Below are 288358 nucleotides of genomic sequence, written 5' to 3' on the forward strand. Positions count from 1 at the left end.
CCCAGCAGACTTGTACGCTCCAGTTTGCCAAATCAAACTCGGAAATTAAGGTGGAGACAATAACTCTTTCGTGAGGGTTTCAAGAAAGAACACAGCTATGCCTCATCACTATTAAACAATGAGGACTTTTAAAATACCACGTGTAAGTGACCCGATGAACTCACTAGGAGATAAAGACGTACTGTTTTGGAAATGGGCATCCCCTAAGTGCCAAATGCAAGGACGATGATGCACACTGACTTCAAAAGACTTTTGATAAAGTACTCCAGCAGAGATATCAGAATTTGCCACGACACTAGAGTGGAACCATGGCAAATAAAAGAAAACTTTTAGGAGGAACCAGTGGCAGTCAGTGTGAGCCCAAAAGTGTGCTGGGGACTAGCCTATGCCTTCTGATCTCACAGGGAGGTTTTGAAAGTAATACAAAGCTGGTTCAACCCTTGTGTCATGTCATGCTTCTCTGGCCATTTCTAAGAGACCATTCTTCTCCCTACTCATAGAATATTCACTTACATGAACTCTGTGAGTCCCTAAGGCTCGGAATGGAGGTGTTATGGTCTGTGGACATAAATATATGATGGTCAAGAAGGATAGCTAGGAAGGTATATTACAGTCTCATCTCCCCTGGAAGTAAGGCAATAGAGAAGCTGTTCTTCAATCTTGAGATCAACCTTAGCATGATTTGGGTGAAAGCAACCAAGCATCTTATATCTTGGAGAATCTGGTTCAGAGGAAGAGGAGCATGCTGTCACTCTCCACTCTCTGGTTGAGATGTTTTTCCTAAGAGGGTGCTGCTGTGATGAAGGGCTCTTCATGGCCTTGCAAATCCTCAACTGATCTACAGAGACAAGGCATAGGTACTCAGCGAAAGGGACTTTCAGGGAATGGATGGGAGAAGAGGACGAGGCATACTTGGTTCATTTCCTAATCAATGTCCTTAGTTCCTAAGTCTAGCAGGTACCATCACCCATGGGGATGCTCATGAGTCCTTTAGAAAGACGGGGAGCAGAGACCTCCTGAAACGCCATGTCACCTTGTCTGTTTTTGAGCTCAGTTGTGTTAGATGTCTTCCTGTCTTTTGAGCCCCTATACTCAGTCCTTTTGAACTAGATTTCCCCCCCAAAAGACTGTGAATGACCCGGGGATGGGTCTAGTCAAGCATTTGGGGTGTCTACCTGGTGTTAGTGATTGGTGAGACTGAGCTGGAAGCAGAATGAACTGACTGTTAGGGACTGGGTGATCTGATGGAGCCCTTATCCTCAGGAGAAGAAATCTCTTCCTTTTGCATCAAAAGCTTTTGGTTCTGACAGGAAGCTTGAGACAAATCCAGCTGTGCCTGAGACAAAGCAAGACTCCAGCCCTTTAGACAGGCAGATGCTGTTTAGTTTCTGTTTGGCATCTTAGGTTCCCAAAACAATGGGGCCACCCAATGCTCTGACCCCTTCTCTGCTAGATGGAGTCATCCTTCCAAATGGCCTCCCGGGAGAGGTCTGAAAAGAAACTGATCAGTGAATCAGGTTCTCATTGAATCTGTTTTAGGCACTCTATCAGGAGAAAAATCTTTGGAATTGAGGGGGATAATTTTGTTGCCATCCGTCAGGTTCAAAAGAATGTTTTATGATCTCTTCTCTTGACCATCCCAACAGTTCATCAGTCAAGCCACTATGGCTGTTACAGGCATATTTTCTTGAAGATCCAGATAAATGATAGCACTGTAGGGGTGAACCTTCAAAGTTCATTTAGATAACAGAAGGAAGCAGAGGTGAAGGGCTCCATCAATCAAGAAGTGGGTGTGATCAGAGGTGAGGTGGGAGGGGCAAGGGGGTTTTGCCCTAGACACCTAACCCCCCGTGTCAGGGTTTTCACTTGTTAATTGAGGGAAGCAGGGAAGATTATTCAAGCACCCAAGTCTCATTTCCCTCTGTAAAATAAAGCTGTGGCCCATGCTGTTATGTACTAAGGTTAATCCTAAGGGGGGGAATGTATGAAATTGAAGTCCATCCTTTCTGAATGTCCGCTAGGCGGACAGGGCTGGACTTCAACTGGATTATGGATTGGTAAAAGTTGTTAGTTTTAGAAGACTAAAGAGGGAATGACCCTAAGAAACAAGACTAAGAGAAACTGAGGAAATCTAGTTATTTGTTCAAGTGCTAGCAGTGGCAACCTCTGCATCTCACCAGCTATGTTCGGGCCATGGTCTATTCTCAAGGCGAGGCTACACCTGGAATCGGCAGGACCAGTTCCAAGAAGAAAGGCACACCTTGTGCATGCTGGAGATACCTTGCTTTCCCATCAGAGAGAAAACAATATCTTATACATGACTGAGGTCATAGCTAACCCTAATGGCTCATCTCTGTGCATCCCATAGATCCTTCAAAATTTGATCCATATGCTAGCCTTTTCAAAGTCTTTCCTTGTCCTTCTGTTTGGAAATACTGTGTCTTTCTGCAGATGCCTACTGCATGGTACACTTGTCTTGTGCTCTGCTTCCTGTGGTGTGATAGTGTTTTGTGTGCAATTATTACCCCTTGCTGTTAATTGCCTTGAAATATGTTTCACATTTAGATCCCCTGTAGTTCTAGCTTTGTGCTTGGCATAGAAAACACTCTCGATGGACGGTTGGCTGCATTTTCAATGGGAATATTATTTTGGCAGAAACTCCTATGAGGTAAAATGGATTCATTATCTGACATTCTGTCCTTGTAAGGAAGGTCAGAGCATGGCCCACACAGTGGTCTGAGTAGCCCAAAGTCTAGAGTTTCTACTGTTGCTAATAAAGCACCTTGAATTCAGGGTAAAGAAATACTGGCATCATTTGTCACTCTCATTGAAATGTACCTGATGCTCATGGTTCAATCATCTACAAGGCCCCCAGGCCTAGACATTATTCTTATCTGAAAGTGGGCACACAGAAATCAGCAATGGATGCGGGGGCTCAGGAGTGAATCAGGAGTGAGCTACCAAGAGCAACTAGGAAACTAGAAAGAAAAGCGTCTCTTTCTGGAATGGTTTCTTCTTGGGACAGCGTCTTCTCCCTTTCCAGGGATCTAAATTATAGATAATGAGAAAGCATCACTGGAAACCCCCCCAACAAAACTAACAGTGGACAAACCAGAGGAGGACCAGTCTACCCTGCAGAAATGAGTTGTCTGGACAAAAGTGAGTTAAAGTTGATCATTTGTCCTCACTCCTTGCCTAGAATTTCTTTCTCCAAGAAGCATGCCCACCAGGAAGCAGAGAGGTCACTGCATGGGCAAAGCTGGCTGGCCTGTTCCGAAGTCCCATCCACATCCTCTCCTTGGTTGACCAATAGAGTCACCTAAGACCATTGGTTCTTCCTCAAAAAAAAAAAAAAAAAATTCTGAACCTTGTACTCTTTGGCGCTAAGACACATGATGTCTCTACCAGATAGAAGAGAGCCCTTTTGGTGGCTCTGACTTCCTGCTGTCTGTGCCCTGGTGCAATGTGTGTAGGCCTCTAGAGAGGACAGCTCCAAAGGTGGGGGTGGCCCAGAACCTGCATGGAAAGAGAAGGGATCCTGGTATTCAAATCCAGGAATGGAGACCTACCCATGGGGGAAAAATGAGAAACAGAGGCACATGGAAAGATGAGATAGGTGTGGGTAGATCTCTCTGCTTGCTCTTGGTGTTGGGCGAAAGGAGGGGTATAGGGCAAAGGCAAGGAACGAATTCTAGTTTCCTCCTTGGATTAAACCATAGCAATGGAACCAGAAGGGTAAGTAAGGCTAGGAATTGTGCTTTCTATTGCTGAAGGAAGGAAATAAGGGAGAGAGGGAAGAAGGGGAGAATTTTCTAGCAAACATTTCTCAATCATTCCATTATTTCCAATGGAATCTTGGAATCATAGAAAGCTCAGTGAAGTGGCAAATTCCCCAGAATCAGAAACCAACTTTGGAAGTGCATGGCTATTGTACTTGTGTGTGTGTGCATGTGTGTGATGTATTCCCACTCTTCTAGCTACACACACACATACACACATATATGTAAATATATATTTATCATTATGTGTTCCTTCCAAATCAACGCCAGTATATCCCAACTTTCACTATACACTTTATACGCATTTCAACTCATGAACAGACCATTATACATTATACCATAAAAAGAGAAACAGCTGGGGATAAGCAGAGTGTAACCTAGCCATGGTTGTTTTCAATGCCAGCCTAGCATTGGTAAAAAGCAAACCAAACTTCCCTCAAATACAAGTTGAAATGTCAACCTTTGATACACACCAAGCAATTCTTTATGATCATTAGAAGAACAAAGAGAAAGAAACCCAACCTGTTATAAAATTGAGTCATAGATGTTCTCATTTCCTTGTAGCATTGTATGTATTTATAAGGGGGTCAACCCCCATAACTATTCCTTTTCCCTAGCTCCTCGGAGCTGGGGGATACCAAGTCTAGAATTTTGCAGAAGTGTTACTCATAAGGATATTTTACCCTAATTCTGAAACCTTTCTTCATCCCATTTAAAGCACATTGAATTACTTTGAGAAAAAAATACATATTTTGGCCCAAGACACAGGAAAAAAACAAGGATCATTGAGTGTACAAATTATACAGGGCTTGCTACATAGACGTGCTTAGTGAAATGAAGGTAATTTTGTCCAAACACGTGGATAAACAGGATATATTGAAGACAGTTCACCTTCTATCAGGATCCCATGAACCTGTCCTGTTATCCATCTGGACTCTCTTGGGAAACGTGAGTTTTTAGGTACCGCTGGCTTGTACACTGTGAACGCTTCCAAAGCACCATTCCTCATAACACATTGGTATGGAAGAGAGTTCCAGAAGGTTTAGAGAAGAGGTGGAGGCTGGGTACAACATGACATCAACCTAGAGAAAGCGGCCGCACCAGCAAGGAAGGCAGTCCGGGCGGACAGCAAAGCCAAAGAGTCAGCGCGCACCGTGCTCCATGCCACAGAGTGGAGCCTACAAAAGGAAACTCTGCTGGACGTAAGTAAACAGAAAAGGTTTCAAAACCAAAGACAAAAAAAAAAAAAAAAAAAAAAAAAAAAAAAAACAGAAACAAAGCCAAACCAACGTTTCCTTTTCCCCACCTCTATGCACAAACCTTTAGTTCTAAACCCAAAGAACAATGGCATCAAGATGAATCCTATTATCTAGAAGATCCAGTCTGTAGAGATATTTCCATTTGGTCACTGGCATCCACAGAAATAAAGCACCTTTGAAACCAAGAATTGTTCAAGAATCCTAGTGTCTTATTCGATGTGTCAAAAAAAAAAAAAGTACAGTGAAAATAAGTAGAGTAACTTATCAAATGGCCAACGTAACAATATTGACTCTAGTGAATAGGCAAAAGGGCTCCCGAGGACAGTTCACAACTAAGAGCATAGAGTACAAGAAAAGGCTATGACATTTCATGAATATTCTGTTATAGCTTTGAACTTTATTGCAAAGCAAAAAATATATATTTTATATATATATATATTTTTATCTACATTTCACCTCTGACATTGCACACAACACGAAAGCACAGAAAACCAAAAGAATCATAATGAGGTAGATACAGAACACTTACAGATGGAGGCGACGAAAGATTTTAAATTTGGCTTAATACTGTGGCCACCAATGTCTGCCTTTTCACCAGGCCAGCAGAAGCCCAGTGATCTCTGACCCTAAAATAAGTCCCAGTAAAAAACACCTGCTTCAAAATGAAAAGTCATTTTTTTTTAAAGTCAGGGTATCAGATGTGTTCAATTGCAAACCCTGATAAGATTAAGAAAAATGTGGGCTATTTTTGTTTGTTTGTTATTTTGTTTTTGTGCTCTCTGCCTCCACCCTGGAAAGAGTTTTAACTTATCTAATGAGGAGTAACCTGTCCTGTCGGGGTTTTCTGGGTAGTCCTGCCATGTGGGACCTGAGGGTCCCAGGAGCCCACCAGTTAGGAGTTTCTGGTGAGCATGTCAGGGGGCTTTAATTCCCTGGAGCATCTGCACAATGGTAGCTCTTGAGAAGAGGACTTCTGGCCTTCGGGACCCTTAGTACATCAGCTGTACTGAGACCAGCTTCTTTCTGGGATCAACTGGTCTCAGAAGCAAGAGGTACCTTCCTGTTAGCATCTCAAAACGTCCCTTTTCCCTTATTATGTCAATTAACAATCCTTCTGATGGGGAAGCTGATGGGTTACCCAGATAGCCATCTCCAGCCTTGACTATATGCTTGCTTTGACAACTGCAGACGAACAGCTCCTCTGTCTGTGTCCTAATTAATAGAACATGGGCAGGAGGAAAGAGCAGGATAGGAGGACCTCAGACTGGGTGAACCATAAAACAGCTCACTCTAGAAGGTCAGTTCAGACCTATGCAGACGGCAGACAAACTGTTAGCCATGTTGTATGTGACCAGAAAGCTCTACAGACTTAGAGCAAATGGTGCAGAGGAAGTGGGGCTCCAGTCTATCTCTGGGGCTCCCATTGAGCCAGACTTCCATGGACGTTTTAATTCATGTCTCTACTTGTGGCTAGGTCCTGCTTTGGATGAAATTTGCTTTATTAATAAACACTGGAGAAAGCTACAGGCCAGGGCAGCGGCTGAGAGGCCCTGGTGGAACGCCTAGTTATTTGGGGGACAATGGAAGAGGGATGGGAGGCTACCTGATATGTTCAGGGGGGACCTTGGGGACATGTGAGAGTGAGAGGCCAGAGTGGGACTGGGTTGGCTCTTTTGTTTGTGCTTCGTTGCCCTGGGGATTTTAAGCACCCCAGGAGACAGTGGGTCTCCTGAGTACAGCACCTGGTCTGTGGACAACATAAACCAGGCTGAGCTGTGTCTTTAGAAAGTGTATCAAGAGGATTGGTTTGAGGTATAAGGGAAGATCTCAATGTCCTCAAAGCTTTGGAGATGCTATGGCCAACTATCTCTGTCTAGGTGGGACCCAGGGCCTCCTCCTGCTCTTCTGGGCCCATACCAGGGAAGACTTGCCTTGAACTTTGAGCATCAAACATTAAGATAGGTAATGAAACCAATTCATGTGTAAACGGAAGCCACCATGAAGCCAGACAATTTCTCCAGTCTGGCTTGGGGTATGGAACTACTTATCAGAGCGCTTGATTCTCAGAGAATATAGCCAGGTGAGTTTGTGATTACCAATCTTATCTTCAGGAGTTCCTAGATCAGGCAGGAGCAAGGGCACTTGGAAGGGTCCCAAATACTACGTCTTTGTCCCCTGGGAGACTCAAATCAAGGGAAAGCAGCTGGACTATAGTAGGCAACGTTGGGACAGTCCTGAAGGAGGACTTTCTGATTTCATGGTACTCGGGGGAACAAAGGAGAGATGAGATGATGATGTCTTCTTCACACCCTGAGATCCTATTGCGCCCTGTCCAATGATACCCAGCTCTGTGCATGGGATGGGAGGGCTTTCATGATGGACAGCTTTTGTGATCCCTGCAAAGTTAGTACTGTGTGTTCATGCAGGTGCACTGAGTCCGAGTGCTAGTAAGCAGTACCCTGGGAGAGCTGCTGTTGCAAACACACGAAGGAAGGGACCGATAGGGTCAGCAGCGTACATCGGTCTTCTCTTCCACACCCTTTAAGCCCCTCATCTACCCTACATGCTCATCTCTCTCGCTCCCTCTCTGCTCCCTGTGCTTTCCTTCACTGTGCTTTCCTTCCCATCCCTTGTTTATGTTTGAATCATGGCCTTCCCAGGTCTGAACACATCTGACCATTATTTGCCTCTCCACCGCTGCACTTGCTCATCTTGCTGTCTGGTGTTTTCTGGTGGCATGGCTCAGAGGTTGCTGCCTCACCCCTGCATTTTAGAGAGGGGGGAAAAGAGAGGCACACAGGGGCCAATACCCTGCCTAGGAATGTAGGGACAGGAGCAGACAAGGTTCCCAGTCATGTGCTCATCCCCACTTCGGGCTGCCCACCTTCTCAGATTCTTGGCTAGGACCCTCCTGCTGAACTTATTGGATGGAAACAAAATGCCAGGTTTCTTGGCGTCTATCTCAAACAGTCTCTGCCGAGCACTGTGAGACACCTGATCATTGTAAGCTTTGGAAAGAAGAAATGAGATGGAGAGACCCTGAAAAGGAGTGAACCCTGGAGGCAGACCAGAACGACTGATCTAGGCCTCCCACTGTACCCCCAGCTGACCACAGCACCCTGTTCAAGGCATTATGAGCCTTTGTTTCTTGGCCTATAAAATAGAGTGAGATTTTGATAGGGCAAGCTGGGTGAGAGGCTAGCTCGAGTCTCCTGTTTTGTTTGTTCTTAGTCAAGTCAACATTCCATAGATAGGAGTTCCCTGTCCTTCTAAAAGGGCCCTGCTACAGCTGGCTAACTCTATCAGAAGGTCTTTGTGGGGCTTACTCTAACAGTGTGATTCCTGGGCCCACAGAGATCTTGAGAACTTGGCTGTCTCCTGATCATCTTCCATCCTCTGAGTAGCCATCCAGGGAACACTGGGCCTCTCAGGCTCCTCCAGATTGGGTACTCTTGGCATGTACACGTGCTGCACGGTCTCAAGCGGCAGCTAATAGGAGGGACTTCTATCAAGGGTCAGCTCCATGCTACAGCAGGGCATGCCCACTCCGACAGACATTCCCTCAGCACAGGGCTAGTCATGAACAGTTGGCATCCACAGGCACAGTCCCTGAGAATCACTGCCATCACAGACCTCAGAGGTGTGTGTGTTCCTTTCCAGAGTCACAGGCTGACACAGTCCCAAAGAAGTCTGATTTGCCATAAAGAGCAAGAGGAGCCCCCTGGGCTCCTCTGTTTGTCCCAAACCTGTGTCTGTTGGAAGCCCTGGAAACACTGGATCTGGGTTCATCTCTGGGCCTGAACCTGGATAGCACTGGTCTAGAGAGGAGGGGGTCACAGACAGAGCGTCAGCTCCTTAACCACTTAGCAAGAGCCAGGTGTTGGGGAATTTTGTGTGTTTTAAAACTGCTGCTGCTGGGATTTTCTGAACCTTGCAGATGGCTTAGTTTCTGGGGAGGATTTCTGGGAGGGGATGCTTGTATAATTGGGCCTCAAAGTCTCCAGAAAACAACCTCCGAAGGGGGGCCCTCTTTTAGGAAAAACAAAGAGGAGGAAGTTCCTGGGATAGGTCTCAACTATCCCCTGATAGCTAAGAGAACAGGGAGATGGGGAGGCGGGGTTGGTGCTAAAGACTATGCTGCTCTCACTGAGCAATGCTCTCCTTCTTCAGCTCAAAGGAACTCCCCCTATGCTCCCACCAACCAGGGAGAAGGAGCAGCTTGTGCTAGAGCAGTTAGGCAGTGTCTGAATTTGTCTGTTAAAAACTGTCTTGGATGGCTCAGCCACCTTGTGCTAGATTTGTAAACCATGAGCAGAACTCAGACTTGTGCATTCTCAGCCTAAAAAGGGGAGGAGCTGCTTTTTGCCTGCAGGGATTTCCCTGCCTAGGTTGTGCTTTATAGACCCCAGGGACTTCTCTTCTTCCCCAGGACTACTTTTCAAGACCTTGGGAGGCTGTGCCAGTTCCCCTGAATTAGCCTCACAGGCCACTGTCAATGAGTTGGAAGCTGCCACCATGGTCATAATGTCACTCCACCTTGAATCACACGCCGCACACAGCGTGTGGGTAAAGGGCTGGCTTCCTGAGCAATTACACTTTTCTGACCCTTGAAGAGTCCCGCTTGGACTTACAGTAGCTTCAAAAGGAAAACAGAGGCATTGACCCTAGTCAGACCAAGTTGATGCCCATGCTGGCAGAGGGAGGGGTATTAGAAAGGATAGAAAGAGTGAGGTTTGTCACTGGGTAGTAAGTGTAGACTGGGGACTATTTGGGAAAGGTGAAACTAGCCAAAAACTAAGGTGGAAGGTTTGACTTGACCCTCTGGGGACAGGTTACTCCATAGAGATGACCACAGATAAGGAAAGAAACAAGCTCCCAAGAGCACACAAAGTCACGGCTACAGTCTGTCAGGAGCAGGTTGGAAGCGCTACAGTAATAGCTACAGGTGCATGCTCTCCCCCAGCCCACCCCTAGCCTCAGAGATCACAGGTTCCTGGCTCCACTTAAGCCAAATTTTGTTCTTGCATTAAGTCAACACATCCCCAAAACATATACCATGAAAAGTCGAATCTCTAAAGGAAATAGATATTCTGAACCATAAAGAGGATGAAAACAAATTGGAAACACAAAAACACACAATGCACGTCAGATTACTTTACAGAACCAAACGGGATTAGTACACCATTGAATCATTTCGCATGAAAGCAAAGGAAACTTTTGTCGTGGTCGTTAGCTCTTAAATTTAGGCAAAGAATCACTGTAGCATGCTCACCTTGAACCAGAGATTGGTCGTTGCGGTTCTTGGATAAAGGAAACAAAAAAAAAAAAAACAATCTGTGAGGGATATGGAGAACAGCTCGGAATCTGAGGTGAAGGGGGGTGGAGGGAACTGGAAGATTGCATAGCTGTGAGACAGTGGCTTCTCACCAAGGTGAACGAGTACATCATCTGAGAAATAGCATCTGATAGATTGGTTTGTTTTTCTGTTCATTTCTGTTTGCAGTATTTTGTTCTCTGTCCATCAGACATGTCATACACAGAAACATATATACAGTGTGCAAACATGCACACACGCACATACACACACACACACACACCAACATTAACACCAAAACCATGCAAGCCAACCCCAACTTTTGAAAGACCCCTTGCCACCTGTTCCGGTAAAGTCTGGATTCACCAGTACACTGCGCCTGCATCCCCACACCAAACACCTCAGATTCTTGCTTAGAGTAGCAGTTACAAGGGGAGATGGGGGATGAGGCATGACAAAAAGCACCAGACATGGTTTGATTCTCTTATTGATCTCTCTGTGGCAATGCCCCAAATTTGGTTAGGGGAGAGTCACTACTTTTTAAGAGATGAGAGAGAGAGAAAAAAAAAACTGTCTTTTTTTTTTTTTTAAGCTTTCTTGAGGTAAACCGTATGTGTGAACACTTTAGGCAGCCAGCCATCAGTAAGTCTTCACATGGGGAAGAAAGGACACTCAGGTGTCATATCCATGTGAAGAGCATGAGAAAGCGTATTTACAGCTTGGGTTACATCTCTCTCACTCAGCCTGACTTCTGTAAGGTATGGAACAGAACAAAAGATGAAGGAGTTCCTGTTTCACACTCAGCACCTGGCATTCAACCTTCACCGAACTTTCTTGCACACATATGTACCAAAAGTCACAAACCAAGGGGAAAACTGAAAGTTGAGTTTAGAATACCGTACACATTTCTATTCTTGCTGTGTGCCTTCAGCATATAGAGATATATGTGCACACACATGTGTATACATATATGAACTTTACATTGATATGGAGATAACAAAGATTTCTTAGTTATGGTTTATGCAGAATCTCTGCAGCTTATTTGTGTTCTCTATTCTCTCTCGCTTTTTGGATGAACAACCGGCTAAAACAATCTATTATAAGGCCTCACAGAAAGAATTCTGCATATTTTTCTCTAAGAACCAAAGTGTATAAAATGAGGTTTGATTCTAGCACCTTAAACAGCACTGGCGATGTTTCCTTGGGAGAAACTAGCACTCCCTAACGCCTTAGAGAATCCCCGTTGGTCACACAACATCCAAAGGTGTTGCTGGAGGGAGGAGATGGAGCGGTGATGGCGGAGGCAGAGAGGGAGCAAAGCAAACCTAGGGGTAAAGTCGCAGTGACACACACACAGAATCTCAAAATTAGGTCAAGCTGCTGTCTCCAAATCATTTATTTATTGACTGTGCCCCAACCTCCAATCCTATGAGTAACCCTTCCCCATGAGGTACTGAAATAATATGGGAACCATTTTAGATGGGGAATTGAATCTGAGAGATCTAAGCAGGTTACAGAGGAAACCCTTTTGCATTTGTACACAAATCAAGAATGCCTGACCTTTCACTCTCAAACTATCTTTGTCCACTGCGATTGTTGAGTTGAGATTTTTCTTTTTTTTTTTTCTTTTTTCTTTTTTGGAAAAGCAGCTTCTGGCCATGAGCAAGGAAGCAAAATGAACAAAGTTTTTTTTTTTTTTCTTTTTAAATATCAGCACCAAAGGAAGTTTAAAAGAAGCTGCTTGTGTTCCTTTATCAAACATTCTGTGTTGTGGAGACAGCAACTTTCACAAAAAAAAAAAAAAAAAAAAAAAAGAAGAAGAAGAAGAAGAAGAGAGCTCATCCCAAGGATAGGAGGACAGCTCAGATCATCTGTCAGTGTCCTTCCCCAAGGTCATTACTCTCCAGAGCTCCAGTGGGTCTAGCTGAGCAGGTTGAGCAGGTTATCTTTGTAGAGGAATGATCAATTCCCACCAAAGATCTATCAGAACCTCAATTACATGATTACAGAACCACAGTGGTACATCTCTATCCATGGTGACCGACACTCATGTCTCTGATCTCACTGGAACAGAAGACCCGGGAGAAGCCCTGGCACTGCTGTTTGCTGCGAGCGGCCACCTTGAGTGGACTCACACGACGGAAGAGCACCACGAGAAAAGGCACCACGGGTTTCAGAAGTTACATCGTGTGTGGTTATGGCCCTGACCTTGCCACTGTGGGGACGCAGACAGGTTGTCCAGTTTTAGCAAGGACCTTAAAGCCTTTGAGCGCAAACATCTCATCCCATGTGCATCTGTCAGTCCCAACTCAACGAGACAGAGGAGCTAAGAGCCTGGCATTGTCCTTTTCGATGATTAATAGAAAAAGAAAAACCTAATTCTGAAGTAAAAATGGGAGGGTCTCAGATACTGGAAGACAAGCCCCATTTAAAATGGGGTATGGAAACCTTTGTGTTATGATTACTTGGTTTTGGTGAATTAAAAAAGAAAATGGTAGGAGGGGGAAAAGGAAGGAAGGAAGAGAGAAGGAGTCCGGTTAGCCACAAATAGCACCAAATGGAGATTACTGAAGCCAGTTAGATGTCCACGTGTATCCACACAACTAAGGACCACGCGTACTGACTTAGAATCCACATCACTCCATTCTGAGAGTCTGGCTTAAAAAAAAATGGAAGTTACTGGTCATCTGAAACACTAAGAATTCCATAGGTCACTGGAAAACCAGGAAGGTGTTGCTGACCAGACACAGTGACCTTTTAATTGACCTCAGCTTACTTGCTGGCCCTGAAAATCCTTTCTGATTCTGACTCCAGCTGGAAGCTACACTCCTGGTCAGCATGGGTACTTACAATGTGGCAGGGAAGTGGATGTGGGGACAGAGTGCAGAGCCCTCAGTGACGACTGTCTTTGCCTGGCTCTGAGGTGATGCTGAAAAAGAAGAGCACACTGGCCATGCTGGCGGGTCCTGCTGGCTCCAGGTCTTTTTATCCACTGTCTGAGCCCATCATGATAAGCTAGAGAGACCAGGGACCAAAATTATGATGGCTGTCCGCACAGGGATCTCTCAGCTGACTGGTGGCAGTGGGAGTGTGGCATGGTGACCCACATCTGTAATTTACTGATGTAAATGGGGGTTCTTGATTTTCCTTCTGCTTCCTCAAACCTTGGGTTGAGCCTTCGTGGTTTCCAAATTCCATTGCTTATCTGTACCTCAAGTGGTACTTCATTTCTTTAGGTGGTAAGAAATGGTTGCTACCACTGTGCATGTGTGTGTGTGTGTGTGTGTGTGTGTGTGTGTGTGTGTGTGTTCGAGACAGGGTTTCTCTGTAGCTTAGGAGCCTATCCTGGAACTACCTCTGAGACCAAGCTTGCTACCACTTTCTATATTACCAGCTATGTATCCATTTCTAGTTTGGGCATGAGTAAGTAGTAAGGGACAAAGCAACAGGCTCCTGCAGAAAGGGCCTCCGTTTACATGGGGAACCTCCAGTAACCTCCTGGGACAGAAAAAAACAACCTGCCCACTCTGCGCCTGGGCCTCCTCTCATATCTTTTGCCCCCTCCACTGTAGCCTTGGCTGTCTGGAAGTCTGTCTGTCTGTCTGCCCTCGGTGGAGGGACATGATCTCTGCTCCCTTTTTTCCTTCCTAGGGTTTCTAGGACTTCTTTCTGGTTGGAAACTGACTTTAAGCACACTCACTCCCCTTGCCGTTCCTCTGCCTTATGGCTCCAGCTGCTCCTGATTACAGGCGTCTGATAACTCATCCCTGCACCACCCCTGCTGCTGCTGCTACTGCTGCTGCTGCTGGCCACTGGAGATGCCAGCGAGAAAGAGGAATCCAACTTCGTCATCATTACTGTCTCCCAAACGACACTGGGTGAAAGGTGGAATCCATGGCACGGGGGGGGGGGGGGGGACTGTAGGCTGTGGTACTGTGATGGAAACCAGTGGAAGGCTCCGCTGGGAAGCTGCCCTCTCCAAGTCTACCCTCATCTCCAAGGTGATGTGCTCCTCCTTGTGCAATTGGCCAGAGTCTACCCATGCATCTGTGTAATTGCCCAATTCTACCTTGCTCTACTGGATCAGGCATCTTGAGTATTTTAAAACTGAAACAAGCCTTTTTGGAAGTAAGGAAAATTGACAAGTAGGAAGGCTAAAGAACTGACCCAAGGTCATAGAGCTCACATTGAATGATTTCCCATTGGGACTCTGTATGTTAGCCTGTGCTAACAGGTTGAAATTCCTTCCCAGCCTCTAGGCCTGGGTTATCATTTGATATCTCCCCTCTCCCCTGCTTTAACCACATGCCAGGGCTTTGTTTGGCATATACTAGCATGTATAAAATAAAGGCTTCTTTAGTGTCCCTCCAAAGGGGATGCATTAATTCCCTAATGCATGTCCCCTGGATGTGCTTCTCCCCACCCCTCTTGGGGTGCACATGAGAAGCATCTGTGGAGGGCCTGTGTGACCAAACGCAAGGCTACTGCTAAGCCCTTTGTGATGCCTAGGCTAAACTGCTAATTCACAGATGCGTTTCAAAGAAATGGGGGCTAGACACTGGTGCGTTGACACTGTCTCAGGTGCAGGATTTGGTTAGTGGTAGGTGCATATCTGGAAAGCTCAGCTCACATGCTCTGCTCACTGGAGATTGTGGTTCATGTTGGCACAGTCAAGGGTAAGGGGGGATTGTGTGCTGAGCTTGGGGTGCTATAGTCCACTCACTCTGCTCTTCTCCTGAGGGAAGAACCGACCATGACCATCAGGGATAGGGAAGAACGGGGGGTGGGGGGAGCCAAGAGTCCCTGTAGGCATATGGGGTGTCTGTGCCTGGGGGAAGCCTCTGGCCTTGTGTAATCAGGAAGGGATGGGCCAAGGCACCAGCAGCAGGTGGGACCATCAAGTTGAAGGTCCTCATCTTCATGGACAGAAGATACCTGCTTATTGGTCCATGGGGTAAACCCCTGGAATCTCAAGATGAACTATAACTTTGCTTCATTGAAACTCGAGACCATGACTATAACCCTTTTCTCAAACCAATAGCGTCCAGAGGGGACATGAGGTCGGTGTGGCAGGACACATTGAGGTGAGCCCTTCATGAAAATTACAGATGGTGTACACTCAAGGCTCCAAGCTATTCAAGAAGCTCGACTTCTTTCGCTCTGTGAAGAGCTAGGCAGCACTGCCCAGAGCATTACTGGGGTGAAATGAGGACAGCTAGTAGAAGAGCCTCCAAAGGGAAAGCTTGCCCAGGTCTGAACAATGACCCCAGTTTTCCACCATTCTGAGGAAGCCAGATTCTCATCTCCTGATGGAGGGTTGAGTTCAGAAGGCTCAAGCAAAGCTAGAACATAGCAGGGTGGGTTAATGAGGCAGGAAGCCTGCACCAGAGCTCGCTATCAGGAAGACACCGAGATTTTACAGAAAATCCTGTAACTTGGGGGTAGGGGTGGGATATGCATTTGCTTTGAACAACAACAACAAACAAACAAACCAGCAACACTGTGACAACATGATGACCCCAAAAGATGACAGGGAGACCTCAGCAGCGTAATTTCCTGTTCCTCCCTCTCTGTCCCTCGGTCTTTCTCTGCCTCCCCTCCCCTCTCTCTCTCCCTGTTTCTCCTTCCCTCTTTCCTTCCTTTTCTTAGCATATATATTTTTTTCTTTTTTTTGCAACGAGGCTATCCTTTTCTTAACAGCAGAAAGCCTGGGCTGAGTGGGAAGAGTGGTTCTGGCTGCCTCTCCAGTGCTGAGCTCTCATCTGTCACAACTCAACTCTAAACTGCTTTCCTCATGCCCGAAGGCACAGTTATTATTATTATTATTTAATACTAACAGGAAAGTGGTTTTCTTGGAAGTTTGTTTTTCCAGAAAACACTCTGTGGATGGGGAGAGATAATGGAAATATTACTCATAGTTGGGTTTGGCCATAGAAGTTCTACCAATTTTTCCAGGTCCTGAAGATAGACTACACTTGGATGTAATAAGTCCTGTGTGATTCTGGGGTTATGAAGGACAGCAGGGGTGAGGGGAAGGAGGAGAGATTGGCTAGAAGGAGGCATAAGGACTGGCAGCACAGGAAGAAGGTCTTTTGCTTGTCCACACTGAGAAAGGACAGCAAAGCAGCTGGGAGTTCAGAAGGCTTGAAAAAGAAGCCACACCTGCCAAGGGCCCTGGATTATAAGCACAAGGACATGTCATCTAGCACTCCTCAGATGCCTAGGGGAACTCACTTCAGACCTCTCCACTACTCATCCAAGACAAGTAACCTTCCCTTTCTCTGTCACTTCTCCCTTCTCCAAGGAAAACAGCCATCCTTTCCTTTCTTCAAAGACTGGCATCATAGGACAATTTAAAAAAATAATGGCTGGTTTCATTCTGGGTCTAAGACAAAGAGGATGCTCCCACCAGGTTCTAAGGAGGCTCTCTGGTGGCAGGAGAGTTTCTGGGGACTCTGGGACACAGCTCTGCAGACACTGGGAGTCCCCTAACTAATAGGCCAGGGAGTATTTCCAGGGATCCTGGATTTGCGGCTGGAACCTTTACTTGTTCAGCTCAAGAAGAGTTGGTTCTCTGCAGAAACAAGTGAACCTGTGGCATGGTACTCCCTGCATAGCTTAGATGTGCTATTTGTTAGAAGATACACTTGGCTCTTAGCATGTGTTGGGACGGGAAGAGCTCAATGCACATGGAAAAACAAATGAGAAGTTTAAACAGGCTTTGTCCTATGCAAGGTCTTTTATATGAGATTTGAAAATCTCCTCCCCCACCACCACTAAAATGCAAACGCGCACAAGACAGTTGCACATTTTGTTTTCTGGCAAAGACCCTTGTCTTTGGAAGCCAAGATTTTCCAGCAAACAGAGTACCAGACTTTCCGGGGAAATGAACAAATCAAAAAGTACCAAGCTGTTCCAGGATGGCCAAGGGGACTCACTCTCTGTGTCTAAAGAGAGAGGAGGGCCTGCTGCCACACTGAGCCCAGGAGGAATCATTGAAGTAACAGAACCCAAAACAGTAAGTGCTGATCCCAGGATGCACGAGCTCATCCCTGCCTTCCTCTCCCTACAAGCGGAGGAAGCATCTCAGGAACACCTTCTCTGACCGAAGCCAGAGGGCAGAAAGCACCACTTTTCAAATCCTCTGCAGGGAGAGTGGCCTTTCTTGGAGCAGAACGATAATATAGCCCCACACTGAGACAACTCTATCATTCTATTCTGCTATTGATTTAAAATATACTTAAATGGGCGTGGATAAAAAATTAGCCCGTGATTCTTTTTTTTTTTCCTACATAGAGCATGGCACCTTGTACCCAGTCAGTGCTCCATTAGTGCTGAGCAAAGGCATTAAACAGAGAGCAAACCTGGTAACCATAACACTGTTATCCTCAAAGTGCGCTATCAAACCTTACACTGCTTTATCCTCACAACACCCCTGTGAGGTAGGTAAGCAATATTCTCATGGCACAGAAAGAGAAATTGGCCCCAGAGTGACTTGACTTGGGTACACTTGCAAAAGGGCAGAGTCCTGCAGGTCTCATCACCAAAGACACAATCTGTCCATGAGAAAGCACCATGCTTTTATTTAAATGCTTTCTCTGACCCTTTTGTTAAAACAAGGAAAATGCTTAAAGACGTCACTCTGTAACATCAATTTCCTGTGTTTGGAAAGAATACACTTAATGCTGTTTCTGCCCTAGGGAATTGGAAGCACTGACCAGCTGGACACAATTTCCTTCAGTTTACTTCCGGAATCCTGCCTCTTCCTTATCTCTCGCCTACCATCCACTGAGGCTCTCTGAGGCTCCAAGCATCCATCTTTGAGTTGCTGTTCACAAACGCCGCAGGATCCTTTCATGAGTCAGAATGAACATGGTGAGCACACAGGCACAGCAGGGGGTCCTCTGTGTTCCTTCCTTTTGGTCGCCATCTGAAATACCTTGTGGGAATAAGGCCAGCAGGGTTGGCCTTGCTACACACACTCAGACACACTTGAAGGAGCTATTACTGACTTTCAGAGTGGGGCTGGTTTATCCTCTGCATCGAATATAGCATTAACCTTGCAGACCAGGCTCAGAGCAGGTGGGAATGGAGTCAGACCAGGGCTCCATGGTCAGGGGCAGAAGAATTTGGCAGCAGTACCCAAGACCTGCCCTTGAGAACACTCTGTTCCTCTGGGGCCGTCTCAGAAAGTGACTTTTCTTGCTTTTTGTAATTTTTGGTGAGCATTTCTATAGCAGAATAGACCCGGCCAGGACCAGGTGGACTGATCCATGGGAACTGGAACTTCTATAGCTTTGTTTTACAAGACAGTTTTGGGAACCAATTTAGAATTAGTATCACGGCAGCACCCCTGAGTGCTAACATCCTCCATGGCTCCCACCTGCTCTCACTCTGGGTTAGGTCCTAAGAACAGTTAGGTTCTTAGGATGGGTCTGTTTGCTTGTTCCAAGCATATCTTGGTATTTGAAACAATAACAGTCAAACCATAGTAACACACACACACACACACACACACAAAAAAAAAAAAAGAAACTATGGGGGGGGGCGGGAAAAGAAATTGAACTTAACTTTTTCAATTCCAATTGTGATGGGGAAAAAAATCCCAATTTAGAAAAAGATAAAGAAAGGCAAAACCAACTGCATGCTCCTCTCCAGCCCCACATATCTCTTTGAAGCTCGGCCTGCAGGCTCCAAGCACAGCACACCAGGGAGTGGTGAAGACCCACCATGTACACAAGCATTTGTAGCTGGCAAGACAGGTGTTGGAAAAGCACAGCTGAGCTTTCATCCTCTGCAGGGGAGCTGGAGGGGAATGAGTCCATTTGAGAAGGGAAACCCCAAGGCTTTGAGATACTTCCCAAAGAGCTTCCGGCCACCCCCCACACCATCTCCAGACCTGCTCTGCTCATCCCACCTCATGTCTGTCAGGTCCTCAGTGAACATCCATTCCCAGAAGCAGACTCCCCTGTATCTTCCTCGGTCTTTCAGGAAAAGCTAACATCGTGGGATGTAAGGATTGACAGATGCCTAGCAGAAGTCAGGTGACTGGATGTCCCTGGCCAGATGTTACTGTACCGAGTTAGCAATGCTGCGATGTAGCTGACTACTCCAGGGCTCTCTTCCTGCTCACATGTCCTTCTTACTCACTTCCTGGACTTCTGGGTGCCAAGTGTACCTGAAACCTCTTTTTACATACTTCTAGTTCCCAAGATGCGGGGTCACCCTTCTTCCTATGAGATGCCTTCATTACAGGCAGCACTGACTGAATCATCAGAGCATCCCTGAGAGGCGGGAAAGCAGAGGTGGCCTGATCTGCTCTTCATCCACTTTATGATGGAGAAACCAAGGCACCAAGAGGCGAAGTGAGTCACCCATGACCGCAGCGGAGCCCTGAATCGGCCTGTGGCCCTCCATGGTCTTTCTGGCTTTAGGCAGAGCACCTAGGAAGTGTGAAGCTAAAGCGAGTGTCTAAGCCTGAGGGCCCCAGGGCTACATCGAGGATGGACTGCTAGTCTGTATCCGCAGTGACAGATGGCCAAAGGTTACTTAGAGACAGGTGCTCTCCCAGTTACCAGCCAGCACTGTACTAAAAGAAAAGTCATAAATATCCTTTCTCCTTTGGTGTGGAGGGTGATGTTCCAGAAGCTAGCCTCCCTGAAAGCTGGAACACTGATGACTGATTGACTTCAGTGTGAGGAGGGGGTGAGGGATTCCTGCTGGGGACCAGCACAGGACAGCATCTCCTACTTGGGAAGTCACATTTTATTCACGCAATGGGCAGCCCAGGGCAGGTGTCCCTAGGTCCCACCTGCTCCCGTCCCTGTGGTCTATTCTTAGCCCCTGGCACAGGTGCTGGCCTGGAGAAGGAGCATCTCCTGCAGAGGCAGTCTGTCTGCTGCACTGGAGATATCATTAATAGTACTCATGACCTTTGGCTCCAGAACACTCCTGCTGTGTCCTGCCAGTCACTGCAAAGAAACGTACCGAGAGAAAGATGATGCCTGGGAGCTGAACAAGGCAGAAAGAGCCGGGTAAGCAGAGGAGAAAGCCAGGACTAGGTCAAGTCAGTATCTTCTGGCAATCAGCCAGTAGCAACAGCTACAGCATTTGGAGTATGAACCAGAAACCTTTAGATCATTCAGAGATGGGAAAGGCGAGGCAGACTTTGTCACTACATCTTCCTTTCCCTCAAGGAAAGGCTTAGAGAAAACCCATAAGAAAACAGGCTTGCCTTTTACATTGTCATACATTTCAAAGTCGAGACAGGCACATGTTGACTTAGGATGCTCTGAAGAGCTAATAAGGCTGTAGCCTGCAGCTGGATAATCATCACCAATGCCACATTCCAGAGGCTGGGCTGTAGATGAGAAAGGAAAGCTGCCCAAACTGGGACAGAGCTGTTTGAGGAGAGGAGATAGTGGAAGGACATACTTGAACCCGGAGGAGGTTCCCATAATGCCCCCTCATGTCCTTGATGAAAGAACCAAAGGATAAGCCTAGCTTCCTTCCTGCAGGAAGGGATTTTGTGTCTTGAGAAGAGTGGAGCCCAGGAATCGGTGGGTGTCTGATATGCAGTGCTTATAACTGCTTCCTGGGAGACTGGTTGGGCACTGGAAGAGCTTGACTCCTCAGAGTCCTCTTCTTCTCCTCTGTATTGTCTTTCCCAGGATTCCCTGGAGCATGCTCAGATTTCCCTGTCAGTTTTTCAATTGCCTTGGATTTACACTGACCTCTCTTCCCTTTTCATGTCAAATTTGTATCCCACGCCTCAAGCCAGACCTGGTGTGGTTATTTTAGTATTTGCCAATTGCTGTGCAAGTAGATGCAAGATGACCATACACAACCACCCGGGATCAAGACTTCTTAGCACCACAGGGTATTGGACACATCCTAACCTTATTCTCACCTAGATTCCTTCTCTACACAGGGGCCCAAACCTGCACACAGCAGCCATCTTGCTCTGCTTCAAGGTAGAGAATTTTTCACAGGTCCAGAAGCATCAAGACTTAGGGCTCATGAGAGACCCAGTCAGTGAGGCATGGAATAGACAAGGAAATAACGAGTTCTTTTGGGGGACATGACACATTGCAAAGGGAGCTCAGATGCAAGTGAAGAAGGGGCACCTGACCTTCCCAGAGCTGCTCAGAGGGAGACAAACATCTGGCGGTGACAACAGGTCAGGCTGCAGGAGGAATGGAGAAAGTAATATGACTTGGTGCTTTAAAAAAATACCGTATGTTTTTCTGAGAATTGGGTTTGTACTGGGTCGGAAGCCAGTAGCATGAAAGGTCACATGACCAGGACAGTTGTCCTTGGGACCAGAGAGGATCCGCCCTCACTTAGCCACCATGGGACCCTGCTGCTGAGAGGCCACAGGGGCGACAAAGAATTGGGTGATTCGGACAGTTAGGAAGATGGAGCCTGCTGTCTCCCAGCTCCCAATCTACTTGGGCTTTGGGGATTTGTCCTGACATCCCTGGTTCCAGTTATGGGACAAGTCTGACCTTAAAGAGCAGAGAAACACTTTATAGAGACAGACTGTGTTTGGGAAATCAGAAATTCTGGGGCAAACGGAGTCAATGGGAGTAGGTTTGATGGGCTTAGATCCCCTTAACTTCCCTCATTATGTCCTTAAGGGACCTGAAGAGTCCCCAAGGCAGAGCCATTCAAGCTTGAGGGGTGGAGGGGAGGCTTGCGTAAACAATGCCAGCAAAACCAGTCCTTGTTCCACTGATCGGACCATATTTCTTAGAAATATGAAAAAGACAACTGTTCTGTATGTGCTTAGAGAAATTAAACACGGAGGTCTATTGGCATAATCTATGTTGGGGGGGCAAAATGAAAAGAAATAACGAGGTACCAACAGGCTTACCTACCAAAGCTAAATACTCGGAGTTGGTTGTTTGCCATCAAGAGGTCCAGGGAAAGAAACAGGTGCAGAGATTTCGCTTGCAAGCACTATAGGTTGCAGCTGGGGAAAACTTAGATGGATTTGGAAACTTGTGAAAGGGAAAGTTGTTGGGGGCCCCAGACACTCTGCCTTGGTGCAGTGGTCCTGCTGTGGGGTGCCAAGGTCATCTGGGAGGAAGACACTGAGGATGTGTGAACTCCACTGGTTCTGGGAAGAGCAAGAGTCGGGATCAGAGCTGGCCAGAGAAATGACCAGCCACCCCACAAATAAACTCTTCAGTTCCCCAGTCTGAGCAGAGCATGGGCTGGAGCTTGGGGACAGAGCCCCAGCAGGTGCTGAAGACAGACTGAACAAGTCTTGTGGGGCGCTCCCTCTGTTCACCGCTTTCACACACAGATCCAAGCTGTCCCTCTCTCCCTGGCTTGCTCCTGCCCAGCAGAGGCAGCCCAGCTGGTCTTCACCTTGCCCAAGTGTGCTCACTTGTATCCTGCTTTCCAGAGCAGGGACCAGGTAGGACCCTCTGAGACTCCATATTAGGGGTCCTGCAAAGTTGCGGTAACGCATGAGATACGGGGGTGAGTGGGACAAAGGAGGGAACAGTTAGTTTCACAGCTAATACATGTTTTAAGGTTTAAGGGAGAAAAAAAAAGATTTGGATAAACCATGAAGGAGTGACAAGGAGGGGCTTTTTTGAATAGTTATTTAAAATAAAATATAAAAAAAATTCATAAAACATAAAAAAATTCCTCAGTTTTTGAACTTCTCTTAAGTATAGCTCAGTGTGAGGTCTTGCACCCTGAACAGTTACATCCAGAATTAAAAAAAACAATCACAATCACAGACAATAAAGACTAACAGTATGTACTTAAAAATACTGTGCATGTATATATAGATATATATATATTTACACATATATATCTTTTGCGGAGATATTTTTCTTTTTATGATTAATTTTCTTTTTTCTTTTCTTTCATTTTTTTTAATGTGTGCCCAAGTGAGATAGAATGGTATCAAAATAATACCCTAAAACAGAAATACTCTTTAAAGGAACAGTACCTTCCAAAAACAAATTAAAAATTTTACAAATGGTCAAACATACTTGTGACACCTCCAGAAATTCACTTGGTATAGTGAGAAAAATAAACAGTTGTCTCAAATCCTCACCAAAGCCACAGGGCCTGGAGGAACAGTTTCTGCTGCTGGGTGGGGACTTGCTCTCCAGGTGGATGGCCACACTCAGATGCCACTTTGCCCACCTTTCCATCCAGCCCCTTACATTTCCCTTTCCCAGCTACCACAGTATCTGCCTCATTTCAATTTTGTGTATTTCTGGCAAGACCTTACAGCAGGTGTACACACACACACACATACCCACACTCACACAAACACACACAGTCCACTCACCCCAAATGCACCAGGCTGAATGAGTCTCAGCCAACCACATTGACAGAAGCACCAGTCTGTGAAATGGGTTGGTTAATACGATTTGACTTTTTGATATAGAGATAGATAGTCTAGTGTTCCTCTTTATGTTATTTTTCAAAAGCACAAATGAAAAATGAAAAAAAAAAAAAAACTCTTTCCGGATCAGTTTAAGGCTCCCTACCAAAAATGGAAAGAGAAGAGGCCTTCCACACTGTCACACGTGACACACACGCGCCCTTCTCAGCCTTAAAATGACGGAAGAGATCATTGTCACCAGTCAGGGACTAAGTATTGTGCCTTTAAATTGATGTCATCCTTTTTGCTACCATGCTGAGTTGTATCATTACTGATTCTCTTTGATGGTGTTTATGGACATTTCCTTTGATCTGCTTTTAGAATTTACCAAATTGGGTGTTTGGGGGTTTCATTCTTATTTTTGTTTTGCCTTTTTTGTTTGTTTGTTTTTCTTGTTTTGCACAGGAAAAACAATGCAATTCTTGCTAGGCAAATGTTTAAATGGCACATAGTCAGCCTTCCAGTAGCTTTTCCGGCCAGTGGAGATCCAAGTAGCCCTTTAGCTTCTAGAAGGCTTTGCAAAATGGGGAAGGGACAGGAGAAACTGAATAGAGAGGGGTTTCTATGCCTTTGCTTTTGGTCAGTTTGTTTGTTTGTTTGTTGTTTGTTTGTTTTTCAATACAAATCATCAGATGGGAAGGATCGTTTTGGTATGGTATCTGTTTGTTGTTTTAATTTGTTTGTTTTGTTGGTAGATTTTGTTTCATTTGATTATTTAATTTTTTTTTCTCTCCTGGTGTGAAAGTCACCAGAAAGTTTAGTGTGAGAAGACATGACAGTACCTAAAGAAACTCAGCACCTAAGGGCATAAGGCAGTTGAAGGTTTCTGTTTGTTTGTTTGTTTGTTTAGTTTAGTTTAGTTTAGTTCTCTCAATCAGCACCAATCCCATCAATGATCTACACTTGGTGTAAAGTAGAAAACTTTTTTGTTTCTTTTGGAGAGGAGAGAGCTCCTCCTTCTCCACCCTAGGAACTGTAGTGTGGGATTAATTTTTTTCTATACTGTTTCTTATGTGTAAAAAACAAAAGAAAGCTTTTCTTTTTGTTTTTACTTACAAAACATAGAGAATATCTTTGTATACATATAGTGACTGGAAAGAAAGCTTATCTGAAGGGGATGTGACTCATTGATCTTTTTGTAGTGTTGGTGGTGGCGGTGTGGTGGTGGTGGCGGTGTGGTGGTGGTGGTGGTGGTTCTGTGTATTGGGGGAAGGGAGGGTTATATTTCTTGCAGGCGGCATTGACCGCAACCAAACTTAAGGTCCCCTTCTCAATCTGGGTCAAGGTGTTCTAGAGCGAAGACTCATACTGCAGCAGCTCATAGAGCAGAGGCCCATCTCGGTAGCGAATGCCCACTGCGGTGGGGGTGACGTACTGCAGGATGTTAATAGTCCTCCGCAGCCTCCTGTCTACAAAGTGCGCATCCCAGGCCGGGTACCTCTTTCTTGGCATGTCAATCTTAATCAGGGGCCCTTCTGGGTGGTAAGGACGCCCTGACGGGGTGGAGGGCCCCATGGGTCTCACTTGGAATACAGGCAGGCAAGTATCAGCCGTGAGGTCCTCCTGCTGTTCCGTCACGGCTCTGGTGGGAGTGACCTGGGTCCCCCGGTACCCAGGGGTCTGAGGTGCCATGGGCTCAACATCGGGGGGCAAAGGGATGCCCCAGAGCAGCTCGGCACAACAGGAGCTGGCAAAGACCTTAGCCCGCGGCCCCATGGGATGCAACACGCCATAGTATAAGAGCATGAGCGCGATCCCAGCCACAAAGCTAACGAAGACACAACACAGTGCTGGCACGGCATAGGAGTCAGTGTTCTCCGGGTTTCTGTAAAAATACCAAAGGAACGTCAAGGCAGCATTCTCGGTCAAGACTATCGTATAGTATGCGAACATTCGGTATCGAGTCCGCCCTTCCTTGACGTTAAACCAGCAGAAAATGTACACGATCCCTACCACCATGTTGAAGAGGATCTCCTCCCACTTGGACATGCAGAAGTCTGTCCCTCCATGGATGATCCAGAAGGCCATGGCGCACCAATGCACCACCACGAAGATCCCGAAATACAGCTGGAAGATGGAAGCAAATAGGGCGAAAGAGATAACTCGGGATGAGATGGTGAAGAGGCGCCAGAAGAGGTGGATGAGGGCCCCTCTGTAACTCATGCTCTTCTTGTCGTCCCTGGAGTCCCGCAGCAGCTTGTGATAGGAGGCTAGCACCCAAGCCAGGGACATCAGGGAAGTCACAGAGGAGACACCTGCCAAAAAGACACAAACCCACACAGTTAACACCTCGGATATCTAGGATATCTACCGTGGACGCCGTGGATGGAACTCCTGGCTGAGGAGACGTCCACACACAATCTAGAGGAGGAAGGAGAGAGAAACAAAATCAGGCACTGGACCAGAGTCCCGGCTGTTTCCCACACCGAGAACTATAGGTGTGTGAAGTCGGTTTCAGAAACCTCGTTGCAATTTGAGAGGCTCGAGGCTCAGGAGCAGAGTGGAGAGGCCCTGCTTGGCCTGGAGCTGGGAAATAGGGAGCATCTGCGACGAGTGGGGACCACTCTGCTGTCTACCTTTAAGGGTCCTTGTTGCAGAAGTCTCGGGTTTGTGGAGGCCCACCCTAGCTCAAGCTCCTCCCTCAAACATTCTTTTCTGTGAGAGTGCTGGGCAGCTCGCTCAAGGTCCCAAATGCCCTTCTCCGGACCTTTTCCCACTCTGCCTTCTCCTTAACCAGACATCTAAAGCTGTCCCCTCCGCTGGCACTTGTGGCACTGTCCTGGCCTCTGCACACACTCTTCTTGCTCTCCCAGCAGCCCCCTTGAGGTCTTCCCTCTCCATTGTCCTCTCTCCTCTGGTCTCCCAGGTTAGAATCACTACCTCCTGATTCAGAAGCGCTCCTTCCCCTCGTGGGTTTGGTGATGTTTTCTGGGGGCCTCTGTGGTTCATTCCCCCAGGAAATCCTCCAACACTCAAAGACTCTAGGAGCTTGGATGTCTCTGAGCCCTGGAACCACGCCAGGATTCCCCCATCATCCCAGAATCCTCACGCATAGCCCAAGTGAGCGTCTAGCGCCCCCTTGTGTAATCCTTCCTAAAATTCAGAACTAAATACAACTGGAGGCCGGGCTACCATCTCATTGATGGTCTCCTTAAAAAACTGTCTATTCTCACAAGCATGGCTCTCCTGTTACGTCCTCCAAGCCGAAATCAGCTCTGCACTACCCACTAGTGTTAAAGTCAGATTCAGGTACCGAAGGGACCAAGAAAGATGCCTCAGAGCCTCGCTTGGGTCCCTGCACAAGGATTCAGATTTCAAGGGGGAAACAAAGTCCTTCTGCTTGCCGGTTCCAGAATTATGATCCTGTCCGGCTCGCGAATCTCCCTGCTCCCCTCCTCAGACGGTAAAATAGTATGTCAGGAGCCACAGCAAACCCAGCACGTGGGCAGCACACAGGGCATTGAACGTCTAGATGTTTGACTGCCACCAGGAGTATGCACGCTGCTCATATCAACGAAGACACAAAACGAACAGGAGGGATGAGGCACAAAAACCAATCGAAAAAGTACAGAGCAGTGATGGTGGATTTTAATCCAGCCTCTCTGGAAAGTTCTATAACGGATACTTGAATACCCTGCCTGCTTGCCCTACACGCAGGCCATCTATCTGGTCTGCTTCTCAGAGACCATACATGGTTTGTGGTACAAATATTCAGAGACAGGTTGTGTTCTGGCTGTTAGGTTGAAGTAGGGATGGCCGGTCCTCATAGGATTCACTTGACTTGGGTGTGGGTTTCCAGAGGGAAGAGAACAGGAAGTCACACCATGGAATCTTGCGTCAGACTTAGTCCCTGGGACACTCTCAGGAAATTCCTTTCAAACATTCTTGTGACTCCACTACCACCTGACTACCCAGCCTGCCTTCCTTCCTTCCTTCCTTCCTTCCTTCCTTCCTTCCTTCCTTCCTTCCTTCCTTCCTTCCTTTTTTCCCTTGAATTGGGGTGTTTCTAAGTAGCTTAGGTTAGTCTCAAACTCACTACTGTAGCACAGGTTAGCCTGGAACTCCGAATCATCCTGCCTCAAGCTCCAGAGTTCTAACAACTGAATTCATTTATTTTTGTTTGTGTGCATGCACAGGTGTGTGTGTGTGTGTGTGTGTGTGCGCGCACGCGCGCATACATGTATTCATGTTTCTCTGTGTATAGGCATGCATAGACATATGCACAAGCATGTAAAGACCAGAAGTCAATGTCGGGTGACATTTCTTAAGAGCTGTACACTTTATGTTTTGAGACAGGGCCTCTCATTGGGACCTGGGGTTACTGAGAAGGCTAGGCTGGCTAGCTAGTGACCTTCAGGGATGCCCTTGTCTCTACACCCCAATACCGGGATAACAAGGCTTTTTATGTGATACTGAGGATCAAATTGATGTCCTCATGCTTGCACGGTAAACACTTGATTGGCTTAACCATCTTCCCAGTTCCAACTCTCTCTCTCTCTCTCTCTCTCTCTCTCTCTCTCTCTCTCTCTCTCTCTCCCCCTTCCTTTCTTTTTGTTTATTTGTTTGGCTTTTCAAGACAAAGTTTCTTTGTGTAACAGTCCTGGCTGTCCTTGAACTTGTTCTCCTTTTGTAGACCAGCTTGGCCTCAAACTCACAGAGATCCACCTGCCTCTGTCTCCTAAGTGCTGAGATTAAAGAAATGTGTCACCATACCCAGCTTTGAACTCATTCTCTCTCTCTCTCTCTCTCTCTCTCTCTCTCTCTCTCTCTCTCTCTCTCTCTCTCTCTCCAGGGTTTCTCTGTGTTTCCTAGCTGTCTTGGAACTTGCTCTGTAGATCAGGCTGGCCTCGAACTCGCAGAGATCCTCCTGACTCTGCCTCCTGAGTGCTGGGATTAAAGGGGTGCGCCACCACCACCAAGCCGGAATTCATTTCTTGGTGCTAATCTTTAAGCACCTACTGGGAGCTATCACGACTTGGCTGTCAGAAAGGAGTTTTATGAAAGTGAAGTAGGAGGGAGGCTTGATCTGGGGTTCCTCCTAACACAATGGGAGCGATCACTGGATCACTGCCCTATTATTTTCCACTCGGGAGAGCAAGAGTGCTGAGCTTGTAGAGCAGGAAACTCCAGCTCAGCTTTTGCCAGAGCATGGCCCTCAATTCATTTCCATTCTAAGACTGATTTGAACAGAGCTGGGGTACCAGAGCAGGACAGCCTTTGGCCTTCACAGTTCCAGTTTTACCATTCTGTGTGTGGTGACACTGCCTTCTGAGTACAGGGCTTTCCGAGTGCTTTGCTCAGCAGCCACAGCCCAACACCGTGCTCTGCCTCCTTGCCTCTTCCTGATCCACCACTGTGGTTCTGAGGCTTTCTTCTCCTCTCTTTTCAAGACAGGTGTTTCTCTGTTTAGCACTGGCTGTCCTGGAACTCAGAGATCCTGCCTCTGTCTCTGCCTCCCAAGGGCTGGGATCAAAGGCATATGCCACCACGGCCCGGCCCTGAGGCTTTGTTCTTGTCTCACCCTTTGTGGCACTAAAGTTGCTGGTTCTGCAATGGGGCTTCTGGGTTTTCCCGGTAGAGCATGGTGAAGACGTTCTTAAGACATCCCACTGCATTATCACTGGCTTATAAGGAAGGCGCAGGAAATGGTTATGGGGGCCAGAGGAGCAAAACCACGGCAGGCAGTCATGGTCTCCTCTCACAACCTCAGCTAGTTCTCACTTGGTGAAGTCTGGAATTGCCACATGGCTTATGGAAGAGAGGTCCCCATACACGCTTCTCAACCTGCTCATCCCCCAGCAAGACTTGCCCAAGCTTACCCCGAGGACCAGTGACCATGCAACCTAGGATAGCGTTCCTCCTGCTATCTGCGGCTGCTAGCTGATGCCGTCTCTTCTCCACCTTGTCCTTCTGACAGCTGGGGTCTTTTCGTTCCCAAGGTCATTTGTAATGAAGGTCATTGGCCTGTTTCAATGGCAGAACCTGTTCTACTTCCTAGCCATGGACTCCTTGGGGGCTTGGAATGACAGGTTTGTCTCTGAAAGTACAAATGGACCCCTAAGTCAACAGGCATGCCAGAGCCCGGGAGTGGGAGTGGCAAGCAAGTGTAGGGTGTGGAGATGGCCTCATACCCACACAGAGCAGGGACTGTAGAGGGGGGAGGGTGGCCTGGAGGTGTCCAAACCCTCACTCCCACCACTTTCTAGTTCACCACATTACCATAACCCCCCTTCCCTACTCAAGGCTCCAGCACATCTTTCATCCAAAGTTGGTGGTGGCCAAAGGCCTTAGTCCATCTCACTGAAGAGCTGAGAAAAGCCAGGCTCATGAGACTCCATGCAGGAAATGAGTTTCTCTCTCTGGATGTTCACCAGATGTGACCTTTATCCTCTACGGGCTTAAGAGCCAATGGCACAGGTATCAGATAGACCTATTTTCAACCTATCCCCAAAGATATATCGTTGTCAATTGATGGAGTAAATGTTCCTGGCTTGGCCAGGCCACGCCTGCATCTTTTCTTTGGATAAAGCTGGTGGCTTCTCCAATTCACGGAATCATGAGTTCAACTGTTGGATGGTGAGCCATTAGCTGAAGGCAGTTAGATGATGTAGGGGACACAGATGGGGATAACAAGCCAGGACAGAAGAGGGGCTTCCCCTGTGCTATAATACTCCTGGCCAATGCCCAGCTGTCCGGGAGAACACAGGCAGGACCCTCTGAACACCAACATTCAGGTCACAGTCTTATTAAGAGGACCATGTGGAGGCTGTGCTGGTCATGGGCTGAACTGGGTCTTCCCTAGATCTTGGTGTTGAAGTCCTCACCCCTGGCATCTAGGAATGTGGAGATGGGTTTTTGTTGTTCTTTCTCAGACAGGCCCTCATTCTGCCACTCAGGTTGGCCTCAAACTCACAGCCGTCCTATTTCAGGCCCTCGAGTGCTCGGATTGCAGACATTTGCCACCCCGTCCAGACCAACTGAGAGGGGTTTTACAGAGCAGTTTAAGGCCAAGCGAGATGACAGAGGTGTCCCTAATTCAGCCTGACTAGCATCCTCATAGAAGAGGAAGACAGAGAGATACTAGGGACGCACAGACACTGAGAAGGACCACATGAGGACCTGGCAGAGGCACTGCCTGTAATCTAAAGAGAGAGGCCTCAAGCGAAGGCATCCAGTGACATCTTGATCCACATTTCTCATCTCCTGAACCATGAGAAGACCATTTTTGCTATGCTGTTCAGCCTGTGGGACTCCATGATGGTGACTCTGGTAAACTAGTGTGGTTTTTTATTCAATTCACTTTTTTTTCGAAATTCATCTTTAATTTATTTGTGTGTGTGTGTGTGTGCCTGCTTGTCTGTGTGTACCATGTGTGTGCAGATACCTGGGGAGGCCAGAAGCGGGCACCAGAACCCTTATAATGCAGTTATGGGTAGTATGGGTGCCAGGGACCCAACCCAGGTCCTCTCCAAGAGTAACCAGTGCTGTAATCATTGAACAATATCTCCAGCCTCTTAATTCATTTTTTTAATAAAGAAATTTAAGAAAAATCTTCCAAATCATGCACCTCGCAGGAGCCTAGACACAGAATTAGACCTTGAAAGTGACCCATGCCTTAAAGCTCCTGGACACTGCTGGTCTTCATGAGGGCTGAATGAGTGGTGGAAATGTAGGCATGGAGATTTGACTCTTGCTGGAGTAGGAGAAAATGCAGGCCCTGTAGGAACCAAATGGGAGGTTCTTAAAGCCCCATCAGCCTTCCTTAGGAGACCAATACCCACACCACAAAGAGAGCAGTGACCCTTGTGGAATCCTTGTGGTCACTGTCCTACCAGGTGATTAGTCCGAGGCTACAGTGTGCTCATTGCCCTGCAACAGCTCCCTGGGAAGATTTCCATCCCTGAGGTGAACCCAAAGATCAATGTTTCCCTGGGCAACACAAGCTCACAGGAGGGTCTCGAGGCCCCAGGAAACTGCCTAGCTAGACCTGGGAATAGCCAAGGTTTCTTCTCACTCAGAGCTTGGCCACTTGGTGCATGCGAAAGATCAGGCCAGAGACTGTCAAATGCTTCATGCTTAGCTAAGACAAGTTCCCAGCAATGAGCTTCATGGCTCACTCACTACCCTGGTGTAGAGCAGGAAGTAAACTTGTGGCCCACATGGAATTTGTCCCCATAGACACTCCAGAATAGCCAGTGGCCACTCCCCAGAGACCCACAGCCCACAGGCAGCAAGGGGAGATGAATCATAGGTCCTTGAAGCCATGGAATTGCTTAGGCTTCCAAACCACTACACGGTTAGCCTTCTGTGTCTGATGGGCCACACCCCTCCAGTACAGCTGTGGCCCTTAGATGCTTCTGTGACTGATGGGCCACATCCCTCCAGTACAGCTGTGGTCCTTAGATGCTGCTATGACTGATGGGCCACATCCCTCCAGTACAGCTGTGGTCCTTAAATGCTGCTGTGACTGATGGGCCACATCCCTCCAGCACAGCTGTGGTCCTTAGATGCTGTTGTGACTGATGGTCCACATCCCTCCAGTACAGCTGTGGTCCTTAGATGCTGCTGTGACTTATGGGCCACATCCCTCCAGCACAGCTGTGGTCCTTAGATGGACCTTCAGGGCTCCACTCAATCTAGGCTGCCTCAAGAGTTACATATGCACCTGCCAGCCCCCTGCCTGCACCTCTCAGTGGTCCATCTCCAGAAGGCTCAGATAGAGATTCCCATGGTAGGGAAGCCTCCGTAAGCCCCTCTGTCCTCTCAGGAGTCCACCCATGCCAACCCCTCCAGGATCATTTCACAATCTCCTCCTTGTCTTAACTGTGGGAAGTGGTGCTCCCAGGAAGCCCCAACCTGTGTCTTCGTATTTCAGGAAGAACGGCTTGGAAACAGAAGAAAGAGTAAGGGTACCACCGATACTGAAGGCTTCCAGAGCGTCGGGTGCTATGCCAAACCCTGCGTTATTTCACCCATTCTGAACAATAAACCCTAACTGCCTGTTAGTGTCTCCATTTCACAGACTATTGTATGCTCGGAGAGGTAAAGGACCTGCTCATGGTTTCTGGGTTCGGCAGACCTTTGATCTGATGCTTTGACATTTGTGGCCTTGCTGCCCCTGGAGAAGTCGGGGTAATTCCTAGAGAGTGCAGACTTTGCCTATGAGCAATGCTTTCACATCTCAGCATAAAAGCCCGCCTCTTCCGGGAGCTGCCACCCTCTGGTCCATCTGCCACCTGCTCTTATCACCCCAGGCCAGGGATAAACATCGCCCTCTGGCTAGGGGAGCACACATGATTCCCAAAGGTCACAGCTGCCTGAACTGTTCTGCCTGCCTACCTGCCTGCTGTTCCTGTGGAAGCCACATAACAACCTTGACAACCTTCTCCCTTCCTGCCTCCCTTAGTCTCTGCCTCCTGTTTGGCACAAGGTTCCCTGTACTACAAGCCCGAGGGTACAATGAGTTTCTTTCTGGATCTTGGAATTACAAACCCTTTTGTTGTGAGTATGTGTGTTCATAAGTGTACATATGTGTGGGTCCATGTGTGGGGGACCATGTGTGTGGGAGTCCTTATGCATGGGTGTCCATGTGTATGGGGGTCCATATATATGGGGGTCCATGTGTGTATGGGTCCATGTGGGGGGGAACCATGTGTGTGGGAGTCCATATGCATGGGGGTCCATATGTGTGTGGCCACCAGAGGCTCCTTTCAGGTGTCTTCCTCAATCGCTTATTTATTGTTGTCATTGTTTTTCTTTTTCTTTCTTTTTTCTTTTTTATCTCTCACTCAACCCGGAGCATACCAATTGGTGAGGCTGGCTGACAAGCAAGCCGTGGGGGTCTTCCCATCTGTTTCCCCAGTGCTGGGAGCACAGGCATGAGCCACCATGTGAGATTTTGACCATGAGTGCCAGGTAAACTCAAGTCCTCAAGCTTGCAGGACAGGCATTTTACCAGCCGAGCCAGCTCCCCAGCCCCAGTAACAGTTTTCCGTTGCTGTAGTCTCCTGATGCCATATTCGGATCATAATAAAATAGTTCACCTATCAGTCGGTCAGACAGCTAGACTAGTAAGCTATTGGGTAGGAGGATGCAAGTCTGGAACACTTAATTCCCAAGTCCCAGTTGCCTTTGGACTACAATCCAAAGAACATTCAGTAGTTTTCTTCCCCAATGGGCTGGGCTCAAGACTTGGTGAGCCAAGCTGCTCTCTGAGGCAGGAAGGTAGCATGCTTCTGACATGAACCTCAGAGTCAGCCAAGAGCTGCCCCTACTTTCCAAAGAGATGCTGGGCTCAAGCCCACCCCCTCAACTGTGAGAAGTCCATGGTGACTGACAGCTCTCCTTGAGGGCACTACTTTAAGAGTGGAAGGAAAACAGCAGTAACAGGGCTGGGCTTAGCAGCCAGCACAGAGAAAAGCTGGATGCCCACGAGTGCATTCAAACAGATACATAAGCTGCATGTATGTGCCATTCTGTCTTGAGGTCTCGCTGCTGCCTCGGCCTAGATAGATTTTTCCCTGCTTTCTCTGCTTGCCCACCCCCTGCTTATTCTCAGAGCTCAGCCTGGGCATTGCTTCCTCCTTGAACACCCTACACATACCCTGGGATGCACAGTGTTCCACACTTCTGGCCTGCCACAGCACTCCAAACATTGCTCCTCCATTGCTTCTACTTCAAAAGCACTTTCTGCAGACTGTGGGCCCCAGTCCATCCCTGAACTGTGATTTCCCTTCTGAAAGAACTGACTTATGATTTCCATGTGCTTGTGTGTGTGTGCACATGGTCATGTGTGCATGCATACATATACGAATACACATGCATGGGTGTATATATACATATGGCGGTTTGTAGTTGAAACTTAAGCATCATTTTCAGTCACTTTCCACCTTAGTGAGCTCCAGAGATCTTCCCATTTCTGCTCCAGAGATCTTCCCATTTCTGCTTCCCCAGTGCTGCGATTACAGGCAGGTACTTCTGTGCCTGGAATTTTTTTCTTAAATATAGGTTCTAGAGCTCAAGTATGACTTGCTGGGCCATCCCACCAACTTCTGACTTTACGTCATCATCATTATGTGCACTGGTGTTTTGCCATGGGTGTCAGGTCCCTGGAACTGGGGTTACAGACAGTTGTGAGCTGCCATGTGGATGCTGGGAATTGAACCTGGGTCCTCTGGAAGAATAATCAGTGTTTTTAACTGCTGAGCTGTCTCCCCAACCCCTAAATTTTTACTTTGGAGTGGAGAAAAGCTGTCTTCCCTACTCCTACAGACTCTGTGTCAGCAGAGTAGTTGCCCAACTCGATTCTTGAGCAAATGCCTCACACATGCTGCTCCGTAAGCAATGCCAGAAATGCAATTTCTGATAACAAAGCCACTGATTCCCTGGCTAAAGCGAGGCTGTGAACAGGCACCTGGAACTCTCCCATGCCAGTGGGCACAGTTGTCTCGATTGCTCATCTAAATCTACCTTCCCCTTGATTTCAGTTTCCTGTGACTGACCAAACAAAGGACCACATGTGTACTGGCAGAAAACAGGCACATTTCTCTCGGCACAGTTCTGGAGGTCAGGCTCTGATTTCTGAAGCATTGGCAGGGCTGAGTGCCAGCTGGAGGCTCCAGGGAAAATCTGCTTCCTTTCCTCTCAACTTCCGGAGCTGCCCATATCCCTTGGTTGGTGGCTTCTTTCTCTGTCTTCAGCGTCATCTTCGAGACTCTCGCATTTCACAGACACATTACCCTCTGTCCTATTGGTGTGCCTCCCTCCTATCAGGTACAACCGGGCAATCAGCTTCATCTTTTCAGTTCAGAGCTCTTCATGGAATCAGCAAAGCCCATATTCTGCATGAAATGTGACAACTCTAGGTTCAAGATTAGGTGGCAGACCCCCTGGTACATAATATGTAGCCAGCATTTAGCGTCACCCTGTAATAGCCAGTGGGGTGGTTTTGTCCCATACTGTGTGTCAGGTAGTGTCTGGAAGGATACTTTTGGTTCTTATAACTCAGGATACAGGTATATGGAGGCTGGGGAGGCTGCCAAACACCTTGCAGTGAAGAAAGCAACCGCAATGAAGAATCGTGTGCTCCTAGATCTGATCACACTGAGGTCCCACCTCCTTTCATGGCCCCTGACACCAGAGATGGTGTCACCCTGTAAAAGGCCCATGAGTATGGACACAGGAAACCAGGACACTAGAAATCGTCTCTTGGTGCTGATAAAGAACGCAGACTCCTCTGATGGTAATTTGGTTTTGTTTTGGTTTTTGAGACAGGGTTTCTCTATGTAGCTCTGGCTGTCCTGGAACTCATTATGTAGACCAGATTGGCTTTGAACTGAGAGATCCACCTGCCTCTGCCTCCCCAGTGCTGGGATTAAAGGCATGGACCACCATGCCTAGTGATGTTTCTTTCTTTCCTTCTTTTTCCTTTGATAGTAATATTGGTTACCAACTTTATGGGACTTAAAATCAGCACTGAAGCAGGTCACTGTGCATGTCTGTGAGAGAGTTTCTAGATGCAGCTAATTGAAATGGGAAGGCCTATCCTCAGTAAGCAGCAGCATGTTATAGGCTAGAGTCCCAGACTGAATGAGAAAGAGAAAATGGACTGAGCATCAGTATTCCTCTCTCTGAACCTGGCAGCAGATGTAATGACTCAACACCTCTGCCACCCTGCCTTCCCCACCATGATGGACTCTACTCTCACACTGAGAGACAGAGTCATCCCTTCCTTCCTCAAGCTGCCTTTATCAGGTGTTTTGTCACAGCAAACAGGCCGACAACTAGGAAAGAGCCATCGCCCTGTCTCAGGCACAGACCCTCCATTGTGTTTCTCCTATGGGTAAACCAGAGGAGGTGGAAACCCCTATGAAGCTCTTCTGGCCATTGGGGCTCATTGAGTTGCCCCAAAGGCCACCCTGGGAGCATGGTGCAGCCCAGGGAGGGAGCAGCTCTCCTCTCAGGAGCTTGAAGGTCAAATAGCAGCATTTGAAGCATCCAGCGGAAGAGCTAGCTGCACCTTATGTTTCCCTGGGCTCTCCCTCCTAAGACATTGTCAGAAATATCAAAATACCATCTCCACAGCCAGCGGTTGAGGGCGAGCCTCGGGGACTCTAGAACAAATATCAGCTACTCAGCTGCACAGTCAGGGCTTGTGGGAGCCTGGATCTGCTTGGCTGGAACTCAGGAAGTAGGCCCTCTTCTTCTGCCCTCCCTGAGGAGTCTAGCAAACCCCTTCTCACTGGGTAAAGAACAACTAGACCACACCCAGTCCCCTGCAGCTACCAAATATGATGGCATTTGAATGGAGTCTGAGAGATGTCCTGGAAGGAACATGGGCTCTGCCACAAGATATCTAGCTTGGGTATAGCCCATACCTTGGGCAAAGAAGCAACTAAGACTTAATTTATCTTCTGCGAGCCAGGGGTAAAAATACAGACTTTGAATATGCAATGAGTAATGACTCTTTCCTTTTATATAACTGTGTATATATACACATACTATTTCTATATACATACACATGCACATGTATATATAGCATGCATAAATATATGAACCAAATATATGTAGAATGCTTATGAAGAGTACAAGCATATGTTGTCTTCATATGTGTATATATATATATATATATATCTTCCATATGTTCTTGAAGTTATATTCATGTACCTATTTATTTTTGCCTGTCTCCACCCTTAGAGAGTAGAGACCTCTGTTTTGCCCCTCGCAGTACCCTGAGCCCAGTACTGAGAAGTCTTAATTCCCTGGGTGTCCTCTGCAAGTGCCTGCAGAGAACATTACTCCTGATACAGAAAGGCAGGAGCATGGCTTAGAAGGAGGCTGCTTGCTGAGAACCGTTTTTTTGCTCTGGGCCCTAAGTCCTTGACACCAGGGGCCCTGGAAGAAACAGTGTGCCTTTGATGGCATAGTACCGACATCAGCCATTGCATTGGGTGCTTCTATGGTATCAAGAGTAGAAGTGGGGATAGAAGGGGTTAGCTGGTTTGCAAGGGACCACTGAGAGGGAGAGATAGAAGGACCCCCTGAGGGACACAGCTCCACAAGGACAGGCAAACCAAGGTCAATGCTTGGAGCTCATAGGGACAGCACCTTTCCTCTAGGTGACAGTCTCCAGACCACCCAGGGAGCAAACAGGGAAGCCCTTGCCCCAGGGCATGGTAGTGCTTCTGTGAAATCTTCAGGGTGGGATGACACTGCAGGGGCTCATTGTGTTGCAGTCTCAGAATTCCTGCTTCTGGTGTGTGCATCTATCTGGCCTCACAGGTGAGGAGCACCATATCCCCCATCTTGAAGACCTTCCCCCCCTTCCTCCTCCTCAGCATAAGAGATGGTCAGAGTACAGGGACACTCTGGGAATCCCCAATACCCTCAATTTCATTTCACATACTGGAAGCCCCCTTGACCTTGAGCCTTGACCCTGGATCCTCCTAAATTCTTCAACACATTTTCCCCATGTTTCCTGAAGCTCTGTCTCTTGCACTTCTTGGCTGCAAGGTGACCTGGTGACCTCATGGAGCTTCCCTTACCACCCTACTAAGAGTCTCATGAAGTTCTGCTGCCTTTCCCAGCTTTCTTCCTGGCTTCGTTGCTCTCTTTCCGGCTCCTATCACGCCCTAAGAAAAAATAAAATATCTATCACTCGTTTACATGACCTTCTGGCTTCATGAAGGAATGGAGGGGGGATGAATCTGTTCTGATTCTTAATGCATCTGTCCTCAGTGCCCACACTATGCCAGGCATACAGTAGGTGGTTAATAATTGCCCCCCAGAGAAAGTCATGAAATTCCAGTTGCAGTTGCCGCTCAAGTTTCCAAACTTGCTGCCCTCTGCACTTTCTCCCAGAATCCACCTTGACTCCTGACCTAGATTGGGAAGGCCAGACCAGTGAGACTCCATCCCAGTGTCTGTCAGACACAAAAACCACACTGAAATGGCCAAAGACCATTTTATCTGCACGGACCAACAAGATAAATTTAGTTTGCTTTTCTTGTGATTTTTCTTTAAGTCTCTCCCCTCTCCTCAGCTGTCAAGAGTAACCAGAGGTGAAACAACGACCCTGAGGCGGGGGGGGGGGGGGGGGGGGGAACGACAGGGACACACACACAGGAGGTCTCTGTCAAATGGCTACACATTCTGTCTAATAGTACAGAGACCTACTTCATTGTGACTGAGTGTTTGGAGCTAGAAGGGTGGGGAGCTGGAGCTTCAGGGCCAGCAGATCCTGTGTGTAGACACCAAGCAGAATCCTCATATCACAGCCTGAAAAAGAGACTGGGAAGGGAGTTGGAGAGAGGCCATCCTGGGGACACAACAGTGGCCATGTCTGGCTAGAGGCATCTCTTTGCTGTGCTTCTCCATCCCAGTGATGCATAAAAAGGTGGCCAGAGGGGTCAAGAGAACCTTACATCTCTTTCTTTAGCAGAAGCCAAGACAGGACGCAATGGGCAGTCAGGGCATTAAGATTCTCCACAGAAGACCTGTGTGACACTGTCTATGATCCCACTGTTTCCTGGGAATGGCGGACCAGGACTGACAAGCTGAGAGAAGGGTTTCCTTCCAGTGGAGGCCTGCCCGTCAGCACTAGCACAGGAGCAACCATGACTCAGCATGGAGAGTGATGGTTCGCTTGTTGGGTGCAATGAGATGGTTGTTGCAGTAACAGATTTTACTTACTGTTCCCGAGGAGCCAAAGCAGGAAGCTCATAGAGCTGGTCTATAGCATAGACCTGTGACCTTCAGCTCCCATGGCCAAGTCACGGTCACTTTCCAGCTTTACTCTGTGTTAACCAAGAGGGATGGGCAAATAATTGATACAGAAAATTCATATTGAAAAGTTAATCTTCAAATGTATATATTAATAGCATTGGGAAGCAGAGCCTTTGGGGTTGGATGAGGTCATGCTGCTGGAACCCCCATGATAGTATGAGTGGATTTATAAGGAGGAGAGAGCAAAGCTATCCTGTGTTGTAATATAATATCATAAGAAGACCTCCACTAAGTAACGAAAGAGATGTCTTGATGGAGGGGGCATTTGGGGGTTACGGAGAAACCTGGTGTTAGGGAAATTCCCAGGAACCCACAAGTGTGACCCCAACTAAGACTCCTAGCATTAGTAGATAGGGTGCCTGAACTGGCTGTCTCCTATAACCAGATTGGCGACTACCGTAATTGTCTTCAGAGAGACTTCCTCCAATGGAACAGAGGTCCACAGACCAGCACTGGGCCAAGCTCCAGTAATCCAGTTGAAGAAGAGGAGGAATGATTGCAAGAGCCAGTGGGGTCAAAGCAACCCACAGAAACAACTAACCTGGGTTCATAGGGGCTCACCGACTCTGGATCAACAGTCAGGGAGCCTGCAAGAGATCAGCCTAGGCCTTTGACATATTTGTGACAATTGTGTAGCGTGGCCTATCTGTGGGACTCCTAGCAGTGGGATCAGAACCTACCCCTAAGGCTTGAGATGGCTTTTGGGAACTTATTCCTCATCCTGGGTGGCCTTGCCCAGCCTTAATACAAAGGGAGGAGCTTATTCCTACCCCAACTTGCTATGTCATGCTTTGTTGACACTCATGGGAGGCCTGTCACTTTCTGAACAGAAACAGAGGAGTGGATGGGGGTAGGGGAAGTGGGTGGAGGGAATGGGGGAGAGGAGAGAGAAGAAACTTCAGCTGAGATATAAAATAAATGAAAAATTTAATAGATAGATGATAGATAGATGATACATTCATAAATAGATGATAGATAGATAGATAGATAGATGATAGATAGATAGATGGATGATACATAGATAGATAGATGATAGAAAGACAGATAGACAGACAGATAGATGATAGATAGACAGATATAGATAGATGATAGATAGGTAGATAGATAGATGATAGATAGACAGATATAGATAGATAGATGATAGATAGTTAGATAGATGATAGATAGACAGACAGATGATAGATAGACAGATATAGATAGATGATAGATAGATAGATGATAGATGATAGATAGACAGATATAGATAGATGATAGATAGATAGATAGATAGATAGATAGATAGATAGATAGATAAGCCCTCCATCATGGATTAGCACCGTGTTCTGGACACCAAGCCTCCAGAAATAAATCTCTATTGTAAATTTCCAGCCTTGGGTGTTTTGTTATAGCAACACATGTTTTTTGTCCTGAATATAAAAAGGATTTGAGCTAGCACATATATGAACCAGACGAGAAAGAGTCTAGAAGCATTTTCTTCCCTAGGAAGAAAGAACTCCAGGAGGAAGGAACTGAATGGGTGTAGCAGCTAAGAGCCAGGCCCCAGCCTTTCTCCCCCAGTAGACCAGTACGGGAGCTTCAACTTCTATGAGAAGTTTGCCTGGGAAGACAGAGAAGGGGAAACTGAGTTCTCTTGCGTGGCACTCCTTGTCTCCACCAGAGGAAGAAAGGCTCATCTCAGCGGGATGGTGGGAAGGAGTGGGCTCTTGCCTTTCCGGGTGGTTCAGATGCTCGCTATATGTCAAGCCAAGGTGAAGCTAAGGTTCAAGTATCTGCAGTGTGCATTCCTGTGTGATGTGTGCACACAGAGAGCGGAGGAGGACGCTCTGCTGTGTGAACAACCAGAGGATGCTCGGCTTCATCACTGTGCCTCTCATTCACTTGAGACAGAGTCTCTCGTTCACCCGGAGCTAGGCTGGAGGCCACTAAGCTCAGTGATCCTCTTGTCCCCACCCTGCAGGGCACCAATGTCACCAGTGCGTGTGGCATGCCCAGCTTTTTACTTGCGTGCTAGAGATGGAGTTCAGGTCCTTGTGCCTGCACAGCAAGCCCTGTGACCCACTGTGCCATCTCCCCAGGGCTGGATGTGAGCAGAGCCCACAACTGAGGGAGACTGGAGGAAGAAGCTAGCAGGGAGTTGTGACAGTTGAGATAGAAAGGCATCGAACTGTATCTGAGACTAAATGTTTGTTTAAAGGGAAATCAATGCTTCAGCACGTCTCCTACTTCTTAGATTCTTTTATCTTTCTTAACTCATTCTGTCATATGTTGGTCTGGAGTTATCCGTGTTTATTTATTTGTGTGGGTGGCAGGGGGCACATGCTTTCCATGGCACACTTATGTAGAACAAAGGACAATGTGTGGGTCTGGAGGATTGAACTCAGGTCACCAGGCTTGCACATGGAGCACCTTCACCTGCTGAACCACCTTCCCTGGCACAAAATGTGGAATTGGGAGGTAAGGGTGGAAACTCCACTGGCAAGGCATGGTGTGTGGAGGTCTCTGCGTGCCACAACAGTTATGTCAGGACAGCAAGAAGCATAAAAGTCCTTTGTGTGCATGCTGGTTGCTGTGACCTTGGGCAACTTCCTTTCCTGTGCTTCATCTTCCTGTGTGAAAAACAAGGGGACTGGACCCCATGGCTTCTGTGGCTGGCATCTCCCATCCATCTACAGAGTGTAGAGCCCCAGCACTCCCGCTAAGTATTATAGAATGGCACTTAAGATAGCAAAGTAATGGTGTGGGAGGTCCTTCTGTATATGTGTTGCTTTAATTGGTTAATGAATAAAGTTGTTTCGGCCAGTGGCTCAGCAGAATAGAGCTGGGTGGGAAAACTGAACTGAATGCTGGAAGAAAGAAGGCAGAGTCAATGAGATGCCATGTAGACACCAGAGGAGACAGGCGCGGGACAGAACTTTAACCAGTAAGCCACAGCCACATGGCGATACACAGATTAATAGAAATGGGTTAATTTAAGATGTAAGAGCTAGCTAAAAATATGCTTAAGCTATTGGCCAAGCAGTATTGCAATTAATACAGATTTCTGTGTGATTATTTCGGGAGTCTGGGTGGACGGGAAATGAATAAGCAGCCTCCTACCACAGTCTACTGGGCATGCTGTCACACTCCTGTTGTCCCAGAACTGAGGCAGAGTAGAAACAGGAGAATGGCAACAAGTTCAAGGTCAGACTGAATTAGCTAGTGAGTTTCAGGTCAGCCAGTGCTACAGAGAGAGGCCCTGTCTCAACAAAACGCAAATAAACAAAAGCTGTCTGCCCGAGTTACCTTGGAAGATTCCTGGGAAGACACATGCCTCTGAGGTGCTCCCTGAGCACAGCTGGTTCTTATTTCCATCTTACAGATAAAGAAACACAGCTGGAAAGGAACCGTCCCACATCCTAAGTCTCCATGGCTGAGCTCAAGTTGTATGTGGCTCTCTGCCTTCCCCAGTAGCCCAGGCTGCTTTCCAAGCCTGCCCTAAGCCAGCACGCCTGCCAAGACAGCAGGAACCTGAACCAGCTAGGAGATGGTAGCAGCCTTAGCATATGCCTAAGTACCCTCGGCATGAATGGCACAGAGAGGGGCGGAGCTATCCCACAGCCAACCAGTCAGGGCTCAGGAGCTCCATTAGCAAGGGGATCTACAGTGGAAACAGTCAAATGCCAAGGCACAGCTTACGGACTGCAGGGTCTGGAGGTATCACGACAGCCCAGGAGACCAGAGGCCCCCTGGCCAGAGAGAGAAAGAGAGAAGGCAAGTAGGGTGGGCCCTCTCTCCCAGCTGTCCTGCTATCCCAGACCACGGATACTCTTGCAAGCCTCAGCAGTCAGGGCCTCTGGGTCTGGTTCCTTCAGTGGTGTCTCTGCTTGAATACAACTAACAACACGGCACTCACTACTCTAGAGGGAGTCTTCCCATGGCGGGGTGGAAGGTTTCTCATTTCCTACCCACTGAAGGTAGAACAGTTCCCCCAGAGTGTACATTGGCATCTACGGTATTTCTTCTTCCCCATTTCTCCAAACGTTAGGATTCACACATCACAAGTCCTCCTCTGCTAAACATCCCATTTCTCCCTCCGTGTGCCACCTCGGGTCCCTTCTCAGCCTAGAGCCTGTTCTGGTGCATCCCCGACTCCTTGGTATGTGCTCTGCAACACTGTAGGCTAGGCTAGCCATCAGCTATAAATAAGGCCAGTGCGGTCTAATCTTGTCATCCCTAACAGCCAAGAGCCTTCCTACCCCAGAGCTTGCTTGTCTGGACAATGCTCTGTGGCTTCTGAGGGCCCCATGGAGACGACGTGATACCAGAGTGGGGAGCACAGGGTCCCTTTGTGTGCTCACTGGAGCACCCATCACTTCGGTCTGTTGCTACAAATGAGCTGCGACATCGACATGCACCGGAAGCAAGATCCTGACGTTTGCAATGTCTAGACCTGCCATGCTTCAGTGTGATTGGTACATGCTGTTATTAGGCCTGGTTACCCCCATTCCACAGATGTGGAAATACCAGGGCCCAGGGTGATGCAAAACCAAAGGGGCCCCACACCTGATTATATCACCAGTCCCCTGAACTGCTGGGGTGGGGGGCAGGCTGGCTCTGCAGGTCAGAAGCACATGGAAACTCTGCTCTTCTGAACAAAGTACCTTGGGAACAGGGGCACTGAGGAAAAGGCCAAGGAGACAAATGAGGCTGTTGCAGCGGGGGTGGAGGGTGGGGGGAGAAGGTAGGGGAGGTGATGGTGATGCAGGGGAGAGGCCTGCGGGCACTCACAGGGCAGCGTCTCTGCGCTATTCTTCTGGATCATAATGCAGAGCTGTAGCACCAGTTGGGGCGCGCTCTCCAGAAAGGTCTCCAGGAGGCGCAGCATGTTGACATCTGCATATTCGTACATCATAGCCCAGTAGAAGCGTCGCTGGTGTTCCTTCTGCCGCTGGCTCTGAATCCCCAGGTACATGGTGCGGATATACCTGTGGGGAGACATGGGACAGAGCACACGTGTGGGTGGGGCTTGCAGAAGGACAGCGACCCGCCTGCGGTGGCATTCCCCGACTTCCTGCAGAGGTCCCCAGGAGCTCGAGTGAGATTCAGATTCAAAAGGATAAAGATGTGAGGCATGAGGCCCAGTCATGGGGGGAGCTGGCCCAACGAGAAACCCCAGGCCAGTCCTCTCCATCCTGGTCTCCACTTACACATACAGGAAATGGAAGCATTGACCAAATGATGTCCCAGGCCCATCGCTGAGCATTTCAGATGAGCTCAGAGGTAGGTGGGTTTCTTAGGGTACAGGATCAGGGTGTGGGTGGGAAACATTCCATTACAGTTGGCATTTTTGTTACCCCAGAGAGGAAAAGAACTAACTTGTGATGCTCCTAAGGGCCACTCTCTGGCTGGCCATACCCACATGGGGAGGAGGTGGGTATACCCCATAGAGACCGGTTGGACCTCTGAAATGTCACACTCCCCCTCCCCGCATGGGCTCAGATGGCTGAATGGAGGCTCAAGCAGGTTTTTGGCCACCGAGGCCTGTAGGGAGCCTCCGGGTCTGGGCAGTCACAAATCCATTGACCCCTCTTAGACTGTGTGAGGACCCGCAAAAGCGCTAGGAAGTGGGTCTAGCTGGAGAGCCTGGGCCTCAGGTCAGCACTGAGAACTGTGCCACATTGAAACAGTGTGCCTCCAGTTCAAGTGCCAGGCCCTCCCTCCTCTTCAGTGAGGAGGCTTCACAGGGTGGGTAGCGAGCACATATATGGAGGTCCCCCTTCCTGTGTTAGCCTCACCATCACCAGAATTTTCTGGAGCTTTGTCTCTAAGGCTTGGTGGCTCTACTCAGCCCAGTCCTCAGCCTGGGAGGCCAGTCATCCTATGGGTGAGGGCCAGGACAGAGGAAGAGCCCAGGATATAGTAGACCTGTCTGGGTGGGGGTCCTGTCCAAACACAAGGGTCAAAAGTAGAGCTTTTGAATGGTTCAAGAATGGAACCATACACACAGAGACACATTCCTCAGCTGGAACCATACAGACGGTGCACAGGGTTGACAGCCCCCTTCAGGCTCGCTGGCCCTCAGGCACGACCCACTTGAGCCTGCTGGATAGCCCTCTCTGTCCTCTCCATGCAGCGACACCGGCATCTCTTCACGGGCACGTGCTGTCCACTCCTGCTCCATAAGAATCCCTCTTCACGAGGCACCCAGAGTGCTCTCAGAAGGTTCTGGAGTGCAGGCAGAGAGACCCCTCTACCATCTGGCTTCCCTCCTGGGGGCTTAAGGCCTCACCTCCAGCATCTCACCAGCTCTCCTCTCCTGCTCCCTCAGACCTCTCTCTCTTATCTGTCTTTTTTGCTTCCCCCTAGAGCGCAGAAGCCCTGCGTGAGTAGGGACTTGCTGGTGGCAACCTGGTACATCTCACTGCCTAGCACGGCACCCACGGAAGAAGCAAGTGCATGCTGGGAATGCCTCTTCTATGGGGCTGGGGGACTCCGAGCAGGACCAGAATCTCAACATCCTCATGGTAGACCCTAAGCCTGCTGGAGACAGAGGCACGAGAGGCAGGGGTTGACAAGAGAAAGGCTGTCCTCATGGCCGCGTAGGGGTGTCACCCCAAGACTGCACAGGTGGGAACCCATGCCCAAAGTCCAGACTGGAAAGCACACATTCACAAGACACGTTTAAAACGGAAAGTGCTGCGACCTCTGGTTGCAAAATGGGGGGCTTCACTCCAGAACAGCAGTTGTGTGCTCAACCCGGAAGGATGGAAGCCCAATCACCTATAAGATATGCCACACCGGGCTAAGGCTCTAGGAGCCACAGTGAGCTCCAGCTGAGAGGCCCACGTGTCTACCTTGATCAGATCCTCCACTGGGGAAGTAGGGGTAATTACCTGTTTCTTCATCTCTGCCATGAATCGACAGTTTTGTATGCCAGGATCAACCACGGAACCGTATACACAATGGCTTAAGAGTGAAGGCCACACTGCAAAGGACTCCATCAGGGAGGGATGTGGGAATATTCAGGTGTGCCAGGCCTCCTCAGCCAGGTGTCTCCGCTGCCTTGTGAGCAGGCCTGATGATTGCCATTTCAAAAGTGGGCAAACTGAGGCTGAGCACTAAACTCTGACTCTATCGTGAGCTTGGCTTCCTGCATATTGCTGCTCTGGGTACAGAAGTTCTAGCTCCTTCTGTATGCCATCAAGGAACCAGGGAAGGGCTTGAGAAGGGAAGCGCACTGAAATAAGGGAATGAGCTGCGGGTGGTGGGACACCACATCTCTTTCCTGAGCCCTTAAAGCAGGTCCAGGCCCTGTGAGGTCACCCTGCAGCTCATTGGACTTCTATGTGGGCTGCTTCCTCCTGTGGCCACACGGTGGCGCCAGATCCTAAGTTTCGCAAAAAGGAGGCGCCACACCGGTGATCTCATACCTTAGGGCTGGCGCCCTCCTATGCGACAGTGCTTGATGCAGGGGCCACCTGCGAGCGGCGGCACGTGTTGGTCAGTATGCACCAGGGTCCCAACTGAAGGTATGGTAGGTGCCAAGGTCTCCCCTTCCTCTGAAGGTTCTAGAAAGCTGCCTCGAACAGGAAGGCAGTCTAGGGGAGAACTCACCCACCCTGCTGCTCCTGAATTGACTACCTCACCATCTCCTGTTACATCCTGTCACACTGTCTCTCCTTTAGGAGCACCAGATCTTGCAGTGATCAGTATAAGAGTCAGGAGGTCGCCTGTCGGCTGCACACTGCAGGGCCGTGTGACACCCCCCGCCCCAGGTTGCAGCCTTACCCTAACCCCTCCCCTCATCCATCCCCCGACCCCAGGTTTACCCGCCAGAGAAGGGCAGTCTGAGGCACTCTGGACTCCTGCCAGCATTTTTCATCATCCCCTTTCAAGTGTGTGGCTTCACAGTGTACAAAAGCGCTCCACGCACTTTACACACAGTAATCTGCATTTGAGTGCAAGGCATGGTTCTGAGCAATTGTGTTGAGTTAATGACCTGAGAGCATTAACTGGCGTAATCCTCACGACCGTTTACAAGGAACCCGCAGCATCACCTCACTTCACAGATGGCCGACTGAAGCTCTGAGGCAAAGACCTGGTCCTCAGTTTACCCAGCTGCGTACAGAGCTAGGCAGAGCCTCACCCCTGGGCAGTCTGGTTTTGGTTTATCACAGCAGCACAGATGAGACTAGTGCGCACGTCAAATCCAATCATACGTAGAAAAAAAAATGGTGCAACAAAGCCAGATGGGGTTTATCTTGAGCACGGAAGACTGGTTCAAGTTTCCAAATTCAGTGACGGCAGACTCCTTCATTAGCAAAACCCACACAGCACATCAACCCAGGCAGGAAATGTCTCTGACAGAATTCAACAACTATTCTTAATGAAAACACTCAACAAGCAAAGCCTAGGACAAAACTCCCCAGAAGCTTATGAAGACGCAGGACACCAGTGAACCCGCACAGTTAACTTCACACATCACACACGCAGGCTGAACGCTTTTGTCTGAAGACCGGGCACAAAGCAACGAGTTTTCCTCTCGCCCTTATTCAACCTCGTGCCGGAAGGAGCAGCCAGTTCATCGGCTCACGATAAAGAATTGTGTACAGGCGATACAAGCAGGCTGCAGAGGCAGGGAGCCCAGCTCTGTCTGTTAGAGGCTTAGACGGACGCGCTACCATGCTTGCGCAAACGCATTCCTGGGACCTACGAGGAACTATCCCACAGAACAAAGGGAGACACAAGCCAACTGGTTCTGTAGACTACTTATAGACCGCTGAAATTGAAATTTTAAAACATTCCATTTAAATATTCCAAAAACGAAATTCTTAGACATAAATCAAGAAGGCACGAAAGGTGTGTATAATGGAGGTAAATCACGTTAGACGTCAAAGACAGACCATTTTCATGGATATAATTTAGATGGCAACTGCTCACTCCCCTGGACCTGAAAGCTTAAAGTAATTTTTTAAAGGTTTATTTTTTTAAAGATGTGTGTGTGGTGTGTATGTGTGTTTGGATGTCGTGGATATGTGCACATGGAGGGTAACTATGGAGACTAGAAGAGGGTATCAGACCCCCTTGGTACAGGCTGTTGTGAATGACCCAACTTGGGATTTAAACAGTGGTCCTCCACAAGCGTGGCCAGTGCTCTCACCCCTTGCCACCTCTGCAAACTAGAATGTAATTCTAAGAAAGATCCTGGCAGCCCTCGTCTGTGCAGGCGAGCCTAGATCAGATCATTCCAAAGCATATGTGGAAGACAAAGGAACCAAAATTGCAGAACCAACTTTGGAACCAACCTGAAGCACTCACAATATCTGATTTCTAGGACTTAAGATACAATAATTGGGACAGTGTTGGCAAAGAGAAAGACATTGGCCAGAGTCTCAAATCAGACCCACATGAATGAAGCCAGCTAGTTGCCTAGGAAGGAGTACAAAGAATTTAATAGCAAAATGGAACTCTTCCCCAATGATGTGGGGATGACGAGTTGATCACATGGGACAACTGACTTAAAAATGTATCACAGGCTGCAATATAAAACTAGAAAACCTTTAGAGAAAAGACAGTCTGCATTAATTGAGGAGTTCAACATGCCCGCAGGAGTCAACTCAGTAAGCTTCAACACTTCAAACCTGTTCTGTGCGTGGCATTAGGGAATGAAAGGCAAGCTATGGATGGGATAAAACATCCCTGCATCCCATAGCTGACAGAGAACTTGAGTCCATGTTTGCTTCAGTGCTGTAACCACTAGCAAGTTACCCTTGTTCTAGGAAGGGACCGCAGACCCACACTCACACAAGCAACGCTATTTCATGCGCGCGCACACACACACACACACACACACACACACACACACACCAGCACCAAAGCCATGAAAGTGAGAGGAGACTCACCAGGAAGAGGTTTAGCCAGTGGTGGTGAGAGAGGGTAACAGAGAGGGTGTCAAATGTCATTTTCTTAAAATGTAACAAAATTCACTTAAAAGTTAAAGAAAATTTTTTGTTTTGTTTTGTTTTGTTTGTTTTTTTAAAAAAAAGGACGCACAAATATCTCTTTTAGTAAGATATGGAGTTCTCTGAGTATGTTCCCAGGAGAGGAATATCTGGGCCATAGGGTAGCACTGTTTTGAACTTTTTGAGGAATATCCTAATGGATTTCCATATTGAGTGTGTTAATTTGCACACCCACAGTGTGAAGGGGTTATTTTTTTCCCCCGTAGCCTCTCCATTTGTGTCAGAGTTGATGATAGCCCTTCTGATGGGGGTCTCAGAGTAATTTCCCAATGACCAGTGATGTAGAACACTTTAAAAATAGTTATTGGCCATTTGTTTTTTTTGTTTTTTTTTTTTTTCTTTTTCTTTTTTTCTCGAGACAGGGTTTCTCTGTGGTTTTGGAGCCTGTCCTGGAACTAGCTCTGTAGACCAGGCTGGTCTCGAACTCACAGAGATCCGCCTGCCTCTGCCTCCCGAGTGCTGGGATTAAAGGCGTGTGCCACCATCGCCCGGCGTTATTGGCCATTTGTGTTTCTTCTCTTGAAAACTGATTATCTTATTAGCCCATTCATAGCTTAGCAGTTTTCCCCTCAGGGCTTAATTTCTGGGATTCTTTGTGAAATTCAGACATTAGCCCCGTCTGAGGGGTAGCAGTGATATCTTCTCGCACTCTGTGGACTCTGCTAATGGCTTCTTTTGCACGAACATCCTTGTTTGTTGCTGCTCCGTATAAGGGGGCAGTGAAACGGAACCAACCGAGATGTGCATCAGGAAGTGAATGGATTGTGAAAATGTGGTCCACACATGAACTGGAACAGGGTTCAGCTGTAGGAAAGGAAGCAGCAAACTGCAGGAAAACGAATGTGCTTGGGAAGCGTAAGACTATGTGAGGTGACCTAAACTCAGGGGAAACCCTACAAGTGCTCACTCTCCTTCCCACACAGACCCTAGACTACAATACAAACACACGTAGGTGTAAGCGGGTCTAAGCGTGGGCATGGCAAAACGTCTAGAGAGGAGACCGAGAGAGGGCAATAATAGGTCATGGGGAAGGGCAGGATGTAGGCAGAGGGACACACGAGTCCTGAAAAAGGGTAGAAAACTCTTGTTTAGTTTCAGTTCTGCCATACTTTGCCTTTCTTCATGGCGGGCAAGTAAACAAAAGATAGAATTGACGGAGAAAGTCTAAACCCTGAGCGAAGCCCCATGGCCTCGGGGTGGCCATTCTAGCTTCATAGAGGTCAACTGGGATCCATAAGGCTGAAACTGGAGAGGTGTTTGAGCGACTTCCGTAAACACATGGCCTTACGTTTTTATCTGTTGGTTAATCCTGGAGACAGAATGTTGGCATGGGCTCCCAAGAAGACCTAGCTACTTGGGAAGCTGAAGCAGGATTTCTTAAGCCCAGGAGTCCAGGGTGAACCCAGGCAACACAGAGAGACCATTTCTCAATAAAAATTCAAATTATGAATATAAAATGAACAAGGGATCTCTGGGAGTAAGGATGTTCATGTTTTAGCGACAACACATGGTCTGTCCCCAAGTGCCAGTTAGTTGGAATAATCCCACTTTCCCCAGGAGCAAGTCCACAGCCCTCTGTCTACAGCACAGACCTACAGCCTGAGACCTCAGAAGGCCATGCCTACGGACATCAAAGGGCCAGACAGGCAAGGGGACATTAGGAGGAGTCATGCAAGTGAGATTTACCGCCTCTAATCCGTCCTTGCTCCACTCATTCTCGAACAAAATCTTTGGTCCTGATCCTGGACACTGGCTTAGAAGATGACTTCACACGGTTTAGAACAAGATTACTATGGGTATACTGACACCTCTGGGCCTCTGGGTAGGGACTATTGGGGCATCATGAATTAGCCCAATGACCTCGTTCTAAAGGACATGTCCCTTTGGACCAAACCAGCCCTGGAGAGCTATCTGTGTGGACAGTGATGCAAACTGAGTGGCCTTAGCAACCATTCACCCTCCCATTCACCTAGCAATGGCTTTTCTCAGGAGCCCACCCACCTCTTGGGTCCCATCTGGCTCAGAGGGAGCCTGAGACCCCAGCCTGGCCTTAGTCCTTCAGTCTCCTCTAAGTCCTTAGGGTCCCAATCCAGGTTCCTACTCCAATCCAGGGCTTGGCCAGTTTTCTCTTCCTGGCTCTGGGGACCAGGAAGACCTTTGGATAACATCTCCCCTTTGCCTGGGATTGGGGCTCCGCCCTGCCTGGAAGTCAGACAGTCGGCCCTCACTGCTTGACGCTTCCTCTTTTTCTGGCCTTCAGGGGCCAAGCAGGGGGTCCCTGGCTAGGTGCAACCCTACATCCAGCTACACTAAGGAAGATCAGGAACATGTATGTAATTCCTAGTGAGTGTAACTTACAGCTGGAAGCTCAGGGAAATGTGCGCTTCCATGTGCATCTTGTTCAGGAGGGCCTGGCCCTGTGGGGACCAGAGTCCTGGTGCCTGGCAGACCCTGGTGCCGTAGCAGATACACATTACGAAGTAACAATGCTAGTCCATCTGTCTCTGAACACGTAAGTCAAAAAGACGTCGGATACACTTGACCTTGAACACAGTGCATTGTGGGGTGTGGGTTGTTTCCTCTGGTGTCTATGGTTGACTGAATGCTGCGGTTCAATGCCCGCTGCCCAGCATGAAGAGAGTGGGTGGAACTACACTCGGCCAGCCCAGGGAAAAGACCAAACTCAAAGTTCCACAGTTGCGTGTGTGGAATGATTTTCCACAGCTCCGCTGCAGCGCTAAAGTATTGCGATCTGAGCTGTCGCGACGTCACACTGTAGCAGAGAGGAAATGGAGGGGAGGAGGGAAGAAAGGAGAGGGTGAAAAGATAGAGCAGGGGTGGGGAGGCTGAGACAGAGATAGGGAGGGAAGAGGGGAAGAGAGCACAGGAGAGGGGAAGAGAGAAGAGGGGAAGAGAGAGCTGGAGTCCCCCCAGGTTTGCCTCTCTCCTCTGCCAACAAGGGCATGCGTGCCGGTCTCCCAACTTCAACCCCACATGGTTACCAGGACTTTTCTTTTTTTAAAAAAAATTTATTATGTATACAGTGTCCTGCCTGCACATTAGAAGAGGGCACTAGATCTCATTTCAGATGGTTGTGAGCCACCATGTGGTTGCTGGGAATTGAACTCAGGACCTTTGGAAGAGCAGTCAGTGCTCTTAACCACTGAGCCATCTCTCCAGCCCCTGGGACTTTTCTCCTAGGGACAGCAGGTCAATCAGGGGGCCATGGAGCCCCCTGAAAGTCACTGGAAATCTGCTGAAAGACTGAGCGAAGACTACAGAACTCCCTGAATTTCACCTGTGACCCAAAGTGACAGAGTAGGCCACCTGGGTGCAGACTGAGGCCCCTTTTCTCCTCAGAGCATCTGCAGACAGCTATTCTGGAAGCAGAGCGAGCACAAAGCCAAATGCTCGTCAAGGAGCTCTAAGGTTTTACCAGACCCTGGACACCTCTTGCTAACTTGCAGAACCACCTGCCCAGGACACAGGTGTCTTGCACATAGTGACTATGACCTTAGATGCCAACCACTTTCCTTTTGCAATAGGAAAAGCCGCATCATCCCTTGGTGGCTGGTGTCACAGAAACAAGTCGTTGCCCCAACTTCAAGGCAAAAGGAGGGAATCAGAGAATCCACTCCGTGCCACAAGTTCTGGCTGTCCTCTTGGGGTCTGGATCACCATGCAATCGACTCCTGAAGGGTGGTCTATCAGAACTGGAATCAGGTGAGGTGACAATCATGATCCCTGATGCTATATTATTGGCTGGGCCACATAAGACCAGGTCTCTCACACACCAAGAAAGGAGGTGGAGCGTGGACCTCCCCTCTTGCCTCAGGCTATTCTAAATAACCTTCCTACGCATCCCTGCTAGAGATGCAGAACTAGCTGTAGGTTGGGCTTGGTGACAATAACAGGGACCTGGTATACAGAATCATGAAGGTTGGCCCCACCAGTTAGGAGGGTGTAGCACATGGCAGCCCCCTTTTTGTATTCATTACTTCCCTGAGTCCAGCATCATGACCTTTCGGAGATGAAGAGGCTGAGTTAAGGACCAGAAGAGGTCACTCAGATAATGTCGGTGACTCATGAACGTGGACATTGCTGAAGATCCAAGTTATCTAAGATTAAGATCTGATTCCCCTGTGGGGTCCCAGTCCAGAGATGCACCCCATGGCTCCCCAGGCCCCAGTATTCAACACACAGGAATATCCAACAACAAGAAGACCCTGTTGGATGTCACCAATTGATAGAAGTGGCAGGGCCAGGCCGACTGTCTGTAGAGCCTTCAGTCTGCATGGCCCTGCTGTCTGTGTGCTCCTTGGGCTACTGAGAACTTAAGTGGCTGTGAAGAGCTTCGAGGCACTGGGATCCAAGATTCTGGGGCTTTCTATGAGAGCCTCTGCTTTGACTGAAAGTATGAGATCATCAGGTCAGTAGGCATAGCATGACCTATGACCTACTACCCCTTGAATCCCGGGAGGAGGTCTTCAAGGCTACAGTAATGTGCAGGACCCTGGTGGTCTGTCCAAGGTCTCCACCAGCAACAGCACATATATGAACAACCTGTGGGACAGCGGGCTGACCTTTTCATGGCAAAGAGCTGTTTAGTCTCTTTCTGGAAAGACCTAACAAGACAACCTCAATGGCAGAACAGGACTTTTTCTCTGAAGTTAATAATAAGCAGCCACCTGCAGGACTCCTTGCTGCTTTGAAAATACCTTTGTGCTGTGTTCCACCTGGACACATGCCGTCGCACCTGTGGGGCTACCCGAGGTGGCTCTGCCCTTGTCCCATGTGGGTGCTATGAACATATCATATTCCCTCGCACACATATGCACAGCTAAACCTGCCCACTCCTCACAAGACACACGGCACATGGTGTTCACAATACCCATACATTCCACATATATGCTGCTCTGTTCTAAATGCACATGTCCCCACCTTACACGCTACATGGACTGTCTACAGAGCATGCACATGTGTACACACACCCCAACACACGCCATGCAACACACATTCAAGTTCGATTTGCACAGACACTGTAGGCACTGTCGTGCCGACATAGTTTTATATCCACAGCCCATCTGGATTGCTGAGGGGGAGATCTGCCTGGCTCCGCTGCCCTGCAAAGTACCCTCTCCTGGTTATTCATTGCCATCATGGCCTCCAGAAGGAAAGGAACAGATTCAGAGAAAAGCCAACCCATGCTGAGCTATGTATGGGGCCCCTCCAAGAAACTGGACCATCTCACAGAGATAAGCAGCCCCCCCTCCCTTATTTTGGAGTCAAGTGAGAAAGGAGGAGAAAAGGTCCCCAGATTACATGATACCCTGTCCTTGTTCTTTTTTAGATCAGGCTGGCCTTGAATTCACAGAGCCACCTGCTTCTGCCTCTCAAATGCTAGGATTAAAGACTTGCGCTACCATGCCTGGCCAACAACTACATTCTTAAAGACAGCTGAGCTAATGGTCACCAAACCACTGAGTTCACTGGGGGCTCAGATTGCCAGGTCTTGCCTCCAGCTGGCCTGGTCCATGGCACTGTATTCCCCCCTCCACAGGCTGATTTGGGAAGCCTGACCTATCACAGTGACTTGGAAGTGTGATGTTCTCAGATCTGCCTCTTCAAAGTGGAAGGGGTGCGGAATCTCCTTCCTGTGCATCCTGTCTGTTTCCGGACACATCTCAAGATCAAAGGACCAGAGTCAGTGGCTTAGGAGGGGATAGCAGTGCAGAGATAGTGGCTGCCTGGCTTGTGTAGGCCTTTTGTTTATCTAGGGCTCTTCATCACTTCCATTTTACAGAGAAAACAGAGGCCAGTGTAGATGTCATCACCCAAGTGCCTGTCCCTATGTCTTTAGGAGCTACATCCCATGACTGACACATACCTGCATGTGCCTCTCACCTGATGGCTCTCCACCCATAGGCTCATCACGGTGGTCAGGTTCAGTCATTACCTGGTGTGGGAGTTCTTTTTGTATATGTGTTGCTTTTATTGGTTAATGAATAAAGAAGCTGTTTTAGGCCAATGGCTTAACAGAATATAGCCAGGCTGGAAGAGAGCTATATAGAGAGAGGAGGTGGAGGCAAAGAGATGCCATGTAGCCGCCAGAGGGGAAAGATGTGAGCTATCAGTTAGAACCTTGCCAGTAGGCCACAAGCCTTGTGGTAAAATATAAAATAATGGAAATGGGTTAATTCTAGATGTAAGAGCTAGCTAACAATACACTTAAGCTATTGGCCAAACAGTGTTGCAAATAATATAGTTTCTGTGTGATTATTTCAGGAGTCTGGGTGACCGGGAAACAAACAAGAGGCCTCACACAATTACCCTCTGCCCACGATCCTCCCAGGGCAGACTGGGCTCCCTCTAGATGACTTAATCCCATGCCAGAGTTATTTCTTGTCCCTTGTCCTCATGTCTTAATAGGATAGGGGCCTCAAGCGTGGGAGCCTCAATGTGATAACAGCTTCCTTTCACTGGAGGAAATGAGTGTCCTCCATCTTGGGTGCCTGTCCTAATACGCATGCTCTTCTGGATGCTTTAGGATGAAGAAGTCAAGGTAAGAGGACACAGCAGGATGTACACTGCGGACTAACGTGGATGTCTCTGCCTCTCTGTCCTTCCCCACCTCATTTACTCCTTTGAACAATGCTATGACTTAGATGACCTATTAGCTCCAAAGTGAAGAGATGTAAGTTCAGAGAGTAGAATGATCTGGCCGTACCATACAATCAGATCCAAGCATCTCTCTGTATGGTTATGTGTCATGTCCATGCCCACCACGCAAGCCTCTCCCCACATGGTCACAGCTCTCCTTCCCTTCATTGCACACTCACCCCGTGCTAGAGTCACTTGTACACACAGATGCTTCTCCTGACACATTTTAACCCTTGAGATTGCATCTAGAAGCTCAGGGCACACATGCAGTCGATGTGCTAGGGCGAGCCTTGCGTCTGTTCTGGTGGAAAGCTGCTTTGGCCATCAGATGCCAGCAATCTTGGATTTGAGTGTGGGCGGCCCGTGTTTCCAGAGATGGACAGCAGGAGTGGGCCCGGAGCTGAGTCAGAGCCAGCAGAGATGGGGTGAGCACCAGGAAGCACTTAGCAACTGGAGCCAGGAGGGCAGTGTAAGGGAGCGGGAGCGGGAGTGGGTCCAGATCCTTCAGCTCCAAGGGCAGGGCTGCAGCTGCTGACCTCCAGAGCTCTCCCAGCTCTAGTGCTTATCATGCGCTCAGAAGAACCATGCACAAGTCTCACCTCTCAACCCTCTCAAAACCACGCCAAAGACTGGATGGGTCCAGGGTGCTGCCAGGAGGAGTCACCAACACAGACCCATAAAGGCCACAGGACTCAGGGGCCATGGGCTCTCTCCTGAGTATGAGGGTGGATTCTAGAACCTTTAATAGGCAGGCTAGAGTACACCTCTCTCTTCTCTCTCTGTCTCTCTCTCTGTCTCTCTCTCTCTCACACACATACACACACACACACACACACACACAAACACACACCAGCTGAGAAGCTGTTGACATGGAGAAAGGTGGAGGGGCCAGCTGCCAGCTCAGCCCCTGTGTGCAATGCATCAAATCAGAGCTATTTTTAGCCCTTTTCTCCCAGTGTCGATATCAGCTGAGCTCTAGTAGGGGGGCTTAAAGAGAACAAACCAGAGAGCAGGCATGAGATGGCGCTCCTCCCAGTGGCTCAGGGAAGGGTGAAGAAGAGCCTCCTGCAACCTCTGGAAAGAGGCAACTGCAGTAAACATGCCCATGGTCTCCTGGACTCCAGGAAAGACCGCATTCCCTCTGAGTCCTCCGTTTCTCTGCCCCTCATCCGCCAAGAGCACCCACAGCTCAGCAGCCGAGGCCCCTCCCCTTGGCCACCTCTGGGCAACCTCATCAACACTGTGGAGCCACGAGGGCTGGAGTGGGACCAGCCAACATAAGAGGCTGAGCAAGGGGATCTAGCTCAACTCAAATGCTCACCTTCCTATGGTGAGAGTCCACTCCATCTGAGTTTGGGAAGTCAATTTTGGCATGAAAAATCATAAGTTCAAGGTTATCCTCAACTATAAGAGACCCCGTCTCAAAATAAAGTGAGAAACGAAATGAGAAAATGTGCCCGCTCAGCGATTTCCATTTTTTTCCGGTGTGCTTCTCTCCTCTGTGTTTCCTGGAACACCTCCCCACCATCCAGAGTATTTGACTGACTCCTCCAAAAGGGAAGGAGAGCCCCAGCAGCTGACAGTGGGCTGTAATCTAGGCTCCTCTCCATGGATCCAGCCACCTGTCTCTACATCCACGGGGACATAATTGCTCATGGACACACCCTAAATGGAAGGCAGTTAGGGCCCCCATATGCCATGTGTGGAGCCAGGGCTTGCCCAGTCATTAAGGAGTTAAAGTCAGTAGGAGCTGCTGGTGATCTTCCAACAGGATGACTGTCCTCCACGGAGCACATCCACAGCGGTCCCCGTTTTACAGATCTAAGTGCACAGGCCGGAACGCATAGACTGTGCTGTCCCGCAGGTGGCAGCTTCCGGGAGTAAGGAAGATGCCGGGAGGAGGTAGAGCCCAGCAGGGGCTCAGACCTCAGCCTTGTCCCTGCCTGAGACTCCACTGCATCCTCTTCCTGCCTCTTTCCTCAGTACAATGCAGGACTGGACAGATGGGCGGGGACCAGAGGTGGAATCTCCCCACTGCCCGCCCGCAGACCTCACTTCTAGACTATCTTAGCCTGGCCAATGGGCCACACAGGGGTTCCCCAGAGCTCTGAATCCACAGGCTGCTCAAAAGCCCTCCTGAAGATATTGTGGTGGGGCTCCTTTCTTCCAGACCAGGTGCAGGGATCCCCCCTCTCTCCAGGGACCCCATGCAGATGGCAGCACTCATCCCTTCTGGGAACCAGCAGGAGCTGAGAGCCCCTCCTGAGCCTGCACCCCCAGGTAGAGGAGTTGGCTATGTGAGGACCATGCACCTGCCTTCTCTGTCAACCCCACCTTGGGCCTCAGTCACCTCTGATATGAATGATGCTGTGCGCCTCCAGGATTCCCTAGTGGCACTGACTGACACAGTCCTGCCATGGTCCGAGTCTAAACTTTGTGTCAGGCTCAGGACAGAAGGGCCAGGCTCTTCCTCAGACAGAGATATGAATTATTCACCAATTTGCCCTTCAGCACATCGGGAAATAACCCAAGCCAGCAACCATATATGACAATGCTGGCAAGCGCCAAGGACCCCTCTGCTCTCTGGCAAAGCTCCTCCCTCCCAAGGTCACCCAGGAGCAACTGTGGAGTACTTCCTGAGGCAGCTGGCTGGTTTGCTAGACATTTTACACACTCCATCCTGTCCGACCCTCACATCGCCCACCAGGCGTTTCTCTTGTCTACCCATTCCATTCCGCACAGGAGAAAGCAGATGCACAGAGATGGTGTGTCACTTATCCAAAGTCACACAGCTGGGTGGGTGTCGGGGGTGTGTGTGTGCTGGGGTTCACTGTCTTCTTCCCCTCTGTGAATTACAGAGTCACATCCACCTTCCTGAGCTAGTCCTGACCCAGCTACCTGAAGTCTGGAGCACACGGCTTCCCAGGTCCCTGCCCGTGGAAGTCAGCTTCCACCTGGAGCACACAGCAAGCAAAGGAGTAAATAGTGATATGACGTCATGCCAGGATGGGAAAGGGAGGGGAATTGGGGACAGAAATGACATGGGACACAGAGCCCCTGGAGCAAGTTGTTGAGCTCGGCCCAGAGAACAGCCAGCTCACAGTTCAGAGAAGCAGACGGTTGGAGAGACAGCTAAAGCAACTCTGGGCAGACGGCAGCATGGAAGATTTCATCTCCAGTAACAGTCATGGCCCCTGGCACACAGCACCCAGATGCCTTAGCTTTTACTCCCAAGAGTCCCCGCTCTCTTGTAGGAGTCCCCAATTTCTGAGCCTCAGTGTTCTCCCAGTCAAATGGAAAGACTGCTTTACACGGCCTTGTGGCCTCGCCCCACACCCCACCTCAATGCGGATGATGGACACGTGGGACCAGAACTAATCTTCCCCTTAAGCAGGAGGGGTTATGTTTCCCAGGGTCCCCTGCTCCTCTGTTCACTAGGCCCCACCTCTACGACCCCTCCTTGACAGTTGCAAACCAGCAAAGGGACCACACAGGGTCCATCCTGAGAACCCCTCACATGGTGTCCCTGGTGGTTTGGAGGAGTAATGTTTTCTTCTTGCCTGGTCTAAGCTGGGCACAGGGAATCTGAGCCTGGTCAGGCTCTTGACATAAGGAAGGAAGTGTATGGCGGGGGTGGGGCAGGAGATTTATTTCTCTACCCTTCAAGGAACTAGGGGAAGCTGGCATCTAAAGGTAATTCTGGGCCAGGTGAGGTGGGCAAGAAGGAGAAGGACCCTCAGCACAGGTGTCTAGTCCCCTAGGTGCAGTCCAAGTTCTGCCACATGGCCTCCCCTAAACCTCTCTCTTCCCAAAGTCCTCCTCATGTTTCAGCCCACCCCCACACAGAAGGGGCCTGAACTCATCTGGAGGGCCACCGAGGACATTCCTCCTTGTAGGGTGGCCAGGGCCTGTATATTTTATAGTCTAGCACACATGGTCATGCACACTATACCCAGCAACAAGTCCCCAGGAAACGGGAAAGAAATGCTAGAATCTCTTGTTTGGGGCATGTGCCTGCCAGTCTAAGCCATCACTCCATCATGATGGCTGCGAGACTTCCACAACCTTGTGCACTTTTGTGTATCTTGTAAAGGGGTGGGGGAAACACTGATGGCCTGACTCACTCCTCCATCTCTCACACAGCTTCATTCACGGGAGTTCCGGGTGTGCCATGCAGCAGCTTCGGCATGTTCTGAGTCCTGCACCGTTACCATAGCCTCCTTCCAAAACCTCAGCACACACCCAAGATCCTGCACCCGTTAGGTCCCCATTCACCAATGTGTTTTGGTCAGCATATCCGGGATGCATCATACAAAGGACTCATGGGAAGCACGGCACAGTCCGGTGTCTGCACGGTCCACTGCTGGGCAGTGGGTATCAGCCACACTCCTTTCCATCACTGAGTCACACTCCTTTCCTTCACAGTAAGCTCACCAATTAGATAGATGCTATGAGGAAACAGAAACCTACGCATGCCATGTGCCATGTACAGACTTCTTTACGGTTGTATGTTTTTGCCTCTCTCGGGTATTTCTCTAACTGGGATTTCTGGGTCATAGGTTAACTCTATGTTTAACTGTCTGAGGAGCTTCTAGGCATCTCTAGAGTCGTCCCATCATTCTACACACCATCAACAATGTGTGCAGATTCCAATTCTCCACATCTTCACCCAAGTTGCTAAGATCGTGTTTTGAGCTAATTTCGGCTCTACTGGTGCTGTTAGGTGATACCTAACCATGGCCTCCACGCATCCTTTTCTAATTCCCAGTGATGCTCAGCCTCTTTTCTCTTGCTCACTGACTGTTAGTATGTCTCAGAGAAATATGTATCTGAAGAAAGGTCGTTTGTTCACTTGTAAAGTAGATATTTTCTCTGTTATTAAGAGTTTTTGAGGGCTGGAGAAATGGCTCAGCAGTTAAGAGCACTGACTGCTCTGCAGAGGACCTGGGTTCAGTTTCCAGTTGTGGCACATACAAATTCCAGGGGAATCCGATGCCCTCTTGTGGCACACACACACACACACACACACACACACACATAGGCAAAACATTCATACATAAAATAAAATAATAAATAGATCCTGAAGAGAAGTATTGAGTCCATCCATTAAAAACATTCTCTATTCTGTACAGTCATCGAAAGTCTCCCAACCAAAAATAAAAATAAGAAAAATTTAAAAAAGCCTAAGGCCAGATGGTTTCAGCACAGAATTCTATAAGATTCTTACAGAAGAATGAATACCAATACTCCTCAAATTGTTCCACACATTAGAAACAGAAGGAACATTGCCAAACTCTTTTTATGAGGCTACAATTACCCTGATACCCAAGCCACACAAAGACATTACTAAGAAAGGGAATTACAGACCAATCTCACTCATGAACATTGATGCAAAAATACTCAATAAAATACTGGCAAACCAAATCCAAGAACGCATCAGAAAAATCATCCACCATGATCAAGTCAGCTTCATCCCAGAGATGAATAGATGGTTCAACATATGAAAATCTGTCAATGTAATCCACCATATAAACAAACTGAAAAAAAAAACCCCACATGATCATCTCATTAGATGCTGAAAAAGCCTTCAACAAAATACAACATCCCTGTATGATAAAGGTCTTGGAGAGAGCAGGGATACAAGGAACATACCTAAACATAATAAAGGCAATATACAGCATGCCAACAGCCAACATCAAACTAAATGGAGAGAAACTCTCAGCGATACCATTGAAATCTGTGTTTTGTTATCATGCCTAAGATTTTGCCTGACTTAAGGTCATGAAGATTTTCTCCTACAAGTCTTATAATTTTCACTTTTGCATCTGTGTCTATATCCACATGAGATTGTGTGTGTGTGTGTGTGTTGTTGCATTTGGATATCCAGTGGTCTTAGCAACATTCGTTCAAAAAGTGGTTTTCCCCAGTTTAATGGCCTTGGCACCTTTGTCAAACATCTATTGCCCAGGCATGCTGCAGAATTTAGCTATGGGGTGGGGAGAGGGCTCAGTAGATGGGAGAGCATGCTGTGCAAGGACAAGAGCCTGAGTTTGGGTGGGCTCTAGGGTGGGCCCTGGCACCCATGTAATTAGCTAGGCCTGTAGCCCCAAGGCAGTAAAAGGTGGAGACAGAAGGATCACTGGGGCTGGCTGGTTCAGTGAGCGACTCTGTGTCTTAGTCACTGTTCTGTTGTGCAGGGACACCAAGACCAAAGCAACTCTTATAAAAGAAGACATTTAATTGGGGTCTTGCTTACAGTTTCACAGGTTTAGTCCATTATTATCAAGGAGGGGAAACGTGCTGGCACACATGGTTCTGAAGAAGTAGTTGAGAGCTATAGCCTGATGCACAGATAGATGTATGGACAGAGAGACAGATGGTAGATAGATAGATAGATAGATAGATAGATAGATAGATAGATAGATAGATAGATAGATAGATAGATAGATAGACTGGGCCTGCATGAGCTTTTGAAACCTCAAAGCCCACCCCCAATAAGCACCTCCTCCAACAAGGCCACCCCATAATCCTCAAATGGTACTACTCCCTTGGGGACCACGATTATTCAACCCAATACTCTGTCTCAGAGTAGTAAGGCAGACAGTACTATACCAAGGAACCTAGTCCTCCTCTAGTTCATGTGCACGCACACAGCACATGAATCACACATAGAACACACTCATACACACAATACACACATAAAACATACACTACCACACACAATGCAACACACCATTCCATACACAGATGCAATACATACCATAACGCACATACATTTGCACACAACATACCTAGACAACACACAAACATACACAACATACACATATAAGACACACAGACAAAGTTTACCTCTGACTTCTGCTCTGTTGGCGTATGCAAAAGGGACACACAATTCCTTTAGCTTTGGTATTCTTTCCCAAGATTGTCTCCTGCTTTTATAATATTGGGAGACAGTCCACAAATGACCCCAAGGCTGAGTAGGATCAAGCGCATGCTGAGATCCTATGCAGCAACCAGATGGCTTTCCTGGAATGTCCAAGGCCACCCTCTGCCAGATGGCCTTGTCCCCTGATCCTACCTGCTCCCTGCTCTGCTTCACTCATTGTTATTGGGGTCATCCAGCTCACAGGGAAGTCACCCCTTAAAATATCTGTCCCGGACTCCATCAGCCTGTCTAATCCTTCATCCTCCATATCAGTACAACAAAGCCATAAGCAAGAGTCTCAAAAAGTGGCTACATCTTGATACAGAAGGATCTGAATCCTCCCTACCCTTGGGCTTTCAGAGTTTGAGGGAGCCTTGTGGAGTCACTCAGTACATGGTGTCCCTTCTCCACTATGGAAGGCTCTAGGTGGCTGGGAAGGTCCACCTACCAACCTCTCGCAGCCTTTGTGGACAGACATGCAACTCTAGAATGCGGATGGCTTTGCTCCCAACAGGAAGGAATGTATATGGTTGGGAGGACAGATGGAGAGGACACCTGCCGTGATGTATGCCACCCTACCTGTCTCCCAGCAGCACAGTTGGCTCCAATGCTCTTGGCCATCCATTATCACAGTGGGGGAAGCATTTAATAGGGCTCTGGTGTCCCTCTATCCATAGGTCACACCAGACTAGTGGCCAGAAATGTTCACACGGATTAGAAACACTTATTTATGTCCCAAGAACTTGAGCCAACAAATATGTCAAAGCTAAAATGGCCACTTGTGTTATTAAAGTTTTAAAAACCTGAACCAAAGCATTATGAAAAAGAGAAGAGTGATTAAACTCTGATATTTACTAAATTAAAGAAAGGAGAAGAAGCGTGTGGAGATTTGGAATGTATGTGGGCCTCGCTGTGTGCTGTGTGCTCTGGAGAAGTCGCTTGCTCTCCCTGAGCCTTAACCTGAGTCAGGCCGAAGCATCCAAAGAGCCTGTAGTGCTGTTTACCTCACCTTCTAGTCTCAAAATAGCCCGAGTCAGACTCTGCAGGCCATTTCATGAGATGGCAGTCCCATTTGGATGATGCCCAAGCCAAGTCATCTGGAAAAGGAATGTTCTGTCTGAGCCATCTGTGAGCAGCCTTGGGGGGACAGAGGTCTGAAGCCTGGGATTCAGATTTGAATCTGGCCCTCTGGCATAGGTATTAAACTAATACAATTAGGAGATTAGAAGTGTCCTACTGGTTGCTTGGTGCTGAGTTATCTTTGGTTAAATCAAACAGGAAGATGAACCTCCTGGGGCAGCATTTCCCCCAGGAAACTAGGGCTAGGTTTCTCTGGGCAGGGTCATCTTGAAGCCTGGACATCCACAGCTGAGTACAAATAAATGGCTGGAGGAAGCAGTAAGCTGGCAACCATCAAGGCTGTGGTTCAGGCAGTGGGGACTGAATGCTAGTGATGTCCCTTGAACCAGCATCTCCTTTGCTTGGGACAGACTCAGGCTGTTGGCTGGGCCTCAGGGTGGCCACCAGAGTCACAAGTAGTGTTCCAGTGTGCCTAGATTTCTCATCTTGGTTCTTCCTGCTTTCCAGCCCAAAGTGGAGATAATCCAGTTCCTTGACAAGAAATGGTATGCAGCCGAGGGCTCTGGAGAATGCAGTTAGGGGGTGCTCTCCCTGGGACGGGGACAAAGATGTAGTTAGGCCAGCAGACAAAGGTCTTCACTTTTGTGCAAAGTCACCCCTACATTTCTGCCTTAAGCTGAGTGCAGAGCCTTGTTCCTCTTATAGATGGAGACCACACTTCAGCCTGCCAGTAACAAGACAGGGTTCTCTATGCCCTGCATAGTGTCTCTGCTCATGGATCGCCATGAGCCCCAGCTGCTCTGTGGTCCCCAGATGGGAGATTTCACAGAGACAATGACAGTTCATGCAGTTCCCCTGACTGCGAGGTCCCTCACTGCCTCTCCTGGTCCCACTCAGCAAAGGGAGGAGTCCAGGATTAACAGGCTGGTGCACAGAGGACCTTTGTCCTCTGCGGCCCAGGTGGAGGAGGTAAGAACATTCTAGGGGACCCCTAGATCAGTATGGGTTGCCACCACTAAGTACCACTGTGGCAACAGCTTCAACAAGACATTTGGTTCTCACAACTAGGGTAAGAGGGTCCAAGATTAAAGGTGCTGGCAGACTTAGCTCCTGGTGAACACCACTTTCTGCCTGCTGGTGGTCCTATAGGTGGCCATTTCCTGCCTGTAGATGAACACTTTCTTGTTGTGCCCTCATACGCAGGGTCAGAAAAAAGAATCTCTCCATCTTCCACTCTTTTGTAAGGATGCTGATGCCATCATGGGCTCCATCCTCATGACCTCATCTGAGCCTCACCAACTCCAGCGCGGAGTATCCCATGACTGGGCATCAGCAGGAAGGCAGAAAGACCCATGTGCATGACGGCCATGCCTTTGGGCCTTTTCCTCTGCGTTCCTGTGCAAAAAAAAAAAGAATGGTTCCCATAGGCTAAAATATTTGAATGCTTAGTCATCAGGGAGTGGTACTCCTGAGACAGATTAGGGGATGTGGCCTTGTTGAAGGAAGTGTGTCACTGAGGTTTCAAAAGCCCAACCCAGGCCTGTTTCTCTTTCTTCCTGCTGCCTATGGACCTGGATATGGAACTTGCAGCTCTTTCTCCAGCACCCTGTCCGCCTGCATGTCACTATGCTCCCTACCCTGATGACAACAGACTAAACCTCTGAAGCTGTAAGCCAGCCTCAGTTAAACACTTTCCTCTGTAAGAGTCACTGTGGCCATGGTGTCTCTTCACAGCAACAGAACAGTGAATAAGACAGTTCCCATGGCAGAAATATTCTGAAAGGAATCCAAAAATAAGCAGAGGAGGCCATCAACGACTTTCCAAACACAAGTTTCTATGGTCAGGACTGATAAAGGGATCCAGGGTACAATATTTAAGGTGGCACTCACTGTCGTAGATGGCTGTGTATATACATGTCTGAAAATGAGCATCTTAAAATAGACACATGGAACCCTTCTTACCTCATCCTACGCCTGACTTGTCCTGACTCTCTTTAGATTGCCCCCAACCCTCTACAGGGCCCCCATGGGTCACTCCAGGGGCCACAGGCAGAAGCAGATTTATCTTCAAGGAAACCCTCAAGTCTGCCAACCAACATTTAGTGGGCATCCTGTTGGCTTTCCCCTTGGCAGAGGACTTGCTTAGTGTCTGAGGGCAACAGGCAGAGGTTGCCACAGATAGGGGAGGGCAGAGAGCAGGGAATTGAGGTAGTGAGCACCAGGCCTTCCCTCTAGTCAAGGAGCCAGCTCGTCTCCACAGAGGATAAAAAGGGAAACCTTTGGAATTCCCACTAGGTGTCGGGCTGGCTATCACTTTTGCACACCCAACTCGTTTGATCATGAGCACACTCCAGTGAAGGGGGGGTGTGATTCTCAAGTTACAGATAAGGACCAAAGATCCCAGAGTGTTAAATGATATGCCCAAGGTCACAGAGAACCTGTTCCTTGTCTAACACCCAAGACCAGTCGTCTCAAATCCAGACATTCTCTCCTTCCCTTGTCTCCTCAAACATTCCTTCCTTCAAGGTGAGGGATGCTGAGTCTGGGATAGAATGAGAACTCCAGGCAGACGCCGTGGGTGAGCAGGGACAGCATATGTCACTGTCTAAAGTCTCAGGGAATGCAGAGTGAGTAGACAGAACCCAGCCTAAGAGGTCAGGCTTCTTCTAAGCACAAAGGGAAAGCCACTGATAAGATTTCAACAGTGAAGCAGCAAGAGCCAATTGACCAATTAAGAAGATCACTGTGGCATTGGTGTGCCGACCAGCTGGGAATCTGGTGGCCATGTGGTAGGCAATTGGCCACTGGCAACATTCCAAGCATGGGGTACTGGGAACTTGAATGAGGCATTATGAGAACCTCAAGCTGGTTTAAAGACTTTAGAACACAAGCTGCCTTCTTCACAGAGCTGAGGTGTGACTAGCAGACCCACTAGCTGTGACTAGTGGAGGATACAGGAGTAGCCATGGGTTTGGAAGCCAGAGCTGGATGCAGCCTTAGGATGGGGAGGCAATGCCCAGCAAATACTCAGTGATGATAAAGACCCCCAAACACAAGGTAATGGTGACCAGGGAGGTGGCTCAGTTAAAGTGGACACCACACAAGAATGAAGACTTGAGTTCAGAACCCCAGAGCCTGTACAAAGCCAGGGTCTGTGCCTTACATCTATCTATAAGCACTAGGAGGAGGCAGAGACAAGAGGATCCCTCAAGCCCATTGGCCAGCCAGCCTAGCAGAATGGCTGAATTCCAGGATGAGTCAGAGACCCTGTTTCTAAGGGGAAGGTGATGGGTGATTGAGAAACAGACAACTGACACCAACCTCTGGTGTACATGCACACACATGCACGAATGTCCGCCACCACGCACGCTTGTAAAAATCTACATGAACACATTTATGTACCATACGCACAAATACAAAACAATACTAAATGTTTTCAAGACTCCCTCTCAGACCCTTATACACGGAACCTACCCAACAGGCTCAGCAAACCACCAGCCTCCTCTTCGTCAAATTCTGTCTGGGTCTAAAGGGAGTCAGCCACATCCCAGGGCGTGGAGAAGACAGCACAGGCCCTCTGTTGTGGTCCTTTATAGTTTTCCTCATAGAGTGCAGGCCTGCATTTACCTACAACCTCTTTGCTTTTCTCCCAGGCAGCAGCAACCCTGGCTTCCTTGGTTGCTGTCGCCAGCTCAAAGAGAGGCCAGGCAGTGAGGCCGGGGCCTTTAATCACACTGAAGACCCCTAAGGAACATCACTCCCTGACAGCAAAATGGGGCATTCTGTATGCGTTGGGCACAAATGAGTGCCTAATTGTACCCTGTATTTTTCAGCATCAGTGCCGTCCCTGGTTTGGGGGAGGGTGTTTGCACCTGGAGCACTCGGAACGCCCATCCTATGCCGTGCGGTTCTCTGGAGCACAATGCAAGACCCTTGACCTAATCATGGCTTTGGGAGGTGCGGGAGTTGGGAGGAGGCGGCTCCCCTGGAGCACACGGAGGGGCCTGATTTTCCGCCTTTTTAGGGAAGCAAATGTAGGCACTAAGCAGGCTTAAAGGCTTTTTTTTTTCGGAAGCATAATATTATACAATAGAGAGGTTATTAAAGTCACATACTACAAGTTGTTCCATAATCAGCTTTGCGCTGCCTTCTCTCCTCCCCCCAGCTGGGAGGCAGAGTCACTATGGAGGAATAGTAGCTACCATGAGCCCTCAAGGAGAGCCCCCCACTGGAGATGCCAGTACACTTCCAAACAGTTTGTGGTGCTGGCGATGGGGTTTCTCTCACAGGGAAGGAGGCCTCAGGTTCCCTTTGATTTCTCATTCCTTCTTGGCTCTGTATTCACAGGGAGCTTCCAATTCTTCTATTTTGGGAGCTACACAGAATTGCAACTTTGGATCTTGTCTGCATTCCCAGGATATGACTGCCCTTTGAACCTGGGCCTTGTACTGGGTCCCCTAAGTCACCCTAGCCCCTTTAATAGGCTGAACACGCTCCTTCCTCCTTTTTCCTCGTGACACCCGCACCTTCACCTGACTCCCTCCATTTGAGCAGCCCTGGGACCGCTGTGCTAGCTTTCCCCTCGGCAGATAGTTCTGTCCCCAGAGATGCATATGTGGCTTTCCCCTTCAGGATTCTGTTGAAATGCCACCTTGCCTGGGCACCCTGCTGAGGGCTCCTTGTCCCTGGTCCACCTTCTTTGTGTCTATAGATAGGTTTCCAGCTGTACCTGCAGATTCAGTTGACTGGGGATTTCAAGGTGTGGTTTGTCAGCCCTCGCTGGTATGGCCACACCATGTGGGATGGGATTTCTTATCTCAATCCAGTGGCTACAATGGAGTGCGGCATTGAGTCCCCCAAGGAATTACTTCCCAAGTGAGTGAAGCACACACGGCATGAATGTTGGGATCCTGGATCTGAAATGAAACTCATGGTCATGCCCCTTGATCTCCATTTCTGTAACATGGGTGTCAAGTCTCCATCAGAGAGTAGAGGCTGAATGTAGGTTGTCAGCAGAGTCAACAGCCAGCAGACACCAGCATCCTATGTCCTCCCGCTTCAGTCCCACCCTCTTGTTGCAGCCACACCCTCCAACATTTCTGTAGCTGTGAGGGCTAAGACACCAGAAGGTACCGGAAGTTGATGGGAGTGCTGTCAGTCATGCAGACACAGGAAACTGTGTCTAACCCAGAATCCACAACAAGTGCACCGACTTAGCCTCTTTTTCCCTTTCCTGTTTCTTGGAGGGATTACCAAGAGCTACTGACAGGCTGGGGAGCCCAGTGAGGATACCCACAGAGCTCTTGGCTGTCCACTCAGGAAGACACATGGTCAAGGCTCTGAGGACCCATTCATTAGCCAGGAAGCTCTACGCCAAGCAGGTGGCAGATCTCTGGATCCTGTGGACAGATGTCCATTGTGATGGCTCTCCGTCAACTTGATACAAGCTAGAATTACTCGAGAAGACAATCATGGATTGTCTACATTGAGTCGATCCATGGGTGTGTCTCTCTGTACAGGTGGGGGCTGTCTTAGATGAATTGATGCAGGAAGACTTAGTGGGTGGCACCATTCCCTGGGCAGTTCTGAACCGTGTGACAATGGAGAGATCAAGCTGAGGAAAGGAAGTGAACACGCACACATCCATTTCTCTCTGTTCGACTTGGATTGGTGTGACTAGCTGTCTCAAGCCCTGCTGCCATGATTCCCCCCAACAGTGATGGAGTTGATACCCGGGATTCTGAGCTAAAATGGGTCCTTTCTTCTGTAAGTTGGTTTTCATCAGAGCATTTTATCACAGCAACAGAGATGAAACCAGAACATCCATTTTAAGCCTCCTTTCTCAGTTCTGGGAAGCCCAGGGGGTTCCCTGTGTTCTGACAAGGGTGCCAGCCTATTGAGTGTGGTTCTAGGTTTTGCATACTGTCAAGCCTGCACCTGTGGAGAGGCTGGAGCTGTAGAGGTCACAGACTACCCAGCCTGGGGTACAGCCTGGGGGTGGCCATTTTGCTGTGGCCACCAATGCCTATCACAGTGTTGGGCACACACATAGCCATGTTGAACCTCAGACAGGGACCAGGCTGGTTTTGGCCATCCTACACTGTAAGTTCAGGCAAGCGAGGCCTATGGAATCAGCTCTCCATCCCTCTTTCCAGGAGGAAAAGGTAGATGACAAACACCTCACTTGAGACTTAGGGAATGGGGCCTGGTGCCTGGAAGCTCAGGTTTCCTTCTTCTGGCAGCTGCGGGTGTTACCGGGGCAACAGACGGCTGTCTGACAGCTTTACTCTTAACTCTTCCTCTGCACTGAATGCAAAGGTGAGAACTCCTGAGCAAATGTTCCTACTTCCGTCACCACCAAAAGATGCCGGGGACGCAACTGATCTGTGCTCAGGCAAAGTACTTCCAGCTTCCTCACCGTTTCTGCCTCACACAAGCTTGGGACACCAGGTTCCCCAGGAAACAGACAAAGGTCTCAGCATCCCCAGGTACCAAGCTCCTGTTGGTTCCCAACTCACTCCCAGCCCTCGTTGCGGGGAGTTCTGGGATCTTGTCAAACTTCGGGTACATCTAAGTCACTAAGGTGCAAGAAGGGCTGCAAAAGAGATGGCTAGGCTCCACTCCCAGAGTGTCTGATTCAGTGTGCCTGTGGTGAAGCCCATGACTTTTGCATTTGAAATGAGCTCCCAAATGATACTCATGGAACCCCTGCTATAGCCTCACCACTCTGTGCCTTGTATTGGTACCAGCTGCATCAGTACCATCTAGAAGATGAATTAGATAGCGGTTCTGAGGTTCTGCTCTCAGCCCTCCAGGACCAACTCTGTGGGGTGGGATCAACGGATGCTGGTTTCTGTGAGCACTCTAAGATATTCTGGTACACACTTCACTAGAGAAAGCCTTAACACCTCTTGGAGTCCCCTGGGGAAGCACTCAGGATGCTGAGATAGTCTTCAACCATGGAGACTGAGAACATAGCTTGGCTCCCCAGGTGCTAAGCATGTGTAGTTACACCAGTGGACTCCTGTCAGACATCTGGCAGAGCTGCAATGCTTGAGGAAGGCAGGTTCAAGTGAACCAAGCTGAGAAATGCATTCCTACCTTGATCCTCCAGTGGCCAGGTGAGGCTCCCCCTACCCTGGCCTATGCTGTGGGTTGTGAGGAGGGAAATGCCAGCTTCACTCAGCCCACACATGGACTCGAACTGCTTGTGGGGTGGAACAAGAGGGAAACATCCATCCCAGCAAAACCCGAGATGAAGGAGGAAGTGAAGCCACTAGCTCTCCTGTGGAAGAATAGGCCACACGGTGCCGGAACGCCAGAGCTCAACTTCACCGAAGTGGCTTGGTGGCTTCCTTATTTCGAAGCCAGCTCTTTGCCCATTTTCCTACTCTTTGTCTCTCTGTGTGTTCAGACTAAGAAGAGGTTTGATTTTGTGTCTCTAAACTGAAGCAGGACTGGGGGGAACAGCTCTGTTGGCAAAGTTCTCACTGCACAAGCATGAAGACCTAAGCTGGGTCCTCTGCACCCACATCAAAGCCGGGCATTGAGGCGTTTTCTTGTACTCCCAATGCTGGAACGGTGGAGACAGGAAAATTCAGGGCATGCTGGCCAGCCAGCCTAGCCAAATGGGTGAGTCCCAAGCAGTGAAGAGACACAGTCTCAAAAAATAAGGCAGACAACAACTGAAGATACTGAGGTTGTTCCACATATATCCTCACTCAGATGAACATACAATACCTGCACACGCCACATACACATATAACAATGATAGCGTTAACTTAAATATTTATTATTATTAAACAACAAGCACTTATTTAATAACAATTAATATTTAATAATTAATTTATTGTTATTAAATAGTAAGTACTCATTATTTAATAATGCTTTTTTTAATGCAACACTCAGACCAAACACCTGAGGAGAACAACTCACAGGCCCAGATGCTTCAGGTCTGGTATGAGGACTGCCACTGTTAAGGGTTTGTTGACTTAAATATAATTATAATAAACATACATTATATGTATGATATATATTACTTTTTACACTTTTTATTATTTAATAATATATTTACTATTATTTAATAATAAATGCTTTAAAATTATTATTATTTCTCCAGAACTGATGTGGTCTGCTTGAGAACGGAAAGCATGGGTCCCCCCATACAGCAGAGGGTTGAGGTGGCCCAAGCGATATGGGTGCAACAGGGGCTCACTCCACAGAGGTGGCCATTCTGTCCCCACTGATTTTATTCAATCACTCTAATGCCCCATAAAAAGTGGCATGGCCACTAATCTTTGTTTCCCAAACGATCAGTCATACTCCAGATCACAGAACTAATGAGGTGTTTCCGACGTCAAAGATGGGCCTTTTCATCCTCAGGAGCTTCCACACGGCTCTGACTCTCTACGGAGCAGGCACCACACCTGTTTCGCTGCCTAGCAGGTCACAGTTGCTCAGGGATGATGACCGGAAAGGGTCTAGCTCTAGCACCTGTGTATCCCTTGAGGTCCTAGTGACACCCAACAGCAAGCTAGCTCGCCCCCATGACTATTACCTAAATCCCCAATTGCCACCATTCAGAAGAGACTTACGGGAGAGAATGGATTTATTGCCTGATATGCATATTTAATGACTTTCAAAGATAGTTCATAAATATACCATGCAATTTATTGGTATTTAATGTTATGCCTTAATGAATAATTTTTAAGCCATCCAACACTGGCCAATTTGGAAAACTTAATAGAACATTCAATAACTCTTGTCAAGACTTAATAAATTCCCGTGGATTTCTACATCTTGAAACAAGCACTCCATTTAAAACAAATTGAATAATACACGTGCTATGTATGGGGGAGGGGAATAATTTGTTGAAGCCTGAGTTAATGGGAATAGGTGTATTCTAGGTATAATCTCTTTTTAAAAAGTGCATGGTGTAGCCACATGTGGTATGTAGGCAAGTACATCCACGTTCTAGCATGTGGAGCACAGAGAAGAACGTTAGGTCTCCTCCTCCTGCATCCTTCTCCTTATTCTCTCGAGACAGCGTCTCTCACTGAACCTGAAGCTGCCATGTCAGTTGGGTTTCTCCCAAGATCCACTTGTCTCTGCCTACTCCACTATGTTGGGATTGTGGGCACATGTGGCTGGGCTCATCTTTTATGTGGCTGCTGGGATTCAAACTTGGGTCATCATGCTTGCAAAAAAAGCACTATTACACAGAGTCACCTCTCCAGCCCTTCACTTGGGCTTCTCAGAGTCTCTGAAGTACTCTCCTCCAAAGGGGAGGGATGAGGGAGAGAGAGATGAAGGTTAGGAGGGAGGGAGGGAGGGAGGGAGGGAGGGAGGGAGGGAGAGAGAGAGAGAGAGAGAGAGAGAGAGAGAGAGAGAGAGAGAGAGAGAGAGCACTCACTCCCATGCTGGCTAAAGACAGCCTTGCTAGGTGTCTTTCTCAATCACCCATCACCTTCTCCCTTCTCAGCCCAGCCAGGCACAATCACACAGGCTTCACAAGTGGCTCATTCCAATGTCACATCCCTAGCTGGCCTCCCATCCCCACACTTCCACGACAGTCCAACTTTTCCTATAAATGTCCTGCTTGACTTAGGGCCCAGCCCCACCTCATCGCCAACTCTTCTGTGCCTTCCTCTGCTCTCCCACTGGAAAAAAAAAAAACCTCACCTTGCCTATGGGGCTCCTGGGGTCTCCTGCTCCACCCCACTCTCTGCTCCTTGGGCTTGCATTCTTGCAGTGTCTCCTGAAGCTCTATGCATATGTGCTAAAAGAATTTGGGCTTCTTTGTCTTGGCTGGCCATCACTGGTGTCTTGCAACACAGATGCAAGCCCCCGCCCCCCACCCCCACCAGCCCTGGCCAATCCCAAGAGGCTAAAAGGCAGCCCTCCCCCAGCTCAGAGCAATCCCTTTAGCCAGGGACCCTTTGAAACACCACTTCTGGTCACACTGGCAACCAAGAGAGGCAGGGAAGGCATCACCTGTCTGAGACACTTAATTCTGGGAGAGGGAACTGAGCACCCTGTCTCCTTCTTCATCTGGGGCCTATATGAAATGCTGCTTGCAGAACTCAGTGGGCTGCCCAGGACCAAGGACTGGGACTTTTAGCCTTTCAGCTAGCTGCTTCAGTCTCTTGCAGGTTGACTTTGAACGTGTACCCTGTACCCCTTGAAGGGAGGTATAGATCTGGTAATTCCAGCTGTGGCTCAGACCAAGGAGTTTCAAAGGCCTGGAGATGTTATTCCTCTCAGTGTTTCCTTGGAGTTAAGGATGACCATTGCAGTGATATTGGGGGAGCTCTGCTAGGCTCATCCACCCACCTAAACCTGCTGCTGAGGTCTGCTACCACCCATCCTGGATCTTCCCGGGTACCAGACAGATGTCTCTGACCCAGGAGACTCCGCACCTGAGACCACATGCAAGGGGCTCGCAAGGAGAGAAATGCAGAGGGAACAGCCTCTACAGAACTTCTAGAAATGTTTGATGCAGGTGATGAGTGTGAGGCCACAGCCCCATTCAGAAGGCTTCTCGGTACAGGAGTGGCCACAGCAATGAGAGTGCATAGGAGCCTGGGGAGGGGGAAGAGACAGAGATGAGGCAGCAAAGCATCTGATGGCAGAGGGGACCAGATTCAAGATAAAGATGTCTTCACAGGTGTCAGGGATGACTGAGGCAGCTATGAGCGGATGTTAACCAGACGGCTTAGCTCTGTTTGACATGTGGGAAAGGCTCCTCAGGCTTGTCAGTTCATGAGGACAGGGAGTCCCACCCTCTGTGTCTATTTTTGTCAACTCAGCACCAGGACTGTGCCTAGCATGTAACAAGTGCTCGGTATGGTGTTAAACAGATGACTGGTGGATTGCGTCATCCACTGGTGTATGGCTTAGGATAATGGATTACATGCATCACCTGTCTATCTGTGTCCCAGGGATCAGGCATGACAGATTAAGATACCTACCCATGTCATCCGAATTGTGACTTTGGGTGAGGATACACATCTACTATCCTACGTAGGTTGTACAGGTCATGAGTAATGACCCAGAGGTTGGAGTGACGAGGGACAATGACTCTATGGCACGTCCGTTGGCTATACGAGAGGCTGCGGTGCAATAGGAGGGAGGGGAAGGTGCCCACTGTTGTTCCTTTCTAAATGAATAGGGTAGACTGTTAGGCAAATACAGATGGCCTTCATTTTCAAATTCCTATGCTATTCCGAGTCTTTGTTATCTGCTTTCTCTCACCCACTGTCAGCTGGGTCCAGATGATTTGACAAGGGAAGAAAAGCAAGGGTCAGCCACCTACTTGGAAACTCAGAGGTTGAGAAGTGTGCCGACTCCCAGTGGCATGTGCTCACACGGTTGTGGCTGTGAGCATGGCCAGGGAATTGCTAGGTTTTCTGAGAATGAAGCCAGCAAGCAGCAGCACCTACAGTACGGCGAGTATACCTATAGGTCAGGTGGGTTAGGCCTTCCATGTTCCGGGTAAGCCCCACGGCGACCTGAACCAGAGGAACAGAACACAGCAGAAGAAACATTTCCAACATGAGGTTGACAGGTGTGGCAGTGGCAGACTCAGAGGGCAAAGACGATGAGATGTGGGAAAGGATTGGGGGATTTCCAGAAGTTTTGGGGGGGGGGCCTCATTGACAGTGGGATTGGAGGGAAGCAGTTTAAAAAAGCTATTCCCTATCTGTAAATCTCCAAACCACCCAAATCCAAATAATAATAGGAAGAGAAAAGGTCCACAGGACTAGAGTGAACCCTGGAATTTAGCCACTGCGCTTGCCATGCCATAAAACTAAACAGAATTCCCTCCACGGGTAAGCAAGCAGTGGCATTCATCTTCCCTGCGTAGCTTGTTCTAGTGGCTGATCACACCGTCGCTGCAACTTCTCCCTTGTAACTAAGGTAACTGCACACTCTGACTTGCATCTTTCCTTGATTCTTATTCTTTCTCCAGTGGAAGTGTCACTTTGTGTCACTAATGTGTCAACATTAGAGATGTGGTACCACAAATCCGCACCATAGATAGAAACACAGCAAACATTTTGAGGCTGCCAGGCATTCCATAGACTACCGATTCCTAGAGCGAGGCACGTGACATCCCAACAGAGGGCTAAAGACACTGCTAAACCCCAAGTGGCTATTCCAAAGGGAGGCTACCCTCAGGGCAAGGGCTTCAACCAGAGCACCTCCCCAAGCCACCTCAACCCCAGGATGGGGCTCCTCCCATGGGTTCTGCTGCGAAGCCCAGTGGCTGGACAGCAAAGTAACACTAAATGGAAGCTCCAGCCAGACTGCGCTCTGATCCCCCAAGCCAAAAACCATTTCCAAGAAAGCAAAGGAACTGCTTAGTTTCCTAAGAAAGAAGGAAATCTGGGGCAATTTCCCATGCCCTAATTTTCTCATCTAAGATATAATAATATAAAGCAGCCCACAGTGACAGGCACATTAATTTTTTGGGACTTTAGGTGTCACCTTTGCAAAAAGGAGAAAGAGCAGCCCTCTTGAAAGCCACTGCCTCCACTCTGTCACACCCCTGCGCTTCTCCCCAAATCCACACGTGGTCCTTCCCAAGACTGAACAGGCACCTTAGTGGCCCTGTTGTGGCTGAGGAAAAATGAACAGATGTCCTGATTATGAAAACTGGTGCAAAAGCCATGGTGTAGGGGACATTTTGCTGGAGCCAGTTTGTTTCATGAGAAAATTATTTGAACTCAAGTCCGGAAAAGGATCAGAAGCTGACTATACCTAGAATTTGGCCCTGACACATCTCAGACTTTGCATGTGGTGGTCAAACCTGTTGCATCCTTGCTGACACAGCAGCCAAAGGTAGACAGAGACTAGCTGATGGAGCAGACTCGGGGGAGGCCTGTCTGCCAGTCTAGCAGGTTGCACTGGAGTGGGGGTGCTGTTGGTCCCAGGGGAACCCTGTTTCTGCTCTTTCCTGGCTGTGTGGAGTTTATCTATTTCACAGAGGTCTGTCTTAGTTACTTTTCTATTGCTGTGATAAGACACTATGACCAAAGCAACTTATTGGCGTCCATGGCGCAGGGTGAAGTCATGGTGACAGGCAGCTGGAGCAGCTATTGAGAGCTCACATCTCACAACCAGGAGGCAGAGAGAATGACAAAAATCCTTAGAAACCTTAAGCCTGTCCCCAGTGACATACCTTCCTCAGCAAGGACATGCCTCTTAATCCTTCCCAAACAGTTCTACCAACTGGGGAGCAAGTATTCAAGCATACGGTGGACATTCTTATTCAAAACCTCACAAGGTCCCTACCACCCAGCCTACACGGTTGTATTTCATGAAAAGATATATGGGAAAATGGCCCCCGGCTTGATGGTGGTCCACATGAGCGGGCAGTGTTGGTCAGGGGTAGAAAATCTGCCTAACACACTGGGTTTTGATCCTACTACACGTACTGGCTTTGTAGGAGCCTAGGCAGTTTGGATGCTCACCTTACTAGACCTGGAAGGAGGTGGGAGGTCCTTGGACTTCCCAAAGGGCAGGGAACCCTGACTGCTCTTCGGGCTGATGAGGGAGGGGGACTTGATTAGGGGAGGGGGAGGGAAATGGGAGGCGGTGGCGGGGAGGAGGCAGAAATCTTAAATAAATAAATAAATAAATAAATAAATAAATAAATAAATAAAAAGAAAGAAAGAAAACCTGCCTAGCATGCATGGGATCAAATTTGTGATTCCCCAGAAAAGTGTTCTACCACTGTAAATCCTAGGATGGTTCTGGGAATAAAAATAAAATAGTAAAATAAATGTAGAGAAATCAAAACAGCAGAAATGATATTGATAAAAATTAATGAGTCAAAAACCTCAAAACAAAGATATGATCAATAAATTCAAGATTTCTGTTCTTGGGGGAAAATAAAATGAATTGTTAGATAAATCCACGAAAAGAAGAAAAAGGCAAAATGTGCGTGTGCACACGTGCGTGCGCTCTCTCTCTCTCTCTCTCTCTCTCTCTCTCTCTCTCTCTCACACACACACACACATACACACACACACACAAAAGAAATAGCAGGCCAAGTACAGGGTCACATGCCTGTCTATTATCTCAATATCAGAAAGCAGAGGCAAGGAGCTCAAGGCCAGCTGGATTGTGTAACAAGACCCTGTGAAAGAGAGGAGGGAAGAAGTAGAGGGAGAGAAACAGAGGAAGAGAGGGAGAGGGAGTGGGAAGGGAGGGGAAGAAAGGCAATGATAGACACAGAAGGCATCACTAAAAGAATCCTGTGAGAGTTATTTGCTTCCTTCTATGTGGCTAATTCAGTGGCCCTAATTGAACTGAAACATAGAAAATTATGGATTCCCAGAGCCAATCTCTGGAAAGACAGAAGTAAAGAGAACAGTTACAGAGGAAATCATCTCAGAGCTAACCTTGCTGCAAAAACTGGATCAGGTTTTAAAAATGATTATTTCTCTGTGTATACATGGTTGCATGCGTGCACACATGTATGTGTGAATCTAGAGAATCGCTGCAGGGGCCACTTCCCAGGAATCAGCCACCTAGCTTGTTGAGAGAGGGTGTCTTATGGGCCTTAAGGGCTATGGGACAATGGTCTTCTACCCTGACACTTATATTGTATTATTTTAATAAAACGCTGATTGGCCAGTAGCCGAGAAGGAAGTATAGGTGGGGCGACCAGGCAGGAAGTAGAGGTGGGGCGATGAGAAGAGGAGAATTCTGGGAAGAAGAAAGATTCAGTCTGCAGTCGTGACCCAGCTACAGAGGAAGCAAGATGAGAAGGTATCAAACCACGTGGCTAATATAGACCAGAATAATGGGCTATTTTAAGATGTAAGAATGAGTTAATAAGAAGTCTGAGCTAATAGACCAACCGGTTTATGATTAATCTAGACCCCTGTGTGTTTCTTTGGGACCGAACAGCTGCAGGCCTAGGCAGGACAGAAACCTTGATCAAAACTGAAGTGTATTGATTTGCTAGCCTGACTGGTTCTTGTCTCTGCCTCTCCAGGCCTGCGTTTTAAGCCTGAGCCGTCACACCAGACCTTTCCCCCGTGGTTCTAGAGACCAAACTCAGATCCTCACACTCGTGTGGCAAACACTTGACTGAGTCCTCGCCTCAGCCTGGGCAACTGGTTTTACAGAAAACTTGTAGCTCATTATTAAGCAACAGATGACTAAAAAATCCACTTAGAATGCTCCAGAGCATGGGGAAGCAAGGAACACTTGCAGAGCCCTTCTGTAAAATTAGCATAACCTTGACAGCAAAACCCACAGTCGTGAAACATAAATAAAAGCCAAGGCCAATCTCAGGAATATTATCGCGAGATGCTTAAATGAAACATTAGCCAACAGAACCCAGCAGCACAGTGAGAGAACAACACAGCTCAGACAATGAGTCGTGCGTCCCACAAACACACGGATGCACGAGGAATCATCACCATAACTTTTCATACTAATGGACCCTCGGAGAGAGAGATCACAGCATCACTGCCACAGACACCGGAAAGGCAGCGTGTAAGATGTGACACCCGTTCCCCATCAAGAGAAAACTATTGTTTTCATTTGAAAACACAGTAAGATTCTCTTTTTCTTCCCCCAACACGTTTCTCTATGTAACAGTTTTGGCTGTCCTCGAACTCACTCTGTAGACCAAGGCTGGCCTGGAGCTCACAGAGATCGCCTGCCTCTGCCTCCAGAGTGCTAGGATTACAGGCGTGTGCACCACCACCACCTGGGTCACAGTAAGATTCTTAGATGCAGAATCTCATATGCCCACACAAACACCTGCTAACTTGTAAGGCCACAACAACATGTCTATTTGGGAAACACTAGGTATATCCCAATATATGTTTTACCAAGACAGACTTTCAGTACAGATCTGACGGTACTAATGGATTCACCAAGGGAAGGTATACAAATTGGAGAGGCGGAGAAACCAGGCAAATTTTCCGTTGGAAACTCCAGAGAATTGACTAATAGATGATTATGGCAGAAAAGCCGTGGCTCTCAAGCTTCCTAATGCTGTGACCCTTTAATACAGTTCCTCACGCTGTGCTGACCCCCAACCATAAAACCACGCCATTGCTACTTCATAGCTGTAATTTGCTACTGTTGTGAATTGTAAATTCCTGATGCGCAGGATATCTGACATTTCAAATGAAAGCAGCCGCTAAAATGCAACACAAAGTGAGAGAGAGCTCCGTCAGTCAAAAGAGATTTCTCACAAGCCTCAGAGCCTGAATTCAGTCCCCCGTGTTTAAAAAGTGGATGCAATGACACACGCCTATCATCCCAGCACACAGGAAGTCAGAGACGAGAGCATCCCTGGGGCCTGCTGGCCAGATAGTCTAGATGAATCAGGGTGCTCCAGGTTAGTGAGAGATCATTCCTCGGAAAATAAGGTGGAGAATGACTGAGGGAAGTACTCAGTGTCCATCTCTGACCCCCACGTAAACATACACAAACATATGTGTGCACGCACATACATATGTGCCCTCACAAACACACACACACAGACATATAAAGTAACATAAAAAAATCAAATACACAGAAATATACTCAGTCAGCAATGTGCAAGAGAGAAGCATTATAGCTGTAGTCTGAGACTAACAGATTTAAACAACAGAAACATACCTCATGTTCTTAGCTAAGAAATCCCAGGACTGTAAAGAGATAAACTCTTTCTGATTTAATTCACAAATTTATTATGAAGCCCACCAAATAAAAGCTAATGGTGTTTTGTTTAAATACATAGGATGATCCTCAAATCCATGGAGAAAATAAAAATATTTGGGAAATTTCTAGAATAAATAGGAGTAATAAAGGGAGATTGCTATCAGGTGGTAAACAGTTACAAGCCTACAGGATGATGAAACAGTAGATTTAATGCATAAGGTTTAGGTAGATGTCCTGGCTAGACTGGAAAGGGCAGAATTAGACTGCAAAGCACACTGGAACCCGATACATGACAAAGGTGGACAGAGCGATGGACGATTTGATTGTGATAATAGCAGAGATCACCTGGCATTAGGAGAAACGAAGAGTGGATGCCTCCTTTGTAATGCATGCAAAGTAAATCTCAGATGCATAAAATATTTAAACATGAAATTAGCCCACCACGAGAAAACCCATGGGGGAATTTTCTCACACTCGTATTATGCCTTTCCTAATACAATGCTCTATCTAGAAAGAATGGACCTACAAAAGTGATTTTTATTATGTTCGTGTGTGTGTGTGTGTGTGTGTGTGTAAATGCATGTATGCCAATGGAGACCAGAAAGGAGCATCAGATCCTTTGGATCTTTAATTGCAGGCATTTGTGACTCATCCCATGTGGGTTCCAGGATTCACACCCCCGTCCCCTGCTAAATACCTTTAACCACATAGCTATCTCTACAGACCCTCATGTTTTCTGAGACAGGGTCACTTGATGGCCTGGAACTTGCCAAGGAGGTTAGGCTAGCCAGCAGGGAAGCATCAAGGTCCAATGTCTCTGCCTCCTCATTGCTGAAACCCGGTGCTTTTGACTTGAATTCTGGAGCTGAATTCAAGTCCTAGCACTTTATTGACTGAGCTGTCTCTTGAGTCCATGCTGGGACTGGAGTGGGTTTTGTTTGTTTGTTTGGTTGGTTGGTTACTTTGCTTGTTTTTTGCTTTTAAGACAGGGTATCACTATGTGGTCCTGGCTGGTATGAAACTCATGCTTAGCTTGAGTCCAGTAACCTCTAAAGCAATGATATTGTTAACAGATCAATCTACTCGGTCTCTCTGCTGCCTGTTCAGTCAGGATGACATTATTAGCAGTAGTAAGAATGATAAAACCATGTTTCTCTCATGCCCAGACACTAGCTCTCCTTGGCCATCTCAAGCAGAACTTTACACTCAGCCCCCACCAACAATAGCCTCTCACATCTCCAACCTTTCTTCCTGATACAACGCTTTCTTGATTATTCCCCTATCACGATCCTCCTGTACACAGCACTGGGATCTGTTTTCCTTACAACTGTCTTCTTTCCCTGTCCAACACTGGGCACAAAGCAGGCACTCAATGAATCTTTGTTATACAAACAAGTAAGTGAACAAACTCAGCAGCCCTTCCCAAGATGCTCCATCATTTTGTTTGGTGAATTCTAGTCTTCTCTATAGCCTTTTTCTTCTTGTTCTCTGGAAATTCTCAGCAGACATTGTAGTCCTTAGGCACAGACATTGCTGAGAGACCTGGGACATCAGTATAACTGAGGATGTAAACTCATGGTTACACGCAGAAATGAGAGCTGTGAGGAGCAAGCCTGTAGATGCTCCATGATGTTCCATTCACAGATGGGGACAACCCCAGGCCTGCCTTCCATGTGCTAGCATCCCATAACCAAGGGAGATAAGTTGTACCACAACTGCAGAAGTTGACATGAACTTAGGCACTGAAGAATGGAAAGAGAGCAAAGAGAGTTGCTGGTCCTACTCTTCCCTCAGAGCATACCTTCAGAAAATGAAGACCCAGTGGCTGCAGAGTGAAGGGACAGATTCATCATTCTATCAAGTGGCACACAGAATGTTTCCTGAGAGCCAAAAAGCACAGCATTCCAGATGGCTCTCAGCAAAAGATAGCAGATAGCTGGACACACAGAGGACTAGTTAACACGAACTGTGGGACTCAGTCCTGACACTACCTGGTATAGATTTACCTCTCCTCTATGGTGATGGCTGGGTACCAAGAGATGAACAGTGGGGCTGCGTCCTCAGCCAGGTAAGGTGCACTGGAGGTGACACTGGAACTGAGTAATGCCTGTAAGGTATGACATCCAGGTGATCTCTGCTACTTGGAATGCCAGTAATGTAACAGGAATGAATTACACATTCATTGCTTGGACTGAGGGAAAAGAGCAATGAGATGCTGCCCAGTGCTGACAAGTTGTACATGGGCTAACCCTTTCCTAATAATTCCATTGACTGCCTGTGAGCAGGCTTGAATTGTCAGCATTTGGGTGACCAGAGCTCTCCAGAGCAGAGCTACACCTTTGTGGTCTGGTCATGTCAACACCTCAGCATGAGACCTACAGGAGGTGACCATGCTTTCCAGACAACCACATTCCTTGTCAATCTCTGAGATCATGATACCTCCGCCCACTACATAAAGAGCTTGCAGAAACAATAAATCTATTATGTTACAACATTGTGTGAGTACTTGGATGCCTGGTGGTTATGCTTTTGAGGAGGTCCCCAATGCAGAGGTTGCAAGGAAACACTCCAGCATGAAGGAACTGCAAGGGGCTTGAGAAAGTTTCTGCAGAGTAATTGGTGCCCTGCTTCCCTAATCTGTTCTGAGATCATGCTCTGCCCCACCCAGGACCACCCGAGGTACTGGCCATGGTCCTGAAATTCTGTCCCACTAGCCATATAGATTTTCTGCAGCGAAGAGGTGCTGACCAGGCTTCTGAAGTCCACACAGTAGCTTTCTATGGCCTCGTGGACTTGGCTCAGTGTTAAAATCTTTGCTCTGGGTGAGATCACTTCCTCTTTGCCTTTGAAAATCTAGTTAGTACTTCTTTGATCATCTCTCTAATGGACTGGCCTGGTGACCATTAGGATTTAAAGGCAATTTAGTGAAGCTGGTGCTGGATCAATGTTGATTTGAATGTTAAGGTCTAAACAAGCTGTGCTTATGTTTTCGGGGTCCTCAGAATTGTCCAGAGTTTAAATTTGTGGAGGAACAACTAAAGACAGCATAAACACACCACTCCAGGAAACACTCTACACGAAGAATGGCTCAAGTTCATGCAGGGTTCCTTGTGCACTTGAGTGGGCAGTCAAGAGCAACTCAGACATAAACAAGTTGGAACCATTATTTCTAATATAAATTTCATTAAAGGTGAAATTGCACAGTCTGCCTTCAGTAATTTGTCTTCGTATTCTATTTTGGACTTCCTTTCAGCTATCTTTCCCTATTCTGGGCAAGACATCATTTTTTTTTCTTGTTTGCTTCTAACCATGCACCTAGTCTGGAACTGGTTCAAACACTGCTTCTCCAGTTTTGTTTCCAAATATACAAAATTGGTGGCTTAATGGAAAAAAATAAACTAAGAAAATAGAACTGGACAACTCCCATCTCTACCGAGGCCCTGGATCCAATTTTAATTTCCTGTCTATAAACAGGTGGTTAACAACGGATGTCATAAGACAGCCATGTGACAGGTACAGCAGGAAACACAGAACTGGGCATGAATCCTACCCACAGGCCTTCACGGTCTAAATATCAAGATCTGCACTCTGCAGGGGATGGAGCTCTATAAATAGCAGAGATGACATCACCCTCTTCCAGCCTGTTGCTGTTCAGCTGTCAATTATTTTTAACAGAGGTTATAAAAATTAATAGATGTGGTAAAATCTATAGCACAATTTAACAATAAAACTAATATATACTCTATCTTTCTGTCTGTCCATTCCTGTGTGATTCTCTCTCTCTCTCTCTCTCTCTCTCTCTCTCTCTCTCTCTTTCTCTCTCTCTCTCTCTCTCACACACACACACACACACACACACAGAGAGAGAGAGAGAGAGAGCGAGAGAGAGAGAGATTTAGTGCCAATAGATTTGAGAGGCTAATTGTTAGGATGGAAAAATCCATGGATCTGAAAATCCACCCCCTGACTCAGCCAAGACCCTTATCTTTAGCAAGTCCCTAACATGTTGCCTATGCAGAGGGACATATGGATGAATCCTTTGAAATAATACTTGGGCTTTCTGTAAGCAAGATAAAATTGTACCAAGAGAAAGTCTGGGTTTGACCTTGAACCAACAACAGCCTGTGGGCTTTAAGTGAACCTAATATGTCAAAGGCATTGTAGTACCTCCTGTTCCATCACAGACAGAGACATGAGTAAACACCAATAGAATGGATCTGGATCTAGATATCCCCATTTGTCATTAACCTTGAGCAAATCTCGTGACCTCCTCCATTCTGCTACCATGAAGCGACTGTACCAAGCCAGTTCTGTATCTGGAGTGAAAGTCTCCGAGGGAACTCTTGCCACTGCAGCTGTGACACAGGAGATGGGGGAAGGAGATGGTCCTCCAGGTACCCCCAAGACAAAAGAACATTATCCAATATACCCTCATGATTTTTATTAAGTTTCTGATGGAGCAAACCATCCGCAATGCCAACCTGAGGTGACAAACCACCTTGGAAGGTCGCGGAATGACAGCGTTTTCCAGGGACTAAAGGTTCTCTGCATGTCTTGGGGGAAATAAGCATCTGATCTCTGCTAGAAATAACAAGGAAAAGGAAGGAGAAGCTGGGAAACAGAGGCACTGTTATTTTTCAACGTGTATGTGTGTGTCTACATTTATAAAAATAGCGACTGAAATGGAATGGGGGATGCTTGCTATTTTAAGGACAAGCTCCAGTAGTAAAGTCATCTCCCGAGTGACGCCGCTTACTGGCCGTGTGCCCTTGCAGTCAGGCAAAGCTGTGCTGCTTTTTATTCAAGTCACATCCAATGCTTCTTACCAATCCATCTGTCTTAATCAGCACCTACCACTTGCAGCAGCAGCCAGGCAACCAGGAAGCCAGGGGATGAGGATGTGAGGGCAGTGGCGAGAGGTGACGTCATGGAAGGGAGGAAAGAAAGATGGGACAGGGGAGAGCAAGCTGGCAAGGAGGGGAGGGGAAGGCAGAAGGCCAGCCATACTACACTCCTAGGCACCTTCTCCGTCTGCAGGATGCTCAGGATCAGGTGATTGGTTGGCTGGTGAGCTGGCATAGGATATGCATCTTTAGAGAGATCATAATGACATGCTTCAGGATGCCAACATCAGGGATCCTGTACCTAATGCTACTGGTGCAGGGAGTATAGGGTGAGTGTAACAGGGAAAAAAAATAGCTGCCTTCTGAGGTCAATCTCTGCTCTGTTCCTGCTCTCTTGCTTCATCCCTGTCCCATTCTTGTTATTCAGCAACCCGAGCCCCAAGCAAACTGAACTCCTGACCTATTCATACCACCGTATGCTCGTCCAGAACACTGCTCTGAGTTTCCATGATCCCACAGCCCAGTTTTCTCAGAGGGGTCTAGGGCTCCTTGCCTCCCTTGGGTACAGCCTCAGCCAATGATGGCAATTCCCAGAGTGAACCCTGCAGCTTCTGAGCCCACCCCAGCAATGTCTCAGTCATCCATCTCACAGGTTCTAGAAACGACTCCACATTTCATCCCCTGGAGACCACTGGAAACCACACCCCCTTGCCTGGGACCTGATCACCCTGTTGGCCCATGGGTATATATTTCCAATGCCTCGCTCACGTTCACATGCAACACGTCCACATCAGTGCCACACGGTCATAGGACAGGGGGTGGGCACTAAGACCCAAGCCCCTGGGGAAGTAAACTCCAGTTTAAATCAATCCTGATTCAGACACTGTCAGTTTGAGTTGGCACATCACCCACAGGGACAGCAGAGCCACTCCCCAGTCTGCTCTGGCTTCCTCTCCTGCAGAATGACTCAGTTGCCAGTCGTGTCCTCTGCAATCTGATGCTGTCGTATGACTCAGGAGGATTTGGGCTCAAAGTCAGCGGGGTTTGTCCATTTAAGAACTCAGAGGTAGTGGGGTAACCGCAGGAAAATGTCTGGCCAGAGCAATGACGGAAGAGGCTCTATCTGATGACTGTGATCATGCCTGACCCGCACCTGATCACATCTGCCCCATGAATGACAACAGGAACTGATTCTATGATGGGGGTCTCTGAGTGCCGTTCATGCCACTTTTGCCTGACTATGCTGAGGGTCAGAAGCTGGTGGTCATGAAGTGCCCGGCCTTCACTCATACCTGGAGAGCTCCTCCTGAGTGGCCCCAGAAGGGAAACCATCCCATCTACAAATGAGGAGCCTCAGTTCACCAAATAAACACAAGAATGCAAATAAAGACTTGCTTGATTCCCAAGTTCCTGACTCCTTCTGCTTTTAGCCCAGGAAAGAGTCAGAACAGCTGAAACAGAGTATAAATACATAAAAGACATCTCCTAGCTCACACGTAGGATGCACACACCGAGACTAAAGGTCAGCTTCGATTGACCTTGATTTTGGGACATGGTCTCTCACTGGAACCCCAGGCTTGCTGGTAACACTAGGCTAGTTGGTTAAGTAACCCACAGGGATCAGTTTATCTCTACCTCCCAAGCACTGGGATTACAAGTGCACACTACCGCACCCCATCTTTGTTTTATTTACATGAGTTCGGGGGGCCAGACTCAAGTCTTCATTCTTGTGCGACAAGTATTTTACCAATGGAAACATCTCAGCCTTCCCAAGTTGCTCATACCTTGAAGTCCCAGGAAAGAAGCCAAGACTGCAACATCATCTAGTCCCACCCTCCATGTAACATCTACATTCTATGCTTGAATGAGTGGCCCTCTCCTGAGTGGGTCCTAGCCCTCCCTTGGCTTCTGCCTCCTGAAAGTGCTGGTATTCAGGGAGCTGCATGGGAATATCAGTAGTAGCGAAAAGAGACCTGATACCATCACCGGGACCACATCAAGGAGGGCCAGAAGTACATCTTTTTACACCCTCCTCAAGCCTCATATGGGTCTGAGACACTCATAAAAATGACTTTTATCCAAGCCTAGGTACTGATAAGTGATTGAGCCAAATGCAACAGGGTGGGCTGAGTATTGGGAGTAGGAAGGATGGTCCAGATGCCTGCTAAACATTAGGAAGAATTACATCTATAGAATTATCCTCATATGTCCCCTGTTGCAATTGTGGCATGAAGATTATGGGGATAACTAATCACTTTCTGATTGGATCTGAGAGGTCTGATCCACAAGAAGTAATCCATACCTGGTACTGTAAACCTAGTTGAAAAAAAAAAAAAGATGATGATGATGACGACATGGCTGGAGAGGTCACAGATCCTAGGGGAGAACCCACTATGACTGTTTTACTAAATGGGTTTATCATCAAACTATCTTCTAAATATTAATGTTTATATCCTTAATGCCATTCTCAACCTTGATCAGTAAAACTTCTATGGTGGGCAGCAGTTAATGCAGGGACTTATACCTGGTCAGAGTAATGTGAGTACGTGACTATTGTGTGCTTGTCTCTACATGGGACATCTGTATAAACCTCTCCATGCAAGCCCAGGGGGCATTATGAAAGAGGGGGGTGTAAGAGAGCTATAAGGTGGAGAAGAGCGCAGCTGTCCTGGACATGACATGGTGGCTGCACACATGAACTTGGGCAGCTTTTGTTATCGGCATGAGATCAAGTCAGCAGGATCAATCGGGCAGTTACGAACAAAACAAAAATGGAAGAAGACATAAAGCCAGAGTAGGTTGTGTTAGGGATGTCCAGCAGTTGTGCGGGAAAGAAGATGGGGACGGATGTGGCCAATTTATACATGTATGATATTGTCAAAGGATAGATCAAATCTAAAAATTAAAAATAGATTTTTTAAAAAAAGAAGCCAGATGATAGCGGCACATGCCTTTAATCCCAGCACACTGGTGGCAGAGGCAGGTGGATCTCTGAGTTCGAGGCCAGCCTGGTCTACAGATTGAGTTTCAGGACAGCCAAGGCTAAACAGAGAAACGCTGTCTTGAAAAACAAGACAAAATGGATGTGTTCCCTGAAGATCAGCCATTCCCTGAAGATCAGCCATTCTCCTGTGCTGTGCTCACCACACCACCTGGTAGCACTGGAATGAGAGCCCAGGACCACTGGGACTCACTCACTAGAATGCCAGTGTGGTCTGAGAGTTTGATGGAACTTCTGCAAGTTCCAGGTCCACAAGCATCACATGTATCCTTCCAAAACTCATATGTGAAACCCTCACCTACAAGATGACAGTATCAGAGGTGAAGACTTCAGATAGTAATTGGACCTTAAGGATAGAGCCCTTACAGGTAGGGTTCGTGCCCTTGCAGAATACCCCAAGGAGCTCCTTTGCCGCTCTGCCCTGTGAGGATGAAACAAAACCATGTCTGTCTGGAAGCCAGAAAGCAGGCCCTCACCAGACACCGCATCTGCCAGCGCCTTGACCTTGCACTTCTCAGGTTCCAAAATGACGAGAAGGAAATGTCTGGCATTTCTACGCCAATCTGCCTGTGGTATTTTATTACACACTACTCAGGAATTACTTACAAATCTCACACCTTCTCCTTTCGATGCTTCTGCTGCCATATTTGGAAACCCTCTGGAAACATCTCTGCTCCAGTGAATGCTCTCTGGCTGGGTTGCAGATGCGGCAAGAGAGATGGAATTCAGTGACCCTTGTGCTCTCACAGGTCACCTCCTCTAGGGCCTCAGTTTACTGGCGGGCATTATAAAAGGGGGGCCAAGACATAGCCTCTCTGTTCTATGTTCATTTCTGCCTCTGTGATAAAATACCCTGACAAAAATCAGTTTGGGGGAGGGAGAAAGGGTTCATTTTATCTCCCATTTCCAGGTTACAGCCCATCATAGCAGGGAAGTCAAGGCTGCAGACACAGCGACTTACATCGCATCCACAGTCAAGAGCAGAGAGAGCGTTTTGTATTCAGCTACATTTCCCCATTCTACACAGTTCAGGGCCCTCTCTGCCTAGGGAATGGTGCCATCCGTGCCCAGGGGGATGGATGTTCCCACACCAGCTAATTACGACAACTCCCCACAGACAAGTCTACACACCAACTCAATGGAGACAACCCTTCGTTTATAAACTCTTCTGGAGTGATTCTATTCCATATCAAATCGATAACTAAAGCCAAACCACCACACTTTCCAACCCCACCTTGAACAACTAAAGTTCTGGAATTACATCCTTCCAATCTACACAGATGGAGAGAGAAAAATGTAAAGAAAGCAATGACTAGAAAATCGCTTTTCTTCTGGAATCATTTTCCGTTATCATCTTCTCAAATCAATACAGCATCTTTTATAGATATTGACTAAAATATTTCTCGGCGGCTCTCTGTTATTAGTTTCTAATAAGGGGCATTCGCGGGGGAAATGAGCCACAGTCACCCCCAGCTGCCTCTTACTGGTGTCACTGGCCTCGGCGGGCACTTAGCTCCAACGGCAAGTGACAACATTATCTGAGCACCCAGCTAACCTGAGCGGTAGCTCTGAGGTCCTTTCCCACGTTCCCTGCTGTGAACTTTCACCCTTCACATGGAGCTGGAGCTAGGTGAGAAAGAAGAGGCAAATACGAAATGAATTTCCAATCACAGGGGAAACTTAGCCGAGAGGTTTCTTGGCAAATTTCTTCTGTGAAGAGAAGAGAGAAGCACAGCCCTCCATTCACACTCCCTTAGCTTCCTGTCTCCTGCATCCAGAGACAGTGTAAATTCGAATGTGTGTGTCTTACTGTGCTGTCGTGCAAACCCTCTCCTGGTCCACAGAAAAGGATTGGTCCGGGGCTAGGGAAATGATTCAGTGGGTAGATTTGGTGCTACAGAGTCATAAAGGTGTGGTGTGGATACCCAATGCCCATTTCAAAGCCAGACGTGATGGTACACATCAGTGTACCTCATGCTGTTCAGGGAAATCGAGGCAGGGGGATCTTGGGGGGGTTGCAGGCCAGACAGCCTAGCCAAAAACCTCCAGGCTCCATGGGATAACCCATCTAAAACAAAGAGATAGGAAAAGAAGGCATTGACATGGATTCTACATTCACAGGTACACACACGGAGAAGCATACCTACACACACGTGCATCACACACACATGCATGTGCACACACACACAAAATTTATTTTTAATAAGGGACTCTCCTTAGGACAAGTAGAAACCATAACCAGAGCCTACTTTTAACTCTACTACTCATTCCCTAATAATGAGACAGACAGACAGAAACAGAGACAGAGACAGATACACACCCTACAGCCCTTCTAACTGTGTGTGGTTTTTCTCCAGGAAGATACTCAGTTTCTTCATATGTCATTTCTCAGGCATGGGTAGTGGCTGACTGGTACAAACATCTGTGAGGGCACTGGGAAGCAAGTGGGGTGAAGAACACTGGGCAGGGGAACGGGGCAGTGGAAATGAAGAGGCGGGTCTTTCCTGGGGATCATCAAGGAAGGAAGCTAAGAGAAGCATCCCTTCCCCACTAATAAGCAACCACACCGTGAATTCGAGAGGATACTCAGACAGGATTGAGACTGGAAAGGAATGATGGGATGGGGCTTCAAGGTTACTATAAAATGGCTGCATCAGAGTGCCTGGCGTGCTGGACCCACGATGCCTTCCAGAGACGAAGAGCCTCCTACAGAGGCCCTGCTCCCACCCATATTTAGCAGCTGAGAAGGATGGTTAGGTAGCGGTGAGGCCTGTGTGCACAGCAGGGGGTGAGGGTCCAGCTCTGACATACTCAGGGCCCCTGTCCCAGGTCCCACTAACGCAGCTGGCCCTGCACCTGACATTTCCAGGAAATCGTCCTCGCAATCCAAGGAAAGGGAAGAAGAGGATTGGCCACACACATGCCCATGCTCGCACACCCATGCACACACAGCCCTGGGTTGTCATTTTGAGCCTAATTGTTTTAGCACCAGCTGTCACGTCTGTGGAATTCTTCTCTGGCACTGGTGACCCGCAAACTCTGGAATAATGAGGATGTGTTTAAAAATAGCCCCAGTTCCTCGAATTCACCTCTCCTTCTCACCCACCCTTCTCCATCTTACTGACAGGCTTGTTAAGAACTCCACTTCAAATTTATGAATATAAAGCCAAAAAATTTGATTCAGACTTATTAGGAGGGTAGAGTGAAGTGGTGGACAAGGATAAGGCCACAGGCAAAAAATCCGTCTCCAGGAGTCAGTCTGGGAAGCTGCAAGATGCCCAATCTGAGACTTGGAAGTTCAGGTCTCCGGCTGCTTTGCTCATTTCCCCCACGACCCCAGGGTAGGCTCCATCTCCCCAGGCCCTCCGTAGACACACACCTAGAGTCTGACATTCTAGCTTCTTGAAGCATATGAATAGGGGAGAAGCCAACTCCGCAGCTGGACATGGCCTCTGACCGTGCGTATTTATGTTTAAATACTCATAAGCCTCGATTCCTAGTCCACGTTCAGTGGCTCTAGTCTAGGAACACACGAAAAGTGTCCAGGACCAGATACTTCACACCAGGAGATGGAAGAAACTCTTGACATGTGCCCTTCTTTTTCCTCCTTCCAGTGCCCAGTGGCCATAGCCTTTGAATGCCAACAAGCGAGCTGTGATCTCCAGAGAGGCCACTGCCGTCACCAGGGGTCACTGTGCTGGAGAAGAGATTCTTCCGCACCACTGCGGAACCAGCGCAGAGTTAATGTCAAACATTAAGGACACAACTGCTATGTTCACCCCTTCTAGGGAAACAGTGTGGCCATTCAGATCTGATCAGATTGACTGACTGAGGGAACAGTCACAATAAGACACGAAGAGAGAATCTTGGAAACGGATTGTATTTACACTATGTTCTCATTGATGGGAATGAAAACGCTAAGATGAAATTAGATGAAATGTTGACAGATGGTTTGTAGGTAGAGAGCTCACTAGAGAGAATTTTCTATGTATGTATGCATGTATATCTTTTTATTTCTAGAATGAAAAGCGTGAGAGGGGGGAAGGGTGTGGCAAATGGGCATGTGTATGCGTGCGTGTGGGGGGTTGTGTGTATGTATTGAATATATGTGTGGAGTGTGTATTGTATATATGTGTGACGTGTTTGCAGTATGTGTGTGTTGTATACATGTGTCAGTGTGTGTGTGTGTGTATTGTATACATGTGTGGCATGTGTTTGGAGTGTGTGCGTGTGTGTGTGCATGCCTGTGCGTTGTATGTGGAAGCCAGAGGTTAACACCAGGTGCCTTCCTTTATTGTCTTGCTGTTGTTGGTTTTGAGGCAGCATTTCTACATCTGGAGCTTGCCAAGTGGCTAGGCTTGGCGGCCAGCATACCATTGGGACCTGCTCGTCTCCACTGTCCCTTCCCACGGAGTTGAGATTAAAGTGCACACCATGACATTTAACTTCTTGCTTGAGTCCTAGGGATCTGAACTCAGGTCTCTGTTCTGGTGCAATCTACAAGTTGCTTTTCTCACGGCTCTGATGGAACAGGAATCAGGAAGCAATGTAAGGAAGGAAGGGTGTACTCTGGCTTACACAGTCCCAGGGGATATCCATCATGGCAGAGCCTTCATGGCTGCAGAAGCTTGAAGAGGCTGGTCACATTGTGTAGGCAAGCAGGAAGCAGAGTGAACAGGAAATACAGCAGGGCTACAAATCCTCAAGGCCCAACCCCAGTGACCTACTCTCTCCCTCAAGGTTTTACCTCCTAAGGGTTCTGAAGCCTTTCCCAGCAACAGTACCAATGAGGGTTTGAACACATGATCTGGGAGCTGCTTCCAGCACATTGGGAGGGCGGTATGAGAGCTGTACAGAGAGGCCAGGTATCCACCCACTGGGTACCTTTCTGCAGCCATGGGGATGAACAGAGATGGACAATGAGGAAAGAAGATGGGCAGTAGGGAGGGGTCAGTGACAGATCCCTTCAGTCATGCTCAGGCCCACTGTAGACCCAGAGGAGGAGAATCTGGGATGCCAAAGGCCAGGCCTTGAAGTCCAACAAAACACAAAGGGAAGAGCCCATCCATTTCCCCCAAGCCTAGACCAGTGCTACAGAAGCAACCCTGACCAGCACTCTAGGCTAACAGACCATAGACCCAGCTTGGACTGGAGAGCACTAGGAAAGGCCACATAACCCCAAGCCCCCTTGGGGTCTCAGCTGCTAGGGGCTCCTGTGCAGATGAACCAATTTCGTCTAGTAAGCTTCTCCATTCTCCTCCTGCCCATGGCCTCCACGGTGAACCGTGAATAATTACGTCACTCAACGTCAAAGAAAGACTACAGGTTATGAGTGTAGAATGTCCCGGACATCTCCGCATCTGACCGTGTCGAATGCCTTTCATGCAGGGTCTGGAGAAGACCTCAGAAGCAGAAACTTTAAGAAATGCAAGTCTCATCTCCCCTGTCTTTCCGCCCCTACTCCAACATGTGGCCTCTAACCTGCACCCTTCTATCTCTAACCCCCTCCTCCCTGGATTAACCTTGGGGCCCCAGCAACTGTTCTAGAATCACTAACTACCACAAATGGGTCCATTGCACCCCACTAAGACCACTTTTCCTCAGCATCCATACTACATGCAATTCCACTGTGACAGCCTTCTTTTGTACATTTGGGACATCTTCCATCCAATGCTGGTCCCACGAGGAAGAGGCAGGACAGTGTTCCTGTAGGGCAGATGTGGGCACCCAAATTCATCAGCAGGCCACCCTGATGCCTCAGTCTGGAGTCAAAATGAGGACCAGAGAGTGAAGTAAATCGTCCAAGGTCACACAGCAACTCAGGCATGAAGATAAAGTGGGAGTCTGGGTTTCCAAGCAAGCAGCTATGAAGCCTGAGGGCACACACATAATCCTCCTGGCAATTGTAAGAGGCACCAGCACCACCTTTGTCTACAGAGAAGGGCGCTAAGGCTAGAGAGATGAAAGACCTGCCCACGGTCTCTGGCAGAGGTCAGGGAGGCTGACCTTCACAGTCATGGCTTTTACCAGCAGGCTCCATGCAGGAGGCCAAAAAGAGGGGGGAAGAGAGATGCCTTGGCCTCCACTGTTTACAAAGCAGGATCAAGGACAATGGCCCCCAAAGGCTCCAGAGGCTGTATCAGGAGGGCTACATGTCGGGAACTGGAACTCTGTGTCCTGGGTGCTCTTGCAGGCTGAGCCAGGGAGGCCCGAGATTGCCTGCCGAGACTCTTCACAACCTGTTGACACGATCAGTACTTCAGAAGCTGAATACCCGTTCCCTTGTCTCTAATGGCAACCTGGTACTCTGACCCAGAGCTTTGTTGCTCAGAAGGAACGTCCCTCCATCCCCGAGTCTAAGGCATCTAGTACTGGGGGGACAGGTGAAGCCAGCGCCCTCATATTTCTACCAATTCTCTACCCACACTTTGCAAAATGAGTTGAACAAAATATCAAAACCTCCTTCAGAGGGCATCTTTAAACAGCGGGACTTTTTAACATGGCCCTCAGGACTCAGCTTGTCTACGGCTCTGCTTCCTAGCCCAAGCTACTTGGAAGGGGCCACTGTGAGGCCACCACCTTCTTTAAATCTCTCCCCTTCAATGTCAGGCCACTAGCACCATGGACCCCAGGCACCACGTAAACACTGCTTTGCCCAAGCAAGCCTTTCCTCACCAGCAGACAGGCCTAAGAGGCCAGGAGGGATTTGGTAGTTCTCCAGATCCGTCATGATCACAGTGTTTAAAGGTCCCCAAATGCCCATTAGACAATCCACACCTCTAACAGCCAGTAAATACACTGGACCCGGTCAGCATTTTCAAAGGTCCTTAAATAGCTCATCTACATAATCCATATTTCCAGAGCCCTGAAGCGTTTGCCATTCCCACCGAAGCTCGATATTCGTTACAGGTGGGAGAGGAAAGGCTCTCCATGAATGCAGTGGGGGGGGCTTTTGCTCCCCTTCTGGGAAAATCTATTCTAGTTTTTAAAATGGTCATATGTTCAAAAGCAGGCAGGGAACTAACCACAGAAGGCAAATATCTAAAGGGAAGGTGATAACCCACGTTGGCCTACAAATATTCTCTCCTGGAAGGCCAGAAAATCCCCTCAGAGGCCTCCCATGGGGCACTCATTAGAGGAGCAGCCTTTCTGCCCACACTGCTACCCAGATGGCAGCCCTCCTCTTGCTTTGCTTTCTCTTCCTGGAGGCCCTCAAGGATGCAAGCAGCTTCACTGGATATTTAGCCCTGCGTTCTTTTTAAGGTTTGTTCTCGGCTCCATCTTCCCATGAAGAAAAGTAGAGCAAGTTACTAAGCCAAGTTTAAGTGTCAAGATTGGGGTTCAATCAACGTAGGGCTGGGGAAAGCAGCTGTCCAATGAGCAAACGCCTCTTCACCAAATGGAAGCTCCTGGACACAGAGAAAGGAATCCAGTAACAAGAAATAGCCTCGCTGTAGGCCTCAGCTGTCATACAAAGAGGAATCCTGTCTTGTTTCGAAGGCAAAATGTGAAACCATCTGCAAACACATGCGGAACTCATGACCGAGACCAATGGAATGCAGAGCCAAAGAGGCCAGGAAAGGGAACGGAATGTGTGGAATTGGAACAGGTGTGTCTACCTGTGACATCAGGGCTGGGTTCACCCCGGGGGTGGACACACAAAGCACTGCCGTTAGCCAGAATGCACTCAGTCCGGGAAACACTGTGATGTCACAGTGGTTCGCTGGTAGTAATTTATATTCTCTCCTTCCAGCAAACCCTCTCCTGGTATACTCTGACTCCGCCCCCAACACTGGCTGGCTCACCAAAGAGGAAAGGTTGAAGAGAAACTGGCGTGGGGTATGAGGCTAAGGAAATGAGTGGAGATGGAGAATCGGCATGGGATGGGGGTGAGGGGATCTGGCCCCACTTCTGCTTCCCTGCGGTAATGCCCCAGACACCTGTACAGGTCAGGGAGGTGGAACAAGGAAGGCAGCACCGCCTCAAGTGCAGGCGGGCAATGGTGCAACACTTAGGAGCCTGAGTGGCTCTCTCTGCTCCTTCTGATGGGACTGTAAGACATGGCAAGTGGACTTAGAGAAGGCGACTGTCTCTGAAGACCTGCACTGACCGGCACACCCCTGCCTACAACCTGGAGTCTGCCTTCCTGGGGGGTTGCTCCTCTGGGAACAGCAGGCAGATGCCAGGTGAAGAGCAGCCAGCTCCAGAGACCATCCAAGGGCGACCTCCTTTTTTCTACCTCTGCCCCGTCCTGATGCCGCTAGGCAGTTCCCAGGCCTTGGTGTCCCCATCACTCTGCAGTGAATGACATCATCCTCCTGGAGGCCCCCTTCCACCCTGTGCCCATGCAGCCGGCATCTGAGCTGTAACACATCCCCAACCTGCTCCCAGTCCCTCACTCTGCAGTGCCCCGCTCTAAACCGGGGTGTCTGTCCCTCCACTACCTCATCTCTGCCAGCACCACTCCTCCCAGGCCTGAGAGCTACAAGGTACCCTGCCCCCCTTCTCTCTTTGCCACAGCTCCTTCCCAGCTTCCTGACTCTCATACCCAGGCCACCCAAATTCTGAACAAGTCACCTTTCTTTAGGTAGATAGAAAAATACACTTAAATGTAGATGGCAAAGCTATGCAGACAATAATAGACCACAGATGGACAGATATGATTGAGGAGAGATGGTTGGATACGAAAGATAGATTACTATACATTACACATTTACATAGATTATAGGTACATGCAATGCCTGAGATGGATGTAAACATATCTGTACTCATAAACAGATAACACACAGACAGCATGGACAGACAGAAGGACATGCATGTATGTCCTAATGGGACAATCCAGGAACTGGTCTGGCCAGGACAGTGAGCGAGTTTTGCTCACCCCAAAGTGCAGTTAAGCAGTACAACCTAAAAAGTGCTCTGAGTCTCTGTGTAACTAACCACAGCAGCAGCTTAGCTTCCAGGCTCAAAGGCCCGGTGTGGACGGCCCAAGCACAGCCCAAGTGCTCTGAGGCTTGGCTGGTAGCAGCACTAGACTCATTCATGGATTCATCCATTCATACCCTCCCTCAAGGAGTCTGCAGAGCTCCGGGCGGATGAACATTTCTGGGACTTCTGGCCCTTCTTACCCAGAGACCAGGTGGGCATATGCCCACCCACTAGAGCATACCCACTCCGTACCAAACTGGATCCATGTGGCAGTCACCCTGGGAGAGTTTATTAATAGAAGATTTCAGTCAGGTGTAGGGGCTCACGCCTATTATCCAAGCATTCAGAAGACTGAGGCAGGATTGCTGTGAATTTAAGGACAGTTTGGGTTGTGGCAAGACCCTATCTCAAAACATAAGATAAGATAAAATAAAATAAAAAGACAGAAAGGAAAGAGGGAGAGGAGAAAAGATTATAAGATTATGAGACATCATGATGGAGAGGTATCTGCCCCGGAGGCTTAAGGATGAAATGGGGGGTGTCCCCAGAGGAAAGACAAATCAGGCTGAGGTACCAATGTGAGTCCAGGTCTCTCCTGAGAAAGGCAGGGGTCAGGAACACAAAGAATGCCCTGAGACAATGTGAGGGTTGCTGTGATGGCTTAGTATGAACTCTCAACTTGACAGGATCTGGAATAACAGGAGATGCCTCCAGGCACACCCACGAAAGATTACACAGGTGAGGTTAGCCTCTGGGCATGCCTGGGAGGGTTTACTGTCATTAGGTTAATTGATGCAGGAAGATGCACCTTTACAGTGGATGCCACACTGCCTGGACCAGATAAAATAAGGAAGCCAAACACTAGCATTCACTGTTCTCTGCTTCATTGACTGTGGATGGCATATAACTAGCTGCTTCAAGCTCCAACTGCTTTGATTTCCCTGTCACAATGGACTGTGCCCTTGAACCGTGAACTCAAACCAACCTTCTCCCCTTTAGATTGCTTTGGTCAGGATATTCTATCAGAGTAACAGAAAGAAGAAACTTAGATAGTCAGCTAAGACCAAGTTGGGAATGGTTTTGACAGTCGGCCTAACATTTCATTCTGGTCTCTTCTGCTACCCTTGTTCCCAGGCACCCGCCGCAGGGTGGACACGCACGGTTCACCGGCAGGCCCTCGGTCCTCCATGGACATAAGATTTCCACAGTAGCAACTATGGAGCTCAAAGGTTCACAGTGCAGCAAGCGGTTCTTCCCCTGTCTGCCCTGAGCCCCCTCACCCACTCAGGGACAGCCTCCTCCTCAGTGTGACTCAGCCCTGCTCCACTCCCAGCTCCTTCCTGCCTCCAGCTGGTTACCATGGTGACCTCGAGAAACCAGGTTCCTACCTACCTTTCCTGATAAGACCTGGCTTTCAGAATCACTCCAGGATTGAATACTGTTCTCAGCCTGCAGAGATATTTAGCAGGTGGCACCGAGGTGGGGCTTCCTCGTCTGTGAGAGTTTAGGAAGAGAGCAGTCATGGAGAAGGGAGGCTGGAGGACAGATGCTCCCACCACCAGGATCGTAGGCTAGCATTTCTTTCTAAATGTCATGGCTTCATATTGGAGGTGTGCTAGGCAGCTTCCTATTGCTGTAACACATACCTGCAATAACCAGCTGTTAAAAGGAAGAGATCTTGAAGATCTTGATTTGGTTGTTTCTGTGAGACATGGCTACCTTGGAACTCGCTATGTAGACCAAGCTGGTCTTGCACTTTTGGTAATGCCCCTGCCTGTGCTACCCAGGTGCTGTGAGTACAGATGTGCTCCAACATGCCCTGCTAAAGAAGAAAGCATTGGCTCTCTGCTTTGGAGGCTCCAGACCACATATTATGGCAGCGTGTGGTAAGCAAGCCTGCTTATATACTTACTTCACGGTAGGCATTGTTTTGAGTTGAACACATCTCCTATAGGTTTGAGAACTTAGTCCCCGGTTCATGGTGTCACTTTAAAGGCTGTGGTGAGATTTCAAAGGTTCCTGGCTCTGACCTGTTTTCTCTGCTTCTTTTTTGCAGCCACAAGAACAAGCCTCTGCCATGAACTCCACCATGCCTTCCCCACTGCGATGGACCCTTCTTCTCTTAAGCTGCTCCTGTCAGGCAACTTGGTTCCAGCAATGAGAAAAGCAACTGTTCCAGTCAGGAAGTGAAAAGAAGACACTCCCCAGTGACCCAGAGACCTCTCACTGGGCTCCATCTCTTTAAGTCCACACCACCTCCCACTGGTATGATGCTGGGAATATCTTCAACACACAGGTTTTGTGGAGACATCCCAGAACTGAACTGCAGCACAGGGCATAAGGAGGAAGGGCCAAAAGCTGAGAACTGCCAGAGGTCCAGAGAGAAACTACAGGTGACGCTAGAAGTGTCCACTATTGCAGGTCATGCCATGTGTCCCAGTTGAGAATATGCTTGGGAGGGATACATGATCATTTGTCAAAAGCTATTGTTCTCATCAAAGACACACAGACCACCACCACTATGCCCGTTGGCTTTTCATCACTGCAATGAACGTCTACAATGATCAGCTTTTGAGAAAGGAAAGGTTTTATTTTGGTTTGAAGTTTTGAAGTTTTTTGCCCATGACAGAGGGGCCTATGGCAGAAGAGTGGATCATACTGAGGACACGTGGCAGAAAGAGTTTCACTTATGGCTAGGTACAAAAGAAAAAGGCGGAAAATGCCCTCCACAATCCACTCAAGGAGGAGGCATCCCAAATGACCCAAGACCTCCTACCAGGCCCCACCTCTTAAAGATCACACCACCTTCAAACAGCACCAAGCTCAGGACTAAACCTTTAACATGCAGGTCTTTGGACGATGTTCCAGACTACAGCAAAAACCAAAATAGTCTTCCTATTCATCAGGTCAATTATCTCCTGTCTTGCACCATCGATGGCCCTCCACTGCCAAGAACAACAGCAACAAAGCCGAACTCTTGCCATGGCCTTGGCCTTCTTTCTATAGCTCGCTCATGTTCTGCCCAGTAACCTCCGGGCTGCTTCCCAAGAACCCCTCCCCAGCGCTGAGATTCCACCAGAGGTGCCACCTCCCAGCACTGCCCAGAGCTGACCTCCTGACTGCTCGTGCCCTTGAGCATGACCCACAAAGGCTTGGACACTGTCCTCCAGCTCTCCCATCACTTTCCAATTCCAGGTAAACCTTAGATTCCCCTTTCCTAGTTGCATTTTAGAGAGCCCTGTGAGGACAGTCTATGCTAAGTCATAGACTATAGAGTGCCTGGCACCCATGTTGCGTATGGACCTCAAAGGCAAGCCCTTGACCGTCTCCATGTTGATGTTCCTGTAGTTTGAGGGGACTGGCAGCCAAAGTCAGTGTGAAGGGCGAGTTGACGTGAAGACCTTCACTGAGGGTAAATGAGGAGACAATGAGCCATTCTGCATTCACCCACAGAGCCCTTGGCCCCTGAGATACAGATGGAGACTGATCCCTTCTCCCTCTCTAGACTGGATACTTGCCTTGTGCCTTTCAGAGAAGCACGTAGGCAAAGGCAGAGGTGAATTGCCACCTCTTCCCCTTCAAGATGGAAGAACAGTTCCCAGGCAATAGGGCAAAGGAGACAAGATTAAGGATGAGGTTTCCAGAGTCTGGGTGACTCTCCCCCTAGCCAAGCTAGAGTTATCCCAGGCCAGTAACTAACCTTTGTGCCTGAAGGAGGAGAAGGAGGTGATTTAACTAGCAGAAGCTGCTGGGCCCTGATTTGCACAAGGCAAGCAAGGCAGGAGGAGGCACAGCTCTCAGAAGCAGAAGCTAACACAGTGAATTGTTTCCAGCTTCCACAAAGAGTGGGGCATTGATTGAACCTCCATGGGGGCTCAGGTGTGGATCTCTGAGAATGTTTCACTTCCACAATACACGAGAACCCAGAAAAGAGAAGTCTGATCTAAGATGATGACACTGGCTTCCCAGCTGGGCTCAAACAGAGCAGAAAGGGAAGGTTTTACACACACACACACACACACACACACACATATTTGAGTGTATATATATATATATACACACACATATATACACACACACATATATATATGTACACACACACACACACACACATATTTGGCTTTTCAAGATAGGGTTTCTCTGTTGCTTTGGAGCCTGTCCTGGATCTAGCTCTTGTAGCCCAGGTTGGATCCAAACTCAGAGATTCTCCTGCCTCTCCTTCCCAAGTGCTGAGATTAGAGATATGTGCCACCACTGCCCGGCAGGGAAGGTTATATAAAAGGTGAGTAGCCACTGCAAAAACGATGGAAAACTGGGAGAATGGCCTGCCACGCCAGGCAGGTGGCCATGTCTGTCCATGGAGAGCTGAGCTCATTGGAGCAGATAACAGTTCTTACACCGGGGCTTTTCTCCCTAACCGAGTCATGCCCACTTCCTTGTCTTAGTAGAACTTGCATTTGCCTTGATATCTGGAAAAGGAAACTAACAGCAAGTACAAGATGAAGGATCCTCAACTCAAGGCTGTAAGAGTCAGGCTTGGGAGGTTGGCAGTGCCTGGGCTGGTGCTCTTGATGGTGCCAGGGCTTGGCCCAAGTTCAAGTAATTGAAAGGCAGGAGGCTGGTGTGCATGGAGAGGGACCAAGAAGACACCAGGCATCAACATATGGACCCCCACATATGTGCACACACATACATACATACTTGCAGACGTCTACACACGGAAGCACACACACAGTCCAATCCATCTTACTCACGGTAATATAATATGTGAAAAGCAGCAAGGGCTAATAACACATGATTCAGGAAAAGAAGCCATAGAGTAGTGAACCCATGAGCACACCGGCAAAAGGGCTATGGGTCACCACCAAGCCTGCTGGGTCAGTATGGCTACAACTCGCAAGAACAGCAGCTTTGAACATGGATGCACAAACTCCTGCTCTGTCTGCCAAGAACAAAACTCTCTCTGGTCAGAAGCGTGTGTGTGTGTGTGTGTGTGTGTGTGTGTGTGTGTGTGTGTGTGTGATAAAACTAGAAAAGGAGACTAGGAATGAGGAGGAGGAGATTCTAAGGAGAAAGAAAAGGAACTCTACAGGATGTGAAAGCAGGAGGTGGGACTATCTGTACAGAGGAAGCGGCCCAGCAAGAAGGCTGCCCAGGGTATGCGGGAGGGCAGTGAGGGAGGGGAATGAACAAGAACTTCCATATGCATGGAAGTGTCACAGAGAAGCCAATTACCTTGTATGCAAGTTGAAGAAATTAATTTTAAAAGTGTGGGAGTAGCCAAGTGGCCCGGTGTGTCCAAGACCTCTAGAGAGTTCATGCATATTTGAATGAGTGTGGGCACTCATATGTGCAGGTGAGTGTGCACATGTGAATGAGAAGGTCAGAGTTTGACACCCGGGTCTTCCTCTGCCACTTTCTACCTTGTTTCCTGGGGTGCAGTCTCTGGCTGAACCAGGAGCTCCTGGTTTTGAATAGTTAACTAGCTTGCTTGTTCTTGGAATCCCATCTCCCAAACTCCAAGACTTCAGGTAGGCCTCCATGCTTGCCCAACTTTGCACAGAGTTCCAAAATCTGGTCCTCATTCTTGAGAGGCAAGCGCTTTATGCACTGAGCACTCTCCGCCTTTTCACAGTGCAGAGCCCGAGGCTGAGAAAGGCTCTCTTGCCCAGAGTCCTGCAAGCACTAAGTGGCTATTTCCAAAACACAGGCTTCTTCCAGCTATGCCAGGCAGCCTACAGAAGTGGAGAGACCATTTCCACAGGGCTATTTGTCACCAGCAGTTAATGAATCCGGTCTTCCTGGACGTGTGTAACAGCCCCGGAGGGTGTTGGGGGCAGAGCTAGGGCTCTAATGCAAAGGGCAGGTCCGGGCTCCTGGGGTGGGGTGAGGAGGGGACAGCATCAATCGGCAGAGAAAGGCGCTTTCCTCCCTGCTCATCCACAGAGACTAGCTGGCAGTGAGCGCTGCCTTACCCGTTGAGACAATTTCAGCTCCAGTTTGCTCAGACTCCTAACTGAAGGCCCAGCCGCTGCCTGTGATGTGCTGAACCAAAAAACGGGAGACAGGAACTCTCTCAATTACTGGGGTGGCAGTGAGAAGTGTGGGGGTGGGAGGATGACTGTGCCTCTGCGGAGTCCCCAATTCCCAATTCCCAGGAGGCACAGCCCCAGCATTCCTGCCTCCCACTCCTGCCCGGAGGGAAGAGCTTGCAGAATGTGTGCTAGAAACCTAAAGCTCCCTAATCCCACACTGCCTTAGAACAGACTGGGTGCCTCATGGGCCCCGTGTCATCTGATGCCCGTGATCAGGATCAGGGACAACATGACTCACTCTGCAGGGGCAGGGCAGGTCTTAGTTTAGAAGCTAAGGACAGGCCTGGGTTGAGGATTACTTTTTTACCCAAGGACTTGCTTTCCACCTCCATCTGGGAAGCTGCTCAGGTCAGTTTGGGATGAAGGGAGCTGGAGCATAAAGGTTTCCCTGTCCCTTCAAGGGAAGCCTGCTTGGAATTTGCATCCACAAAGGCCTACCCTGTACCCCTGCTGATTATGGTTCCCCATTGCTGAGCCACCTGCAGCTCTGCCAAGGTAGGGCTGGGATCTCAAAGACACTCTGAATGCAGACTGTTCAGCCCCTACTCCCCGCAAGCTACTAGATACTCCACACTCCTCAGAACAGCCACAGTGGACTGATATTTGGCTTCTGGTTTCTAACCTGTCTCCGTAGACACAATTCTGAGATTCCCTTTCCACAGCCTCCAGGAACGAAAGCCCACAAGAGGAGCGGCAGGCAGCCCTCTTTCCAGGCATGGGGGCCTGAGGGAATCAGGGAACGAGCAGTCCTCTTCTACTGGTGGCTGGAATACATCACATGGGTTTGGGGCGGAATGAATTTCACCAAAGTTCTAATGCCTGGGACAGATTTCCAGACATCTCACTCCAGCCACACCAGTCAGCCAGCACCCTGTACTCACCTCGCCCAGGCTTGTGTCTGAGTGAATCAAAACTTCAATTCTGTGGTTACCTTTGATGTCCTTTCTGCCTTTCAACACGTTTTTACATGCTCCGACTTCAGAGCCTGTTCCGCCCAATGTCTCCTTCCCACTGGGAGCTGGTGCCTTTGGTTCATGGGGTCTATTCGGAAAATACAATTGAAGACCCAAAAGGGGCAGTTGAGAACTCGACACGTGGATTGTAGGGAGAGATGGCAAGGCAGAGAGGTGACTAGGAGCAAATCCTTCTTTTCCAGAGGTTTCGAGTGGAACATTCACACAACCTAATGCACACCAGGCTTTGTAAGTATGGTAAGCGAGCTGAACGCAAATCGCTGGTGAAACAAAAGGCTGATTCTCAGGTTAGCTGGACCTGTGACTGCGAGTTTATGAGTTCATGGGTTTGAATTTCTGAATTCACACTGTGGTGCGTGAGATGATGTCCTTGATCTAATCACACACTCGATACCAGGTAGTGAGTGACGTGGATGAGTGACAGGTGAAGCTCTGGGGTGTTGTCGTTCCCTTGGAAAGTGGGGGAGAGAACGTGTCTGTGTTATTTAGATGGTGGTGCTCTCTAGCGTGGTAGCTGCTGGCCATGAGTTTTGTAGCAAGCTCACAAGTTAAGCTTTCCCCAGCAATGAGTGGACTACAGTGTACTGGGAAAGCTCATCACATGCTACTGTCCATCTCTGTGCTGAGCCAGCCAGCCATTACAGGAGTCCTGCCCTCAGCACTTAGCAGTTGGAATGTATACCTGTCTTCTTGGTAACAATTACAGCTAACCACATCTCTAAATAAACGTGGCAGGAACTAAACAAAAGTCTTTCATGTGCTGTCCCCCTTATCTGCACCATCATCCCAATGGACGGGAGGAAATAGAGGTTAGCAGGGATGGCTGGTCCAAAGGAACATTCCTTGTGAGTAGCAGAGATGGCCCCGGGCCCTACTACGGGTGATCCTTGAACTGCCTCTGGGACAAGTCTCCCACTTTCTTCAGCTGTGAGCTCCATAAGGAACACGAGAAGGCCTCTCTTTTTCCCCTGGAGTCATCCTTGTCCGGCAGCTAGAAGAGCCCAGTAAGGTTGACCCAGACCAGTCCTGGGGGATGAACCTGTCCTTTCCTCTCACGTGTGCTATCTTCAGAAATCCCACCAAATCCTCCACCATCCTTTCTATACCCTTCCTTCCACACCTGGCCACCTACTCAACCACAATTTTCCTTTGGGACTGAGGCCCTTAGAACCCCATAGCAAACATTTGGTCTCATGCAGAGACCCCAACCTTCTGTGTCTCTGGATGCTCTCTGTGTCCACTAATTCCCCAGTGTGCTTCTTCAGATCCTAGGTCTCCCACTGCCAGAAGCCTGGACCTCCAACCCCTCTTATACTCAGATCTCCCTTCTCAATATTCCCTTTTTTCCCTGGGTCAGCCTTCCTCCACTGATGTCAGCAACACTGGTTCTGGCCACTTTCCACCCACAACAGAACAGTAATAGTCTATGTGACCCCCACGCTACCAAGCTCCCTTTCCCAATCTCCCTGCAATAAACCAACAGACCGCATGCAGCATTCCACAGTGTACACTGTGGGCATCCACTCTTCATCCTAAGATCAGTCTGCAGAACTCTGGGCTCCAACCATGCCTGCCCCACTCATACTGCATAGAACCGTCTCTGGCTTTCTGTATTGTTTGCCCAAGATGAACTCACTGTCACCTCCAAATAGCTCAGCTTTCTGCCCCAGACCCAGAAAGTATTCACTCCCCTCTTCCATTTCCGTATGAGTGGCATTATACTTTCCAGAACAGTCCCAATTCAAGTCATAGTCCCTGTCAATCTCCCAGAGTACCCAGAGCCTCCAGTGCTCCTGTCCAGAGCCACTAGCTGGGTAGCTGGTGTCTCTTGCGAACCGACAGCATTTCCTGCCAGAGGATGCGTCCTACCATCTTCGGTGTATATTCCCCTCATTCTCGGCAGCAGGCAATAGCCTTCCTCTCTCATGCCCTCACTTGAAAGCCCTCAAATGGGGAACAGTGGAGGAAAGGCCCTTAGGGCCACCATGGGACATCCAGGTCACTGTCATTTACTATATGTGTTTTTTTCATCATCATCATAATCTCAGTGACACAGGCAGTCTGGCTGTCACTCTGAGCTTGATCTTGGCTAAAAAAGGCTGAGAAGTGAGTTTTTTGTTATTTTAAAGCTGGGACCTGGGGCTCAGAGAAGAAGGATCATGAACTGAAGACACAGTAGCATGGAGGGCATGGGGGCACCTGAGCACTCTTTCTCAGCCCACAGTGGCCTCTTTCCTGGACTTCTCTCCGGATTCTGAAGGGGTGGGTCCTGATGTCCTCATATGACATGACCCCCATGACTGCTGTTGAGTGCTCCTGGCAGAAGCCAAGCCAATCAGAGGCTTCTCTTTGACTCCTGCCCTCTCATCATAAAAACAGCTGACCCAAGACAAGTCAACTGGAATCTGGTACGGAAGACGGAAACCACCTACAGAGATAACAAAAGAAAGAAGGGCCTGGGATCTTTGAAGTGCTACCACTTGACCCAGGGGGCCCAAAGGCCCAGTAGCGCTCTCACGGGGCATCTCCTTGAACAACCCTTTCTTAGGCTAGAGCAATGGCATCCTGCAAATCTAGGAGGAGGCTAAGCAAGAAGATCTGATGCAGACAGGATGACAGTGTGGAACAGCAAAGCAATGATGCTGTCCCTGCTCTGGCTCACTGGGCCCACAGTGCCAAGCAGCAGTGGAGAAGTCCCAGCCATGTGAATGGAACATCAAGACTGGGAGGATCTCAGAAATGAGCCTAGAAAAGCAGGCCTATCAGAAGCCACCGCCAGCTCTGTCTTCCAAGGCACAGAAATGGGTGCACTGGCCCAGCATAGGGAGAGGAGATGAGTGGGAGCAGTAGGCTTCAGTAGTTTCAGATGAGGCGTGTGTCCTAAAAGAGGAAACTTACTAGTCAGCTCAAGCATTACCTCTATCTCCACCTGCCCCAAACTTCTCTGGCTAAGTGAACCTTATCTGCGAACCAGGACTCTGCCCACATCTCCCCACACTCAGCATGACGCTGATTCCACTCAGCTCCTCCCTGTGCTGGGCTGGGCTAAGGCAGAATCAGGATCTGATTGGGGTTTTGCAACCCCTAACACATCACCCTTCTCCATCCTACTTCATGAATGTCCTGGAGGAAGCATGCTGAAGAGGGCGATCTGGACCTCAGTAAGTGGTCAGTCCCTACACCACCAGCGCCTTACAAAGCCAGCATATGTCTCCATTCAGCCCCCTCAGTAAGGAGGGCAGTCCCTGTGGGTGGGAGGCTGGCCTTGCCACAGGGTCCCTAAGAGTGCTGAGTTCTGGGGTGCTATGCCCCTCTGGGAGAATCTTGTCTTCGCTCATCGAAGGTTTCTTCTGCTCCCTTTTACAAGTTGGCACTAGTTGTGAAGCCAAGAGCCAGAATAGCGATGAAAGCTGTCAAAAAATATCTCCCCTCCAGAGAAAGCAAAGGAAAACAACATCTTGGTGGGGTTTTCCAGGGGAAGGAAAAGTGAAGTCGTCTCTCTTGCCTTCTATGTGCTGCCTAAAAATGGCAGTTTTGCAGAGAGAAAACATATTTTTCCCCCGAGCAAAGGCGTTTGTGGTGTGAACGAGAGAGCATGTGCACTGAGCACAAGGACACAGATCGGCCTGAGGCGTGGCTACGAATGCTATTTTCACAGGAGTTTCGAGTGGGCAGAAAGCGGTTTGGAGAGAAGAAGAAAAATGAAATCTTTGCTTTACGAACATAGAAAAGAAATGTGGTCTGGACCGAATTCAAAGCAGGGCCTGGCAGGAAGCAGGCCTGGTGTAGAAAGCGAAGTAGGAAAGTGGAAGGCAGTGCCCTGTGTGTCCCCTCCCAAAGACCCAGGCTACTCCTGCAGCAGATGGCTCAGCAGTGGGAGGCACTGCAGACTGGAACCCAAGCCTCTAGGAATAAAAAGTCCTTTAGGCAGCTTTTCACTCTACTCCAGACTGGTTTGAAATTTACTATGTAACCCAAATTGCCCTTAAACTCACAGCAATCTTCCTGCCTGGCTTACCAAGTTATGGGAGCACAGGAGCAAGCCACTATACCCAGCCCCACTTAGACATTAACTCATGACAATCCCCCTCCCAGAGAAGACTCAAGGAGACAATGACCGTAAAGATGGGAACACAAGAGATCCCTAGTGAGCACTGAGCACTGTCCCTGCTGATGGAAGAGATGGCAATGGTGATCAAGGAGTTTATGGCAGTGGTGGTGACACTGATGACAGTAATTGTGGTGATGTCAATTGCTCTAATGATGAAGTCATGAGGATAATATTGACATTGATGCTAATCATAAGGTGATGAAGGAGATAACAGACATGGTGAAGATGATGAACATGATAATGATACAGGTGATGAATGACAACACTGAAAAACAACCATAGTGGTAATGATGGTGATCAGGATGGTGCCATGGTGGTGATGATAATCCTGCTGGTAGTTCTAATGGTTAAGATGACCTTAGGAGGAGCGTGATGAAGATGATGGTAATTGTGGTGAGGATGATCATGAAGATAAAGATGATAGTGCTGGTGCTGACGGCTTGGGGCGGCACTCAGTGGGAAATGCTGCATGGGTGGGGAACCTCGAGTTGAGGAAAATCTCAAAGACCCAAGAAGACCTGAGGAAGACAGGCCCAAGCTAGAACTTTGAATGAGCCTCACTTGGTCAGCCAGTAAGAGGGAAGCGACCCCATCAGAAGGCAGGGCACAAGGCAGGGAGCGCTGGACACTTCTGGGGAACAGGAAGAAGCTGCATTTGTTCGGAGCCTCGGGTGAAATGGGCCCCATGAGACTCAAATGAGGAGCCAGTGAGCGGTTTCCCCACGATGAGCTGGGGAGTTTGTGTTGCCCTTCCAGGCAGCAGTGTTGTGTGTGTGTAGCGGGGGAGGGTTTTCCAGGAAGGGAATGAAACGGAGCTTAGGAAGCACAGCTAGATAACAGCCTACAACTGGATGGAAATAGTGACAACTTTGCCCCCAAGATTAAGTCCTAAAAGTACCAGTGCATACGACCATCAGGTCCCCAGTGGGACAGTTGCCAACTTCTCTAAGCTCCCCCTGACTCTCACCACATGGAGGGGATGGGCAGAAGGGGAGTGTGATGCCCACCATGGTTGGGCTTCTCTGGGCTTCATCCCACCCCAGCAAGCCCAAGAATCTCTATGTTCTGCCAGCCCCACCTACTTCCTAGCAACAGTGAATCTATGAATTGTTACTTGAAATGGATCCAATCCTGAGAGGCCACACAGCAGGTGGAGGCAGTGACACTTCCTATTGGTGCCCCAAAGGCCCTGTGTTTCACATACAGACATAGTATTGGAGTATCTTTGGGCCATCCTATGATGTTTGTCCACCCCAGGAGTTTTTATGTTGGACTCCAGGTACTTAGGGTGGCACCTGGGGGAGGTGCCGTGGAGCCTTTAAGGGAATAGTCTTAATCAGAGCCCTCAGGTCAACTGGGAGTGCACTCTTGTGAGGAATGAAGCTGTTTCCCTGTGGACTTCTGCTAATTCCCACAAGAGAATCACAATGAAGCATGAGGTCAACCCCTCCCACAGCCTTCTTACTTCCTGTTTGGCAATGTGATCACACCTCTCCCAGCTACCTGCCCTGTGACCTCACCAGAGCCCATGCCATGCTGTCTGGACTGTTAGCCTCCAACGTGATGAGCTAAATATACCCCCTTTTCTCCAGCAGTAGCTCACCTTAGGAATTGTGTTATGGTAAGGGAAGGCTAATACACACCAGCGACTGATTCTCTCTGAGGCTTTGTTTCCTCGTTTGTAACATGGGCACAACTGATACTTACCTCAACAGGCTGTCATAAGTTCAAGAGACAAGTTATGGCCAACAGCCAACCCAGCACGGGTAACAGCGATCTGATGGCTGTGCTGATGATGATGATAACGATGACGACGATGACGTAGCAGCCCATTTTCAGCTCGCACCATCGGCATCACCGCCAGCATCAGCAGCATCATGGAGCTTTCCTCTTGCAGTGCATCAGCTTGGCACCCTCAGCAGCCATGCAGAGCCCCAGACCAAGATGCAAAGGGTGGCTCCAGGAAAGAAGGGCCCAAAGGGGACAAGGTTGTAAGTGGAGTAAGCAGGGGCTCACTGAATCCCCATAAATAGGGAGGAGATTCCTAGGTGGACTGGGCTGGGAGCTATAGGCTAGTGACAAAGTGACAGTTCTATTCTGTAGCAAACCTTCTAGAAACCAGAACACCTTGAAGCTCCTCCCAAAATGCCCTATCTATCCAGAATTATCTTTTTATAATTTTTAAACATTTAAAAAAATTATATATTTATTATATATACACTTTCCGGGAGACAGTGCCCGATCTCATTACAGATGGTTGTGAGCCACCATGCAGTTGCTGGGAATTGAACTCAGGACCTCTGGAATAGCAGCCAGTGCTCTTAACCTCGGAGCCATCTCTCCAGCCACAGAATTACCTTGAATGATTTCAAGGACACACACTGTCACAGTCCTCATCTAGGATGGGTCCAAACCTGAGAGCGCACAAATGGTGATCTCTCCTTACATGTTACAGGCAGTCAGTGAATCACACGTCATCTTCAAATCTATCATCTTTGTGGCTATGGTAGGAATTACATGCATGACTTGAGGCTGCAGACAGGAAACTGGGGAAGGGAGCTAAATGGTTTCCCTGAAATGCCACAGTTCCACCAAGACAGAAACAGGTCTCACCCAGACTAGTCTAACTATATGGATGTGAGAAACCAGATCAGCAGAAAGGGAAAAACATCTCCACGCTTCGAGCATCCTGGTTTAAGTTTCTGGAGTCTGGTCTGTCGAACCTTAGAAGAGAGGATGACAGACCAGAGGGAACCCATGGTCATGTGTGTTTAAAGTAAGGAGGGCCCCAAGAGAGCTCTAGTGAAGAAGTCTTCAAATTGCTGAACTTGACTCTTGCCAGAAAAACTTCTGGAAGCTTGTCTAAACAGAACTCTCAGGCCTCCCCCTGCCTCAGACCTACTAAGGCCACATCTCTATGGGTGGGATTCAGGCATCTGGGTTTCTACAAACCCTCCTGGAGAAAGCTGGCTGAATTTTGAAATTTTACCACACTAAATCTGATGCTAAACCTGAGGAATATTTCTCTCCAGGTTTATGGGGAAGAAGATTCTTTGGAGGGGGTTCGATAGAAGTTCAAAGCAAATTCCATCAGGTTGATATAGCTAAGTTTTCAAACCACAATTTCATCCTCAAAGCCAAGTACATAATTTTGATACCTTCATGAACATCAAGATCTGATGGTGGAAGGCATGTAGTAACTTTTGTGAGGTCAAAGATCAGAGTGGGACGTGCCTGTCAGGCTCCACTCAGTATAAGTGGGCATGGATTTGCTTCTGTTGGAGACGCTGCCTGCCACCCAGCAAGTAACAGTGCCCTGCAGATCTGCTATTCATTATGACCTCACTCACACAGCGACAAATGTGACTGTCCTGCCCAGCATCCACATCCATTTTCACCCAAGAGTGAAGAGCTTTCCTATCACGATTTGACCTGTCAGCAAACTGTCACTGACTACTGTGCACTGGAGTTGGTCAGCATCATGAAAACACTATGTTCTGTCCATGAAGAAGTGACCACATGCCAAGACTGACGAACAAGCAAACGGTTCACCAGAGCCCATGATTCCCAGTGTATGCTGTCAGGTGGGCCCATTTTCCTCACTTAGCAACACAACAGTGAACATTCTAGGCCCCTTTATATGGAATCTGTTACTTATCTGTTTTGTGTGGAGACTTTCTGTGGCATTCACTTTAGAATGATACTTCTGCTTTTACTGTTTAAATTAAATGTATTATTTAGAGTACATGTGTGCATGTGCATGTGTCTGTGCATGCATGTGTGCGTATGTTGGTTAGAGGACAACTTTTACGAGTAGGTTCTCTCCTTCCAAATTTACATGTGTCCTGGAGACTGAGATTTGTTGGCAAGCGTGGTGCCCACTGAGCCATCTCGTCAATCCACTTCTGGTTTTTAACTAGCGAGAAGTTGTTATCTCAAGCCAACCCTCTCATTTCAGAGAGAAGATGTGAATGTTTCATGAAGCTACAAGACTCAACCAGTATCATGCTAAGCAAGGGGGGAAAGCAGATGCAAAAAGACACAGTACAGTATCATGGACATAAGGAGTGGGGGTCTAGGGTGGTTACCAGGGGGTTGGATAGTGGGTATCAGAGAGGATGGTCAAAAGACACAAAGTTCCATTAAGACAGGAGGAATAAATTCTAGAAATAAGGGGTACAGCAAGATGATGCCAGTTAAGAGCAATGTACTATAGGCTTGAAATTTGCTAAGACGTGTGTGTGTGTGTGTGTGTACATGTGTGCACAGGTTTGAAATTTACTAAGGTCTCTGTGTGTGTATGTGTGTGTATGTGTGTGTGTGTGTGTGTATACACCTATGCAGAGGCCAGAAGTCAGTGACCTGGTTTCTTCCTCAAACACTCTCCCCTTTAGTTTTTGAGATGAAGTCTCTTCCTGAACCTAGAGCTCACCACTTCTGGTAGACTGGCAGCTAGTGAGCGCCAAGGATCCCCCTGTGTTCCTCAGTCGTCAGGTTACAGGCACACCACACCACACCGAGCTGTGGGTGCTAGGGATCTCAATTTGGCCCCTTAGGTTTGGACGGCAAAGTATTTCATTGACTGGGACATCTCCCTAGCCCTATTAAGGTATATTTTAAAATGTTCTCATGAGAAAAAAATTAAGCCTGGGAGGTGATAGGGATGCTAATTAGCTTGATTATGGTAATCAGTTCACAATGTATGTTTATATCCAAACACCCTGTTGTATACCTTAAACACACAGTTTTTGTCCATGGCTGGGGGAAAAGGATGCAGAAGACTCCGAGGAGCCTATGGCTACAGGCTTTGGCTTTTGGGTGTTAAGTCATGGATGCATGTGACCTTTTGTGTTTCCTGGAGCAGAGTTTTGATTCTACCAGGAAGAACATTTTTATATTGCCTAAGAGAAAATATAGAGTGAAATTTAAAATGCATCATGGCTGGCCAGTTTTCCATTTCAATATATTTTGCATTTATTATTGGTGTGTGGAGGGGGCTTGGACATTTCATGCTTTACCTATGCAAGTCACAAAGTACTTTGTGGAGCTGGGTTCTCTTCCTTCTACCTTTACGTAGGTCCTAGGATTAAATTTAAGTTGCCAGGCTTGCATGACAAGATCCATGGCCCACAGAGTCATCTCTAGGGCTCGCAATTTCCCTTTTTTAAAAAAGGATAAAGTCCTACTATGTGATCTTGGTTACCCTGGAACTCACTAAGGAGACCAGGCCTTGCGCTCAGAGAGATCCATCTGCCTCTGCCTGTCAAGTTTGAGGATATGTCACCATATCTAGCTAATTTTCCTTTTTTAATTAGTATGAAGCCTTGGATGGCTAAACTCATAGTAACTGAAAGGAGAATGGGCAAACAGGAGCTCAGATGTCACATGTCCAGTTTCAGATCTACAAAGTGAAGAAGTCCAGATGGTTTTTTTTTTGTTTTGTTTTTTTTTGTTTTTTTGGTTTATCGAGACAGGGTTTCTCTGTGGCTTTGGAGCCTGTCCTGGAACTAGCTCTGTAGACCAAGCTGGTCTCGAACTCACAGAGATCCGCCTGCCTCTGCCTCCCGAGTGCTGGGATTAAAGGCGTGCGCCACCATCGCCCGGCAAGAAGTTCAGATGGTAATGAGGACTTAACGACATTGAACTGTATGTACACTAAAAATGGCTAAGACAATTCATTTTATGTGTATTTTACCACACTAGTTTGCTAAACAGCCATGGTACCAAACTGTCTTCTAAATATTCGTGCTGGGGGGCTGGAGAGAGGGTCTACAGTTATAGGCACTGGCTGCTCTTGCAGAGGATTCAGCTTCAATTCCCAGTACCCACATGGTGGTTCAAGACTGCCTACAACTCCAGTTCCGGGGAATCCAGGGTCCTCTTCTTGCCTCTATAGGCACTACACACACATGCACATACACATACATATACACAGACACACAGACACATGATTAAAAATAAATCTAAATATTCATGTTTACACCTATAGATCAGTGCTGTTCTCAGCCTGGGTCAGAGAAGTTCCTTTTTGAAGAGGACAATGGTTAAGGCAGAGACAGAAAACTGGACCAAGTGCTGAGACTAGATGACTACTGAATGATGAACCTTGAGCAGAATATCTATTATCAACCCGTTCAATGTTCAGGTAACATAACAAGAGAGTGGACAGAAAGACTGCAAGGGCTGGGGGATGGGGACGAGTGCCGTGCCAGGCAGTCTTCTGGACTTGCCAGGCCCCGTGTGCTCACCAACTTACAGTAGCCGTGGCTACCTGCACAAGACTAGGCCCATCAGCATTCCAACACGGATGGGGAGGAAGGTCATGAGGCCCCACTTCTTCCTGAAGAGTCCCATGCAGTTGGTGGCTGCTGGAGGAGGAAGGAAGGGGACGGTAGCCATGGGTAAACTGCGTGTGCTCCAGTGAAGTTGCACACCAGTGCGCATGCAAGCAACCTGATTAAATACAGTAGCGTGTACGTACACACACACACACAGTAAGAAAGGGACTAGTTGGGAAGAATGGATTCATTAGGATAAGGAGAGGATAGGACAAGATAATAGGGAAATATGATCAAAGTACATCGCGTATTTATATATGCATGACGCTGTCAAAGAATAAGTTTTTTAAAGCTTAAAGAAACAGCCATGATTGCGGCAACTATAGGATCACTGGCTCTAACAACACAACCCCAGGGACACACAGGCGGGAACCATCCTTCTCACCTTTAGAGGCTTTCGGGTGATGCCAAAGGACCCAATCTCACAGATGAGAACACTGGGCTTAAAGGTGCCCGCAACCCTGCTGACGAGGCTCTGGAAGGCAGTCCTGTCACACCTCAGAGCTATCCTCCTGCTGGCTATACTGCAAAGGCCACTCTCCACAACCAGAAAGAGACCACACTACCCTCTGTCGCCCTCACGCCCCATTCTGCGCAGCAGCCCCCAGGCAGTAGCAATGCTGGGTTAGAAAGATTCCAGTGTGGTTGGCTTGGTCCTCTGCGGCCTGTGGGGCTGAGCCCTGTACTTCCCTGCTGGTCACGTTACCTATTTGGCAAGAGGCAGCCTGCCCTATGTCTTAACTATTTGCCTACAGTGCTAAAGAAATAGGTTGGTTAAGGCACAAAACCCTAGAGGGGAAGTTCGATTCTTGCTCCACGCTGCGAAAGCTTTTCCCTCTCCTCTGCCTCATCAGCATCCCTGCGCCCCTTTGATGAAATTAAAGATTGACAAAATCGCATGCCAAGGCCTCTTAATATATACTGCGGTGTTAAAGAGCAAAAGTATTGTCTTAGTTCACTCTCATGTTAGAACAGAGTATCCCAAGGCCGAGTCTTTTATAGAGGAGAGAGAAAGATTTGGGGAGACGATCTCATTAGCAACGTGAAGCAGAAGAACCACAGGCAGGTATACCAGAGGGGCAGGATGCCAAATCAGTTCCCCTTTTCAAACAACCCATGCCTGTGGGTAGCCTGTCAGTCCAAGGAGAACGAGGCCAGTACTGCGAGGAAGGCATTGACCTCTCCTAAGGACCTTCTCTCCTTTTAGAGGCCCTGCCTTCCAAAGAGTCCACAGTAGTAATCAGACCTCATCCTGCAGCCCAGAAAGGACAAGTTGTTTTCTGACTACAGCCGGTAAAAACTGGGGGGGGGGGAGCGGCTGAATGACGACTGTTTGTTCCAGACATTACTGTGTTCAGACTTAAGGAAGATCTGCATCACCCTGGTAGGAAGTGCTGCTGGTCCGGATGCTCCACGCTCCCAATCACACCTTCCTGCTCTAGCTGCAGAAGGGCTAGAGGAGGGGAAAAGGAACAGGGAGGGTCAGAAGCATCTCTGAAAACCTGGTGACTTTCAAAGTGTTCCTGGGAGCCACCTGTATCCCTGTGACTCAGATCCGCAAGCAAGCAGGAAGCAAGCGCGGAGGCAAGCCAGCTGGATTAGGGGTGTCAGACAGACAGCAGGAAGCGTGGCAGACCTGGCTCCACCTCTCAGAACACGCAAATCGCGGTCGTGGGTGGAAGACAACTCACCAATATGGAAGCAGTAAGAAAATTCTGAAGTCGACAACCTCTGTTCTTGAATGAGCACCAGGTGGTGTGGTGACAGCATGAGCAGAGACTGAACTGAACCCCACGTCTCGGTGGTCTGTCCCTTATCCCCTGAAAACTGCTTCAAAGACCTGGGGGACCCAACGCAAAGTGCCCATAAGTTCACTACGCAGTGCATGCAGTCCCTGGGGGTAGTCATGGAGTCATGTGATCTTCTGGAATGGCTTTTATTCAGCTCCTGGGAGACAGTGATGCCATTGTGGAGGTTCCTGGGGGCTATGTGTAGGCTGCATGGACCTGAAGAAGCATTAGAAATAGGTTGGAGGGGATAGCTACTGAGTGTCTGACGTTCCGGATGCAGGTCACAGGCAACAGCAGGCAAAGGGTCTTGAGTTTCTGGGTCATCCTGGACTCTCTACGAGGCCCATAAACTTTGGCATATGGGCTCCATACCCTAGTGGAGTCCCATCTAGCTTGGGTCAGCCCTAGGATGATATTTTTGACTGTCCATCCTGGGCTAGCCCTGGAACTCTGCTTCATTTCCTCCTGGCCTGCAGCCATTGCCCAGTCCCTCACTGGCCTCCAAAATAGTCCTTGCTAGTAGAGCAGCTGGCTCAGATGACTGACTATTCTCAGGTGCCTTGTGGCCACAAGCTGCAGCTCACATCAATGAGAACACAAGGCATCCATTAGGGCAGGGTCAAGACAAATCCTGTGTGTGTCCTCTTGACAAGTGTGTAGCGACACCAAGCAGGCAGATGTGGTCAGCCTCCGTGGTAGAAACATCTGTGAGGAAAAGTCTGGCTTTGTGGCACCTAGGAGGCCTCCCTGGGCCAGGTGCTGTATCATCAGTGTGTCCTATCCTTGGAAAACCCTCACCTGAAGATCTGGTGGCTGGGAAGACCTGTGGAGGGCCTGGAACCTTCTAGAATCACCCCTGTTTATTCTTGCTTGGGGAGGAGCCTAAACTGTATCAGGGTTGGATCCATGGAAAGTCCCGAACTAGCTGCCTGGGAGAGTCTTTTCATTAAAGTCTTCTCATGAGCAGAAACTCAAGTCCGAGTACATAGCCCAAGTAGGGGACATGGTACCTGCTGATATGGGTGGCAGTGTCGGGATCCTCCAGGGGTGGCCCCATCCCGAGAAGGGGAAGAGTCAAAAACCTCAATCTTAAGATGCTGAAGAACCCAAGTCTTAAGGGGCTGAAAGGCTGAAGACCCTTGTCTTAAGAGGCTGAAGATCCCAAGCCTAAAGGGGCTGAAGTGTTGAGGGCCCCAGTCTTGCAAAACTGATTCAAGTAGACTGACCCATGTAGTCTTTCCTGGAAGTCAGAGACCAAAACAAACAAACAAACAAACAACAAAAACCAACCAACCAAAGAAACAAAAACCCAACACAACAAAATTAACAATGAAACAGAGTGGTGTTTAGTAAAAGCCCTCTAGGGTCAGAAGGTCAAGGTTTGGGACTTCACCCCCTGGGAGGGAAATACTAGTGCTGTCAGTGAGCACAGGGGTCCACTAGACCCAAAGGGTGTCTAAAAATGGGTGAGAAACAGAAAAAGCAAAAAATGCTACCCTACTAGCCCAGGGTGTGGTAGGCGTATACCTTTAATCCCAATACTCAGGAAACAGACAGGCAGATCTCTGTGAGTTTGAGACTAGCCTGGTCTGCAGAGCGAGTTTCAGGACAGACCCCAAAGTTACAGAGAAACCCTGTACCGAAACACCCCCGCAAAAGTTACCCCATTCTTCGGGCTGACCTCCCTATGTTAGGTTTAAAAGCCCACCTGGAATCAGGAGGCAGACACCGCAGGCACAAGGCCTGGGCACAAGGTCAGCACCCACTGAGAGTAGCTGAAAGAACATTTGCTTGTCAATGTGCCTCAGTTTACCCTTTTCAGAAAGCGTGCTTCTTTGCCATCAAGACATGACCTTTCTGCCAGCTCAAACTTTGGTCTGCTCACACTGGTTATTGCAGGGTGTCACCTGCAGGATGTCAGTCTTGGTAAAGGAACTTCCCCAGGGGTCTCTAGCCTCCGGGAGCACTAACCTGACATCAGGCAGTCCTGGTTACAACGCACCAAGCAGGTCTGAGTGACTGGGAGCACACCAGATGCAGAGGGAACCAGAACACCACAATGGAGTTCAAGTACATGGTTCACCGTGGGCCACCATGTCCCCATCGTGTCACCTGTCCCCGAGGCCAGTTCTCCCTATCTATGTAAAGTCCTGGGAAGAGCAGGAAGTCTAAGAGAGTGGGACAGCCCAGGACTCTGGGAAGAACTGTGAGAAGACAGGCTTGAGCAAACTCCCCTGGCCACACTAGTGCTCACTCGAGGAACTTTCAGGTCTCTCCTCGCGGTCCACACTCAGCCTCAGTAGGAGAGTTTGGTCACAGGACCTAGATGCCGCTATGAGAGGACAAATGGCTTCGAGTTGGACAAACAGAGCCATCCACAAGCCAGAATCCAGCATGCCCCTTTCCTACTCTGGCAGGGTCTGTCACTGCCTGGGAGACTGTGCATCTAGGATGCCGTCCTGGCAATACCATGTTTCCTGTTCTTGTTCTCACATGCCTTGGTCTTATAAAAGGGGGCTAAGGTTGCGGGGAGAGGGTTCATTTTCTTTCCAAAGTCTCCACCATGCAAAGGAAGCCAGCTATCCACTTCATCCTCCCTGGGGTCGCCCACTACCCCGCTGGCAGCTGGATGAATCCATCAATCACAGCTCAGATCAATCCCGGATCCTCTCACACTAATTAGAAAGAAATCTGCATCCCTTCCTCCTTCCCAGACACGGAAATAAAAGATTCATGGACAGGAGGGGCGCAGCCTGCCAAGACTCTAGGGAGGCCCAGCTCAGGAGCCTCCTCCCAGTAGGCGCCATCCTTCCTGCCCCCACTCCCTCCCTCTCACCCTCCCCTTTTTCCTCTTCCTTTCCCTTCCCTCCTTGTCTCCCAGAAACAGATGAGCCTGATTGACCGGGCAGGGCTAGATTTATCAATGGCTTGTTCTGTCTGGAAACGACTTTCATTGATCAAATCTGTTTCTAGCCTTCTCGTCCTGAGAATTCCCACAGGGACCAAGATCCACTTACACAGCCCTGTAGATAAAAATAAAAACATCCCCCAGTCCACAAATTTCATTTCCCCCTTTGGTTCCTTCCAGTAAATACCACCCCACACCCACACCCACACTGGGGAAATGGAAGCAAGGCAGTCCACTAGGTGGATAGTGTCTGTGTGTGTGTGTGTGTGGACATGAAGGTCAGAACTCAACTTGGAGGCAGGGAGTCAGTTTTCTTTTTCTACTGCTATCTGAGTCCTGAGGTTGGAGCTCAGGCCAACGAGCTTGATGGCAAGTTTCTTTGCACACTGAGCCCCTTACCAGCCCATACAGAGCTATTCTCTATGCTCACTAGAATTCAGTGACCTCAACAGTGCATATACACTGGGTTTTCTAACACACATGGTCATGTGTGTGCATGGACAAGTGTCAGATGATGCAGAGGAAATGCTGGACCTCGGAACCATGGAGCCACAAAATGTGTAGGCTTAGTTGCCTGCTTTTTCTTTGGTAATTCTTTGCAAAGTTGCAACAATACTGCTTCATGACGAGCAAGGCGCGGTGAGAATGCCATGTGGGGAGTCAAGGGATCCAACTCTATAGACAGGGGTGGTGTTAGGAGGGTAGGCCCTAGTTTCAGGAAGTCAGCACATGAGAGAAGGTGTGCCCCACCCTCCTCTGGCCTTTCCCAAGATGCCCCTGCAAGTCACATCAGGAAGTGGATGGTGAGCGGGGCCAGAGTGGGAGACAAACAGCTAAGAGTGACTCGGGCTTCAACTCTCCAATTATAACAGCAAGAAGCCATGAGCCCCAATAGCTCGGCTTAGCTGACAGGCTCTACTACCCTGAACAAGAAATTGCCTCATGGACCAATGTCCCGGTTGTATACTGCCTTAGTCTAGTCATTGCCCGTTATGGCTAACATTATAGGCATGTACTAACCTCATCTAGAGCATGTGGGTCGGCACAGGGGTTCCAGGCTTCCAGGCCAAGTCCTTCAACTGCAGGAGGGTGTCTCTTGCCCCACGAACCTGTGTAGAACACTCCTTAGTATACAGGCAGTTATGCTCTAGAATGAGCCGCCACCAGCTGTATTCCCTGCCTGTCCTTCAGGAAGCCTAGTATCTGCCAATACTGAAGGGGGCAGTCTCACCAATGCCTTACCTTAAAGGTGGGTGAGAAGAAGGGCAAAAGACACAGGGTGATACAGCATGCTGTCCTTGGTGGGCAGAAGACATATGGGGAGAGGTGATGAATCCGGTTGGGTATCAAGGGTGGGGCACTGTTAATGAGATCTGGAGTCCTGAAATCTTGCTGGAAGAGCACTGATGAAGCCAGGCCCTAAAGGTTATGGAGAGGGTAGCTAGTGCACATGAGACTTGGGTCTTGTGGGGATGAATGCAGATGGCTCTCCACCTGACACCCCTATTCCATGTGACACACGATGACCCCATGCCATGCACTAAAGAGCTTTCATTGCCCCCAAAGGGCATCTGCATATCTGCAACCTCTTGAATGCATCGTCCTAGAGACTTAATTCTGCCTTACAGACAGGGGGTGGCATCGTGGCACTGGGAGTCTGTGGTCTAGGGAGCGACCAAAGCCTTGAGGGACAAGATGACCTCTGTCCTGCCCATCTCTGAGGTTATGGATCACACATATGGGTCCTGTTAACATGATATTTCTTTCATGTTTCTCCATGCAGTGTTCCAGCCAAACGCAGGAGAGCAACAACCTCGCCAGGAATTCCCACTACATGCGGCCTGTTCTTATCACCTTCCCCTGCCGGATACCTTCACAGGAGGGCTCTTGGACAGGAGGTCAGAGGCCAACTTTAGGAGGCATCCTGCAGTACGCATCTAACTTGGGGAGGCAGAGCCAAGCTCAGGCCAATTCCCATCCCCAGGGCATTGCCGTAAGCTTTTTATTTTTATTTACACATTTGCTGGGAAGCACCTGTCTACATCGCTGCAATCACATGACTCACAAGTTCCCGCTTCCTCATCTTCTCTCCATGCTCCACCTGGCTGAACTGTTGGGTGCCCTGATGGCTCAAGAATGCCACGTGCTCACAAGCTCTACTGAGAGCCACTGGAAACACGTGCTATGCAGTCATGTGGAGTTGAGAGAGGCCACATGTTTCTCTATACATCTTGTCCCTTGGTTAAAGATACCCAGCCACTCTGAGGTGATGCCCATGGGGAAGGGACTCCCTGGTCCAGCTTCTGGGGAAGGACAGGTGGCTTGAACCCCTGAACTTTAGAGTCTGATGGACCACAAAAAAAGACTTACGTGTGAACTGATACAACAACACCCTTGGCAATGACTCAAAACTCCTTGCACTCATTTCTTCTTTTTCTCTACCCACTTCCCATGCCTGCCTTACAGACAGTGGCCCAGGCATGAATTCTCACTGCCCTTCATTAGTCTCTAGGCAGGAGATGAGGTGGGAGGGTGAGTTGTCTGTGTTCTTCGCCAGGCCCTCTTCATGTACCCTGGCTAACTTTCTCCCTGTCTAAGGCAGCTCTGGCTCACAACTCAGGTCTGAGGTCTTGTCCACCCATCTGATCTTCATGCTCTCCTTTCCTGGCTCCGCCCCTTTCCCCCCTGAGATCAGCAGCTACCTTAGCATCCTGAAGTATGACTCACCCGCTCTGACTTTTAGAGCCCTGCTGTGTATGGGAAGCTCTTCCTACTTTCTCTCCACTCTAAACCCAGAGCAGTGATAACCAACCACTCTCCATGAATCCCACATCTTGCTCGGTCATTGGCGTTTCTCAATCTCTCTCTGTCCCCCTCAAAATCACCTTGTAGCTGTACATGGGAGAGACTTCTGCTCTTTGTTGCCGACTGAGATATTAGCAGGACCTGGAACATAGTAGGAGCTCAGAAGCCACATGTTCGATAAATGAAGCAATGAATGAATGAGAAGCGGCAATTGTCCAGTCACGCCCATGTTTGCTCCTCATTACCTGCACCATCCCAACACATCTGCCTGGCTATGGTGTCAGTGACAGGCGCAGAGCTGCTGTTCAACACAGCCAGGGACGATCCAACTTCTCTGCTTTTGTACTAGCCACCTTTTTTGGCCTCCTACCTCCACCTAGCGGGCTCCTCCCCAGCCTTCAACACCCACTGTGCTGTCGTCTCCTCTACAGAAATCTGGATCCCCCCCCCACTCAGGAAGAGCATCCATTCAGCCCCTACCAATGCCTGCCTCCCTCTGGGGTGCTTTTAGTGGAGGATGCACTAGAGGTTATTACAAGCAACCCTCTGTTACTTCTCACATATTCTTCCTGTCTTTACAACTGTCCTTCCCACGCAGGAGCTCTTGCATAGCAGACAGGAAATGGTCTCGAAGCCCAGAACTCTTGCACAGCTGATCACGCAGGGAGGTGCTGCCCCAGCTTGCTAAGTGCCACGCCCAGGTCGTCCATCTGGCCAGCCCACCTAACCTCCTATCCACACAGTCAGAGGCTGCCTCAGGCTAACACATGCCTGGCATATCTACATTCTTTCCCTCCTGACAGAGACAGCAACTACTTCCCTAGCATGGGCACCCTGGCACAGCCCTACCCAGCTGAACTGCATCACGGTGGAGGGCATTCATTCCAGTCCTAAGAAGGGAAAACTCACTGGAATAAAAAAGGAGGGGATTAGGAAGGGAGGAAGGGAGATGGGAGGAAGGGAGGGAGGAAAGAAAGAATCAAGGGAGAGAGGGAGGCTGGCAAGCAAGGAGGGAAGAAGACATGGAGGCATGCCCTAGAAGAAAGGAGGGAGGTGTCTCTCTTTTTAGGCCTCCTCACCTTCTCGCCCGGGGCCCCTACTGGGCGCCTCTGCTTCACCACAGAGCCTAGAGCCTGCCTGTCTGTTCTGCTCTCAGGGAGGCTCCACCCAGTGGGCAGCTGCAGAGCCATCTGTTGCGAGGGCGGTGGCAGCGCCAGCTCCAGGGTTTGTTTACAAACTGGGCTCTGCATGCTGGAGAAACATCGCACCTCTTCCAGGCACTGTGCAGTGCCAGGTGGGAAGGGAGATCAGTGGGGACTGTGGTGGGCAGACCAAAAATCAAGACCAGTGGACACAGAGGTAACCTTGTCACCTGGTCACTGACTGTTCCGTGGCCTGCACCAGCAAAGGCATGTGGGTTCACGGTGGGCCCATATGACACTCTGGCCAAGGTAACAGTATCTATATAAGGGCCCGTGAAGAATGAACACTACTGGGACACTACTCTATGTCACTCGGGTCCAATTTCTCCCATAACATAGGACATTCACTTTTTTGACAGTTGCAAGATATGGGTGACATGGATTACAATTCACCTGTGAAACAACAACAACAACAACAAAACCGTTTACTAATAGAATAAAAGCATCATGGGGGCTGGGAGATGGCTCAGTGGGGTACAGTACTTTCCATGCAAGCATGAGGACCCGATTTCAAGGCCCAGAATCCACAGAAAAAAAAGTGTGCTGAGCCTGTGCATAAAGGCAGAGATAGGAAGAACCCTGTAGCTCATTGGCAACCAGTCTAGCCTAACCTATGAGCTCTAGTGAGAGACCCTGTCTCAAACAATAAGGCAGAAAGCAATAGAGAAAGCCTTTAATGTAGATCCCAAGTACACTCTTCCTCTACTGTACTGTATCTTGAAGAAAAAGCACAAGTGCAAGCAAGGAAAAAGCTAAAAGATAATTCAGGTGCCACAGGGATATGCCAATCCTGATACCGTGGTAACAGCTCTGGGTAGTAAATAATATCTGTATTTTAGAAATGATCCAGAAAAGAGAAACAATGTGTCCCAGGTCACAATGGGACTGGGATCCAGGTCTAAAGTCTCTGATCTTGTTGTGGTGTCTGCATAGGAGATGGATGAGAAATGACTTGCTCCTAGCTCAGGTTGAAACAGCTGGGCTGCAGCACCACACTGAAATCTGGCCCCTTAGCACAGGGACAGCAGCAATTCTCCGCTGGAGCAACATCTTAGAGTTGTTTTGAATCTTCCAAATTAGTAAAACTGGAAACAGACACTAGGTGATGGTGGCGCATGCCTTAATCCCAGCACCTGGGATTTCAAGTTCAAGTTCAAGGCCAGCCTGGTCTACAGAGTGAGTTTCAGGACAGCCAGGGATACACAGAGAAACCCCATCTCGAAAAAATATATATATAAACAAACAAACACAAAGAACAGACTGACTAGAAGTCATCACCTAGGCATTCTAGCTTACAGCAGTGCAGACTCATGAAGGCCAACCCACGGGTTGGGTGACTCTCAGGACAAGTCGGTTTGTTGAGTCAACATTGGAATTTGTGCCTTCATTGAGAACTAAACATCCTTTTGTCAGGGCAATGAAAACACAGACCCACGCGACTGGGCCAGAAATCTGAAAACTTAGCCAGGACTTGGCGCGAGGTGGTGCTGTCCAGGGTACTGAATGCCCGGTTGGAATGGTCTCTGTCCGTGGTTCTGAAGCCATCCTGCAAGCCTCTGTACTGAGCACGGAAGAATTTTAATGGGGCCCTGATAAGGGGCTGAAGCTGTTTCCCCAGAACTCCATCCAAGGTACTGATTATACAGTGGGAGGGTCTTCCATGGGGCTGAGGTTTCCCTGACCTGGTTTTGAGTAGAGTGTCACAGAAGCCCCAAGTGTTCACGGTTCCAATAAAGAACAGAAGAGGACTGAGAATGAGCAATTCATTTCCAACCTTCTGGAGCAGGGGCTGAGAATCAGACAGGACCATTAAGCCTACTTGGTCCAAATATGGAGAAGGAGGGAGGCTGAGTGTACAGGAGAGAAGGGTAGGCAGCTGCCAGCAGCCACAGTGCTAGGTCTGCAGCAGAGGCCCTTCAAGGGGATCTGTGTGTGTGTAGGTCAGACCAGGACATCGCAGCAGGAGCTGCTGCTGCTCTTATCTCACAGCCCTCTAAAGAGCAAGCAAGCAAGCAAACATCATGCAGGGTGAAACCAGGACAGCAGTGGGCTAATACATCCAGGGCAGAATGATCCAGACTCACAGAATTCCGTAGAACAGTCAGGCCAAAGAAACTAGACACGACAGCAGAAACCAAGTCAGACCCTAGTTCAGAAGTCCAGCAAGGCAGGAGAAATTGCTGTAAACACAGAGCCTGTCCTGATACAGGCTAGCGTTGCCCAGGCACTAGGGAAAACAGGCCCCAGACAGCAAGGCGGACTAACACACCACAGTCGTCTACACAGCCAAAGCTGAGGTCAGGGAGAGCCACTGACTTCTCAAGGAAACCAGGGGCAATGTGACTTGGGATCTATGAACCAAGTGTGTACAAATGGCATCCGACTTCCTCGTAGGCTTCTAACCTTACTTACATGTGTCTTCATTCACCCCAACCCTTAAGAAGCCTTTACACAGGAAATATGAAGACCCCAAACCTCGAGTTCCACAGAGTTGGCGGGACTTACTTCAAAACAATCATGCCCAGGCCCAAGAAAAAAAAAGAGATGGATTTTTCAAGTTCAGTACAGTTAAATCATTTTTGCACATCTTTTAAAGGCGTGAAGAATCCAGGAGTAAACATGGCCCAATGAGATGATGATGTTACACTTGGAACTTCACTTATTTCATGGATCAAACTTTATAAAATGCTGTTATTAACCTGTATGTATGTATGTATGTATGCATCTATCTATCTATCTATCTATCTATCTATCTATCTATCTATCTATCTATCTATCTATCTATCTACACTGCTCCTTTTCCTTGAAAATCCAGCCAAAGCCTATTTCTCAGCCTCCTTAGCAATCAGAGCATTTGTGTTAATGAATTAAAGCTGGTGTGAAGTAGGAGTAACCCTCATCACTAGGCTTGGCCCTAAAATCCTCCCGTGATCAAGAATGTGTCTGTTCTATCTATCTCCCTCCCCCTCCCACACTCCCTCTCTGAGACAGGAGTTCACTCTGTCACCCTGGCTGGCTTCAGTTTTCCTACCTCGGTGTCTCAAAGACCTGTAATGGCAGCCATGAGTCACCATCCTCTTTTCCTGTGTCCCAGCTGGGAATGAATGCAATAACCCTGGGGATGGAGCATGGAGCCGTCTAAGCTCTAGGATCCCCACAGGCAGAACACTGGTGGCACTCCCGTGTGCATGGGAAATACATTTTAATCCACTCCAACACAAAAATAATGCTGTTTACAACCCGACACCCAGCATTAGCCCCACACAAGCACACACTATGTGAACAGTATGTGGTGAGCCAGGATGGATGCAGCATGCACATATAAAGGTCAATTTTAATGCATAGGAGGAGGGCTGGTTCGGGAGACAGCTGTGGAGGCAGGAGTTGTAAGAGCTCCTGGTACAGAGATCTTGGTAAAAATTTTGGTACCTCCTTTTCTCTCTATTCCTATCCTCATCTGCAATTTCGACCTAGGCCCAGATCCTGGAATCAGCACTTCTCTCTCTCCTCCTGTAGTAGCTATTCTGACGACCATTTGGACATAATTGATGGCCCAAGGATTTTTCTGTTAGAAATTGAGTGAACCCACCTCTTTCTCTTCAAACTCTGTCCTCGAGCTCTGAATTTCCCTTAATCTTCCGAGTTCACTGCTGGGTGTGACATAAGCTTCCCGAATGCTTCATACCCTCTATTTCCTGCGATCTTCTCAAGATCTTTATAGCGCTGTCCATCAATCCATCCCTCTACATTGCACTTTTGGTTCTCCCTCTTTTACGCATCACTTCCCTACACTGCCTTTTCAAGTCCTCTAGCTCCTCTCTGCTGTGCCCCACTTCCTATTTCTTTTCCAATAAATGGTTTCCTTCATCTTCCATGCATCTCCTCCTTCCCCAGAGCACCAACCACAGCTCCATTTAACTCTCTGAGGCATGCTCTCTCCCATCAATCATCCAGCCAGGAGAGAGGAGAGCAAGCTTCCCTCTCCATTCTGCCCATCTCCTCCTTAGAGAAGTCAAGCCATGAGAATGGTAAGCATAGACAGAAGTTGTCGGCTGCCACTCACAGAAGAGTACGAGACCCCAGTAGAGTGACCCATCTCCTGACCATGGATGTCCTAATCTCTCTCATGCTAAGGGGGCAATACCCTTTGAGAATGAAAGCATAGTGGTTAGGTTGCAGACCAGAAAGATGCTTCAGTGGACAAAGGTGCCTGGTGACTTAATTTTAATCCCCAGAACTTACATGCTAGAGAGAACTGACTCCCACATGTTGTCCTCTGACATCTATGTGCATACTGGGGCATGTGCACAAATGTGAAGTGAATAAATAAAATATGAGTAAAAGAATATAAATGTATAATGCAAGAAATAAAAATTACTTCTTCCAATCTTTTACTTCTTAAATATGCCACTTGACATCATCTCGGTCATAATTTACCCTCTGTTAATTTTCTTTCAGTCTTTTAAAGAAGACTTATCTATTTATGTTTAGTGTGTATAGGTGTTTTGCCTACACATATGTTTGTGCACCATGTCAAGTACAGTGCCTGCAGAGGACATAAGAGGATGGTGGATCCCCTGGGACTAGGGTTACAAAAGATTATGCGCCGCCATGTGGGTGCTGGGAATTGAGCCCAAGTCCTACAGAAGAGCAGCCAGTGCTCTTAACCACCGAGCCATCTCTCCAGGCCCCTGTCAAGTTTCTTGATATTTTTCAAATACTTCCATTTTTTTTATTCTTTTATTTCTTTTTCCCTCTAGAGTTTATAATACATTTTGTTCTCCCCAGGTGAAAGACTGTGATTGCTTACAACAGAAGAGACAAAATAAAGCTTGCAACATGGAAAAAAATACAAACCAATTAAGGAATCGAGACGATGTGTGGACCCATGCATGCATCCTGGCTGAAGGAAACTTACTGTCACTGAGCAGAAAACTGAGCTCGAAACTGTCACAGCAGGTAGAGCTAAAGACATGGTCTCCACAGTTAATCCTGAAAAGCATGGTGTACACAGCAATAATCTTTGTCACTCTTGTAGTAAAGTATTTGAAATGCTTTTAAAAAATACTGTCTGTTTGCTAAAAGATATGACACAGCATCAAACAAGAAAAATCATATAAATACAATGACAGGATGAACAGGGATATGTGGGTGGAGGGAGGGATAGTTAGAGCAGCTTTTTAAAAGGCTGGACTTGAGAGAATGTGTTGCATAAAATTCAGCCCTGAGCTGCCCAGCATCCAAGGCAGAAATGGAAACATGACAGGACCCAAGTCTCCCCGGCCACTATCACAGAAGTGAATGCTTCCCCATTGCCAACCATGAGAGCTAGCTCACTCCCGGATCCTGTCAGCTTCGATTTTCTACCTTAAAAAGTGGGGGTCTCCTGTATCCTCCTAGCTCTGCCTCCCCTAGTGCTGAGGTCACACTCATGCACACATGGCTTGGTTTCTGTATTCTTCAGAAAGAACATCCCAAGGACTTGAACATGAATTTATCCTGTTCGGTTGCCTTCTATCTCAGTTCTAGATCCTCTTAACCTTTCCTTTCCTGTCAACGTGACTTTGAACCTGGCCCATCCTCTATGCACCCGAAAGCACCCAGGGTGTGCCTAACATACAGCACAGCAGCTTTCCACAGGCAACAGAAGTTCACGTGTGCATTCCTAGTGACCAAAGCATAGAATATATCTCCAGCAAACACCTTGTGATGAAAGCATTTCATTGGGCTTACGGTTTCTTTGGCCATGTTTTCTTACAGCAACTGAAAAGTAACTAGACAGAGCATTTTCTGAATTGATGCTCCCTCTTCTCAGATGCCTCTAGCTGTGTCAGGTTGAGAAAAATCTAAGCAGACAGATGACCATCTGGGTGGGCACTTCCACTTACATTGTAACCTGGCCTCTGCTGTTTCTGTTTCCCACCACGAGTCACCCCTAAAGGGCTCTTTAGCCATCAGCAGTCATTCAGGGGTCTACACAACCCTCTATCCTTGATGTTAGCTCATGGAAGCAGGCCTCAGCTGGCATCGCAAGCAGCCTTCTGTCTTTGATCATACTCCACCTGTCCCTAGGATCCGTCTGTCCTACAGACACTGTTTCCAGTCTCCGGTTTCCTCTGCAGGTTACCCATTGCTCTTCTGTCCCTTCCTCTTCAGAAACAGAACTTCACAGCTATATAGTTTCCAAGGGACACCTCTGTGGTCAGGACAGACTTACGCCTGCCCATCTTCTGTCCTCAGTACTTCTCAGGACCAGCTCAGAGCATCCCCGCTGTGTGATCTAACAGCTAAGCAAGCCATATTGCCATGAAGAACTTTCCTGTAAAGCGTGAACTTGGCACTTTATAGTTTGTCATTCATTTGCCCATACGGTGCCCTCCAATCCACAAAGCAAAGAACAACCTTAGGCCTTTTCTAGATGAGGAATCTGGGACTCAGAGGTGTTGGCACCTTCCAGACCCCAGAGCCTAAGCTGTCTTGCCATGCTGTGGGACATGGGGAGTTGTTCCCTTCCCCCAGAGATCCAGCTACATGGGTAGCCCAGGATAATGTCATAGGCATGTACAAGAAGAGAACTAGCAGAGTGGGAGGTGTAGGAGGGACTTACCAGCCCCCTTTAAAGAGATACCTCCCACCATGTGCTCTTTCCCGCAGAAAAAAATAAATACTCCATCTGTGTCAGGTGTAGTTAATAGCTCCGAGTCTTCATGCATGTGAAGGCATGGAATCAGTGCTCAAAGGGAATTCAAGGATCTAAGGGGACACCAACACTTAAAGAGGACATGAACAGGCCAAGGTCACCGAGGTGGACACTGGGTGATCTGAGGGAACACACAGAAGGATGAGAGGCCCATTCTTGGGTGAGGGTCCAATGTGAAGCCCCTGTCATCATGCCAGGCTCTTGCCCTTGTTCCTGTTAGAAGCGTCAGAGCCATTTTCTTCTGTAGAAACAGTGACTCAGACATCAGTCTGCTGATGGCACTGTCCCCAGCTGGAGATGAGCACCTTCAAGCCCCGCTCTTACGTCTCTGGAGTCTCTTCAGTTCCTGACTCAACAGTTGTTTGTTGGTTTGGAAAAACGTTGCTTTTCCTTGTCCATCTGTTCCTTGTGGCCCCTGACATACAGCAGCTGACACCTCAGGGTCTGCCCTGTTCTATAACGAAGGGCCCCTCTAGCTCTGCCATCATAGAAGGTCAGAAATAAACAGCCTTGTGGCTACCTTCAACCAGAGGCACGGAGCAGGGGGCAGGGACCAGAGACATGAGGGTGGTTTGGGCTGACCTGATGACCAGTGATGAGCTGAGTGTTCCTGGCACTCAGCATCAGAGCAAACTTCTGTCAGCAGAACAACAGCCCTACAATGAAGGAAGTGCTTGGCCATCAGTGTACTGGCATCAGCAATCATGGCGCTGACTCTTCTGTGAGGCTTCCCAGTTGCTCTTGCCTTACTTATCCTGCCATCTGTTAAAAGCTTTCTTTCTCCTGTCTACATGACACCTCTCTCCCTCCCTCCCTCCCTCCCTCCCTCCCTCTCCCTCTGCCTCTTTCTCCTCCCCCCTTCCCCCTCCCCCCCCCAGACCTCAGTGGGGACTTCCTGCAACTCTGAAAGATCAAAAAGCCAGAGTTCCTCACACCTATGTGCTTGTTTCGATCAGGATCAGGGCGGCTTTCCTTTGCACCAGCCTGAAATGCTGAAATGTTCTTTCTGCCTTTCTCTGAGAGGAAGACTTCATAAAACACCGCCTGTGCCTGGCAGGCAGGTGGCTGGGAGTCCCATGGGAACATGGGTCCCTGCTGGGGTTGCTGACTCTAGCGCAGGTGGCTGCTTTGACAGGGTGTCCATGTGGTCTCCCCCCAGCAAATAGTCCATCCCTAGTGAAGGCAGGGCCCAGACCACCTCTCCACCCTCCCTCCACAGCCTCGAGGGATAGCGAGGAACACAGTTAGTCACAACAGATCTCTGGCTGCCCAGCACACTGATAATAATGGATTTCTTCCTTTCAAAGAGGCATCTGCCAGGCAGTTAGCTCCTCACTCTATTCTGCTCGCCTATCTCCATCGTCCAATCTGTCAGCCACGCCGGGCTGCTCCTAGCCAGGGGGCAGTTCTCTTGTTGTCCCATTTTAAGCACAAATTCAGAGTCTCTAACCCTGAATGAATCAATAAAATGGTTGCCCGGCCTTCTGTGTTGGTCTCCTCCCCACCCCATCAACTGATGGTAACACGCACTATGGTCTTTGCCACCAAGTGTGGAACATTAGCAAAGAATAATGGATTTCTGGTCCTTCCTCAGTGGGATAAAGAGTAGAGGCCTTCCTGCCTTTGATATGCAGAGGACCAGGTGGAGAACACACACACACACGTCAGGCTGGATAGGTGCTGATGGTCCACAGTTTGGACAGCTATAGTCAGTATACCTGAATCATGCCAAGAGGCTGCCTGCCAGAATCTCCATTCAGGAGCATCTCATGCTGCTCCTGGGCTTCTCTGAAGCAGAAGCAGCCTCCAGCCCATCTCCTCCTGAAGGGGTACTCTCCCATCCAGATCCATCTGCAGTCTGTCTCCTCCAAGGTCCTCCCATATCCCTGGGTAAAGCCAATGTTGTCAGTCCTCAGGATCAAGCAGACACCAGGATGGTGGCTGCACATTCCACCTTCTTTCTCCATGTCCTCTGGTGACCCTCGGGCTGAGTCTGAGTCGCTAGTGTGCCACACTCGCTAGTCACACCCACCTTCCCCAACTCGATTTCTGAACACGAAGAATGTCTCAAAGTGATGCCAGCTCACTAACATTTCGGATAGAGCATCCCAGACAGAATCAATGAGCAAGTGAAATGAAGACGAGTGGATCAAGTTCTGAGATCTGGGGGCAGGGGAGCAGCTTTTATACTGTCGGAGCCTTCAATGTGCCGTGCACTATGGGTTTCTAAAGGAGTGTACCTGCGCTGTCCCCGTCCCCCACTGGAAGGCTAACCTTCGCAATACGAACATTCTTATGTCACTTTTTATTTGTGTGCACGTGTGTGCATGTGCCTGTGTATATGCACCCGTGTGTGCAGGGACCCATGAATTCCAGAAGGAGGCATTGGATTCCCTGGAGTTACACACCATCTGAGCTACCCGATATGGGTGCTGGTAACTGAACTCCAGTCCTCTTCAAAAGCAAGCACTCTTGTCTACTAGTCCTTCTGTCTAACCTCAAAAGAAAATCTTATAGGGAACATAATCCCCATCTGCCTGTGTTCTTATAAGAAGTGATTAGGGTAGGGGCACCCACACAAAGGCCATGAGAGAGCATGGAAGAAGTCATCCTCTCTAAGGCCAACCTGTGCACACCCTGGCCATGGAATGCCAGCCTCCAGAACTAGGAGGAAGTAAGTGAAGGCTGGCAACACCTCTCAGACAGTGGAGTTTGGTAGAGGAGAGTGGGCACAATATTACAAGTTCCGGTGCCAGGCTGGGCCTCGAAACTTGGGGAATGACCCATGCGCACATGGTCTTCGTTCACATGACAGAATATCCATGCCACCTCTACCACCACCACGTCCCCTCAACATACACGTTATCCCAAGAAATCAAACTAAATAAATCATGCATTCACCCCCTGTAAAATAAACAAACAAACTTGAAATCTAGTAGACAAGTAAGCTAGAAACATGCTGCTTGGTTTTGGAAACCACTCTGTCCATAAACCAGTTTGAGAGTTAAGTGTTTGAGCCCAGAACATATTTCCCCAGAGGCCACAAGTTCTGTAGTGGCTGCATCTCCAGCTAACCCTCTGACACCCAGTCAAGTGACATCGATGATAATAAACCACCTCATGGCAGAATTGCTCCCTCATATTCCGCCCTCCTTCTGCTCTAGCGACCCCGGAGACGCAGAAGGCATGCTCTCTCCTCAGCCACACTTCACAAGGGGTCTGGAGGCTACCAAAGAGATTTGGGACTTACCCAAAGCCAAGCATCTTGCACTGCAGGAGGCAAGAGTCCCAAGGTCTCACTTTGAGTCGAGTGAGGAAGAAAAATATATGCGCGAGCCCCTCTCCCCCACTGGGTGAAGAAAACACAGGCCACATCTACCAGGCAAGAAATGTCACGATGGGAAGATGATAATGGTCAGAAGGTTGGACAGTTGTAGTCAGAATATCTGAATCATGCCAAAAGTACGCCTACCAGAGTTGGTCCCACGTGATAAAGTACGATCAGCACAGTATATGATACTGGGAAGGACGACTGTCCATAGCTGTTGTCCAGGACCATCAAGCCATAGGGCCATGGTATTTATTCCTCTGTGTGTGTGTGTGTGTGTGTGTGTGTGTGTGTGGTCTTACCTAGAAGAGTCAGGGCTGCAATAACCTCCAAAGATGCATTAAGCATGATGAGGGCCATTTCCATGCTATACATGGGGTTGGCTCTGTGGGATACATACATTATTTTGCAGGCATATACTATCCATGGAGGTCTCGAGTTCCAACACGAAGAGAGTCTCAGACATGAAAGACTATGGTGAAAGGCAGAGTCAGACGTGCTCTAAGGCTACAACAGTCCCCAGGATGAGCCTCAAACTCACCTGTGATGACACTCATTGTTCACATGCAACAGTTCAAACCTGGTCCTCCCTGTGCCATGCGCACTGATCAATACTAGAGATGAATTAAACTGATGAAAATCAATCCCAAAAGGCACTTTTGCTTCCCAGACCCCAAATTTCCATCAATAATAGAGAAATTAAAAGATGCATTAGGTCCTGATACCTACAATGCATACAGTTCAGTTACAGGTTGTGAGAAAAGATTAAGAAGTCACAAGCCTTGCCAGAAAGCACCTGGGGAGCTTTTGATGGACTCAGAGGAACCAGGGCGGAATGTGGAGTTCCACGGGGAAGTGTGACAGCCCTGCAAATGGGGCTAGTGGGCAAAGGCTGGTGCCCAGGGCTCTGCTGCCTCTCAAGGGGCTTGGGAACCAGGCAGTAGGTTCCAAAATGTTGCCAGGAGACAAAGAAGGCACATAGCTGTCTGAAAAGACAGATGGGGCAAAAGGTATAGAAAAAACAGGTTTGGGGACGTCACGGAAGGCTAGGAATTGTAAGCTTTCGGGTGTTCATGACTTTTGGGTAGAAAGGTAAGAGTCTTTAAAGCCTTAGGTATTCTTGGGGAAAGGGGAGCCAGGTTATAATTTCAATGTCCTCTCTCTGAGGCTCATGACCACAGCAAGGAGGCCATGCTCAGCTCCAGAGGACACAAGGAAGGAGCCAGTGTGCACAGAGCTTTGTGTGCTCTGCTCAAGCTCTCCTTTGCTTCTCCAACCCCAGTCCTCCCCCCTCTGGAGTGCTCCCCTGCAGCCCCACACCCATGGAGGTCACTACGGTAACTATTTAGTGAGGATGCTAATATGTCAGCAGTATCCACTCACAGAACTACCCAGCTCTGCCCGGAGAGCACAGAGGCTCAGGTTTATCAGTCATGCATTAACTCGTTTATCTAAACAATCATTCCTGGGTTCTTGTCACACACCAGACGCTTTGTCAGATATGGGAAGACGAAATGAAAATGGTGGCTGAGTCACATTCCTGCCCTCAAGAGCATATCTAGCACGGGAGATGGTCATTCCATCAACAAATATCCTGTGGGTGCTTAGTATGTGCCCAAACCACCTTCCCTGCTCCAAGTCCAGGGTAGGGAGCAGACAAACTCATGGCCAAGTGAGTTGGGAAGCAGAGCTGTGGGGTCTGGGCATCAGGAAGAGAAGATGCATGCAGGCCGAGTGAGGAGACTGTGAACAACTGCCAAATGAAGCAGCTTCCAGAACATCTGGGGCAGCTGTGCCTGGGACAGAATGAGAAGCTGCAGTGTGGAGGTCCAGGAAGAAGGAGACAGAGGCAGAGCACTGGGGACAACTGTACTGGGGCAATCTAAACCAACCTGGGGTTCCTGGGCAGAGTCTCTAAGGGGCGCACAGGGCCTTGCTGGTGGGACCATTGCTGGAAGCTGAGGCACAGTGGAAGTGGAAGGGAAAGAGAGACCTGTAAGGCCTGGATTTGAAGGCATGTCCTATTATAGTCTGAACTCATGAGGAAAGGGTGGGTCACATCTACAAGCCACAGATCCCCTGATTAGAAATTTGAGTTCAATTTGTCTTAATTGGTGGTGTTAAGGAAGAAAAGAGGGTGTTAAGGTTAATCATTTATATCTCAGGTGGACTGAGGGATGCCAAGTGATTGGTAGTAGTACATTAATCTGGGTTTGTGAGAGAGAATGTTCTGGAAGGGGCTCATATTTAAAGAAGCAGGGTGTGAGAAGATCTGCCCTCACAACACACTTGGACACCCTTACTAGTGTTTTAATTAGTCACCTCTATTTTGTGAAGCTTCATCCAGGGATGGGATTGAGGAAGGCATCCCAAGCTTTCTCCTCTTGGAGAAAGCTGAGTCTTCCCAGTCAAAGCTAATGGCGGAGACACCTGGAATCCTGCCCTCCACAAAGCATCCCCTCTCACTGCCACGTCAATCCTAGAAGGTCGGCCAAGTGGTGTTGCTCTCAAGTGATCCATTTTAAAAAGTGATCTGCGAGTTGGGCAGTGGGGGGTACAGGCCTTTAATCCCAGCACTTGGGAGGCAGAGACAGGTGGATCTCTGTGAGTTCGAGGCCATCTTGGCTGGTCTACTGAGTTAGTTCCAGGACAGGCTCCAAAGCTACAGAGAAACCCTGTCTCGAAAAAAAAAAAAAAAAAAAAGAAAGAAAGAAAAAAGAAAGTGATTTGACCTTGAGCAGAGCAGACATTTACACACCCACGCTCACTAATGTATGAGTCACAACAGAATCAAAACACAAAACAACTCAACTGTCCACCAACGGATGAGTAATCAGAATGAGGTCGCCATCATCATACAGTGGTATATTATCCAGTCTTAAAGAAGGGGGATCGTCTAATATGTGTGTATCCCACTGAGGAACCCTAACAGCATTCTACACGGAGAAATAAGCAAGTCACATGAGAACAAACACTGACTGATCCCACTTGACTGCGATCTTCAGGGCAGTCAAGTCACAGAAAGCAGAACAGGGCTCTCACAGGCCAGGAGAACAAGCAGTTGCAAACACGGATTAACGGGCAGAGTTTCAGATTACCAATTTGGGAGATGGACGGTGGTGATGACAGCGGAATGTGTATGGATGTGAGACGATTGACTTGTACACTGCAGAAATAGCAAATGGCAAATTCTATGCTACATGTGCTTGACAATATTTAAATTTTTAATATATATATATTGAGACAGGGTTTCTCTGTAGCTTTGGAGCCTGTTCTGGAACTAGCCCTTGTAGACCAGGCTGGCCTCGAACACACAGAGATCCACCTGACTCTGCATACCAAGCGCTGGGATTAAAGGCATGCACCACCAACCCTTGGCTTAAATTTTAAATTTTCAAGTGACCTGAACTTGTACCTTCTAGTCTACCAGACTGCTGCACCATTCGCTGAGGGGGGTTGAAGCCAGGACTCACTAAAAAGAGTTAAGACAAGAAACCAGTGAGCAAGGAGCCATGCGATCTTTCTCTCCTGGTTTCAGCCTACTATGCCTAGATCAGGGGACACAGACTGGAAAAGCCCAACAGACGCATAAGGAGGGGGTCTAGGGACATCCAGCCAGTACCTAGCACCCTGGTATGGATCGCCCATCTCTGCATGGCAGGGCAGATGGAAAGACAAGGGTCTTATGACTATTGTAGCCTTGAATACCAATCACCAGGATGAGAGAACCAAGCATTATCTCAGCACAGGGAGCTGTCTCCAGCTACTGGGAAATACAAGCATGCCTATGGGTGCAGTGTCTTTGGAGTCTTGCTAGGCCTCTTCTTCTGAGAAGCCACTTCATGTTTTTCCTCGCTACCCAAAAAGTCCAGGTCCCCTGTTGGGGATTGCCACAGGGGTCAAAGGGAGTCTTGGACTTGGAGAAGATCTAGTACTGGTGAGTCACCAATAAGTTTCTCTCCCTGACATGTGACCCCATCCATCTAGGACAATGGATGGTCCTGGATCAACAGTATGTCTCCATCTGCACTGTAGCCAGGAGGAAGGGCAACAGGAGGAAGGGTCTATGAGGAAGACGGTGACTATGCATGGGCACAATACTGTACATGCACCAAGCAGGAGCCCCAGACACAGGCGTCGGATCTCCTGGAGGAGGTGACTTTCAAGATTAGGCCAGGAAAACCAGGTCAGGGGCCTATGGTTCGTTCCCTCCATCCCCCTCTAGAAAGCAAAACCCCCATCTCTCCAGGCAGGAGCCCCATCCTGTCTTCTTCACTCAGAGAACGCATCTGGGCACAGATCCTCATCACCATGGCAACCGCTCTAGTCTGTGTCAGCATGCGTACAGGATGCTGCTGCAGCTGTAGGAGGGGGAACCCCCTCACATGCTCCTCAGAACTTGGACCCCAGGAGACATAAAAGAGGGAGGAGAAGCTAGGAGCAGCTTCCTCCACCTCCCCACTCCCCAGTCAGTGCTCACCTATGTGGCCTAAATAGGACCTGAGAGCAATAAGGGACCAAGTGGTCAGGTGGGAGGAAACTATGACCCTCCAATGGAAGAGCCTCAAGTTTGACCTTAAGCTTGACTCCAAAGCACCTTAGGCCAGTGTGCCGCCAGAGTCTTCTGGGGAACACTGCAATCCATCCTCGTGCCTTATATGAGGATTTATTGGCTCTCACTGAGTCTACTGGGAAGGCAGACCTATTTTTATTTGGAAGGATAGTGTAGGGAAAGGAACATGCACACACACATGCATACACACACACACACACACACACACACCCCACACACACTGAATGTCTTACTCTCAGTTCTGAGTCTTCTCTTCATCAATATCACCAGTGACATAAAGGACTTATGAATGACTGAGTGAATGTCACCATTTTACAGATAAGGAAAAGACCACAGGACTTTAAATCCTGGCTCCGTGGTCCAAATTACCCTGTCCCTTTTCCCCTGACTCCTCACTATCCCAGAATAGAACCAACTCTATCAAAGAGAAGGCTCCATGAGCTATGGCCCTATGAGATCTGGGTGGGGGGGAGGCAGAAGCATGGGATGCTCAACCAGGACACTATGAGGCAGCCTTCACCAGGACCTGGGTGTCCTGACCCACTAAAAAGAGGCTGTGCAAGACAAAAGCTGCTCGGTCTGCATGTGCTACCTGGTTGCTGTCTTGCAGTGCTCACATGAAGGGTCCTGACATGCAAAGCAGTAAGACAGAAGATGCAATCTCTGCTGGCCAATACATACCTACAGCATCAGACCTAAGAAGTCAGAGTAGACAGTCAGCCTCAACAAAACACAGCTTCATGAGGGTAACTGATGCCTTGTTCTCGAGCCCTTCATTCTCACTGGCAGGTGACAGCCCAACACACTATCTGATGGCCAAATCAAAGTGCTTGTAGGATACATCAAGACCTCTGATCGCCAGTTAGAGCTGGATTCAGGGCTCTGGTAGATTGTGACAGTCTCACCCTTCCTTTAGAAGCGGGAATGGACTCTAAGACACAGAACAGTTTCTAGCCACCGCCTCCTCCTAGGCAGAAAGGCAAACAACTAAGAAAGAAAAAAGACCACAGTGAAATGGATGCCAGAAAGCACAGTTCTGCTTGCCTACACACATGGCTAAAAGGGGTACATTCAATTGAATGGAAGAAAGGTACGGCAGCTAAGTAAGAATCAACATGACCACATCTGGGTATATCCAGCTGGCCAAAACATAAATTCCAAAGTTCAGCTTTTAACAATAAGGAAGCAGAGCTCTGCTTCTGATTAAAATCCCCAGTGAGTAAGGCCAGTAGCAGAACTCTACATACATGAGGGTCCATCTTCAGGGACATAGAATCTATGTGCAAGGATGAGGTATTCACATCAAACAGTCTGGAAATCTACCCTGCACCAACTCCTGGCACCTCTGGGCGGAGAGATGTGGTTGGATCCAGGAGGAGGGGTGAGTAAGAAAAGGGAGAGCACTGGTTTATGTTGACCACGCCTTGAAATTTTGTTGCAAAGGTCAGGTAGCCTTGCAGCAAGAAAGAAACAATGGCATTGCAGTGAGTCGGCTGGTGCCTAGCCTACTGTTAACCTCACAGCATGATGGGATGGGATGGAGATTTGGCTCCATAGCAGAGCTCTTGCCTATAAGCCCAAAGCTCTGGGTTCAGTCCCCATCACTGGAGAAGAAAAAGTGAAGAATAACTAATTACAAAAAGTTCTCCAACCCCCTGAACAAGAAAAACGCATGTTTAAAAGTGGGGCCCTTCATAAGTGGACTATACCTCAAACTGTCTGCAGATACTCCTCTCCAGTACAAAGGGGAAAAGTCTATTTAAATTCAGCATTATCTTTTTCCCCATCTTCATGTATATATTGTATGTGTGTCATGTGCTCATGTTTGTATGTGTGTGGACATGTATGCACACACATTTGTGTGCCTGTGCATGGAGAGGCCCAAGGTTGATGGTGGGAACAATCCTCAATCACTCTTCTACCTTATGCATCGAGGCAGAATCTCTTGAGGCCAGACCCTGAGCTCCCTGGCATGGCTATTCTCACTAGCCATCTTGCTCAGGGGACCCCATCTCCTCTTTCTGAGGCTGGAATTGCAGAAAAACCACCATGCTCACCCAGCATTGTATGTGGGTTCTAGGGCAGTCCTCGTGCTTTAATCACTGAGCCAGCCCCCCAAGCCTCCTTGTGAGGACTTTAATCTTATTTTTTATCTTTGCTTGGTTAGAAATCCTGAGCCTCTTCAGTCACTTGTGTTCTCCTGGCCGAGCAGCCGCCATACAACTGCCAGGAGGGAATCTCTTCTTACACTGCTTGTCCCAAATGACAGCACGTGCCAGGCTGGGGCCTGACTCTCTGTAAAAAAAAAAAGGCCAGATTTTAGGAGAAAAAAATTATCACATATTAAGGGAGGCCAGATATAATTGTTGGGGTCATTTTAGCAACTTAATTACTCTATCCTTCTCATTCTCTAAACAGCAGAACAGAATCCTCAAAACTTCAGGATGTCAGCTCTTGTCACTGCTTTGAGTCTGTCACTAGCTTGTTGTCATGGTAACCCCCAAGCTAGTCTTCAGAACCATCTGTTATGCCTGCTTCTGTCCAGTTAGTCTCATAAGCTCCGTCTTGTGTGGGGAAGTGAATTGGAGGAAGGGCTGAAAGTCCCTGCCTGTAGGGAATGGCCCAATCTGGTTAGAAAGAGAGCCAGGAAGACCATGATGACCTGGGACTGCTGGTTCCCACTGGACTCTTTACTTCACCCAGGCTTCGCTGGACACAGCTTCCTCGTCTGCCTAGCAATCGGTTTGGAAAGGAGAGTAGAACTATAAGCGCTCTCATTTTACACAGAAGGAAACAGAGGACCACAGAATAAGATGGGTATGATAAACAACACATGCACCAAGCATGCCAAGGGCAAGTGATTGTGAAACCTGGAGTCTGTATCTATCTGGTACAAGACCCACTGATGCAAAACTCTGGGTGTTATGGTTGCATCAGAAGACCTGGTCCTCAGTCGGTGGTGCTGCTTGGGAGGTTGTAGGGCCTGGCTGGCAGGATCAGGTTGTTGGAAACGGGCCCTTGAAGAGTTACAGCCTAGCCCCATGTCTGGTTCCATTATCTCTGCTTCCTGACCTTCAAAATGTGAACAAGGCTGTGCCCAAGCTCTGACTACCAGGAGCAAAGCTGCCCCCACCTGCCATGCCTTCCCCTCCACGAGGGACTGAGACCTCTGAAGATGTGAACAAAACAACTCCCCTTGCTTTGCCTATGTTAGGTATTATGTCGGAGTAGTAAGGAAAGTAGCTAATACACTTAGGAAAGGCAAAACCGTGACCTTCACGCACCAGCAACATTCTGCCCTTATAAGGGGCTCTGAGAGGCAGCTCCTGGCTCTCTGGGTTACCCAACTCAAATGGCAGTTTGGATGAAAAGCAATCCATGTTTTGGAGAAAGTATTATGAAAAGAAAAAGCATTAAAAACACAATGAGAAAACTGCTCCTACTGAAACCCAAAAGGTGTTGGAGAAATCCAAAAGGCAGACTTTTATCTTCGTCCTGACCTCCAATTCCTCATGTATTAATCAGTCAAATGGAATAAATCTATTCCTGCCAGGGCAGAATTACACATCATCTGTGATCCAGTGTCAAATAGGTTATCCCTTGATTAACGTCTTAGCACGGATAAGACCTTTATTGGAATTATTTCCATTATCTGTACAGCGGTTCATCAGAAATAGATTTGGCCCAGTGTCTTTCAGATATGATTTGATCACACATCAAAATGTGAACATTTAAGCCACTTTAATGGAGAAACTAAAGCCTCACTTCCTCTCCTGGGACTGTACCCTTTCAGGAAATTCCCATGGCCAGCAAGTTCAGACGAGCCTGTACAGGGTGGTGCTTTTCTTCCGCCAAGAAGGCGGGAGGATCAGAAATACAAGTTCATTCCAGGCTCAAAAGTGAGTTTGAGGCCATCCTGGACTATGTAAGAGAAAGAGAAAAAAAGAAAGGAAGGGAAGAAGTGCAGGAGAGAGGGAGAGAGATAGGGGAGGAGGGAGGAGAAAAGGAAAAAAGAGACATGTGGAAGCCCAGCGAGAACGGCTCCTAGGTGGGGTCTCTCCCAGCTTGTATGCGGCCTCTGCCTAGTCTGCCACACAGCCTTGGGTATGCCCCTCCAAGGACACAAACACTACATTTCAGAGTGACCCCCATCCAGATGGCTTCCCGATCTGACTTCCTGAAGTCTGTCCAACCACAGTCTGCACTCGTGGATGTCACCACACTTCGCTCTCTGTCATCAATGTTTTTCAGACCAAAGGAGTTGAGATCTGATATGAGCACCACGCATGGACACCCTCTCAGGAGTGAGAACAGATGTCCCATGGACAGTCTCAACCACGCGTGGCTTTCCTATGCGCACGGAAGTCAGGGGCTTATTTTAGGGCGGGATCCCAGAATTCAGCTATAATTTACATTGCCATTTTAAAATAACACTCTCAAAATACAACTCTCCTGTGTCTAAGAACTGCGCTACTTTCCGTAGAGCATATCCTAATTTTGGAAGGGGAGAAAAAAGGCAAATATTTATTCAGAAAGTGCCTCATATTTACATAGCACCTAACGTTAATGAAATATCTTCCCCATCCTAATGATGAGCTTAAGGTGTATATTTAGAGCTCCGCCCACCAGCCTGCCTGTGCCTCATTCAATCCAAGCCTGAAATCAGCGATCAGGCTTCACTAGTTCCCAGCACTACCGTGTGGGATCTATTTTACTCCCTGCTAGGAGGAGGCTCTTGCTAGCAACATTCTAGCTTTTTCTAAGACTCGAAGAAGCTTCTCTGTGTGGGTGCTGGGCCTGCTTCCAGCCTGAAGGGACGGGAGAAGTTCTACACATTCGGGGGTGGGGGAACTTGAGTATCCTCTGTCTCCTTCATGCATTTGGAGCTGGCCAGCTCCAGACGAGAGCTTCAGAATAGTGGAATCTGTCTGTGGGGTACAGTCGATCCTCCAGGTCTCAGATCATCCATCGCTGCCTGCCCCAAGTTGTGGCCTGCTCGGTCTCTCGCTCATCACTCTGGCTGGATGGCCTGTCCCTGGCCTCCTCTGGCCCCCTAATAACTTCACTATCCCCCTTTGTGTCCCCTTCCTTTTATCCATCATTTTGTCCCAGACAAGTCTACACAAAACTCAAGTAGTGCCAGCAACTGCCTCATCCTATGACGCCAGGGTCTACCTAGGGTTCCCCTCAGCTCCATCAAGAGCCACTAAGGGAAGGGGCCATGATTCTTTTGTTTCTGGTGACAGGACAGGTTCAGTTTCTCTTACATCATGTGTGCCTGTTCTATGTGGCAGTTGCCAGGCACCCAGAACCCTCTGTAGGGAGTCCAGCTGCAGAGAGGGAAGCTGTCACTTGTTGGGGATCAAAGGTGCGGAATGGGGGAGGCTAGTTAGCCCTCACACCAACTCATAAATCTAGGAAGAGCTGGTTTTCCATATTTCATAGATAGGGTTACAGAATCCTTTCAGAGGTAAATGAAGTAGGTTAGGGACTGGGGAGAGGTAAGCGGGTTGTGCTAGAAATGGGGTTGGTGCAGTAGAAAACCACTGTCCTAAGTCTCAAGGAGAAAAAAAAAAACATGCATGACAGAGGTTGGGCTCCTAGTAATGTCTCCCTTCTGCCCTTGGCTGGCCATGGTGACAAGCTGGTGTGTGGGAGACCCTGTATAGCCCACCGTGAAAGTCTTGCCTGTGGGCACTCAGGGCAGCGATGATCTCAGTATCACCAGTCTCTCCTCCTGACCATTTTAGTTCACAGCCATAGCTTCCAAAACACTGTTTATTGGAGTCTACTCCCCCAGTGCTGCTGCCCAGCTTCCGTCAGAGGACTCCCTGCTGTTCCACGGGCAGCAGTTCTATGCTTGCCAGAGCCCAGCACTTTTCAGGGCGTTCACAGGTTTGCTGCATCACACCACTTGGGGACTGGCTAGCATGCACACGCCAGTCCCATCCTAAACCTATGGAGTCTGCCTGCCTGCAAGGCTGTCCCAGGAATCCACATGTTCACCAACGATAGACCATCCTCATCTCACAGACAGATGATCACTAAAGTCACTGCCCAGGGTTGTATCATCTAGTGGAAGGGTACGTGCCTGCTCTTTGGTAGGCAGCCTGGGCGTCCTGAAGAAGCTGTCTCGCAGCTTTGACAGCCACCCAGATACCATGATGTGAAGAATAGGATTGAAACTCAATACGTGTTTAGATAAGGTTGAATTCATCTTCCTGACCTCTCTTGTGAATGTGCTGCCTCGGTGGCCTGTGGCTTGTCACTTATGTGTGACCTGGGGCTTCTCACTTATGATTGTTTAAGAAAGAAAAATCAGGCTAGGGGCACACAGGTGACCTCAGGTGTGCTGAAGGCAAAATTGAGACCCAGCATGAAGCCCTGGCTGAAGAAGCACCCAGCACATACTAGGTTTTCAAAAATGATAGCTTCATTATCTATTAATAACACCCTGTGGCTGTGGAGGGTTTTAAGTGTGAGTGGCTGATCCAAACTGTCCCTTGTCGTTGATTATTGCACCATGGCCAGGCACCCCAATGGGGTAGCATTACAGCCTGCTCAGCCTGCATGAGGGTAATTCTGGACCAGCAAGTCTAAAATGTCAGAGAGAACAGAAAGCTTCAAATGACAATAAGTCAAGTCCCGTACACTAGAACGAGATGGCTGAGGTTAAGTGACTTACCTCAGCTACAAAGCCACTCCCCGGTGGAGGCTGGAATCTAATCCCAGATCTCTGGTATCCCACTGATTGTATTTCTTTGCTAGATTCTGCTGGCTCTCTCGTGAAAGGGGAAACTTCAAATAAAAAGTAAGCATAGTCGCTTGCTCTGCTGCTAATGGAGGCGGTGTTGTGTCTGCTGCCAGCATCCTCTGAAGAGACTTAATGCCAGAAAAAGCGCTAACAGAAGAGAGGCCCTGGAGGTCACCCGGCTGGTGCTGCCCCGCAGGGATCAGTCGCGCCCTTCTTTCGGAGATCTCCAGGGGACAGCTTCACTGCCAGTTCCGTGAAAGTTGGCCTTGCCACCTGCACACCTTTGCTTTCTTTCCAAGGGTGGATGTGGGCAAGCAGAGCCCTCAGATACCCCAAATCCATCTTCGTTCACTTTCATTTGTCGGGCCTTCTCCACTCTGCTCCAGGGTCTGATGTGGTATACACTTCCTAGAAGTCTTGTCTTCCTAGAAGCTTGTCTCTCCTCATGTTCTGGCCCATAATACCTCAGTGAACTCTTTGGCATTGAACCCACTCAATCTATCCCTAAGGAGGTGCAGTTGACTGTCTCAGTGAAGAGCACTTTGGGGTCTCACACAAGTTCACCGTCCACAGCCCCTCCTACCCTCTTTCTTGTTCAGAGTTCATACCTTGACCTTCTTTCCCTAGGGGAAAGGGAGCGACCAAGCTCAGGGTAAACTCTAATTTTCCTCAAACAATCTCAGAGGCCCCATTTCTCTTCCCAGGGGCTCATTCTAAATTCACAATGGGATTGAGTCGAGACAGTCAGACATGGTAGATGCCTGCTGGGCAGAGGTTTATGAAGGCTTCCTCCTGAAAGAGGCGGGGACATTCTCCCCTCTGTCATCTCATTGTTGTTCCTTCTCAAGAAGGCGCAGGAAGGGAGCCAGTCTGACATTCTGGGGTGTCACAGCAAAAAGATGGAAGAAGCCTGAGTTTCTGGTGTTAACTTTGAGCTACCAAATTAACCCATTCTGGAGTCACTTTGGTGACTTGTTGTTGAGTGATATAATCTATTTTCCTTATCCGGTGACCAGGAAGTGCATTTTCTGTATTGGTAGTCAAAAGCTAACCTAAATGATTGGCAATCTTCCTTCTTGATGCAGTCTTACCATCTAATTAATGAGAGACTATTATGAGAACCAATTTCCAAACCTCACATTAGGTCAGTATATTATACCTGAGCACAATGCTCAGCATTTTACAACTTCTTGGATGAATGGAAAGTAGATTGAATTCCTTGCCTTCTACATTTAGACCAAAATAATGGTCCCATGGCAAATGGGAAAGGCTTTCGCCACCTCCCTTGAGGATGACAAGGAGGGGGGATTTGGTGCAAGGTAAGGCATAGCCTTTATGTAGAAGATGGAACAGACTGGTCACTGAGACTCACACCCCACCTCTGCCACCTTTCAGCTGTGTCCTGGTGTCCATTACTGCCGATGCCTCTGCAACCTTTTGTTTCCCCATCTGTAACCAGGGACGGTGAACACGAGTAACGGTGTATGTGCCACATCCCACAGGACAGGCATCATCCCAGCTCTTTACACAGAAAAAACACGCCAAGTTCACAGGGCAGTGTGGGAGGCTCAGCAGAGGGGCCTGTGAAAGAGCCTTGAAAACCCTCTTGTTAAAGGAAAATTAGTGAAACTGTTGCTTTCTCAGGAAGTCGGCAGTTCTCCAGGATCTCTGTGATGCAAACACTAGCTACAAAATTGCCTCCCAGAAAGGAAACTACCTAGGGCCCGAGGTTGTTTCTTTGTCTCGTTCAGGATTCTGCGTCTAGGGGCCCATTTGTTCAGTTACTGTACTTACATTCTGGGAGCCTTCAGTGTTGAGCTGCTTTCCAGGGAGAAAAGGAAGACCCAGGAGAGGTGCAAACAACAGTGCAGAGAGTACTTAGAAAGATGGCTCTAAAAGACCGAGGAGGGGGAAGGGGAGCTGAGACCACAGACAGAGTACTGGGTGCAAGGGGACCACACTGGCAGGAGACTGGGCAGCAAAGGTCCAAGGCCAGAGTGTTTACTGTGTACAGGGGACTACGGCAATGGGCTGAGCAATAGAGAGTCAGAGGAGGTGGGAGGGAGGGAGAAGGAGAGGGAGACAAAGAAGGAGAGAGAGAGAGAGAGAGAGAGAGAGAGAGAGAGAGAGAGAGAGAGAGAGAGAGATTAATAACACTGGGCATGGGCAACCATAGCCTTGACAGCATCCACACAGTCCAGGGGACCATGGTGATACTTTGTGAAGACAAACAAATCTGAGCTTCACCCCAGCTGAACATGAGACATGTTTCCATGAGACCTCTCTCTCTCTCTCTCTCTCTCTCTCTCTCTCTCTCTCTCTCTCTCTCTCTCTCATTCTCTGTCACATCAGCACTTTGCCAATGTAGAACTTGCTGGATCATGGGCTCTGTAGACACACAATGGGGAATGAGATGTAATTTTGGCCACTCCTCTTACTGACCAATGGGAGACACTGGTTGATGGTGGTGGAGAAGGAGCAGGTATTGCCCTGGCTATGTCATCCAGAAAAGACCTCCCAGAAGGGACCCTTTCTATCTTAAGAATCAGCCAGGGGAAAGATGCACAAGGCTGTCCAACCTACCCCTAAATGCCAAGAAATGACGAGACATCCACTGTATAAGCAGTTCGATATACAAATATCAATAGTCATCTATACGGCAGATCAGAGTCTATCAAGAACATCCTGTTTCCGCACATCTTAGGGCAGAGGAGACCCTGGAATGGCAGTGTCCTCTGTCTTCCACATTAGATGAAGGTACCTGGTTATTCCCAGAGTGAACTAAATGTTCTTCAGATCTGAACACAGGGCCTTGAGCAAGTGCTCAGGTGTCGATTTCGTGGGTCCCTGAAAGGCCTGCCCTGGATGGAAGGCCAACAGCTCCTCTGTGAATTAGCAGAGACTATGCAGTTATACCAACCTGCGGCTCCTCCCTCCTCAAAAGGCAGGGCATAAATATGAGGTGACAATGTCTTCCTATGGCATAAAAGCCTCTTAGTAATTGCATCTTTAAGGTATTTCTAGGTATATACTTCGGTTCTCCATATTTCAGCCTGCATTTTGTACAAGGTGATCGTTGCTGGAAAGATTGGGTGTTTTCTTATTGTTGTATGCTTTTTGTTTTGCTTTGAAACGAGGTGTTCCCTTATGAAGTGAATGCTTTGGTGTGGAGACCTTCATCGGGAACATTGGGCTCATCCGTAAGACTGAGCACTCTAGCTGGTCATCCTCAAGTCCAGCCACCATCACACTTACAGGCTGGGACGGAGTCTCCAGAGGGGACAAGGGAGGTGGAAGCCACAGCCAGGCTTGCTTGGAGCCTGAACAGAATGGCCAGCTACCTCAGTCTCCAAGTATCTTCTCAATAATTCTAAGCCTGAAGCCCCTAGCATCACGGGCAATGTACAGAGCTGGCCAGGGAAGGGAAGACACTCAGACATTGCTATGTACCCATCCTCACAATCCTGCGAAGCAGGCGAGGCAACAGGGACTCCAAGGAGTCAGCTTGTCTGGAACCGTACAGACAATAAGTGGCAGAGCAGAATTTCAAAGCCCAGTGTCTTTCTGCAAGGCCAATATTCCTCCCATAGTGCTGCAGTGAGCAGCCAGAGTGAGACACTTGAACTGGGCTATCGCACGACATCCTCCATTATCCCACAGCATCCTCCGTGTCTCCCAGGAGAAGGACCATCAGGCCTACCTCTCAGGAAGGTTGGCTTTGGGAGGTGTACAAAGGTTGGTCCTCTTTTCCCCCACTCCTAATTAAAGCTGGACAACTAAAGCTGGCACGAGACAGAAAATCCCTAAACTGCTACGCCTGGCAATAGAAACACCCACCCAACCAGAAAACACAAACCAAATTAAACTTATGTTTAAACAATTCGATCCCTAAAAAGCACCTCTAGAAATACAGGCTGTGTCTCTGTCGGCATCCATATGGCAAGCTGGGCAAATATTCTTCTGCCTGGAAAATGGCAAATACTCCAGGCGCTCCCCCTGCCAGCCAGGCCGGCCTCGTACCCCTGGAATAGATCACAGTCCGGCTCCCTAGCCCATGGTGACATGGATTCTGATCGGCAGGGGTCTTGTCTTCTGGGTCCGTCAGTGGTACATCAGCATGCCTGCCTCTAAGGTCTTTCCGACTACTCCATTCATGGCCTACCATGGGTATTAATTATCCAGCCCACCAGCCTGTTCCTTCCCTTGTGGTACCCGTGAAGCCATCACTTCTCCAAAGCTTTTAAGCCTGGTTGTGTTTACACGTGTGGCCTTTCAAAAACATTGCTGGCGGAAAGAATACCTGTTGCTACTTATGTTCGTGTTCTGTAGACATCCAGGATCAGGCAAATGAACTCTAGAATCTAAAGTGCTACCCTACCCTACCCTGCATGAAGATCCAACTGTTGCATCAAACTGGTGAACAAATACCTGGGGAAGGGTCCCGAGAAGAAAGGGATGCATACTCAAAGGGTACAGCAGCAAGGTGAGCAGATGGAGAAATTGGGGAAGGAATATATCTAGATATTTTGAGAGGGTGAGGTGTGGGCCTGAGGCTTGGGCCAGGAAGGGCCCAGCTGAGGGATAAAGGAGTCTTGGCAAAAGTGGTGTCCCGGTTCCAAAGGTTTTGTCATACTGGCCATAATGCAAAGACACAACATAGACTGTGTCAAGGAGTGGTGAGGCTCATGTCAGTGTTTACACTCCAACCATGTTCTGTGTTCTTTGTGATCCACCCAGGAGAGGTAGCTGGATGTGCACTAAGCTGATGGTCCTGGGAATCCTGCATCTCAAGCCAGCTCTAGCTTCCTCTTGTCAGGCAGTCACTAGAACATATTAGCCTGGGCTCTGCTTCCATTCCCAACATTTACCTCCCTGGCCAACAAAACCTGCATGCTGGGGCATGAAGCTGGGAGCAGAAGAATGAAGCAGTCAAATACTTCTTCGGTGAGCAGCTTTGGACCAATGAACACAGACATTGTAGGATTTGTTCAAGCCTGTGATCTCTCGTTTTCTTGGCTGTCCAGGTGACAGCCACATCTGTTGGGCTCTACCCCATCGTGGAAGTGCTGCCCCCTACAGATATCCCTCTTCTTTGTTCTTTGACCAGGGCAAAACTAAGGGAGGTTCCACCTGGTCCGATTTGAGGTGTTGACTGTGTGGGTACCAGAAAAGCCCTGTCACACCTGGATCTCACAGTTGCTTGTTCCAGCAGAGAGGACTGGACCCCCTTTAATTTACACACGCCTTCCCCATGTTTGCCCCGTACCTTACACTCTTACTTCCTACCCCCTTTCACACAAACGCCAGAATTGAATTCTATTATTCACCACCCAAAATGCTAAGTAACACATGCCACCTACGATGTTCTTAATACTGAGGCCAGTGCTCCAGTGACGCCATAGTTCAATAGAAGGTTTGACAAACTCCCCATTGCAAAAGACTGGGATCTATGAGCAGATCCTGAGCCTACTGAGGGAGCCTGAGTTTTCTGAAATCCTACGTGGGTCCTATATCTGCAGAGAGTCCAGCTCACCTACTAAGTTCATATGTACCAAGATGGACTCACCTATGTACAGACAACCCAAGACATCCGGCCTCCATATAAAGTTCATCATGGCCGAGAAAGTATGCTTCCCATCACCAGAAGTGTTCGAAGGCAGAAGGCAGAGAAAGGATCTCTGTCCTGTAGAGAGGGGAGCCTGCACAAAGACCCCTGCCAACTTAAAGAGTCTTCAAGTAGCCTGCCTGGATAGGGAAAAACCCAGTAAGTAAAGTAAACTGAGCCAGATGGGTAGAGACATACAGCCAGCCGCTATCAGAGGGAAACTGTATTACAAGAAAGCACTGCAAGGGCCACCAGGGAGACTAGCAGTTCGAAGAATTCACAGACACCTGTCTGAAAGAGCGCAAAGAAAATCCCATTCGGTGTTAGGTCAGAAAGCTATTTGAGGCTCACACCATGTAAAACTGTAGAATCAGAAGATATTTTCAAATCTACACCTGTACATGACTTACACTTAATAGCGATGTTGTTAAACATCCACTGAGCCACGAAAGAAAGATTTACAGAAACCCAAGCTGACATAAAATGATAATTCTGACCTAGATCCTCTTGCAAAAGAACGAATCTCTCAAAACTAGTCTCACACAGCCAAGCATAAAACAAGTTGCTTCATTATGGGCCATCTCAGGTCATGATGGCGGCATTATTCATTTGGCCCACACCTCACTCTTCTCTGTCAGGTTGCTAATTTTTCATGGCACTACCTTCCCTCCCTGACTAAATGCAAAATCCCTAGAGAGGCAAGATCACCTGATACATAGTCTGGATTCCCAGTCAATATGAGAGCAGACTGACCAAAGACAGATCTGATACTCACCTAGCCCCCTTTCCTCCCTCCCTCCCTCCCTCCCTCCCTCCCTCCCTCCCTCCCTCCCTTCTTCCTTCCCTCCCTCCCTCCCTCTCTCCCTCTCTGCTTCCCTCCCTCCCCTCCCTCTTTCCTTCCTTTCCTTCTCATGACAAATATGAGAGACTAGTATCCATATGAACAATGTGCAACAATGAGTTAAAGATACTAAGAATTCAGAGTCAAGTGATGAGGATGGAGACACCATCTTAACATTGATCTTAGTGTTGCGGAAAGACAACTTGAGACTAATTAATTTCTTCAACCAATAGTTAATGAGCTTCTTAGGTATAAGGCCTTAAAAATAAATAGTCCAAGAAGATAAATGCTAATGTGACTAAAATTCATGTTACAGATATGAAGCAAGAGATCTTGCAGTTGGGACGATGACTCGTGCTAGAGAAAATTAACGTAAGTTGTATATGACTTGCATACTGAAGATACAATCTATCCATTTATCCATCTCTTTGCCCTTTGCCAATAGATGGGTGTAGGGCAAAGCGATGGATAGTGGTAGATGGCTGATGGGTGGGTAGATAATTGAATAAATGAATGAAAGGGTAGTTGAGTGAATGGGTGGATGGATGGATGGATGCATAGGTGGATGGATTGAAGGGCAGATGAATAGTGGGTAGATGGATAACGGGACAGGTGAATGAAAGGGTGGTTGAGTGGATGGGTGGATGAACAGATGCCTGGGTGGGTGGATTAGGGGTAGACAGATGGTGCGTGTGTAATTGGACAGATGAAGGAAAGGGTGGATGAACAGATGCATGAGTGGGTGGATTGGGGGTAGACAGATGGTGGGTGGATAATTGGACAGGTGAAGGAAAGACTGCTCGAGTACACGGGTGGATGGATGGGATGGGGGTACATGGATTAATGTCCAAGTGGATACGTACCTGAATGGTTGACTGGAATGGTGGGTGATGGGATGAGTGGGTGGATGGATGGACAAGCTGGATGACTGGGAAGATGGGTGAATGGATACATGATGACAGAAGTACATAGATGGGTGAATAGGTGGATAATAAATGAGTGGATAAAAGGGCTGGGCATAAATGGGTGGATGGTGAATGATGGATGGAGGATGAGGCAACATTTTAATAGGATTTGAAAGGGGAGTCATATGTAAAGTCAGAGTAAAGGAGCAAGCAGACTATGGCTAACAAAACTACACAGTCCGTGACATGGGAGTGGAGACACACAGATATGAGCTGGCACTGAAAGGCTGAATATCGAGTCCACGGAAGAACATGCTGGTACAAGAGGCTAGAGTCTGAGAGCTAAGACCTTATTTAACCTGGGGTTCCAGACGGAGGGAATGAAACCCTACCAGCCAGGTAAATGGAAACCTTCAAAGCTTTCTGAATGAGAGAAAGAAATAGTATTATATACTCACGACTAGGCACTTTGTAGGAATGAACCATTTCAAACACACTCCTAGCTGGTGTGTCGGATGACAGGTGTTTACACAGTTTCAGTGCTTATTAGATATTGCTAATAACACTCTAAAGAGGAGCCACTCACACATACACCAGGAATATATGCACTCCTGCCTGACACACTTGCCTGTAGTCTGTGCTCTGTGACAAGTATGAGTAGCATTCTTTTAGTTCGCATTGCTGGATTCAAACACCTTTGAATGTACTTACTTATCTTTTTATTTCCTCTTCGGAAATCCCATTTAAGGGTTGGGGAAGATGGCTCAGCCAGCAAAATGCCTTCCTTGCAAGAATGAGGACCTGAGTTTGGGTCCCAGACCCACTTTTTAAAGGGAATCAAGTTGACACACATTTGTAAACCCGGCACTATGGAAGTAGAGACAGGAGGATCCCTGGAACCAAGCAGCCTAGACTCTTTGGTCAATTCCAGACCAATGACAGACGTTGTCTTTAAAAACAAACAAAAAGAGGACAAAACCTAAGGAATGACAGTTGAGCTTGTCCTCTGGCCTCCAAACACATGAACACACATGTGTTCTTGCACACATAAAGACACACACACACATGCATGAAACTGTCTGTTCCTTTCACACACTTTAAATATTCCTCCCCACCCATCTCACTGATTAACAATGCATTTGGGGCCTATGTACCCTGAATATATTTCTGCTTGCTTTGTGTTTTGGGGTGGAATCTAACTGCATGGTTCTGGATGACCTAGAACTATCTCTTTAGATTGTTTCAAACTTGGTGTTATCCTCCTACCTCCTGCCTGCTGAGGTTAAAAGTGTGCACTAGCACACTCAGCTTCCATTTTTATTTGTAACTACAATCCACAAAATACTTATCATCAACTCTACTTTACAGATGGAAAACTGAATGTGTAAGAGACACAGCTTGTGGCCAGGCAGTGGTGGCCCAGCACTCGGGAGGCAGAGGTAGGCAGATCTCTGAGTTTGAGGCCAGATTGGTCTACAAAGAAAGTTCTAGGACAATCAGAGCTACATAGTGAGACCCTGTCTCAAATACACACCACACACACACACCCTCATTAGGGTTGAGGGTCCAGAACAAAAAACATTCTAGTCAGCTGGGCCCAGTTATGGTCTGTCCGGTTTCCTAAAGGTTGTGTCAAAGGCTTGGTCCCCGGTGCAGTAGGATTCAGACATGAGGCCTTCAGAAACGGCTGGGTCATGAGGGTTCTGGCCTCATCTAACCACTGATGGATTCAGTTTAACTGGCTGCTGGGTGGAGAAGGATGTTGGAGAAGGAGGTAGGCAAAGCTGCAGAAAATGGCTGTTGACGGGTGTATCTTGTCTCAGTCTCCCCACCCCGTTCTCTCTCTGCTTCCTGACCACATGCTCCACCACATGCTCCCTGCCAGGATGCTCTGCCTCATTCCAGGCCAAGAAGCCACAGAGCAGAGTGATCATGGACTGAAACCATGAGCCAAAATAAGTCTGACTCCTTTGGTCTACTTTCCCATGTATTCTGCCAGAGATGGAAAATCCACAAAAGCCTCTTACATGAGGTAATGATGCCCAAGAGGCATCTACCCAATGTGGCCATGCTGAATATCTCTTTCCACTTTCCACTATTAATTTCTCTCTTTTATTGGCTTATTGAGAATGGGTGTCTGAACCTGACTTGGGATCCTGGTTGTGACCTGCTATGTTTGATAATAGTTCCATGACAGGCCCTATGAACACTTGCCAGACTTCCCACCACTGGTTTGGGGTCAGCTGACCTTGAGGTATGTTTCCTCACTCCAGCAGTCCAGCCCAGCTCTCAGCTCCAGTCAAACCATCTCCCTCGGCTTTCTGCTCTGGCACAAAGATAACTCTTGTAGAAAAGCTGCCAAGGCCAAGACCTGGGGTCCAAAGTCCTGTTGCTTTCCAGCTCCCAGGGAAGCATTTCACATTATTATATGTTATTATATATTATATATTATTATTATTATAAGGCAAATTTCATCTCGCATAGATGGTGTTCCATCTCCACCACAGACTGGAGTCTCAGGAACAGAACAAAGGATTTGGGGCAGGGCACCGAGGTGGCTCAGCAAGTAAGGGTGCTTGCACCAAGCCTCTTGACCTGAGTTTAATGACCCAAGATACACCGATGGAAAGAGAGAAATGATTCCTGAAAACTGTTCTCTGACATCCACATGCATGTTACATGTGCTCGCACATGTACACATTAAATAATGGAATTTAAAGACATACTGGGGGTGGCATGACCCTTTTCTTCTTAACATGCCCTAACATGTATTTAAATCTGGCTTAAGTGTTTCAAATCCATGATATAAACAGTATAAAAACTGCAGTAACTACTCCAGGTCAAAGTTCTCTCCATTTTTAAATTTCATATATATAATAAGCTAATTAACACAAAATTTAGAACTTCATACTTCAGGGTCTTTATGCTATCTACATATGACTTGGGTCATATATCATCCATACATACACACTAACCAGATCACCTCAAACACAGAAAAAACCCTCTCCTTGAGCTCCTCTGCCCTTTCTATGTCTCCCCTCCTCTGCCCCCCAAATACACGTCATCTGCTGTGGTGCATGGAGCTGGTGATGCTCTCATGGTGCCAGCATCTGGGACAGGATTGCAGCCTCTACACATTTCCACAATACTGATCTACACAAAGGCAGTGACACGGTCATTATCATCACCAACATCAGCACCAACTCCTGGGATAACTCATCCAAAACCGAAGTCTGCCTGTACCTCATCCACTGCAGGCAGATGGGCTGCTTGCCATTCACAGATTAATCCTCACCAGACAGACACAAGAGAAGACAAAAGCAACTGATTCATAGGCAAAGTGCCTTGTACAATCATGAATGAATGACTCTGCAACTTTGGAACAGAAAGAGGAATGTCTCCCAACGAAGGCAGACAAGTGCTTTTGTTTTGTCCAGAAGTGAGACTGTGCATTAGTTCACTTTCTTTCCCAAGATATAAATCTGTAAGGTTCTTTTTGGTTCTGGTTTCTGGTTTTGTTTGGGTGGTTTTGAGATAGGGCTTTCCTTGCTAAGTAGACCTCAGATTTGTAGGGATCTTACTGCTTCTGCCTCTTGAGTGCTAGGGCACCACCAGCCTGGTTAGGGACCTGTAGTTTTAAAATCCATTTCAATTGTGATTAGATGTACAGCAAACAACCATGAATCGTGCTCCCTATCATTACAAATGTAAAGTACTACTAAATACTTTGCACAGCCCACCTTTAAAAACTACTCGAGTGCTGTGCCACCTAAGGTAGGCAGTAAGACAGCCACAGAACTTGGAAACAGTCAGCTTCACAGGCAATGAAAGCATCCATGCAGTGTTGTGGTGTCTCCTCCCATCTGCACAGAATCTAGAAAAGCACTCACTCTCTTTGCTAACTCGGGGTTAGCCATGGCCAAACACATCTGCTACCCTGAGACAATCTAAAGTGTACAACAAAGCCCGCAAAAGGAACAAACCAAAATAGCCGCCTACACCTGGCTCAGCTCTTCGGAGGCTGCAGGCAAGTGGAGGGTATTTCACAGAACTGACTCAGTGGCTCCAAGATGCAGTTCAGGCATGGCTAAGTTCTAAAAACCAGACTGGTGAGTCTGGTGCCCAAATCTGTTTAAGAACTAATAATGACCTAATAAAGAGGAGTATTTGTCTCAAAATATATGCTGCCAACCAGCAATTCCATTGTCTTCCAATTAAGTCTACAATTAAAAATAACTTTCAGGATCATTTTGTTTGGGAAGATAGTTTCTTGAATACTTAAAAGAAAATCCAAGGGCCAGTGAGACGACTCACTTGGTAGAGTGGTTGCCACCAAGTCTGATGACCTGAGTTTGATCCTTGGAACCCCATACAGTGGAAGGAAAGAACCAAGTCCAGAAATTTGTCATGTGACTTTTGCGCATGTCCTGCCACCTCTTCTGAGTTTAAACATCCATCTGAGCCTCCTACATCTTCAAGTGTGTTTTATCTGTGCATTTTAAACATGGTGACAAAACCTTTGGAGCCCAGGGCCCTTTGGTCAAGTGCCAGAAATTTCCAGAAAGCCTGACTCCACAATTTCGAGCTCCCAATTTCGTTTCTTTCTGTTGCTGTGATAACAACAACTCAGGGGAGGAAAGGGTTTATTTTAGTGCACAGGCTACCCTGAAGTAAGTCAGAACAGGAACTTGAAGGAGAACCCAAAGTGAAATACCACTTGCTGGCTCACTCATGGGTCTATGCTTATCTAGCTTTCTTCTACAACCCAAGACAACCTGTGCCACCCACAGTGGACTGGACCGTGTTTCGTCAGTTAACAATTCCGACAGCCCCGGCAGGCATGCCACTGGCCAATCTAGAATGGGCAAGCTCTCGGTTTTTCAGTTGACTCTAGAATGTAGCAAGTTGATGATACGTAAAGCTAACTAGGGCAAGCTGCATGTTCATGTGTATTTCCATGGTGCTTTTGCTTTCAACTAAAATACTCATTCTTTCAACTAAAAGTTCAAAGATCCTTAGAGCACTCGGCAGCTCATGTATTATCATGTGAAAACCCTGGGGCATTCTGTTCACTTAAACTTTAGCCTACTCACATTCTTAGAAAAAATGGATTTTCTTTGTTGCTGTCTTTTGAATCTCAGGGGGGAGGGAGCCAACATACATGTGTGCATGTTTGCACTTTTTACGTAGAAGGCATGGGTGTATACAATAAAATCTGTAGGAGTAGCTTCTGCTTTTCCAAGTGGGCCCTGGGTCTAGAACCCAGGCTGCCTGGCTTGGCAGCAAGCCCCTTTATCTGCTGAGGTATCTCACTGTCCCTTTTGGCGTTTTAAATGTCACATTAATAGATTTTTTTTTTAGATCTTGGAAGTTTTTAAAAAAATTCTCCACAGATATCACTCTGAACCAAGTCAATAAACATCTAACTTAATAACTTAAAAGTGGACTCACAAGACTCTTATTAATATGGTCTAGAAGGAAGGGAGAGTATCAAGGACTCTTTCCCTGATGCCCACTAGAAGCATCCTGGTTCCTGTTTTCTGCTATGTACCATGGCAACAGCACCACAAAGCCCACCACTTCCCATCAACACCCAGGCCTGTGACTGCTCTCCATCCTCACAGCTGTGGGGATATGCTTTGCCCAGGCTGATCGGGTATCCACCGAGGTCATATGCTCAGACAACTTGCCAAGCACCTTTCAACACTGGCATCCAGCACCAAAGTGGGCACATGGCTGCTTCCCAGTGAGGATCTCAGAATGGCATCAAGCCACTGGGATGCTTTGAAGTGATCATACTTAGTACTCCCCCAAGCCAAGGGTGGGGCTAGAATGGTGCTAATGGGCAGCCATGCTTGCACACCCCACTCTAGGAGCTGCTTCCATGTTCTTGACTTCTAAAGGCAGACCAGGTTGGCCTTGGACTCGTGTCTAACACGTTGGGGATTGCTTAGGTCTTGAGAAAGAAGTCATAAACTGAACAAAGACACTTCCCAGGCTGGGTTTGTATTTATTTGGAGGTGTCAAAGTTACAGTTCAGGTCATAATCACTGTGATGAAAAAAAAAAAACTGAGACATACTAACAGAACTCTCTAGGGAGGTTGTATCAGCACAAGCACCTGGAGCAGTGTTACAGACCCCCGTACGTTACTATGATGGAAACACCATTCAGGTCTTGAAACCAGTACATAGACAGCAACACCAGTCAAAACAAGAAAAAAAAAACAAAAAAACCATTCTCCCTGGAAAGTCCCTAAATGCTTTTGGCTTCTATTTCTGGCCACCTGCTCTTGCTAGATGAAATATTTTAAACCTGGATATGTTTTATCGTGCTTAAAAGCACTGGAGTCCCAAACACCTACTGTACTTACTGGATAGTTAATAAAGACGCCTACTGGCTTGAATCATGTCTAAATGGACTTCTCTAGTGGATACCTACCTCATAATTCTAGAGGCCCCAGTCAATCCCCAGAAACCAGACCTCAAGACACCAGAGGTCTTGGAGTGGCCTCAGAGTTGGGAAAAAGTGCAGTGGTCAAGAAAATCCAAAGTGGTGTGCGACCTGCGACATTCCAGGGCCCCGGGACTCCCTTTGACAATCACTGACTCTGGCCTCAAAGGAATCCAATGGCTCCACCCCAAAAGGAAACAAATGTCTCGTCTGTCACCTCTGGAGATGAGTTTGGTTAAGGTGTCTTCTGTTTAGGACACACAGGAGAGGCCAGAAGTGGCTGCTGATCCAACCCTATGTGAGACTTTAGCAGATGCCCCTGGCCTGTTCAGGTGTATAGACATGTGATGACCACCAAGATTTGTCTTCACAGTATCTCTGTGTGTATCGAGGTGTTTCTATCAATTTTATTGGTCGGAGAAACGAATCTAAAATTGAAAGGGGAGTCATTACGGAACCACAGCCTCCACTGCTCCCACAATGCGTATCAAATTCTCAAAGGCTTATGGGCCATGCCAGGCCATCCACAAGAGAAACACATCATTTTTTCAGAGGCAGTTGCTGTTGTTGCTATGACGATGCCAGTGGCAGCTCCAAGCAATAATAGCGGCTGATGGCTGCCACAGCCCAAGGGGAATTTTGCAGACGAGAACAGATACGATGTGTTTCTCCCAAAAGTCTCTGGACCTTCTGTGAAATGGATTGCCCTTCTTTTGGAGTCGGATAGCCCAGGGATGGTTCAGGCCACCTAGAACACAGTGGCCGTGAAACCCCTACCACCCAGACTCATACCAATTTCCCTGTATTGACCAGTGGCTATAAAGATAACTGGTGGAAGACAACACCCAGCCCCCAGCTTAAGACCTGTGTCCTTGAGCCAGGCAGTGGTGACACACGCCTTTAACCCCAGCACTCGGGAGGCAGAGGCAGGAGGATCTATGTGAGTCTGAGGCCAGCCTGGTCTACAAGAGCTAGTTCAAAATAGGCTCTAAAGCTACAGAGAAACCCTGTCTTCAAAACCAATAATAATAATGATGATGATGATGATAATGATAATAATAATAATGACCTATGGCTCCCTGTTGGGAACCTGAATGAATCATTTTGGTTAGGCCAGGTTGCCTCAGAAAAACCACAAACCTCCACATAGTCTCTCAACCTCACTCACAGTCCTGAGGTCCTGGTTCTAGTCCTTGTGTGGATGTAGGGAGGGACCCAATATCTCAACCCATATCCTCTGCCATCTAGGAGAAGCATGCAAAGGGAGGAAATGGTTCCCTAGCAAGAGCTCCCTCTGCTCCCTCTCCTGCCTGCTCTAAGCAGCTGGCTGAGCTGGGGAAGAAGTAGGCAGCTGTCCTGCTCAAGGCCAGAAGAGAAGGGGAAGCTCAACTCCTTTCTCTTTCATACCTTTGTCTCCTTTTCAACCAATGATCTATATAACTGAAAAACTCGGAACCCACTGTCCTCTGAAAAGTATAGAAAAGTCAGGCCAGGCGGTGGCGGGGGGTGGGGGAGGGAGTTCACCACTCCTGGACAGTGTTGCCTGGGTAGAGATTTCCCTCCTGCCCAAACCAACTGGGCCCTCTAACACTGATCAAGGTAAGGAGACTTGGGACATTTTTTTTTTGCCAGGCCCTTTAAAAAAGAATTAAAGATAGATGCTAGAAAATATTGCTTCTGTTATGCTGTTGGCTCAAGATATTAGAAAATAAACTTCAGAAGTTAGAAGGGTTTGATAATGTAAGTAGGCCCTAATGGAGGTTGCTCAAATCTGACTGGGCGGGGGGGATAAGTGATCCCAGAGGGGGAAGCCAGAGACAGCAGGAAAGGAAGAGGGAAGGATGCTCCATCCTAAATAGGGTCCCGGCCCATGTTACTGGAATCCTGGAAGAGGTCAGCAGCCTATCTGTCCTAGACTAGATCCTGTTTCTGGCTAGTTTTCGGGCAGTTGCTGCCACAGCTGTGCTAGTAAAAGAAGCTGATTAACTGGCTTTGGGCCAGAACTGTTCCTAACCACCCCACACCCTGTAGTGGCTCCTCTGAGGGAGACCCCAGAAAGGTGGGTGTACAATACCCAAATAAAGCATTTCTAAGCACTTCTAGGCCAGTCCTGCATCCAATTCTGTAAAACTTCAGGCATCAGCCCAGCCAGCCTACTGCTAGACAATACCCAAAGAGCCTCTCCTAAACAGCAGCCATGTTAGGATTATCAGACTCCACCAACCGGATGTAAGGCACAGCAGGGCATGATTCTGTAACGTGGCAGTGGATGCAGACAGGGTCTCCTGGCACTGACCTGGTGAAGGGAGATGCCCTAGCCTCTCCAGCTCCAGCCAGCAGGAATTCATAACCCAGCTCATTCAGGCGGGAGTTGGCAATGTGGAAAGAGCCTTGGTGAAGGACAGACTCCAGCAGCTTTGGTTCCCACCTCAGGCAGGGCCCTGGTCCCAGCTGCTGGTTTCCCTGTGGCCGCAGCTGCTCCCCCCCCCCCCTCCACTCCTGTCTGCTCTGGGGCTAGCAGGCTGAGAGGACTCTGTCCATACTTCCTGATCCTCGCCACCTGAAAATGACTGTCGTCACTCAACCCACCAGACCTGACCTAACAGCTTTCCCGCTACGAGCAGCAGAAGAGGTACCGAACACTGATGGGAGCAGCTTTATTCAAGATGAAATCCATTACGCTGGGGCCAGGTGGGCAAGATGGAGTTGGCCCACTCCCTCAGTCAACTGATCTTCTGGCATTTAACCCAGTGACTTTGTTGGGATAGACAATGCCATTACTGTATATACACAGTATAGCTCATGTCCTTGGGGGCTTCTACAGAGAGAGACAGGGTTCCTCACCTCAACCAAAAAGGAAATCAAAATCAGAACAAAATCCTGGTCTCACTAGAGGCCATATGAGTGCCAAGAAAAGTAGTCACTGTCTACCACAAAGGGCATCCCAGAGGCCTAAGCGAATCGGGCAGTAAAATTGGCCACCCAGAAGGCAGCCCTAGAATCACTGGGGCCTCTGCAGATCCTGGTTACCCTGTGTACTGGGTGGTTTCTTATGTTAACTTGACACAAACTATAGTCATCAAAGGAGCCTCAGTTGAGGAATGCCTCCTTGAGATCGAGCTGTAAGTTTTTTTCCCATTTAGTGAGCACTCAGGCAGAACCCAGTTCATGGGGGGGAGGCGGTTTCCCTGGGCTGTTGGTCCAGGGTTCTATAAGAAGGTGGGTTGTCTCCTGCTCTTGATTTGGACCTTGAGATTTCAGTCCGGTGCTCCAATGTGGGTCTTTGTCTCTGTCTCCTCTCATCGCCTAAATGTTTTTCTTAGGGTTCACCTTCTTAAGGAGGTGGGTGGTCCTTGGACTTCCCACAGGGCAGGGAACCCGGATTACTCTTAGGGATGATGAGGGAGGGGAACTTGATGGGGGAGGGGGAGGGAAATGGGAGGTGGTGGCAGAGAGAAGGCAGAAATCTTAAATAAATAAATAAATAAATAAATAAGAATCTGGCGGGGTGCCTGGGACGCAGTCAGCAGGTGATTCTAAATAAAACTTTATTGAGATATTGAAAAAAAAAAAAAGAAGGTGGGTTGAACAAGCCATGGAAAACAAGTCAGTAAGCAGCTATCCTCCGTGGCCTCTGCATCAGCTCCTGCCTCTAGGATCCTGCCTTGTTTGAGTTCCTGTCCTGGCTTCCTTTAGTGATGAGCTGCAATGCTGAAGTCTAAGTCCAATAAACCCTCTCCTCCTGAACTTGCCTTCTGGTCATGGTGTTTGTTGCAGCGACAGAAATCCTAATTAGGACACCCTGGTTGAACCTGAATTGCTCGAGTCAAACCTATACACAAAGAAACCATGTGGCCAAAAAGGAACATGCCCAACAGAAGGCAAATGGGTGGTGGTTCTTGCCAGATGAGAGACCCACACTCCCTGCAGTTATCAGAAAAAGATGATTACCAAACTCGATCAGGCCACCCATCTGGGGGAAGCTAAACCTGTTGCGTTACTCAGGACCAAATAGTACAATGAGTTTGGGGTTCCCTTCTCTGTGGTCTGACCACGGTCAGGCCTTCACTGGCCAAAGATGTCCTAAATCTGACAAAGGTCCTAAATGTTGATTGAAAAACTGCATTGTGGTTAGAGGCCACCAAAGCTCAAGACACATAAACTATGTTCTTGAGACAGGCAAAAACTGAGCCAGCCTCAACCTTCTGCCCTCTCAAGAGCCAGGTGTACCCTCTATATTGAGAAATTCATGAGGCAAAAATGACTAGCCATTCCCTTCTCATGTCCTTACAGACCCTGCAAAAGACCCCGAGGACTACTCACTAGAATGTTCGAGCGGCTGTGCCCTTGCCTGTGTCTCAGTCTGCCCCCAAGTTCCAGCCTTGGGACCTTATGGGTAAAGAAAATTCCAACCTGGAACCTGGAGTCAACATAATATGGAGACTCGGGGATCTGGAGTAATCAGCAATCCTGGCCTACGTCTGGTTGTGAATGGTTACCTGGAAGGTGGGTTGAGTCTCAGTGGATAGACTGGCCACTCCCAACCTTAATACTCCACCTTTGGGTACTTCCAGTGGAAGGGTGCCTGTTTAATGGCCTCATGATACTCCTTAGACAGTTTCCCCTAAACAGAATCCTGCAGTCATACACAGCAGTCTAATTCCAGGAATGGCGGCAACTGAGTCTATTTCCAGGCTCCAGAGTCTACCTGGCTTGCTTACGCTAATAGCTTAACCAAGTGTGCATCTTCCAAATTGTTTACACAGGAGGAGATCCCACCACTTGTTGCCCTCATGCACTTTATACCGCAGGTGTTCATCTAGAATAGAAGAGGGCAGGGTCCACCTAAATCTAGATTCTGGGTTTTCCCATGCATGGTAAGCCATTCCCAGTCTCATTCCCCCACTGGTGGGGACAGGTATTGCGGGCTCTGCTGCAATCGGAACCTCAGACCTAGTTATGAGTTATAAAAACCTTAAGGAACTCGGTGCTCAAGGAGACACAGACCTGGGCCATCTAGAAGATTCTACTTCCACTTCAAGATGGAAGCCCAATTAGATTACTTAGCCAGGGTTGTTCTTCAGAACCACAGAGAATTGGATTCCTCTTTATGAGACAAGGAGGTCTCTCTATGGCACCAGGTGATACTTGTTGCTTCTACACCCACCAGACAGGACGTAATTAGAGAAAGTTTAGTCAGGGTCAGAAATAACCTTCAGGGGGAAAAGAAGACATCAAGACTCTAACAACTACTAACACACTTTGTTCTCCTGGTCACCCTACTTAACTACTGCACATAAGGCCATGTCTTGGCCATTAATCCTTTTGCTCCTAGCACTCACTATAGCGCACTGATTGCTCAACTGCCTACTTAGCTACTTAAAACAGATATAAATTCTGCTAAGCTACTAGGGCTAAGAAAATGAAATAAGCTCCTGCCCTCAGATGACTCCACAATTTGATTCATGCCCACAGAACCAGTAGGGAATGTAACAGACCCCCAGATCTTAATGGACCCCAGATCTTAGCACAACAACAGACACCCTGATGAAACTACCATTCAGGCCTCGAAACCCAGCATACGGGCAGCAATACCTGCCAACACGAGAACAAAGACCTAATCCATCAAAGCCCATAGTTCTGGGAAAGTCCCTAAATGTACTAACCTTGTTTTTAGGCTTCTGTAATTATTCTTCTGGCTAACTGTTGTTGTTGAAGTGGATCTATGTGTCCACCCAGACTGGAGTTTTCTCTATTTTTACCCTCCCTCTAACCACCCCCCTACACACACACACACACACTGTTTAAAAGCTCACTGGGAAAGGCTCAGGACTGCACTGGAATCCCAGTCAGCTAATAAAGATTGTCTATTGATTTGAACCCACGTCTAAGTGGTCTTCTCTGTTGGATACCTCCCAACAGCAGTACCAAGCTTGTTGAGTTCCTGAGGAGGCATGATGAAGGTGGGAGATGAAAGAGATGGTGTAGACACAACTCCTAAACAGAGCTAATCCTGACAGAAAACAGAACTAATGATTTCAATAAAGTTCAGTTATATGACCGGGCAGAGGCCCCAAGGCTCCACTCATGGCGTTTAGTGCCCAGTGGTTTCATCTAGAGAACATCTAGTGATGTTATGATGTTCTGGAAGGGCAGCATGGGAAGATGACCAGCATTGTCAATCTTAGACACAAATCAGCAATTGGGCCACACCCAATAAGGTGCATTCCCTGAAGACAGGGAGGTGGAGTGAACAGACTGCCACCCTGCAAAGACTAGATGGGGAGATGCATCAGAATGTGCTGTAGATATTCAACTTGTGCAGAAAGAACCCTTCTCTTTGATATGCCTAATTAGATGACGACAGCTTGCAACCAAAGCAGTTTCACATCAGGCTGGGAAGTTCTGTAGGCTTTAGCGTCAGTGATGCAAAACCTGGCTGGGAACAAACGTCATGAGCAACTGCGAAAGGTGGCAAAGGCTCACAGTTCCAATGAGAGACATGTCTAGCTTCACTGGTCTAAAAACCGCACACACCATTCAGAGGGACCATCTGGAAGCACTGGATCCTGACATAGTGTACCTTAGATGCAGACACCCAAGTTTCTAAACTTAAGTGTCAATGGCTTATACCAAGGTAATGGAGAAAGTGCAGAAATCACGTAGGAGAGTGGTCACTGGAACTAAGTTTATAGGTGAGAAAACCTGGAAGGAAGCTGAACTGTGAACTTAGCTTCCAATGGTAGGGACATTATGGTTTGGACATGAAGTGATCTTGGCTCATGTGTTTGAAGAACTGAGCCCCTACTAGAAGTACTTTGAGATGTTGGAGAACTTTGGACATGGGGGTGTAGCCAGCTAACCAGGAGATGTAGTGGTGCTTATGGTCATGACCAAGCTGCCTGAGCTTTCCTCTTCATGGGTAGGGTCACGGTACTGGTGTTATGGCCTACTGCCACACCTTCCCTTGTTTCAGCCAGGCATTTTGTCGCAGTGATAGGAAGCTAATACAAGAGAGTTGGTTCCATGCACAGACACTTGAAAAGGACACATCCACCTTAGTGATGTGTTCTTACATAATGCTGATACAAAGAAGTGTGGGGCTATGGACAGACAAGGAGTGGAGTGGTCTGTAGCGAGCTGCGTGAAGCCACACCTGATGGCAATGTAGAGAGCTGCGTGGAGTCGCACCTGATGGTGTTGGCTCCCGCCCTCCGCGATCCCGAAAGCGAGTGCTCTCTGTGATAATCAACTCCTATGGCTAAAGCCTGACTTATGCTATTATCACGCAATGATTGTCAGCTGCTTGCATATGCGTGGACCTATGAGCAGTGCCCACCTGGCAATCCAGGATTGGTAGCCCAAGCCTACTTAAGGGCTGGGAGAGGTTTGCCCAGGGAGAGAGAGAGAGAGATTTTACAATTGTGAATAAAGTCCTGGAATAAACTGCAGTGAGAAGAGCTCTGGTGGTCGCGTCATCCTTGCTGGACAAGGGGGGCCGCGACAGTTGGTGGCCCGTACGGGGATAAGACAAGAGGTGCCGCGTACGGGGATCCTCCAAACCTCTCTCCGTGGAGCCCAGAACTTGCTGCAGTCAGGGGGTGCACCAGATAATCCTCAGGTAAAGGCTGGGGATCCGCGAAAAAAGTGGGTTTTCCGCTCTCGCCAATAGAAGGGAGAGTGGGGGTAATGAGAGCTGCGACTATAGCAGACGGATCAAAGTGAGAGCCACAACCAAAGTGGACGGTTTAAAGTAAAAATAAAAGAATGGGATTTTAGAATGGGCGCTTCAACATCACACCTGATTTTTCTGGCTCTTAACGAGCTGTTACGGAGCGCATTGGAAAAGTTTTTGACTGAATGTGACACAATTGTTCCTTGGTTTGCCGTCTCTGGCAATCTTAATGTGTCATCCTGGGACAAGCTTGGTAGAGATCTGAATTTTGCTGCAGAACAAGGTACGCTAAGGAAGGGAGTTAGATTCATGTGGTTTGAATTACCGAGACCTCCTGAGTTTGCAGTGGAGAGTGAGCAGCTGCGGCTCCATGGCCAAGCAGCACTGAGGGTCTGCGAAGCTGCAAACACCCAGGACCTGCCTTGAGGACCTACAAGGCCAGAATGTTAGGCCACTCCCAGCGTGTGCCTCAGGGCATAGAAGTGCAGCACAACCGCAATAAGATCTGTTAAGGGCAGCAGGCCGAGACGTGATCCGCCCCACCCTGATTGGGTCGGGGTGTCTGCTCTGCGCTGCCACGCCACCTTCCAGTTCGGTGTGGAGGTAGTCTCTGCCTCTCCCCAGTCGCTGCCGTGACCTGCATCCGAGCGCGGCTGAAAATGGCAGTAAGAATGCAACGTCCCCGCTCAGCAGGAAGTAGCCAGAGAGACTGACAACATCCAAATTCCCTATAAGATAATTTAAGTGGGGTCCCTTCAGAGCAGCAAGCCTGCTTTCCTGAGTTCTGCTCCACTCCATGCACCAGTCTGGACCCAGAACGAATGCAGCTGGGGCAGAAAGGCAGCTGGAGCAGAGCTGGAGCAGAGCTTTGCTAGGTGGCTGTGGTGGAAGGCACATTGCCTCAGCAGTCGGTGCCTAGCCTGGCGGATGCCACAGCAGTGCTAAGAGTATCAGCAAACGCAACAACAAGTGCTGGAGCTGAGACAAGCTGGAGCACAGACCCCACAGGGCTGCCCAAGAACGCAGCGTAGCTGCAGGGCAAGGAAAGGCAATGGCAGTTTCAGGCTCTGCACACCGCTGAAGAGTCTGCGACAGAGCTAATTTAAATCAAGAGACTGCCCTATTGTAAGAGCAGGTACCTGTGGGTACTGTTTTAGCCAAAGGGTTGGTAGAATACCATAGCCCAAATGGGAGGTTGGGTCTAATGGTGATTAGGAACCCTACTGCTGGCAATCTCAACACCTGTTGTCATGGGCATTTATCTTTAAATCCTGTGTAAGATCAGACAACTCATGAGAATGCAGCATATGGTCACTTAGCAGAAGCAGGATCAGCTGGGCTGCTAGGGAAGTCAAAGAGGTGCACGAGGGAGAAGGTGTCTTCCATGCACTCAGCTGACAAGAATGAATGTGCCACAGGGGTATGGCAGCTGGGGTATGTTAAGAGAGGCAAGTCCATACCCTAGTCTGTCAGACATTTCTATCCATCCAGGGCTGTGTGTGACCAGCATTCAGTATGAAAGATTAACCCATGCAGCTAATCTATCTAAAGAATTGTCTAGATATCTTTTAGGTAATTGGTCTGGTGAATTCGAAAACAACTGGATAAGCTGCGGATGACGATTGCGACTGCAGATTCCACACGCATGGACACCAGCCTGACAGAAGGACTATCCTCCTGGATCACTCCATGGATCATCTGAAGAAGTGGGCGGGAGTAGGAGCCCTAACAGGCTTAATGGTGCTTGCCTCCCTGGTATGCCTGTGGTGCGTCTGTCACATAAGGGTTTCACAGCATCACAATGCAGTTATGATCATTCAGGCCTTCATGGCCATTGAAGCAGGACAGTCTCCCCAAGTTTGGCTATCTATCTTAAAAGAGATAGAAGCGAGCACAGGATGCGAGGCTTGCGCACTGCACTTGAGGTAAGCATACATCAACCTCAAGAAGAGCAAGTCTGATTGCATGTGGGTTGGTGTCTAATTCCCACCTCTGTAAAAGGACACCGGACAGGTCTAGTGTTCTCTGGGTGGATGACACCTGGACAGACACTAGTACATGTTCCATTTTTAACAGAGATCAGACCTCTACTCTTGCCTGTAGCTTTACAAAACAAAAAGGGGGAACTGTAGCGAGCTGCGTGAAGCCACACCTGATGGCAATGTAGAGAGCTGCGTGGAGTCGCACCTGATGGTGCTGGCTCCCGCCCTCCGCGATCCCGAAAGCGAGTGCTCTCTGTGATAATCAACTCCTATGGCTAAAGCCTGACTTATGCTATTATCACGCAATGATTGTCAGCTGCTTGCATATGCGTGGACCTATGAGCAGTGCCCACCTGGCAATCCAGGATTGGTAGCCCAGGCCTACTTAAGGGCTGGGAGAGGTTTGCCCAGGGAGAGAGAGAGAGAGAGATTTTACAATTGTGAATAAAGTCCTGGAATAAACTGCAGTGAGAAGAGCTCTGGTGGTCGCGTCATCCTTGCTGGACAAGGGGGGGCGCGACAGTGGTCTGCCTTGCACATACGGCATCTAGGTTCAAACCCAGTGTTACCTAAAAGAAGGGAGGAGGGGCTGTTGGCAAGGATGATTGATGGAAAGCAATGTCTGCAAGTTATATCAAGATTTTAAAGCAAGGCAGTGGTGGTGAACACCTTTAATCCCAAAACTCAAGAGGCAGAGGCAGGCAGATCTCTGTGAGTTCAAGGCCAGCCTGGTCTACAAAGCAAGCTCCAGGACAGCCAAAGCTACACAGTGAAACCCTGTCTCGAAAAACAAAAAGAAAAGATTTTAGAACAAATTATGTGTATTTTGAAGAAAACAGTCACAGAGATAGAAGAAAAAAAATTGATTACCCACCTTCTGGCCCCTCACTTATCAGGAACAACCTGTCCACAGGAGCCAAGGAATCCTCGCTTAGCATTAACTAACTCTCACAGGGCAGGCTGCAGAAGACAGCAGCGTACATCTGTGTCCAGATCTGCACATCCTCCCTGCAGCACAGAACGTGGGGTCTGCCACTGCCTAATTCCGATTCTCTTTAAGCTAGTCCTCTCTCCTGTCTGGGTGTGTGATCCAGGTCTGAGCTGTAGACCCCGAAAGAACATGGCTCCCTTCTGGTAGAATCTCTGCATATGAGCGTTGCAGCAGCCCCCAAATGTCATGGAGCTGGTGCCTGAGCGGGGCCATGGGAAACGGCAAGGCAAGCACAGAAAGACAAGAGGCTGCCCACAGCTGACAGACATGTCTACTGTGGGACAAGGGATGGGCGGAGGAGCAAAAGGGTTACAAACATTTCTCAAGTCACACTTTCTGGAGGACACCTACCCTAACACTGCTAGTCATCACCAGGTACTGCCTCAGTCTCCCCACAGAATGCTGAGCACACAGCGCTCTGGGGCCATGGTTTTGTTCTGTGTTGTCAGTGGTCAATCAAGGTCCGAAACAGGTAACACAAATTCTACCGGAAAACATTTCACAAGTCTATCTCTTTCCAAACATAAACCTTATGCTCATGACTGATTCCCAAGAGACGAGAACAGTGCCTGAGACCTAGCAAACACTCACAAGGCCAGAATTAAAGGATTTAATAGGCATGCCCAGCTGAAAAGAGTCTTCCAACAGTTGTTGGAAGAAAGCTTTTGGTGTAGCTCACTGAAAAGGGCAGAAAGAAGATACAAAGCGTGAGCCTCTAGTTGGCAAGAGACAGTCCTCTTCAGCCATCCAGTGGGTGGTGGGGGAGCAGGGACCTGCCTAATGACAATGCTCCTGTCTCAGCAGCACTAGTGCGGCCTAAGGAAACCTAAGTTTCCATCAAACAAGAAGATGACGCAGAACCCAAGAGATGGGGGCAGCTATAGATACCTCAATACTAACTCTGGCTATACCCCAAGGGGTCTCTTATCATTCCTGCCTGGCTGCCCATCATCCCCTCCTTCCTCCTGGTGCCCTTAATTCCAAATGCACAAGATGGTCTGCAGCTTCCTCCATAGAGAGCAATGAGGCAAAAGGAACGCATAGCAGGGTCTACGGAGGAAGGAATGGTCCTTACACACATACTTCGCTCCATCAAGTCTGAACGAGCAGGCTGACTTTCTTCAGATGTCAAGAGCGGTGTACCACAATAAAGAGCACACCTCCTAACGGGCTTCTACGTCAGCGTTTGATGGCAAAATTTTATTTTTTAAAGGAAATGGCAGATACTGAATGAATCTGAGTCAATTTCAATTTTAACGAAGAAATCTAAAAATTAAAATCTGTAACTAAAAAACCTACAATTTGCTACAATGGCTTTCTGGAGAGCTGAAACTTTTTTTTTTTTTTTGCTTATGCTAGCAGACAGGTAAAGCAACACTCCAACATCTGCCTTCAATTTGGTAAAATCAAGAACTTCAACTGTTGAATCAAGTAAAATGGACACGGGGGGGGCAGCCCTATGGCACCCACAAGTGGCACACAGGCCACCCAGTTCAGTAACTGCTCAGTCCCTTCAGATGGGAACCATTCTACGATGCCTTCAATGTTTTGGTATGCTTTGAAGGCTCCACAAATAGTGTTTTTAAAATGCATGAAAACCTGTTTTGTGATCAGGATTTTGAATTTCTACAGAGGTTATGGGGAAACCCAAGCCTGGGAGGGGGGGCAAACAAAAACCCACCACTCCAATTTCTAAGAGAAACCTGAGATATCGTTTGACCACAAATGCACATGGCTCAGAAGGCAGAGAAACAGTTAAGCCTCCTGCTTGAGACTGCTACCAAAGATCCAGTCAGAAACTTGTGTTTCCTCTTCAAAGCAAAATCACAAATCTACTAAGTTCTGGATGTCATATTTTAATTAGTATCTCAATAGGTGTCTTTGCTTCAATTGCAGAATACTAAAAATGGCTCACAACCTTAATGGTAAGTAACACCTTCCATGAAGTCCAATGGCTGTGCAGCCCTGCAGGAGGAATCAGTGCAACATGACACACAGTTCAAGACACCCCTACAGCCAAGTTCATTTATTTGGTAATTTCATTCTTGCTTTTAAGTCCCAATGAATGGAGGAGGCAACTGCCTCACTAATTACAGCCCATGGCTTAAGAATTCAACGTTGAAACTCTTCAGGAAAAAAAAATCTAAGAAAAACACAGTAGAACAAACTTCCTCTGGTATGCAACCCAGGGAGAACTGTGCACAGTCCTGGGTGGAGGGAGTTAGGAAGAAACTGTAGAGTGCTATGCACCAGGTCAGAGGTCATGGAGCCTCCTATGAATGTTGTACAGGGATATCCGCTGGTCGAGGTCCCACCCTACTCTTGAAGAAGACAAGGAATATACGTCTTCTCCAGAAATTGGCTCCTAGACACACTTAGCACAATGGTTGGTCCTCAAGTAGACAGTGGATGGAAACTGGCATTAAAGGACTAAGTTTTTCTAGAAAATTCCATTACACTGGGACGGTGAAGGTGACTGCACCTCTCAAAGGCAACATGGACATATTAGTGTCTTCCCTTCAGTGTATTTTGGTTAAGTTCTTTAAAACTTATTAATGAAAGCAATCTAGCTAAAGACAACGATATGCAAAAATCAGCCTTAAAGTTGATAGTATAGCTAAACAGAAATTGATGAATCAGGACCAGAAAGATGGCTTAGTGAGTAAAAGCACTTACCACCCAAACCTGACAACCCATGTCCAGTCCCTGCAAGCCATGGTAGGAGAGCCTGCTTTCTTAACTATCCCGACCCCCATATTCGAGCTGTAGCAGGCATGCACGGGTAAACACACACACACTCCATGGTGTGATATAAATCATTTCCTGAAAGTTTGTGTTGCCATGAGTCTTTGCATCATTTGAGTTTTCAGTTGAATTTTAACATATTGGTAATTTGAGAGATTTCAGGAAAGTTCTTGGTCAAATATTGGCTCAAACAGGATGGCACTATTACAAAGTCAGATTTGTTTTAAAAACAAAGATGCTTGCTAAACAGCATGTTAAAGAGATCATCAACTTCCCCCTCCAGACTGTTCTCACAAACCCTAATAAGGGACCTGAAAGTTCAACAAGTCCATTAGGCAGAACTCAGTCAAGCTAATATTAATCTAACTCCAAGAAACGGAGTCTCCCAAGATTTTGACTTCAAAGACCAATGAGAAATTGTATAACTGCCTTTAAGAGAACTCAACAGCATAAGCTTTTTATTTTATGACCCTGACATATGGCAAAGAGGAGTATAAAATTTGTTTTTTGAGAGCTGTTGGCCTAGAATTCACTCTATAGTCCTGACTGTCCTTAAAAGAGAGGACTCCTACTGCCTCAGCCTTTTGAGTGCCGGAACTAACACCCAAATTAAAAGTCTTTTACGTTTTACTGTCCTAAGTGCTTGCTTGCCATTGCATTCCTTTTCCCTGTATTCTTCTGCAGGCAGAAGCCCCGTCAGTCAACAGGAGTTCTAGTAACCATGAGCCCCTCCGACAGGGTTCAGAGCCACAGCACACAGCTAATCCACTACTCGTTCCAGGTCTTTCCCTTTCCTCTGAACCTCTGAACCACACCCCACTCAGCCTTACCTATTAAAACCTCTTTCAGAGTACAAAGCCACTGTACTTGGACAAACTTCACCACATACACAGAAAGCCTTAAGATACATTCCCAGTACCCTCAGCACTAAGCGACTACAGCTGAACGCTTAGGGACTCTGGAGAAAACACGTGACCCCTGACCACATCATTTATATGCAGCAGTCACAGAAAATACGCATATATTACAGGAAAAGTAAAACCAGCCACACACTTACCACCCCCCACAAATAATTTTGAAGTGTTAGGTTTTAAATAATCAAACCATTTAATTTTTATAAAAAAGAGTCAGAAATTTATTACCAGCAGCCTATCCATAAAACACATCTATATGGTTTTTGAAATGTGTATGTAAAAAACTTGAAATCTTATTTTTTTTTTTAATATCAGTGTAACAAGGTTTTCCAAAGATTACATGATGGCTTACAAAGACACACCTAGACAGTCAATATAGGTCCAATGTGGGTTTATGTGGGCCGAAAAAGCGGGCTTATGGTCTGGACAAATCTTGCTGACACAGACACTTTCTCTCTGTGATCTGGTTGTGTGGGTTTGTGTTGTGTGTTGTGTTTGTTTTTAAGTCACCAAAGGAAACACAGGAGTATCCTCCAGCTCTCCTCAGGTTCTAGCAAGTTTCCATGCTCGTAACTCAGCTTTGGGTCTTCCCATGACTGAGGTAGGCGAGGCTCCTTTTGGCTTCATAGCATGGCGGTTGGAGTTGTTTTCCTTGGAAACCACAACAGCAGTGACCAGCACAATGAGAATACAGTGCTGTGAGTTTTAGACAGCCAAGGTGCCTGTGTCTGGAAGTGCTGCTTCTCTTCAGGAAGGAAGATGGAAATACACCAGGAATGGATTGGTACGGTGATGCGAAGCTCCTGTTCCCGGCAGAACACAACCTGACGATGGGAAACAAGGTTGAACTGTGTGCTGATACTTTTATGTGGACTCAGGAGTTGGGAGCCAACAGCACCATCTTGAAGTGCTAGAAGGAACCATGACGGAATTGCAGAGGAAGAATGAGCAGGACAGATGGAGTTCCAAAAGACTCTTAAACCTCTTGTATGCTGTTTTTACTGTCACCAAAGAAAGCAGAGGTATGGAATTCTTCTTCCAGGATTCTTTCCTGTGGATGTGAAACCATGAAACTACAAAGTAGCAAACTTTCAAAGAAGACATGAAAAGGCATCAGAAGCTGAGTAAATGTTATCTTTCAGTCAGAATAACTGACCTGGATCCTTTGCAGCAGAATGTGTCATCAACCCTAGACCACACGGACAGAAACGTCTCAGGTGACAGGCCTTACATTAACAATACACCTTATGTGATTACTTTCGTCTATACATTCAGTTTTTAAATAACAGTCAAATTCAACTCAGTTAACAGCAGGCCACCCAGAATACTCTGCTGGTGTCGCCCTGACGATTCCCTTTTGACTACTTAGACATAAGGGCAGTGTTTCTTCAAGTCTCTTGACTTCACCTTCAGAGTGAAGTCATACCATACAAGAAATTCCCAGCAACTGGCAGAACAAGGAGGTGACCCGAGATTGCACCAAGGAGAAAAGTAGGCTGTTCATATGAACTTTCTGACAAATTAGGTTTCGAGTGGTGCAAGCCAGAGGCAGTCACCGAGGGGAAACGGAGAGCAGAGGGTATCTCCTGCCAGCTGACAAACTCAGAAAGGACCACACTCCAGAAAAGCCGAAGGGATGCAAACGAGTCAACTGGGAGTGTGGACAGTTTTCCTGAAAATGTGCTTCAGATTTACAAGTCACAACAGACTCTCAAATCTCTCGTCACCATTACAGAATTTAACAAGTATCTGACACCAAGAACCTAATACCTTGACATAATAAAAGGTCACACTTGAGAAGACCTTTCCAATAATTTAGAGGGCAAGTGTGCTCATGTTAAAGGGCACTGTTACTCAACCTCTTATGAAATAAACATCCATCCACAGAGGACACCACCATGCCCTGTGCCTCAGGCTCCACATTCTCCACTTGTTCCTTGCCCAAGGAGTAGCTTCCATCTTGTGGCCGCAGGTCTCTGTGTGAAGAGGCAATGGAAGCCCTGTCTTTGGAAGCAGAGCGAGTGACAAGGACCCACATATCAGCCATCCCCACACATCACTGTCCCTGCCTGTGCACAGCTATGTCTGGCTTTTGTGGCTGTGCTGGTGAAGGCGTCCCAGCTTCCAGCACATTTCTGCTGGCGTTTCTCTACGTCCCCACCACATCCGGCGGCTGCTCCACTCACCTTCTCCGGGTCCCGCTGTTAGTTTATGTAACACTCACAGATCTGTTACTCTTTGGAGTATGATGTACCAAGGCCGTAAAACACGGTCACCCAGGAAGGGACAGACTTCCTATGAGAGACACACTAAAATGCTCTAATCAATACTACAAGTAAAACAAAATTGAGTATAGTCTTAAAGTTTTATCCAGAAGTTTCTGGGAGGTGGCCATTATGACCACACCCATGCCCTCAGTTTTCCACTATACATGATAATCTATATTATTTTATAAAGTTATACAACAAAAACAAAAGTTTTATTGAAAATGTATTTTCTCTAATATTTAAAATATTTATTTGAAATTAAATTAACCATTAAGTCACAAACATACTGAGAACATTCCAGAATAATTCAAACTCACCATTAGGCGATACATCAGTATTTCCAAACACTGGCCCGACTACTCTTAAAATACCATGCAAGCTCATGAAAGCTACCCATGACAACAGGAAATGCCTCCTGTCCAAGATATCCCAACATCCTCTTCCCTGCTAGGATGCACTGTGGAGTTCCAAGTGCAGCCCACCCTCACCATCAGAATCCTAAAGTTTTCTCTTTATGTCTCTTATTTGAACTCATGGTTTCATTTGAACCTAAGAAGGTCTTTAAAATATTTATTCTGGAGGGAACAAAGTTTTTTTCTGGCTGGCTAATTCCTTCTGGGTGTATCAGATACCCAGGCCCAATCAATACTGTGGCTAGAACTGGCTAAAAGGAAACCTCTATTGACAGAAGTACCATGGAAGGCGAGTTTTTTAAAGCCAATTGTAATCAGAAAGCGACTAAATAGACAACACATGTGGAGACTGGTATGTAACAATTAAAAAAAAAAGTGTACCGAGTGTTTTCAGTGTGCTTTCTATTAAGTAAGTAACACCTGAGTCAGCCCACTGAAAAGGGAGGAGCAGTCTGGGGGGGAAGTAACGGGGGAAAATGATGCAATTAAATTTTAATTAGAAGGGAGCCAGTGGCAGTAGGACAGTCAGTTCAGTTTCTGAAGACCTTCTAACAGAAATCTGAGGGTTACTGTGGCTACAGGCATGTAAGGACTCCAGGAACAACGGACAACTCACCGATAATAGAGCTCACCACGATCTCTCCGAGCAACTACTATTCCGGCTCCCCAGTTCCCTGCATTTTCTTCATCCTTCCAAGCTGTTCTGACTGTGGTCTTTACAGTCACTTCTGACTGTGGTCTTTACAGTCACTACTCCGCAGTCAGGGTGGAGAGCATGCCTATTGCCCACTGAATAACTAAGCTCCAGAGTTAGTTACTGAAGTAACTAAGCATCCTCAGGTCTCTGGATTCCAGCAGGTGAGGGGAGGCAGGCAAAAGACAATCAACCACCAACGACTACAGCCACTGTAATCTGCGCTCGATACCACCCACACCCCCTTTCCCACATTCTTCATGACAGCAGCCCATACTTGGAAGGGAGTCAAATCTGTTGCTACTGTAGTTGTTTGGGGAAATTAATCCTTCCAGGAAGTTGAGGCCTTTTCTCGGGGTTTCTCCCTTTACACAGACCACCGACCCCTTCCCACTAGCTCACCCACCTGACGAGAGGGAGAGAGGAAGGAGGTGAAAGCGAACGGCCTTACTCCCTCAGTGTGAGCACCTCCGATCTAAAGTAATGTCTAATTTTAAGAACTGGCAGCATTTGGTCATACATATATTTGTTTAAAAAAAATAAAGTCTGCTTATTTCTAATACAGATCTTGTGAGGTGATTTCCAGGTAGAAATTCTGTAATCACTGCATTTAAGATTGTTACATGATGTTTTCTCATCTCTTCTTAACCCCTGATCAATGATGCCTGTGATCTAAGGAGCTCACATTACAAGGCAGGCAGGCAGGAAACCCAGCTAACTAAAACATGACAGGAGAAAGCCCACTGCCCAGACCACGAGGGTCCATAGAGAACCTCCGAAGCAGACTGTCTCCAGAGCATAGCATGCAGGCAACACGCCTGAGACACACCTGTCAGCTTACAAGTACAGAGTTCTTTTACATACATTTATTAACCTACTGATTCACCTACCAAACCATTAAAATATGAAAACAACATAATTTCCAAGGCTCCTACATATTTCCAATATTCAACTTAGGGATCCAAGATTCTGAACATGCCATCACCAAAAAAAATTGCAAACCTAAAAAACAAAAAAGGGAAAATAAATTAAACAAGGGCAAAAGAAAAGACTTTTCCAGAAAAAGTCAATATTTACTTTTATAAACTTCAAAAACATTTCACCATTAGTGCTTCCCTCGTCTTACATTCACTCTTGGGCTTTACCTCAAAACAAAGCAGCTTCCATACAGTGAAATAAATATCCAACTGTACTCATATGGCACCTGCTTGTTTAGTATTTGCTGGGTCATCACCTTCGCACATTTCTGAGTCTTCAATGGCACTCACTAGTCCTGTCCTTCTCTCTTGGAAGCAGTTGCTATGGCCAAGACACTGAGGAGTACTGAATGAAGCTACAGGCTTTTTCTTGAATAATTCACTTGTTTGGAGGCTTTATTTTTTTTTTAAGCTGAGTGACAGCGGCTGGTGTTTGTCCTCCAATACACTAACTTTTAGCACTTAACATTAAAAATATACCAAGTTCTCCTAACCTCAAAAGGGGCTGGCATAATCCAGCATGCTTGCTTTGCTTTCTTTTTTCTATTAAAAAACAAAAAAAACAAACCTGTTTTAGTTTGGGCAATGAGAAATCAGGGGTGTGTGTGAGAGAGAGGGGGGTGGAGGGAGAGGGAGAAGGAGAGAGAGAAAAAAAAAATCACTATGTAGCCCTAGCCAGTCTAGAATTCTCTATGTAGAGCAGAGCTCTGTCTCTGCTCTGGAGTACTGGGATAACAGACATGGGCCACGAAGAGCAGCTAGAAATTACAGTGTCTAAACATACAGGCATCAGCAAGGCTAGGAACTGTTTCTGATTAAGACCCTCTCCCATACCCCACACCTAGGGCAGTCTCACCACGATGCCTCGAAAGTGCTGGGGCTATGACTACAGAAATATACAGCTCTGCCCCTTCTTACTAAGACACTGTTAATACACAAAAATGAACCATCACCCATTCGACTGTGGTTTAGACACAAGGCCACTTAAGGCCAGAGCATCATTCTATAGAAAACCAAGAGCCCAGAGTTCTCCCAAGAGACGTGTAACCCTGCACACAGGAACAACCCACTGGTTTTGTCTAGAACAGGACAAGGCTGGCCAGTGAGGACAAGCTGAGACACAGACAAGAGTGCAGTTCTCTTGGATGGCCCACTGGGGCCAGAACTCCAAGGGTAGGCTTTATTTATCTTGGTGCATGTGACCAACTCTCTCTCATCACAAAGTGTCACAGATGTGAAGGGAAGTCTTCCCTGAATCTTGCTACTCTCAACATGTAAGATTACAGACTGGGAAAACACTACGAGCAAACAGGAAGCAAGGCACAGGAGTGCCGATGAGCAAACAGGAAGCAAGGCACAGGAGTGCCGATGAGCGCCTATGAAAGGAAACGCGAAAAGCAACATGGCGCTGCTCTAAAATGAACCTGTCCACTGGGGAACAAACAATTTGGAACTTGCCTTCCATGTGACCTGCTAGACTGGGATAAAATTTGCCCCCTCTTAGAGCTCAGTGATGAAGCAACTTCACAACTTAGGCTAACATGCAGCAAGCCTGGGAGTTATTTCAGAAGCTAATGGTACCTGTATCTAGGGCAGGATATGAAATAACACCGGGAACCCCTTCTCTAACGATTTCAGACACTTTTTGAATTTGAGCAAAGAATCTTAGTCTCTCTCAGAATCAAGCCTAGTCCTTTCTCTAAGTACTGTTTATAAAACAAACAACAGAGAGATGACACCTTCCCAAGAAAGTTGCACTAATATTAACAAATATGCATATATATACATACATATATATACTAGTTAAACTCCCTTTCACTATAAACTATTTAAATAAAATTTTGAATATAAACAATTAAAGTAGAGCTGACAGATACATGTAAAATCATTAAATAAAAAAAAAATCACTCATTCTCAAAAGGTGATTTACCTTTTGAAAATAAACCACACAGAGATACATAACATTAAAATTCTTATCTTAGGAGAGAACTCTCTGGCAAGAATTCTTTCTTTTGCATCAAAGATACTAGGGAAGCCTGGATTCCCTTGTGTTTGGGAGCAAATCCTACTAGTTTTCAGTATGCAAATTCCTAGTGGCTCAAGGCTTTTCATGGCATATATTTTATTCCTACTTAAGCAAAAATAAAAACTGGTTCACACACACCTGAAACACTGGATTTGCCTGTGTTTTTCTGATGTTATTGCTGCTGTTGTTATGCAACATCTGACCCAGTCTAGGGCAGAAACACTGCTTTAAGGATTTTTACATCTTACAAGGGGAGGCACTGGGGAGGGGGTGGAACAGGTGGGGACACGAGGCCCTTCTCCATCCCTTAGATTTTGTCATTACCATTCTGTGTGGAGGACTTTCAGGACCAGGTGACCGCACACGTCTAGAAATCGGATGACCTCAAAACCACCTCATTTCAGCTGAGGCCTCATGTCTTTTGCTTAGAGCTAAAAATAAAAATACATGTGAATGAACAAATGATCATGAAATGAAACCTCTAACGTGACACTGAAATACATAGCATCAGAAGCAACTTTATGTCCGAAAACTGAAAGCGCACACATTTGTACACAGCATCAGAGCTCCAGGCTCCCTGGAAGGTTCCCCTTTCTATCCTTTTAAAGGCTAGAACAATAACAATAACAAACCCCAAGTTTGATCCACAAAGCCAAAATAGAAATATTTCGCTCATTTTCTGAAATTATGATACATTTTTATTCTTAAGTTAATGACATTAATGAAGTTAAACAACAATTTAACTTTGTTACTTATATACACATATATTTATTTGTACATACATACATACCAGGGCAAGAAAGCAAAGTACAATGTTGAGCCAGAACAACGGTCTGACAATAAAAAGAGTTTTCAGAACTGGTTTCAACAGCAGTGCTGAAGTATAGAGGAACTGACCGGCTTCTCCAGTGAAAGCAAGCATTGGCTCATCCAACCAATACAGAATGTGCCTGAGCCCTAGATGGCAAAGGCAAGTACACAGATGGGGTCCCAGCCAACCCAGGGCAGTAGGGCTGCTGCTTCCACCAGGAAGGACAGCAAAATTCATGAAGTGACAGCAAGAGACCATGGGACTCAAATAAACCCCACCAAGAACCCCAAATATTTCTGTTCTGCATCACTAACCCCTAAACTTCAGGACCAAGCATGATTTTCAAAATCCTACAATAGTCTTGAAATTCATTGTTCTCTTGGAATGTCCACAGGAGCACTCTGATCCCAAACATGTCTTGGGTTAGTTTTGAAGGTCAAAATGACCAAAAGCCACTTATGCAGTATTTCAGTTAGCTGGAGCTATGATGTAAAATTCAGAAATCTTGCTGGTAGTTACCTACATTGGAATCAGCTCTCCCTATGATATAACTAAGACAAGCAGCTTACAGGTTTTAATTCCATTCATAAATACCGAAGTTAAACACAGCTCCTAAGTTAGCAAGCAGCGTCCGCATCAACATTCCTGTTGGGTGTTTCACATCTGTCTTCTGTGTGTATCAAATGGGATGCTTTAATTCTGTGGTACAACTTAAGTTCTACCTTCGTCTTGCAACAGGAGTAGCCAGCACATATTTAAGCCAGCTCATCTTCTAGAACTTTACATGAGGGCCAACTAAATTTAAACTCTAGACAAATGTTAGTAAGTTATATTGGCTTAACTTGAAAGTTCACAGACTTGCGCTTTAAAGCAATAAGTTATGATTAAATATTTATAATAACTATTGGGATAATCTAAATTCTGGTCATGGGCAAGTCTGAAGCAAACCAGATCAGGTTCATGCTCATGTGGCTCTCTCTGCTGATGCAAACTCCAATCAAGGAAATCTGGCAGCTATTAGTTGCAAGCAGCCCCCCCACCCCCCCCCCATGTCACAGGGCCCTCTCAGTTATCTGAAGTACATTCAGAAGGGGTAAATAACAGGTACACATTTCTGCTTTAAGCCTTGTTTACCTCAAACTTCCAAACTTGTCCTAAATCAACAGAGAAGCTATCATTCAGCCTGCAGCTCTTCCTAACACGCCTTCCTACCAGTCTTTGTAACAGTCAGGTAGATTAGTGCAGCTGAGAAGCTCCATTCTCCTCCCCAGAGCCCACACCTCCCCTTAGGTTGGCTATCCAATTTTGTGCCACAGTCACAGCTGTAGGCTGACTCCACCCCATGTGTTTCAATCCTGTAACTTCACTACATGGACTCTGGTTGCAGCCTTTGATGATAGGCATCTTGACACCTGAAGGCACATTTTAGCTTTCTTTGGTTTGGAGGGAAAAGCTGCCCTCAAACTCCTGGCCTCCCATCCCAGCTTCCACTTCCTGAGTACAAGATGTGTGCTATTACACCTGGTTTACACTTAGTCTTAAATTACAGTAACATAAAACTCCATTTGCCTCGTCAGGAATGTCACAATGGCTTCCATTAAGATGGGACCAAGGAATTCTAGTGAATTAGAAAAATTCAACAGTTAATAGAATCAAAATTCTAGAAAGTATCCAACCTTCAGATTATGGTCACAGAAGGGAAAAAATTGCATAATAAGGACGTAGAGAGTATTTTCAGTAAAAATCAAAGAAGAAAATTTCCCAAACCAATAGAAAGAGATGCCTATCTGGGTAAAACTGGCCTATAGAACTCCAGTAAAAAAAACTACAGGAAGTATATAAACCCATAGAGACTAAAAACTATGGTATTGGATGATAACTGGACACTGAAAAAGAAATCAAGAAGAAAATTTAAAAATTACTAAAACAGTGAAAATGAAAACACAATATACCAAAATCCATGGGGCACAATAAAAGTGATTCCTAAGAGGAAGTTTACAGTGCTGGCTCTACATCAAAATTTTTGAGAGATCTCAAATTAATGACTGCATTCCTAGGAAAAACAAGAACAAACAACATCCAGAAAAAGTACATCAGAGGAGATAACCAAAATTGGGGCTGAAATTAATGAAATAGAAATGAAAAAATACAAAGAATTAATAAAATTTGGTTTTATTATTAGTATTATTATTAAATGAAAAGTTGGTTCTTTGAAAAGAGATAAACTTTTAGCCAAATTCACAAAGAGAAAGAGATAGAAAATCAAATAGATACAATGAAAGCTTAAATGGTGACATTACAAGAGACACCGAGGACAGCTGAAGAACTGCTAAGAATGTACTTTAAAAAGATACATTCTACTAAACTAGAAAATGCAAAAGAAACAGATGATTTCCAGATATATGACCTACTAAAGTTCAATCAAGAGGAAGCAAACAACTTAAACATGACAACCAATGAGATAGAAACAGTAACTAAAATTCTCCCAACCAAAAAAGGCAAGGGCCAGATGAATGAGCCCAGAATTCTACCAGGCCTTGAAGAACTAACATCAACACTCCTCAAGTTAGTCTGTATAAAATAAATTAAATACACCTCACTCAAAGATCATCCACCATGATCAAGTGGGCTTTATCTCAGACATGCAGGGATAAATTCAACATCAGTAAAGTAATCCACCACAAAAAATAGACACAGGGACACAAAGCACATGACACCTCCTTATATGCAGGAAAAACTGACAAAATCCAACATGTCTTCATGATTAAAAAAAATCCTGGAGACTATAGGGATAAAAGAAACATATTTCAACATAATAACAGCAGTACACAACAAAAAACAGTTTATACTCCCACAATCTGAGTTCTAGTAATAGATCCTTCTGATCTCTTCTGTAAGTGAAAATATTTACAGAGACTTTATAAAACAGGTATACAGTGGCATTACTGTCAATATGCAAATGGCCAAAGAAAACAATCATAATGTCCACAAGGAAGTAGGTTTGAAGCTGCCTCTTCTTATGCTACTGTAGAGACGTGACCTGGGCACATCAGCAGGTGCACAAATGCTGCTGCCAAAAAAGAGACATAAGCCATTTGCTTATCCAAAGCAGGGTTTTAGTAAGGAAAGAAAGAAACACAGATGGATGGCTGTCCAAGAAGCTGTTATCCCAGAAGAATAGCTTTTCGCTTACCACTTCATGGTTCTAGAGTATAATTTCTGTATCATGAACAATTATTACTTCTTCTAGCAAAATATTTCCCTGGGTGCTTTACTAAGCATTTCAAAATTCTACAAATTGGGTTTCTGAAAATGGATAGAATAGAAACTGCTGGCTCTCCATCAGGTCTACTGTGAGCCACTGTGAACATGAGAATTCACGCACAGCTCAGGTGTCAAGGAATTGAGGGTGGTAACTGCTAATGTGGCCTGAGCACCATGCTTCTTGAATTTGACCACTTCTTGCTTCCTCCAATATCCTTCAGTCTACACACTCCAGGAAAAGTAAACTTATGCTACAAGCTCCAGTACACACGGGGCATGTCAACATGCCACAGGGCTTGGCTTTTTACTTTCAAGGTCTTGACAAGCTATTCAGTAGCACAGTGTGTGCCACAAAATTAGTGATCTTCCACCCAGAGACACAACCCAGGAACCCCATGCAGTTAACAGCCCTCTCAGAGATGGCAGACGCTAACCCAGTACCTCTGCCAGTATGTTCCATCTTGCCTTGTTCTGAGAAACCTACCCTTACAAATGGGATACAAGACTGGAGCTAAAGCTCCCGGTAAAATGTCACTGGAGAAAATCTGTCTCTCAGGGAGGAAGCCAAGAAAAACATGCTGCAGAAAGCCCCTTGTTGACTTCACAGTCCTCATGGCTGCTCCCACATCAGCAGTGAACAGACCTGAGCAGAGGATAGCAGAAGGACAACTGCTCTGGTGAGATCAGAACATTTTTGACCACAAGTACATGCAAGAAGGGGAAAAAAACCCACAGGCACCTGTATTCTGGTGGTCGCCCAAGGCGACAATGTATGTCTTGCTACTCAAAGTGCTCTCCTTCATCTCAAGTCAAGCCAGCTTCTCTCAGGCTCTCTGCACACCTCTCCTGTAGACATTATCCCATGCACTACTTCACCCCTTCCTCCCCTGTCCATCTTCTTTCCACCCCATAAGTACAAGCACACTGCCAGACCCCAGAACAACCCACAATCTCCTCCCCTGTGTATATCACCAACTTGTTACGGACATATTCCAATGGCATCTAATCACTCATTAAGTGTTTATTGGAAAATGACAATACACCAGGGCTTTGTGAGTAAAATGAGATTGCTAGTGATTGCTGCTGTCACTGCACAAACCATCAGGCACATTCTCTGGTTTGAAATGTTACTTTTCACAAAGGAAAAGATTCTAGGACTGAAGGGTACTCCTGAAAGACCTCATTTGGACCCCACTGCCCTTCTGTCCTGCCTCTCTGGGACCAGTCATTCTTGTAGGTCCCAGATCATACACAGTCCTGACTGGGGACTGAGAAGAACTGTGTCTGTTTTGAGACCTAAGGGCTGGATAGGAGGTGGCTAAGCAGAGAGTATGAACAATAGCATCCCAGGGAGGGACCTGGACTGGATGATATGAGGACAATTTTGAAGAAAGTCAGTTCTAACCCAAGTAACAACCACAGGCAACAGAGAAGGCTTGGGCTGTCACTCTCAATGCACCTCACCTCTTGCTCCTGGTGTCCTTCTATCCCCTAAGACCAGCAGGGCACTCCCAGACAGAAGAGCTGCTCAGATGTCACAGTTCTTGTTTACTCTCGAAATGACTCCTGACCTGAGCCTGAAGCACAGACTCTTGCTGGCTTTACCCCTCAGCGTCTCTCAATAGTTACACAGGATTCTACACACAGGAAGTGTTCAGGATTTGTACAGTGGATGGACCGGTCTCCGAAGGAAACTATGGACGAGAAGTAGCAACACAAGAACGAAACCTTGCTGTGGTGTTTCCCTGGGCTCTGCCAAAACACATAGGAACTCCAACAAGAAACTGCTTTAAACAAATCCCCATTAACAGCCTGAGGCTGTGTCGCTGTCCTTGGTGCTGACCAGTACCTGCATGTGTGAGTGGTGATGTTCCCTAGTGAACAGGAGCATACCAGCCACACTATTGCTCCTTAGGTCGCTGTCCTTGGTGCTGACCAGTCCCTGCACTGCACCCGAGTGTTAACAACCACTACTAATGTCACTCTGCTACTAGTTTTCACACCTGTCAGTCACCAACACACCCTTCCCCCTGAGTCATAGGTGAATCATTCATTTTTAAACTTCTTAGAATATTCTCTTCTTTCCATTTTGAAAATTTTAGTACATGCTGAAAGGTACTGGCCAACATCATATATACATTATAACAGGGAAATTGTGATTACTACATTCTATGAAGTAAAAAGATGGACCGAGTAATCTCACTTGATTTTGATATGGGGGAGAGGATAGGCTCAAATTTTACTAGAATTATGGGTAATTTAAAAAGAAATGCACACATCACCTTCACACATAGCCACAAATAGCATAAAATATCTTGGGGTAACTCTGACCAAGGAAGTAAAAGATCTATTTAACAAGAATTTTAAGTCTTTGAAGAAAGAAATCAACGAGGACACCAGAAAATGGAAGGATCTCCCTTGATCTTGGATTGAGAGGATCAACATAGTAAAAATGGCAATTCTACCAAAAGCAATCTATAGATTCAACGCAATCCCCATCAAAATTCTTCACAGATCTGGAAAAGACAATAATCAACTTTATATGGAAAACCAAAAAACCCAGGATAGCCAAAACAATCTTATACAATAAAGGGTTGTCTGGAGGCATTACCATCCCTGACTTCAAACTCTATTACAGAGCTACAGTATTGAAAACAGCTTGGTATTGGCATAGAAACAGAGAAGTCGACCAATGGAATCGAATAGAAGACCCTGGCTTTAACCCACAAACCTATGAACACCTGATTTTTGATAAAGGAGCTAAAAGTATACAATGGAAAAAAGAGAGTATCTTCAACAAATGGTGCTGGCAAAACTGGATGTCAATCTGTAGAAGAATGAAAATAGATCCATATCTATCACCATGCTCAAAACTCAAGTCCAAATGGATTAAAGACCTCAATATCAGTCCAACACACTGAACCTGATAGAAGAGAAAGTGGGAAGTACTCTACAACACATGGGCACAGGAGAACACTTCCTATGTACAACCCCAGCAGCACAGACATTAAGGGCATCATTGAATAAATGGGACCTCCTGAGACTGAGAAGCTTCTGTAAAGCAAAGGACACTGTCACTAAGACAAAAAGGCAACCCACTGACTGGGAGAAGATTCTCACCAACCCCGCAACTGACAAAGGTCTGATCTCCAAAATATATAAAGAACTCAAGAAACTAGACCGTAAAGGGCTAACCAACCCAATTAAAAAATGGGGCACTGAGCTGAACAGAGAATTCTCAACAGAAGAAGTTCAAATGGCCAAAAGACATTTAAGGTCATGCTCAACTTCCTTAGTGATCAGGGAAATGCAAATCAAGACAACTTTAAGATACCATCTTACACCTGTCAGAATGGCTAAAATAAAAAACACCAATGATAGCCTTTGCTGGAGAGGTTGTGGAGAAAGGAGTACACTCATCCATTGCTGGTGGGAATGCAAACTTGTGCAACCATTTTGGAAAACAGTGTGGCGGTTTCTCAGGAATTTCGGGATCAACCTACCCCTGGACCCAACAATACCACTCTTGGGAATATACCCAAGAAATGCCCTATCATACAACAAAAGTATATGCTCAACTATGTTCATAGCAGCATTGTTTGTAATAGCCAGAACCTGGAAACAACCTAGATGCCCTTCAATGGAAGAATGGATGAAGAAAGTATGGAATATATACATATTAGAGTACTGCTCAGCAGTAAAAAACAATGACTTCCTGAATTTTGCATGCAAATAGACGGAAATAGAAAACACTATCCTGAGTGAGGTGAGCCAGACCCAAAAAGAGGAACAGGGGAAGTACTCACTCATATTTGGTTTCTAGCCATAAATAAAGGTCATTGAGTCTATAATTCGTGATCCTAGAGAAGCTAAATAAGAAGGTGAACCCAAAGAAAAACATATAGGCATCCTCCTGAATATTAACCTTCATCAGGCGATGAAAGGAGACAGAGACAGAGACCCACATTGGAGCACCGGACTAAAATCTCAAGGTCCAAATCAGGAGCAGAAGGAGAGAGAGCATGAGCAAGGAGCTCAGGACCGCGAGGGGTGCACCCACACACTGAGACAATGGGGATGTTCTATCAGGAACTCACCAAGGCCATCTGGCCTGGGTCTGAAAAAGCATGGGATAAAACCGGACTCGCTGAACATAGCAGACAATGAGGACTACTAAGAACTCAAGAACAATGGCAATGGATTTTTGATCCTACTGCACATACTGGCTTTGTGGGAGCCTAGGCAGTTTGGATGCTCACCTTACTAGACCTGGATGGAGGTGGGAGGTCCTTGGACTTCCCACAGGGCAGGGAACCCTGATTGCTCTTAGGGCTGACGAGGGAGGGGGACTTGATCGGGGGAGGGAAATGGGAGGCGGTGGCGGGGAGGAGGCAGAAATCTTTAATAAATAAATAAAAATAAAATAAAATAAAAAAGGAATGCACAAATTATTTATTTTATATTTTTGGTTGTGAGTCTAGCCTTTAATGGCTGAGGCAGCTCTCTAGCCCAGGAATTACTTATTTTAGAAAAAATATTATCCCACTAACAAACCAAACTGCTGATATGTTTTTTTTTTGCTAGGTTTTAAGGGGTCACTTTATTTTTAATTTAATTATGTGTGTGGGGGGGTGTTAATGTGCACTTGAATGCCGACAACCACTGAGGCCAGAAGTATCGAATGCTCATAGAGCTGGAGTTACAGGTGGTTGTGAGCTGCCCAATGTGGGTGGTGGGAACTAACCTCGGCTCCTCTGTAAGAGTAATACTTGTTCTTAACTGCTGAGGTATCTTTCCAGCCTCCTCTTTGCCAATTAAAAACAAAACACCTTTAGTTAGTGTATGGGCACACACTTACGCCATGGTGCACATGTGGAAGCCCCACGTGAGTACCAGAGAGCCAACTCACGTCATCAGGCTTGGCAGCAAGCACCTCTACCCAATGAGCCAAATCACCAGGCCCTGACTTTCTTTTAAAAGTCCACCGGCTCGTCACAGCGGTGCCCAGAATTAGCTCTCACGTTAGTTAAACACAGACATCTTTATATGACTCAAACAAAATGGCCTTCCTCTTGGTCTTTCACTCATATTCCTTAATAACCAAAGGTAAGAATGCCATAAAATTTAAATACTACTGGTAGAGGAAAAAATTTAAAACCGTTTATCTACAATTTTTCTCTTAAAAAATATCTTAAGAGAGCAGGATGCACACTGTGGAGCTCAGCTTAGGCACACACCAGACTGTTTCTATCTGCATGTGGCTGCCTCAGTAGTAAAGCTGGAAATGGAGGAGACTTTGATACTCGGGTCCTGATCACAGGAAGATACTGTGCTGAGTGCAAGAGATTATTAGAGACTAATAAGGATGAAAGCAAAAACTGCCTGTCTTTGGAGCCACAACACAGAACCCAGATTTTGGGGGGTTTTGGTGGGGAGGAGGTAGTATTCAAAACTTTGCTCCATGAAATGCATGCCATTGTATTTTTCCTTTCTTTTAAAAATTATTCACTTTTGACAACTTACTATTATTTATAATGTATTTGACCACATTAACCCTCCACTGCCCTTTCTTATCCCACCCCTCTCCCTGACCTCTGACCCCATCTTCCAAACACACTCTCCTACTTTCACAATTTTTTAAAAAAATATCTATTCAACCCACTAACTTCTCAGGGTTGCCTGCATGTGCATGGGTGGATGTGGATATTCCCTGGATCATGGACACATTGCTAGTAGCTCCTTGAAGGACAGTCAGTGACTTTCAATTAGTGCAAAGTTCCTCAGCTAAGGGTAGGATTTTGCCATGGTCTTTCTCATATTAACTTCACTGAGACACTGTGGCTCTCAAAGCAGAGACAAATACAACCCAACTGAGCCCTTCAGGAGAGACTTCTGTAAGAATGTAGAGCTCTGACGCCCATGTATCAGACAATGAAAAGACGCCACGTTCTTTACTTCTCTGCAAGTCACTCAGGCCGTAACAAAATTATCTGCCTGCAGAAAAACTCATCTCCCTCCACAGCTGCTCTCTCCTCTCAGCCTTCTGCACTAAGAGCCCACCGGCTCCATCCCAGACCAGCTCACATCTCTCTCTTAAAGCACCCATTTCTCATGGAAAAGGCAAGTGGTCTTCTTAACTGAATGACAAACAAGAACTGTTCAAATATATACACAATTAGCAAAGCAGCATGGTGCATCCTGATGGACAACCCTCATCCAGTTTTAATAATTAGCCACACGCTGCCACCTGTGTTTCACCTATTTCCCCAGGGATTCCTCAGCTCCCCATGTCATGGTAATTTTTACCTTCCCCACGCAAAGCCCAATCTGCAACTGAGCTGCTGCTTGGCTTTCCATGCTCACCATCTCTACGGCACACGGTTCCGAGGTACTGAGTGCATTTGCACTGGTACGTGACCACCTCCAACAAGGTCTCCACCTTGCAAAGCACAAGCCACATCCTCTGGCTACCATCTCCCATCCATCTGCCCTCTTTTCTGACTTGATGGCTGCCTATTCCAGGTGCCTCGCAAATAGAAACATGCAATATGTAGGGGTGTGTGTGTGTGTCTGTGTGTGTGTGTGTGTGTGTGAGAGAGAGAGAGAGAGAGAGAGAGAGAGAGAGAGAGAGAGAGAGAGAGAGAGAGACTCCTCAAGATTCATCCGGGTGTCGTGTGCATGAGAACTGCTTTTCCAAAGCCGGATTATATTCCACTCATTCATCCAGTGGCTCCAGGCAACGATGACTAAAGAGCTACTGTGAACACAGTTGCCTGAGTATCTGTTTAAGTATTTGCTTCCCATTCTTCAGTGTGTATACCCAGAAGTGAAATTTCTAGATTGTATGGCAATTCCACTCCTTTGAGGAGCAACCATACTGTTTCCCACAACAGCCGTACCACTTTCTGTTCCCACTTACAGTGCACAGGATGATAAACAATCATTTGTGAGGCAGTGAGCACCTGACAAAAGTGCAGTGTCTACAAACAGCTTTTGTGTGTGTTATTCTATTCAGTTCTACAAATGTGTTGACTCACTGAGCGCCCTGCTCTGTTGGTTAGTGCTTGGGACGTTTATTTCTATCTCCCATATGCCTGTGTGAATGTTTTCTCCCAATCAGAAGCTGAAGCTGACTCTGTTAAAACAAAACAAAACAAAACAAAACAAAGCAAAACAAAAAAACCAACTATTAAACACACAGTTAACTACCCACCAGATACACCAATAGGCAGGACTTTTAGAAGGCACACATTGTGGTGGTTTGAATAGGAATGGCCTCCATAGACTCGTGTGTGTGTGAATGCTTGACTAACAGGGAGTGCCACTATTAGGAGGCGTGACCTTGATGGAGTAAGTGTGACCTTGATGGAGGAAATGTCACTGTGGAAGCTGGCTTTGAAGTCTCCTATGCTCAAGCTATGCCCAGTGTGACAGTTTCCTTCTTCTGCCTACAGATCAAGATGCAGAATCTCAGCTCCTTCTTCAGCACCATGTCTGCCTGGCCTGCATGCCATCCGCTATGATGATAATGGAATAAATCTCTGAACTGTATGCCAGCCCCAATTAAATGTTTTCCTTTTTTAAGCGTTACGGTGGTTTGCACAGGCCCAAACTAGGCCCTGTGAATGTAGGTGACAAGTTGTGTGACTGTGTCAGTCTGCGGGGCCACTGGCAGTGGGATCAGGATTTATCCCCAGTGCTTGCACTGACTTTTTGGAACCCATTCTCTTTAGATGGGTGCCTTGCTCAGCCTAGACACAGGGGGAGAGCCTTGGCTCCGCCTCAAAGTGATGTGCCAGACTCTGTTGACTCCCCATGGGAAACCATATCCTCTCTGAGGAGTGGACGGATGGTAGGGCGAGTGGAAGGTGGGGGGAGCGGGAGAAGTGGATGGAGAGCAAACTGGCATTGGTATGTGAAATGAGAAAAGATTGTTTTAAAAAATAAATTAATAAAAAAATTTTTAAAAAGTTAGGGTGGTCATCGTATCTCTTCACAGGAATAAAACCCCTAATGAGACACACATGAAAATGTATGTAAAGGGAGATGACAGCTGATGCTCCCAGGAGACTAACCTAGACAGGCAGCATCTCTACTAGCAGGCTTCCTAACACAGCTATGTCACTAGTACAACTCAGGTCTAAACACACTAAATAGAAACTACTTCCAATAACACAGGTGGATCTCTGTGAGTTCGAAGCCAACCTGGTCTATAAGAGCTAGTTCCAGGATAGGCTCCAAAGCCACAGAGAAACCCGTCTCGAAAAACCAAAAAAAAAAAAAAAAAAGATTTAGGAATTTAAACTTTCGGCCCACATCCTACATTGCCATATCTACACATACATGATACTGCAGCATTATTCAAAAATAACCAAGCTATAGAGTCAGCCTAGGTACCAGCGAGCAGATAAATGACCAAAAAATACACACACAATGGCATTTTATTCAACCATAATGAAGAACGGAATTATAAAGGAAAATAGATGGAACTATAAATCACTATGTTAAATGAAATAAGCCTGATGCAGAAAAACGGATGTGCATTCTCCTATATGTGGAATTGTAATTCAAAATAAGACATAAAAATCAAAGGGGAGTGTTTGGGATCAGCAAAGACAACAAAGGGTAATGGGAGTGATTATGAGCAAAGTACAATACGTGTTATCAAAATAGCATATTTGATAATATTTGATTTTTTTAAACGTTGGGCTAGCAAGATGGCTAAGTGGGTGAAGGTACTGAGTTTGATCTTGGAACTCACATGGAGGAAGGAAGGAATGCGCTTCTGCAAGTTGTCCTCTGACCACCAAATGTATGCCATGGCACATGCATTCACTTACACACAATAAATAAATAAACAAACAAATGAATAAATGTAGTAAAAATTTTAAGTCCATTTACATACGATAGCAAAACTATTTACATCATCCTAATTTGAGCAGAACATGCTAGATACAAGAACCCTTCAGGGCTGGCTGAGGTGAACGTAAGTTAAGAGACAAGAATTACAATCACAGAGCGAGGGGACATCACTGCAAGGCACAGCGGAAGGAAGCTGGAGTGAAGGGGAAGGACAGCAGGCGATGGCTGAAGCTCACCGCACGGCGGCTGCATTGCTCCTAGGGCCTAGCACACCATGAAATATAAGGCACTCTGAGCAACTGTCATCAAGCTCAAGGCAGCAACACCAGCACGGAGCCGAGTGCGCACACAGTGGAGGAGGATGAACAGCAAGCCACCCATCTGAGCAGAGGAGGCCTTGGCAGAGGCATGGCAGCAGGGAATCATTTTCAGGGCCTATCAAGGCCAACTGTGTCTTGGGACATTTCTGGGGATGGTGGTGGTTATGGCGTTTAAATAAGGGGGCGGGGAAATGTACCACATAAGATCTCCAAAGCACAATCCCAGGGTTGCATATGAGCATAATCACTGCGGAGCAGATGGTGCTTCCGAGGCAGGAAACACAGAATTGATAAGCTTCACTGCCGAGTCATAATGACCACACTCTGGAGTCTGTCGCTCCCCAGGAAAGATCAATACGGCTTCCTGAGAACAAGACAAAAGCGCTGTACATAAAAAAGCTGCAATGCTACATCAAGAATCAGGAAGTGTCAAAGACAAACTGTGCCCAATTCCCCAACTGCTCAGGGTCAGGCATGGTTTAAACACACGCACAGGTAAGAGATGAAGAATAATGCTCAGAAAAATGACCTTGTAACAATTGGTAGGGGGACAACTCACACATCCCCGACAGACACACCTACCTACTTTGTGTTCTTCTCAGCTTCTGAAATTTCTCATTAGACCTCAACATAAGGAGTGTACTCCCAATTCAAATCGCACAGAAAGTTCCAAATCAATGCCTACCGCTGCTATCACTTTCCAAAGGTGTATTGTTTCACTGTATCCCCAAAACATTCATTACTAGTAAACGGTCCAGTTTCCGAAAGGAGCAACTTCCACCACAGCACGTGATACCACGGCTGGTACTCACCAGCTGAGCACATGCCACAACTGTGCCCTGAACCTCACAAATGTGGGTTAAATAAGTCTCCTTTAAAATACATAGTCTCGGAGCTGCAGAGATGGTTCAGTGGTTAAGAGAACTTGTAGTCTATAGAGATATTCTATTTAGGGTTTAATAAATAAATAGAGCTTGCCTGAAGACGGAGGGTAAAACTAAGCCACTAGAGGTCAGGCAGCGGTGTCACACACCCTTAATCCCAGGATGTGGAAGAGGGAGGCAGAGGCAGGTGGATCTCTGTGAGTTCAAGGCCACCCTGGGCTTCATAAGATCAATGCAGAAATAGATCCAAGTGGTGGTGGCCTATACCTTTAATCTAGTACTAGGGAGCCACATGCCTTTTACCCCAGCAATAAAGGGGAATATAAAACAGGAGGAAACAGAGCTCAGGGTTCAGTCTGCAGTCTCCCAGCCTTGAAGACTTTTCTAGTGGCTTGGCTGTTTTGCTTTTCTGATCTTCAGCTTTAACCCAAGTATCTGTCTCTGGGTTTTTATTATTCATGCTATAGCAGGCTTTTCAGAGGACTGTAGTTACCCACATCCAGCAACTCACAACCACCTCCAACTGCAGCTCCTTCCAGGGTCTGATACCCTCTTCTGGCCTCTGTGGGTACCCATACACATAAGAGTTCGGAGTTCTCTCTCTCTCTCTCTCTCTCTCTCTCTCTCTCTCTCTCTCTCTCTCTCACATGAGGCATACACAAATAAACAAATATCATCTGAATTTTTTAAGTTGAAAAATAAAATACACAGCCTCTGTTATAACACAAATGGTCCAAAACCAAAGCCTGACCACAGCTGTTTCTGGCCAGGCACTGGCCAGGGCAAGGTTCCAGACTGATTGTCTGAAATACATTCCCCTCATCTCCTTCCCTGTCACACAGACTCCAGCTAGGGGCTGCCTCACTTGAAAGACAAAGGAGTACAGGGAAGACATATCATAAAACCAAGTTTCCACCAGGAAGGAGGTGTCAGATGGATTTAAAGGTTACCCGGTGTTCTCAGTGAGTACATGGAACCGAAGGTTTTGTCTTCCAGTCATTTCCACCTACTGATACTGGCTCTGACCTCTTGTGCTACAGAGAGGTCATGATCCTTGGCCGCACAGTAAGCTGCTCATGGAGAGACTGTTGTGCTCCCCTTTCCCATCTGCAGCTCCCCTGCACAGGTCTGTGCTTTACCATACGATCCCTCTTTCAGTCATCAATCCCTCATCTACGATGTCTAGTGCGAGGTCTATCACACTGACAACCTCTGGGGTTCTGAACACAACACTCCATTAACATCATCTGGCCTGCAATCAACCTGCTGGGAACTGCAACCTTTCTGTATGTTCAACAAGTAACAGATAGGCCTGGTCTCCTATAAGCTTTACCATGACACTAAGACAAAGGAAGGGGAGAGGAGGGAGCGAGAGAAGGGGAGCTCCAGGTATCCTGGCACCTGCCTGTAATCCTAGCAGTCAGAAGGCGGATACAGAAGGACTGCCATCAAACCCAGCCTGTGCTACACAGCAAGCGCCATGCCAGAGAGGACCACATAGCTAGGCCTCATCTCAAAGGGGGGGAGGAAATAGAAGTGAGGAAGGGAAATAGAAGGAGGGAAGGAATAAAATTCTACTTCATTCATGATTTAATTTTTCATTTTCTTGGTTGTCAAAATAAAAATTCAAGCTGGGGAAAACCTCATACACATTTACTATGTGTTGTACAATGGGGCTATGTCTCCTATATAAAAAAAAGTACTTTCTGTCCCACGAGAGGACTGCAGTAGCTTCTTGAAGTTCTAAGAAAACTGACGCCCTTGTGCATTTGGTAGAATGGCCCCTGTGAGCTCCCTCCGGACCCTGTCTTATGGACTCGACCAGAATGCTGGTTTGGCAGTGTTTAGTGAGTTATAACATTAGAGGGGACTAGGAAACATCAGAGTCCTGTGACCAGTGACAACCACTTTCCTCAGCAGACAAACCTTGTTGGAGGCTGGTATACAATCGCAGGAAGTCAGATAATTGATTCGTTTGCTCAATGCATCCATTCCACGCAAGCAAGCCACAGAGGGAGCCACACAGTCATCAAGCCCTCCTTTATTGCACACAGAGCCCAGAGCAAGCAGTTCCCTAAAATACATTTACAACACAGGGTAAATTAACCTCATGCACCAGTCCCTAAACAGGGTACTCTAGTTGATACTAGGATAAAACGCTTTTAAAAATCCCTCAACTCTCTGCCTTCCTGATGGTCCACTCTGGAGAGATGCCGAGCATGAGAACCTGAGTCCAGATCTCCACTGCCCACATAAAAACCAGATGCTGTGACACTCATCTGTAATCCCAAGAGGGGAGGGGAGAGGGATTATCGGTCAGCTATCCTAGATGATCAATGTGCTCCAGAGTAGAGTGATGAAGGAACACACTTGGTGCCCATCTACAGCCTCCACACAAGCACACGGTTACGATTGTGCCAATTAGGATGGTTCAAATTAAGTAAGAAAATTAGAGGAAGTAAAAAGATCTGAAGGTTTGTGCTTTTCTTTGAGACAGGAACAGAGCAGGCCACCCTACTCTGAATTTGCAGTTCCCCCTCTGGCCAGGCCTCTGCCCCGCCCCCCTCTGCTGGCTTCTTTTCATCTACCTGTTTCAGGGGACTAGGCACTCAGACTTGCTTAGCTCACTCTGCTGGTGCTGAATCTGCTCATGGCCTGACTACCATGCTGACATTTCTGGATTTTACATTTCTAGCTTCAGTCAGATTCCTAATCTCTGGCAACTCTCTGGGTGGACTCAAACTCCCGGCCTTCCCACACACCTGCCCTCGGGCTCTCTCAGCTCATTACGTAGCAGCTCCACCCCCATCCTTTAGTGTCCTTCACAACCCTGTCTTTCCGGCCAATGTAGTATCCGTAGTATCCGTGTCCATCAGCCAACCACAGTCACACCTGTCAACACAGCGAATCGGCTCAACCTTCCAAATTCGCCAAGAATCACACCACTTTCCACCTACCCCCACGATTGCCACAGGAGCCAAGCTACCGTCGCCTCTCTGGATTTACGTATTGCTAACTAGTTTCCTTCTATTCTTGTTCCCCTAGTTTGGCACAGCAGCTGGAGTTGCTGAAAATTAGGATTCACAGTTTGCTCTATTCTCTCTTGTAAAATGAGCTAAAATTTGCCAACAGTGAAATCAAACATTAGCTCTGGTTTCAACTCAGTGAGTATATACCTCATGTAAACAGGACCCCTTTCAAGACGTAACACTTGCACTGGCAGCGTCTTAGGAATAAAGCTGTCGTAATATAGACATCCTTTTCAGGGATATAGTCTCATTGGGTAACATCCAAAATAAATCTACTGGGTCACAGGGCAGACCCATGTGGCTGCTTCTAGCAGCAGCAGCCTTGTTCAGGGCAGCCAAAAAAGGCCAAAGTGCCTAAATGCCTGTGAGTGGACAACTGAGAACCAAATGTGGTCTCTCTATCTATGCAGTGAACCATTGTTTAGATGCTCACTCACAGGTAGATAAACTAAAAATATTACACTCCATGACAGAAATCAAATATAAGAGATCATATTTACACAAAATATTTAGAGTGGGTAAACACACATAGACAGAAGGTAAACCGGCAGCTGTCGAGAGCTGAAAGGCAGAGAAACAGGATCAACTCTTCAATGCGTGCAGGGTGACCAAAGGTGTTCAGACTAGTCAGGTGGCTTCTCAACACCCCAGAAGCACTGAACACCCCCAAAACAGTTCATCTTAAAGGTATCGTTTATTCATTTCTTTGTTCTATGTGGGGATGGGCAGGCACATACCATGAAGTGCTTGTAGGGGTCAGACGGCAACTTGTGGTAGCAAGTTCTCTCCTTCTGCCATGTGGGTCTCAGACCATCAGGACTGGGGCAAGCTCCTCCACCCACTGAGCCATCTCGACGGCCCGCCCAGAACAGGTCTGTTTAATATGGGTTATTTTAGGAATACATCCAATAATCGCCTCACATGCAAGTGTGCACACACAATAAATAACTAAATAAATGAATAAATAAATATAAATAACAAAGTGGATCATTTGTGCTGTGCAAGTTTCATTTCCAAAGATGTTTGACTTCCAAGAGATACCACTTGCCGGCGAGGCTAAAGGTTTAGCACCCAGTCACGGTTTCACTGGTCATGCATCCTTTTTAAAACTTCCTGTCAAACACATCTTAAGCGGCTCTCCTATACATCACCAGACAGAGATGAATGGATGGCCAAGCTTGGGTTAATAACTAGTTCTAAACTGAATGAGAACACCCAGGGGTTATGAACAATCACAGTAACCGTACAATGAAGATACTTCTTTTGGACAGTTGGTATGTTATCCTGGGGACTGAACCCATGTATGCTGGACAAGTGCCTATACTGAGCTACATCTTCCACCCCGACTCTTTTTTTTTTTTTTTTTTTTAATTGTGAGGCAAGATGTCACTAAGTTTTCCAGGCAAGTCTTGAGCTTGTAAACCTTCTGCCTCAGTTTCCCAGATGGCTGGTATTGATTACAGGCCCAACAGCCAGGCCCAGTTAAAAAGACATGTAAAAGATTACATACACTTAGTGTCAGATGTTACATAGGCAGATTATAATGCCTGGATATCTCTGCATTTTGATTCATCCTAAACCTATGACTGGGGGATTCTGCATCTGTATCTATTTGTTAAGTTAGTGTGGGATGGACGAGAAAACAGGCCAGAGGATGATTTTCATTCCAGCCAAGTCAACTGTCCAAGGCCTTTCCATTTTCTGCCAGTCCAAGTATGAGAGCAATTCAACATTTACTCTAAGACAAGATTTCCTTAGTAAACTGGCAGCATGGGGGTAGGGAGGAGGGTAGAGAGAAAAGGGGAGCAGGAAGAACATGAGGAATCAGGACGATTAAGTTGGGTAAAGGACAGAGAGGGAGAGCAAGGAAAGAGATACCTTGAAAGAGGGAGCCACTGTGGGTTAGTGAGAAACCAGACACCAGGGAAACTCTCGGGGAACCACAAGGATGACTCCAGCTAAGAATCTAAGCAATAGTGGAGAGGGTACCTAAACTACCCTTCCCATAATCAGATTGATGACTACCTTAATTGTCATCATAGAACCTTCACCCAGTAACTGATGGAAGCAGATGTAGAGATCCACAGCTAAACACTGGACCAAACTCCTGGAGTCCAGTCATAGAGAGGGAGGAGCGATATTATGAGCAAAGGCGTGAAGACCATAATGGGGATACCAAAAAACAAAACAAAACAGCTGACTCGAGCTAGTGGGTGCTCACTGACTCTGGACTGACAGATGGGTAACCAGCATAAGACCAAACTCTAAATGTGGGTAACAGTTGTGTGGCATGGGCAGTTTGTGGGGCCACTAGCAGTAGGACTAGTATTTATCGCTAGTGCATGACCTGGCTCTTTGGAGCCCATTCTCTATGGAGGGAGACCTTAGATACACCAGGAAGGGCCTTGGTCCTGCCTCAAGTGATGTGGCAGAGCTTGGAGACTCCTCATGGGAGGCCTCACCCTCTCTGAGGATTGGATGGGGGGAGGGGCAACTGGGATTGGTATGCAAAATAGGATTGCTTTAAAAAAAGGAAGAGGAGGAGGAGGAGGAGGAGGAGGAGGAGGAGAAGAAGAGGAAGAAGAAGAGGAAGAGGAAGAAGAAGAAGAAGAAGAAGAAGAAGAAGAAGAAGAAGAAGAAGAAGAAGAAGAAGAAGAAGAAGAAGAAGAAGAAGAAGAAGAAGAAGAAGAAAGCAGGCTGAGCAAGCCATGATGGTCAAGCCAGTAAGCAGGCCTCCTCCATGGCCCCTGCATGCTTGAGTTCCTTCCTGTACTTAGGTCCTTAAATGATGAACGGTTATATGAAACTGTATGAAATAAACTATTTCCTCCCTCTACAAAAGAAAGAAAAACCTTCACAGAAGTGACATTTAACAGGAGTAGCAATGTTTGAAGCACAAAGCTACACACTCTTGGTCCAAATTCTCAATTCCAGACTGAAGGGGAAATCCTTAGCACACTCTTATATAAACAGTCTGAATTACTAAAATTAACTTTCCAAAGCCAAAGGAAAGTTACCTTGTTATGTAATCAAAATGTACCTTCTAGAAAGCCAAGTAAAGCAAGTGCTTTGTAGTCTAGAACAGCCTTCACATTTAAGGGACAGTAGATGGGCAGCCAACCTGTTTGTCTGAGGTTTCTGCCATCAGAAATGTTAGTTTAATTTTTCAGTACTTCCAAAATGATACAAAGTTTCAGCATAATTCAGTTCCTTTTCACATACAACCACATCTGAGTCTGCAGTTTTTACATCCCCAAAGTACAAGCACTTCACAAGGTATCAACACACAGAGCAATGCGGGCTTTTAAAGGGAAACCCTGTCTTCCTCATCCCCTCCTCCTAGGACTTACCCCCCCACTCCACCCCACCCCGAGGGGCCCGAAACTGTCAGCAGCAGGGCAAGAGATAGGCCATGTGTCACAGAGCTGGCGCAGGTGTGCTGACATTGCAAAGTCCACAGCCGAGAGCTGTGGTGTCCTTGGGCTTCCTCAGGACAAGGTGGAGAACTATTTACTCTGGCAGATGCCTGGCCTTCTGTCTCTGACTTTAAAAACAAAACAAGCAACAAACCCCCTCACTGACTGATCTGGAACGGGTTTCTTATTCCCACCCGATGAGATCTGTCAAAGACCACTGCAGACACACTATGACTCCGTTCTGGGCTTCCCTTTGGGTGTTACTAAGAAGTGCCCATGAAATACGATCTGTACCAACTGTGGGCCTTCCAAGGCCAGCCATAAGATGCCCAACCTAATGAGAAGAGCCATGGAAGACTGGCAGGCAGCTTTTCAAGACACACAAACGGACACATTCACTAAATAAGCCACTGTAACATCAGCATCTGTCCTTCACATACATTCCACCTGGCTGTAGCAATGCTAACACACACCACAGGGGTGCCAAGCGTATTCCCACACTGCCCGAGTTCTGAGCAGAAGAGCAAGAATTGGTGCCATGGTGTCACACACAGCATACAAGCCTGGGTACACCACACAGGAAACCTGGGTACATAATTCAGCACCCTCTTTTAGAGACGGTCCCAAGGGAATGCCTTGTCTCGCTGTGGTAATCCCTGCTCATTGCTCTAATCTTGATGAAGAAAACATTCCAGAACCAACACAGCATGGAATTCAGCATTTACACAGCCTGGTTAATCTCAGCAAGTGTCTCACATCTACGGCTCCACGGTTCCCGCCTTCCTCTTTGCTGTACAGATAATTCAACTGCAAGTTCGCCTTTTCAATCTAGGTGACGTCTCTTTATATTTCTGTGTGTATGGGGGGAGGGAATGAATGAGTAATGTGTTTACTAGAAAAGTGAGAGGCACCAGAATGCAAGGTTGTTAAAGTAAAGGGCGTAGCCGAGATAGTTTCCTAACTTGTTTTAAATTTATGATGCTGAATGGGAATTTTCCTTAGAAATGTTACATGTTATGATTCCAATATAGCTTATTTTTAAAATGACTTTTGAATGTAGTAACAGCATAAAATTCAGGTGAGAGGACAGAGTGAAATCTTTGCACCCATGTTCGCGGGTCACCAGGTCTCCTCCGCTGCAGGAGCAGAACGGTGTGCACATTATTTTATACATATGGTACACACTGCTCACTTATGTGCACAACATACCAAGAGCCCCAATAATGGCTCAAGTGCAAGGTATCAACATATATCATGTTTTCTCTATATGCACATAGACCTCTGATAAAGTTTAATCAATGAGTTAGGTGCAATAAAAGAATAACAACTAATACTACAATAGGATGATTATGCAAAGATTTCATGTGTCCTCCCAAAACTTGTGTGTTTAAAAGGTGTGGTTCCCGACACAGTGCTGAGGTGGGGCTCTTGGAGTGAGCAGACTTGGTCAACAAATGAATCCGCAGCTGGACTCACGATGTATGGCCATGGCTAGGAGGTGCAGAAACTCAGAGGTGGGGCCTAGATGGAGGAAGCAGGCTACCAATGGCATGCTTGTTGCTTTGTCCCTGCACTTTTAATGACCGAGAAAGCTCTGCCCTGCCACGCAATACTTGCCATGATGTTCTACCTCACTAGGACCCCAAAACAGTGCCAAGTGATCATGGATTACTATGAAGCTGTAAAATTACCTTTCTCAAGTATTTTGTCACAGCAAGGGGTAAAAATGATCAGCGCAACAGCATTCGATGTGAAATAGGCGGGAGGGCTATCTGAGCAGCAGCTGGTCTTCCAGAAGCTCTGGCTCCATTCCCAGCGCCCACATACTCACCACTCTCAGGGGATCTGACACCCACTTCTGGCCTCCATAGACACTGCATACATGTGGTAATACACACACACGTAGGCAAATACTCCTATATATAAAATTCTAAACAATCTTTATTTTTTTCTTAAACATGATTGGCTGATAGTACAAGGGCATGAGAGCCAAAGACTGTGACTTAAAGGCATTATTAAAAGCTTAACTGCATGGCGGCATCAGAACTACAATACTGTCACTGCTACGTTGGTAACCAGCTGGAATCCCACTCTGGCAGACCTGGAGACATCGTAACATGTCACATAGGGCATGGCTTTGAGAGGGGCAAGTTTTAGGTGCTCTGAGACAGTACATTATTACTGTCTGCATTGGATCAGTATGTGAACACCATCTTTCATCTCCAGGCACAAATTACAAAGACTGCAAAATATTCCTCCTGAATATGCAAGATCTTTCAGAATAGACCCTGAGCAGGAGGGAATGGTGCTTCTCTAAAATACACACTCTCCAGGGAGACTGAAAAGGGAAGATTATGTGATAAGGGCTGGGAGGACAGCTCAATGGGTAGAGTCTGTTTGCAAAGTATGAGGACCTGAGTTCAGATTTCCAGCACCCACTTAAAAGCAAGGCCAGATGGTGTCTATAACCTGAGCACTGGGGGGTGAAAGGGTGGGGGTAAGGACAGGTGGGGGTCCCAGGAGCTCACTAGCCAGACAGTCTAGCCAAAATGGTGAGCTCCAGATTCAGAAAGACCCTGTCTCAAAAACCCAAGTGGAAAGTGACCAAAGAAAACACCCACAAGCAATCACTGGCCTCCAGAGACCCCTCATGGACCAGCCCAGCCGTGCACACATAAAACAAGCACAAATACACAAAACTAATTAATGAGCAAATGGGAAATGTTAATATAGCATAGGCTAACCAAAGAGCCTGGCACTTAATAAATGATCAGCTCATGGTGGGAAAGCAAGCTGGCAGGGCTAACGCCGTCCTTTAGGAAAAAAAAAAATCTATGCCCCAAACTGCCCCTTGTTCATAACAGCCTGCTTTCTTCTAAGAAATGTAAGGAAGTGTTGGGTTTTACACTCTGTACACCAAACATAAGTATGTTATGCATGTCTTCAACTGAACCACTCCTTGACTTAAACCCAGCAAAGACTGTCCCTAACTTGTGGAGTAAATGTTAAGTCCATGACTTTGCCTGTGAGGCCATTTGTAAATTGGTCTCTTGTTTTTAAATCTGATTTTCTATCCCAAAGCCCCATCTTTATATTTCTTCCATTTCCTCAGAAGTACCCATGATACTCACCGTCCTGTGCACTGACACACGTTCTGTAAGCATCTTGTGTCACCAATCTCCAGGCTCCTGGTCCATTTGGAGAACTCTTCCTCAGCATTCCCCACAGCCATCACACTCCTCTGTGATACCCTCCTTGCCCCACTGCCCCTGATGTTCTCCTCTGAGTCCCCAATCTCTTTCTCTTTTAGAGTTACCATGCATGCTACTTCTTGTCTATCTGGACTGTCTCCTATCCCAATACCTTAAATGTAAGCATATACTAAATGGGCAGCCTCGGGCATTGCTCAATAACTCAGCATTCACCATGGCTCTGATATTGGCATTTATTCCATAGCCACATGGGCATTCACTGACTGTTGCACAGCTGTGTAGTATAGGATGTTAGCTGACCTTTTCATTTGTATGGTCCTTTTTGATGCAGGTAGGAATGTAAATTCATCTTATTTTCTTTCTCTGTCTCTCATCTCTCTGTTGGTGTTGACTGGGGATGGGGTTGATGAAGAGCAAGGCCAGCACTGGCATGCTAGGCTAGGCAGGCACTCTACCACTGAGCTATATTCCTACCCCTCACCCAACCTTTTAGGAAAGCTATCTGAACTCATCCTGCATCTCTTATTCCCCCCACCTCCAAAACAGATAGGCAAGTTATTTGCCTAGGGAAATGACCCTGGATATACACTGTTATTAACATAAAGCATCTACTGTGCTTTTTATTTATAACAGCAAAACGCAAAAGGGGCTTAAATGACCAATGATAAACCAGCAAATTAAACTATAGTACAAACAATGAAATACTATACACCATAAACTGTTGTGATTGAATGTGATTTAATGATATAAAAGTGTTTATTTCTATTACACTGTTAAAATAAACAATGAACTTTGTGTTAAAAAGAATACATGTAAACATATAACATAAAAAGCACATTTTAACAAATTATTTTACAAAAAATTAAAAACAGAAAAAGATGAAAACAAGGGAAATTTTAAGTCTCAATACAGAGCCATATATACAATGACTGAAAAGTTTTACTAAATCTATATATACTTCTATTCAAAACACTCTCAAGCCAAGGGGGTCTTTCAAGTGGATGAAAACAGAGAGATTATGATTGGTAATTAAGTTTCTAGTTCTCGGGATTCACAGTGTCTAATTTTATTACAAGTAAGCATTCTATATTCTCTAGGCAAAAATATACAAAACAAATAACATATGTTCCAGGGCCAGAAGCACTTTTTATGCTGAAGTATCTGAACCAGTTCATTAACCAATGATAAAAACTGACTGACCTCGAGATGAGATTTTCAATAATGTACTATATGTATATGTATATATGAATAATACATATTCAGTTGTGTGTCACATTCTAGATAACTTTGAGTTACTTGTTAGGGACTAATAAAGCAATTAGTTCTCCAATGCTTAGAAATTTCACAATAAAACAATTAACCTTTAATAATACTAAATGCAAATTGTAAAGCTTTAACAATTTTACTCTCTTGGCCTCATGACAGGGCTATTAATTTTAAATAAAAGTAGATTCTTATGTCTGTGAAAGAAGCTAAAAGTCTTTACTTCTCTGAATAAAAATATTTTTACCTAATGAAGTACAAAAAGACTAGTTAACAAAACCCAACACTCACCCACATCATTTCTGACACACCCAATGACAAGAATCCTGTGGACATCAGCAAATAGGAAGAAATGCCGGCCACAGGCCACACCCTAACACAGGCTGCAGAGGACACTGCAGAGGGAATAGTGGTAAGTCTGCCAGCTCAGAACAGAAGCCCAACAAGACAGGTGCTCACGGGAAACACAGTGAAGGTGCTCAGCCCTCTCCACACAGGCTAGAAGCACAGGCATGCAGGGCTACACCTTGCAGATCTGGACTGACTCATATAGAGAATCAAAGGTTTCCCTTTCCAGAGCAAGGCACCCAGGGAGGAGACAAGAGGTGATTAAGCTAAGCAAGAATTCAGCTAAGACAAGAGGTAATTAAGCTAATAAGCAAGGGTTCCAAAAGGAGCCTGGCAGATTTCTGTGTTGGGGCAGCCTGATCTACATAACGAGTTCAGGCCATTTAGGGCAGCAGAGTGAAAGCCTAAAAAAAGTATTACAAGAGGGAGATGGAATAGAAGAAATGGGTGAGGCAAACACGGAAAGGGTATTATAAGAGAGGAAGATGCCTGTGCCATGGCACTGTTGAGGAACCCTAGAGGGTCAAGATTAAACACACACACACACACACACACACACACACAAATCCTTCTCAAGAGAAAAAAACTTCACATAAAAACGAGCATCAAAAAAAACTAAGTCAGGCCGGGCGATGGTGGCGCACGCCTTTAATCCCAGCACTCGGGAGGCAGAGGCAGGCGGATCTTTGTGAGTTCGAGACCAGCTTGGTCTACAGAGCTAGTTCCAGGACAGGCTCCAAAGCCACAGAGAAACCCTGTCTCGAAAACCAAAAAAAAAAAAAAAAAAAAAAAAAAAGCAACTAAGTCAGACCGGGTGGTGGTGGTGGAGGCACACACCTTTAATCCAGGGAGGCAGAAGCAGGCAGATCTCTATGAGTTCAAAGCTGGCCCAGTCTTCAGGTCTACAAAGCAGTCTCGTCTCCAAAAACAAAAACCTTGTCTCCAAAACAAAACAAAAAATACTAAATCAGATTCCACAAGATAAGGAAGAAAAGCCATTACAGAAAAAATACCCTCATTAACAAAGCCGCCAAAAATACACAACAAGAAAGAAAGAAAGAAAGAAAGAAAGAAAGAAAGAAAGAAAGAAAGTCAAAGGGAAACTGAAAAAAATACTAGACATGAAAGAACTTAAGTCAGATTTAAAAGAAAAAAATCAGACATAGGGTGACTAAACTAGAAATGAAGACTGAAAGGAAAATGAAGATACAATAAAAAGGATGAAAGAGATGTTAGGTCTAGCACAGGCAAATGAAGTCTCTCAGGTAAAAAACGAAGCCAGAGAACAGATCAAAAGCACCAGGAGTGTGCAGGCAGAGGAAAGAACTCAGAAGCAGCTAGAAGGTACCATGGGAGCCAAGAAAACTAACCCTGTGGACCTTGGTCTTGGTCTTACCCCACTCCAGAACTAAAGGAAACAAATCCATCACTCAGACACTAAGGCTGTGGTCTCATTGGTTTGCTGTTATGGCAGCCTTCAGCAAAGGTGAAGCAAGCACCCATTCTCATACCACTGGGAGGAATGAAAAATGCCTCAACCATTCTGGAAAACGGTTTGGTGATTTCTGAGAACTTTGAACATATATCTGCCATATGATCCAGATATCTCACTCCTGGGTATTTACCTAGAAGAAATAAAGCGTATGTCTACACAGACTTGCTCCCAAATGTTGAGAGCCTATCCATTCGTAACAGCCCCCGCTGCATGGAGTGTCCATTATCAGATGAATGAGTGAATAGATGTGTTTTCATGCAATTGCAGCACTTCTGAGCATTAAAAAAAATGCACTAATAACCCCACATAACATGAATGAATTTGAAAATAACTGCGTTAAGTCAAAGAAACCAAACAGGAAGACAGAGTAAAACGCTACTGCTATAAAAGTCCAGATGCAGCACCTTGCCCTAGATAGAGAGAAAGCACATCCGTGCTGCCTGGACATGAAGGATGGCTAGGAGACACTGCCCGTGGGAGAATCAAGGGTTTATATACTCCCCCAATCCAGATGTTGAGATGCTAATGGTCAATGTGATGGGATTAGGAGGTGGGGCCTTTGAAAGGTGATGGGACTAACAGTGTCACTACAGCAGAGAGCTCTGCCCCTTCCTCTCAGTCTGTGAACCATGAAGGCCTTCACCAAGAATCTGACCATGCCAGAGACCTGGACCTCAGACTTCCAACTCCAGAACTTGAGAAACCTTTGGGTGGATACCTGTGATGTAGTTATTTAACAGCCACACCTGACCAAGCCAAGGAGTGATGGGTGCATGTGTTGATTCCTGTGACTTTAAGCCTCATGGATATGAATATACAAACACGCACACACATTCAAAAATGTCAAGTTTTATACTTTACACATGCGGTTTTTAATAGATCAGTCTTCAACAAAACTGCTAAAATTGTACATATATGTACACACTATATATTTAAAACTGTAATAGTCAAAGAAACACTGACATTTAAAAAAACAGTATTTTCATAAATCTCTTAGGCCCTGAAAGATAAGGCAAGCAAAAGCTAAGAATGAACACCAGCCAGGACACACACGCACATCACCACATTAACTATAGCACAAAGACAGCTGCGTCTCTATTCAACATTCACAACAGAGAATTTCAACAGACACTAGAGCAATAAAAGCTATTAATGGATTACAAAAGAATTCTAGCATCTTGATCATCATGCAACAAAAGTGGAGATTTGTAACAACAAAATCCCTTAACCTCATAGAATTTAAAACACTTGCTTACAAATGGTGATTAGGCAAAGGAGAGATCCGAGACAGCATTATACATTAGCTAGGAAATTTTAATTAAAGTGGAAACGTCAAAATATAAAAGCAATTTCTAAATTGGTAACATAAGAAAGTTTAAATTAGCCGGGCGGTGGTGGCGCACGCCTTTAATCCCAGCACTCGGGAGGCAGAGGCAGGCGGATCTCTGTGAGTTCGAGACCAGCCTGGTCTACAAGAGCTAGTTCCAGGACAGGCTTCAAAACCACAGAGAAACCCTGTCTCGAAAAAACAAAAAAAAAAAAAAACAAAAAAAAAAAAAAAAAAAAAAAAAAAGAAAGTTTAAATTTTTAAATGCCTTTGCTACTAAGTAAAAATGAAAATGGGTACATAAGCTTGAAACTGAAGAAGCCAAGAAAGAATAAAATGAAGCATGTTAAAAGTGTAATACAGGGAATCCACTCATTATGGAACATTTCTACATCAGCCACCTACCTCAATTATGGGCCAGGAAAGACACATCAAAGCCACTGGAAAAGCAAGTGTCACTTTGACCTCTGTAAATTCACCAAATTCAATGCAAAACTCCAGTGTATTTATTTTGCAAACTTCAAGTCCACACTGACAAACTCTGTTTGTTCACACAAGACTGACCGTGAAATTATGAAATTAAAAACTTTAAAATCAAACAGAGGTATGATAATATGGCATGGACTATATCCCTGACAGCATAAGTACAATGAAATAAATAATAAGTACTAGTAATGACACAAAACTATCTGCTAGGGGAAGTGCATGTGAGCACGATTACTTTGAAAAAAATATTTAACAATACCTCCTTAAACTGATTGCAAGACAATACTCAGGAAGGAAAAGAAGAAATGAAGCAACTGAAAATAGTAAAGAAAATAAAGAAGCAGGAGCAAAAGCGGTATAAAGCAAAGGGGAGGAAAGAGCTGTCCAGATGGGATGCTGGCAGAGCAGCTCCGCTTCTGGGGCACACAGAAGGCAAGTGGCCATGAAGCAGGCTCGGGTGGTCCAGCACATTCCTCCACCTTGGTCCTCAGCAGCACCACACACACATGAAAGAAAGCTTATGGCACAATGTGGCGACACTGACCTAAAGATGTTAAGACACCAAGGGTCTGTATCATCCTTTTAAAAATGATTTTGCTCTTTATTATGTGCATGTGTGCGGGTGTGTGCACCTGGGCATGGGTGCCTGCAGAGGATAGACAGAGGTGTGAGATGCCCAAGAGCCAGAGTGACAGACGGCAGTGAGCCACAAGATGTGGGCACTAGGAACCAAATTCAGGTCCTCTGCAAGAGCTGCACATACTCTTAACAGTGAGACAACTCCAGCTCCTGTGCAATTCCTTATGATTACATTTACAGATTCACAAGGTAAGACATGTCTGTTTTCACCGAGACACGGAGTGGAGGGTTCATTCTGGTCTCTTTCCACCTCGCTGGAATACTGACTGGAAAGGGACTTTTCTCAACACCTTCCAACCTTGAAATCTGCTGTTTTCCCCTTCTATTAAACTTCAATTCAGATAAAAATGCCTTGCTTACTGTACACATTAAATGCAGTTTTATGTTGCTCTGCTCAATTTAAAGGCACCCATGGCACTAGAATTCCTCCAAGGAATAAAGAGACCAAGTTAAATTGTGAGTATTCCTTTCAACAGGCACAGTCCTTAAACTCCCCAGGATATTCTTCCCAATTATCTTTCTTCCTCAATGATGTATTTGTTCACTGAGTATTTGGAAAACAACAACTTTTGCCCCAAAATACTCAAAAGCTAGACTTTCTAAAGATCTGGCCACTTTCAATGGGTCAAATAACTTTAGATCCAAAAACGATGATGCAGGAGCAAAAGTGAGAAAAAAAAACCAACACTACTCAATTTCTCTTCTGTAATTTTGTTAAAAGTGTCAATGACTGAACCCAGCCTTCAACATGAAAGAATTCAGCTTCATTGGCAGCCCATTACTTCTCAATTTAAACCATGTTTATTAAACTCTAACCCACACTAGTATATACTAATAAAAATATAATCACAATGCCATATTTTGACAAGAGTATGTATATATAAAAAGTCACTACTTTTCAAAATATTTACATTTACTTTAGAAATGTATTTCTAAGACTGCACATTAGCTGTGTGAAAGAGAACTTGAACATACTTTTCTGTGGTTTCTTACTGTTTAGACATGTAAGAGTGGCAATATTTCAACTTAGCACACAATCATTCAGAGACCAATCTAATTTAATTCCAGCCATGTAAACACACTGCTTCCTAAAAGCCCAGGTGACACCAGGAAACACTGAGGGTAATGGAGCAGCCAGAGTGAATGCCATCAGACATCCCCATTTCAAAGCTGCCCACCTGAGAGCTGGGTGATAATCTCTCAGCAAGAAGTTTATTCTATTTCTATTTTTAAGCTTGCCACACTCCACTTACGTCTTTTTGCTTCACGCGTTTCCTCACCTTAAAAAAAAAAAAAATCCCCCTCACCTTAAAAAAAAAAAAAATCACAAAATAACCTTTTAAAGTTTCTGATAGCTCTCATCAGCCAAGAAAAGAATGATTAATAAGGCTGGTTTAAAATTACACGTGGGCCACAAAGAAGATGGGAAGACCATGTTCAAACTACACTAAATTGAAGGGTGAATGTAACAGATAATCAAAGGTCAATATTAAAGGGAGAAAACAAGGACACTAGTAATCAAATATACTAACACATTATTATTAAAACAAAACTACATACACACACTCCAACAGGTAGGTCAAACTCAGGGTCTTGTGTAGCCAGGTTCCACCTCCGAGCTATACCCAGCCCTCTTATTTAAGGTGACACCTCACCAGAGTAGCCCACACTGACCTTGAACTCACTGCCTTCCTGCTTCAGCCTCCTGGGTGGTGGGAAAACAAACGTGTGCTACTACATCCAGCATGCCCTACACGAAGGGCATTACAAAGGTTTGCCAAAGTATACAGAATCCACCTAAGACCTTAGGTAAAAATTTCTATCAATATGTAATATTGGAATAAATTGGTGATATCAATTGAGGGACTTCAGGGAATGTAAGGACAAAGGTCCACCCTGAAACATCCTGAAAGGTCTCCCATCTCTGATTTCAAACAATAACCAGGCACGTTGCTAGTTTCCCATCTATTCAAGGTTATAGCTAAGTAGACACTGTATTTGGGATGCAGATAGTCCCAGGAGCTGGGGCATAGTAGGGAATGCACCCAGCGCTCCAGAATGATGAGCTGCTGCCAGGATAAGGCTCTCTTCAAGGAAAACTTTCCTCAACTTTGCCCAATGCACGTGTCTTCTGAACAAGGCTTCCTATTCCCATTTTATTTAACTTCAGTAAAGTCTAACTGCTTTCACAGAGCAAGACAAAAAATTAAGTCAGTAACCAGAAGTCAGAAACTGACCAGCTGCTCCTCAACCAGCCTTTGAGCAGCAAGTCTGTAGAAGTTACTCCTGTCAACCGTGCAATGGACGCATAGTCACCAGCAACTGGCCAATGATACTTTCCTAAGCAGTCCTAAGCAAACTGGTCTCATTACCCATAATTCAACAAAATTATCACTGATCACTGGGGCTTGAACCTAACATAAACGTGAGCAGACAGATTTGTCAAAGATGACAAGACAAGGTGTGTGCCGCTACAGAACAATGCGTACATAGCTGTAACCTCACTGTGACCAGAAAACTGACACAGTGGTATGCAGTGTGCCATTGAGAAGAATTAATTTTTGAATTGCAGATAGATTATTACATAGTATCCAGAGAATTGTAACTAACTCCTAGCACTTAGTTAAGCAACATGACTGACTGAGCTCAATATTTACAGGTCCCTTAGGTAACTATTCTCAATTGACCCAAATAAACCAATTTACCGGATCAATAGAGACCATGACGAAACAAAGGCAACAGATAGAAATGAAGAAACACAAAGCCACTCAGGCACTGTAGCATGCACAACATGCAGAGCAAGACTTTCTAAAGATCTGGCCACTTTCAATGGGTCAAATAACTTTAGATCCAAAAGCGATTATGCAGTATTGGCACTTTAGAAACTTCAAGTATCAGGTTGCAGGATATTTGTTCATTCACTGCACTGAGGCAGAGCTCTTACTAAGCTGCCAGCACAGGACTGCTTTTCATGATTGCTTCTCCATGCTGATGAGGATGAAGTCACTTCACTCTTTTGATGGACAACTGTTGGTCCTATATCTCAGACAGCCCAAGTAAAAAGCTTAAAGAAGCTTGGACTCCCCTTTCTCTCATGCATACATGTACTCATCAACATACCTTGCCATCCCTTCCCTTCAAAATAGTTTCAGATTTGAGCTAGTTGCATCACCCTTACCTGTCAACATTCCCTCTGGACTGTGGATAACACACTTCTTACCAGTTTCTCTGCTTTCCACCCTTGCATTCATGATCCATGGTGGGGGAAAAAAACAAACTACTCTTAAGGCAATCCTTTCACAGTCTGCATGTAGGCAGAAGACAACCTCATTGAGTGAAAGATTTGCTCCTTGCCCTTCATTTCTGGGAGGTAATCAGTAATCTGTATCAGATAGAATAAGTGTCCTTGTTAGGAGTCACAAACTGGATCTTAGGGAAGGGTTGGTCATACTACATTATTAGGGTGGAGGCTGGTCATGCCAAAAAGGCCAATCACGTGGTTTAGGGCAGCAGTTTTTGACCATGAAGTCAAGCTTGTGGATAATCATTCAATTAAGTAAGTCTATGTACCAAATTTCTAGTGAACCTCTGGACATAGATGCTCAGGAGAGTCCTCCTGGCTGACAACACTGTGTACTGTCACACATCAGTACCAGGAGGTTGGTATGGCCCTACTCCATGGAAAAGAAAACTGAAGATGCAAATGGAACCTTCCCATGTATATCTTCCTTTGCTGACTTTAGCTGGAATCAACATTAACACCAATAAACCATAATGATAAATATAACAACAGTCAATGAAGCAGAATCCTTCCTGCAAATTACTAGGCCCAAAGATGGCTAGGACTCACTCCTTCATGCTACTGTGTAACAGCCATGAGAACTAAGGGCAGTGCTGGAGAGCACACCCTCAAAGCTCAGTCTGGCTGGCTCTGGAAAGCTATCAATGAGTGTCTACATAGTTTTCTTCCAAATTAACAAAGAATTTCTAGAGTATATGATGGGTCCTTGTCTACTGCTTCTCTGCCTATACGTAAGGTCCATGCTCTTCCCTCTGCTTTATTGCCATTTATTCTTTTTTCAAAATTCTCAGCACTAAAGTCTATATTTTATGTTGGAAAATATTAAGGTGTGTTACTTTTGTTTAATGATGTAGAGATGTGTTGCTTTGTTTATGCTGCATTTGTTTAACTCTGTGAAGCTGTGACTCTTTGTCTGTCTAAAACACCTGATGGTCTAATAAAAAGCTGAATGGCCAATAACAGGGCAGAAGAAAGGATAGGTGGGGCTGGCAGGCAGAGAATATAAATACAAGGAGAATTCTGGAAGGAAAAGGAGCAAGATGTAACAAGGAGAGGAGGACGTCAGGGCCAGCCACTCAGCTGGCACAGAGTAGGAGTGAGAGTAAGATATACAGAAGTAACAGAAAGGAAAACACTCCCAGGGGCCAAAGGTAGACTGAAGTGGGAGCTGCGGGCTGTGTTCCTGCCACCCCAGCTCCTGGTCACCTGGCTAGCTTATGCCCCAAAATAACAACACACAAACTGTATTCATTTAAACACTGCTTGGCCCATTTCTTTTCATCTGTGTAGCACCCCAAGGTGTGCTTACCGGGAAGATTCTAGCCTACGTCCATCCTGGGTTGGAGCTTCATCGTGTCTGCTCTGGAGAGGAGAGCATGGCGTCTGTCTCTCAGAGGAGCTGCCCTGCATCTGAGCTCACTTCCTCTTCCTCCCAGCATTCTGTTCTGCCTACTCCACCCACCTATGTTCTAACCTATGAGGGCCAAGCAGTTTATTTTTTAACCAATGACCTTCCTCCATCAGTAGACAGGTTATGAAAAGCTAGCCAAAAGTAAGACAAGTTAAGGGGGTGCATTTATAAGAAATAATAAGCCTCCATGTCATGATTTGGGAGCTGGGTGGCGCCCCCCCCCAAGAGCAAAGAGTAAAAAGAATAAAAAAACAAAACTTCTATAGAGACTCAAAACTGTATCCTAAAATTCTATTGTAGTCTCATAAGCCTACCACAGTTTCCACTCCTTCTGGAAAAGACAGTGACAGCCTTCAAAGGGGTCTCCAACAGCACAGCACAGCACAGCCTTGTGGCTACCTGAGCTGTGGGAGACAAACAGGAATTGTCTGGAAGGATTTTGTCCTGAAGACAAAGCCACTGGGCCCTGCTCCCCAGTCTGGACACAACACTGCCCAATACTACACTCACCATAAAAGCTTATTTTATTACTCAAAAAGGGTGCAGTGTACACGGCTTGAATGGAGTCACTATAGCCTTACTATTTCGCTTCAGGTTTCCAAGGTTTAGCTGTGCAGACTGAAATCCCTGCCTTGCCAGCTAATTAAGGGTCAAATGCTTCAAAGTGGTAGTAGTCTGGTATGTTTACAACTGAAAGGAAAAACTACTCTTAATTCAGTATGAATGACCAAAAACTTACGAATGGATCTAAAACAAAAAAACAAACAAAAGACCTCATTTTATAAAATAACAAAAGACAAGTTCCCAGTAAGAAAAAGTAATGAAGACTTCACAACAGTTGTGCAACACTGATAGGAGGAACCTTCACTATGGATAGCCATGCGGCATTCACAGGAGGAGGAGCCTTCATTATGGATAGCCATGCGGCATTCACAGGAGGAGGAGCCTTCACTATGGATAGCCATGCGGCATTCACAAAAGGAGGAGCCCTCCATGGATAGCTATGCGGCATCCATAGGAAGAGGAGCCTTCACTATAGCCACCCAGCATCATTAGGATAAGAATCCTCCACTACAACCATGAGGCATTCTTAGGGCAAGAAGCCTAGTAGAATCCAGAGTCCTTAAATGGGAGTGGAGAGAGATGAACATAGATAAAAACTATACTTCCAAAAAGAGGTGCTCACATAGCTACCTCTAGCCTGGGACAACTGAAAGCTCATAGGACACACCCTCAGATATGCAGACTCTCTAGAGAGCAACACACTGGCTTCCCTATCTTCACCTCAACCTCAACCTAGTTTTTGCTCTATCTCATGGGACAGTGACGTGACTCAAAATGCCTCTCTGGCTTTCCAGTGTGCTCAGGACAGAGACAAAATCCTGGCAAACCCTCCACGACACGCCTGGCTCTCCTCCCTGCCTGTCTTCCTCTCTGTGTCTTTCCACTCTGCTCCAGGCTGCAGCCTTCACCTTGTCCTAAACACATGCCATGGCCACAGCCCCATCTCAGAACCAGTCACTCCTGTCCAGTGCCTGGACCCCTGACTGTGGGCCTCCTAACTTTCTTCCCTCTCCACTGTAGTGCTTTGGCAAAGACACGCTGAGTTAAATCCAGAAACAAAACAGGAGCCTTTCCACAGAGCTCAAAGTCCTGTGACTGGTAGAAGTCATGCAACTTAACCAACATTTCTTAGTAAAAATTCATCACAAAAGGAAGAAGATCCTCCGAAGTCAGCTGTCTGTGACACTAGACAGATTTGTTTTGGTTGTGAGCCTGGCCTTTAACAGCTGAGCCATCTCTCCAGCCCACTAGACAGATTTTTTAAAACAATAAAACTTCAACATGTAGCTTCTGAGGTTTCTCAAGAAAGAGGTCACAAGGAAAAGAACAGAAACACAAAAGCAATGTCTACCCATTGAAGTTTCATTTTAAATTCATTTCCAATATCAGTTAATAAAAAACACAAAAGACTTTGCAACCATGACCAAAAACCTCCTTTTGTAGGGAATCAAATTTATGCTCAAAAATCACTAAATTTTAAGTTAGGAATCATTTCCCTCACAAAGGTTTTCAGTTAATTTACAAATAGCATTCATGGGATTAAAAAGTAACAGCACCATTGCCTAAGTTAAAAGGAAAGAAGTCACCTTAAAAGCCACTCCTCTTTACAGACCACAGATAAGGAAAAAGGAAGAGCAAGTGAGGAGGCACCAACCTTCTGCGCTCACTTCTAAAGGAGGAGCTACTTGGGAAGAGGAGATCACAGACCTCAGCTTTATTTCCCAGCAGCATGAAGATGGTGGGTGCTCTGGCCAGAGCCTGCAGCCCAAAACAGAGAAAGCAGTATGACTTCTCATGTTACATGTATTTTTATCCTTTCTATAGCTGTTCCTTAATTACCTCAACGAATTCATCAGGAGCCTGAACCCTGACGCTTCTATCACCAGAACCTAGCAAAGACCTCAATGGCGGGAGTAAAAAGCATAGTTACTGCACTAACAGGAAGATCAAAGCAAGGCCACATTAAAAACATAGATTTTAGATATCTGGTTGTTCTAGATGCTATTGCCATGGTTTGAATGTCAAACATTCCCTTAAGCATGTGCATTTGAAGACTTGATCCCCAGGTGACAGCACTGTTTGGGAAGGCTGAAGAACTTTTAGGAGGTGGAGCCTAGCTACAGGAAGTAAGCCACCCTAAGATTTTACAGCCTGGACCCACTTTCTGTTCACCACCTTCCCCATCATGATGGGCCATATTCAGTTTAGAATACTAAGAGCTTATCCCCCCCCCAAACTGTTTCTTTCTGGGTCCATGGTGGGAGAAACAGGGACAGTGACAGGACACACGCATCCAGGGACCACGAATGAGACACAGTCCCATGCTGTCCTCAGGCAGTGAGAGTCCATCTTGGGTTGTAGCCACCAGCTCTCAGCATCTTGAGATTCTGATTGCCCTCACCTGCCTCATTTCTCTGCTGGCTCCCTGATCTCAGTCAACATCACTCTCCCACTTCTACATAAAGCAAAATTCTCTGGATCCCCAATATCACATGGAGCTCTCCCACCAAGGCCCTTCCCAGCCACACCTACTCACAATGCAGCCTGCATTTCTTTCTGCCTACTCAACTCATCACACACTATAAACCACCAAGCCACGGGAGTAAAGAAATTACTTGAGTACTGAATTAAAAGGCATTGAAACATTCTAAAATTCATAAATTGAGAAACTTCTACACCTTTTCCTCCCTCTCCAGCGTTACATCCAGCCCACCTCTCAGTTCATCTCTACAACTGTGACAAGATCACAACCCTCAGTAATCATAAAACACACTGCATATTTGCTGGTTTGAGTCCTTTTATTTAATTACTATGTTTTTCAGACCTTTTTATTAAGAAGATTTAGAAACACTTTCTTTTTAATTGTGACCATGTGTCTGTGTATGGGTATATAGACGTGAGCATAAATGTCCCAGAGGCCAAAGGCAATTGATTCCTTGGAGCTGGAGTTACAGACAATTGTGAAACAGCCACTTGACACGGGTGCTAGGAACCAAACTCGAGTCCTCAGGGAGAACAGTATGCAAACTTTGCACTCGTATCCTCTGAGCTATCTCTCTAGGACCGTTTCAGACCTTGATTTAATGCTCCCATTTTTCAAGTTCAGAATACAGTGGCATCTGCCCTCAGCCGCCTTCTCTACTGCCTCACTCACAACTACATGTTCCCTTAAGTAAGGCCTTTCACTTGGGGTGTGCAACACATCCCTCTCCTTACCTGCATGCCACTTGGGTGGGGCTGAACTCATAGAGGACAGTGTATTCTTTATGGGGGGAAGGGCTTCAAGACAGGGTTTCTCTGTGTACCCTGGCTGTCCTGGAGCTTGCTCTGAAGACCAGAACGGCCTCAAAAATCATAAGAGACCTGCCTACCTCTGCTTCCATCACCTGGTAACAAACCATGTCTTCTTAACTGAAATCTTAAGAGTCTAAAACTATATAAACTCATAAAATTGTATGCATAATCTTGAATATCTTCAAATTCTGTGAGAAAAGGCCTACAGCAATTATCAGTTCCTTAGAGTATGTGACCCTATAGAAATTAAAATGACTGTCCCCAACTTAGGACAGTTCCTGGCACATGGAGGACATGCATTGCTATCTGTTAACTTTTGGCAATATGCTACAGAGCCACAGGATGGTAGGAATTTGTTTTCATACAAAGTCTCAAGCTTCTTGATCTTTTTGGCACAATTAATTTATGGTGGTAACATCCGATGTTAAGAAGAGAAGTGGATAAGCAGAGCACAATAATCCTGTGCCACCTTTACCAGTGCTCTGTAACCTACGACTATTTGGTTTATAGATGCTCTTCTTATGTAAATCCAACCTCTCAGATTCCCAGTTTCCAAAATTCAAAGAAGTATTGGTGAGCAAGCCCGTCATCCAGCTCTGGTCACACTAGGAATGCTACAGGGGTGTTCTGTTCAAGCCAAAGCAGAGAGTTTATGGAGTCCATTGGAGACACAGGAATTGCAACTTACACATTAACTTGGGGCATCATTTCTGGTCTAGTGTGAAACAGGTGACTTTAAATTTAAGCTATCCACTACACTCCCTTCAAGTCTCACACTAGGCAAAGCACCCTCACAGGAAAAGGGGGAAGGGCAAGTTGGTGGCCATCTGAAACTCTATTGCAGGGAGGGCAAAGCAGTGCACCTACCATCATAATTAGGATGAACAGATCCATAAAAAAAAAAATTCAGAGTGAGGCCTCAAAGCTAAGGAGCATCAGCTAAGAAGAGGGGCAAAGGGATCACAGCACAGGACAGCAAGTGACAGGGTAGGCAGGTAGCTCAGTGCCCAGCATAAAGCCAACAGGTCAGCGTAATGTCAGGACAAGGGCAGAAACAGGAAGGTAGGGTCTCAGTCAACTCTGGGCATGACCCTTGGCCTCAGATTGCTTTAGCTTTGCTGAAAATTCTGGGGCAACTAAATAAAACCCCTTGTGTTTATCAACAACTGACATTTAGCCACAAGTCTCTGCTCTCAAACTCATTTGCCCACCAGACGTGTATATGGACAGGGAAGGTCAGCTACTGAAATAGAGAAATGACAAAAGGCTCTAACAAATGGAGCTGGCATAGTTTAAGTTCTATACATAATATCCAAATATATCAACCCCACAAACGTAGGCAGAGGTGATCCACAAAGTGAAAGAATAATTTCCAGAGCACAAATCCCAACCTCTGTACACAACTCAAGTCTACAGTCCGAGCCTCTCAGATCTGACCTGAATGGAGTAGTAGGATGTTTTGTTGAAAATATTGGTCATACACAATTCAAATAGCACAGCACTATCTTCCTATTGTTTTTGTTTTGAGACAATGTCTTGCTACTGTTGCCCCAGCTGACCTTGAACTAATGATATTCCTGCTTCCAAGTGCAAGGGTTACAAGTGCGTATCCCCCAAACCAGCTCTAACTATACTTCTGCCTAGAATGAAAGTGCTGGGTCATGTAAACAGCTATTAGCAATATTAGTCTCACTGACTTGGTTTGGTGATTAAGTAAGGTATCATTAGCATGCACTCTGTCTGACCATATAGTCCATTCTCTCAGCTCCTGTGGACTAACCATACTTTTCTGCACTCCTCAAGAAAGCATGTCATTAGTCACAATTATCATCTTGAATCTATTTGATGTGATTTAAGCAAACCATTCTGAATGATTACTGATAATTATCATTACTTCTAATAACATCTTGTACAACTCATAATAAATAACCATAACCATACTGGCCTAGATTGTGACAGCCCTCTTCACTCCCTGGTTTGCTTCATGACCAGTCATTCAGGCATGCATTCTGAGGGACACTGCGCCAGTGTCCCTGGCCTGGAAACTATAAGGAATGCACATGCCACGCAACCTCACTATATCAGGAATACAGGAGTATAGTCCAGAACTCTATGCTTTAACAAGCTCACAATCAAGGGCACACAAGTCAGAGAGTCAATGAGTAGTTCTCAGGAAGTCATAAGCAAGAAAGCAAGAAGGACAATCTGGACAATTGCTTACTCTTAAACATGAACACAGGTGATCTGGGGAGGTGGCTCAGTGGGTACAGAATTTGCTGTGCAAGCACAAGGGCCTGAGTTCAGGTGCCCCATGTAAATGCCAGGCAGCTATGATGGCTACCTGTAATTCTACAGACTGGGAGCCAGGGCAATTTCCCAGGACAAGCTGGCTAACAGACTAGCCAGATCAACCAGCTCTCGGTTCAAGTGAGACTCCACCTTAATGCTTAATGTAGAGAGTGACTTAGAAAGACACTCAAGGTAAACCTCTGGCCCTCCACATGTATGTACATACACACATGCACACACATACCACACACTGCAAATGTGCACCACACATACTACACACACAAGAACACAAAGTAAAACCTAATGAGGTAGTATATGCCGGTAATCTCAGCACTCAGGAGACGGAGGCAGGAAGATTAGAAGTTTAAGGTCTTCCTTGGTTGCATAATGAGTTCAAGCACAGCGTGGACCATAGAGGTAAGACAAAGAACGGCCTCTCTTTCTTCTCCAGTCTCTATGCACTTACACACTGATGATCTGATGCTTAGAATCTCAGCCACCTCTTTGTGCCGGAGGATGAGCCAAGACACATCTGTCACAGGGTCTTGACATAATCAAGCCAGTAAAATAACTCAGCATGGATCCACCCTGCACACAAGAACTTCTGAGATCTGAAATCTCTCTTCACTAAATAAAAGACTTATCAATGGTACAATGGAATCTTTATTTTATAAACCATCAATGGAAAAAATGTTGTTGCCCTAATGAAACATACATAAAGTGTACCATGTATTTCGACTATAGGAGTTTCCAAATATGAAGAAACATACATCTCAAAAAAAAAATAAAAAAATATTTTTTCTTATTGGTTAAGCCAGATGAATAGAGGTTTTCTGGTTTTGCTATTAAAATAGTAATTGATTTTTAAAAGAATAATTGATTTTTTAAGGTTATTCTGTTTAATTTTGGGTATTCATTAAGATGAAGAATATTCAAAGCATGAGAAAGAATAACAGTGGTAGATCCAGCAATATCAAGAAAACATGAAAACTGAAGACACAGAAAGGAATACAGCTCAGAAAGAGGTACTTAGACTGCCCAAGCATCTGGGAACTAAGCAGCTGAACTTGCTCTAGGTAGAACTAGGAAGGCTGGTCAACAACCCAAAGAACTATCTACGAATGGCTTGTACAGGATGAGCAAACAATTCATTGGCAGAGTGTTTCAGGCATATGGCCCTGGGTTCCAATCCTTAGTATCCTGTTTCCGTTCTGAAAAAGGCTTACATATTAAATGAAAAACCATGGTGAAAGCAAGGGTGTTATTCCTGTAGTGTAGGGAAAATAGAGTCGAATCCCACCAGAACATAACTTCACAGACATCACTACATGCTTATCACATACCATGGACCACAAAAAAAAAAAAAAAAAATGTAAGGAAAAAGAAAACAGCTCCTCTTTAAGAGAAAACAAGCTACTTTACCAATATGTTCATGTTCACTCTGCTCATGAAAACAGAGAAACCTGAACCTTTTGCTAAATGTAATTCTACACTAAAACCAGTGGTCATAACCCAGAATTATTTTCTACTGGACTCAGAACCATTTAAAATGGTGATAAATCAACAAATTTAATATGAAAATTGTCAGAAAGCAGGAAGCCATTCTCATGATGGCTGCTTCTACTAACCACCATTCTTTCAAACTTGGAAAGGCTCTTTGTAAAGCATAAGCACTGAGCAACTCAAATTGTCCATGACAACATCTTACCATGAGTGTTTTCAACCTTTGCTCTCCAAGCTACACACTTACCAAATGGGCTTCTTTTTAGAACGATGCTGCAGGAAAAATACAACTGGCCCACGAAACTGTCTGATCACTACTGTCAAGCCCCAGGTACTAATCTAGGGTTAAAAGGCTCAGAAAATCTACCCAAATCTGCCTCCCCTGTGACTGTCTTTAATACATAAATATTTCTTGAGATCTGCTGGAGAGAAATGCCCATGTAATAGAATTAAGTCCTACAATAAAATGTAAGGGCAAAATGATAAAAATTAATAATACAAAAACACATACTGGATTTGCTAGGGGCCCTTAGATAAAATAGAACCCATCGTTTTGCTGTGTGCATGCTGTTACTTCTTTGTTTGGTTTCTAAAAACATTTATATATTACTTCGTTTATGCTAAGCACCAAACACATACTCATTTTGCCTTTGGGGGTGAATATGTCAAAATTATCTCCCTTAACAGCTGAGAAACTGAGGGTAAGACAGCTCAGCAATTTACCTAAGCGCACAGAACTGAATGGCATTTTTCTGGTCCCTGCCCTAGCTCTAACCAAAAATACAGACAGGACAAAATTATACAGAAATCTCAAAGGGACAACCTTCACTAACAGCCCCACTACCTTAGTAAGTTCATCCACAGGGTAATGTGGAAGGAAGTGTGCGCCTGCAATGCTCCTTTCTGCAACTGGAAAAGCAAGAGCAGCCAGGCCAGCACTACTCCTGCCTGACTCCCCACTGGGTCTGCTATTCAGGGGCAGAAAGTCAAGTCATCCCACAGGCTTCAGCTTCAATGCTGGGAAAGCAGTGAGGTTTGAAAGTGCCTCAAGCAGAGCCCACAGTTCTCTGATCCTTTTCAGTCTCAAACTCTGCAACTGAGTACCATCCAGCCATGCTAGGAATGAGGTCAATTACGAGAGTACCTGCTAGACTTTCTCTCCTCCTCTCTGTCCCTGGGGTTCAGACTCTCTTCCCAGTACTCAGTCAGAGATGTCATTAGCCCTTTCCTCTCCATGAAACAGGCCCTACAGTTAAGCTATTCTGAGTTTTCTCTCCTATGAATTCCTGCGGGGCAAACAAAAGATACGAAGAGGTGGTGGAGGGCGGGGAGATAATGAAGCCAAAATTCAGAGGTTTTTGTTTTAAGTTACTATTTTAAAAGACATGGTGAACTGGCTAGGGTTTGACCCAGGGAAAAAGTGCTGGCCTACCAAACACAAGACCCTAGAATCAATTCCCAGCATCACAGAAAATAAAATATACAACATATGGCCAAAATACAAAGGAAGACACACGAACAGACATGTATTCTGCGGTGCCTTAGATCATAAGATGGCATTTCTTTCCATCCACGATTGTCTACCACATTTGTCTCTCCCTCACACACTCGTCAGATGTGGCACAGCAAACAGGCAGCAGCTTTGGACACCTGAGACCTACCCCATACAAACATCACCACTTCATTACGGTATAAGACACTGAAGCTTACGGGTAAACACCACCTGCCTACACTGCCACTTCACCTCAGTAGTGGGAGGCTCCAAGGAGATGGAGTTTGACATCTTAGGATGTCAAACTACTTAAGGTACTAACAGGTTAAGATAGTTTTGGATACAAGCAACCCCTTAGAAGAAACATGCCAGTACTAAGTACTTATCCTGGGACTATCTTCAGCAGGAAAGCCAGGTCAACTACCACCTGTAGTTTTAGGGAGAATTTTGCCAAATTATAGCTCAGCTTACATCTACCTAGACAAATGAGACAGGGTCAAAGGATAGCTGAGAAGGGTACTCACTCCTGGCTAATAGCATACTAAGGTCACAATTTGTTAGCAATCCATTTTCTTCCCCCTCCCCAACTCAGTCTTCAAAGTAAGTATGTGTTAATTCACACACTATGCTTCTGGAAATTAACGGTGAATCCCAATGCAGTACATGAAATGCTTCATCAAGGACAAAAGTAGTCAAGAGACATCAGGAAGACTATACTATTCTTTCATCCAAAGACCTTAAATTTTCATTAAGATGGTCTATTTTAGTCTATTTCTATTGCTATAACAGACTAATACCAGAGACTGGGAAGTTTATAAATAATAGAAAATGATATGGCTCATAGTACTGAAAGCTGAGAAGTCCGAGGCTATGGCTGTGGCATCTGGCAAGAAATCTGCTGCTGTACCCCATGGCAGGCAGAAAGGCACAGAAGACAGAGACTAAGAAAAGGGTCATTGCTTTCACAACGAGCCCACTCAAAACAACTGCTCATTCCCACAGTGGCCCTAGCACATCCACATGGGCTTCTAACAAGTCTCACATCCTTGGATGGTTAATTGCCCAGCTTGGTCATGGAAATCTGACTGGGGCCTTGAGAGCATAAAGAAAGCACACACACACACACACACACACACACACACACACACACGGAAAAGCTGGGATCAGATGGATGTTCTAGATCTGATGGAGACATATCAACATCATACAACCCTGAAACCTCAGCACATTTATGCTGTTAGCTAGTCTTAGTATGAGGTCTCTGTAGAGAAGCATTTCAAGTTATAATCAACCCATAAGGAGGAGGCTATGGTTGCTAGTTTTTTATATACACTGTCAATATTCGAATTTGGACCAAAGAAAGTAAGAAAGCTTTGCATCCCTCTGAGCCTCACCCAGAGGAAGGCTTTGCAAACTGCCATAAATCTGAGGCACTGGTGTCTGACACGGATACCACCACGCAAACAATGTGCATTCACTCAAGGCTTCCTCTGCTGACCCACAGTGAATCCTGACTATCAACTTGATTATCCAAAATGATACAAACCTCTGGTGAGGTTCCTAGAGAGATGAACTAAGGAGGAAAACCCACTCTGAATGTAGGTGGCCCTATCCCATGGGCTCAGGTCTCCAAAATGAAAAAGAGAGAAAGGAAGAAGACTACCAGAACTCACCTCTCTGTTTCCCTACTGTGGGCACAATGTGGCCAGCTGCCTCACATGCCTGCAGACATTTTTCCCCGCCATGATGGTTTGTATCCTCAAACTATGGGCCCCATAAACCCGTCCTCTTTAGGTTGCCTTTGTAGGTTATTGTATCACAACCATGAGAAAACGAACTAAACACTTTCCAATCACATCACACTGGCAATTAAACTTTAACATGAGTCATTTGGGACACTGAAACTACGGCATGGTAATTTCTCACATGAAATATCACACTGTCTTTCATCAATAAAAAGCTTCACACTGTCTCACGATTGGAACAGGAAGTCCTCAGAAGCTTACACGCAGTAGTGACTAGCGCTGTTCAACAGCCCTAACGTTCCCAATCTGCAAAGTAATTACAAATACCAACCACCAGACAAAATACTTTAAGCTGCATATAAGTTTTATCATAAAAGCATAACTATAAAGTTGTACACAATGAAACTGGACCTGTCCTTGGGTCAGGAAACGTATTTTCACAGTAGAGAAAACACCACAAAACTCGGGCACTGGCTGTGGTCTGGATATCTACATCTCACCAAAATTCCCAAGCAGTAATTCAAGGCTATGGCCTTAAGGGGCAGGGTTTTCAAGAAGCAGAACCCTCATAAATGGGATCAGTGTCCTTAGAAAAAGAGTCCCAAAGAAACTAAGATGTCCTTCCCACCACATGATGATGATACCAAATGTCCATCAAAATTCTGCACCAAGAACAAAGGAGCCAAGAAACACTAGAAGGACAGTATGCACTGTTCTTTCATCCAAGGATCTCCGACTCCTGATGATCTTCATCTGTTTCTGAAACCGAGTAATTAGTAAAAACCAAGAGTAGATCCTCACAGATACCAACCAAGTCCGACAATACCTTCACCTGGACTTCTCAAGTCTCTGGAACCATTTAAAAAAAAAAAAATCACATCTTTTGGTCATAAGCAACCTCTAATATAGTATTTTGTTACAGTACCCTGAATGAACTAAGAATCAAAGCTTCTTTATCCTAGTATTTCTATATTTAAGACAGGAAATATCAACACTAGCATTCAGGTAAAAAGTATAATGAAAAACAGTAATGGGTGATTCCCACAGTCACAAGAAAGGGTCTGAGAGGGCAATGGGACATCCCTGTCTATGAAGCAAATGCTTCTGTGCTTTCTGGAAAGGATTCCTGTAGAGTCTGACAGAGTGAGGCTGGGAGATGGCGGAGGAGGCAGCTCCAAGCGCACAGCATCCCTATGTGAAATATGAGGAAGGAAGGAGCCAGTTGTCTATCAGAGCTCTCTGCAAATCAGTCAAAAGCTAAGCAACCAATGGAACCTGGAATCAAGGAAACGTCAACTAAAAATAGCAAGCAAGTTTACAGCATTCTTATCTGTCTTTCCTGCCTGGTGCAGTAGCCCACATTCCCAGACTGGGACTCATCCTAGGTTCCAATAGGAGTAGAGCGGACCGTTTTGTGACAGTAACTGCTCTAGTCTGTCACAAAAACCTGCTGTATACCCAGCCCAAAACCCACCCAAGCTGGAGGAAGGTTGGCAGTGTTCAAGATTACCTGTGATAAAAGTACCACAACTGAGACATAAGATAGACCCGGGAGACCTCACAGGAGGAGACAAAGGTGTCCTTGGGAATTAGAGCAATCAAAAGCAGCCTACACATGGGAGGATTTCAGAAACCACACACATGCTCAGAGGATAGAGGCTCAAAAGCAGCAAGAGGAGATCCTAAGGGGTTTCACCTTAGGTTGAAGTTGTACTAGACATCAGCCTGACTAACTGGTCAATTGGAGCCAGCAAAGAGTCAACTTACAAAGACTTAGAGGGGGTCTAGCATGTTACCTACTTGGTTTTGGTTTTTTCTGATGACTCAGGATGATGAAACAAAAGAGCCACAAGTTCAAGGCCAGCCTAAGCTAAAGAGCGAGCTCAAAGCCACTGTAGGTACCTTAGAGAGACCCTAAAATAAAAAGCATTTTTAAAAGTTGGAGGAATAGCCCAATAGTACAGCACTTGCTTATCACAATCAAGACTCTAGGTTCAATCCCTATCTTAGTTAGATTTTTACTGCTGCAACAAAACACCATGCCAAAAAGCAAGTTGGGAGGTAAGGAATTATTCAGCTTATACTTCCACATTGCTGTTCATCACTGAAGGAAGTTAAGGACAAGAGCTCAAATAGGGCAGGATCCTGGAGACAGGAGCTGATGCAAAGGCCATAGAGGGGAGCTGTTTACTGGCTTGCTTCACATGGCTTGTTCAGCAAACCTTCTCAGAGAACCCCAGACCAACAGCCCAGGGATGACAGTGCCCTCCCCCATTGATCACTGAATGAGGAAATGCCTTACAGCTAGATTTCATTGAGGCATTTTCTCAACTGAGGCTACTTCCTCTCTAATGGCTCTAGCTTGTGTCAAGTTGACACACAAAATCAGCCAGTACAACAGACCCCTTGTCAACTTAACACACAAATACATCACTATTATGCCATAACCCTTCCTTTCTTATTCAACCCAAGATCTCATATTAAAATTATAAATTTTTAAAGTCCCACAGTCTTTACAAATTCAAACACATTAAAAATGCAGTCTCTTTATCCAATCTCCTTTAAAAGTTCAAGTCTATCTCCTGTAAAAATCAAAAGTAAATACCTTCTTCAAGAGGCAAGAACCAGAGCACTGTCACACCTAAATCAAACAAAATCAAACTTCAACAGTATAAATAACTCAATGTCCAAATTCTGGGATTCAGAAGATCAAATTCATGATCTTCTGGACTCCTCCAACTCAGGGTATTTCCTGGCTCTGCCTTCCTCAGCACACAAAGCTCATCTTCTAGGCTCCGGCTGGCCCCATCCACTGCTGCTGCTGTTCTTGGTGGTCACCCCATGGTGCTGGCATCTCCAAAATGCTGGGTGTTCTGCTACAACTGGGCTGCACTTTCACCAATAGCCTCTCCTAGGCCCTCCTCACAGTGCCAACCCTCAACTTCTCTGCATGACCCCTTTAGTCCTGGGCCTTCAACTGCCACTGAGGCTGCATCGTCACCAGTGGCCTCTTCTGGTCTCTCACAGTGCCAGGCCTCAGCTGCTCTCCATGACCCATTCCTGCCTTCAAAATCAGTACCACCTGGGTGATGCTACACATTACCAAGTTCAACTGTCAGCAGAAGGTACAACCTTAGCCACTTCTGAAAAGCAGTTTCTCTGCTCTCAGGAAATAAATCCCAGAAGGTTTCACCTCAGTGACATTGGTTTCTTCTTACCAGCTAGTATAATCCCTGACACCGAAATTCAAAACAACGCAACAATAACACCACAAACTTCCAAACCACCACATAGGACAAAGAATTGCATCCCTACAAAAACACTTCAAAAACAAGGGGGTAAGGGAAAGGTGTAGCCCTCAATAACAAAAACCAAAAACCAAGCAAACCCTGGAGAAAAAGAGTGAGGGAATCAGATATACAGAAAGAGCATAATCCTCACATATCTGTGCTTTCAACAACAAAAACAAATAGCAGCAGACACAAGCATAAGGAGTACAAGGCACGGGAAGTTTGGAAGTTTAAGTTCATTCCAAAATACCGGAAAGTACCTAAAAAGGCCACTGTCTTTACTATGTGAAAATGTTAAAGCAACTTCTAAACTATAAGTTCAGTATCAATATGCTATAGAGGGTGAAATGGAGAGCATTACCAATCAATGAGAGTCCATTCATCAAAGATACATGAAAAATAAGAAAGAAAATAAGTAGCACCTGACCAGAGCAAGGATTAACAGAGCTCAAGGAAAGATATGAAGTTCAAGAAGCCATGTTCCAGAGTGGATGGACCTTCGGTGAAGACAAATAATGAACAAGAGCCTTGTATGGCACATAAACCAACTAGATTCAGCAGCCATAGCAGACACTACCCCAAACACAAGGGCAGATGACCTGTTAAAGGTACTTGAATACAGGACAGGAAAAGTGCACCCTGGTCCACAGAGCAGGTCTCTTGTCAATTCAGAATGACCGAGAAGGGACAAAGCACCTCCACATTTCTGAACAGAAGCTTCTCACAAAGTCATCAAGCTGTCATAGTGGTTCTGGGCACTCTCCATCAACACATGCCTACCTCCAAATAAAATCAGTTTGGTCTAGTGTTAACACAGAGGTGATGTAGAAGACGTGGGGGTTTTGTTGATGTTTGCTGCTTCCTGTTGCTTTTTCTTAACCACAAAAAAAGTGCCCTCATAAATCCATTTTGAACTGTGAAGCTCTTCTATTCCTCTATACGGCTGTCTCTGGTTTGTCAGCAGGAGCAATGTCAGAAAGCACACAAACCCCAAAGAAAAATCTCAGGAATATAGTCCTACACCTGACTTATGGGGAAACATTTACTATAACCAAGCCGCTCCCAAAGAGGGTTGAATCTAGAAACAGCTCACAGCCAGTGCAGCTGTTTTGGACTTTCATCAGTCTATAAAATCTTGTCGTGATAGTTAAGTCACTAGGCCTATCAACAGCTTACCTGGGGATGGGGTAACACCGGCATTAAGCACTTTATGCCCTGCACAGAAGACCTTAAATTTAAAGCTGTAAGCCCAATTACATATGGACTGTGAACCTTCTATGCCTTTCTTCTCAACTCACCCTACCAGTTCCTTGCTTCCACTACTTCTGTTAACTCCAATTCCAGGGATGCAACACCCTCATCTGGTCTCTACAAGCCATGAGGCATGCACATTGTACACACGTGTACACGCAGGCAACCAGCCAGACACGTAAAGTAAAAATGAAAATACCAAGTATGGGTGAGTACTAGGAAAGTCAGTCACTTCAAAGTTAAGACACCACTGGTGAGAACAGCGCAATGCCCCTTCTAGAAACTCTCCTGCCCATGTAGCCCGATTGTTAAGCATTTGATGAAGCAAAATGACAACAGCTGTCAGCTACTCTCCCACGAGAGAAAGATGGCAGGGGATGGCCACGGCACCAGAACAGTGTGCCGCCCGTCTCCAGCACCAGCACTCTAGCAGTCCAGCACTCCCTCTTCTCTCTTCCAAATGGTGAGCGGCACTCCACCCATTCACAACAAGTGTAGGAGCCTGTACTGCACATTCCTTCCCAAAAGAGACTCTCTCCGGAGCACACTTCTGCAGCAGTAAGGAAACCAAAGTGTGTGCCCAACTAACTCTTCCTGCAGCAGGGCACTATACTGCACTAGAGCTGCCAGCTGCTGCCTAAACACTATTTTCCAACATCTTCTGAAGGCTAGTACTTACTCAAATAGATTTTTTAAAGAAAATGAATGCAAAATATTGTAATTATTAGAAGATTATTATAATTAGGTATTCTGTTCTTTTCTTTGATACAAGGAACAAAGTGCCTGCAACTTGCAAGGAACACAAAGTGTCTTCCTTTAGTTGCTTTTTAATTGTCTTGGAGGTTACACTGATCCACAAGGCAGACATCCTGGCCTGAGTGTGCTTCCAATTATAGATGTCCCCTCAAGTCTCCAGCAAAGTTCATCAGGTCTTCTCATGATCCTACTCCCCAGACGCCAATCAAGCAGAGGAGAAAAGAAAACGGACAGCCACGGGGTACTATCACCTTCTCAAACACCTCATATCCACCTTGTGGAGAGCAGAGTGGTCTCATACATCCGAGGGGATTTAACCTCTCCTTTCTCTAAGACAAGGAAAAAGAACACAAATTTGTCCACAGTATATACACATTAGATCTGGGGGAGTGCTCAAACCCCTTTTTAAAATTCTGATGATCTACTATTTCACCCTGGAAGTAAGGCGTGGCTCCTGGGCCCCACGCACTACACTTTCTTCACCTACCGGATCAATGGGCCTTCAGCACATCCTTCCAATCCCTTCCAAATCACATCACCCTTCTGTGTGCCAGCGGCAGCCATGTGAATGCACGGCCCTTCTTATGATCCTTCTTTCTTTTATGGCACAGTGTATAAAACAGGACAAGAATACAAGCCTGCAGCTTATCTTCCACCTTAATTTGCATTCAAAGCATGAAAATGGGTGTCAACTTCTGACCCCTAGGAACGAGATGCTCTGCTCTGCACTGCACACTCCCCTAAGAATGTCACACCAAGACCTTGTAAGATGCTTTCACAAGGATCCCGATTCCTGTAATGAATGTTTCCAACCTGGCAGACTACCACAATCTGCCAAAAGTTCTCATACATATTTGTTACCCTCGTTATATAATTTGCAGTGGACTCTCACGTCTGAGAAGATCTTATTACCCACATAGGTCACAAATTGACTTCTTAAAAAAACCAAGAATTTTCATCTAGAGCTCTGCATGGGTTCATTGGTGGTATATTACATAAAGGAACCTTAATTATTAAATAGCTGCTAAATAAATATATAGTTATTATTTTCATGTGTCAGTGACCCAGTTTTAAAGGCCATTTAAGAATCACAGAAAATGTAACCTATTATTATAGAGAATTAGTAGAGAGCGTGCTTTTAAACAGCAGTTAAAAACTTCCTTTCTGGAATGGCAGGTGCCACCTATTGTTAAAGTATCTTTTGAACTTGACTATGAACGTCAAGAACATAGTGACCTGTCTCAAGAGCACACGAGGTTTAGTTTCAGACTTAAATCACACTTAGATTAGTAACACCTTTGTAAAGAATTTTCAGATAATTTTAATTCATCCCCAAGAGTTACTAACAAAAAAATCAAATACTAATCCAGTATATTTTGGTACATAAAAAGTTCCAAATTTAAGTATAAAATTTTGCGAGGTTTTCTAGGTAAATTATTTGGTGGTCTATAAAATTAACAGATAGAAATAAAGTCATTTGGAGAGCCAGGGTTCAATAAAAGTCCCATGAAGGAAGAGAATTTCTTTAAAGGAACATTAGCTGTGGTTAAAACCCAAAACCTGGCCTTGTCTAAATCAAATAAACTATGTTTTAAAATTTGAAACACTGACAAGTTTAGGTATGAGGCCATGATATCTTGTTAAAGACATTTTTCAATAAAATATCACCATGGAAGACAGCCTAGTCAGCTAAGTGCACAACAGGCATGGGAACCTGAGTTGGATCTCCAGAGCCCCCATGAGAAACAGCCAAGTGCAGTGGCACACATACATACATACATACATACATACATGTCAAGATGAGGAGGGCCTGAGCTCCTGCACATTTTAATTTAGGTGTACTTAGTATGACTCGGCCTTTAAGCCATTACACTTTGCTCTTAGTTTTAAAGATTAAATAATGAACTATTTTCTAGACCCTACAGGCAAAGGCGGTTATACATTTTTAAAGGGAACTGTACAATGGATGCCCCACAGGACCCCCAAGTTCTTGAAATATCTCTTTTTAGAGAAGCTTTGCTGATCTAAATTAAATTAAAGCAAGAATCAAAATTTTAAAAGGAAATTGTGGAGCCAAGTATGGTGGGGTAGACTATTTCAGAGCATTTGGCGGGGGGACAGAAGCAAGAAAATCACCCACAAATCTGAAGCTAGCCTGACCTATGCAGTGAGTTCCAGGCCTGTTGGGTTGCACAGAAGACTTTGTCTCAGAAAACAGTGCAGATAGTTGAGATGGCTCAGCAGATAACAGTGCCTGCCATGTAAGCCTGAGGGCCTGAGGTCAATCCCTGTATCCCATGGTGAAAGAGAAAACCTACTCCTGGAAGTTCTTCTTTGACCTCTACAGGCACATCATGATGCATGAGCACCCACACAAGCAGAAACCAACAAGAAACTTAAAAACAACCACAATAGGCAATTTCTTCTTATACTCTACAACCATTAGCATGATATATGTGTGTGGACTTTTATCAATCCTTTGACAAGTTCATACAATGCATATTGACCGTATCCATCCCCCTCTCTCATGATACATGTATTTGCCCCTGTAACCTGAGGAGTAGATGGTTTACTTCTTTCTTGGTTTCATTTCACCAAAATGTAAACTCCTTCTGGCAGAAGTGGCAGTCATTCTTGACCTAGGCATGGTCACTAGGTTCATCCCTAACCCTGGCATCTAAGTAGAAGTGGTACGTGTCACTCAAGCGAGAGCCTGAAGAAACATGCCCACTCTCTCCTCTCTATGGCTGGATGTTCTGCAGGCTGAGGAATTCAAGTTCCAGAGAAATGTGAGGGCCACCACCAGTCAATACCACCTGCAGGCAAGGACACAGCAACAGGCCATGCATTCCTACTGAGTCATGCAGCTGAGGTTGTTTTCGTTAGAACAGAAACTAACAGTGATTAATGTACAGGCAGATCTGCGGCTTCCCACTCAAGCAACTTCTTGATTTGGAAGTTCTACTCAGCCTTCAAAAAAAAAAAAAAAAGTAAAGAAAAAAAACCTATGAAAACAGATTGTTTATATTGCAGAAAGCAGTCTGTTTATTCTACCCATCAGTCTTTTCCCTGACAACTGGCTACTGTTGCTCTTTTTGTTTACTGTGTGCTCAGAAGAATTTTAACATAAACCCTTGCTATAACCACATAACAAATGAAGCAAATTCCCAGACCACTCAGTCTCCAGGCACACTATTCAAGAGGATCACTTCTCAAGTCACAGAAGGCAAGGTCACAGAAGTAGACACTTAAAAGGGGGTTAAAACTGCCCCTCTTTGCTTCTTTGCTATAAGCAGGGACCACCTAAGCGTGAAAAGAGTAATCATTTTCACTTGACCTTGGAGCAGTCTCACCAAAGCTAGACTTCCAGTACAGCAGAACCGTGACATTTCAATGGCTGCATCTTGACATCTCTCAATTCAAAACACAAGTCTCAGTACATACTTGTATACCACGGGCTTCTCCATGTGCAACCGTGAAGTGGGAACAGAAACATGTGGGAAAGTGGCATTAGTCTGAAGCCCATTCTTCTTAGCATGTTCTGCAGCTATAGATGTTCTCACAAATAATGAGAAAATGGCAAAGACTGTTGCTCCAAAATAATGCTGAGAATCATATCAAATACCTTCCTCTAGGGCCAGCAAGATGGCTACCAAGCCTTGTGACCTGTGTTCAATCCCCAGAATTCAAATGATAAAGAGAACCAACTCCACAATTTGTCCTCTGATCTCCACGCATGTGTGTGCACACACAATACCATTTTAATTTTTTAAAAAAGGAGTCTACATATGAGACTCAAGGAAGACACAGAATCACCCAGACACACGGCTGAATGAAATGTCTTTGCAAAGTGAGCCTTGCTTGCTATTTATTATCTGTATCTGAGCTTCATGATTTTTATTACTGATTTGTTTACAAAGTTACAATTTTAGGTAATCTATCTTTGCTCTTTTCCCCACAGTCCTGATATTTGTACTTTGTTGTTTTCCAGAATGAGGATCATCATAGTATTCAAATAATGACCCTTATTTCAAAACTCAAAAAAAAAACAACAACAACAACAACAAAGCAAACAGAGTATTTCATTGCAATTTAGTGTCAAATGTTTCCACAACACCACTCAGAATTTTAAGCACACTATAGGGCAACACCAATTATTTTATTACTATATAATCTACATTTTCATCAACCCCATTCCAGATTTTAAAAGAAACCTAAGCCAACTACTGTTTAAATACCTAAGTTCTATTAAAATCACCTACAGGGGCTGGAGAGATCGTTCAACGCTAAAGAACACAGACTGCTCTTGCTGAGGACCTGAGGTTCAGTTCCCAGCACTACTACATGGTAAATTACAACCATCCATTAACTCCTGTTCCAGGGGACCTGGCGCCCTCTTCTGGTCTCTGCAGAAGCAAACAGTACATATGCATACATGTAGGGAAAATATTCACACATAAGAAATATAAATAAATAAATCTTTGTAAAATATTCTAAAACCATCCAGAGACCCTTCATCATTCTTACCTCACTAAACCTAATCTGGCTAGAGATTAAGTTTACAAAACAACCCCAAGCGATCTAGAATGTATCCTTTCTCCTTAGAAGTACTCCTGTAAATGCCGTAGGAATTTAAGATGATGCAACTGTGTTCTCACTGCTCCTCTCTACAACGGCTGGGGAACTTACGGGAAGCCTACACTTTCAGAATTCTTAGGTTCTTTTCTTTTAAGATTTCCGTTTGGTTTGTTTGTTTGTTTTATTTCTGTCAAGCATGCTTTTAATCAATCACTTAGAAAGCAGAGCAAGATGGTTCTCCATTGAGTTTGAGACCAGCCTGGTCTACACAGTGAATTGCAGGCCAGCCAAGGTTACATAGTAAGACCTGTCTCAAAAAGAAAGAGAGAGAGAGAGAGAGAGAGAGAGAGAGAGAGAGAGAGAGAGGAAGGAGGAGGAGGAGGAGGAGGAGGAGGAGGAGGAGGAGGAGGAGGAGGAAGAAGAAGAAGAAGAAGAAGAAGAAGAAGAAGAAGAAGAAGAAGAAGAAGAAGAAGAAGAAGAAGAAGAAGAGAAGAAAAGAGAAGAGAATTACTCTATATGTATGGGGTGTGGGTGTTTTGTTTGCATGTAAGTTACAAGAGGTTGGGAGCCACCAGACATGGGTTCTGGAAACTGAACTCCAGAACTGAACTTGCTCTTGAAAAGCAGAAAGTACTCTGAAGAGCTGGGTCATCTCTCCCGTCCCTAATATTTAAGATTCTTGGAATCATTCCAATGCCAGAACTCAGAACAAAATCTCTCATGATGGATCTGAATATCTGACTTTGAGGTGAGCTGTGAGCGGGATGCATTTGTAACCCTGAGGCATTTCCAGCAGATCAACATAGAACAATAAATAGAGACAGCTTGTAGATGTAACTATAGGCATGAATGGTGGCCCAGAGGGGTCAACCCGGCCATATCCTCTGGGCATTCTGGATTTTTAGGGCTGCAAGCCATCTACTCTGAGAAAAAGAGTTGAATTGATTGCTGAAAATGCTCTCAAGTCAAGCTCACTGGTGGTCCTCAGCTGTGCCACATCTGATGTCATCATCAGCTACAAGACTTAAGACTCTGCCCCAATGCCAAATGGGGTTTAATACATTAGACTACAGAGCAAGGTCTCAGAGAACCTCAGCTCATCAACAAGTGTCCCAGACTCCAGGGGTACCACAGTTTGATTCTGACTAATCAGAAGAGCAGACTCTCAGAGGGAAGCAAAGTCGCTGAGGTCGCCACACCAACTGTCATGGCCTTCATTCAGGGAAAAGAATCCCATTAGGGAGAACAGCGGGACCAGTTTTGCCATCATTGAGAGACTGTCAAAACTTCCCTCCACCAGTAACCAGTGGCAAAGGTTACAAAACCCCTGACCCTACTCCATCTGTAGAATGGGTGCAAAATGTAAATTAGTTGATTCATGTATAAAACAGAACTTGATGCATTTCCCATACTCCTTAGTGATTTCTCAATTCTCTTCCACTCTCTTTGCCATTCCATAGTATCAAGAGTTACTTCTAGTAAGTGTCACCCCAGCAAGTACTCCACACACACCCTCTCCAACCCTAACCGGGAGCTGGGGCAGGGCAAGGCGTGCTTTGTCTACCTTTACTTGCCCCTCCAAAATTAACACAAAGCCTAAACTTTTTTTTTACCCTCACTGGGTACCTTCCAAAGGTGTAGCCAAATGCAAAGGCCAAAATGCTGCAGAAAGACCAACATGGCCACAGACATGCAACTCAGTCACACAATTCTGTTCCAGAGCCACCTAAAAAATGGTCTCACTTTTTAATAACGGCTCACTGTATAGAAGTGCAGTGAATTGTCACTATGGTTGATGCACACAACCTATTATCCCCAGGAAAAGCACCTGAAGAATGGTGCACATGCTACACAGTAAGTGACATGTTCACCAATTAGTGCCAGGAAAGCTTGCACTAAACAGCCCTCCGTCACACTCTGATGCTCCACAGAAGCAGGCTCACCACACCAAATCACTACAAACACAGTGTTTGCTGGCTAGTTTTAGGTTAACTTGACATAAACTATAGTCGTGTGAGAGAAGGGAACCTCAAATAAGAAAACACCTCCCTAACCGAGGCTTACAGGCAAGCCTGCAGGGCACTTTCCTAATTAATGTGGGAAGGCCCAGACAGTGGTGGGTGGTGTCATCCCTGTGCTGTGCTCCGGGATGCTGTAAGAAAGCAGGCTGAGCAAGCCAGTACTCAGCACTCTTCCACGGCTTCTTCATTCGCTCCCGCCTCCAGGTTCCCATCCAGTTTGAGCTTCTGGCATGGCTTCCCCTTCAATGATCTATCATTCAGGCTTTGTCAGCCTTTCCTCCCCAAGTTTATTTTGGTCATGACGTTTCATCCCAGCAATGCTAACCCTAAGACACAGCTACTTTTCCTTGCTCCAAGTTGGGCTTGGCATGACAAAGATGTCAGGCATGTGCCATCTTGGCCCAAGAGACAAGAAGAATGTTCCTCAAAATCAGGGGGAGCAAGTGCTTAAAGAGACACCATATTCTCTCCAAGCAGACTCCTGAAATTTTATATTTTAAAACATGTTTAAAAAAGTATTCAGTCAGTGTTTAATGGAATTGATTTTGACAATGTGCAACTTAACAGATAACTTTTCTTAGAAACATGGCCCAAATCAAATGATAAATTTCCTAACCAGGATCCCATGTAACCACATGAAATAGCACAATTTGGGTCACAAATGTGATAAAGGAAACAAATAGAACCCCAAAGAACTGCAGTAAAGGACTGAGTTAACGGGTGCTTATATATGTTGACAAGCAACCATTTACCAAGAGGTAGAAACAAGAAAAGAGCGAAAACCTTTCTCACAAGCTATTCCGCATGAATGATTTCAATGCAAACAACATGCCTAGCAGGTATTAATGAGCAGACCTTGTTCTTGGAGCATTTCAAGCAAAATCAGTCCAAAAATAAAAAATGAAAATCCTTCCCCAGTAAATACTGCTTTAGAAATGGAGCAACAGAGATGAAACAGCTTAGCTGAATTATCCTGTCTTTTAATACTATAACTCTACGAGCTATGTAAAGATAAAATCCAATCTGAAAGTTTGACATACTAAAAGCACAGGCATCTTCCATAATTTCTTTCCAGTGAAGACTTTGAAAAGTTAAATGAAGATGGGGGAGCAAATACAGCACCCCATTTAAATTCTAAAAGCTAAATCTAAAACTTTTCCATTTGTCCCACAATCTAGACTTCAACTTTGCCCAGACACAATTAAGTTTGGCTAAAAGAGGCATGGGGCGGGGGAGATTATCCTGACAAAAATATTGACACTGAACTCTAATTTCATTGGTCCCAAAAGTTTACTTCCAAATAATGGAATAGAACACATTAGAATTAATTTTCCCAGAAAAATTAACGTGACACTACACGAGACCAGGAGACAGTAATTTCAGTTTGTTCAAACAGAAGCCTAGTTATTAAATACATGCTGTAAAATCCCTACTAACAGTTCAAGATAGCTCTCAGACCCATACTTTTTGACCCCCACTGTTCATACCAGTCTCCAACAGACTGAACAACTATATCCCCAATGCCAAGCACACTTTGATTCAGCATCAATTATTTAGGGAAAGGGTTAAAATTTTAAATTTAAGATTTATTTTCAAAATGTTATTTGACCAGCTATGCTCATAACAAAAAATTTTAATTTCCTGTTTGTAAATTTTTATCAGCAGGAAACAAATTATCTGCAGACGAATGCAGCTAGAGAAATAGTCACTGGGATTAACCTGGAAAACCAAGATCAGTCTCATGAAAGTGAGCTTTTCCATGAATCAGAATGCCAACTCTGCAGGACAAGGCTTTAATTCAGTCTCATGCTTTCTGAGATGTTCTGATGAGTCAGAAGAGATCGGAAGAAAACATTCAAAACACAAACTGTACATCCAACCCGAGTACAGTTTTATCAGCTGAGGTACTGAGGTCTGATATCTACTTGGCATAGAAGTCTAGACCAGTCTCCTCAGAGGAAATGTAGCAAAAGGATTCATCCTTGTGTAGGCTTTACTAGAAAAACTGTTCCCCTTGCAAATGCTGTCACTGACAAAGTCATTGGTTCCAGAACACACTGAAGCTGATATAAGTCGGAGGGTGCAGGGTGACTAAGATTTCAATGGTTTCCTGATGTAGCCAGTGAGGTAAACACTGACAGTAGACGGTCAGTGAGGTAGACAGCGACAGTAGTCAGTCAGTGAGGTAAATGGTGAAAGGAATCAGCCAGGCAGCGAGGCACACAGGAAGGCAGTCGGTAGACAGTGAGATAATCAGCAGACATTCAAGTAGACGGGGAGATGGTCAGGGAGAAGAGCAATGGCAGTCAGTGAGGCGGGTAGGTAGACAGTGAGTTAGTCAGCAGACAGTGAAGGTAATGGTGTACTAAGGCAGTCGTAGTGAGGGACTCAGTAGGCAGACAGACTCTGAGACAGTCAGCAGACGGTGAGCCAGTGAGGCAAACAATGCCATAGTCAGGTAAGCAGTGAAGGTAATCAATGAGGTAAACAATGAGGTAGACAGTGAGGCAGGCAATGAAGACAGCGAGGTAAACAGAGATGGTAGTGAGATAATGATGCAACCAGCGAAACAATCAGTTAGTGAAGTGGTCGGAGAGACAGTGAAGAAATCTAGCTGGTTGAGCTAGTGAGGTAGACAGGCAGTGGAAAAGGTAGATAGTGGGGTAGCCAGTGATGTAGCCTGTCAGTGGATGAGGCAAGGAGGGTAGCCAGTGCGGTAGCCAGTGAGGTAGCCTGCCAAAGAGTAGCCTGTCAGTGAGGTAACCTGCCAGTGAGGTAACCTGCCAGTGAGGTAGCCTGCCAGTGAGGTAACCTGTCAGTGAGGTAAACTGTCAGTGAGGTAGCCTATCAGTGAAGTAACCTGTCAGTGAGGTAGCCTGTCAGTGAGGTAACCTGTCAGTGAGGTAGCCTATCAGTGAAGTAACCTGTCAGTGAGGTAGCCTGTCAGTGAGGTAACCTGTCAGTGAGGTAGCCTGTCAGTGAGGTAGCCTGTCAGTGAGGTAGCCTGTCAGTGAGGTAGCCTGTCAGTGAGGTAGCCTGCCAGTGAGGTAGCCTGTCAGTAAGGTGGTGGTAGCCTGCCAGTGAGGTAGCCTGTCAGTGAGGTAGCCTGTCAGTGAGGTCGTCAGAGAGTAAGACAGTGAGATCATCAGTGAGGCAGACCATAAGGGTAGTAAATGAGGCAGTGATGTAAACAGTGAGGGAGTCAGGCACTGGGGCAGTCAGTGAGGGTAGACAGTGAGGAGGCAAGCAGACAATGAAGGTAGTCAGCGAGGTAGAGTTAAAGTAGTCAGCGAGGCAGTGATGTAAACAGTGAAGCCATCAGTCAGAGAGGTGGACGGTAAGGTAGACAGTTAATGAGGCAGTCGGTGGGGTAGCCAGTCGGTGAGGTACATATTTAGGGTTCCTTGGCAAGTGGTTTTGAGAGATGCACCTGACGCACCAGGACTTTACAGAAGGGAGGAAAGGGGCCTTGAGGCCAAGCTTGCATCTTGGATGTAAACAGAAATCGCACATAGGCCTGGCCATTAAAAACAGAATAGGTGCCCAAGTGGCTCAGTGATTTTCCAGAGGTGAGAGTTAACATCAAATGTTTGCTGCCATTAGATAGCATCTCATTTTTTCCCCTGTCACTGCAAAAAGGGCACATCTATTCCAGAAAAAAAAAAGTCATTATTCCTTCAAGGAGGGCAGAGGTGTGGAGTCATTAGCAGGGGCTGGGGCTGCAGGAGGAGGAGGGGCGTAAAAGGAAGGAGTGCTTTAAGGAGAGGCCTGACACCGGCCACTGCAGAGAGAAAACGGGAGGTGAGGGAGAAAGGAAATGTCTCTCAGGGAAGGGGTGGTGGGGGCAAGGCCGAGGGCAACCGGCTGGAGGAAGCCAGGTTCCCTCCAGGATGCGAGCCGGGCTGCAGAGAGCGAGCGCCGGTTACCTTGGGACACCGGGGCGTTAAGGGGCAACCGGGATGGAGGTCTGCAGAGAAGAGGGAGGGCAAAGGCAGGGTCCCCTCCAAGTGCTACCCGGGGAAGGAGATGGGCAAACAGGGGCCTCCCCTGGGCCAAAAGGCGTGGCCAGCAGGCATCCTATTGACCGTCGCGAGATGCTAGGACAGCGCGCGGCTACCCCGCTCAACCCAGCCCGGCCCGACCCGTCCGAGGGGCCCGCGCGCGGCCGCAGCCCCCCCCCACTTCTACCCCGCAGTGCTCTTACCTCCACACCTGCCCCATCTGCAGCAGGTGGATGACCGACTGCCAGATCCACACGGAGAGGCGGCACAGACGCTGCGCCCCCGGGGTGGCCGAGCTCCCCACACCCGGGGCGCCGCGGGCCGCACCGTGGCCGTAGCCGGCCCCCATCATTGGGGGTCCCCGGCTGCTGAGCCCCTCCACGGCGCCCAGTCCGCCGCCCGTGTAGTCCTGCACGAACCAGCGGAAGCTCAGGCTCTGCACCAGCAGCGACGGCACCAGCACGAAGAACAGGGTCAGCCCGAAGTAGCCGTAGTCCCCCTTGCGGTAGTAGTCGAGGGCCAGCCACAGGTCGGTACCCACGTCCCCGAAGAACACCAGCAGCGCCAACACGATCCACAGGCAGTCGAGCCACGGCCGCTCCACCTGCGGCGACGCGGGCTGCGGTCGGCCGGCCGAAGGCGTCGGGGGGTGGCGGCCGGCGGCCCCGGGCGGCTGCAGAGGCTGGTCCCCCCCGTCGGCGGCGGCGGCGCTGCGGCGCGGCTTCTTGCCCAGCAGCGAGCGCAGGCAGGCGGAGCGGCAGCCCCAGTAGCACGAGGAGGTGTTGCAGCAGTGGCAGATGTGCAGCGAGCTGCTCTCGCCGGGCTCGCTGCCGTCGCCGCCGCCGCAGCCGCCTCCCCCGGGCTCCCCGTCCTCCTCGCCGCTGCCCACCGCCTCGTCCAGGTTGTGCAGCTGGGCGAAGCCCACCCCCACGCCACCGCCATCGGATTTCGCCGCCATCTTGACTCTCTTCCCAGCTCCGGAGATTGGGGGGGGAGGGACGGGTGGGGGGGAGAAGGCAGGGACCGGGGAGGGGGGGAACGAATGGAGAGGAAGGGGGGCGGGGAGGAAGCGGGGGAGCAGACGAACGGGGGGGAGTGGGCCAGGGAACCCCCTCCGCTTCCGGGCGGGTGGCGTCACTTCCGGGCGAGCCCCCCAATCGCACGGCGCCCGCAGCCTCCTGGCCCTACCCTGCCGGCCAAGATGGCCGCCCTCCTGTGCCTCAGCTGCTGGGCGGGGGACCGGGGGGTTCTCCCCGCCAGGGCTCCCCTTCCCCTCTTCCGTTGACCCCGAAACCCATCAGGTTGACCCCTCGGCGTTTCAGAATCCCGCTGGGCTGAGTGAGGCGGTCCAAAGTGTTCCCTGGAGGAGGCAGTGCCAGACGTTTTGGGGTCCCCTTCCTCTGCGTTGCAGCTCTCAGCTTTGCTCTGGGAGAAACGCCCCCTAACACCCGGCCGGCTTCTGGCGGAGGGGCGGGACCTCTGAGGGAAGGGGCGGAGCCAGTGCAAAGCAGGTGATTACTTGTCACTTCCGGGAGATAGGATGACCTCATTGTGTAGTTAGACACCCCCCCCATCAAAATGACTGTCTCACCTCTTGGGCTGTTTTTCTTTTTTTCTCTTACATCCGTGTTGTTTTCTTATCTTGAGGGGCTTTAAAAAAATTACATAAGTCAGTATAGTTTCCACAAACTTACTGATTTTCACTTATGTTTAGGAACCTCTAAGCTCTATTGACCTCCTGATTTTCCTGTCACTTGATAAGTTTCCCATCTTTTGTAATAAAGTTTCCAAAGTTCCCTCAAGAAAATTTAAAGAGAGAGAGAGAGAGAGAGAGAGAGAGAAACTTTAGCTAGAAATCAGCCTGGTTACCTTTCATGTTATAGCAAAAATTGGATGGGCATCTTATGACCTTGAGTGTTTTCTGCACAATCAAACATACTTCTACCAACCTTTTTTTAAACATAATTCTAAAACTCTGCAAAGACCTTGATTTGAAAAAGAGCTTAATGCTGTACGTATCAATTACTTGTTCAGACAATTTGAATGTGTGAAACTGGTCTTTGAGGATTTTTTGGGAGGTGCTAAGGCTCTGTTAGTAAACATGGCTTTAAGTGAGTGGAAATGTTGTTAATGTGCTATATCATTAAAATAGGTGCAGAGGACACTATGAAATCTTGGCTAACAAATTGCACAAGTGAGGCAGCATTGAATGGATTTGAATTACAATGTTCCTTCAGTGAAAGACACAGCAAACTACTTAATTGTTACTGATGAGTTAAAACATGCATTTTGAAGAGAAAAAGGTGAAGAGAAAGCACTGGTATTTTCTCATCGACCTCTGTAGATTTTTTAACCACTTTCCTTTCAATAAAGGCTAATAATGGCAATAGCTTTTTCAGGAATGCTAAGAAGACAAATAGATAATATGTTTATAACAATTAGGTTCTGTAGAAAGAGTTACTTTGACAGCTTTAGTAGTCATTTTGGTGCATATGACATTTAACACTGTAAGAACTACTCAACTTTTGAGAGTGATCTTGAATGATGAGAATACCCCATTGTAGGACACAAGTTTTCATGAGTATATATACCAAAATAAACCCTATAAAGGTTGAAAGACTAATTGAAGAGGATATTACACACACATTAGAGAAAGTGATTCTAAAATCTACATTTTTAAAGAAACCACATAACTGTATCTCTTGCTTCTTACTAGCTTAATCCTTTTACTTGCTAGGGAAATAAAACAGAGTTAACAGGTAAAAGAAATTGTTTTTGCATATAGATGATAGATTATTTCTTTACTGGATTTGAAACAACTTAAATGCATATGTTGAATTCTAGTTCCATTAAACTGGTAACATGAATAAACAAGATAATCTCTTTAAACCTCAGTTTTCAACTTTATATAATGGGAATAATAATACTTCCTTCTTTTAAAATGTGCTCAGTAATAATCTATTCAAAGCTCAGTAATAATCTATTCAAAGCTCTCAACATGATACCATGTAGGCACTAATCAATAAATAAATGGTAACTTCCTGTGTTATTGTTGCCATTATTGTTACTGTTACATCTGCATCATGCCAACATATATCTACATAAACTCCATGAAATAGATTTGGTGGCTCTAATAAAAGAAATCATGTTGAAAAACTTCCAGAAAATGAGTGCAATTAATTTGTACTTTTAAATATATTTTCTTTTTTTAAACTTTGAGGCTATGAAATTAGATACAAAAGCAGGCAGTAATAGCATATTTATGATTCTTATTTCTCTGTGCCCTGAAAGAACAGAATCTACTAGTGAAATTAGCTAAGTAAATTACACTCGCTAGAGCTGACAAAAGAGACTATGAGTCAAAAAGTGTCGCAATTGAAATTTCAAATAGAAATGTAAGATTCTGTCTTTTCAAGTGATTTCAACTTTGTAATTGCTGACTCAACAATTTTATATTCTGTCTTTTTTTGGAAGGGGTGAATATATTCTCCATTTCAGAGGGTTCTAAAATTAAAGTCAGTTACAATGATAATAAACCTACCACAGAGACTTACTGAAAGATTAATATGAATTTGGCCTGTTCTATGAATGGTACTTTTAACCAATAATTTTAAGTCGCTTAAGTGTTTCTGTGTATGTTTAGCAGATCTCAGTAAAATAGATGAAAGAGTGGATGACCAATTTTATGGGTAACTAAGATTTAAAATTGAGGGTCAAAATTATATTTTATATTTGATTATGTAAATCTTCATAAAATCATTGATGTGTTACAGAGACATCTCAACCATTTAAATTGTAGAGAAAAGGGTAAGTAAAAGTACCTCATTGGCCTACTTTCTTCATACAGGGAGATAGGTAACCTCTTGAATGGGCTCCTGCATGCATTCTTCACATTTTGAGCCTATGTAAGATTCTCAACAGTAAGTGCACATCCCATTATCATTTATGAGCCTTCTATTTTAGCGGCTTCTATAGAAATAGAGCTTCTTTCTTTTAGAGGCTCATAGTAAAGTCATAGAGCCTGTTATTTTGATATTACGAATTGGAGTTTAGGCTGGAGAGATGACTCCATGGCTAAGAGCACTTTCTCTTGCAGAAGACCCCGGTTTGGTTCCCAGCACCCACACCAGGTAGGTCACAAGCACCTGTAACGCTTGTTCCATGAGGTCTGGTACCCTCTTCTGGCGACTATGGGCACTTGCACTCGTGTGACATAGACTCACACATGCACATACACGTGCACACATGCAGAGAGAGAGAGAGAACTGAAGCATCGTTGCTGGTGGTATAAAATAGAAAAAACTCTACAGAAGAGAATTAGACACTACCTGCCTAAATTTGCAATCACCCTCTAAGACAATAACTTTTTTAATGGAAGTTTATCCTATAGATAAATATGCACATGTCCTTAAGTATAAATAGGGCTGGAGACATGACTCAGCAGTTAAGAGGACTGGGTGCTCTTCTAGACAACTTGAGTTCAATTCCCAGCACCCACCTGGTGGTTCACAACTGCCTCTAAGTTGAGTTCCAGGAGGTCTGATGACTTCTAAGGTCATGAGGCTCACACATGTTATGCAGATATACATGCAGACAAAACACTCATGTATATAAAATATTTTTATATTTTTAAAGTTTTTTCATAGAATATATTTTTATCATTCTTTCCCTTCCCCCAAGTCCTCCTAGATCCTTCTCCCTTTTCTACCCACCAACTTAATTTTCTTTCTCTCATTATGAAAATAAAAACAAAAAAGACAAAAAGAAGAAACTACCAAACCATAACCAAACATGCATACATAACCTCTCTAGTTTCAAATTCTTGGCTTCATTAACATTGTCAAATCTGGATTCCATCTCATGAAGTGGTTGGTTAGTCCCATAACATTTATGCCACTGCTGTAGCAATATAGCACAGATATACATGTAGACAAAACTTACCCGTGCACATAAAATAAACTTCTAAAACAGAAAAATATATGTATATTCATATAAGTCAGTTCTACATATAGCATGTTTATAATCATATGAAAATATAAATGGGGTAAAAGACCCAAATGTCAATTCAAGGGGGCAACTGTTAGATACATTATGGTGTATCTATGTGACAGAATATGATGTGGTGATGCTGAAAATGTCAGTTACTCCTTTTGGTTATGCAGAATGAGTTTTACGATGTTATGCTGAATGAAGTGCAATACAGTAGAACATGCTCCATTTACTGTAAGACTGTAGAACTTGCTCCATTTTCTGCAATACAGTAGAGCATGCTCCATTTTTCTGCAAGACTATAAAAGAGGTGCATTTATTATCTGTTACTGTTTGCTTGTTTCTGTATAAAGAAATTTGTGGGAAATTGCCCAAGAAATAATTAAAACAATTAATTACACAGAGTCATGTTTTAGGTGTGGCAAAATTGTGTGGACAGGCACTGGGATATAAAAATAATAAAGTTGGAAGATGTTCGGAGGTGGCAGGTGATGTATGCATGCCTCCAGTGTCACACCAAAATGGACAGCACAGCAGGGACAGTCCTAAGAGGCTATTATCGATAATAACAGTTTTGAGGGTTTTTAAAGACATTGTTTGGCTCTAAGAACCCCTAAGTCTGGCATTGATGAATTGATGGAAACCCTTCTGAAGCTTACTTACATTTTCATCTGTATTATCCTTAGATAATAAATGGGTTTCTTGAGTTCGCCTCCCAAAGAGTGTTACGACTTCATCACATACACACAACTTCTGTGAAATGGATTAATTATTCTCAACTGAAGAAAAAAGAGAGGTGAGCACTAACAAATTAGATCAGAAAGGCAATTCTGAGAATCAGTTGATTTAAATGTCACCAGATTGAGCATATGCGATTGGGGAGAGGGATTTGACAGGTTTTTTTTTTTGTTGTTGTTGTTGTTGTTTTGGTTTTTGTTTCTTTTGGATTTCCAAGACAGGGTTTCTCCATAGCTTTTGGTTCCTGTCCTGGAACTAGCTCTTCTAGACCAGGCTCGCCTCGAACTCACAGAGATCCACCTGCCTCTGCCTCCCGAGTGCTGGGATTAAAGGCGTGCGCCACCACCGCTCGGCAGGAATTTGACAGTTTTACAGCAAATCTCAGTCCCTTCATTTCCTAATTCGGCCCCACTATAGCATTTTGGACAAGTTGCTTCATCTCTCAGTTTTATTTTCCTAGTATGTGGAAATGGCTAATAGATTGTTCCCTTCGCAAGCTCGCTGTAAGATCAGTAAGGGTACACGGTATGTGCTAAGTAGGCATTGAACCTCTTTCCCTAGTTACTTCCCTGTTTGTTCCCTGAATCTGCTACACAGACTGCCACAAGCTAAATTGCTTACAGTCCCCAAAACATGTTGGTTTACCCTTCCCAAGATCAAACTACAAAAAGCATTTCACTGAGTTAACCCTTGGGGTTCACAGGCTGTGTTCCCCCTTCTGGAGTGTGAAAGAGGATGTGTTTCCATGCCTTTCCTGAATTCTTGATTCTGTCAACATGCCTTGGCCATTTCCCTTTTCCGTCCTCAAAGCCATCACTTCACTCCTACCTCTAAATATTCTTCTTTCTCGCTCTGTCACCCTCCCGCCCTCTTTATGTGAGGGCGGGATTTTGCCTTGGTGAAGATAGAGTTTATGTAATCCACCAATTCAAGCGTTCATTTCTTCCAAAAACATCTTCACCAAACAACCAGAAATAGTGTTTCCTCAGATATCTTGGCATCCCTTAGTCCAGTCAAGCTTTGCATAAAATTAGCCACAATGGATGTTAACTAACCAGATAGGTTTCGATTCCGATGCCAACATTTTCTAGATGAATGTTATTTGCCAGTTATAAGACTTAGATTAATTCAGATTGAGTCTCTGAATGTTAAAAATATTACCTTCTGTCCCCCCCCCCCATACACACACACACACACACACACTAAAAGTCACGTGGTAAGAAACTTTCTGGTAGACTTACTTGATGATTTCTAAATCATGAAGAAATACAATAACATAAAGAACTTTTTATCCAAGTTGAGGCCTTCTAGCTAATCTCTCCCATTTATATTTTGTTTCTCTAGCAGCCCATTTACCATCACTAGATAAGATGTAATGAATCACTGCTACCTGCCTTACCAAATACAAATGGCATGCTTAGTTTTCAGATCATCCATTGCCTCATTCCATCTTACAGTTATGAATTTCCATGATTAACCAGTGCCCACCCCAGGCAATAGACTGCCCTCTTGTGAACATGTATTCTATGTCTCCCCATGCTAGAACTTTTGATCTTGCCTTTTATTCATTTGCAATGTCTTCTCCTTCCACCTTACCTACTACTTTCATTCAAACCAATACTTTCGATGAAGGGAGGTAAAGAGACAGCTCAGTGCATAAAGCAATTGCCACTAAAGAACCCTATGTAAATACTGGATGAATGTGGTACCACCCTGGAATTCCACACCACTCAGGCAGAAACTAGATCCCTAGGAAAGCTGGCTAACTGATATTGGTGAGCTCTGGGTTCAAGTGAGAGACCCTGTCTCATATATAAAGCGAGGAAACAATTGAGGAAGCTACCCAACATCAACCTTGGGCTTATACACACTCATGTATACCCATATACACACATGTGCCCATGTACATGCATATACATACATACATACGTGCGCACACAAGAAAATAATTTTTAATGAAAGCCTACTGTAAAAAAAATGTCATGCTAGCATAGGCTGAAATTCGTTCTCATCTTTCAATCTGTATTTTAAATTCCACCTCCTTTAGCAAGAACACCTGTTTTAGTCTAGTATGACGCCTTTTTCCTCTATGCATTAATTTATTCATGTTCATTCTTATATTCTTAACTCTTAATTTATGTAATGATTTTATGTTAAATCACAACCATAAGAAAGCCACCATTACAGTGGCCTCTTGCCCTTTCAGCCAAGATTGAGTATAGGAACTAGGTCCTTCAATTCTTTGAAAAGTGGATTCTGAGGTATGTCCCTAAGCAATATTTATTAATCACTTACTGTGTTTTTGCCCTGTGACAACTCCAGTGGTGAGTCAAGCCAGGTGATGTCCTCGAGGTCTACAAGCGAAGTCTCTAGACACGCAGTAAAGACATATACCAAGAAGAGGGCATAATGTGTACAAAGGCAAGAACATGAAAGAGCAGCGGACCATGAAACTGTGCAGATTGTTTATAGTATTGAGCATGTAAAGGAGAGGAAGCTGGTAAGTGAACACATGTGCTAAGTTCAGAAAGGTTCCTAGATATCAGTATGAGACTGTAAAGTTAATCCTATAGCCTTTTATCAAAAAAAGAGACAAATTAATTTTTAAAAATGTATGTGTGTGATTTTTTGCCTGAATGTATGCATGTGCACTACGTACATGTCTGGTACCTGTGGAGGCCAGAAGAGGCCATCAGATCCCCTTGGGTCCAGAGTTATAGACAGTTGTGGTCAGTCATATGAGTGCTGGGAGCTGAACTTGGTCCTCTGCAAGAGCATCAGGTACTCTTAACCACTGGTACCCCACACCCATCTTTCTCCAGCTCCTCAAATTTGTGTTTCAGACAAACTATTCGGATGAAAGTGTGGACATGAGAGCAAAGACTCACAGTAAGTGCCTTGGACTGCCTAATTAACTAGTGTCCCTATAAACCAGCATTGGGTTTGATGTTCATTTAGTAGAAATGGAGAAATACATCTGAGTTTAGTAAAAATCCTACTCAGGTTATTTTTTCCTAATTGTCATTCAGTTGTCATTTTTAAAAATAGCAGGATAAGTGCTGAGGAGATATAAAAGTATCTGAGTATGAAGACTGTGCTGGATCCTCAGAACCCATGTGAGAAAGCTGCACACAGTGGTACACACTTGCAATCCCAGTGCTGGGAAAACAGACAGGTGGAGCCCTGGATCTCCTTGACCAACCAGCCTAATTTCATCAGTGAACCCCAGGCAATGAGAGATCTTGCTTCACAGAATGAAATAAATGGCTCTTGAGGAACAGATCCCCAAGGTTGACCTCTGACTTTTCTGTATGCATTCATGGACGTGCACACACACACACACACACACACACACGTACACACTTGTGTACATATGCACATGCACAAATAATAAAGCTTAAAACTTTAGAACAGTTTCTGCTTTCCTATCGTTCCCTATTTCTCATCAATTCTATCTCACGATTTTTCTAAACTAAACCCCTTTACAGGAGCATATTAAAGAGTTTGAAAGTTAGCTAACGTAATAAGCCACTCCTTCCAAACAGTCAGCATTATACAATGCACCATTTGGTTCTGAAATGCCAGCAGAATGCCAAGTTTCCGCTAATGTAGTCACACGTGATCTTTGTAAAGAAATGCCAACAAAATATATCTTCTGAACAGTTTTTGTTTTCTTTCTTTTTTTTTTTTTTCCGAGTTGTTGTTTTCCTATACCAAGGCCTTGTCTACTTAGGCACAGGTAATGAGGTGGCAATAAGTCCACCCCCAATGCCTCCTCTGCTGTGGTGTTCATGCCTTCCCCTTGAGGACAGCCAGGACCTGTGCCTTGACTCTAGCCAAGAGACCATGGCAAAGATGATGGGTTATCAATCTGTAATTGATACTGAACAAGTCTGATAAAACTGAAGGCTTTCCCGGGAGCTTGAGGTAGTAAGTGGCTATGTGGGAGAAGGCCCTAAGGAGAAGGTCCCTACTGGAGAATAACCTCAGTCAGCAGACAACAAAATCCTAGGACCTGCAGTAACAGAGTCACAAGGAAATGACTTCTGCCACAGCAGTGAAGTCTTCTCCAATAAAGCTTATACAAGCCTGGCAGCACTTTTATCATAGCCACGAGAGTCACTGGGCAGAGGTCCCAGCCACACTCTGCCTGAGTTGTCTCCCAGAAACTAGAATAATAGGTGCATTATACTCACCTTCTTGATTTGCAGTAATCTGTTACAGAACAACCTTAAATACTTTCAAATCAGGGACTGCAGAGATGGTTCAGCAGTTAAGAGCACTTGCTGCTCTTCCAGAAGACCAGGGTTCAATTTCCAGACCCACACCAGAAGGCTCACAGCTGTCTGTAGCTTCATTTATAACTCCAGCTGCGGGGATCTGATACCTCTGGCCTCTCCAGGCACCTGCACTCATGTGCACATGCCCACGTGTGTTCCTTCCTATTTGCACGTGCACTAATGCACACACGTGCACACATACTTAAAATTAATACAAATAAATCCTTTAGAAAATGTCACTAAATCAGAAATGTTTTGTGTCTTGCTCTAAATGTTTTGGATTTTGGAGCATTTCAGATTTGGGACCTTGTTCCTTTGGTTTGATTTGCTTTGAATTTTTTTTTGAGACAGGGTCTTACATGTCCCAGGCTGGCCTTTAACTTGGTACATTCCTGAGGATAATCTTGAGCTCCTGATGCCCCACCTCTACCTTCTGAGTTCTGGGGTCATAGATGTGTGCCACCACACTCTGATTATTCTGATTATATATTTTCAGATGAAGGATGTTTAACCAGTAAAACTTGTGAAAACTGTTAAAAAATAAATAAAATAAAACCCCTAAACTCCAAATCCAGACATTTCTGGTCCCGAGTATTTTGGGTAAGGTTCCTCAGCTCATGTACAGTGGGTGTAAAGGATGGATATGAAGGGGCCTGTCTCAGGCAGCTGCTCATCTTCCGTTAGGTGCATTGGTGTCACGCAATAGCTGCACTTACTCACACCATGTTTCTAGCTGATTTAAGCACTTCCTCGCCTCTTTTGCTGCTCTGGCTGCCAACCTCTTCCAACTGAGTGAGAAAGGAGATAGAAAAAACAAGGGGTCATTGTTATGTTGAGGTGTGCTTCTTGGGGAGGGGGTTCTGTGCAAAAGCCGGAAGCAGAACAGGCAGGTGGCAGGCACAAGAAGCAACACAGAGGCTTGTTTCTTATTCTTACAGATGCATCACTTTGTATACCCCCAGCATCGCACAGTCTCAATGGATGTTCCTAGAGCAGGATTTACGAGCCTCAAGGGAACACTGACCGATAGGCAGGCATTTTAACAGTATTTCCAGCGCTCTTGCTCTTGAGACATGGGTTCACAGATGCTTACTGTAGTATGTTATATAATTTCTATATATATATATATATATTATATAGATACTTTCGTATAGATCTAATGATACAGAATGCAGCTTTAAAAAATTTCCGTGTGTGTGTGTTTGCATGTGGATGTGTGGATGTGGGTGTGGGTGTGTGGCATTGCGGAAATACCCATGAAAGTCAGATGAGAGTATCTGATCCCCTGGAGCTGGAGTTGTGAGCTGCCTGATGAGGGTGCTGGGAACTGAACTGGGGTCATGTGCAAGAGCAGTGTGTGTTTTGTATGTTTTTAGACTGCTGAGCCTTCTCTTCGACCCTTGTTTAGTTGGTTAGTTTTTAAGTGCTTATTAAGTATTTGTGTCTTCTAAAACTTTTACCTACCAGAGAAAGTTACCATTTGAAGGAGTAGACCTGGTCCCACTATACCCAAAAGTTTTACCAGGAGAGCTCACCACCACCCCACATGGCCCTCGAAGACCCTATAAGCAAATACAGTTGGCTCTTGCGCTGATCATTCTTCCAATATTTCTTTTTGCTGAAGAGTCACTAACAACACTGCCAGGTAGCCCCAAAACACACTCGCAAATTAGCAGGCTTTAACTCCGGTTTTCTATGGCCCTCTTTGTTAAAACCGCTTGCCTTTGTTTCCAGAGCCTGAGTCTAGATTGATAGTTTTGATGCTTTTTCCGGAATAATCCCTAAATCTTCTTCTTGATCTGTGTGCTAGAAGATTAGCTGCTGCCCAGACACATCACAGGCCTGGCCTCCTTGCTCTGCAATTAATTCTTAGTTTGTCTACAATAAATTACACTTGCCATCTGCTGATAAAATCGCAAACATCCAAAAAAGCCTTTTCCATGGCTTTCACTGTGTATCTGTGGTCTGTTCTACCTCCTCTCTGCTTAATCAGTTACAAAATAGGAGGTTTGGTTTCTAATTCCTCCTCTCAGTTTGCTCTGTAGTGGAGTTCATATGTGAAAGTTTCCTACAGAATATGTATATGGAACTTCACAAAGGAACTTTGAAGGTGCAAGACAATGTCTAGATAGTCAAGCTTCCATGAAAGAATAAGCGGTTCCAGGCCAACCAGGGCTACATAGCTAGACCATGTATCAAAAACACAAAAATATATCAAGGTCAGCCTGGCTTACATAATGAGTTTCAGGTCAGTCAGAGCAACATAATAAGACCCTGTCTCAAAAATAGAGATGGAGCCGGGCGGTGGTGGCGCACAACTTTAATCCCAGAACTGGGGAGGCAGAGGCAGGAGGATCTCTGTGAGTTCAAGGCCAGCCTGGTCTAGAAGAGCTAGTTCCAGGACAGGCTCCAAAGCTACAGAGAAACCCTCTCTTGAAAAAAAAAATGGGGATGGGGATAATGATAATAGTAATAATAATAATAGGAATAAGTGAGAAATGCATTGGGTGATTTTTAAACAACTCCACAGTAAGTTATAAAATAATGAATTTTAAAAGTGATGCACTTTTAAAAAAAACAAGAAAGGGTAATATTAATTAGAACAGATCCTTACAAATCTACTAGGTATTGGGCCATTGAGACGTCTCATCTGGTAAAGGCACTTGCCACCAAGCTAAGTGAAAAGACTTTGATCACCAGAACCTACATGGTGAGGAATTAAATACTATAGACTTGGGGAGTAGCAAGAGAAATTCCTTACCCCCTATTCTGGAGGCTGGAAGTTCAAGACCAGGGTTATGGCAGAGTTACTTTCACATGTGGATTTTTTCTTCAACTTGTGGGCTCATATGGTCTTCCCTCCATTTTGTCTTTTTGTTTTTGTTTTGTTTTGGGGGGTGGTCTTGGTTTGGTTTGGTACTTTGAGATAAGGTCTCATTATGTATTTCTTGCTTGCTAAAAACTCAGAGAAATCCACCTGCCTCTGCCTCCCAAAGGCTGAGATTAAAATTGTGCACTAAAGAACCCGTCCTACTTTCTTCCCTCTGTGTGAGTCTATCTTACAGGAACACCATTCGTATTGGGTTAGGACCACTATCTTAATGATCCCACTTAACCTTAATTAGCTCTTCAACAATTCCATCTCCAGTCAGAGTCACCAGAAATGCTGAGGAGTGGGACTGACACTCAGGAATCTGGGAGGCGTTAATTCAGCCCAGAACAATATTTTTTTATTTACTTACTTATTTGTTTGTTTTTTTTATTTAAGACAATGTTTGATCTAGCTCAAGCTGGTCTAGAATTCAATATATGACTAAAGCTGGTCTTGAACTTTTGATCTTCTGCCAGGATTGGAGTAAGAACTAGAATGGAATCCCCAGAATCACTGTGGATAACCTTCAACTTTGAAAATAGAAAGTAATAAGCTAATGAATTATTTTTTAGCTACCTTGATAGATTTAAGAAAATTGGGGCTGGGAAGATAACTTTACCAGTGAAGTGCTTGCCACACAAGCGTGATGACTGGAGTTTGAACCCCAGCCCCTATGGAAAATTTGGTCTTAGCTATACATGCCTATAATCTCAGAGCTGAGTAGGTGAGACAGGAGGATCCCTGGAGCTTGCTGGCCCACCAGCCTTACCGAATGGATGAGTTAGAGGTTGAGTGAGAGATGCTGTATCAAAAATGGAGGTGGAGAATGACTGAGGAAGACCCCAGTGTCAACCGTCAACCTCCGGTCGCCACACGTGTGTTTATGCTCAAACACACACACACACACACACACACACATTACAGGAGTCACACATTTATCAGGAAGAGGAAAACAATGGATAGATGAAGAAAGCAGAAAACACAGAAACCAGTAAAACCCGTCTATTCCATTTTTACTAGGAGTTTTGCTGTTAACCTCTACTTCTGTGACTGTTAAGCACGAATTCACATACAGACAGCCCAGACACTCTCAGGATGTGTAGAGAATTCTTAAAAGGTGTAACACACTGCTTTCAGTTTCTTGTAATCTCAGGTCCTAGGGTTGTACTATTTTATATTTTCAAGGCACTTCAAAATTTTAAGATTGCAAAAATCACCATCAGGGTTATGCATGTTCACACTGAAAACCTTATGAGCTTAAATCTTATGGAATTTAGCAGTCTGTGGCTCCGTTAATACTTTTTAAGAGACTGTGATTATTAAGACTCCTTAAAAAGAAGTGTTTTGTTTAAAAATGTATCAGTGTTTTATTAAACATTCAGTCTTCTCTAGCAGAGATCAGAGAAGGAGGCAATATCTGATTCCCCGCGTTTACACACCCACTTCAACAGGTTTTATTGTTTCTTCCAACTTAACAGCTCAAAACAATTGTACATAATGGATATTTCTATTATTTTAATGTGAATTACCAGTTTTCTCTGTGTGTTATTGAAGTACCTCACACTAAGATTTGATTTGAGCTATCAAAGTGTGGCTGGCTCTTTTGGGGTATACTCTTGACCTTGGTACAAATAAGGAAAAGAGTCCTGGGCTGGTGAGAACTGACTCCTGAAGGTTGTCCTCTGGCTTCCACATAACGCCCCATTGCACGCGCGTGCGCGCGCGCGCACATACACACACACACTTCATGGAGCTTGGTGGCATACACCTTTAGTCCCAACTACTCAGGCTGAGATGGGAGACTCACTTGAGCCCAGGCATTTGAGACTAGTATAGGCAACTGTGAGACAGTGTCAACAAACAGGGCTAGGGATGTAGGTGAGCATGCCAGCATATGAACCTTTGGTTTGGTCCCAGCAAAATAAAGAAATGAATGAGTGAGTAAGGCTGGCATTTCAAATACATGTTTACATTGTTTAAAATCTTATAAAGAATTGGAAATTAGCAGGTTTTATTGTTTTTATTTATTTATTCATTTATTTGTATATGCAAACTATATACACGTGTCCATACATGTCTGAGGGCGTAAGTGTATTTGTATGCCATTCCTCAGGACATGTCCTTTTAGTTTTTGAGAGAGTTTTTCTCTCTGGCCTGGGATCATCATATTTTAAGCAAGATTACCTGGAGAGAGCCCCAAGGATCTTCCTGTCTCCGTCTCTCCAACGTTGGGATTACAAGTGGCTGACACCAAAGGTGGCTTTTCATGTGGATGCTGGGCATTACACTTTATGCTAGTGCTTATGCTAATGCTTTCACGGAAACACTTTATAGACTGAAGTATCTCTCTACCCCTTGGATTTTAGTTTTGAGTGTATTTGTTTTCCTAATCATTAGTACAGGGGATGAGACATTCGCATACTTTGGAAGAAAATTAGGACCACCCATGTTTCACTTTATTCAATGGAAACAAAAATGTTGTGAAAATGAGGCAATCATTAAGGGCTTTGTGGTTATGAATACAGCCACTCTCTGGAGACTGACTTATTATTACATTCATATGTCATTCAATGAAGGAGATACAGTCTGAGGGATGTGTCACCGGGTGAGTTTATCATGCAAACATCACAGTGCTTACAAACCTAAGTGGTACTTCCTTCTACATATCTGGGTCACATGATGACATCTGTTGTACCTTGGCTGCAAACCTTTCCAGCTTGGTATCTGCGGTGGTTTGAAAGGAAATGAACTCCCACTGCCAGGCTGTATTTTTTTTAATTTTACTACATTTCTATTAATTTGTTGGGTGGACCAAAGAAGATAGATTTGAAAGCATAATGTTTAACTCACACCTACACTCCGTTTCCGTAGGGTGGTGAGCCTTGCATTCCTGGGCAGCTGAGTGAAGCGCAAGTGTGCTCACTTGCTCACCCACCAGTTTACTGGTTCACCTGTGTTCAGCCTGCAGGATCTCAGGAGATGAGACTGGGGAATGTGCTTTGTGAGGTCCAGCCTGCTTTACAAAGTCAAGGCTACTATGACACACTTGTGCATGCATGCATGCGTGCATGTGTGCATGTGTGTGTGTGGCGGGGGGGCGTTTATGGTTTCTCGTGTGTGGTCACATGCATGAGCAAGTCAGAGAAGTTCACTTCCAGTGTCATTCCTCAGGTCATCATCAACCCTGACTTTTTGAGATAGTCTGGGACTTACCAAGTGGGATGGATAGACTGGTTTGCCTGTGAGTCCCAGGGACCTGCCTGTCTCTGTCTCCCCAACCTGGATATTATAAGCTGAAGCTACCACACTCAGCTTTTTTACATACGTTCTGGGGATCAAACTCACACCCTCTTTCTTACACAGCAAGAGTTTATAGATTGGGCCATTTCCCCACCCTCTTGTTACTACTAAGATCATTTCCTACCCCATTAAGGGTAGTAGTTCTGCTTACAGTTCTTTATCTTAAGCTCCTATACAAAGAGCATGTTATGTTTGTATACTGTCTTTTACTGCGTTGTTTTAAATTTTTATTATATTTGTATTGCATTTATTATTTATTTAGAGGGGATATGGCAGAGGCCAGAGGACAACTTGGAGGACTCATTCTTCCCCTTTCACCTTGTGGTCCTGGGGATTGAACTCAGATTGTGAGCCTTAGGGATAAGGGCTTTCTTTAGCCCACTGAGCCATCCCTAAAGCCCTACTATTCTTATGGCGTCCACTTGTATTTTTCCCCCAACAGGCTTTAACTTACTTGCAAATTCTTCAAGTGCTCGCCATCATATAAGCTCAGAAGTGGGCAGTGGGGCACACGGAGCCACGACAAGGCACCACATGTTGACCAGGAGCTTGCAAGAACAAGACTCCAGAAATACTGTTCTGGTCTTGGGTCCTTTCTCAGCAGACATTTTGCTTCAGAGGCAACTGGGAGCCCCAGAAGAAAAACACCGCAGGCAACAGCCAGCCTCCCACCCCCACGGTTTCTCCAGCCCTGCCTAACGAGTCACAGTAATGTTTGCGATTAGCGAGGCAGCCTCTTGGCGGAGAGCGCAGAGCGCGCGCACGGTGTGTTCCCTCATTAATGCAAGCCGACTCCTGTGGAGGAGGTGGGTGGCAGGCAATTTCAAATCCTTTTCTTCTCCACCTACCGAAGAGATTTAGCTCTCAATAGCTCACACGAATGAGTGAACCATTTCGGTTATAAGATTATGATTTGCTCATCACCCCCCATTAACACCATTAAAGCAACCTTTGTCCCTTTTAAAATCTGTGCAGTCAAGTGCGCACAGCTAGAAAAAAGGAGCATAAAGACTGCCCAGGACAGTCTGCGGGTGAGACCGGGGGGTTAGACAGGAGTTCCTTTGTCTGGCCTTGGAAAACTCCCATAGGACAAATAGGATTAAAGGGGACACTTTCCCTTCTCTGCAGCCTTATAAATCTCACCCCATTTCACAACCTTCTTGCTTTGCCACACAATCCTCCAGACCTCTGCCCTGGTGTCCTGGCAGATGTCCACAAATTCCTGTGTCTCTGTGTCTTCTATCCCAAAAGGGCACAGATTGATTATAACCATTGTTATAATTGTTAGAGAGTGGGTGAACAGGCCAGAAGCCAAAGACACAGGGCTGGCTTGTAGCGCAGCGATGAGCACTTAGTGTGAGTAAGACCCTGGGGGCCATCCCTTGCGAGATACATATACATATACATATACATATATATATATATATATATGTTACCAAATTAGGAGTGTAACTGAGGTTTTTAAGGCAGAAGCCTAGGCTCCAGGAATCCTGAATTACTAGGCTTGGTCACTGGGTCCCAGAATGCTGATTACAGTGAAAAGTGGTGGCGAAAGCAGAGAGGAAAGCTACTTAAAGCAGCCACCCTGGAGAGAAGAACAAAGAAGTCCACTGACCTCCCCAGGTCTGACTTGGGGTACCTGTATGGGGTTTAGGTTCAGACAGAGGGAAAACTTGGGGCAGGGCTTGAAGTATACATAATTAGCAGTTCTGGCCAAGTTGTGGTAGCTCTAGTCGACATTGTCTCAGTTCTGGTTCTCCATGAAGGTCTAAATAAATCCTTATTCCTGTCATTATGGGAGGGGATAAAGCTGGCTCTCAGGAGACAGTCACCCCAGGGGGTAGCCTCACCACTATGGATGATGGGCCAAATCTTTCCTGAGAGGTTATGCTGTCCCCTTGGACTGTACCTTTAGTCCCATGACTTAGCCCTGTGTCTTCAGACTTGAAGAGGGGTGAAATGGGTTAGGCAGACACAGCTGTGTGCAGAGATAAGCAGATACCCACCAAAGTAAAAGAAACACATGCAAAATGAAGTCAGAGGTGTCCACATTTCCTCCTACTTCTAGTTACCTACTGGCTTTCTTTTTAGCAAAAGCAGCTTCTAAGTGCACACTGTAGGAGTGCACCCAGCTCCCCCGTCTCTGCGTCCATGCTGGTCTTTTGGAGTCACTGCCACGACAGCTCCCTAGAGCCACCCTTAGAGCAGCATCACTGGTTTGTTGGTCTGCTTTGAATTCTCTATCATTCTGGGGCTCTTCTTTGTAGTATAACTTGTTGATGGACAATGGAAGTTCATCACTGGGAAAATAGAAAGGAAGACAGGAACCAGCATTTATAAAGCACCTGCTATGTGCTGGGTGCCCTGCCCTGCTAAGCACCACAAATGAGCACTGATACTCATTTGATTGGCATCGTGACTTAGAAAGGAGGTGCTAATATCCCACACTTGGTGTTTCCCTCACTCAAGCCCCAGGAACTCAAAAGAGGGATGTTCTGTTGTCCCCTTTCCGTTACGCCTCTTCTCCACAGTGCCACTAAGGCTTCTAGATGGACTTCTGCAGCTGCATTGCTTGGACCCCCTATCTGGCTCCATCAAGACAAAAAGGAAGCCCTAGGTCACCAGCAGGCTCACCTGGTTCTGTCTTAGCAGAATCGCTGGTGCTAAAATCCTACTGGCTACTGAACTCAAACAGCCCCACACACTCTCACTGCAGGACAGAGAAATTTATGAAAGCAGATGAACTCTTTAGTGGGTAGCTGTGGTCTTGCCAGAGTAGTAGAAGTGTGAAGGTTGAAAGCTAAGCCATTTTTTGCTTTGGCTTTGTTGTTTCGGCTTTTCAAGATGGGGGTCTCATGCAGCCAAGGATGGTTAAGAGCTCACTGTACAGCCAAACACGGTTTTAAACTCATGATCTTCCTATTCCCACCTCCTGAGTGTTGGGGTTACAGGGGTGTACACGGTCACACCCTGCTAAGCAGTTCTTTCTGTCTTTGAGAGCTGAAGGTCATCTCTTTAATGATGTTACAAAACCACACTTTAGAACATGTCACACCTGACTCACGTTGGCTTTCTGTGTTGGACATTTAAACGGCTTCTCATCAACTATTTCTTTTTCCACACACTTTTGTGTAGTGTTCAGAGTCCTGAAGCAGGGAGGGAAAGAGTATGGTTCCAGGTTCTAAGGAGAACTCAGCGATGCACATAAATAAATGTCATTTTAATAAAAGGTGGATTTTGATGAACAGAACAAGAAAGCTAGCGAGTGTTTTGGTGTTACAAGGGATACGGCCATTTCCTGCCAAGGAGCTACAAAGAGACTAAAAGGGGATTTATGTTTCAACGGGGCCTTCTGAATTGATTTTTATTTCCCAGTAGGTTGAGAAGGAATAGATTGGAGTCTCAGGCAGTAAAGGCTCAGGGAGGGGAACATACAGCACACGGGCTGATGTGTAAGATAAAGGGCCGAGGGAAAAAGACCAGAAAAATCTGTGGGATTTTAACAGCATAGGAGGGTTGTGGGTGGTATGCCTGGAACCGTAGACATTCCCTGGATCTCCTGGAGGCCCTCACGCAGGGTCTCAGTACAGGCTGCCGTGGCAGGTTGGGTAGCCCACAGTATCCCTCCCTATGGACAGCAGTTACCACTGGATTATCTGAGGACGTTTTCCCCCTCCTCCCTTTGGAAATCTCTCATCTGCATGAACATATTTATTTTCCTTTTATCCTGGGGTTTGTAATCAAACATGAATTTAATCTGCCTAAACACATATATCAGAGAAGCAAGGTTTCTATTTTATCCGAAGAAGCTAGGCAGAAGTCAGGCATTCACACTCGCTCAGCTGCCGGGGTGTTCTTTTTTCCTGCTGGAAACAAATGTTCTGGCTAATTACTGAAACTTCAGGACAAAGATCAGGGCACAGAGCCCAGCTCCACACTGTAGCTCGGATCCGTCATGTTGAGTTTGACTGTGCTGCCATTACACCGCCCCTGCCGTGATTAAAGCCTAGCTTGCCTCCTACTTGCTGGGTGCTTCAGCCAAGTTATTTAGCCTCTCTGTTCTCAAAATTGTTCATGAAGTAGGAAACAGAATATTTTATATGTTCCTTCCTTGGGCAAATATTGATCAAGACACTTCTGAGAATCAGAAACTGTACCAGTCATGACCTCAGTAAACACGGCTTATCCAATTACAAAGACAAGAGGAAGGTCCCTCCCTGCTGTCTAGTTCTCATGGGAACTTCTGCTGGGGGAGAAGAGACAGCAATAGCTTTACCCAGCATGCTGCAATGCCAACATGCCAGGCAAAATCTGCCTACTGGTAGAGTAGTGGTATAAAGGTTCTGGGGACAACCAACCACTTTCTACTTGGATCTGAAACCTGTTTCACGAGAGGGAATTTGTGCCTGGCAATGTGAACCTGGTAAAAAAACTCATAACTGGGAGGTCACAGGCTCTATGGAGGAATAGTCATAATATCAAACTGCCTTCTAAGTATCTTTTTCTAGCTATAGAGTGATGGTGTTTTCAACCTTGGTCAGAGAAGTTTATTTTTGCAGGGGACATTGTTAATATAGAAATTCATTTCTGGTCAAAGTGCTGAAAACTGAGATTGTGTGAATGTGTGAGCTCATCCCTAAATGCGACATCTATATCACACACACACACACACACACACACACGCACACACATTCAGGAAACATTACAGAAGAGGCAGAAAAATATATGAGTTAGAAGACAAGGGGATGATGCGAAGTCTGTCTTCTGGGCATGATCGGTTGTTGCACTCGAGAACTCGTATCAGATATGATTACCTGGTCAAAACTCCAGCACAGATGGAGATGGGATTCATAAGGCCCCACCCCAACAGAGGCCATTGGCAGTTGATGGCTACTGAGAGAGGGTCATTTTTCCTCGAGTGTGTATGGCCACTGGTAGATTGTCCACTTGCTTCAGGATGGTGCCATATTTATGCACATATGGCTGTGCACGTTAGACTTACTGGAAGAGGAGGAGGAGAAGTGATAAGAAGTATTGGGAAGGACATGATGAAGGGGAGTCCAAAGGGAGCTGGAGGGAGAGGTGGGACAGATAAGATCAGAAATTCAAATAGTTTTTTTTTTTTCAAGTAAAAAGGCAGGGAAAGAAATGAAAGACCAGAAATTGCATCCCCACTGTGTGTAGAGACGTCTTCTGGGACTTCACATATGTTTGTGGATACAAGTATGACTCCTGCCAGGCAGGGATTTGCCACATTCTGCAGTAAAGAAGCCAAGGAACACCCACAGTAACTTGATGGTGGCATTCAGCTGTTGAATGGCAGAACCATGCTGTGAGCTGTTCAGATGGTGGGATCCCAGGGCTCATGTAATTCTGTACCACTCTGGCAAAGGCACTGGGAACAGAAGCCTCCTATTGTTCTATCTATCTATCTATCTATCTATCTATCTATCTATCTATCTATCTATCTATCATCTCTCCATCCATCCCAGATTGGCCTTGCATGAGATCTTCCTGCTTCAGTCTCTTGACTAAGATTAGAGTCACACACCATCAAAACTTTCACTGGACTTCTTGATGGAATAGAAGCCATTTCTTGGCCATCCTGTTGTACTTTTTCTGCTTCCCATTCAGCTCGGAAGGATGAATAGGATGAATGCTTACAGTCTCAGCCCCCATAGCCTTCAGAGGCTCCTTGCCCACCCTGCAGGTTCCCTGCTTCTGTTGATGTCTCTGGAGACTTCCTGCGAATCACCATTTGGTCACTCCCTCTTAATTATTCACAATTACCCAAGTTCCCAGTCCTGTAATAAGCAGAAAGAAGGGTAGCATTTTCTAAGATATGTGTGTTTAGTGTTGCTGGCAGATTGGTAAACTTATTAGTGCCTCTGCACACCATATAATTAAGACCAAATTATCAGAGAGTTTAAAATAGTGCCTGCTGCAATTGTGCCGCTGAAAAGACTAAGGGAAATTTTGCCTTCTCAACTTATACAGTTTACCGTCGCCCTTTGGCTAAGATTTCCATTCTTAGTGCACTGAGAGCTAAGCAGACTGCTGCTGATGGCTTGGTGCAGAGGCACTTGCTTTTAGAAATATTACTTTTGTGCCAGGTATGGTTGCATACACCTGTAATCCCAGCACTCAGGAGGCTGTGGCAGGAGGATCGGGAATCTGGGGTCAGTCTGGGCTACTCAGCAAATTCCAGGGTAGTCTTGGCTACACAGTGAGATCCTATATCAAAATAATAAGAGATGGGAGCTGGAGGGATGGCTTAGCAGTGAAGAATAGATACTTCTCTTCCAGAGCACCTGAGTTTGGTTCCCAGTACCCACATTAGGTAACTCACAGGTGTCTGTAACTCCAGTTTTAGGGGGATCCAGTGCCTCCAGAAACCTCAGGTATCTGCAATTGCAATCACACCCTGCACACACACACACACACACACACACACACACATTAAAAATAATAAAAATAAGTTATAGGACCTAGAGAAATCAGTCAGTAAGGAGTTTGCTGTATACACATGAAGACCTGAATTCAGATTTCCCAGTACCCACAGAATATGCCAGGCACTGAGGCAAATAACTGTAATCCCAGAGCTTGGGAGGCAACAACAGAACTTGTTTGGCAAGCTGGCCACCCTGTCTGAACTGGTGACCTTCCTGCTCAGTGAGAGACCCTGTCTCAGGAAATAAGGTGGAAAGTGACTGAGGGAAATACCAGTAATGACTGCCAGCCCCCACATACAAATGCACACATGTGCATGTTCATCTGAATGCACAGGAACATGTACATACATATACACCATACACAGGAGGGGGAGAGGCATGGGAAGTGTGTTAGGAACATCAGAAGTCAGGGGACATATTCTTGGTCATCTACTCTTGCGCTCCTAGAAGGGTCCTGCAGGCGGAGTCAGCAGACACAAGTCTGAACAGAGACTGAGGTAGACACTGAGATATGGCTGGTTCTTGGTGAGGTTATCTCCAAAGCGGCCAGAGTCGGTTCTTCAGGAGGGGACTTACAGGTGTATGTTATCATCGACACTTGGAACCATGAGCAAACAAATGAAGGCAAGAATGCCTGCTCTGGGGACCTGGGGAGACCTAGCTGTACAACAGAAAAGGAAGAGTCCAGGCAGACATGCAAACTGAGCACAACAAGGCAACACTTCTGGGCCCTGAGTTTAACAACATGGTCTCTTTCCCTAGGGATTTAGTTAAGGGGAAAGAAGACAAAGAGGCTAAACCAAGTTGAGAGTGATGAGTGCTTGAAGTCTAGGGTGCTGGGCTAAGCAGAAATGCGGTAACTTTTCTAGTGGTCAGGTGTAGAGAGAAATTTCTGGGGATGTGAGCGCAAACAGATTAAAAAGCCTAAGGTTATGCAGGAGAGAAACAGGATGAGATAGAGTACCAGGGATCCTCCTACCTTCCTATTTCCTCTGCCCCTGCCACACTCAGCCCTGGCGCCTATGAAATGATCACCATGGGTTTTAGGAAGACATATGTCCACATGGCTGAGAGCATGAGCTCAGTGTTCTGAGTTCATATCCTTGCTCTGCCGCCTACTGGCGCCTAGAATAGTGCCAAGCATACGGTGGAACATAAATGAGGGAGTGAGTCAAAGGCAGAGTACTGGCTGTGAAACCCAGCAAATGGATCGTGCTGAGTTGCAGTGTCCTCCCTGTAAAACGGAGACGATGGGGACTCACAGGACTGCTGAGAGGATGGACAACAATGTGAAGTCCTTATATCAACTGGTGCCTCAATGGATTGGAGATGTGCCCCTTCCCCAAAGGGAGAGAACGAGATAGCCACATTCCCCTGACCCACAACAACATCACTTTTCATCATGGCATGAGAACCACTTTCTTCCAACCATCTGGAGCAGAGGCTGAGGATGTAAAGGCATCCAAGGAGACAGCTTGGCCTCACTGAAAGTCAACTTAAAGGATCTTTAGAGAGAGACCTGTAGGACCCCTACTTGCTACTGGTTTCTCAAGCGGCAGTCGACCCATGCTAGTAGTTGGGAAGGCTGCATCATGATTTAGTTTATGAACCAAAATGTAGTCAACACGTGACAAGAGCCACGGACATCAGGGGGAGCCTTCATGGTGGAGGGGAACACTTTGCAGCTGAATATATGACTCGATGACATGGGAAAACCTAAAGTCCTATGATGGGGCGATATACAGACTTCTGACACCAGGCACCAGAATTCCTCTTGGAGCCAAACTGTTTTGCATGAGTCTCTTGGTGTAGAGAGTGATACTGGAGAAGCCTTGCATTGGTAACACTTAATGTGAATAAGGGATAAAGTAGAGGGGAGAGGAAGAGAAATAGATAGTAAGGTTGGGCAAGAAAGGAATGGGAAGGTGAGATGGAGCTTTATCCAGGAGATGCATTCCTTGTCCTCCCTGCTGATGCATTCACAGCCCTCGCTGTCGCCTCCTTGCTTGGACTCTCACTGGGGTGTATCACTAAGTCTACTCTCTCAGCTCAGCGATGCTGGTCAAATCCACATCTTCTTTCCACTGTTGCTCTATTTTAGCAACCCACCGCCGAGTGCTCCCTGACGAGTGTCTGTCTATACTTCTCCCACCAGAGTCACGAACCAGCCTACAGAACATCACCAAAATGAACACTCCCATGAAGCGTGTTAGTGAGAAGCAGCAGACTGTAAGGACAAGAAGAATATAGAGGCTGCAAAGCAAGTCTTCCCGGTGTCCAGTCTGAGTCACCCTGCGATGAGCTGTCTGTGAGCCGGGCAAGTGCCTTAATCTCTCTTTGCCTTGTATGTTTCTCCTGTGAAATGGGAGTGATGAGAAGAGTGCCCTGAACAGGTGCAAAGTATGTGTGTGGACCATCTCTGGAATTAGGGATAAAATTCATAATTGTATTGATAGATATATGGTAGTCAAAGCCTTGAGCATACAGGCTGTGAAGAGGGTTCTTTTTTTCTGGAGATGTTGCTAGAAGAGCTACATTATCACATTGGAAAAAGGAAACCATGATCCCCACCTCACAGAGAACAAGGCTGTCACACCAGATGGACTGCATTCCTAGTATAAAAAGCAATACAACCAAGATGTCAGAGAAAAAACAATATAGTTTTATGACCTTAAATAGAGAAAAATAATTTTTCAAATATTAAAACAACAGCATTCACAAAACAATTGTGCAGAATGCACAAGAAATTGACACATTTTAGATACATTGCATTCAATATAATCAATGATGAACATAATACACTAAAACTAAGAATGTCTGCTCATCAAATGGCATTATTAAAAGAATAAAAAGTTGGGGTGGTGAAGATGGCTCAGCAATTAAGAGCACTGGCTGCTCTTGTACAGGACCCAGGTTCAGTTCCTAGCACCCATGATGTGGTTCACAAGCCATCTGTGATTCCAGTTCCAAGGGATCCACCACCCTCTTCTGACCTCCACAGGCACCAGGCACACACATGGTACACAGACATACATGCAGGCAAAGAATCATATACATAAAATAAACAAATCTAAAATTTTTGAAAGAATCATTTGTGACCCATAGAATGACTATCCCAGAAGTCTTTCATCAAGAATACATGAATAATCCCTACAAGCCTATGCTTCCAAAAGACATTTGTTCAATAGGGAAACAAACAAAAGAGTGTGTCGTCTCCTTAGAGGGACATTCCACAGAAAACAAGCCCGTGGGAAGGTGGACAAATCCCTTGGTCAGCAGGGAAATGCAAGTGAAAACCAAAATGGGGTCTAGCCTCATGTCAATCATGGTGGCTAAAATTACAAAGGAAATTTTTTTTTGTTTTGTTTTGTTTTTTGAGACAGGGTTTCTCTGTAGCTTTGGAGCCTGTCCTGGAACTCCCTTTGTAGACCAGGCTGGCCTCGAACTCACAGAGATCCGCCTGCCTCTGCCTCCCGAGTGCTGGGATTAAAGGCGTGCGCCACCAACGCCCGGCCTACAAAGGAAATATTAAGAACTGAGACCTAGAATTCTCATACACGGGTATAAGAATGTGTGTGGCCGTGACGCTGTGCTACACTATTCTCCAGTACTTCCACGCTGCACGTGTAGTCCACATTCAAAATAGACACATAGTCACCAAGAGCTGTTCATAAGAATGTCTGTAGCTGCACCGTCCGCAAGAGCCAGAAGAAGATGTATAGGGAAACGTACTTCCAGGAGCTGCTAGAGCAATGGTTCTCAACCTGTGGGTCATGACTCCTTTGGGGCTGCAGATCAGATATCCTGCGCGTCAGATATTTACATTTCGATTCATAACAGTAGCTAAATTATGGTTATGAAATGGCAATGAGCTAATTTTGTAGCTGGGGTCACCACAACACGAGGAACTGTGTCCAAGTGCCACACACACAGCGTTATGAAGGCTGAGACCCGCTGTGCCATGGAGCAATGAGAATGAGTGGATATAACCATGCAACGTGGATAATTTTCATGTGCATAATGCTGCAGGACAAGAGGATGGACTTGTACGAGCACATGCTTTGTGACTATGGTTTTTTTTTTTTGTTTTTTGGTTTTTCGAGACAGGGTTTCTCTGTGGTTTTGGAGCCTGTCCTGGAACTAGCTCTTGTAGACCAGGCTGGTCTCGAACTCACAGAGATCCGCCTGCCTCTGCCTCCCAAGTGCTGGGATTAAAGGCGTGCGCCACCACCGCCCAGCGTGACTATGTTCTTGTCAAGCAAGGAGGACAGCAGGTCTGAGAGTCACTCCACACGTGAGGGAGGAGAGTGAGCCTCGGACAAGGAGATCAGCTTCAGCGAGGGAGGGACTGGGGTGGTGCCAACATAAGCAATGCTTCAGCTGCATCTCAAGGAGGGGCTGGGACTTGGCCACACAGAGAACGAAGAGTGATGCTTGTGGCTGAGGAGTAAGCAATGGGCTAAAAAGGCCCTGAGGTTGTTAGGCAGCTTGGAGAAGGTGTTGTCATGGTAGTCCAGGCGGGAGAGGGAAGGGGCAGAGAGAGGCAAGCAGTGAGAAGGGCAGGCAAGCACAAGTATGAGCTGGATGCTCTTGTAGATCAAGAATAATTTAGTGAGTCAGGCAGTGGGGGTGCACACCTTTAATCCTAGCACTCAGGAGGCAGAGGCAGGAGGATCTCTGTGAGTTAGAGGCCAGCCTGGTCTACAAGAGCTAGTTCCAGGACAGGCTCCAAAGCTACAGAGAAACTCTGTCTCGAAAAGCCAAAGAGAGAGAGAGAGAGAGAGAGAGAGAGAGAGAGAGAGAGAGAGAGAATAATTTAGCAACGGTATCTGAAGTAGCTCAGATGAAGGAAGGGCATTACATAGACACTGTGCAGATAGTTTGCTTTTGCAATTTTCCTCCCTTGGAGAAAAAAAAAAGATGTAGAAAGTGAAAAGAAAAAGAAGGAGAAAAAATAAGAAAAAGAGAGACCAGGAGTGGAGCGTGGGCTTCAAACATGGCACATATGTTCATGTTACTTGGGTACTGAAACCAGTCTACACCTCCATCCCTTAGGTGAAAATTCATTTCCAACTGAAGAGAACAATTTAAAAACACAGGTGTGAAACAATGAGCACATGAATCTGTTGTCTAAAAGGCCCCAACAGAATGTTTGCCTCGGCGAGCAGCCTTCTGGGGAGCTCAGCCAGCAGATCCCAGCTCCAGCAAGGAGCTGTACTGTTCTAACGACATGATTTGCAATGAGGAAAAAAAAATCCTTGCTTATCTAATGCATGCTTCTGAAGCTGCCTGGTTGGCAGGTGCTTAAGAGCATTGAACAGATGTCCGTCTGATGCACCAAAAGTCCTGCATGTGCTCTGAAAGCACATATGCACTCAGTCTCTGCTAGAATGGTGGAGAAAATTCCCAGGAAGACAACGGAGGCTTCGCACTTTTGCCTTGCTAACGTCTTTCTTAAAGTGTGAAGCCCGTGTTGGTGATTGCCTGGGGACCAGCACTGGGGGCTTGCTGACAATATCTACTTTGTCTCCTCCAAGCAAGACTAGGGTCAAGGGTCTCTCTCTCTCCCTCCCTCCTTCCCTTTCCCTCCCTCCTTCCTTCCCTTTCTCTCTCCCTCCCTACTTCTCTCTCTCCCTCCTTCCCTTCCTGCCTCCCTTTCTCTTTCTCTCTCTCCTTCCCTCCCTCCCTCCCTTTCTCTTTCTCTCTCTCTCTCCCCTCATGTGGTATATGGACACGTGAGTGTGGGTTCCCTCACCTACACCCCCCCTTGCAGTGTATGGATGTTTGGGTGTACGTGTCCTCACCCATGCTGGCAGGTTTGGAGGTCAAAGTCTAAAATCACTGTCTCATCTATTTATCTCTACACCTTAATTTTTTTTTTAGCAAGATCTCTCACTGGACCCCAAGCTCACCATTTTGGCTAGATTAGCCATCTACCAGCCCCCAGGATTTTTCCACTCTTTCTACCCAAGAGAACATGATGGAAACAGAGAGGAGGCACATGGACACCCCACAGTTGGGTCAGTGGGACTGGCCATTGTGTCTTTCTCCCCGTACCTCACCCCAGCCAGTTTCTGGACAACTTTTAAAAGCCCTGAGATAAGATGTTTCATGGTGTCACTTACTGGAAACCTGTTCCTGCAATACAAGACGCTGGCTTCCTTCTCTTATTCTCCCATCTATGAACACTCAATAAAACTTTCTAAGCACACTTTCCTTTTCCTCAAGAGTTTCATCATTTGAATCCATGAGGTAAGAACCCAGAGGCTACTGACTCCGGAAGGTGTTAAGTGCATCTGAGCGGCCCACATCCTAACTCCTGAGTTAAGTTCAGCAGGAGACAAAAGAGAACACTTCTGTTGAATTTAAAGACACTCCACTCTTCACAGATTCCTATCATTTGCATATAGTTTGTTTCCAAAATCTATGTATCAGAGATCTGCACCCTATGTCAGAGTGTTGGGAGGTGGTGAGACCTTCAAAAGGCAGTTAAACCACAGCGCTTCACTCCCGGAGAGGTTAGCTACCGGGAGAACAGGTTGTTACAGGGCAACCTGACACCATCTCTCACTTCATTCCTCTGTGTGAAGGTGACTTCTCCTTGAGAATGTTTTCCTCCTGGTTCCTCTGCTCTCCTGCATTATGGGGGTGGTAGAAAGACAGAAGGAAAGAAAGACCGTCTCATGAACTACCCAGCCTCCAGTGTTTGATATGACAAATGGCCTAAGGCATGCCTGAAGACACAGTATCACTCTGGACTTGTGGTATGTAATGTAGGAAAGAAAATTTTGCTTCATGGAACTTTTGTCCCCATCAGAGAGGTATTCTCAAGATTGGCCTAGCAGCACTGATGGTCTACCGGAGGCCTTCCATCTGGGCTGCAGAGAGGGTTCTTGGTGACATTGGTTGAACCACATGTGTGACTGAGCTCTTTGGAGATCATATGAGTGCTTCTGTAGCTCAGACAGGCGTTCCTTCTCAGGATTTTCCTTCCATTATTAATCCCTACATCCGTGGAATTGGGGTAGAGAGCTTTCCGTTCATCTGCTTTCTCATTTGCTTGTCTGTAGGAAGGTTCTCCCCAAACCACTCAGGCTAATCTTGAGCTCCCAACCTGCTTCCTCAGCTTCCAGTGTTGGGATCACAGACCTGTGCCACCACCCCCAACTCAGAGATGACACCAATCATTTCTTACCTGGGGCTGAGGGTCAAGATGACTTGAGACACAGAGGCAGATCCAGGGAAAATAGGACACATAATTATGCAGATACAGATTTTGTATCTTAGGTGAGATTCCTGGTTGTTTAAATCGTGTCTCAGTAAAATGTCTCAAGTTGGGTTTCTGGCACCTCCTGCAATCATCTTATGAGATATAAAAGCACACAGAAAGAAGATTCTAACATCTAAGATTAGTTTAGATTGTGTCCCATCTGCTGTGGTCCTGTAATTGTGTGAGAAGGGACGGTCCTTGGAATCCATCTGAAGTGTGAAAACACGTCACGATGGCTCTGCTTTGGAGACCTGTCTGTCAGTTTGGATGTTTGCTATTGTTATGTGGCCTGCTCCTAGAAATTCCAATCCTGGGGCTCTGCTTTGGGAGGTTAGATGAGGAGAGGGTGAACTGGGAAGGGCTGGATGTGGTGTTTTTCTGAGGCTGCCCTTTGGTGGTGAGACTGACTTGGAACCCTCCAGGGTTACAGTTTAGGATGTTTCAACTTCTCCAAATTGCATGATAAAATTTAACCCCATTAAGATCCAGGAAAAGGGGAAAACCTTTAAAGAGATGAGTGGGTGGGCCATGCTCACCCCAGAGCAGCTTTTTTGTTTTGTTTTTTGAGATAGGGTTTCTCTGTAATTTTGGAGCCTGTCCTGGAACTAGCTCTTGTAGACCAGGCTGGCCTCATCCAGAGTAGCTTTTAATGCTGTAAAATCATAAACTTCAGGTGATTTTGAGGGGTTTTGATGTTTGCTTGTTGTTTTTGGTGACTGTTAAGTAATTTGGAGGCTTGGACTTTGTAGATAACAACATTGGGTTGTAATGTCAAAGGTCAGACATGTCTGGGCCCCATCAGATTGACGGATATCTCAAAGTAAAGCCACTTAGGCCAATCTCTGGTGCAGCCTTTGGGTCTAATCACATGATGACCTGTCCCACCCCAGGATTCTGGTCTGTCATTGGATGGAACTCCTCCTCTGCGAAGCATAACCCTATGCTAAAGTAACCCCACCCCTTTTTTATTTATAACTGTCCCAGGCTGAGCCATTGGGTTTATTAACAACAGAAAACAGGAGAAGATGATCACTTCTATCTTAGTCCAGTTCAGCATCGCCCAGGGGCTTGCTGGAAGCTCCAAGTCTGATTTTCCAGAGGCCACAGGGGAGTCTCCCACCCATAGAGACTTGAGAAGCACTCCATCAGGGTGTCTGTAGGCACTGGAAATATCCTGGAGACAAAAAGATGATCTTGCTGTTGGGTCGAGCTTCATGGAGAAGGTGGGATCTTAGAAGATGTGGAAGTATAGAGAGAAACCATCTGCCCTTCACAAAGAAGCTGAGGAGGACAGAACAACTTAGAGGTGCATGGGAGTGGAACAACCATATTCTGCATCCCCCATTTTCCTGAGAGATGGAACACACAGTTGCCTGTCGGTGTGTTGTTGCTTTCACACGTGGGCATCTGCCTGGGCAGTCACTGAAGGACGTTTTGGTTCACACTACTCAAGTTTCTACTTAACAAAGGAAACAGGCCACCTGGTGCCAGAGAAAGTTTGGAGGTACCCATTGTTTGGGGCTGAATTCAGCTGTGAATCCAATCCTTTTGCTACCCTGGATTGTGTGGCTCTGGGAAGGTCAGGGGGAGTCAGTGGGCATTTGTTTGCCTCTTCTGTGAAACATCAGTGACTTTTTTCTCACCAGCTGCTATGTGCCCCTCTGGAACAGACATTTGCAAGCCCTCTCACTTCACTAGTCTAGAATGAAAACCACCTAGGAGTACTTTTAAAAGACCTCTTTGGCCAGAAACAGCTCTCGGGAGAATGAGGGAAACAGATTGCCTTCAGTTCAAGGTCAGTTTGGGCTGCAGGGTAAATTCCAAGACAATCTGGACTACAGAATAGGACCTTGTTTCAAAACAACAGCAACAACAACAACAGACCACTCTAATGTCTGACCTGTGATTTAATGGAAAATTGGAATGATAGTAGACTGTAATGAAATCATATGCATTTGACTATATAAACACTTGAGAAGTCTGCTCACCCTGTCTTCTGCTTCCAGTGAGTTAGCACTTTGACAACTGGGGACCTGCTGACCCTGGAGGAACACCCTTCACTGACTTGGTCAATTTCTGGACATAGTAAGCCAGTTACCGAGGAGCCAAGCTAACTTTTCGTTTACAAACTACCCACACTCCAACCAACCCTAGGCCACTGTGCATCTGTCCTGACCATCCAAGACCAGGGACCATTCAACTGATGGCAGTCCCCAAGCCTCAGAGCCTGTTGACAGTACCCACACTAGCAGATTCTGAGCAAGCATCTTGCCTTCCCAATTTCTCCCCATAGAAACCATAGTGAAAGCCCTGGCCCCAAGTCCCTTCCCTCCCCCTGTCACATGAACTACTCCAGTGACATTGTGCCAAGCATCCTCCTGTAGATTGCAATAACAAAGGCTCTTTCAAGGGCAGTCATTGATCTGGTAGCTTCACTATAATCTCTAATTTTCTTGTATGTTTTACATGTTCATTTATTTATTTGTATGATTTTTGTGTATGTGTATGTGTGTACATGGAGGCAGGAAGGTGACTGACATCAGGTGTCCCCTCAGTTGCTTGCCCTCTTATATCTTTGAGACAGGCTCTCTTTCTGGTTAGCCAGAAAAACCCAGGGATCTTCTTATCTCTATCTTTCCAGTGCTGGCATTAGAGGTGTCCCTCTCTGTGCCCACTCCTTGAAACCCAGCTTTTCTGTGGGTTCTGGGGATCGAACTCAGGTCCTTACGCTTGTGTGTTGAGCACTTTACCGACTAAGCACTCTTCTGAGCTCTAAGTATAGTTTGCTTTTAATTTGTTGTTTGTTTTTAGACAGGGTCACAAATATAGTCCTGGCCTGGGACTCACTATGTTGACCAGGTTAGCCTTGAACTCATAGAGAGCTACCTGCCTTTGTTTCTGAAGTTCTTGGGTTAAAGGCATGCGCCTCTGCCCATGGTCATGTAGCAAATATGTTTTTAAACAGCCAGAATTAAATCTTAGACTATAAGGAGATAGTTCTTGAGCCCATTTATAATCAATAACACAGGACAAGAGAATTCAGGAAATCGGGGTCATTTTCTAGAGAGACTGTGATAACTATTCTTGGTTGTCAACTTGGCTACATCTAGAATTAAAAACTCCAAAATGGCTGGGCACATCAGTGAGGAAGTTTTGCTTAATTGAATCATTTATTTGAAGTGGGAAGACCCACTTCTAATCCAAATCTTTGAGGTGGGAATACATACCTTTAATCTAGAGCAGTGGTTCTCACCCATCCTGATTCTGTGACCTTTTAATACAGTTCCTCATGTTGTGGTGACCCCCAGCCATAAAATTATTTTTGTTGCTACCTCATAGCTATAACTTTACTACTGTTATGAATCATAATGTGAACACTTTTGGAGATAAAGGTTTGCCATAGGGTCAAGACCCACAGGTTGAGAAACACCGGTCTACATCTTTCAAGGGAAAACTCACATCTAATTTGACTACATCTTCTGCTGGTAACCTATATAAAAAACATGAAAAAAAGAAGCTTTTGCTGGTTGCCTGGTTGCCCTCGCTTTGCTAACACATCTATTCCTTCATGCTTTAGAGTCTATGTCTCGGGAATACCAAAGACATTCAGCTTTGTGGATTGAGCAGCTACTGGATTTTTGGACCTTCCATTCATATCTATAAATTCTGCTCCTCTAGAGACCCCTGTCTAAAACAGAGACCAACACTAAAGAAGCAGAGGGACAGCTGGGCAAAGGGATAAAACCTAGTGTTTACTAAGAGAACCCAATGATTTACATAACAGGGAAAAGAGGAAACTCCTTGAACCTGAGGAGAGGTAAGATAACAACGTGAAATATAGATCGTAGAGGAAATAAGCAAGCTGGGTGTTCTTGCAGGCCATCCAGGCCTTAAGTCAGCGTCATGTCAAAACAGTTGCTAATTGTGGCACAGGAAGCCACCAAAGCAGCATCTCTGAGGCCAGAATCCCATCACAGCTGGCCTCAGAGCGTCTTGCAGAATGTTGGAAAGCCTTCAGAACCTGGGTCAGTCCCTGTGTGTGTGACCTGTTCTGGTGTCCCCCAGCTCTCAATCCTACCAACATGTCCTCTGAAGAGTGTTAAGATGTCCCTGTAAGTAAAACACTAACCCAGATAATCTGGTTCTGAACATCTGGGCCGCTCTGATGAAGAATCTTACCAGTGTTCTTCAAGCGGACTACTATGGCTGGTCCTGAAGATCGTTGCTGTGTCCTGGCTGGGACGTGTCAGACACACAAAAAATGCAAGTGTAAGATGTCCCTGCTGAGAGTGGCTTGCTATAGTGGTCTGGGTGAGAAATGTCCCCCATAGTCTAGGGTATTTGAATACTTGGTTTCCATTTGGTGGTCATGTTTGGGAGGTTTGGGTAGTACAGCCTTCCTGGAGAAAGTTCAATACTGTGCAGGCATTGCGATTAAAAGCCATATGCCATTTCTAGTTAGTCCCCTCTGTTTCCTGCTTGTCATGTAATGAGAGCTTGTATGAGCTCTCAGTTTCCTGTGCCAGCCACCAGTCCTGATGCTCCTGCTGCTGACTGTCATGATTCCTAACCACAATGGGTTCTTTTTCTTTTTTATTTCAATTTATCTATTCAAATGTGTATGGGTGTTTTATCTGCATGTATGTCTGGTGCCCTTGGAGGCCAGAAGAGGGTGTTGGATCCCTTAGGACTGGAGTTACAGAGAGTTTTAAGCTACCGGGTGGGTGCTTGGACTTGAACTTGGGCTTTGTGGAAGAGCCACAAGTGCTCGTGCCTTACCCATGGTTTAAATGAGAAATACGAGAAAGAATATTATAACAAATAATCTGTATTTGAATATGTAAATTATTGGACGGTACGTTAATTTTGTCTTCTACTTTCCATAGTGTGAGCTTTCACAATTGGGGACCTACTGACTCTGGAAGGACTGTCCTTCATAGGGTCGGTTAATTCCTAGAGACAGTAAACCAGCGGGGGGGGGGGGAGTCGCTCAAGCCCCCAGGTCTGACCTGGTGAGTGGAAGGGGGGAACCCAAGGAGACAAGAACATCTCTCAATCTTCGTCACTTGTCAGCTGTGTAGCTATGGTCTATTTTCTCTCTGTGCTGGTTCTGTGATCTGTAACTTTAGAATCCGACATCTAGCTATCAGGTGTTTATAAAAACGAGAAAATGCCACACAAATGTCTTATTTAGTTCAATGCCTGGTATTTAGTAAATAATGTAATAAATCATTACTAATTTAGACCGTTATCTGAGCTGTGTATGTTCAAACTTCCCACCAGAAGGTGCCAAACACCAGCCTGGAATGTGAGCTTTCTAGAAATCACAGTTTGTAAAACACAAGCTCAAAATCCTAAAACACACTTTTAGGCATGGAGGACCTGGCTGACTTCCATTTCCGGCTTCACCCTTATCCTACACCGCGACGAACAAACCAGCCAACTTCAAGGCTGATAATTTCAATTAAAGTAATCCTGGGATTGGAGAGATGGCTCGGTGTTTTAAGAGTGCACACTGCTCTTTCAGAGTACCAGAGTTCTGTTCCCAGAAGCTCACAATCACCTGTAACCCCAACTCTATAGTATCCTATGCTGACTTCTGCCCTTCATGGGCATCTGAACACAGACAACAGCACACACACACACATACATGCATGCAAATGAAAAATAAATTTTAAAATACTAACAGGATTCTTAACGGTGTGCAGCCTGCATACATTTGTGCCCTTGGCCATTGCTTTAAAGCAGAGGAGAGAGAAAGAGAGGGCAGAGCTACAGGTTCCGCCCCTTCCACAACAGGCAGCCAAGTGTGCCAAACATGGTATTCAGCTGATGGAGGCCGCTTTCCTCTAACATTTGACATGTGTGAGCTCTTCTACATAATGCTAGCAAACTTATGCTCATGAAAAGTCTTCTGATCTTGAAATTTCCAAATGGTTTCTGCATTTTAGACTTGCGCTTAGCAGATCTACACACTTCAATTGCACTTTTTTATGGGTTAATAATTGTGTTCTTTCTGGAAATCAGTTTCAAGAACTCCTGGTTGCTGAGAAGGTTTCGACTCCATGAACTCAGGGCTGCCTGTTTTCTTTCTAGCCCACATTCAGGAATATTTTACACTTGGGGTTTTCTCCCTCAGCAAACTGATTCTAACTTTTGTTTTTAAATAGATTAGAAATAAGCTATGATAACATGCTGAAGGTAAAGATGAGGAGAATTTGATGAGATGGCTGGGTCATGAAGAGAACTTACTGCTTATTTCTGTTTACAAATGTTGTAATATTCTATATAGGAAACCCTAATGACCTAACAACGGCAACAACAAAATAAGTGTGTTAGAACCAGTAAGTTACTAAAGTTACAGGATATAAGATCAACACCCCAAACTTTAGATTATTGCATTGAATGATCTGCAAAGGAGATAAATCAAGTGTCATTCAGAACAGAATCAAAAAGAATAAAGTAAGATAGAAGCTAACCAATGAGGCACAAACTTGCTCCCTGAAAACTAAGACGTATTCTTGAAAGAAATACAGAAAATGTGCATGGGTGAAGCAATGCCTGTTTCTATGGGACTGAAGCCTATTGTTAAGATGTCAACACTGCTCATAGAAACCTAAAGACTAAATTAGATCTCTACAAAAAAATCTAATAACGTATGTTTCAGAAATTAAAAAAAAAAAACCCACTCCCAAATCCATAGAGAACCTCAGGGACCCAATAGACAAGCAATCGTATAACCAAGTTGAAGATTTCACTTTGCCTGATACCAACAGTCACTGCAAAGACAGTTATCAAAACAATGTGGATACAGAAGAAGCTGGGGTGCCCAGAAAAAATATCTCTGTATTGGTCGGTGATTTCACAAATGTCCCAAGACCACTCAATGAAAAAAAAGAAAAGAAAAAAGACTTCGTCTTCGGCCAATGGTGCAGGATAATTGGATATCCACATGTGAAGAATGAAGCTGGACAGATCCACACCCTCAATTTAATTCAGAGTGACTCAGGGACCTGAATATATTATCTAAGACTATAGAACTCTTACAAGAAAACAACATGCACATGGCAAAGAAGCGATTTATTGATTATCACACAAAAAACCAGCCAACAAATAAGCAAACAGATAAAAAGTTAGATGGTGTAAAAATGCAAAAGTAGTATTCATCAGCAGAGTACAGTAGCAACCCACAGGGAGAAAATATTTTCAAACTGTATATCTTACAAGGGGTTACTATCCAGGATGTATAAATAATTGCAACCCAGTAATAGTCTTCAGGCGGGGTCAGGTGGCAGACATTTGTAATCTGAGCTCTTAGGACCCAGAGGCAGAGAATTGCAAATTGGGAAACACTCTGGGCCACATAGAGAAACCCTGTTCCTTTTGGTTTGGTTTTGCTTGGTTTTGAGACAGAGTCTCACTGTGTAGTCCTAGCGGTCCTGAAACTCACTCTGTAGACCAGGCTAGCCCTGATCACAGAGATCTGCCAGCCTCTGCCTCTGAAGTACTGGAATTAAAGGTGTGAGCTACCACACATGACAAGACCCTGTTTCAAGACAAAACCAAAAGCAAGTTTGTACAAAGCCCTGGGTTTAATCTCTAGCACTACATAACGCTGAGCCTGTGATTCCAGTGTGTGGGACTTGGAGACAGGAGACTGAGTTCAGGGCCATTCTTGGCTACCCATGCCAGCCTAGACTGCAAATATTTCAAAGTCCGTTTGTGGTACCAAAGCAAGACCTTGTCTCACAAACCAAAGATTGGTGATACAGGCCAGTGGTAAAGTGCTTGCTTACCATGTAAAACCATGGGTTTATACATGTGGGTTTAAACACCACACACACACACAGAGTTAAGATCACACGAAAGTATATAATGTTATAGACCTTCATACTAAGTAAGATTTTCAAAAGTCTTTTTATTTGAGGTTCTCCTTCTCCAAGGAGAAAATGATCAGATATTTTAGTATATAGAAGACTCAGTTCCTTAAGTATTTAAATATCAGAGCAGAGACTGAGAGTGTAGCTGGGCCATGCTTAATATGCACAAGGCTCTGGGTTTGTTCCCCACCATCTCAACACAAATTAAAATTCCCAGACAGATATCATGCTATTACAATTCGCAATTTGGCTCATTCAGACAAATTCTCCCTTTTATTTCTCTCAGCTGGGGAGTTTTTCCGTAAGGCGGTGCCGACCATTTAGCGAATTCTGTTTTGGCATATATCTCTTAAGTCTTCTCTGTACTTGTGGTGTCTTTGGAATTCTTTGTCTTATTCATTAATGTTCATTGTAACTTTGAGAAACCATCAAATCAGGAGCTGCACTGCATTTGAAAGACTCTCCGGCTGTGTTTGCTAATTCCCTGGGGAGACTGGATCGCCTGTCTGTTCTCTGAGCCTTTCTGGACCATTGCCTCAGCTCTGCCAGGGCCGTAATTAGTCTCCACATCTGCTATTACACGGGTTGGCTTGTGGTTAGAGGTTTCACAAATTAACACAAACTTTTTTTTTTTAAGTTGAAGGGTTCTTAATTAGTTTAAAAATAGCTCTCGACACTCCTCATGACCAGCGGTTTATGGATTGCACAATGTGTTCTCTACTAAGGGTGGGCTTCAGGTGGGAACACGAGCTTGTCAAGAGGCCACCTGCAGGAGAGCGACTTGAGAAAGGGCATGGTTGGGTCCATATCTCTTTCTGTCTCTATTGGTAACTATGCGTTGGGTGGGGGTGGGGGTTCCATCCTCACAGCTTGGGGTGGGGGTAGGAGTGGTGAAGCGGGGGCAGGGGTGGTTGTAGGTGAAGCAGAAGTTCCACGTGCAGTGTAAAGCAATCAGAGGACACATTGTGTTGATGGAACTAGAAAAGATCAGGGAAGTAACCCAGGCCCAGAAAGACAAACATTGTATGTTCTCACTTATAAGCGGACATTAGCTGTTAAGTAAAGGACAATCACGCTGCAATCCACAGGCTCAGAGAGGCCAAGTAACAAGGAGGGCTCAAGCTGTAATGTCCTCTCGGCAAAAGGTTCACTGTGAAGAGGAACCTTTTCACAGCGTAAATTGAGTGCCTTTTTTCACCATCCAAAGATTCTAGGGTTTGATTGCAGTTAACTGAGATGCTCTGCCAGCAACTCTTGGCAAAGCAAGGTCTTTCAGAAACACACATCTTGCTTTTAATACTTTGAATCAGGACTCAGATAGCCATGTGTTGAAGGGTGCTGCCTGTCATTAATACTACAAATGCAAGGCCCAGTCTGTCCAGAGACTGTTAAGCAAAGTACTGCTCACTGCATACTCCAGGGTATCAAGTTGGAAAACCCACATCGGAAGAACCTCAAACTCATAATTCAACTTTTGAAAGATACAATTATAAATTGTCTTCTTCTGTGCAAATTCCATATAACTTATAAAATTAAACGTTTATTTTGTCTGTTCAAACAAACAAACAAACAAACCCCAGATTCAAAAGCCTCCCGGGACAGACTCTAAAGCTATAGAGAAACCCTGTCTCAAAAAACAAACAAACAAACAAACAAATGTATCATTTTGATTGTATTAAATGTGCCCATAAAGGCCACACAAAACAAGCTTAGATAGACCACACGTTAATTCCATATTTCCTGTTGTTTTAAGCATCGTTTCTGTGTACATGAATGTATAAAAGATTTGAGTTTCTTCGGTGAGAATGTTTCCATCAGACCAGAACAGGAGAAGGGTGCTATCAGTTGGCACACTATTTGCTGAACTTGCATGGAGACCTGGGTTTGATCTCCAGAAACTGAGTGTGTTGGCATTATAGTAATACTGGCATGAAAGAGCTGAAAATTAGCCCAGTCCCTTCTACTTTTTGAAGTAGTTTGTGAAGATTTGGCATTAATCCTTTCTAAGAATGTTTGTTATAATTGAGAAGAATCTACCTGGCCAGTAATGATTAAGTAAGCCAGTAGTACGTAAGAATTCGTAATTTAATCTCTTGTTGCACGTCTCTCCAGACTGTCTTGGGCCATCTTTGGTAATTTATGTCTTTCTAAGAATTTGGTCTTGCCACCTAACTTGCCTAATTTACCAGCAGAGAGCTGGGATGAGACATTGTAGGAGTCGGGGGGCAGAGATGAGCCCTTCGGGTGATTAGGAGATATTCATGACAAGTTGATTCTCTATTCCTCATCGACTGCTACAGAAAACAAATATTCGATGACACCCTTGAGGTAGAATATGAAAACATCGCTTGGGACCATGGTGATAAGAAATTGGTCCATTTGCGGTAGGGGAGAGAAATGGAGTTCAAGTTCAAAAACAGTCTAAGTAAGAATTTATAGGCAAAGAAAAAGGGTGAGAACCAAAGAATGGGAAAGGAAAGGGAATATCAGCTGTGATAGGATTCTAGCTGAACCAACCAGTAGATTGTGGCTGAGGATGGGTGGTGTTGTCCAATATGACCAGAGGATGGTGGAAGGTGAGGAACTCAGTCGGATCTCAGGAGCAGGCAGATGCCCATGGTGGATGGGAGATTTGTGTGAAATTTACTTAGCTAGTATCTTAGTTGAGGTTCCTAATGCTGTGACAAAACACCGTAACCAAAAGCAACTTGGGAAGAGAAGGGTTTGTTTCACCATACAGATTACAAGTTCATTGCTAAGGGAGGCCAGGGCAGGAACATGGAGGCAGGAGCTGGAGCAGAAGCTATGGAGGGGTTCTGCTTACCGGTTGCTCCCCATTATTTGCTCAGCCTGTTTTCTTATAGCATCCAGCACCACCAGCCCAGGGGTGGCACCACCCACAGTGGCTATTGCCAAATCCAACCATCCATGAAAGGTTGGGCAGTTGTGCCTTCCTAGGTCAAGACCCCATCAAAATGGATCTACCAGCCTGCTCCAGATCACGTGTGATGTGGAGTCAAACTTTCCATGTTTGTTGTTGAATGACTAACCAACAAATGCCACAGCTTGCACTCAGTGCTTCTGGTCTCACTATGTAACACAGGCTGACCTTGAACTCACAGCCTTCTGGGTGCTAGTATAGTGTGTACTATCATTCCTGGCTGCATGCTAATTTTGATGCCTCTGTTTCCTTTAAACTTTTAAAATACACATTCTGAGAAACTTTCTTATCACATAAGAGTTGAAAAGGAGTACAACAAACATTTAAAGCTCTTTACTTAGAGTAAACAATTGCCAATAATTTTTCTTTGCTCTCTCCTTTACCATGTAATTGTTTTTACATATATACATTATAAATATTTGCAAATACATTTTAAGAAAGAACTAGAAGAAAACAACAGACCCTGAGATGGCTCATCTTTAACTTTTCCAGCATGCACCTCTGGAGAAAAGGGACAGTATTTTGTGCAACCACATTATATTTAATCTAAGAAAATCAAGATTAACTCAATAATATCAGTCGGTATGCAATCCATGGTCATATTTCCCCAAAATGTCTCTTCTATGACTCTATCTATCTATCTATCTATCTATCTATCTATCTATCTATCTACCTACTATCTATCTATCTATCTATCTATCTATCTATCTATCTATCTATCTATCTATCTACAAGGTCTTATGTAGCCCACACTGGCCTCAAACTGCTCCTCCTGCCCCCACCTCCCAAGTACTGGGGTTATAGATATGTAACGTGTCTTCATTAGGGTTTCTATTGCTATGATAAAACACCATGACCAGCAAACCCTTATGGAGGAAAGGGTTTATTGGACTTATGCTTCTCTATCACAGTCCCTCATTGAAGGAAATCAGTGCAGAGAATCAAGGCAGGAATCTGGAGGCAGGAACTGAATCTGGAGGCAAAAGCCATGTAGGAATACTGCTTCCTGGCTTGTTCTTCCTGGCTTGCTCAGTTTGCTTTCTTTTGTGGGGGGGCGGGGGACTCGAGGTTTTAAGACAGGGTTTCTCTGTTTAACACTCATGGCTGTCCTGGAACTAGCTCTCATAGACCAGGCTGGCCTCAAACTCACGGAGATCTACCTGTCTCTGCCTCCCAAGTGCTGGAATTAAAGTCATGCTCCACTACCACCTGGCTTTAGTTTGCTTTCTTATCTACCTCAGGACCCCCCATCCAGAGATGGCACTGCCTACAGTGGGCTGTCCCTTCTACATCAATCATGAAAATGCCCCCACATGCTTGCCTACATACCAATCTTATGAAACGTTTTTCTTTTCTTTTTTTTTTTTTTTTTTTGGGGGGGGGGTTTCGAGACAGGGTTTCTCTGTGGCTTTGGAGAAACGTTTTTCTTGATTGAAGTTCTGTTTTCTCAGATGATTCTAGCCTATGTTAAGTTGACCAGTAAAACAAAACAAAACAAAACAAAAGTCAGAATATGCCACCACATCTTTTTGTAGAATGTCAAATCAAGTTATAGGTATTTAATTCACTTACTTTTAGACGGTGTCTTTCTATGTTGCCCAGACTAGCCTCAAGAAATACCCCTGTCTCAGCTTCCCAGGTTCTGGCACTACAGATGTGACCCATAACAAAGGCTTATGACTTTGCTTTTACTTTTGTTTTCCATGCTATTGAATGTTCAGAGAGCCTAAGCTGATTGCTGGAGAACACTCCACTTCATGGATGTACCCAAAGGAGTCTGGTTCAGCACTATCCGGGTGGAAAGGGTTTGCCAGTGTGTCACATCAAGAGCCCAGAAATTCTGGTAATAATTCCTATTATCACTTGGCTGTAGAGAGGATCATCATATATCCCCACTTGAAGTTTCCTTTCCCTTTAGAATATCTTAGTCATTCGTGGAATGGTATTTATGGACACATCAGAAAAAAGACGAGGGTATAGAAAGGAAAGGATGATGGAGGGATAGAAAAGCAGGCAAAGGAGTTGGCTGCAAGGGGTGTCACGTATGTTGAACCTTTCTTAAACAGTGTGGGGGAAGAAGGCAGGTGGAGTACGGAGGCTTGTGCCAGAGCCAAGAACAGACCAATGTGGCTTCACTAAGGACTGAACACTGACCCTGATTCAAGTTCAATGGGAATATATAACCCCAACACTAATCGTGGAATTAGCGATGTTGACATCCCCACCTAGTCAATTTTCTTACTTTTTAATTAGGCTTGTATTTTAGATGTGTCTCTTTATTTTAATTATAGCCAATTATATGTAATTACATATTCTTAGTTCATTTCATCATGGCCACAAGCAGAAAAACACTTCACCAACATGGTGTTTCAACCCTCCTGATGTTTCCCTCACTCTCCTATTCAGATACCAATGTGTCTGAGGAAGTGGCATTTATCCACGCTTACAACATGTTTCTCACTTGTAACAGGGCCCTGCAGTGCATGTTCTTAGTCACTGCTCCTTTGGACAGGTGGTCTATGTCATCATGACACTGGGTAGACTTTTGTGACTGTATAAAGCATGGGGGGGGATATTATGTGGTGTCTGAATTATCTCATAAAAGACACGGGTTGTCCAGTTTGCTCAGGAAATGCTCACTTAATACCTTTATCTTCCCTGAGTTCAGTCCAGAGGCTGCTAACACCAGAATGACAGGGATACCAACCAGCTTCCAAAGAGAGCACCGGCGAGGAAGGGGAGGGAAGAAATGAGGATCGGAGAAAAGAGGAGGAGGAGAGGAAGAGGGAAGATAAGAGAGGAAAAGAGCATTGGGGAAGGACGATGGGGTAAGAAAAGGAATGGAAGCCCTGAGTCAGTCTGCCAACCCCACCAACTTCATTCACTAACTGATGCGGAACGTGGTTTAGACAATCACGTTTTCAGTATTTTTTGAGGCATATTCTCGCGATGGCCACATTGGCCTTGACTTCAGGAGCTGCCCAACCTCGGCCTCCTTAGTGCTGAGATTAGAGATGTATGCCACCACACTCACCTCGGGATGATTTATCATTCAGCAGCCCCAATGACCCCATTCCTCACACTTCACCACTTTTCTCTCAGGCTCCAGCATCCTGTTGGGTTTGGTCCCCCACACTAAGTAGCTTAGTATCTAGGACACAGGAACCAGAGACAGGAATATGGCTAGGAGAATGTGACATAAAAACACAGACCCATCCATCCTCTCACTGTCCCCAGAATTTTCTTCTGTTGCTGGGGACAGTGAGCCCTCAAGGCTTAGTTAGGCCAGGCTGTCTCCTTCTGATATTGTCACTCGGTGTATCAACAGATAAAGGCTGTGCAAAATAAATCTAATTGACATCAGTGGGATGGTAAGGGCTTGGCCTTGGACTCAAGTGCTCTGGGTACTACATTGCTGGCATTTGCTTTGGGAAGGACAGCACTATCCTCCAAGCTTCACTAGCTGGAAACAATGCCTTCTTTCTCCAGGCCAGCGAGAGTTGTGTGTGAGAGTACATTTGAAGATACGCACTCTGCTACCCAGAGAGTGACTGCAGGAGCTTATGAGAGTCACTGTCATTAAGTTACCAATCTGCTCTAGCTTCCTCACCAGCGATGGGGAGTGGAACAATCCCACCTTTCCCTCCCCTCTTCAAAGCACTGCTAACGTTATCTGCAGTGACATCGAAAGTCACTCAGAGGGGGAGAAGAGAGCAGGGTGGGCCAGGATAAGTGTCTCAGGTCTTCTGCTGCTGTGAAAAGGCACCGTGGCTGCAGTCACTCTTATGGAAGAAAACATTTAGTTGAGATGGCAGCTTACAGTTTCAGAGGTTTAGTCTATTACTATCATGACAGGGATTACGGCAATGCGCAGGCAGGCATGGTACTGGAGAATTCTACATCTTGATCCAAAAGCAATAGGAAGTAAACGGAGTCACTGGAAGTGGCTTGAGTTTATATGAGACCTCAAAGTCCACCTCCACAGTGACAGCTTTTTCCAACAAAATCGTACCTCCTAATAGTATCAACTCCCTTTGTGAGCCATTTTCTTTCAACTTACTATAATAAGTAACAATAGAAACTCTATTCAACAATTTCATCTTGACTGCCTGATACAGGCACTAGGCTGGGTACTGCACATACTGTGATCCAGAAATAGTCCTTTCACTCTGAGAACTTCCTGTCCTGTGGGAAGCTATGGACACATGGCAGTTCCATTTCCGTGAGGTTTGGTAAGATAGCAAAATCAGAGAGTAGCTAGAGGGAGCCCAGCACCCATAGGGTGGCAATGGAGCATGAAGATCATTGAATCTTCATTTGATTATTTGTGTCGGAATTTGGAAAGATTGTTGGAAAGCTACTAAGAGCTAAATACCAGTTTCCTTGTTTGAAAAGATGAAAACAGCCAGTCCTGTGGCTACTAGGGCTTCCATGAAGAATTGTCAAGAAACAGATGGCCTAAACAACAAAAATTAATTATTTTCACAATTTTAGAGGCCAGAAGTCCAAGATTGGGAATTTACAGAATTATTTTTCTCTGAGATCTCTCTTTAGCTTATAGATGACCATTTGATTCTTGTCTTTACATAGTGTTCCTGCTGTGTGGCTCTTCATCCCACTCTTTTCTTATTAGGTGTTGTGCTGGCTCAAGGTATGTCAACTTGATAAACTATAGAGGAGAGAGCCTCAACAGAGAAAATGCCTCTATAAGATCAGGTCAGTCTGTAGGTGTTTTCTTAATTAGCAATTGAGATACAGCCCATTTGGGTGAGGCCACTCCTGGACTGGTATTCCTGGGTTGTATAACAAAGCAGGCTGAGCAAGCCAGTAAGAAGCACTCCTCTATGGTCTCTGCATCAGTTCTGGCCTCCAGGTTTGTGCTCTGTGTGAGTTCCTGCCCTCACTGCTTTTGGTGTTGAACTGCTATAGGGAACTGAGTGAAATAAACCCTTTCTTCCCAAAGTTGATTTTGCTTGTGGTGTTTAATCACAGCAATAGTAACCCTAACTAAAACATGTATCATGCATGCACTATGCCAGAAACATAGACAATACATTTGTATCTTTCCACTATGTCAGAATTCATTGACTGGCAACAAACTCATAAGGTATAAGTGGTTTCAATGAAAGCAATTTGTCATATAATCCCATCTACCTTTAATTATTAATAGTAGCTCTCATCTCATCTAGCACATGGAAATATATTTATTTATCTATATGCATATATAGGCTACAGAATAAATATAAGTTTAAGAGGGGACAGCAGAGTTCTAGACATGGACTGAAGGAGATTATTCATAAGACAATGAACCAGAGCAGTGCCCGGAGGGAGCTGCTGCTGGAGCTGCCGCAGTCAGTGTTTGAGATGAAGCTGCAGGGTTCAGCCATAAAGTAAAAGACAAACAAGCCAGGGGCTGCAAACAGGTCAGGTCCTGATGAGTAGCCATGTGGATGGGCAGGCAGTGGAGTAGACCACATCAATAGCAGGGGATGCAGCAGAACCAAAGCTTCAGAGACAGTCATGGAGCCCACTGCTGGCTGATCTTTGACCCACATCAAGGATCTGATGACAGGTCATTGATGTGGGGTCATTGGTGTGGAGTCATTATATCAGAGCGTTTTGTCTCCATCACCTTATGGGATCCAGGTGAGAGAGGTAACAATACGTGTAAAACAGTATGTAAAGCATGATGTTGGGAACACAGTGACATTCGATAATGTGAAGCATTATTATCCCATGGTGCTGTAGTGTTCACAAATGTGGCACCCTTAGTCACAGGAGGAATTAGGAGGCAGTGACATTTGAGACAGGATCTGAAGGGTGACAGAAACTAAGAGGTCAAAAGGAAAAGATGTACTGAAAAGGTGGTTCAGTGTTTAAGAACACTTTCTGTTCTTGTAGAGAACCTGGGCTATGTACCCACATGGTAGCTTACACTGTTACTCCAGTTCCAGGAAATTCAGTCCCTCTTCTGAATCCCCCAGGAACTACGCACACATAGTGCACAAGTATGTTTTCAGGCAAAACTCCAATACACATACATAGAGGACAGGATATTGGGAGAAAGATGAGGATACACTTGGCAGAAAGAATACATAGAGTCATTAAGACACTCCCAAGTTATCCAGGGAGCTTGGTGACTTGCAAATTTTGATTCAGTAGCTTTGGGTCATCTAGTAATGTTTCCAGGGAATGTCGGTGCTGCTGGTTCCTGTTTTTAACATTTAGTAGCAAGGTTCTAGCTAGTGCCAAAACCTCAGGGGGAAACTCCAAGCTCTTTAAAAGCATAAAAATTGAAGGTCAGTAGGGAATGAGGACTTCTTGAAAGGTAATGAGTAGGAGAGAGGAGATATGATATTCTGATGGATGCCTATAGAGCTATCCCAAAGGAACATGGGTTAAGTACAGAAAAGGATTAACAATAAAACTCTCCAGGCTATAAAAATCCAGGCCCTGATTGATCGACTGCTGAATTCTATCAGAACTTTAAGGAGCCAATGCCAATGCTTTTCAAACTGTCCCATGAAAAATGAAAGTGAAGAACAGTACCAGAATTATTTTACAAATCCAACATTAGTTGGACAATGGTGGTGCACACCTTTAATCTTGGAGCTTGGGAGGCAGAGGCAGGCAGATCTCAATGAATTTGAGACCAGCCTGTCTATGAAGCGAGTTCCGGGACAGCCAAGAATGTTACACAGAGAAACCCCATCTCAAAAAAACACAAAAAAAATCCACCACCACCAACAAGATCCAGTATTACCTCGATATCAAAACCAGTCAAAGACACACACAAAAAGAAAATTATACACCAACCTCCTTGATGAACCTGGATATAAAAAGTTTCAGTAAATTACTGGTTAACTAAATCAACCTCATATAAAAGAAATCATCCATCGTGATCAAGTTGGCTTCATTCTAGGTGTGTAAGGGTGATTCAACATAATCAAATTAATAAATTAAGCTCATAAACAGATTCAGGGACAAAGATCAATGATAATATCAATAGATCTCTGAAAAATTCTCTGACAAAATCCGCCATTCCTTTGAGATAAAA

General features: G+C 46.2%; 1 protein-coding gene across 1 annotated transcript; it reads right to left on the reverse strand.

Moving 5' to 3' along the window:
* Nucleotides 1–25056: 25056 nt before the first annotated feature.
* Nucleotides 25057–241537, reverse strand: Xkr6 (XK related 6). The gene is made up of 3 exons (XM_057786550.1): nucleotides 240783–241537; nucleotides 44317–44513; nucleotides 25057–26021 (listed from the first exon to the last, which is right to left on the reverse strand). The coding sequence occupies exons 1-3, from the start codon at nucleotides 241535–241537 to the stop codon at nucleotides 25057–25059; spliced, it is 1917 nt and encodes a 638-aa protein (XP_057642533.1).
* Between the last annotated feature and the right edge of the window lie 46821 nt (nucleotides 241538–288358).

The sequence above is a fragment of the Chionomys nivalis genome, chromosome 12, assembly GCF_950005125.1.
Source record: "Chionomys nivalis chromosome 12, mChiNiv1.1, whole genome shotgun sequence".
Classification (NCBI taxonomy): Eukaryota; Metazoa; Chordata; class Mammalia; order Rodentia; family Cricetidae; genus Chionomys; species Chionomys nivalis.

Coding starts and splice junctions, on each gene's coding strand:
- Xkr6 (XM_057786550.1), bottom strand. CDS start 241,537: ATGGCGGCGAAATCCGATGGCGGTGGCGTGGGGGTGGGCTTCGCCCAG. Junction 44,514..240,782: donor CAGATGGGGCAGGTGTGGAG/GTAAGAGCACTG, acceptor GTCTCCCCACAG/GTATATCCGCACCATGTACC. Junction 26,022..44,316: donor TAGCGCAGAGACGCTGCCCT/GTGAGTGCCCGC, acceptor TCTTTTTGGCAG/GTGTCTCCTCTGTGACTTCC.